The sequence below is a fragment of the Schistocerca nitens genome, chromosome 8 (genome assembly GCF_023898315.1).
Source record: "Schistocerca nitens isolate TAMUIC-IGC-003100 chromosome 8, iqSchNite1.1, whole genome shotgun sequence".
Classification (NCBI taxonomy): Eukaryota; Metazoa; Arthropoda; class Insecta; order Orthoptera; family Acrididae; genus Schistocerca; species Schistocerca nitens.
This window is the reverse complement of record NC_064621.1, coordinates 105,230,542-105,518,899: the sequence shown is the minus strand read 5'-3', so window position 1 is coordinate 105,518,899 and position 288,358 is coordinate 105,230,542. Positions and strand designations below refer to the sequence as shown.

Here is a 288,358-nt window from a genome sequence, read left to right as displayed (position 1 = left end):
TTGACAAGCAAGTGGATAAGTGAATAATAATGGTGATAAAAATTAGGAACCGATTTTCAAGGGAAAATAAATTGTTACAATTACAGAAGTAAATGGTATCAGTGATGAATCCGTTGTTCATAAAACTGCCCGACTCTGATTCAAATGATTACCGTTATTCTCAGAATAAGATGTTCGTGTAGTGTCTATTTCTGTCGCTTTGTGCAAAACTTTAAATGCTGAGTCTAAAGCTCTGCAGAAGAGACCCTCAAATCGACAAGAAACTTAGCTTTTCCATATTTTCTTCACAGTTACTGAAACTACACGTAATATTTTCACCAAACATTACAGTGATGTCTATCCTGGTCAGAGAAGAGAACAATAAAACAAATCTAACAGTTTCCTACGTGCCATCATTCGTTAGTATACTCGTATAGAAACCAGTTTTAGTTTACGACCGAACTTGGCTAGAAGTCGTAAAATCATTCTGTTACAGTTCAGCAAGTAACTGTGATCAAAGTTTCACGAATGGTGCAATTCAATACAGCTCGGCATTTAGTACCAATCAGCGAAAACTGACTTCTGAAAGTTTGTTAAGCATTCGTCTGCAGAAGGATTTCGATTTATGCGACATTTCCGAGCTAGTGTTACCATACTGCGTTGTTAAAATTCTAGTTAATTCCTTTCAGTGACCTACCCGTAAATACTCGCATCTTCGAACTTTTTAAATTGAACCTACTTCTGTGTTCACAAATTACTCCATGAAAAGCAAATTGTTAGACGAATTATTTTTCAAAGCACAACCTATGTTTCACGTAAAACGTTATTCAGTGGGTACTGAGGGGTAAATGCAGTATACTACAAGATCATTATAGTAGTCATACTCAATATATATATATATATATATATATATATATATATATATATATATGCACTCTACTTATGTTAACATTTGTCCTCTGTCAACCTCAGAACTTGAATGTGTTCCATTACCCCGAGCACCTGCGCTAAGCGCTGGGAGCGTCAACGTCAATGTTGTGTTACGTAATTAATAACGTTGTGTTTCAATGAACAGAACACTGTGATAGATTTTTGAAAAGGTCTTTAGGAGAGGAATTAAATAACCGAATAAAACATACAGGGAGGCATTTAAAAAAGTCATACCGCTGTTCATATCTTTGTAACAAACAAAGGTACAACGAAGGCAATCAGGCTGACTGATGCCACCCTGACGGATAAAGAACATATGTTTCAAACACTTTATAATTTGCATCTGGACAAACAGTTATTTAGGGTGGTCAAGATAAATTGACTGTTCGCTTTGACCCTGCGCCCATTACACATGTTGTACAAATGGAGATGATATCTTAATTACTGACGACGCCTTTGGCATAATTGTTTTAGTATTCTCCATTGCATGATGTAATTTTAGAAGTTTTACTTCTGATGAAGGTATATTTATATGTACCGAAACCTTGGTCAAGAATTTTAATAAAAAAAATTTTATCCTGCAACTGTTTTGGCTGTCATCCTTTTAAGTGATAAATGGGGTACCCCATATATAGCAATAACATTATTCTATTGCTTCAACTAATTTCACTATCGTACAGTTGGTAATAAATTTAGTAATTTGTTGAAACCGAATCTGCACAGTAAACAGCTAGAATTACACTGTAAATGCGTTTACCTTGGACGTTGGGTTCGTGAATCGTATGTTGCAACTTTATATTAGTCTTCACCACGTCTGTAAATCCCAATCGTGGTCTTGCTCTGGTTCAGTGGTTGCCAAGCTGCATACTTTCTCTGGGAATTCCGCCCACGTCCATTCTTATCATACGCCCATATTACGTAAGACTACGTGCAACACTTGTGTTCTGCGCAAATATGGGCAGGGTAATTCTCTATTTTATTCTTTGCTTTGTGGTTCATGGTCACATCGACTGGCGAAAATTTGGAAATATGGAGAAAGATAGTACCACGTAATCCATTGGTATTTTCTTGCCTATAAACAATATTGTGCAACTTTCTTGCTTAACGAATCTCTTAAATTAACTGTGGAGATACAGTTTCTGAAATGTAAACAATTACACTACCCCACATGTAATGGAATACGTGTGTTGAATCTTGCCAACAGTGTCATCCCCTTTTCCCCCATTCGGTGATATGAAAATTAATGGCCTTCCCCATCCCACATATATCGCGGAAGTGCGAATGTAGAGCGTAGATCTTGGGGCGCGCGTGACTGCAATACGTCTCGCACGGAATGCAGTGACAAAATCTTTGCTCATCGAAGATTCAGTACCACAGGCGAATAACAACACGACCTTACTTTCTTCCCACGGTCGCAGAAGGAAGAAATAACACGGGAAACTAGCATTCCAGTAGAGACTAGAAACGCTTCGCAGTATCAAAGCTGATAGCCATTCGCACTCTCTGTACTGGCAGACTCTGTTGTGTTGCCATTGAAGAAACGAAATGCGGCTTTTATTTATTTGTTTATTGATTTATTTAGCCTGACAAAATTAGCGGCACCTGGTCCATCTTTTACATCTAACCAGCCATTCTACAAATTATACATTCCATATACGCCATCAGACAAAAAAAGAAAAAAAAGAAGGACGCATCAGGAAAGAATTATCCGAATGGGACGAATATCGGTACATGTGATGTACATGTACAGACTAACAAACGGCTATAATTTCTGAAAAATTGGATGACTCTTTCAATAGAAAGAGCTTCACAATTTTAACAAATCAATAACACGACTGTCCATCTCTGGTTCTTACACAAACTATTATTCGGCTTGGCACTGAGTGATAGATTTGTTGTTTGTCCTCCTGAGGGATATTGTGCAAATTCTGTAGAACTGACGCATTAGTGATTAGATAGTCAGAATCCCGCGGTGGTTGGTTGGCCTTGCCCATAAAGTTCCAAACGTTCTCAATTGGAGAGAGATCCTGTTATCTTGCCGGGCAAGGTAGGGCTTGGCAATCACAAAGACGAACAGCACAAATTCTCGCCATGTGCGGACGGTCATTATCTTGCTGAAATGTAAGTACTCCCAGGACGGCTTGCACGAAGGACAATAAAACGGGGCATAGAATATCGTCGACTAACCGCTGTATGGGTGCCTCGGATGACAACCGAAGGGGTCCTGCAGTGAAATGTAACCGCACCCTCGACCATCTCTCCAGGCTGCCGCGCCGTATGGCGGGCGACAGTCGGATTGGTTCCACACTGCTTCTGGGGAGTCTCGAGGCGCTTCTTTTCTGGACATGGGGGCTCGATTCGAAGCGGGACTCACCAAAGAAAGTTCTACTTCGGTCGGTGAGATCCCATCAGAACGTTTGGAGCAATATCGGCAGGGTCCTCCAACCAATTCGGTATTTCGACAATCTAAAGTGCCGGTTGGACAGAATCTGGCACGACGTCCCTAAGGAGGACCTGAAACAACTCTTCCACTCAGTGCGAAGCCGATTAACTGCTTGTGTAAGAGCCAGAGGTGGGTCAACGCGTTATTGACTTTTTCTCTTGGATGAATCATCCAATTTTTCTGAAATTGTTATTAATTTGTCTGTATATGTGCATCACATCTACCGATTTCCTTCCCATTCAGATAATTCCTGCATGGTGCAGCATTCTTTTTTTTATGTATCGCAGTAATCACGTTTGGCTGTATTTAGAAAATGAAAGTTACAATAGTACTGACTGTTTATAACTGTACATCATAAGTACAACAATAATTACTACTTACGGAAATGTAGGATTTTATTTTTGAGTGATAACAGCCACAGGTATGAAGAAAATGATTTCTTTCAGTACTCAAGTGAATAACTTCACACTTTTCTTTATTCAGGGTTGATTGCCACTTTTCGAACTATACAGATATCTTATCTAAATCATTTTGCAATTCGTTTTGGTCATCTAATGACTTTCCAAGACGGTAAATGACAGTATCATCTGCAAACAATCTAAGACGGCTACTCGGATTGTTTCCTATGTCGTTAATATCGATCAGGAACAATAGAGGGCCTATAACACTTCCTTGGGTAACGCCGGATATTACTTCTGTTTTACTTGAGGACTTTCCGTCTATTACTACGAAATGTGATCTTACCCCCATCGGAGGTTCGCGTCCTCCCTTGTTCATGGGTGTGTGTCTTGTCCTTAGCGTAAGTTAGTTTAGCTTAGGTTAAGTAGTGTGCAAGTCTAGGGAGCGATGACCTCAACAGTTTGGTCCCACAGAAGCTTACCATAAATTTAAAAAAAATTGTGACCTTTCTGACAGGAAATCACAACTGAAGCGATATTCCATAGGCACAGAGTTTGGTTAGAAGACGCTTGTAAGGAACGGTATCGAAAGCCTTCTGGAAAGCTAATAATGTGGAGTCAATTTGGCATCCTCTGTCGATAGCACTCATTACTTCATGAATATAAAGAACTGGTTGTGTTTCGCAGGAACGATATTCTCTGAATCCGTGCTGACCATGTGTCAATAAATCGTTTTCTTCGAGGTACTTCATAATGTTAGTTCAAATGTGTGTGAAATCTTATGGGACTTAACTGCTGCGGTCATCAGTCCCTAAGCTTACACACTACTTCACCTAAATTATCCTAAGGACAAACACACACACCCATGCCCGAGGGGGGACTCGAGCCTCCGCCGGGACTAGCCGCACATTCCATGACTGCAGCGCCCCAGACCGCTCGGCTAATCCCCCGCGGCATAATGTTAGAATACAGTGTTATGTTCCAAAACCCTACTGCAAATCGACGTTAGTGATATGGACCTGTAATTCAGCGGATTACTCCTACTTCCCTTTTTGGGTATTGGTCTAACGTGAGCAATTTTCCAGTCTTTAGTTACGGATCCTTCCGTGAGCGAGCGGTTGTATACAATTGCTAAATTTGGAAATTTATGGTAAGATGTTATGGGAACAAACTGCTGAGGTCATCGGTCGCTAATCGTACACACTACCTCATCCAACTTAAACTAAGGTTAAGGACGAAACACACACCTATGCCCGAAGGAGGGCTGGAACCTCCGACTGGGGGAGTTGCACGGACCGTGACAAGGCGTCCCTGCCCGCGCGGCTACCCCGAGCTAATTGCTAAATGTGGAGCTGTTGTATAAGCATACTCTGAGAGGAAGCTGACCAGTATACAATTTGGACCGAAGGCCCTGCCTTTATTAAGTGATTTAAGATGCTTTGTTACACCGAGGATATCAACTTCTACATCTTGGCAGTTGTTCTTGATTGGAAGTCAGGATTATTTACTTCGTCTTCTTTGGTGAAAGAGTTTCGGAAAAGCGCGTTTAATAACCCTGCTTTATTGGCACTATCATCAGTGTTGTTATCGCGCTGTGAAGGTGTTGATTGCGTCTTGAAACTAGTGTGCTTCATGTATGGCCAGAATCTCCTTTGGTTTTCTACGAGATTTCGAGACAGAATTTCGTTGTGGAAATCATTAAAACCATCTGGAATTGAAGTACGCGTTATATTTCGAGCTTCGTCAAAACTTTGCCAGTCTTGGGGATTTCGCGTTCTTTTAAATTTGGCGTGCTTTTCTCGCTGCTTCTGCAACAATGATCTGACCCGTTTTGTGTACCACGGGGGATCAGTACCATCACTTATTAATTTATGTCGTATATATCTCTCAATTGCTGTCGATACTATCTCTCTGAAATCAATCCACTTCTTTTCTACCCTTACTTGATCAGAACGGATGGAGTGGAGACTTTCTCTTGAAAAGGTGTTAAGAGCATTTTTCTCAGCTTTTTTAAGTAGATGTACCTTGCGTTTCTTTTTGATGGCTGTAGGTGTTACGGTATTCAGCCTAGCAGCAACTGCCTTGTGTTCGCTAATCCCTGCATTCGTCACGATACTCACTACTTGTCCACGGTTATTTGTTGCTAAGGGGTCAAGTATGCTTTCGCAACCATTAACGCTTCGAGTGGGCTCATGAACTAATTGTTCAAAATAATTTTCTGAGAAAGCATTCAGTACCATTTCGGATGATGTTTTATGCCTTCCGCCGGCTTTAAACGTATAATTTTTCCAGTATATCGAGGATAGATTGAAGTCACCAACGACTATAATTGTATGAGTGGGCTACCTATTTGAAATGAGCCTCAAGTTTTCTTTGAACTGTTCAGCAACTGTATCTTCTGAGCCTGGAGGTCGGTAAAACGATCCAATACATAGTTTAGCCAGATTGTCAGGTATGATCTCTAACCATACTGTTTCTCAAGAACTATCTACTTCAATTTCACTACAAGGCAAACTACTTCTGACAGCAAGTAATATGCTGATTGGTGGCAATCAAAGGTGTTTGAGGGTTTTCGATATTGTAAATAGGGATGTATTCCATTCACGAGAGAAAAATTAAATATATCTGTTAATACAGGTATTAAGCTATCGGCTACATTCTTGACCATGTTCATGCTAATATCGTCGTTGTTCGCCACTTCATAAGATATTCTCACTATTGTTTCCTTATTGTGTTAATTGTTACGTCTTGTATCCTTACGAACAACAACAGCAGATCAAAACACTGCTGCAGTTCGTGGCATACACGCATCTGACGAAGGACGTGCCATTGGTTTAGACGTCAAATACCGCAAGTACTTTTCACTCGTACACAAAGTGAAGAAGCTAAGACAGGCTATCCCAAACATATAGAGAATGGATAAATATATCGAAGTGTGGCTTTCGCCAGTTATAGCGGAAAATATAGTGAAATTTCTGACACAGACAAGTAATTTTCCTCGTTTATAGTCGCCGGATTGCGACTTACTTTTCTTTTTTTTTTCTCTCTGATGGAACCACGTACTTTTTCCTGTGACATTTGAAAGTATATATGGGTCGTTCGCGAAATAACGGGTCCAGAGGAACGGCTCACCAAGATGAACGGAAGGAGCGAGGAACGAATTCTAACGAACGGTCTTTCATAGTTCACTTCGGTCACGGCTTTCTACTTATAGTTCCCGTGAACGGGAAACTGTCGGTCTCGTTCGCGAATGGTACGTCGGCCGGTCTCGTTCCAGCCTCGGTCCCGTTCCCGTCTGTCTCGGTCTCCGTCTCGCTCGGCGGGACAGTTCAGAACGAGGCGCTGCTTCCCCCACCACCTCCAGTAGCCGCCGCTACTTCAGGTCGCAAATCGTGCGTAATTGGCGAGCATTCTGTACTCGGGGCCGATTTTTCGTGCGCCACCTTATATTATTTCGCTGCGATCAGCCACATAACGCTACAGTTGTCTAAACGACATATTTTGCAGAATCATGAAAATTACGAGTGTGTGAGAATTCTGTTATGAATAAAAACTCTGTACTCCAGGGGGGAGGCAAGTCCCCCTCTTGGCACCTTCCATCTTCAGTCACCTATGCTACTAATTTTCAGTTTTTCATATACCAAGCACAACGAACGGTGAAGGAGTAAATATGAACGGTTCCCAAAAAAGAGCGATCACCAGTGAACTGGTTCCCAAGGATGAACGACTTTTCCCATCTCTATTTGAAAGAAACTGCTATGAAAACTTCAACGACATTACGTGTATGGGTCTTGATCAAGTATTAATAGTACCAAGATTCCAACGCCGCAGACCACTGTCTATCGGTAGGAGTAATGGTGTATTTGTGTAACCAAGGGTCCTGCGATAAAAATAAAATTATGGCCCTATTTTAAATAAACTAAATACTTTACAGATGCAAAACTACTTCATCATCGGCTCCTTACCGCTCACTGCATGTCATAACAATGCAAACGGACTATTAAGTAAATTATTATGTGTAACGAAGCTGAGCCGTGGTAAAAATTGCTGTTTTCAAGAGCGCGCCGCAGCGGGTAGTGTGAAGCAGTCGCCCTCCGTTTCTGGCGGTGGCGCCGTTGTGGCAGTCGCAGCTTTGGTGTCTCCCTCTGGTGGGAAAGGGGAAAGGTTGCCTGTACTCGTGCATTTAATGCGCGCTATGAGCTCGTCAGTGAGACCGTCCCATCAGCCTTACCTCGGTCTTCAGCAAGGTCCTGGAATCCATCCTCACCCGACGCATCCACCAGCATCTCCGCCAGCACCGCCTCCTTCCCGTTACCCAGTGTGGCTTTCGGCCGTCCTTCTCTTCCTCTCCGAACAGCTTAATTCCCGTCGTTCCGCTATCTTCCTCTCCCTTGACCTTGAACGAGCCTATGACCGCGTGTGGCATACCAGTCTCCTCTTCAAACTCCAAAACTTCGCCCTCCCTATCAACTACGTCCGTCTGATCGACTCCTTTCTTTCCCAACATCCTTCCTACGTCAGCATCCACAACGCGTACACCTTTTCCCCCTCCGCCGGTGTGCCCCAGGGTTCCGTCCTCTCCCCTCTTCTGTCCTCTTGTATACGGCGGACATGCCGCCGCCTTCACCCCCATCCACCTTCTCCAGTACGGTGATGACACCGCCTTCCTTGCCCTCGCCCCCACCCTGCAGCACTCCCAACACCTTCTCCAAGCCCATCTTGACCAGTTCACCGCTTGGTGCAACCAGTGGTTGCTTCAATCCTTCCAAACCCTGGCGATCATTGTAGGCAAAACCACCCCTTCCTTCCGTCTCCTCGATTTCTACATCACCATCTATGGCCATCCTATCGCCCTCACCCCCACCCTTAAGTACCTTGGTGTCACCCTCGACCATCACCTCTCCTGCACACCCCACCTCCGGACGATCCAAGCCAAGGCACACTCCAGCCTCCGTCTCCTCAAGCTCCATTCCGGCCGTACTTGGGGTCTAGACCCCTCCACCATCCTCCATGCCTATAAATCCCTCATTCGCCCTATCCTTTGCTACGCCCACCTTGCCTGGATCTCTGCTCCCCCTACCTTTTACAAATCCCTTCAGATCCTAGAACGGCATGCTCTTCGCCTCGCCTATCGCATCCATCTCCCCTCCCCCACGTGGATCCTGTACGACCTTATTCCCTTCCCTCACCTCCTCCTTATCCTCGAATGGATACGGTTCCTCTATACCTCCCGTAAACTCGATCCTCCTCATTCACTGGTCTCTCCCATCCTCTCCCGCCCACGTCCGCTGCCGCGCCTGTACTTCCACGTCCCACCTGCTCTCCATCTCTCCACCTTCCTTACCCTCTCCCAAGGTGGCTTCCGCCAGTTCCCTCTCCCTGATGATGCCATCCCTCCATCTACCCCTCCTACCAACTTTGAATCTACCTCCCTCTTCCCGTGTTTGTTCCTTTGGGCACCCTCTCTCCCTTCTCTCACCCTTCCCTCCCTGTTCCATTTCTCCCCACTCCTCCCCCAGGCCTCTCCCACCCCCACTCGTACACTCCTCCTACCATCTCCTCTGCCATTGGCAACTTTGCTTTCCCCTCTCCACCTCCCCCCCTTCCCCTCTTGGCAGGTCCCCAGACTCGTACACGCTCCGGGGACATTCGTGCGCCAGAGATCTTCGCCATCAGTTTCTCGTGTGTGTGCCGTCGCGTTTGTGTTCAGTGTCCGCCGTCACGCTTCAACGTTCACCTGTGCCGTCGAAATCATCAGTGTCTGTGCGTCGTGTCGACAGTTTTAGTGGTTTTTCATCTAGTGTGAACGGCTTTGTGTTTTTTATGTTCTGTCTCTACTGATTTTTACCAGCCAATTGTTCAAACTTTTATGTGTCTTCTCTCTGTTTTATCATTAACTCTGAGGCTGAAGAGCGGCGTAAGGTGCTGCTGCCAGCCTACCTGTTGTTGTACGGGTATCAAAATTACAATAAAGGAAAAGAAAACTCGTCAGTGAGTCATTCATTCGTCCCCAGCTTGATAGTCTGTCTCTAGTCCGCATTTGTTAGGCAATTAGTCTCTGTCTGCCGTTCGGAGTGCTAGTATGTCTGTCGTTCGGATCAACCTTTAAAGCTGGCAACACCTGAGAGTCTTTCCACTCCGCCAGTAAGAGAACTCAGCGAGTGGTCGCCCGGTCGGTGCTTAGTTCCTGCATTTGAGTCTGCGCGTTAGGCCGCCAGTCTACTCGAGTTTGCTCAGGCAATGATCATTGGCGGTTGGATCGATAGGTTTGTCGGTCGTGCACTGAGACACAAGATGACTGGTCCGTCTTGAGCGTCGGCGCATGTGAGGACGCCACGCGAGTCCAGTGGGCCGCGGCGTATAGCGAGGGGTAGTGACTACGCGGTCGACACGAGAGTAACAGGAGTCAACGCACGACATCAGTCTGGCCGGTGTGAGCTGCGACGCCATGAGACGGGAGATCGGCGCTCTTTCCTGCGTCCGTTGAAGCGGCTGGCAGTTGACGGTTCGGGAGAGCGATTTGGGGGGTGCTGCGCCTGGTCTTCTCAAGCAATCGCAGTTTATTAGAAGTTAAGTGATTGGTGACATGTTGTTTGATTTACTATTGTTAAATTCTACTTGTTTTCTTGGTGAGGTCACCAGCCGTTTTGCTTTGGGGTCGTTCCACCATTCTTCTCTGTTTGCCTACTCGCGGGAAGGTGGTTGTTTATAAATTGGGTGGTCCGTTTTTCCCTTGTGGAGTAGGGCCGGGTTAGAGCAACCGTTCGGTTAGGGTTGTTCGGTAATCTCCCTATCAATCTACCGTACGTTAGTAGCTGCCTCTGTCATGTTTGTCGGATTTGATGTGTTAACGAATTTATTGCCTGGAGTGTAACGGCCTAGTACCTGACATATGTTTTCATCTGTGGAAACTTTGATATTATTGCCTATGATCTTGAGAGGCGGTATGTGTGTACTGTAGAGAATCTTAACTATTGTTTCGCAACCCTGTAGAATTTTATATAAGATTGCATTTCATGGGCTTTTATTTAAACGATTATTTTAACATACAAAGTTGCCACCCTTTCACCGTAAGACCTTTCTTAGAAGTTAAAATCAAGTTGCACCTTCGGTTTCAAGATTAATATTTTAATTGTTAGTGTTTTGTACCATTTCCGTCCCTCCTACGGGAGGGGGGAGGACACAGTTTTTGTGCTTGTGTAAATTGTTAAAACTCTTAGTTTAAAGTTATCTGGTGTGTTGCAGATTTGCACCAGTGTAGTCTTTCAGAGGCTGTTGTGAGCGGTCGTGACTACGGCCGTGTCAAAAGGGAGCGGCAAGGTACTCTGCCCAAAAGCTCATCCAGTCAAAACTTGTTTCTTTCTGCCTCTGAATAAATTGTAGCTTTGTTACTTAGAGGGTGCTCAAAAAATGGTTCAAATGGCTCTGACCTAAGGACATCACACAACACCCAGTCATCACGAGGCAGAGAAAATCCCTGACCCCGCCGGGAATCGAACCCGGGAACGTGCGGGTTGTAGACCTATGCTTGACGACATATGGAAGTTTTGGGGTCTGTAATGCTCGGATAGCCTAGTGATAAGGATACAGCACACGACAAGAGGCAAATCCGGGTTCGAGTCCCAATGCTGATCAAAATTTCATTCCCGTCAATCCAATGTACAGCTGACGACTATAATCACAACTGTGAATACGTTTCTTGTACGAAATGCCTGTTCATTTCGACATACCCAGCCTTGGCACCAATTTTAATTCATTACTTCAGCTTCTATCCTTACAGTTGAGTTGGATCTCGAGGAAGGGGTTACGAATTCTGGGAATTCTGGAGAATAACTGGGGCACGAGGACAGGAAACACTGTCTTCGGAATACTACACGAGATGGACAGGTGGTGAGGGTGAGGCATACCACCAAAGAATGTATAGTAGTGGAGAGACGACAGAGCCTCAGGGCACCCCTGCGCTAATATACGAGGCACGGGGCTGCCGTTACACCACTGGCCATTAAAATTCCCACACCACGAAGATGACGTGCTACAGACGCGAAATTTAACCGACAGGAAGAAGATGCTGTGATATGCAAATGATTAGCTTTTCAGAGCATTCACACAAGGTTGGCGACTGTGGGGCACCTACAACGTGCTGACATGAGGAAGTTTTCCAACCGATTTCTCATACAGCAACAGCAGTTGACTGGCGTTGCCTGGTGAAAAGTTATTGTCATGCCTCGTGTAAGGAGGAGAACCATCACGTTTCCGACTTTGATAAAGGTCGGATTGTAGCCTATAGCGATTGCGGTTTATCGTATCGCGACATTGATGCTCGCGTTGGTCGAGATCCAATGACTGTTAGCAGAATATGGAATCGGTGGATCCAGGAGGGTAATACGGAACGCCGTGCTGGATCCCAACGGTCTCGTATCACTAGCAGTCGAGATGACAGACATCCGCATGGCTGTAACGGATCGTGCAGCCACGTCTCGATCCCTGAGTCAACAGATGGGGACGTTTGCAAGACAACAACCATCTGCACGAACAGGTCGACGACGTTTGCAGCAGCATGGACTTTCAGCTCGGAGAGCATGGCTGCGGTTACCCTTGACGCTGCATCACGGACAGGAACGCCTGCGATGGTGTACTCAACGGCGAACCTGGGTGCACGAATGGCAAAACGTCATTTTTTCGGATGAATCCAGGTTTTGTTTACAGCATCATGATGGTCGCATCCGTGTTTGGCGTCATCGCTGTGAACGCACTTTGGAAGCGTGTATTCGTCATCGCCATACTGGCGTATCCCCCTGCGTGATGGCATGGGTTGCCATTGGTTACACGTCTCTGTCACCTCTTGTTCGCATTGACGGCACTTTGAACAGTGGACGTTACATTCCAGATGTCTTACGACCCGTGGCTCTACCCTTCATTCGATCCCTGCGAAACCCTACATTTCAGCAGGACAATGCACGACCGCATGCTGCAGGTCCTGTACGGGCCTTTCTGGATACGGAAAACGTTCGACTGCTGCCCTGGCCAGCACATTCTCCAGATCTATCACCAATTGTAAACGTCTGGTCAATGGTGGCCGAGCAACTGGCTCGTCACAATACACCAGTCACTACTCTTGATGAACTGTGGTATCGTGTTGAAGCTGCATGGGCAGCTGTACCTGTACACGCCATCCAAGCGCTGTTTGACTCAGTGCCCAGGCGTATCAAGGCCGTTATTACGGCCAGAGGTGGTTGTTCTGGGTACTGATTTCTCAGGAACTATGCACCCAAATTGCGTGAAAATGTAATCACATGTCAGTTCTAGTACAATATATTTGTCCAATCAATACCCGTTTATCATCTGCATTACTTCTTGGTGTAGCAATTTTAATGGCCGGTAGTGTATGAACACTCACAAAAAACTGGTATTTACATAGAAGCAAACCAATTTGTCAAACATAATTATCTGCCAGTGAATAGGTGTGGACCTTGGTAAGGATACCAGAGTGTCAGTCAAGTTATACAAACATGGCGGATTTGCAGTTATTAAGGTGAATGCAAAGAAGATGGAGTAGGACGGGAGTTGGTTATCGGAAGCATTGTTGCCTGCAATTACGAGCACAATTTGCTCTGAGGTGACAAGAAGTGATTCGATAGCGATATGCACATATGCAGATGGCGATAGTATCGTGTAACAAGGTATAAAATGGCAGTGCAGTGGTGGAGTTGTCACTTTCACTCTCGTGATTCGTGTGAAAAGTCTCCAACGTGGTTATGGACGTACGCCGGAAATTAACGGACTCTGAACGCAAATGCTTGTTGGGACTACACGCATGTACATTCCATTACGAAAATCGTTAGGAAATTCGATATCCCGAGATCTACAGTGTCAAGATGTGCCGAGAATACCAGATTTCTGGCATTACCTCTCACAACGGACGGAGAGCAAGGGCGTTTGCGAAAAGTTGTCGGTACTAACACATAAGCAACACTACGTGACACAACCGAAAAACTGAATGTCGGACGTTCGACGAAAGTACCCGTTAGGACAGTGCGCTGAAATTTAACGTTAATGGACTGTGGAAGCAGAAGACAGACGCAAGTGCCTTTGCAACACGGACATCGCCTGCAGCGCCTCCCCTGGGCTCGTGATCATTTCGGTTCGACCCTAGATGGTCGGAAAACCGTGGCCTGGTCAGATGAGTCCGTATTTCAGTTGGTAAGAGCTGATGGGAAGGGTCGAGTGTGGTGAAAACCCCACGAAGCCACGGACTGTGGCGCCCTCTGTACTGCCTATATATTCAGCGCTTCATCGAGTTCTCTTCGCAGTTCGCTGCTTTACCTCCGAGGATGTCTCCCGCAGTCGGAGACGAAATGTCAGGAGAGAGTTTTATACTTCTACCACGGCCTATCAGCCCGGAAGTTTTAAGTGAAGACAATACCGGCCGTGAAAGCTTACATTGTATGATCAAACGCCTTTACGGGGAGGACATGTCAGCATCGGTTCGACGATTTGAAGGAATGCGCAAGAAGAAAGCACAACAACTGTGTACCCTCACCTTCCTGTTACGCTGCAGGGACACTTCAACGGTTCCGAAATTTCTGAAGGTGAAGAGGATGTTTCGCTCGGCCCAGGCACATCGTATTTACAACCGTATGGATTCTGCAATGCTACGTGAGAGGATTCATGAGACGCGGCGAGCACTGGCGGTAACCAGCAGTAAACTTTTTCATCTCCACTTGTTTCTTAGTAATACTATCAGTGTGGTGATTGGAGTAAGATTGACGGTCTAACATTCAAAACTATGGAAGTTAGTGCAGAAATGTCAGCAAATAGGCAGAAGAAGAAGTTCAATAACTTACAGAACAACATTTCTGGAGGTTCAGTTGAGGACAATTCTCGAACTGTTATTAACCTGTCTGATAAAGATTTGTCAAAAGTTGAAATTTCTGTACTAGCGAAAGGAGGCAGTTTTGCTGTGTCGCCCCAAAACGTACCCACAGAGGATATTGTAGCAAATATTGAGGCCGGTATCCGTCAGCTGCCACAGCAGTCCGCTGACGTAATTAGGATGGAAACGGCTAGGATTTTACGTACGTGTAAGCCACCTAAAAGTAATTTGTCGCAGGCTGGAAGGAAGGCGCTGAGGGATATAAATGGAGATAAAAACATTATTGTTCTTAATGCAGATAAGGGTAATGCCACCGTCATACTGAACAGTGAGGACTATCATGGAAAAATCAATGACATTTTGGTTCCCTCCAATTACAAAAAACTCCAGAAAGATCCGACTATGAAATTTTAAGAATGACAAATCGACTGGTGAAAGCGCCTTCATTTGGCTCCTACGATAAGAAGCTGCTTTGTAAAACAGAAGCATATCCACGTAGACTTTATGGCTTACCCAAAGTTCATAAACCTGGGATTCCGTTGAGGCCAATTGTCAGCGCTATAGGCGGACCAACACACGAGTTAGCTAGACACCTTGCCTCAATGCTGCAGCCTTATGTTGGTAGGACGGACAGCCATATTAAAAATTCAGCTCATTTCATTGACAAGTTAAAGGAAATGAGCGTGGGCCCGGATGATATCCTCGTTAGTTTTGACGTTGTGTCGTTATTTACCATGATTCCGGTAAACGAAGCTATCTTATGCATAGCGGATATTTTTCCTACCGATATTGTGGCATTATTCCGACACTGCCTCACCACAACCTACTCTCAATACAATAGTGACTTTTATCAACAGATTGACGGGGTGGCGATGGGCAGTCCTCTTAGTCCTGCTGTGGCTAACTTGTTTATGGAGACTTTTGAACAACGGGCGTTGCAGACTGCCAGTAAGAGGCCAGCCAGATAGTATCGCTATGTCGATGACACGTTCGTAGTATGGACACACGGAGCAGAGGAGTTGGATGCCTTCCTAACACATTTAAACAGCATTAATCCGAAAATCCAATTCACTATGGAGACGGAAAGGAATGGGCAATTGAACTTCCTGGATGTGTCTGTGATTAAACGACGGGACGGAACGTTGGGCCATAAGGCGCATAGAAAGCCCACACATACTGATCGTTATCCACACAAAGAATCAAACCACCACCCTAGACAAAAATGTGGTGTAATGAGAACTTTAGTAGACAGGGCGTACAAACCTTGTGAACCTGTTTATTTAAAAGATGAGATTGAACATCTACGATCAACGTTCGTGAAGAATGGCTATTCTAGCAAGGATATAGATCGAGCACTTCGCTCTAGGCAGAGAATCAGGAGTAACGACGAACAACAGTCGTCCAAGGGCAAAGTTTTTCTTCCGTTCATTAGTAAGGTCAAAGACCGCATTGGGAAAGTTTTAGGCAAGTATGGGGTGGAAACTATTTTCAGACCCACCAGAAAAATAAAAGAATTTTTAAGGTCGGCAAAAGATGCACGAGACCCTTTGGCTACACCGGGGGTATATAAAATTCCTTGTAGTTGTGGACAGGTTTACATCGGCACCACAAAGAGAAGTGTGAACACCCGCCTTGTTGAACATAAGAGGAACTGCCGCCTGGGTCACACGGATAAATCGGCCGTAGCGGAACATGTTTACCAGGATGGTGATCATGAAATAAAATTCAGCGAGACGAGCGTCATATCAAAAACCTCACATTATTATGCACGCTTGTATAGGGAGGCTACTGAGATTGATAAACATCGTAATAATTTTAACGGGAAAGACGAAGGTGTTAAACTGGATAAAATTTGGATGTCAGCGTTGCACCGCAAGCGTGACGATCGATTACTTTCAATCGAGAATGTTGGCATTCCCAGAGACAATCTCATAGCCGACGCCACGTGATCGACTGTGGCGCCCTCTGCACTGCCTATATAATCAGCGCTTCGTCGTGTTCTCTTCGCAGTTCGACGCTTTACCTCCGAGGATGTCTCCCGCAGTCGGAGACGAAACGTCAGGAGAGAGTTTTATACTTCGACCACGGAGTATCAGCCCGGAAGTTTTAAGTGAAGCCATGGAACCAAGCTGTCAACAAGGCGCTCTGCATAATGGTGTGGGCTGTGTTACATGGATCATTGACTGGTAAAGGTTCAGCATCACTGAGTCCATTTACAGCTATTCACGTTCCCATATAATTAAACTAACTTACGATAAGGACAACACACACACACACACACACACACATACGCCCGAGGCAGGACTCGAACCTCAGGCGGAACCTCAGACGGGAGGAGCCGCGCGATTCGTGACATGGCGCCTTTAACCGCTTGGACATTCCGCGCGGCTCATCTCACTGGTGCCTATGTATTGGAAGAAGGAAAATTTGAATAGGGTATTAGAAACATATTGGCCCAAATTACAGAAACAACTAAAACATAGGACTAATATCAGTCCCCGAGAGCGTGTGGTAAACGCTAGGAAATGCCTATATACAGGATGGTCCATTGATCGTGACCGGGCCAAATATCTCACGAAATAGGCGTCAAACATAAAAAAAATTCAAAGAACGAAACTTGTCTAGCTTGAAGGGGGAAACCAGATGGCGCTATGGTTCGCCCTCTAGATGGGGCTGCCATAGGTTAAACGGATATCAACTGCGTTTTTTTTTTTTTTTTAATAGGAACACCCATTTTTACTACATATTCGTGTGGTACGTAAGGAAATATGTATGTTTTAGTCAGAACACTTTTTTCGCTTTATGACAGATGGCGCTGTAATAGTCATAAACGTATAAGTACGTGGTATCACGTAACATTCCGCCAGTGCTTCGTGACACATTACCCGTGTTAAAATGGAACGTTTAGCAACTGCGCAAAAGGTCGGTATCGTGTTGACGTATGGCTATTGTGATCAAAATGCCCAACGGGCGTATGCTATGTATGGTGCTCGGTATCCTGGACGACATCATCCAAGTGTCCGGACCGTTCGCCGGATAGTTACGTCATTTAAGGAAAAAGGAAGTGTTCAGCCACATGTGAAACATCAGCCACGACCTGCAACAAATGATGATGCCCAAGTAGGTGTTTTAGCTGCTGTCGCGGCTAATCCGCACATCAGTAGCAGACAAACTGCGCGAGAATCGGGAATCTCAAAAACGTCGGTGTTGAAAATGCTACATCAACATCGATTGCACCCGTACCATATTTCTATGCACCACAGCAGTTGAGTCCCATAGTGCTCAGAGCCATTTGAACCAACCAAGCGTTTGCAGACCCCATCCTAATTGTCACGCACGTTAGGGTTATGGTTTTTTATCCCAGTTTGAATACAGTGTCACATGCAACCGTCGCCAAGAAATGCAAACGATGAAAAGGAAACTATGTTAACTTCCCGAATTAGTTAATGTTAACAACCCATAAAATCATGAAATTTTGTATGTCATTTTTATATAATAGTACTGAGCAACACAAGGTACTGGTTCACGATATCTGCACATCTTCCAGCGAGATGTACAAACAGTTTCTATGTAGTTATTTCCCCTTCAGCTCCCCTAGCGCAGCCCCCAAATCGTAAACGTTATACTGGAGCTCCACCTACATGTTGCTCTACTTTAAATGCGTAAACCATTCGCGACTTCAGCCGTTTCATTGATCACACGATGCGATGCGTTTCGGTTGTAGGGGTTTACCGCTGTGTGAAGTAATTTGCTCCTGTGCGTAAATGTTGGTTAGACACCGGGTTTTGCGAAGCGACGACAGCGGCTCACAGGATGAAATGTAATTGTACAAAGCTACTGACTGCATCGCATGGTGTGTTCCGAAATGCCTCCGAATACATACTTCGTTCTTGTCCCTTTATACAGGGAACACTTTCAATTATTTATTGCACAAGAACCAAACATTGTACAGATATTATACATATGTCATTTTGAGGAGACGCCCTGAAAGATGTTTTTCATGTACACCGTTACGGCGTAATTTGCCGGTAGCGCTAGTTGCAAACATGGCGAGTTCAGGTGCGGAGCGAGTTTTCTGTGTGTTGGAGTTCGACAAAAACAAGTGTGCTACAGTTGTTCAGTGGATGTTTAGAACCACATACGGTAAGAAGCGACCAACAAGGAAAGCCATTTACCACTATCACAACAAAATCATTACGACGAGTTGCTTGTGCCCAGCAAAGAGAAGCGGACATTCCAGTGTGAATGAAGTGAATGCGGAGCGAGTACATTCATAAGGAGTCCAAAGAAATCGGTCTGTCGTCCATCCCGTGAACTCGAAATGGCTCCAATGACAGTGTACAATAAATAACTGAAAGTGTTCCCGGACTTTATGTACACCCTGTGTAATTGGTAAACCGGCAGCTGAACGGAAGAAGTGCTTTCAGAGATAACTGCAGATATTTCTGGTGTATGTCACTTCAACCATTCTTGAACGTTGCTCATACAACTTATGTCTTCCACTTTATTTTTTTTAATTTGTTATATTGTATTTTGTTGCCATTTTCTGACGAAGTAATCAGTTCCTAAGAGGCTACAGAATTGCATCGTACACGAAAATTAGGTATGGAGTGTGAGCGATGATGGAGAGAAAGCATCCAGTTTTAGCATAAAGTCAAACGCGCCCACTGAAGGGATTATACGAAATTATGTCGGCCATGATGCAGGATAACCAAGCAATAAACAAAGAAGTTGAGGGAAAGTAGAACGGAGTCATTATTTAACTACAATACAAGCTGTTGGAAGCTCAGGAGGACGTGTGTCAAGATTTACCCGCAGAACAGGTATGTTGACATAACTCGGCCCCTTTCCACAGGATTCATTACAGCGATCTTAAACGTGTTAGCTTAAACATCTCACGGGCACGGGCTAAGCCTTAGGCACTGTCACCTAAAAGTCAGTACGAGGAGCGATCTTTGATCTTGGAACATGTGATCAGCTTGACGCAATATCGTTGAGCCGTTCTTCCCAGAGGAGGAATCCTTATGATGCCGCTCCTTCTTTATTTAAGCAGCTCCTCATTTGGCCTCATGTGGCTGTGGAACATGTTCCAGATCTCCATAGCTCAGAAAAAAATCTGAAGCGGTACCAGGAACCGATCCTGGATCTTCCCGCATCCGAGACAGCGACGCTAACCAACGTTTTTAACGGGAACCTAAAAAAGTGGCCTATTTGCTACAGCCAATTTGACCCTAAAACAACATATCTGCAACAGTTCAGTCGTTGGATCTTAACTACGTCTATCCCATCAGTTGTACCTAAATTTGTGTAGTGAAGTTCATGAAAGCTGCCCTTAGTTGTGGAGAAAGAAATTCGTCTTCTCGAAATAAAGGGGAATACCGTTGGTGGTCGTAGTATTGAAAATAGTGGATCAGATTAACTGCTCATTGCAGACACATTGCAGTTACGCGGCGGGTCATAAAAACCACTCCAAAGGATACTGAAAAGGTATTGCCTCCATTGCAGATTACGGACAATGGCGCAATATCGTTGGTCCAAAAATCGAGACTACTCTTCTCGTCAGTGGCAAAAAATATCGAACAGCAAGGCCGCGGATCCAATTCACAGGATGAGTCTTCGTCTGAGGGTTGTACACGTCACATGGGAACAACATCGTGTGTGTTGTTATTTGGTCAGAAGTGGGACGTTTGAGGAAGGTCAGAATTCGTAGGACCAAGCGCCTGACGTTTACTTCCGAAGCGCTGATGGTCCGTGTTCGGCAACCGGCACTCGATGCAAAGCGGAGTGAACTTGTTAGAGAGGAGAACGATCTGGTGGTTTCCCGTTGACCGTGACGTACCACGTGGAGCATGCAGTTGTGTCAAGAAAACGGGCGTTCACAGGCCGCCATATGTTGTGCCACCTGTGGTGCGGGTACTTCTGTCACATTAGGGGCACGGGCCTGTTGCATCTTAGTATAGGCCGCCTTCTTCTACAACAAGAGGACAGGCTGCAAAGAGGCAGAGTGGTAGCTGTGTGCTCCAGAAATATGAGACCGATATGATAGAAAGTGCTAGGATTCCGACAACGTCACCGAGCGGCCAACGAGGCCCAGGCATGTGCGTGAAGCAGTAAATCGGTGAGACACGTCGCTCAGTGCCACGCATCGTCGATGTGAGCTTACGAGAACGGCCCAAGCTCTATCTGGAACGTGGTAAACCATTTGGCTACAGGGGGCTGGACATAGTTCGTGGAATATTCCATCCAATCATGTCATTACGCTTCTACATTTTTAGTGTACATGCAAATCTCCTCCGTATTCTGTGTGTTGTGTATTAGAGCTCTGCATTTCAATGAAAACAACCGCTCGAGCATTTCCCATTTCGTGCCGCTGCTCGACGGCTGGGAAAGACCCACGCTGCGATACGGCTGTGGCCGTCTAATGCGCCGTGTGGCCGGTTGTGCTCCACCTCTCGGTTATCGGTTGGACGGTCGAGCACTGCCGGACGCTCGAGCGTACTCACAATCTCGGCCGGTAACAGTAGAACCGCCGCGCGCGCTACAGTGCCGAATCGCATTACAAACCGTGTGTAAACGCAGTTGACGACCTGGCCTTGAGCAGCGCAGACAGCGTTATGGATAAACCAAGTATAGGTCGTAAACGTTCCATTCATGAAACGAAGAGAAGTATTATGGAGAGAATTAGAAGCGGCTCATTAGTCCTGAAGAAGAAAGACATGTCGGAAGAGGAGGCGAAAAGTGAAGCTTGGAAATCGTTTGCACTTGTAGTGGATCCTGTCACGCAGGCTTCTGCTGGTTTCATGCAATGTACCACATGTGATACCATACTTCCGTACCAGTCAAGCACAACAGGTATGATTCGGCACTGCAAAAGTAAATGCGGGGCAGAAGTCCACCGGCCACTTGCAGTACCAAGTAGCATAAAGAAAGTTGTTGATAGGTTGGTCGATATGAGTAGAATAGATTTGCTACCGTTAAATGCTTGTAGTAAGATCAAGAATTATTCGCAGGAGCTCATCAATGTTGGCGCCACTTACGGCAAAGTCAGTATAGAAGATGTTCTTCCGCACCCTATCACTGTATCGCGGCATATTAAAGAAAAGGCAGACAAAATACGGGTGACAATGGTGCCCAAGCTAATATGTGCCTTAAAGAACAAAATTTGCGCTTTAGACGCTGATCTGTGGTCTGATAACTACAAGAAGAGAAATTTTTTGACTGTGACGTCGCATTATGTGAATGATGAGTGGCAGCTAGAACCGCTTGTTTTGATAACAGCCGAGTTTCCGGACGTACCTAAGACAGGGGAGAACATACGGCACGAAATCGAAGAGTGGATGCTTGAGTTAGGAATTATCAAGAATGGTCTTACGAAATGTTACTTTGTCACCGACCAAGGAGCTAATATGAAGAAGGCACTTGAATCTTACGACCGTTTGCCTTGCTTTGATCACTGCTTGATGACTGCGCTTCGTCACACATTTCAAAAGACGTTTTTAGAAGACGAAGCCCCTGAAATCCTGTCGTGTCTACTATCAGCAAGAGCTATACTAGGCTATTTGAAGAGATCGGGTCACTCGGGGCGTCTGCGGCACTCTGTGAAGCAAGAAGCTGTAACTTGGTGGAACAGTATACTGTTAATGCTCAATTCCGTCATAAGTCAAATCGACGATATTCGAGATCTACTAGAATCCCGGGGGCAATCGACACTCTTAGAAACCTTCCAAGAAGGGTGCGTACGAGACGTTGTCGCTTTTCTAACCCCCTTTAAAGAAGCGAGTTTGGATTTGGAAACTGCAGAGGTAACAACGCTGGAACGTGTGCTGCCGTGGTACAAGAGTCTGTTACATCATTGTGAACCAATAGACAGTGACAACGAGGTAAGAACACTTTCTATAGGCTACGATCCTTTATACAACTGCTGAATTATCAGAGTGCAGTTATGTATATTGGGTTTCCTTTTCAGCTCATGGCAGCATACTTCATCACAGAGAAGTGAAAAATTGAGGCTATCCATTACGTTGCCACGGTTCTATGGCCATCACGGCGTCATTTGAAGAAACTCACAGCAGACGAAAAGCAAGCCGTGTATGCGAGTACGATTGTACTCGGAACTGCCCGTAAATGGTAAGGTTAATTCACTGAAACCAATTAGTAAACGAATGTTTGTTTGTCTAATCTGCCATCTTTCGTTAGATCAACATTTATTACGTCTACAATGTGATATTTGGGAAAGGTTTCGCAGCTTAAACATTCCACAATGCGTTTTGATGTAATTTGTGCGATATATATATATATATATATATATATATATATATATATATATATATATATATATATAATGTCACCGTAAATATAGTCGTTTAGTAACCAGTAATTCTAACTACGGTGTATGCATATTGGAAGGTGACAGGAATATCTTACGGATGTTTTCATTCATGTTTAGAGTCCATTCAAGCAAACAGTGACCAAGTTCTTCCCATGAAAATGTCCAGGATGGACTGGAGTTCGGATGAGGACGACGAAGATGGACACACAGTTACTAGCAATGAACTCGACAGGTACCTTTCGCTCTCCAAATCCGACTGTAGCTGTGCCGATGGACAAATTTTGCAGTGGTGGAAAACGCACGCGGGGTTATTAACAAGGCTGTCGGTAGTAGCGAGAAGAGTTCTCTGTATTCCTGCCACCAGTGCTGCCAGCGAGAGAAATTGTAGCCAGGCCGGTCACCTGCTGTCCAGCAAAAGATCGTGCCTGGTATCAGACAAGGTGGATGATCTCTTATTGATCCATCACAATTACGTAAGTATTCACAACATACAACGTAATCACAAGGAAGGAAACATTCTTCAAACTCTCTAAATGTATGGTTCCACTTTCATTGACTTCACAGGAAGAAGTTCAAACCGCCAGCTGTAGTAATAGCTCCAGGAACAAAAATGACGCCTGTGTATCAGGACGCACCAATGACGAAAAACGAATGTATAGTCATGATTCACTTGTAACGTTATTTAGAGGTCATAATTTGTTCAGAAATTAACGTTTGTGCAACAAAATTTCGTGAGCATTACTTTTAACTCCGTCATTCCTTCCCGATCCTGCATTCAATGTTAGTACAACGTATACGTGGCCGAGTTTGGAGATAGGCTACACATAGTCCACTGTGTTCCCGTTTGTCTACCGAACGGAACAAAATACTAAATAAAGACATTACAGTTTTTAACGTTACAATTACTGGAATACATGATAACCTCAAAGGCGAAACTCCAGTAGTCTGCAACATATTAACAAACATCAAATGTAACATATACAAGTGTATTGTTTAGGTAATAGAACTGGTAGTAAACAACGAAAGACATTTGTAAAAGAAATAAGTGAGTGGTTAATGTGAAGCTGTGGCCTCTGATCTCAAGGAGTGTGACGAAGCGGCGCTCGCTGGCACTGAGTCCACCGGTTACTGGCGACCGGCCGAGCGTTTGGCGCACTCGGCCGAGCGCTGGCGATCGGCTGCCCACAGCCGGCGGAAGAGGACGCTCGGCCGCGTACTCCCGAGAGCCAGAGGGTCGAGCGGGACTCGCCGGTAAAAATCGGAGATAATGCAGACCTCTATTGTGTATCCAACTGGCGTGCCTACAAGCACTGATCCCATCGTTGCTCGAATGACATTGACTTTGTGTGTTTTGTTCTGTTAACGTAATGGCAATTTGTGGTAGAGACTATGGGACCAAACTGCTAAGGTCTTCGGTCCCAAGGCTTACGAACTACTTAATCTAACTTAAATTATCTGACACTAAGGACAAAACACACACACACACACACACACACACACACACACACACACACACATGCCCGAGGGAGGATACGAACCTCCGATGCGGGGACCCGAGCGAACCGTCTCAAGACGGCTGAGACCGCACGGCTACCCCGCGCGGCTGTGTTAACGTATGTGCTGTAGAGTTTCTACGCTCGATGCTCATGTCAAAACAATAACTGTTCTGCTGGTGCTTTCCTTTCGCTGAACTCTTCGTATAGTAACTACCTAACTTGTCTTTGTTTTGTTCCTTAAGTTCCCTTGAGTCATTTGTCCTGTCTTTTTCCATCCCTAGTTTTTGGCTTTCTTTGACCCTTTAGAAAACATCTTGTTTTAATAAAAGTTACTTCTCTTGTATTTGCTGCATTCGTTCTGACTGCATTTTCTAGGCAACATAAAAGTTGTCTGTCACTGCAATAAATGTAATGTAAATAAAGCAAAAGACTGTTTAAACCAGATTATTTGTATTAGAACAGTCTTATTTCGGGGCCGGTTTTTAGTATGACATACGTACAAGTGAAACACGACCAAAACTACACGAAGAAATCTGGTATCACAATAAACTCTTCATGAAATTACTAATAATATTGAACAAAGAGCTACGGTCGCAGGTTCGAATGCTAGCTACCAAGCAGTCTTGGCATTCAGGAGTGCTAGTTCTGCAAGGTTCGCAGAAGAGCTTCTGTAAAGTTTGGAAGGTAGGTACCGGCGGAAGTAAAGCTGTGAGGAGGGGGCGTGAGTCGTGCTTGGGTAGCTCAGTTGGTAGAGCACTTGCCCACGAAAGGCAAAGGTCCCGAGTTCGAGTCTCGGTCTGGCACGCAGTTTTAATCCGCCAGGAAGTTTCATATCAGCGCACACTCCGCTGCAGAGTGAAAATCTCATTTTAGAAACATCCCCCAGGGTGCGGCTAAGCCATGTCTCCGCAATATCCTTTCTTTCAGGAGTGCTAGTTCTGCAAGGTTCGCAGAAGAGCTTCTGTAAAGTTTGGAAGGTAGGAGAGAAGATACTGCCGGAAGTAAAGCTGTGAGGACGTGGCGTGAGTCGTTCTTGGGTAGCTCAGTTGGTAGAGCACTTGCCCGCGAAAGGCAAAGGTCCCGAGTTCGAGTCTCGGTCCGACACACAGTTTTAATGTGCCAGGAAGTTTCAGTCTTGGCATAGTAGAACACTCGTTTCCGCTTACTTGGTTACTTCATATTTGATGCACTCGGTTACGGTGGAAGATCCTGAGCCATCATGATTCTTACCACAGGTCACATGGAGCCCGGGTGAATGTCAGCCCGTACTGCTCCCAACGGCTTGCGCTCCTCGCATGGTAGAGGTTTCGATCAATTGCTGTTCTGGACTTCGTATACGGACACGACTATCGAGCTGGAATAACAAAAAAACCGTTATTCATCCCACGGGTGACACGTCCAGTCTCTGATACCAAGCCCAATGCGTTCGTAACACAGTGTTGTTGGGTCTACGCTGTAACACGATACGGCCGTCAGCCCTAAAGTCCCACGTTCAACAATGTGCTCCGAAACAGTGGAGCCTGCAGCAGTTTCGTAATCCGTCCCATATCGCCGCCTGTCCTGCTTTACAGGGCGTGCTAGTCTATAACCTTCTTGTCATGCTATGAGGCGTAGACGTCCAAAACATTGTCACCTACGCGTGGCTATACCGTCATTCTACAACTTTATATACTTGCTGCCGACATAACCATACGAACATTTCCGAGATGCTCTTTCCCATGCGTTGAACCATAATAAATTTCCCCCTTACAGAGCCGCAAATGATTGTCCCATTTGTTGCCCGTGTCGTAGTTAGAGTGATACTTCATTCGCATCTTCTCAGCTTACATGCTCTTTTTTTACCGCGCCAGGTGGCCACAACGTTATTAGGTGACATTCCGTCTGGTGGTGAGCAGTGGTCATAACCTTTTGGCTCATGATTATTTGTTCTTGTACGTAAAGAATTTTGGAAAGTGGAGGAGTATGGCCGGCAGCATTGTTGCACGGTTAAAGTCAGCCAGAGGTAAGAACGAGAGAAAGCAGTGGCCGTGAGCGTGTCGCTGCAGGGTAGATGTGATATGTTCCACACATGTATCCAGCCAAGCAGTAAACGCGATGAACTCGCTCCGTTAATTCTGGACGGCTAGAGGACGAAGCGAGAGCATTTTCCTCAGACAGCTCTGGAGTCTGGCCGTAGAGTTCTGCAGCTGGACACAACTATGAGAACTGTAAAGAGCAGCCACTTCTCACATTCAATTTGAAATCGCTTAGAAACAAGGGTTTCCGAACGACAAATACCGTAGCAGTGTAGTTAATATTACATTTCAAGAATCCTAATCAAATATCCGGCTACCACGCGAAATTTCATAACAGCAATTTTTACAATCGCATTCGAGACATCTTAATCATAGTAGCTGCTCGTAATATCTCAGGCTGAAACCTTTTAAGGGACAGTTAATCCGATGTCTGAGATGACTGATGCGTTAAGGGTGTTAAACACCCCAACAAAAATAACTGAGTTTAGTATTTCTGAACGAATACCGTTGAAACGGTAGCAGATATATATAAAATACGTCAAATAAAAGTTCTATGGTTTGTAATGAAAGTAGCAGTGGTGCAGCCAGATTTGTGGAAAAAGTCATTCTTTTTGTCCTTTCCCCCCACTATTTTGTTTTTCATTTCGACGTTTAAATGACAGCATCGATAATATTGAATTAAATCATACATGACGAAGTGGTATTCCAAAGACATATTTGTCAAAAAGAAGCTAGAAATATATCGTTTTCGCTCTGTGTGTTCCGAATACGTGTCCTTTCAATGATAATTGTTATATTGGGTTCTTTAAAAAATCTTTCATAGATAAATATATTCCAGATATATAGTCTACATATACTGCTCTGCCGGCCGGAGTGGCCGTGCGGTTCTAGGCGCTACAGTCTGGAGCCGAGCGACCGCTACGGTCGCAGATTCGAATCCTGTCTCGGGCATGGATGTGTGTGATGTCATTAGGTTAGTTAGGTCCAATTAGTTCTAAGTTCTAGGCGACTGATGACCTCAGTAGTTAAGTCGCATAGTGCTCAGAGCCATTTGAACCATTTTTTATACTGTTCTGTTTATGTATTTTCTATTGATGTTTGAAATATAAAATATCTTCTGTTGCATTTATGTTTAATTTTTGCATTACATGTAATTTCTTTTTTGTTTTGTTTTCAAGCTGTAATCCTTCCACATTTAACTGTGTTATTTTCGGAACTGTTTGTACATTATTGTTGCAATATTATTGTAAATCTACTGTACAAACGATATTAAACCTTTTGCTGTTAGTCAAATGTCAAAATAGTACTGGGAAGCGGATTTCGATAAAAGTGACTGTTTAGACAGAATTGGGCACACAGTAGTGACTTACATTAAAAACCCTAGAACATGTATTTGAAGTTTTGTTTTATATCTGTTAACGTTTCAAGTGTAGTCATTCAGAAACATTAAATTTTTAAAGACGTGTTTCACTCCGTTAACGGCTGTGATGTGTCTCTTATTTTGTCCTACGCTGCAACATATTCGAAACCGATCAAAATCGAAGTGTATCTGTTGCGTAGGTTTACTTGTATGATGACTGCAGCGTCAGAATTGCCTGGAATTGACTGTCTTAGGTCAAGTGCCTAAACAGAGTCTATACTCATCTCACTGCAGACTCACGTTCGTTAATTTTTTTGCAGAACTGTGTTTCCTTGTTAGTTTATCGGTATGTGAAAGTACTGGTGGAAATACAAATGAGAGCACTATTTATTTTTATACTGTTGTTGACCCATATTGTCGCTGTCGTAAGAAATATTTTCATGTTGATCAGTATTACATTTTATTATGTCAATGATGTGTCCGTAATTAAGGTGGCCAAGAAATACAGGTAGACATATACAAAAACGTAACACATTAATATGTTTCTTTACAATATGTACACTTTATAACTGAGATATACATAACTTTGAATTGCTGTGAGTTCTTCAGCGGTGCTAAGTAATATGTGGTGAGAATGATGTCATTAACAGAAACAAGTAGCTTTGAAGGCTGATACAGTTCGAGTGTCTCTGGCTAGTAGTAATGCTTAGTGATATCGTACTACGTCGATGTGATTTCTCACTGCAGTCTTCCGTTATAAGTTTAATACAAGCCTGTAAGTCCACTGAATCTGGGACGAAGTTCTGAGTACTGCTAATTAAAGAAAGGCGCTGGCCAACCAGAGTCGTTGCAAAGAGCTCACGTGAATTGAGTGTCCCCTGTTGACGTGTATGAGTGGCGTCACCAACCGGAGACTACTAATAGTGGAAGAGTGAGCTAGCGAAGGCGGCAGGGGGGAGAAGAGGGGGAGCGGGCCCTGGCGGAATGCACAATGGACATGAAAGGAAGCAGGTGAACAGACAGGCTGCTATGGAATACCTCAGACCTGAAATTTCAAGCAACTTCCATAATATGAATTTGACCCTCACTACCCCAACAGAAATAATGTCCATCATAAAATCGTTCAAATCAAAAACATCTAGTGGGTATGGTTAAATATCAACAACGTTAATTAAAAATATGATTCTGAGCTAAGTAACATATTAAGCTATCTGTGTAACCAGTCATTTATCAATGGAATATTTCCTGAATGGCTGAAATATGCTGAAGTTAAGCCACTGTTTAAGAAGGGAGATAAAGAAATAGCATCAAATTTCCGTCCAATTTCACTGTTGCCAGCATTCTCAAAAATTTTCGAAAAAGTAATGTACCGTCGGCTTTATAACCATCTTATCTCAAATAACATACCGTCAAAGTCACAGCTTGGATTTCAAAAAGGTTCTGATATTGAGAACGCTATCTACACTTACAGTGAACATGTGCTTAATTCATTAGACAAAAAATTGCATGCAACTGGTATACTTTTTGATCTGTCAAAGGCATTTGACTGTGTAAATCACAATATCCTTTTAAGTAAATTAGAGTATTATAGTGTAACAGGAAACGCTGCAAAATGGTTCAAATCTTATATCTCTGGCAGGAAACAAAGGGTGTTATTAGAAAAGAGACATGTATCGAGCTATCAGACATCATCGAACTGGGAACTAATTACATGTGGGGTTCCACAAGGTTCCATTTTGGGGCCCTTACTTTTTCTTGTGTATATCAATGACCTTTCATCAGTAACATTACCAGATGCCAAGTTCGTTTTGTTTGCCGATGATACAAACATTGCAATAAATAGCAAATCAAGCATAGTCTTAGAAAGATCAGCTAATAAAATATTTGTGGACATTAATCACTGGTTCCTAGTCAATTCTTTGTCACTGAACTTTGAAAAAAACACACTACATGCAGTTCAGAACTTGTAAGGGGTGTCCCACGAGTATACGTCTAACATACGATGACAAGAAGATAGAAGAAGTGGACAGTGTTAAATTCTTGGGATTACAGCTTGATAATAAATTCAACTGGGAGGAGCACACCACAGAACTGCTGAAGCGTCTTAACAAATCTGTTTGCAATGCGAATTTTGTCAGACATAGGGGATATAAAAATGAAAAAGCTGGCATACTATGCTTACTTTCATTCCATAATGTCATATGGGATTATTTTTTGGGGTAATTCATCAAGCCAAGCTAAAGTTTTCCGGGCACAAAAACGTGCAGTAAGAGTTATCTGTCGTGTAAACTCAAGAACATCCTGCAGAAGCCTGTTTAGGGAACTAGGGATACTATATACTGCTTCCCAATATATATTATTCCTTAATGAAATTTGTAATTAAAAATATATCACTTTTTCAAACCAACAGCTCAATTCATGGAATCAATACTAGAAATAAGAATAATCTTCACAAGGATTTAAAGTCACTTAGTCTTGTACAAAAAGGTGTGCATTATTCAGGAACACACATTTTCAATAACTTGCCAGCAGCCATAAAAAGCTTAACAACAAATGAAATTCAGTTTAAGAGGAGCCTAAAGGATTTATTGATGGCCAACTCCTTCTACTCCATTGATGAATTTCTCAGTACACGTCCATCCGTTCGATTCAATTTGAAACGAGACCCGTCCGACCAGACAAAATGTTTCCGGTCATCAACAGTCCAATGTCGGTGTTGACGGTCCCAGGCGAGGCGTAAAACTTTGTGTCGTGCAGTCATCAAGGGTACACGAGTGGACCTTCGGCTCGGATAGCCCGTATCGATGATGTTTAATTGAATGGTTCGAACGTTGACACTTGTTGATGACCCAGCACTAAAATCTGCGGCAATTTTCGGAAGCGCTGCATTTCTGTCACGCTGAACGATTCTCTTCAGTCGTCGTTGGTCCCGTTCTTGTAGGATCTTTTTCTGGCCTCAGCTATGTCGGAGATTTGATGTTTTCCTGGAACACGGAACATTTGTGAAATGGTCGTACGGGAAAATTCCTACTTTATCGCTACCTCGGAGATTCTGTGCCCATCGCTCGTGCGCCGGCTACAACACCACGTTCAAACTCACTTAAATCTTGAGAACCTAGCATTGTGGCAGCAGTAGCCTATCTAATAATAGCGCCAGACACTTGTTACCTTATATAGGCGTTGCAGATCGCAACACAGTACTCTGCCTGTTTACATATCTCTGTATTTGAATACGCATGCCTATACCAGTTTCTTTGGGGCCTCAGTGTATGTTATACTTGATTATGATCGACAAAAAAGGGGGCAAGTCATCAACTCTCCGTTTCCACCATGAGAGTATCATCAGAAATTAATTGCGTATTTTTTACTCATGGATACTTTTACCGAACACCTGTAGCAACTTTACTCTTGTATCTCTTGTTGTTATTCAAAACTGCTAACTTATAGTTCATATTTATGCGTTGCTCTGTTGCACTCACAATTTGTCGCAGTTACTATGCTAGAGTACGGCTCAGTAGCTGCGATGGAAAGTGTCTGGATAAAAGTTCAGTCGTCAGAAATGCAAATCACAGTCGGCCCTACGATAAGTTGCCTTCGGTTACTTATTATTTCCATCATATCTGTCGATGGCTGATCGCCTGTTTCTCTTCTGACTATCATCTTTGGCATCTTCGCGTCAAGTGCGTCTGGGCAGTTCCGGTTCAGGTAGCTACTACTGCGGATTGTAACGTATAAGTAAATGTGAGACGTGATTTTCATCAATTCTAGTAACATTTGAACATTTTGTTTTAATGTTAATTACCTTTGGCTCTTACAGAACAAATGTCTATTTAATCTCTGGTTTCCTCATTCCTTACGTTGCCTCTTTTGAAGTAGTCTATAGTAAGCGCAAACAGAAAAATTTATTTCCGCTGCTCAAATCTTAGATTTTAACGCTCGTGATACATTCTCAAACTAGAGAGAAACTGATTTGTGTAATATGTATGTTTGTTCCCCAGAAAGTTTAGACAAAATCAAAACCCTACATACAGTGTCTCGTTCATGTCATCACCATGAGCAGCAGTAGAAGCATCGACATCATGGTTTAGGCCTGTTGGTGTGCACAACCCATGTAAATTTATCGCAATTGCCTTCAACAGATACTGACACATACTAATTCAGTACGTGAATCACACCCAGATAATGTTCCCCCATTGCTGTTCAGGACAATTTTTCCTTCTGCACCTACTCATTTTACTCCGTCTGGCATTTAAATCGCCCACTACGAACCACTAACAGTTTTTATCAGTGCTGTCTATTACTGCTAGAAGCTGTCGATTAAATTCTGTGTCCGTTTTGTGTTCTACCTCCCTCTCGTACGTTCAAAGATAATGTTCAGACGTACCCTCTAATTACACAGCTCTACAAAATAAAATTTTTTTTTCGTTGCCAGGGAAGTTTGAACGAAAATGGGATATTGTTATGATACTCATTCCGAGTATATTTGTACTTTTTCCAAATTGGCTCTGGTTTTTGAGATATAGGTTATTTGTGGAAATGAGAGTTTCATGTGGATAATATCGACTGCTGGGTCCATATATGCTGTAATGTATTTGCTACCTGTTTTTTAATTAGTGATATTATACTATCTTTATTAAACAATTGTGCTCAGGGAGTACATCTGTGTGGTTGAGGATTACATCATGCAAACATCACACTGTCAGCATGTGTTCAGTCCTGTTGTGCGGTGCGTGTGTTGAAGATATTGAGGGTTGTGCAGATTTGAATTCGGCGGTACTCGACATTCATTTGTTGGCCGAGGTAGTCCCCGCAACAGCCGATAGGTAGCGTTCAGTGTAAACAAGAGAAATGGCGATGGTCGAAAGTCACACACATGTGCAGTGCAGCTTCAAGGAGATAGAACCTTTTCATCGTGACGTAGCAAATAAGAGGTGAGTATTCATTTCACACAAAACAATTAATGATGTTTGTTGGATGTGATTGACATGCAAATACAAGAAAGTTCTGCATAATACACTCCTGGAAATTGAAATAAGAACACCGTGAATTCATTGTCCCAGGAAGGGGAAACTTTATTGACACATTCCTGGGGTCAGATACATCACATGATCACACTGACAGAACCACAGGCACATAGACACAGGCAACAGAGCATGCACAATGTCGGCACTAGTACAGTGTATATCCACCTTTCGCAGCAATGCAGGCTGCTATTCTCCCATGGAGACGATCGTAGAGATGCTGGATGTAGTCCTGTGGAACGGCTTGCCATGCCATTTCCACCTGGCGCCTCAGTTGGACCAGCGTTCGTGCTGGACGTGCAGACCGCGTGAGACGACGCTTCATCCAGTCCCAAACATGCTCAATGGGGGACAGATCCGGAGATCTTGCTGGCCAGGGTAGTTGACTTACACCTTCTAGAGCACGTTGGGTGGCACGGGATACATGCGGACGTGTATTGTCCTGTTGGAACAGCAAGTTCCCTTGCCGGTCTAGGAATGGTAGAACGATGGGTTCGATGACGGTTTGGATGTACCGTGCACTATTCAGTGTCCCCTCGACGATCACCAGTGGTGTACGGCCAGTGTATGAGATCGCTCCCCACACCATGATGCCGGGTGTTGGCCCTGTGTGCCTCGGTCGTATGCAGTCCTGATTGTGGCGCTCACCTGCACGGCGCCAAACACGCATACGACCATCATTGGCACCAAGGCAGAAGCGACTCTCATCGCTGAAGACGACACGTCTCCATTTGTCCCTCCATTCACGCCTGTCGTGACACCACTGGCGGCGGGCTGCACGATGTTGGGGCGTGAGCGGAAGACGGCCTAACGGTGTGCGGGACCGTAGCCCAGCTTCATGGAGACGGTTGCGAATGGTCCTCGCCGATACCCCAGGAGCAACAGTGTCCCTAATTTGCTGGGAAGTGGCGGTGCGGTCCCCTACGGCACTGCGTAGGATCCTACGGTCTTGGCGTGCATCCGTGCGTCGCTGCGGTCCGGTCCCAGGTCGACGGGCACGTGCACCTTCCGCCGACCACTGGCGACAACATCGATGTACTGTGGAGACCTCACGCCCCACGTGTTGAGCAATTCGGCGGTACGTCCACCCGGCCTCCCGCATGCCCACTATACGCCCTCGCTCAATGTCCGTCAACTGCACATACGGTTCACGTCCACGCTGTCGCGGCATGCTACCAGTGTTAAAGACTGCGATGGAGCTCCGTATGCCACGGCAAACTGGCTGACACTGACGGCGGCGGTGCACAAATGCTGCGCAGCTAGCGCCATTCGACGGCCAACACCGCGGTTCCTGGTGTGTCCGCTGTGCCGTGCGTGTGATCATTGCTTGTACAGCCCTATCGCAGTGTCCGGAGCAAGTATGGTGGGTCTGACACACCGGTGTCAATGTGTTCTTTTTTCCATTTCCAGGAGTGTATATAGTATTTGTGCAATTTTGTTTTAGGAAAACATGAGTTCTTCACGCCGTCTTTGCGTGAACCATCCAGATGAGTTCTGCTACATTTGTGGTGAATACGTTCTTCAAAAGAACAGGAAGAATATCACTCCTTTTGTGAAGGAAGCGTATCTGGCATATTTCGGAATTAAACTTGGAGATCAAGACAAGGCGTGGGCACCCCATAAAGTTTGTAAATGCTGTGTGGAGTGCTTACGGCAGTGGAAAAAACGAAAAAGGAAAAGCTTAAACTTCGGAGTGCCTATGGTATGGCGAGAGCAGAAGAACCATACAGATGATTGCTATTTTTGCATTGTTAATGTGAAAGGTTTTAATAGGTTCAAAAAACGAAAGTGGGAATATCCCGATTTGGAGTCAGCAAGAAGACCGGTGGTGCACAGCAACGATGTTCCTGTACCAACCTTCACAACATTACCCACGCTAACATCATCAGATGACGATGTGCACGGCGAGGAATGTACAAGTAGTGGTTCGGAATACGAAGGACGTGAGACACAACCCCAGCAATTCGACCAGAAGGAGCTCAGTGACTTGATACGAGAACTCAATCTTTCAAAGCAAGCATCAGAACTCTTAGCATCCAGGCTTAAGGAAAAGAACTGTCTTCATCCAAGTGTTAAAATGACAGCTTACCGGACGAGAGAAGAAAACCTTCTTCCATACTTCAGCCAAGAAGAGGTTATAATGTATTGCAGCAATATACCTGGACTTTTACTTGAATTGGGGCTGCCGGAATATAGACCAGAGGACTGGCGTCTCTTCATAGACAGTTCCACTAGAAGTTTAAAATGTGTTCTCCTACACAATGGCAATCGTTACGCATCTATTCCAATTGCCCACTCAACAAAACTTTGTGAAGCATATGGTAACATCAAGATGGTTCTGCAGAAAATTCAGTATATGCAGCGCCAGTGGTTGACTTGTGTTGATTTGAAAATGGTGAACTTCTTGCTTGGACAACAAAGTGGATACACAAAGCACCCATGTTTTATCTGCATGTGGGATAGTAGGGCAAAGCACGAACATTGGAAGCAGAAAACATGGCCTCCAAGGGAACATATGGCTGTTGGTGAAGCAAACATCATTAATGAACCTCTGGTTAGTAGGGACAAGATTGTTCTTCCACCATTACATATTAAGTTAGGACTAATGAAGCAATTCACCAAAGCTTTAGACAGAAATGGTAATTGCTTCACATACATCTGCAATACGTTCCCTGGACTCAGTAGTGAAAAACTTAAGGCAGGAATATTTGATGGTCCTCAAATTCGCAGGCTCATCAACGATACCAATTTTACAAGTGTCATGACTGTCACTGAAGCATCGGCCTGGAACAGTTTTGTCGCTGTTGTAAAATGTTTTTTGGGCAATCATAAAGCTCCCAATTACGAGAAACTGGTCAAAAACATGCTCACTAACTTTCAAAACTTAGGAGCTAACATGAGCATAAAATTGCACTTCCTTCACAGCCACTTGGATCGATTTCCTCGTAATCTCGGTGATTTCAGTGAGGAACAAGGAGAGCGGTTCCATCAAGATATGAAAGGAATAGAGGAAAGATATAAAGGAAGATGGGACAGGCATATGATGGCAGATTATTGCTGGAATCTGCAACGTGACTGTTCTGAAGAGACCTATAAAAGGAAAGCGTGCAGGAAGCTGTTCGTCATGGACGGAAAATGATATACTTATAGAGAAACTTTTCAATTATGTTTTATACGCGGACAAATGCCTATCAGGTTTTCATAGAAGCTATTTATAAAGATTATTTTGTTTTTTCATTGTAGTTTGTAGCGCTCGAGTTCAGTATTAGCAATTTTTTTCTAATTTTTTGAATAAATCATGCATTATCTCAAAAACTAGAGCCAAACTGCATAAATGGTTGCTATATTCCTCCTCAGCACCACTAACCCATCCTAAAGCCACTCAAATATCCTTGGCAAGAAAATGAGTGTTGACCAGTGTTATTTATCCATTTATAAAAGTGTGTGAATGTTCTCTGCTCTTCAACTTTTCTGTATTCAAATGGAAAATATAGCAGGAGCGCTTTGTCGCTGGGGTGCTCCGCAGAAAATTATATAACTTTGTTGGACTGTGTGGCTGGTCCCGGCGCAGGTTCGAGTCCTCCCTCGGGCATGGGTGTGTGTGTTTGTCCTGAGGATAATTTAAGTTATGTAGTGTGTAAGGTTAGGAACTGATGACCTTAGCAGTTAAGTCCCATACCATTTCACACACACACACACACACACACACACATATAACTTCGAGATTTCTTTGAGTCTTGTAGTTTCAGTGAGTGCGGGAGTTTCAGCCTCAGTAGTAAATAATATAGTTTCTATATGAGTGTGTCCTCTGACAGTGCAGGTTGCAAAATTTAGTATTACTTATCCATCTGTGCATCCTATGTGATATTAATGTAAAAAAGGTAATTTGAAGTGTGTGGCCACGCTTGATCGCTTGGAATATGTCCCCTAAAATGCCACGATATCACTTTTTTGTAGAAATTTTGCAGTTGTAGCTTTCAGAAAATTTTTTCAGTAGGTAAATGGATTCCTGTAAGTCATGTCGCAGGGTCAGTAAAATTGACTGGTCATCTGACGGTAAGAACGTATATTTATCGCCTTCTGCTGCTTGGTTTAGCCCCATCAGGTGGTTCTGTTTTACATTCTTGAAACTTATCGCTAATGTATAAAGTGAACCCCACTGTTGCCTTGTAAGACCATCTTGTTTGTTATGGTATGTGGAGGGTGATCTAGTGGTGATGTTACAAACTTTCAGAGACGACGGGGAAACAGAAATATATCAATTTGAGGCAAGGGGCTCTGTTCGGGAAACGACAAAGTCGAAAATTACAGGCGAAAATCGTTCTGATAAGTTTGGCAGAGTACTTCTACTGCAAGCTCTTTGTTTTCCATATTTTATGAGTTCGTCGCATGAATCAAAACCAGAAAAAAATACTTGTAAACATTCGTCCTAAAAGGCATACATTAATAGCTATGAGCAGTGGTCTAATTTGTTTCTCTGAAACAGATCTCGTCTAGTGAACAATATGTTTGAGAGCCCATGCTTTTCTTGTTTTGTTCCATACTACTTCCTACACAAATATGGAAAGCAAAGAACTCGCAATAGAATAAGTCCACTGTTAGAGGTATCAGAAATTTTTGCGTTTAACTTTAGACGTGGTCGTAAATGGACGAGGGTTCTTCTAATAATTTCCGGGTATGCAGCCGGATCCCGTCGACATTCTGCCACGATATTTCGGCCCAGAGACGTCCGGCCATCATCAGGTGAATACACAACTACTGAAGAGCCCAGGTGCAGTCGCGGTATTTATGCCGAATCTCGCGCATGTGAAATGTACTGGCATCCTACAGCGCATGCTTCAGGTGTTGACATGCGCAGCATAGCCGAGTTGTACGTGCTGCCCTCGGTGGTGAAAATAAAGGTTCATCTAGTCTTTGAGTATCGAATGACACTGTCGATTCCGCTGTGATTGTATAATTTTAATAACAGGATTCCAATTTTTATCCAGCTAAAACCGTTGTCACGATTTATAAGATTATACAATCACAGCGGAATCGACAGTGTCATTCGATACTCAATGACTAGATGAACCTTTATTTTCACCACCGAGGGCAGCACGTACAGCTCGGCTATGCTGCGCATGTCAACACCTGACGCATGCGCTGTAGGATGCCAGTACATTTCACATGCGCGAGATTCGGCATAAATACCGCGACTGCACCTGGGCTCTTCAGTAGTTGTGTACTCACCTGATGTTGGCCGGACGTCTCTGGGCCGAAATATTGTGGCAGAATGTCGACGGGATCCGGCTGCATACCCGGAAATTATTAGAAGAAGAAATACGCCGGGAAAATTTCAGAAGGACGAGGGTTCCTTTACTCATATTTGTCCGTCTCCATCATCCCTGAGACTTGGTAACATTCTCACTGAATCGCCTTGTATATTAACATCGTCAATATGTCTATTAAAATAGCATGTCTATTAAAATAGCGTGGCGTCTGTTCACCATTTACCTAAATTCTGTGATGTGTACTGGAAAGCTCTTCTCAGAAAGCATTTCACACAGATTTTTGTTGTAAATCCACAGAACGCTTCATTTTAGTGGAAGTGATTCGTGAATGCGGCGTCAGAACCAATATCCTCCCTGCAGACGGCTTCACCCCTGCTATTGAAATCCACAGGATATGTGAGAGAAATCTACACGAACATAGTGTGCTGCTGGACGCTACGTGTGGCTTTTCCGCAGCTTCACATGCGCTTTTGTGTGTACACACTTGTGGCACACGTTACTCATTAGCTGTCTATTCATTCACCTGCTGTGTGAGCCTCAGATTTCAATTAAAAGTCGTGATCTAATTTCTCAGTTCAAACGACAAACTATACGGACGTGGATATTTCTGTACGTGCCGAAAACAGATATACGGATTAGGGTGCAATGAGCGACTCAAACTGATACAATCTGCTAAATAGTATACTTAATACTACAGACTGGAATAACCCTCGAAGTTAGCAACAGGTCTATTAATTTTAGTTCCCTGGTTGCGTGATTTGTTCGTCGTCTCGACTTCCCCCTTCGTATAGTGTAGCACTTATTACCTGAAGTTTTGCGTTTTGTGTTCATCGAGGAGTGGCCATAGAGGGAGGGAGGATTCACCTCAGTGGTAGATCGTTATTTCAAGACCTTAACTGGACAGACATTCCACAGGACCCGGTATGTATATGCGCTGGCTGTAATCTACCGGATAGCCTACAATTTGTGGCGGGCTCGGCTGTTATAAATAACATGGTTGAACAGCGATGCTGCAGTGATCACACAGCAATACGGTTGTAATTCTGCAGTCATTAACTTCCCACAGCTTGTCACGTGGCTAATCGTTCGTTTCATGCGGGTTAAGCCATAATGAATGTTTGCTGATTTAGTGCATTAAGTTTGCTTACCTCACGTTACAAAATAACAGCTTCAGCACTGACATTAAAGATGTTTCTGTTTTGCTTTTATAAGATGCTAGCGGATCTTAAATCGGATATCCACGTAGGAAATATTTCACCTTGAAATCACAACCTGTAGAGACTGTGTACAAGGGCAAGTAAAATTTACAAATGCCATCTCGGTTATCCGTAATTTACGAGTTAAGAGAAAGGTAAGGAATGCGAAGATAGGACAAAGTAAAGTTTAAAAATGCCATCTCGGCAATCTGTGCTTCATCAGTTAAGAGAAAGATAAGGTACCCGAAGATAAGGCGAACTAATAGTCCTGTTTCGAATTAAATCAACAGTTAACGTAAGGCAAAATGTGAATTATGTGTTGCATGTGTGTGAGTTTCTTCTTTTTGAAGAAGGCAGAACACCTTAAAACTACAAAAAGAAGACTTCAGACAGGGAGAAGAAGAATACATACGCAAATATTAGATCCAACAGTAATGTAAACTCCCACGTCACTTGAAAACTCCAATAAATTTCTGAAACGCGTCCGATTAGACTGAAATGGTGTAACACATTATTGCTTAAATGATTATAGACACTTAACAGTGCTTTTGAATAACTTCTTTAATGCTGGATGTAACTGAAATAACTGTCAACGTACTTATATGACGATATTAATTTCCTGGTGAGGGCAATGTAAGACGAAAACTGATCACAAAATAAATTAGTACTGCCAAACATTGGCCGTTTGTATTTTTCATGCAATGTTTGCATTTTAGTTTTAGCATTCTTTGACGCTACACTCACATCTTTGAATCAGTGTTGGTTGTTTATTTAGATTTACATACTGGGTGCCACGTAGCGTACCGACGAATTATAACTGGCAACCATGGCAAAATGCACGGCGATTGGTGCCCGTGCGTACATCGATGAAGAGGAAGCAATCAGGCAAGTAGTAAGCCTAAGAGCGGTGGTCTGTGCAGACGCAAATTGCAGCAATGTAAGTCTTTATCCGGGTTGGTTCTGCCAAAGAGGCCCAACGAATATTGCGACGGAACTGAAACGATCGCCATTTGTCTGTAGCCGAGAAGCGCAGTACGATCGTGTGGGCAACACAGTACACGGCCGCTGGTAGTGTTTTGAAACGGCAGACTCCAAGTCAGGGGACAAGTTTTCGAACGTTGAGAGCATGGAACGAGATCACGTTTCACTTGAATAGAATCTCAGCCATTCGGCACGTTACAACAGCCGCGACGTTCGTAGTGCGGCTTTCCGGATAATTCGATGTTTCGTGGGCATAAATTACAAGCGTTCCACATCCCTAGGGGGTTTCGAAAAGAATACATCCCAGGATGGGATGCAAAATGCCATCAGCTATATGAGGATTTTACTAGTAGTGGTGACCAAGAAATAGCTGATGACCTCCTCCACAATCTAGATTCCGCAAGAAGACAACGATGGACTGAAGCAACTGAAAGAATGAATTTCACTCAATCAAGTAGGAAGGCATGGAGTTTGTTACGTAAACTCGGAGGTACGACAAGACCAGCCCAGAAAAATCCAACCATAACACCAGAGAAAATTGCAAATAACATTGTCGAAATGTCAAGAGCTCCGAGAGACAAACCACATACCAGGATGATTAAGCGAGAACTCATAACACTAAAAAAGAATACTCCAAATATATCAGAGCTTTCCAGACCATTCACTGAGGCTGACGTCATTACTGCCCTCAAGGATATGAAACCGGGCAAAGCCCCAGGTTTTGACAACATACATCCAGAATTTCTAACCTACGCTGGAAAGAACGTAGTCAAATGGCTGGCAAATTTCTTACCGAACATTTTGACTACAAACCATCTCCCTAGAGAATTAAAAAAGGCAAGAATAATAGCTTTGCTGAAACCAGGGAAACCAGCAGACCAACCGCTAAGCTACAGACCAATAGCACTTCTTAGCTGTACATACAAACTTCTCGAACGACTTGTCCATAATCGAATTAGCGGCATTATTATGGAGAACTTACCTATAGAACAGGCAGGCTTCAGACCTGGCCGTAGTTGCTGTGACCAAGTTCTGGCATTAACATCCTACATAGAGGTTGGTTTTCAACAGAAATTGAAAACAAGTGCTGTATTTCTAGACTTAACATCTGCATACGATACTGTTTGGAGAGATGGAATAATTTACAAACTCTTAAGAGTGATTCCTTGCCAGATTCTAACATCTTTAATACATAATATGCTGAGTAACAGAACCTTCCAGGTCACCCTAAACGGAAAGACAAGCAAAACAAAACTTACTAACAACGGGCTTCCGCAAGGCTCCGTATTGGCCCCTCTTCTGTTTAACCTCTATATAGCAGATCTCCCAAACACAAAGTCAAGAAAATTTTGCTATGCGGATGACATAGCACTGGCTACCAGAGACAAGTATCTCTTCAATACAGAGGAAGTCCTTAATAACGACGTTGAAATACTATACAATTATTTCAAGAAATGGAGACTCAAGCCAAACCCTAACAAAACTGAAGTATCTACATTCCATCTTAATAACAAAATGGCAAATGAAATTATTAACATAAAACCCGGAAACACCAACCTCAAACATAATAAGCTTCCAAAGTACTTAGGTATAACATTGGATCGCACTCTTTCTTACCGAAAACATCTGGAGAACACCACTGCAAAAATTGGAACACGGAATAACATCATCCAAAAACTTAGCGGTACTACTTGAGGAGCTAACGCAAAAACATTACGCATCTCATCTATCGCCTTAGTGTTCTCTGTGGCTGAGTACTGCGCTCCAGTCTGGATTAATAGCTGTCACGCCAAACTTATTGACAGGCAATTAAATAACACAATGAGGTTGATTTCTGGAACTGTTAACGCCCACGTACTGGTTACCGGTGCTATGTAATATCCTGCCCCCGGACCTGCGTAGAAAAGCGGCCCTACTGCACGAATTCAGAAAGATTGAGACAAAACCAGAACTACCAATTAAAGAAGAATTCTCACAACTGCGACCCACTCGATTGAAATCAAGAAAGCCACCCATACGCACAGCTGAGCAGCTTCAAAATAATAACTATGACCACATGAAACAATGGAGACTAGATTGGAACCAAAAGACAAATGACCAACTACAGACCTGGTTTGAGAGCTATAACTGCAACATCTCTGGAATGGAACTAACACGGAAAACATGGTCCGCATTAAATCGATTACGTACTGGACATAGATTGTGCGGATTCACTACACAAATGGGGAAGAGCGATGTCACCAGAATTCGACTGCGGTGCCCCTAGACAGACGATCCAACACATCCATGATGAATGCTCCTTGCGAGCATATGCAGGGAACTGGTCCGACTTCCTGGAGGCATCCCCATCGGCGCTAGAATGGATCTCAAACCTCGATATAACCTTTTAACTGACCAATATAAACATAAATTATATTTATGATTGTTATAAGATTTTCATGTCTAACACTTGATGTATTAATGTTGCATGTATAGCCATACGCTAAATAAAATAAATAAAATAAACAAGCGTTCCAAAACGTGTAAGACACTGACAGGCAAATCTGAGACGCCTGCTGCACTGACAGTTTTGGGATCGATTGACAAACAACCACTGTTTCTCCAAGTGCTGATGTCTGGGATTATGGATCACGCCAGATATATAGCTACAGAGAATGCCATCCAACCCGATATATGCTGCAGAATTTCCTCAATTGGGGTTTGCAAGAAAGAGGCTGTCTGAAAGCATTTGGCTTCAGCTGGGCTGTGCAATGGTTCACACAGCACGTCCAAGTACGAGTGTGCCTATAGTCCAACACACGTATCCAAAGCGTGTGAAATGACGCTTTGGCGATGTGACAGGCCATCTCGTTTCCCATATTTAACATCTCCGAGTGACTTTCTCCGGGGTATCGTGAAGGAAAGGGTGTTTTAGTTGGCAGACAGTTGATGAACTTAACACTGTCATTCCACGTGCAATAATTGCCAAACTGCAGGATATATTGAGACGTGTTATGGATAGCTTTCTACGGCGCCCTCAACTATGAATGCATGTAAACGGGGGACATTTGAAGGAAGTTACTTTCAAGGTGTTGTGCCTGCCGATATGTTTTACCAACTGTAGTAAAATGTGTGTGTGTGTGTTGTTGTGACTGTAGAAAATTTTCATTTTTATTCTTGCTTTTGTGTCCATAATAAGAGTCCAGGCTCCATAGGCAAAGAGCCAGCCGACATTAAGAAATAGTCCACCAGGACGTAGGGACAAGATAACCAGTGGAGGCTGCCAAGTATGGCTTGTTGATCAAATAACTTAGTGTTTGACTTCCTGCCATTGGAAGCAGCACGAATCAAACTTGCGCAATGGAAGACGATAACACCAGGGCGAGAATACAGCAAGAGAGAGTGTCAGTAACGTGCGAAAAAGACTCGTGTGGAACCAACTTAAGTTGTGTGTAGCTAGAAACGAAAGTGTCGTGTGGAACGGAAGGCATTCTTGCGCAAGCCAACGAATTAGAAACGAGAGTGTCGTGTGGAACCATAGGCATTCTTGTGCAATCTGGTCACTTAGAAATGAAAGGGTCGTGTGAAACTAATTAACTCGTGTGCACCCAAGTACATGAAAATCGAAATAAAAGGCCAGGCAGTGGAATAGCTAGAGGCAGAGATTCAGATACAGATTCAGAGCCAGCGCCGGCAGATCGGAGATTCCGCAGCGAGATGCCAGCGGGTTCGAGTAGGCCCATAGCGGCCGATACAGCTGATAAAGACTTCAACTACGAGAAGACGGTGATAGTCTCTGGTGGACATTCAGGAACTGCAGGTCAAGTAGGATTTTTAGAGTTTCATTGGAATAGTGTTGAACAGAGGCTGTCAGTCTTTGTCTCAATTACTTAGAGAGATTTCAGTGCTAACCAAGAACGCCTGATTGCTTTGTACTTGTTTCTTATATGTACTGGCAATTAGCTTTGAAGTAGCAAGTCCGAATAAATAGACTGAATCTTACTAAGAGGTTTATGGTCCAACACGTCACATAAGTATATGTGAGAATAAACTTGATAGAAACTAACCAATCTTTTCTGCCTATTGCAATTCTGTAACCTATTTTCGGGAAACTTATTTGCTTCAAACCAAGGAGATTCTCTCCCTCTCATCTCCGATATAAGGGCTGACAGCAATTTATAACCAACCCATTGTCGTTAACGTCCCGATTGCGCTATACAGTTCGCACATACTTCATTCTGGTATAGTGAGGCTGTGCCGGGACGCGACAGTGTGTGTGTGTGTGTGTGTGTGTGTGTGTGTGTGTGTGTGTGTGTGTGTGTGTTTTGTGTGTGTGTGTGTGTGCGTGTGCGTGTGCGTGTGCGTGTGCGAGAGAGAGAGAGAGAGAGAGAGAGAGACTTAACGACAAGGAGTGCTGTAGTTTGCCGTAATAAGATGTCGGTCGACACTGGAAACTCTCGGCTCGCCTTTGAGATATACGGTGGACTGTTACTACAAGAAAGCTCAAAACTTTTTTGCAAAACCTTAACAGTCAACTTAAGAATATTCAGTTCACAATGGAAATTGGCAGCAAATCCATAAACTTCCTAGGTCTCGCGACCGATGTCAGTACACAGATACATTGTTCAAAATTTATAGAAAAGCTGCAACTACAGACACCGTAATACCTTTTTGCTCATAACACCCCATAGCTCACAAACATGCAGCTTTCCACTCAATGGTGCACCATCTCGTATCTGTCCCCACGTCCATACATAGACTTAGATACAATAAAACTTCTTGCCTCATCCAATGGCTACAATCCATTCCTTATTGACCCCATCTTGCATAGGAAACTAAGAACTGTACCCCTGCTCTATGCCACATCTGCTGCCCCTTCCAATGTCTGCAAGACAGCATCTACTGGAGATATCACGGATGTAGCAAATCACTGAAATAGGATATCCTAATAAGAACAACACAGCCCAGTGTGTTTTCTATAGTGAAGATAATACCCAGCTATTAGCCAACAGTGGGATATACAGAATTACCCGTTCTGAATTTGACAAGTTTTACAGTTGGCTGGCTAAACATGAGCGCAACTGGAGGTTGTAGAATTGTGGCTCCACATTTGCTGAGCATTTACTGAGTGAGGGCCACAACTAGAAGCCAGAGTCGCATATTCTTTACTTAGCAAAATAAGGCCAAAAATCTCAGTCTACAGGAAGCCCTGGAAAGTATCAAACATCTAGCGCACAGAGCAGATCTAATTTTAAATGACGAGATACAGTTTAATACTTACCCTCTTCTAAACTTCACATAAACTTCTAATTTTTATACATATGTTTTTCGATGGGGTCCACCTTTACCAAAACACAAATTTTGTTTTATACCCCAAACATGTTTCACTGCAGTTGCAGCATCATCAGTGGGCTTTTGTTTTATGGCTGTTAAATATAAAGAATGTTCTTTACTGTTTGTACACACGTCATCATAAATTTTTTAAATCGTAATTACAAATTATTTAAGAACGCAATAAAGTTATGTATCCATACCTTTTTACGATATGGTGTGGTTTTCCTGAGGTATTAAGTTTCTATAGTGCCTGTTTTCTTTCACAGTTTGTCGTCTGCACCGTATACAACTTAATGCAGACAAATTATTTAAGCAAAAATTACGATTTGGAAACTGCTATGGCTATGCCCGAAATTAATTAATTCAGTGTGGAAGGTTCTGTGTGTGTGTGTGTGTGTGTGTGTGTGTTTGTGTGTGTGTGTGTTTGTGTGCGTGTTTATAGTATTAAGCCGTGCTGCGGCTCACGTTGGTGCCGTTGCTAGGATGGCATCGTTTAGCTGGTACAGTTACGGTTGTTGTCTTCTTCTTGTGTTCATTGGCGCCACTCCGTTTGCAAGCGTTTTCTGTCCGCTATTGGCAGCAGCGGTGGTAATAGATGTCTAGTAACGGTGGTACTATCTATGGGGCGACGTTTTCGTGTTTACATGTGGTGTGAGCCGGCAGTTCGGTTGGAGACGGACGAGCAGCCAGGTCCGCGCAGCGCGAGAACACGCCAGGACGACTGGCGGCACGAATGCACTGCCAGATGGAACAGCTGTAGTCGCGAGGGGTACAACCTCGTTGTCAGCCGGAGCGAGGACGTTTATGTTGAGTGGACCTTAATTCAGGTAGTGAAACCTCCACCAATGTGAGATCTCGCCGTTTGCTTGCGTGTTACATCTCGCAGTGTTGCCGAAACGAAGAACATCGGGTTGGGCGTATGGGGAAGTCGAACCTTATAAGTCTTCCTCCACTTCTTATTATTAACTGCCGGCCAGGGTGGCCGAGCGGTTCTAGGCGCTACAATCTGGAACCGCGCGACCGCTACGGCCGCAGGTTCGAATCCTGCCTCGGGCATGTGTGTATGTGATGTCCTTAGGTTGGTTAGGTGTAAGTAGTTCTAAGTTCTAGGGGACTGATGACCTCAGAAGTTAAGTCCCATAGTGCTCAGAGCCATTTGAACCATTTATTATTAACTGTTGCGTTCTGTATGTTATTATTTGTAAAGTTCAACCAGTGGTACTTTTCCTGTCTAGTGGTCCCTAATGCCCCAGTTACCTGCCCTGGAGCTTAGTGTATGTTACGACAGTGTACCTTTCCCCTGCTGTCCAGTAAGGCGTGTAGTTCGACGGCTTTCTTGGTTTGTGGGCCGGGTGGTGTCTTTTTTTATTTTTATTTTTTTTTCTACTCTGGCAGTAGTAGTGGTTCCTTGCTGCTTCTGGATGCTCTAATCACCAGAGTCTGAAGACATAGTGCTGACCACCGGTTCCGGCTTGGGTGTGTTATTCCATCGTTGCATTGGTCATTGGACTTCAGGTAGATTCGGCAAATGATTATTGGTCATGCGTTTAAACTGACACTAGTCTGAATTACCATCTCATGAAGTGAATGCAACTCTTGGCTGCCAGTCTCATCACTTGCGAAGTATTAACTTTAATTTCAAGTTTGAAGATATTTAACTGGTTCATAAAGGATTGCTAGTCAGGTCTTGGGCAGTGAAACGGTTTTTAAATTATTACTATTTGAGCCTTCAGCCAAGAAGTAGTTTGAATTTGTTGTCATTAAGACCTTCAGCTGTGGGTGTTACTTGCCTTAAAATCTTAATTAGACAATTGTATTCTAGCAGTGAGATTTTGATGATTCTTCTTTTAAAGATATTTTAATAACTGTAATTGCAAGCTGAAGAAGTTAACTGGTTGTTAAAAGATTGCTATTCAAGCCTTCAGCCATGAAAATGTTTTAAATTATCACTATTGTGACCTTCAGCTGATAAATAGTTTTGAATTTGTTGTCATTAAGGACTTCAGCCTTGGAACACTTCTTAATTTACTGTCACCTTTTACTTATTGTTGTTTCCAAATAAACTGTACGTGATTGGAAAATAAAGTAACCAACAGCAACTGAGTATGGCCCTGTCCACAATAGTAACACGATCCTGCCTTCCTTGGTGCCAGGTCTCAATTATGTTTCACTTACGTTTTCTTTTCCCCTCATCTTGTTCACTGTGAAGTTCTGTGTATTAGGCTCTCTCTGTCACTGTTTACCAGCTGTAAAAACAAGATGGCGGACAGTGGAACAGTTGAAGGTGTTCCTGCTGGTTGTTTTGAATATTTCAGAGGAGTATGCTCCATATATATCATTTTGTGTGTGTGTGTGTGTGTGCGTGTGTGTGTTTACATTATGTTTCACTCACCTTTTCTTTTTTCCTCATCTTCTTCACTGTGAAGTACTGTATATTGAGCTGTCACTGTCAGTGTTTCCCAGCTGTAAAAACAAGATTGCGGACAGTGGAACAGTTGAAGGTGTTCCTGGTGGTTGTTTTGAATATTTCAGAGGAGTATGTTCCATATATATCATTTTGTGTGTGTGTGTGTGTGTGTGTGTGTGTGTGTGTGTGTTTACATTATGTTTCACTCACCTTTTCTTTTTTCCTCATCTTCTTCACTGTGAAGTACTGTATATTGAGCTGTCACTGTCAGTGTTTCCCAGCTGTAAAAACAAGATTGCGGACAGTGGAACAGTTGAAGATGTTCCTGGTAGTTGTTTTGAATATTTCAGAGGTTTATGTACCATATGTGCCATTTTGTGTGTGTGTGTGTGTGTGTGTGTGTGTGTGTGTGTGCCGGCCGGTGTGGTCGTGCGGGTCTAGGCGCTTCAGTCTGGAACAGCGTGACCGCTACAGTCGCACGTTCGAGTCCTGCCTCGGGCATGGATGTGTGTGATGACCTCAGGTTAGTTAGGTTTAATTAGTTCTAAGTTGTAGGCGACTGATGACCTCAGAAGTTAAGTCGCATAGTGCTCAGAGCCATTTGAACCATTTTGTGTGTGTGTGTGTGTGTGTGTGTGTGAGAGAGAGAGAGAGAGAGAGAGGAAGAGTGATAGGGAGACAGAAAGAGAGAGTTAGAGAGACAGAGAGAGAGCAAGATAGAGTAGGTTTGAGGATTTTTTCTATGTTATTTAAATTTGTGTGTGTGAATGTGTTTCCATTACTTTCCACATTACCTGTTCCCTTATATTCCCCCACTTTCCTATAATTACTGAAATTGCCTATGTAGTCCTTATAGTCTGTAGTTACAACTGTTAAGTCTCTTTTAATTGGTACTTGTATTACTTTCCATGTTTAATACCTCTTGAAGTTGTCTCGTCAAGTACTGTCTTTATTTTACTTGTTTCATCTATTTAATGCAAACTTGCATGTAGGCACAGTTTTTGAGTATAATGTAAATGCTTCTCCTGTTATATATACACTCCTGGAAATGGAAAAAAGAACACATTGACACCGGTGTGTCAGACCCACCATACTTGCTCCGGACACTGCGAGAGGGCTGTACAAGCAATGATCACACGCACGGCACAGCGGACACACCAGGAACCGCGGTGTTGGCCGTCGAATGGCGCTAGCTGCGCAGCATTTGTGCACCGCCGCCGTCAGTGTCAGCCAGTTTGCCGTGGCATACGGAGCTCCATCGCAGTCTTTAACACTGGTAGCATGCCGCGACAGCGTGGACGTGAACCGTATGTGCAGTTGACGGACTTTGAGCGAGGGCGTATAGTGGGCATGCGGGAGGCCGGGTGGACGTACCGCCGAATTGCTCAACACGTGGGGCGTGAGGTCTCCACAGTACATCGATATTGTCGCCAGTGGTCGGCGGAAGGTGCACGTGCCCGTCGACCTGGGACCGGACCGCAGCGACGCACGGATGCACGCCAAGACAGTAGGATCCTACGCAGTGCCGTAGGGGACCGCACCGCCACTTCCCAGCAAATTAGGGACACTGTTGCTCCTGGGGTATCGGCGAGGACCATTCGCAACCGTCTCCATGAAGCTGGGCTACGGTCCCGCACACCGTTACGCCGTCTTCCGCTCACGCCCCAACATCGTGCAGTCCGCCTCCAGTGGTGTCGCGACAGGCGTGAATGGAGGGACGAATGGAGACGAGTCGTCTTCAGCGATGAGAGTCGCTTCTGCGTTGGTGCCAATGATGGTCGTATGCGTGTATGGCGCCGTGCAGGTGAGCGCCACAATCAGGACTGCATACGACCGAGGCACACAGGGCCAACACCCGGCATCATGGTGTGGGGAGCGATCTCCTACACTGGCCGTACACCACTGGTGATCGTCGAGGGGACACTGAATAGTGCACGGTGCATCCAAACCGTCATCGAACCCATCGTTCTACCATTCCTAGACCGGAAAGGGAACTTGCTGTTCCAACAGGACAATGCACGTCCGCATGTATCCTGTGCCACCCAACGTGCTCTAGAAGGTGTAAGTCAACTACTCTGGCCAGCAATATCTCCGGATCTGTCCCCCATTGAGCATGTTTGGGACTGGATGAAGCGTCGTCTCACGCGGTCTGCACGTCCAGCACGAACGCTGGTCCAACTGAGGCGCCAGGTGGAAATGGCATGGCAAGCCGTTCCACAGGATACATCCAGCATCTCTAAGATCGTCTCCATGGGAGAATAGCAGCCTACATTGCTGCGAAAGGTGGATATACACTGTACTAGTGCCGACATTGTGCATGCTCTGTTGCCTGTGTCTATGTGCCTGTGGTTCTGTCAGTGTGATCATGTGATGTATCTAACCCCAGGAATGTGTCAATAAAGTTTCCCCTTCCTGGGACAATGAATTCACGGTGTTCTTATTTCAATAGTACCACCACACCACACTCAAAGATGGCATTTACTGTATGTTCTTTCAAATTCCTCCATTTTCATTTCCTTTCTCCTATAGATATCTCTTAAGTTCTTCATATATTCTGTAGTTACAGTTGACAATTCTTTCTTTTAATTGGTTTATGTGTCACTCGCCACGTTTCATAGTTTCTGAACCAGCCTTTTGTCACGTTCTAGTTTTATTTCATTTTATTTTTTTTTTATTATTAAGTAAAACTTTTATGTAGGCATGCTTTTCCCTCTTTGTGTTGACGTTTTTACTGTTTACCCCTTCTACATCTGTTTAATGTTGCAGCTTTTTGCTTTTTACATTTCATCACCACCACACTGTCAAAGTTGCCATTTACTGTGCATTTGTATTTCATTGTATGTGTGTAATGTCTTGCCCATTGTCGTTTACAAACATTGTTACTTCTTGAGTGAAGACAGTCAGTAAATGTATAATAATGGCTTTGTAAGCAGAAAACTGTTTAACACAATAAATTGATACTGTAGAACAAAATCAAACGAGTGCTTTTCATTTATCATACGGTGGGCATTAGAACTTCGCATGCTGCTCGTCTGTTACCTTAGCTACTTCCGAAGCAGGTTTGAAATCGGTATAGTCGACTGCATATCCACATTGGCTCCATTTCTCACCTGTTGAAGTCATACGCCGTTAGTGCACTCAGTTAACTTAAATGTTTCAAATTGCAAAGCTACAAGCTCTGCTGTGATCGTCAAGGAAATGGAGACGCTGTCTCCCGCGACCTGTGTTACTTTCATCAAATTCCTTCTTGCGTTCCGGCGCGCTGTAAATTAAGTACTCAAACACTAAAATACCCGACGTTTCTATTTTATGGTGAAGAACTACACTGATAACGTTTTTAATTAAGCTGATTCGCCAGTCATTTACGATTTTTCAGGCAAAAATTATGTTCCTTTACGTGAGGAAGCCTCACAAAATGAATTTGAGGGCGGGTGCACAAATTTATGAGTGAGAATACCGCCAAACTGTGAATACAGAGCACTGTAATAGAAAGAGACAGTGCTTTTTGCGTTTTGACTGAGACGCTTTGTGCAAAAATTCGAAGTATCCAAGTTTTCAGCTAAGTCTCTCCTCATCATGTATACATTACTCAAGTGATACCTGTTCCCAGTTAGCGTAATAGTCTTTCATAGCCTTTAAGAAAAAGTTGGTATACCAGATTATATTATCTATCAAAACAGCTGAAGAAGGTGCAGGAGTGAAAAAGCTAAAAAAGGAAAATTTGAAATGGAATGAACCTGCTATTAAAGAAATACGAATGTTTCACGAAAACTATCATAGTAATGTAACAGAAAACATCAAATTAATCAAAAGACATCACAAATGCGTTTGAGCTAGTGATAACCTGGTAAATGAGATGATCGAAAAAAGAAATAAAGTGAGAGCAAAACAAAAAGCTCATGTTGTGTGGACATCACATTTAAGAAATGCAGGTGACAGATGAAGTAGACAATAACAAAAGAGGGAAAATTGTAACAAACATTGCAAGGATTTTTGAAATATTTGAGCACATCAACAGAAGTATCAGAAACAGAGACGGGTAATGATGTACCAGCTCGATATGGCCTTGTGCTGCACCCTGTTGACCTATGGCCTCATCTGTGCAATGTGTGTTTTGCTGGATTCTATGATTCTGATGCAGTTAATTTTGAAGCAACTAAGGTATGACGGAAACAGAAAAAGTAACGAATTTCTCGGGTGTTTTTATAGATGTATTTATGCAGTGTGGTACTACACACCATTCCTAACTCGTATTCTGATACATAAAATTCAAAACAAGACGTCGATGTGAATGAGAGTAAAATGACGTAATATGACATTTATCACAGTTTCCAGAGCACAGTCAAATATCATGTCGTTATTATGCACGCATGGAAACACGTAGTCAGCGAAATTAGAACAGAACTACGTACTTTAAATACACTTTTTGGTAATTCCTGGGTCGGCTGCTAACCACTTCGGGTTCGTGCCGCTGTGGCGCTGCAGTGCACATGCGCACATCTGAGGCAGATTCCTTTTGATTGGTTGGCGCGAAGAGCGCTGGTAACAGCGTCTCGGTTTGCTAGAACAGTACGGCGTCGCTTCCGAAATGCTTACAGAATAATGTTGGGGCTCTTCTTCGAAAACAACGTCACTCGACAGAACAGGGCCCAGGTGGCACCTGTCCACACTGAGGACAGACGACTCTGTTTCGCCACTGTTATTTGCAGGTAATAATTGAGCAAGCTAATTCTGCCTCTTCTGGACGAACCTCAAAGGAAGCCACACAACATTGAGCAGCCAGTATGAGAAATTTGATTGTCCTTGCTGAAACAAAATTTGTTTATTCAATAAAATGCGTCGTCCCAGCACTGTGCGACACTGAAGGTATGCCCACCAATCGGGAGACATTGCTCCAGGCCGGTATCAAATTTTTGTATGTTAAAGGGCCGCTCCTATGCCAAGGATGCGAAGTATCTGCTGTGTTCTCCAGCTTCTCATCTGTCACAATCGGTACATCGCTGAGCTATGTAGAGTGATAGGGCAAAGAGCGGGCATTTGTGGTATTCGTCTCCTGGCCGTCTGTTACTGGGTCTCCCTCACACCATCTAGTTCTGTTGAGTTCACGCTTTGCTGTTTTTAGGGAAATCTAAGTGTTGCATTCCTCGGTAGTCCCATCTGTATTCTGAGCAGCTCATTACTTAATTGCTCAGGTATCCATCTTCAGGTGCCCATTTCATTATAATTTGTGGTTTTGTCTCATTAACTTTGAATCAGCGAACTTTTTAACTTATTATTGTCTTTTGTCTGTGCTTTCTTCCATATAATTTAGTACCTCCCAATAGTGTTAGCGACATTTTGCGTCAGATGAACAAACAGTTTTAGAGAACTTCATTCTCTGCCAATACCTTGTAAATTGTGTGTAAGATTTGGAGCAAATAAAAATCTGTTGAACCCAGACATGATTAAAATTCAAGATTCTTTAATTGTTCCACAACTTTTACATGGTTAAGGGAACCACTAATAACAAATATAAACTGTTTTACATCTACGTTTGTTGCTCAAATTATTATTGTGTTCAGTGGCCAATCTCAGCCATCAGTTATTATTTATAGAGGTTAAGGAACATTTCCTCCCTCGTCTTGTGTGATGGTTAAGGAAACCACTAATAATAAATACAAACTGTTGTACATCTACGTTTGTTGCTCCAATTAGTATATTATTGTGTTCAGTGGCCAATCTCAGCCATCAGTTATCATTCATAGAGGTTAAGGGACATTTGCTCTCTCGTCATGTGTGATAATAAATTTGTTTGTTGTTTAGGGAACGTTGCGTCGATTGCCTTTAGGATTATAAGGTTGCTGTTTGTTGTTACGTGATAATTTGCCTAAGGATCTTGCAGTATTCAGAAGCTATAACCAATATTTTTACAGCAATGTCACATCATAATGCATGTCCAGAGCGCACTGCACGCACAACTAATAAAGAAACAAGCTTCAGTAATATTAAAAAGCAGTTGTTGTGCACGAATTCCAGTTGTGAAGACAGGTCTTAATAATAGTCGCTGCATGAAGAAGTGCAATGGCTGATTCCATAAAGTGTACATGTTCATGCTCGAAAATTAAACTACATATTTTGTTGCATAAATGTGTTCAGAGCCACTTAATAGGTCACACATATTCAAATTTTTCTAACTACACATTATTCAGATGATATTGAGACATAGTGTCAGTAGTTGTTCAGTTTTTATAATGACGAACGGAAAGGGGCGAGGGTGGGAGGGGTTTCTCGATCCCTATTGCACAGTGGTTCATAAGTTGGTTACTATTACACGTTATTAATTTTGACGGGAATTGTTCAGTCATTCATTCACTGTCTGCCATTCATTAAGTTGCATGATTTATGCAAGTGTGAGCAACTCATTCAATTGTCTTCTTCATTACCAAAGTCAGAAAGCGTTACATAATTGATTAGTTGGGTCACGAATTTGATCATAATGTAACAGAGTTTCACTGGAACAGGGTTCCATGTGTACTAGTTACTAAATAGACTAGCCTCCTTACAAGGTATCCTGTGTGCACCTCTGGCATTTACATGCGAAACATCACTGCCTGCTATGATGGTGCAATTGCAGAGGCTACCGCAAGTGACAGTAGAGAAAAGCTGATAAGGTTTCTCATACTCATTTTGACAGTCGGCATGAAGCAACCATTCCAACGTGTTAATAGCACATTATCATAAGTGTACTCCACAGCATATTTCACTTTACACAAGCTCGACTAGCCGGGCACAGCAGAACACACTCAAAAAATACTTTGAAAAATTATCGCTCCAAATAAGTATGTTTAGCTTGAAATGGACGCATGGGTGATTGTGTCAGTTGTCTTTAAGTAAGTATAATTTATTTTCAATTAATGTCCTGTGAAGGGGCTGCTCATGCACCGATGCTTTGCTTCATCTGGAAAGATGAGAAATTATGATTAGTGGCACCACACTACACCCTTCATGTCAGCTACTGCCCAGTTTTGGCGTTGCGTGGCCCACTGAAGACGAGTTTCTCCTTATGCTAATGTGATCAATCCGCTGTTGTGAGGCACTCGATTCCACGTGTACGTTATGCTTTAGTGACCATGTGTGTTTCACAGTGCGACATAATACAGTGATTGCACATCAGCAAGGCAAGACTTGTAATAACGAGCACAACAGTCAGTCAGCGAGTTCGGTCTTGCTGACTAACGTCAGTGCCGGTGTCGCATGGTCAGCTGGCTCCAGTTCTACACCATTTAGCGCCCTGAGGAGACCATTATAGCATAGCCTCCGGTAAAAAAGAGTATAAATCAGAAGCGCTACCTGCGCTCTTAGAATCGCAATTACTATTATCTTTATCCCTTTGTACAAGAAGAATGAGCGTATTTTTCGTTTCATTATCTCTCGATTCTGATGTTCTAGCTGACGGACGCTAATTGTTCACAGTCAGTAACTGATACAATTATCTGTAGCAGTAATAGAATTTTGCTGAACATATATGAAATTAGTAATTGTAATATGTGTTTTTCTCAGTAGTGAGTACCTATCCTGCATATGATTAAGTAAGTAATAATTAAATATTGCCTTGGCCACTTTGAGTAGGCTCATTATTGTAGCGAAGTCACTGATGACAAAAATTACATAATTTCTTTTAACAGTAATTTAATACTAAAAGCATTGAATAATCTCAATAAACTGAAAACGGCGTCTTGTAATATTTTTCAATTCATATTAGGCCAGAGGTACAGCTTCTTTATTAATAGTAATATCTATAAACCCTTACGCTGTCGTTGCACATAGGCAGCTATCCTGGAGCATCCAGCCTCCCAGAAAAAAGTAATTAAGTATTGTTTGCATTGTTTAAATGGATTATCGCATAATATTAATGAAAGATATTTAATCCCTCGTGAGTAAGACGGATGTCTTCACATTGGGACGCGTATGATATTTCTGGTGATAGTGCCCTGAGAAAAATTAGCCGTGGCTTTTAACAAACATAAAAGAGTACTTTCCAAACCATTTCATACAATGGGAATAACGGCACAGTTATCGTTGTATGAATCAGTATTCAATTTAATTCATTAAAAAAAATACGCGATACCATTCTGCTAGTTTAAGCGACCGGTAACTAGTCTGTCAACTTACTGCACCAGTTCAAAAGTCTTGGGCGTAACGATACTCAGACTACACCTACAAAAGAGATGATTTCATGTAAAATGAGCTGATTCATAGATGCATAGTGTTACGTTTAATGAGTAAATATAATGAAGGCGTTTTTAAGGATTTTTTGGTTTGTTTAAATACCATCACCCGAATCCAACAGCGGAAGATATTTCGTACGGCTTTCACTTCATGAACCAAGCTCTTTTTAATAGTGTTGCTTTGGGCCAGGTGATGGTTGAAAGCTTGTAATTACCGGTCCATATGAGTTTGTTTCCAGTATGCACTTCGGTTGACACAAGCGCTGCGTTCTCGGCGGACGAGAACGTTAAAGAAAGGTGAGATATCGTGTTGTTCAGCCTTCTCATGAACATGATGGGGTAAAATGTACAAGAGATGTGTTTTTCAAGCCCATGTATCCAGGAAGCGAATGTGTCGTCAACACGGCACTAAATATAGGTCGCCACTGCGGAAGTTTCGTCCAAGTACGAGGGAGTGCTGATAGTAACGTCTCCGAATTTCTTACAAACGTTATTAATAGTCTACGTCTTTATTCTTCATGTCTACACAATATTTCCCAAAATAGTCAACCTGGAGACTAATACATTTCTTCTAACAAGAGACCAGATTGTTAATACCGTAACTTTAGAACGTCTCGCTTTGTTATTGCAGCCACAACATGACGTCTGCTTTCACCGCTTCATCGCAGTCAACGTGAGGTCAAGTCGGGACTGTATGGAGTATGATGGATGACAGTGAACGCAAGGCGTCGGACTATTGCACACGTAGAAGCACTCGTATGTGAGCCTGGCATTGTCGTACTGAAGGAGGGGTGCTCCGTGTGTGGACGAACTCTTAGAATTCGAAACTCGATTACAGCACACTGTTTCTCATGCACCGACACAGTACTATAACACACTGCACCTATTCGGAGCCTTCTAGATGGAGAGGACTGAAAATATATAGACATATAGAGTAAAGTTTTATAATGTTAATAACATTTGTTTTATTTAAAAATCTGTAAGAGATTTTACATAAAAAAATTCGGAAGCATTACTTTTCAGCACACCCTCATAGATACCCGCTAAGGTTTCCAAGAGCAGGTGAGCTTGTAAGGTTTTGAGGACAGAACAACTAATGTGTAAGCTGTAAATATTTTTGGTTTAATGTTCAAATCTTATCAGAGAAATACATGCATTTAGACAGTTTACAATGTGACAATGTTACGACAGTTGTCAAACGAACGCATATCATCCTCAGAAAGTGAAATAATCCTAAACACAACACTGGTAAATTTTAAGTAGAAGTTTCTTTACAAAATTATTCTTACGACTATGTCGTGATGTTGGCCAGTACTACAATAAGTCATCCAATTTCGGTTCAAAGTTCAGTACTATTTAGGATGACAATCAAGTCTATTGGGGATAGGTTAGTTATGTGACAAGTTGAGCAAAAGATTACCAAAGGTCGCTCGAGTTTACAGTGGATGCAAGCTGGTTAACCAACAAGTTTACACCGCTGCTCGCGATATTTGCCTTAGCTGCGATGAGCTGTCGTCTTCATGGCTGCTCTCATCCTCAAATTCCTATGAAAACTAAGTAAGTCTTTGTTGATTTTTCCAGCAGAAACTCTCCTTATGTTTCCAGTTAGGCGAGAAAACATGTACTCATCCCTAGTCTTGGAATATGGCAATATGCACACGCATGGCTGGAATAGCTTGCATATTAAAATGTCCTCTCAGTCCCCGCAAGAACACTTAACTATCTGGCTGGTTCGTTTCTCCACAGTTGGAGCTCAGTGACGCTACAGCTAATCTCTAGCTGAATGTCAGCTGCAGTGAACGCAGTGCTCACACAAATTTCTCCTCTGCATCATACAGAGCGTTATGTGCACCATTCTGCACTTGACGCAATTTCAGAGAAGAGTCCCTGAAAATTTAGCTCTTTTCTTTGTTGTAGCCCAACTGTCTCCCCACCTGTGTTCTTTTGTTCTCCAAATCACCGCTTTTTTCGACCAATATAAGCGTTCCTCTTATTTTTATGGAAACTTTCTCTGCCAATCACAAGGTCCCTACCATTAAACAGCATCAAAATCTTGGCACTTTACTCCCTTCTAGTTCGTTTCCGCAATCGGACGTTTTCTGCCTGCTCCAGAGGCCTAAAAGTTACATGTGTACATCACATGTATACCACTCGCTGTTCACTTGATCCATTGCGTCACTGGTAACCGTAACTGTAACCATTTGGAATTCGGAAACACAGCTTTCTAAAGCTTCTTTCTGTCCTACTTCTGGTGGCCCAACACCTGCTCTCCAGTAAGCGTCACCTGTCCGGTCGCTGACTCCCGCCGCGGGACGCCACAAAGGGTTTCCGTGGTGCCTCCCGTGGTGAGGCCTCTGCTTCCACACAAAATGTTTCCTCTCACTCTTTGTTTCACCTTCTGCTCATTGGCATACATTATATAGGAGCGGAGTGTTAATACCATCGATTTACTGTCATCCCTTTTGCATTACATACTTAAAAGCATATCTGCTCGTTACCACCAAAGTAAGTTTGGTGTCATATTCACCTTCCTGTTATGACGTATATAACTCTTATCTACGGTGCGAAATTGACCTTAATTTATTCTGCCATCTTATAAGCTGCCGCTGGATCTAATACGCCACCAATGGCAATTCCCTCTGTAAGTCCATCTTTTCAGAGATCGTTACAGGACCTCAGCTGTTCCGTACAGAATGTCAAATCGAACACCTTTCAGCCATCTAATTTACAAACTGTTATTTCATGAGGCTGCCAGTTTCGGCGATATACTATGCCATCTTCAGGCCCCCTAACCGAAGTGTAGGAAGATTCCAGCCTCAATTCCGGTCTTAATAGGGGCCAGCATTCAAAGGCTGGTATCTGTAGACTTTTCACAGAGCGATCACTTCAAACGTCATCTGCCGACTTGTGCCATAGTTGGCAGATGATGTTGTGGTGTCACCGCCAGACACAACACTTGCTAGGTGGTAGCCTTTAAATCGGCCGCGGTCCATTAGTATACGTCGGACCCGCGTGTCGCCACTGTCAGTGATCGCAGACCGAGCGCCGCCACACGGCAGGTCTAGAGAGACTTACTAGCACTCGCCCCAGTTGTACAGCCGACGTTCATAGGAATGGTTCACTGACAATCACGCTCTCATTTGCCGAGACGATAGCATAGCCTTCAGCTACGTCATTTGCTACGACCTAGCAAGGCGCCGTATTCAATAGATATATAACTTGTGATGCCTGTACCGTCAGACCGATGTACACCACTTCTGGATTAAAGTTAAGTATTCTACCAGTTACCTCCTGTTTTGCTAGTCTTATTTCTCTGACCTTGTTCCAGACCTCACGCCAATCTACGTGAGCTTAAAAGCGTGCATTTCGGCCTCCTCTAGCAACACGGTGTTGGCTCTTCTGCCAACACTTCAGATGTGTCAAGTGATCGCTCTATCAAGCATCTACAGGTACCAATCTTTCAATGCTGGCCCCTATTTTGACTGGCACTGAGGTTGTAATCTGCTTACTCATGGTCAATGGGCCTGAAGATGTAATATATCGCTGGAACTGGAAGCTTTAGCAAATAACAGTTTGGAAGTTATACAGCTGAAAGATGTTTGATTTTATGTTCCAAGGCAGCTTCGTTCATCTACTAGGAATACTCTCCACCTATATGAAGAGTAAGTCGAACTCAGGGTGTGCTTTAATAGACCCACCATCATGCTAGATTGAATGATGATAGACGTTTTAAACTTTCTTCAAATCACAGTTGTGTCTTTAGGTTACCAACATGATTGTCACGTATGTGCTACATGCGACTGGTGTCACAACTAACGATGCCACCAAAAGGACCAAGTTCCAATTAAACTACTTACAAAATTAAAACAGTTGCAGCCCACGGTCGCGAAAATGTTTTTGACCTAGGTTTCGGCCACTTCTAAGAGTTCCTTCATCAGAAGTAAATAATTTAAATCTGGTATGTCACGTATAAAATAAATATGGAGCCATCAGAGTCTGATGCTGCCGTAGCTCGACATGTGGTGCAGCCCTTAGTGACCTGCCTCTAAGATTTCTATTTTAATATTTTGTGACTAAAGACTTATCGCTTCATATTTATTTTACACGTCACACGGCAGTTTTAAATATTTTATTTCTGATGAAGGCACTCTTAGAAGTGGCCGAAACCTAGGTAAAGAAGACTTCATTTTCGTGACCGAGGGCTGCAACTGTTTTAATTCTATCTTGTAACGGTCGCTGCCAACGCAGCCATGTTTAAAGCTTTAACTACTTACATCATGGGAAACGGCTTAGGCCTGTCAACGAGTAAAATCTGGAGTAACATTGTGTTCTAATCAAATGTGTCCAACAAAATATTTTTCGCAAACCAGGTTAGATGCAAATGAGCCAGAACATTGCTTACATAAAGTATCTAAATCATCGAACAGAATAATGTTAGGTGTTCCGTTAACTAAGTCTTGTATTTGAAAACCCATGCTAGGGATCGAGTGTGGCACAGACACCCCACCTTAAAGCAATGGTCCCAGTGTTTCAATAAGACACTGTGCAAGTTGGCGGTGGCTCCACAATGGTGTGGGTTCTGTTTACGTGGAATGGACTGGGTCTTCTGTCCCAACTGAACCGACCATTGACTGGAAATTGTCATGTTCGGCTACTTCAAGACCATCTGCTGCCATTTATGGACTTCTTGTTCCCAATAAAAGAGGCAAATTTTGTGGATGCCTGTGCACCATGTCGGGGGCAATTCAAGCGAACGATTTGGCCACTCAGGTCGCCTGACATGATTCCATCGAAGGATGGATGACAGTGCACCATGTCACCTGGACACAATTGTTCGCGGTTGGCTTGAAGAACATTCTGGACAATTCTAGCGAGTGATTTGAGCACCGAGAATGTCCGAAATGAATCCCACGGAACATTTATGGGACATTATCGATAGGTCCGGCACGGTATTAGTAGCTATCCCATCACTTCTGTCACCCTAGTGTATCTTGTCGTGAAGAAGAGACTATAGTCTCTACAAATTTCAATAAAGCAACATTAATTATCTTTGTTACAAGGAATATTGCAGTAATTGACAATCAGAAATACGACCAGCTAGGAAAAGATGCCGTTATCTGAAGTATTCGCAGTAGGAATTTTACACTTGTTTGGTATCGAGAGTTGATTATTAATTATAAGAACCATCAAAGATGCCATAACTTGTGGGATAAAACACTATGCAGCAGCAAAATGTACAATTTCATGAGAGGCATGCTTTAATGTGTTTTGCAACCTCAAAAGTGACGTCTCTGCGATTTTAATAATGAATTTTTCTCCCGATTTTTTCCCATAACGTCTCTATAAACAACGAAATACCGTACACTGCTGAGAGAAAGTAACGATCATCATTAGGAACTAGCCGTCGCCGTGAAGGAACTAGCAAGTAAATCTTAATACTGTAACTCAAATGAATTTCGTTTTCTTCTCTCACAAAACGGTATCTGAATCACCAACCAGGAAAAATCTGTAGATTTCTGCTGTACTTACTGAGCTTATTTTCAGAAATAATTTAATTATACAGACTAGTTGGGTTGTTAAGTCATGTTTCATTTCCTTTTGCATATTCTCTAATGCTTTTCCTTTGTCAGTTACATCAACTGTAATTCCGCAGTAGGACCTTACGGCTTTTGTGGAGTTCTTTTGAAATATGTTACGATAGTGTAACACGCGAAAGCCACTATAATTCACAAATATTATAACTCCAGAATGAAATTTTCACTCTGCAGCGGAGTGTGCGCTGATATGAAACTTCCTGGCAGATTAAAACTGTGTGCCCGACCGAGACTCGAACTCGGGAGCTTTGCCTTTTGTTTTAATCTGCCAGGAAGTTTCGTATCAGCGCACACTCCGCTGCAGAGTGAAAATTTCATTCTGGAAACATCCCCCAGGCTGTGGCTAAGCCATGTCTCCGCAGTATCCTTTCTTTCAGGAGTGCTAGTTCTGCAAGGTTCGCAGGAGAGCTTCTGTAAAGTTTGGAAGGTAGGAGACGAGATACTGGCAGAAGTAAAGCTGTGAGTACGGGGCGTGAGTCGTGCTTCGGTAGCTCAGATGGTAGAGCACTTGCCCGCGAAAGGCGAAGGTTCCCGAGTTCGAGTCTCGGTCGGGCACACAGTTTTAATCTGCCAGGAAGTTTCAATATTATAACTGTAAATTTCTATTAGACCAAGTGTAAATAAAGATATCTTACCTGCGATATTCACTTCTACTTTTACGTCTTGGTCTCCACAGGTGGAAGGCACCGTAGATGATAGGATTCACCAGGCTGTTGGACATCCCAAAGAAGAAGATCCCCGACTGCAAATCCTCGCTCAGCTGAAATAATGAGTAATAAACGAATTACAAGTCACAATAGCTTCTCTGCACAATACCACATCTTTGAAATATTTTTAGTGACTCATAGGTGTAGAAATCTAATCGTTTGGAAACTTCATGTATTTGAGAATTCAGTGGGCTAAAGAAACTTTGCGCATTACTCACGGTAATATAAAAACGAAACTACTTGTACGATACGATACAAATCACTTGCTTAAAGATTTTATTAGTAATTGCACGGCTTGGAATTAATTTTATATTGTTTTACACATATATTGTAAAATGAGTATACCAGCTGGAGGGCGGTATTGGAAATTCTATTTTTGCTGGATTTGAAGAAAGCTGAATTCTGTGCGCATATTAGTTAGACACACGTATGGTGAACTAAGGACACGATATAATTAACTATGTAAGGTTTTCTTGTCAACTTCATCGCCGGAAAATGATTAGAACTTCCTCGCTTGAAATGTTTCTGAGTTTCGTTTCACGAGCTCCGAACATCTCTCAGCAAATTTCGTACACTTTTCTTCTAGAACCTGCTACTATTTACAAACAGACTGATACCAAGTGAAGTGTGAAGATAGATGCCATTTTTCCGTTATGAACATTTAGTGTCACGTTTCTAATTTTTTAAGTTATTCTTCAGTATCAACGTCAGTTAGGGCGAGTATTGTGAGCCTCAAGTGCGGGTGACTGTGACAAATGCATGTAAAGGGCAGGGCTGTGTTAGTGCAGTTTATGACGACGATGGCGGGATATAGGTGAAGTTAAACGTAGTTCCTGCACGTAGCCTACTCGTCTCGAGTAACTACATTCTCATTGAACTAATGAAGCGTATGACTGTAATTTGCAGGATAATAAATAACAATGAGAACTTCAGGTCAACAGTTAAAATAATACTTTAATCTGGGCAGTAGGATAACTCTTCAAAAATGATGCAATGTGTATGCAATCCCGACGAGAAAATTCTAGGGAAACGATTGAGAAATCTAGGGCATCATGCAATGAAGCATTAATTCATGTATAAAATCATTGGATCCGAGCGCAAACCACATGAAAATATCTTTGCAGTGCCTGAATGCGCTAGAAAAGAACTACACTCCTGGAAATTGAAATAAGAACACCGTGAATTCATTGTCCCAGGAAGGGGAAACTTTATTGACACATTCCTGGGGTCAGATACATCACATGATCACACTGACACAACCACAGGCACATAGACACAGGCAACAGAGCATGCACAATGTCGGCACTAGTACAGTGTATATCCACCTTTCGCAGCAATGCAGGCTGCTATTCTCCCATGGAGACGATCGTAGAGATGCTGGATGTAGTCCTGTGGAACGGCTTGCCTTGCCATTTCCACCTGGCGCCTCAGTTGGACCAGCGTTCGTGCTGGACGTGCAGACCGCGTGAGACGACGCTTCATCCAGTCCCAAACATGCTCAATGGGGGACAGATCCGGAGATCTTGCTGGCCAGGGTAGTTGACTTACACCTTCTAGAGCACGTTGGGTGGCACGGGATACATGCGGACGTGCATTGTCCTGTTGGAACAGCAAGTTCCCTTGCCGGTCTAGGAATGGTAGAACGATGGGTTCGATGACGGTTTCGATGTACCGTGCACTATTCAGTGTCCCCTCGACGATCACCAGTGGTGTACGGCCAGTGTAGGAGATCGCTCCCCACACCATGATGCCGGGTGTTGGCCCTGTGTGCCTCGGTCGTATGCAGTCCTGATTGTGGCGCTCACCTGCACGGCGCCAAACACGCATACGACCATCATTGGCACCAAGGCAGAAGCGACTCTCATCGCTGAAGACGACACGTCTCCATTCGTCCCTCCATTCACGCCTGTCGCGACACCACTGGAGGCGGGCTGCACGATGTTGGGGCGTGAGCGGAAGACGGCGTAACGGTGTGCGGGACCGTAGCCCAGCTTCATGGAGACGGTTGCGAATGGTCCTCGCCGATACCCCAGGAGCAACAGTGTCCCTAATTTGCTGGGAAGTGACGATGCGGTCCCCTACGGCACTGCGTAGGATCCTACGGTCTTGGCGTGCATCCATGCGTCGCTGCGGTCCGGTCCCAGGTCGACGGGCACGTGCACCTTCCGCCGACCACTGGCGACAATATCGATGTACTGTGGAGACCTCACGCCCCACGTGTTGAGCAATTCGGCGGTACGTCCACCCGGCCTCCCGCATGCCCACTATACGCCCTCGCTCAAAGTCCGTCAACTGCACATACGGTTCACGTCCACGCTGTCGCGGCATGCTACCAGTGTTAAAGACTGCGATGGAGCTCCGTATGCCACGGCAAACTGGCTGACACTGACGGCGGCGGTGCACAAATGCTGCGCAGCTAGCGCCATTCGACGGCCAACACCGCGGTTCCTGGTGTGTCCGCTGTGCCGTGCGTGTGATCATTGCTTGTACAGCCCTCTCGCAGTGTCCGGAGCAAGTATGGTGGGTCTGACACACCGGTGTCAATGTGTTCTTTTTTCCATTTCCAGGAGTGTATATCGAATACCTGCTCTCAAAGAGCAAAATTCCGCTGTGGAACTTTGCCTGGGTAATCACTCACGAGACATGTTGTATTGGTATACAAATTCCTTATAGCGGAACGAGGCTTAAGAGGTGCCGAAGATTCCGTCCACATCCGACTCGACTCCGCTTCTCGGAGGTAGTTGGTAAGAGTTCTTCGGCCGGTGGCTCAGCAGAAGCGTTTCGAATCGCAGGCCGCGGCGAAACTGCGACACTATCGCGATAGCAGTCACACCGCCAACATCAGCATGTCGAGCAGACGGCAGTGGCTGTCGTTGGCGAAGATATCCTTAGAAAACAGCAGTGGCTGGTTAACCAACCTGATTTCTCCAGGATTCCAACTGACCAACTCCTGTCCAGGTGTTTTTGTCCGAGGCTCCAACTATATAGAAATCTGACGTAAGATTTTCATCTCTCCTTGCTCTTAATTTCTCTATGACTTATTTTTACAGGTTCGTTGATTGTACGTTCAAAAGACAATGGCGTCTAGTTCTACAAACTCGTGACTTGTACTAACTCTTCTAGGTGCCACTTCGTTCATCTGTCCCAAATACTTCGTCAGAATCACGTAGAATTTGTCTAACTGACTATCAAGCGTTTCTGTCGATGGAAATTTTATTTTTCCAACCACCGGATTTCTATCAGCTCGTTATTATCTAGCACCATCCTTGGTGTAGTTGTTTCGCCCTTCGCAGCCATCCGAGTCCAATACCTTAACTTACGTCCTCAAGTCACTAGATAGGCCACTTCTAGTTCACTGCACTACGCAAATGTTCCACTAGACTAGAGAGGTAGGAAACCCACTTACGTTTTTCTAACGAATCGATAATGATAATGCTCTCTGATTTAAAAAGATAATCATATCCACTCTAACAAAATGGTTATGGTTCTTTTCAGTGGATTTTCGCTTTGGACAATTTAAAATGTTGACAAGTTTTCCTTGTGCTATTACGGTTCACATATGTTTTGACTTTAGTCACACAGTAGCTGCAGATATTCTTGAAATAAAGCTTCAGATATTTCATGACCAGTTTTGAATTAGCTTTCCTAAAGCGTTGGGGCTTGGGTCAAGAAATGCTACATCCACCAAGCATTCCGTTTCTCCAAACGCATTTTGGGGCACACCCAATTATATGACAAGCCTAGCGTCTTACAATGTCAGAAATGTTAGTTAAAAATGTACTCTTGTGATTATAGGAATTTCAGCGGGAGTACGACATTCTCTCTGTCTATTTCTCTAGTAATGCACTGTTCTGAGTAATCACATCAAGTTTGTCTCAAGTTACTTTGTACTTGGGCTTCAGTCAGATTAAAAAAAAATCGTTTTCCTTCACATGATACTTGTCATTATCCGTTTGAACCATTATTTGTGCATATTTCTGACAAAATGTCTTCCTTATTTCTCCAGATCCTAGCAGATATGTATGCTCAGAATAGGTAGTATTGGCCCTGAAAAGAACTATTTCTAGCGTTTTTGTTTGCTGTTCATGTTCGTTTAGTCATTGCGCAGTGATGAAATGATCTGTCACCGACAACAAGGAAGCGTAGGCGTGTGTATACACGACTCAAAAAGTAATCTTTAGTGAGGTTCCTCCCTTACAGCGATATGGTTCCCCTCACAAGAAATGGAGTCAACAAATATCCAAAGGAAGTGGGTAACTTGCAGAATCCTGTCGTGTGACTAGGGCGTTCCGTCGAGTAGACTGTTCGCTGGGTGCAAGTCTTTCGATTTGACGCCGCTTCGGCAACTTGCACATCGATGGGGATGAAATAATGATGATTAGGACAACACAACACCCAGTTCCTGAGTGGAGAAAATCTCCCACCCAGCCGGGAGTCGAACCTAAGCCCATAGAATTGACTTTCTGTCACGCTGACCACTCAGCTACCGGGGGCGGAGCTGAACACACTATGATTAGACGTTACACAGGTGTTGCAGCCGTGAAGGTGGAAGCTGTAATTTAACAGCAAAATTTTCTGTGATTGTGGTGAAGTGTCCTATCAGTTATTCTGTGTGCAGTCCCGAATATCTATGGCTGAGGACCAATGCTGCTATTTGTGTCGCCCAATACTGGGCCTAAAACTTGGGAAAAAGTGACAAAGATAAAGAGTGTGACATGAAAAGTCGCCCAGACGCGAAAATGAAGGGTATCCATTTCAGTTAAATGTGCCATACTGATCAAAAATGGTTCAAATGGCTCTGAGCACTATGCGGCTTAACTTCTAAGGCCATCAGTCCCCTAGAACTTAGAACTACTTAAACCTAACTAACCTAGGGACAGCACACACATTTATGCCCGAGGCAGGATTCGAACCTGCAAACGTAGCGGTCGCGCGGTTCCAGACTGTAGCGCCTAGAACCGCTCGGCCACACCAGCCGGCAATACTGATCATTCAAGACATTTACCAACAAAGAGCAACACGTTGCTTCATTTGACAATTTTGATCCTTACAACAGTATGTTTAGTAACAGTCTTGAATGTTAGAAAATATCTAACAAGTCTGTAGTGAGTAACAAGAGTCTCCATCCTAGTAATACTACGACTATGTGCATGACGGAAGTGGATAACACATGAGCGGGCGCGGGGCGCGACGTACGTGCTTGTCCGGGTTGAGGAAGAGGAAGATGATCATCATGGTGTAGTATGGCGTCCAGCAGACGACGAAGGCGGCCACGATGAGCAGCGAGATGCGCACCGAGGTGGCCTTGGCGCGCCGGATGAGGCGGCGCCGGTTGTCGCCCGCCGCGTCGCCGCCTCCGCCGCCGCCGCCGCCCTTGCTGCCGCGCTCCGCCTCCAGCCGGAACGCGCGCTCGCTGCCTACGCATGCGCGAGAAATGCGACTCCCAGAAGACGTCACTTGTCACAGCCCGAGTCCCATGACAGACAGGCCTGGCGCGTAACTCACGGAGGTAGGCCTCGCTCGCTCGCTCAGCTCAGCATACTTTTGTGTTCTGCCCTCAGCAGGGTTTTCATGGGGGAAGCCTCGTCAGATAGGTCCACCGCATGAGCGTCTAGGGGAGTGATTCCAGCGGTGGTTTCCCGTTGCCTTCCACTGGTGGTGATGAAATGATAATGAGGACAACACAACACTCAATCCCTGAGCGGAGAAAATCTCCGACCCAGCTGGGAATCGAACCCGGGCCCCTTCGCGTGACAGACCGCCACACTGACCACTTTTTTTGTCTATCTCTTTTTGTTCTATCTTGTTCGTTGAATTTGTTCGTTCAGGTTGTTTGTTGATCCGTTTACTCAGTTACCAACACTATGAACTAACACGCTGAGCTACCGTGCCGGCCGGGGCGGACTCAGCACACAAAACGAGTTTCTAAACCTGTCAGTGCGCAGCTCGTTGTGTATGTACTAACGACATGTTGTGTACATACTTCCGCGTAGTCAGGGCGTACACAACTTTCCCACTAGAGCGCGCCCCATGAAGCACAACAGCGCAGGCGCAGCGCTCGTCCGTCTCCGCACTACGAGATGGCGCTGCCATAAAGACGGACCAAATTCTGCTTCCGCCGATCCGCGTATTAATATGTAACGCAGCCAATGAGATTGCTGCTAACGTAGAACCTTTTCTCCTCGCGGATCACACTCGCGCAGTAATACATGAACGTGCGAGGTATTACGAGTATAACGAGTGTACAGACCACCGATTAGTCAGTCTGCATTTGTCTGCATTAGTGTGTAGTGAAGTTGCAGTCTGCGCCTAATAAGATTATCATATTCCTGTACATAGCCATGAAGAGAAATGTATAGATACTTTGTCAAGTATAAGAGATCTGAGCATAATATTAACGCTCAAATCGCTCTGAGCACTATGGGACTCAACTGCTGAGGTCATCAGTCCCCTAGAACTTAGAACTAGTTAAACCTAACTAACCTAAGGACATCACAAACATCCATGCCCGAGGCAGGATTCGAACCTGCGACCGTAGCGGTCTTGCGGTTCCAGACTGCAGCGCCTTTAACCGCACGGCCAAATATTAACGTACCAAGACCAAAGGAACTTCCGATTGTCCATTGTAAATAGCATCCAGAACCAAGTGAAGTTATTTTTATGCTTGTTATTTTTAATAAATGTGTGTGAAAATTAATCAAGTTCTGTTTAAATTTGGTCACCGTCAATCTGCTACTCTAAACGCTTTTCCATCGTTTGACCTAACGGCAGAAGATAAACACGCCACGATAAGACCACGAGACATATTGCTGTCACTCTCCTACTTCGTTAGAGGGACAAGTCAAATAATCTGGAATCTGTTATTATGAAGTCTTCCTGATTAACAGTACTACAAAGAAAATTTATTCAAGATCAATCTCGATATAAATGGTATAACCGCTTGTTTATAGCATTTACCCTCCTCTGCTTAACAGTCCACATTTCATACAAGAAGAGGTGCCTCCTGCAACTGATAATTATTTTGGCGTCCGATGATCGAAGCAGTCTGGTCTCTTTAATCCCCCCCAATTATTTTGGCCAGATTTTAATTTTCTTCTACCCCAGTACAGCTGCAAATAATAGTAAGTATGTCTATGGACTTCCGATCATTGTACGTCTAATAACAGAAAGATTCCATAATAGCGGATTCCAGCAAATGTTGCTATTCTCGTTTGCACGTACACACCTAGTTACGAGTTAACATGTGTGGAAACATAGTTTCCTAAGTTGAGCGAGTGAGCGAGCGCAAACCTACCTTCGTGACGTACCTGCCACGGCCTGCCTTTTTCTTAGGCCTCGTCACAGTCCTACAGCACTCTAAAACAAGGGACGAAAAGCAGCTCCTACTGCTGAAAGCGAATAACATGGTCTTCATAGTGATTTGTAGTGGCTTCAGTACCTAACAATGACATTTATGTGTAACTTGGAGAATACCGAACACACTATGAAGAGGAGTTGCACACGTTTTAATGGTTCTTTATTTACGTGACCATTACGGCACTCTAACCCCAGTTCTCGATACCAGCAATATCGTACTACTTTTCTGCGAAGTAACAGACATATTTTTGTAACAATATTCATATTTGCTTTTATTAATGTATAGGTACTCCGATGTATCGATGTATTACAGTGATATGGTTCTTGTGTGTATTCATTTCTGTGAGACTGTCATAATCTTTGACTTACTTGTAACCGTTTTGGCGCGAATGCTCACAGGGCAGTCTTTGTTTCACTTTGCAGACGTTAAGTTGTTACTTCGCTTTGTAAAAGAACAGTAAAGTCTTGTGTTCGGTTAAAGTGGAAATTAAATATATGAAAATTGATACAAAATTGTTTTCTTGATGATGTGACAATTAAGAAGAAGTATATGTGAATTTACAAGAAGTTTAATAAAAATGTGGATCGTGAACACCAAGTCAAAAATCATTTCTACCATACCATTGTTCTGATCTGGGATTGTTTGATCATTAAGAATTTCCTGAAAAACGCATTTGTTAGGTCTTCAAATATTGCTAAAATACAGATCTGGACCTTCTAGCAGTCAAAGTGGAATCACCTTAGAATCAACAAGATGAGACATAACAACTACGACGAAATCTACGTGGGAATCCATTCAAGATAAGTGCCAAAATTAATGACCTTTTTACAGTGACTTCATTCATTCCATTCTAACGATACCATCCACAGTCAATAACTTTGTTGTTGCCCGATAAAGCGAACATATGGTGCGTGAGCAACATTACTAATCTGATTTCTAACCTACTTTGCAAGTGGTGGTATTGTTAGAGGGTGTTGCAGCCGTGAAGCTGAAATAGATGTTTGAATCTTTTCCTAACAAAGAAATTATGTTACAGACACTGCTACAAAATGCTGCCAACCGCTGGCTCTAAAATGAGGTGACAAAAAGCGATATGCACGTATACAGATGGCGGTATTATCGCGTACGCTGGCTATAAAAGGACATTGCATTGGCGGAGCTGTCATTTGGACGCAGGTGATTCATGTGAAAGACTTTCCGTCGTGATTTCGGCCGCACGACAGTAATTAATAGACTTTCAACGCAAAATGGTAGTTGACACATGGGTCATTCCATTTCGGAATCCAATATTCCGATGTCCACAGTATCAAGAGCGTGCAGAGAATACCAGATTTCAGGCATTAAATCTCGCCAGTGCGAACAACACAGTGGCCGATGGGCTTCAATTAACGACCAAGAACAGCGGCGTTTGCATACAGTTGTCAGCCTTGACAGACAAACAACACTGCGTTAAGTAACCGCAGAAATCAATGCGAGGCGTGCGACGAACGTATCCGTTAGGACAGTGCGGCGAAATTTGGTGGCTGACGGCCCTCGCGCCTTTGCTAACAGCGCGACAGCACCGCACAGCGCCTCTTCTGAACCCGTGACTGTATCGATTGGGCCCTAGACGACTGGAAAGCCATGTCCTCATCAGATGAGTCCCGATTTCAGTTGGTAAGAACTGATGGTAGGGTTTGGGTGTGGCGCAGATCCCTGGAAGCCATGGACCCAGGTTGTCAACAAGACACTGTGCAGGCTGGTGGTGACTCCATCATAATCATGTGGGCTATGTTTGCATGGAATGGACTGGATCCTCTGATCCAACTGAACCGATCACTGATTGGAAATGGTTGTGTTCGACTACTTGGGAGCCATCTGGTGCCACCCATGGAATTCTTGTTCCAAAAGAAATATGAAATTTTTATGGGTAATAATGCATTACCTTAGGGACAATTCAAGCGAATGATTTGGCCACTCAGATCGCCCGACATTATTCCCATCGAACGTTTATGCGAAATAATCGGTAGGTCAGTTCATGCACAAAATCCTGGTCTGGTAGCACTTTCGCAATTATGGAAGGCTGCACAGGCAGCATCACTCAATATTTCTCCAAGGGACTTCCAACAACCTGTAGAGTCCATGCAACTTCGAGTTGTTGCACTACGCTGGGCATAAAGAGATCTGACCTGAGATGAGGAGGTATCCCTTTACTTTTTGCAACTCTGTGTATCTATGCTTTCACACCTATATCAAGATTCCGCAAACCACAGTGAACTCAATCGCGGATAGTAATTCCCAGTTTTCAGGGTTTTTCCCCATTCCATTCGCGTATGGAGCATATGCAGAATGATTGCATAAATGTCTCTGTGCACTCTCTAAAAGGCTAATATTGAGTCCGATATGAGTTTTATTCGCAGTCTTCTGCCTCGGTCATGTTCGTTAATAACATGTAATGAGTTCACGTTTCTGTTTCATTGAATAAGATGTGGATAGAACGGTGTGCAAATACTCTGTACACATAGTTTCTGTAACGTAATAAGACCTAAATGGGCAGGAAAATACTGGTTAGAAAACAGAGAAAACAGTTCAGGAAGCTATACCTGAATATAAGTGTATAAATGCACGTGTGCGACTGCATATAATAATAGAGTACTTTGAAGGCATGAAATGTGATTTAATAATAGTGAAACTAGAACTGATCCTATTATGAAGCACAACAGAAAATATTTCGAACATTCAAGGACTAAATACCGCAGATGAATCCAATAAAATCGTCATTAAAAAGCTGATGTGGAAAATACCCCATTTTCAGTAAGAAGGGAGGAATACTTATATTTGTTAAAACTAGTTTGGGGGGGGGGGGGGAATTCCAGTGCCCTAAAAATTTCGGTCATGGGAGCTCGTCAATATCCTCTACTGCCTATCTGCATTCGACAAACATAAAGGACTGTTAGAATATTGGTTCAGCTCGAAACACCATACTTCATAATAATTGAATTAGAAATTGATCACGAAGGAAATATAAAAACCTAGTTTAGCGAATTCAGTAACTCTAAATTAAAGAACACCAAAGTGTACCTTAATTCTGAAATGTATCCATATGACTGTTTACAAGAGGATTAAGATTATAGCATTTACATTGTGTTGCTTGACGCGTATTCAAGTTTTACGGTTCATATTATGAAAGTATTAAAGACAAAATCATGACAGAGTTTAAGAAAACAGCACCAACTTTCGTAATTGACTGTACAAAAGAAAATGAGACAGTCAACTAAGGACCAATGGCTGCAAGTGTTGAATTCAAAGCTGCAGCCAACTTTCCTACAAACGCGGTTGCATATATCTTAATTTTATATCGTTATATTTGATTATTAACTCACTACTCATAGCAATAGTACAAATAGTTGTTTAGAAAGAACTTCTAAAGAATTACGCAATAGTATCTCAAGGTGTTATCATCGTCCTTGCCCTCCAAGTATACTGTAAGGAAATGGGATGAGTTCATGGCGAAATTCACTAATTTTATTGCATTTGGGTATGAAAGGAGTATTATTACAACATTCAGCACAAAAGTGCAAAACAACAAAGTTGTTCCAAGACGTCAAGTGATTCAACACAGGAGAAATTGCAATGTGGTTAACATAATTCTCCCAATTTGCACTGGAACAAGCCCATCATTGACTATAGAAATATGACACCAACAATTAAGACATGCAGATAAACAAATGTGATCGTTTGTGTGAAAGGGATTGAAAAAGTATTTTCGACTGCAGAAATTTGTAAACACGAATCAACGTGAAACTTTGAAGAATGTAATGGTCCTGAGCTACATCAATTGAAAAATAAAAGTGATGCCTTTATGTATGCAAATGAAATTGTACATTTACTTTTAAAATGGGTGATGAATAACCGTTTTGAATTTAAAAACGTCGTTGTGGTACCCACCATGCAGTGTGTGCATGTACAGCACCTATCTCAACTCCTCAACAGTTGTGAATGATGATTGTAACATGTTATGATGCACTGTGCAAAACTCTTTCTACAGATACAGAAGTGTTAAAAAAGATGTACAAGTTGATGTGGCCCATGCTGGAAGCTTAGTATGGTTGTGTAAGTCAGCGCTAAAATTCATATACATAGAAAATCCATTCATAGCAATAACTCTCGATAACATTTCAGGTACAGACACTGTCTACAGACACACAAGTTCTTCCAGAATATTTGAAAAAGTTGAAAGTCTTTTACATCAGTAACTATGATTAATTGTGCTTTATAAACTGAAAACGTCATTAACATTATTAGAAGGTGCAGCACGTATACTGTCTATTCTGTCTATTATAGGGTGTGTTATGTGTAATACCTTGTGATAGAGAGAGTGCTAGTTTTCATACAGCATGTGACACTTTTGACGTAAAGATCCCATATCTCACTGAAATTGATTTCGTGACTAGATATTATAGTTCAGCAAACGTAGAAAAATTAGGAGAAAAGAGTCGCAAAGTTTCCAATTTTTGTATTGTGGTAGCGGGAGTGTAATGAACATCATACTAAAAATCCTGATTGGTGCGGTGTGAGCATCTTTTAAACGTCTCTTTACACGTTTTTTCTTAAATATCTTCATAAACGGGACGTGTAGAGTCAATGTGTTCCCAAAAACTATTAACCTACATTACATTTCTTAGAAAGAGCGTCCTGTTAACTTTTGCTCTAGTACTGGCAGTGACGTATTTATTTTATTTTATTTACACGTTAAGTACCGTAGGACGAAATTGAGGATCAGATCTCCAAGGTCATGGAACATGTCAGTACTTGGACATACAACACAAAAGTAATAACAGATAAAAATGAAGTGTTTATGAACCCGAAAAAAGCCAGTCCATAAGTTTAAGTAAACGCAATCGACACTACACCAAGAATCAGCTTCGTTTTTCAACGAACTCTGCGACAGAATAGGAGTGACCCACGAGGAAAATCTTCAGTTTCGTTTTGAAAGCGCGTGTATTACTGCTAAAATTTTTTAATTCGAGTGGTAGCTTATTGAAAATATTTGCAGCAGTATACTGCACACCTTTCTGTGCAATAGTTAAGGAAGTCCGATCCAAATACGGGTTTGATTTCTGCCGAGTATTACCCTGAGTGACAGCTGCTTATTCTTGGGAATAAGCTAATATTGTTAACAAGAAATGACAGTAACCAACCACGCCATTGCCCGTCCCACGCCCGGGGCCGCATCTCTCAAGTGATGAGGAAGGAGGAGCCTGAGGAAAAACACCTCGTAAAACAACCTGGGTCCATCTGGCTCCGGATTGTAGCACCCTGTGAGGGCCCCTGCCTAGGGTTACAGGTGAAGCTCCAATATCCAGGCACGTCTGTGTGGTAGCCACCGATACTCTGGTCAGCATCTGTTAGCTCTGTGAGCTCGGCTGTCACTGAATCTTCTGGTACTCAAAACTCCAGTCGAAATTATGTGAGATCCTTGCAGACTGGGTAATAGACTTGATCATCGGATTCCAGGGGATCAGGCATGTAGTGAAGAGAAGAATAGGAGCTTCTCAAAAACCCTCAAGACAAAGATAATATTTTACATGGGAACACTCAACACAAACACACTACTAAAGCCAGGTAAATTGAAACAATTAACCAACACCATGGATAAATTCTATATCAAAATTATGGCACTACAGGAAACGCAATTCGCAGATGAGAACCACTTTGATTCGGAAATTAAAGAATATATGAGGGGAAACCAGCGATAACCATTCCAGGAAGTAATCTCAAACTCTTCTGAACAGGATTTGTAGTAAATAAACCGATACTGGTCTCTGTAATAGATTTCACCTCAAAATCAGAAAAAATTTCAACACTAGGTATACGATCTGAAACAAAGCCTATACAGTAATTAGTGCACACGCCCCTACAAATAATTATAATACGAAGAACCCAGAGATGATAGAGGAACTCTGGAAGGATCTGGAAGAAACTACCAGCAAAATCCCCAAGAACCACGCAAAAGTTTTACTACGGGATTTCCATGCCCAGTTAGGTAAGGAAAGAAAATTTCGAGACACGACAGGGAAACACACGACCCATAACAGAACAAACAAAAATGGAGAGAACTTGATAAATTTCTGCAGGTATTTTGAGCTGAAAATCATGTCAACGCAGTTCCACAAACCACACAGAAAACTAGTAACTTGTAAATCCCCTAACAATACTCTAGGAGAATTTCTGATAGATCACATACCAATATGCATGAAAATTGCTAGAGAAATAATGAAAGTAAGAACTAGGAAAGGAGTTTTTGAGTCTGATCTACATCTTCTCCAAATCAAAGCAAAATTCCCACAGACAAATCAAGAGAACCAACAGACCTTTAAAATAGATCCAGAGTACCTGGAACTAAACAAGAAAGAAATAATAGGAGACATTACGAAAATCAACAGCAACAACTGGACAAAACTGTCAAAAAATTAGAGAACTTATAAAACTGGTGCAACCAACGAGAAAAAGGAAACTTCGATTCTGGGACATGACATGCGACAGAGCCATAGAAGACAGAATACAAGTATGGAAAAAATTTAACAGCCATAGAACACAAGAAAAATTGGAAGAATTCAACAGGATAGAGGAAAACACTTCAATAATAATCCGTAGAGGAAAAAAACGTTACGAAAACAGCACGTTGAAAGAGACAGATTACTTCACCAGAAACAGCACACGGAAAGTTTACAGAACATTCCGAGAAAATATGACAGGATATCAACCGCCAAGCTTATACTTCAAAAGACAAGATGGAACACTGGAGGCACATCAGAAGAAAAACTGTGAAATATTGGCTCGATACTTTGACTCATTACTCAACTGCGATGATCAAAAACAGAGTTTACAGCTTACAAAACCAGAACCTAACCAGGACTCCGAACCCCCAACACACGAAGAAATAGTGAAAATAATAAAATCATTGAAAAATAACAGAGCACCAGGAGAAGGTGGACTGATTGCAAAAATACGGATATTAGACCATGAAAATATTACACACAAAATACACAGAATAATCAAAAACATGTGGGAAACAGAAAAGGTGGCACAATAATGGAAGTTAGCCCTAAGACACCCGCTCCGCAAGAAAGGAGACAGACCCTAATAACTATAGAGGAATATCTTTACTGCCTGTGCCATACAAAATTCTATCCCAAACTCTGTTAAATCGCCTAGAACATCAGATAGATCGACATATCGGAGAGTACTAAGTAGGGTTCAGGAAGGGAAGATCGTGCAGTGAACAGATCTGGTGTCTAAGAGCAATATTAATACCGAGAAAGCGCAGAAACACCGAAATAACATTTGCTGATTTCAAGAAGGTCTACGATTCCATAGACAGGGAAACAGTTTTAAATACACTGGAAGAAATGAAGGTAGACAACAAGACCAGAAAAATAATCCAGGAAACATTAGCAAATCCAAAATCCGAAGTGAAGTTCACGGGAAAGATCTCGGAAATGTTCGAAATCAAGACAGGAGTGAGACACGGAGATGGCCTGCCATCCATTTCATTTAACGCACTTTTTGAGAAAATAATCAGAAATGGGACAAACGTGTCAATGGGGTAATGATGGGGAGACACAAAAATAGAACCATCAACATAAAATGTCTGGCCTTTGCCGATGATATAGCAATCATAACAAACAATAGTAAAGAAGCCAAAGAAGCCCTAGAGACACTACATGAAATCACAGCCAGAACAGGACTACAAATTTCGTATGAAAAAAAAAAACAGTACATGGACGCAAAATCCACAGAAAGAAACCCATTGGTAACGAAGTATGAAAATATAGCACAAGTAGAAAGTGGGAGAGATTATATAGGATACAGGACTAAACTCGACAGCCAATGAAGAAAGAGTTGTAAAACTACAAAAAACTTGCAGACTTACATGGAACCATTACAACAAAAAAGTATTTCCGTTAATCCCAAATTAAGACATCACAAAACAGTAGTCTTACCAGACGCCTTGTATGCCTCAGAAACGACAGTAATCAGGGGAAGAACGAAAATTAAGAAACGGAAAAGGAAGAGACGAAAATTCTGAGAAAGATCTATGGGCCAGATCAGAGATAGGGGTTATGCGTAAAAAGAGCGACAAAAGAACTGTACAAACAGACAGAGACAATTACAGACAACATCAGAAAATAGAAGGGTTAAGTTCTATGGCTACATTTACAGGGTGAAGGATAATAGGCTGACAAAAAGATTTTTAACGTAGTGATGAGTAATACCATGAAAATTAAATGGGCAAAGGAAATCATGGAAGACCTCAAGAAACTAAATATCTCCACAGAAGAAATAACAAACAGAGAAAAACACAGAAAAAAAATCCGAAAACAGAAATTCAAGGAAACACCAAAAGGGAAGAAGCCAGGAAAGAAGTGGACAGAAGAGAGAAAGAAGAAATACAGTGAATATATGAGAGGTTTTTGGGAAGAGAAAAGAAAAGGACAAAAAAGTTCCATGAAAATTGATTGTGTTTTAACGCTCTCCTAAATGGGAATTTATGTTAGTAATAATAATAAAACTGAGTTCCCAGTGTCAAAATACTCAGACTTGTGAACAGGGGTCGACAAGATGTACGTAAGCTTACTCCAGTTATTGCCCAAACCGCCCGCTTCTGAGCCAAAAATATCCTTTTAGAATGGGAAGAGTTACCCCAAAATATAATACCATACGACATAAGCTACTGAAAACAAGTAAAGTAGACTAATTATCCCGTCGAACGATCACTCACTTCACATACTTTTCGAATAGCAAAAATGGCAACATTAAGTCTTTGAACAAGATCCTGAACGTGGTGGACTTTCCGTGACAGTTTACTATCTACCTGAATTCCTAGAAGTTTGAACTGTTCAGTTTCATTAATCATATGCCCATTTACCCCACTCAGACTCCACATCACAGCCATTTTCAGCATTGTGAATAATGACCTTTTGCTGTATGTTGTTAAAGTAAAAGGTGAAGAGTTTAACCAATCGTGAGCTACTCCCTCTATACCGTAATGGTCCAAATTCTGATACAATATTTTGTGATCAACACAATCAAACGCCTTAGTTAAATCAAAAAGTATACATAGCGTTCGAAACTTATTGTTACCTCATCCAGTATGTCACAGAGAAAAGAAAATATAGCATTTTCAGTTGTGAAACGAATTCTAAAGCCGAACTATACATTTGATAGCAAAACGTCTGACATAAAATGATCAATTATCCTTACATACACAGCCTTTCCTATAACTTTAGCAAACACTGATGGCATAGAAATAGGTCTCGAATTGTCTAAATTATCCTTTTCTCCCTTTCTATAAAACGGCTTTACTACTGAGTACTTTAATCGTTCAGGAGACTGACCATTCCTAAAGGAAAAACTTGCAAGTATGACTAAATACAGGGCTAACAAGCGCAGCAAAGTACTTTAATATTCTGCTACGCACTCCGTCATATCCATGAGAGTATTTAGTCTTCAGCGATTTAATTACTGACTCAGTCTCCCCCTTGTCTGTATTACAGAGGAGTATTTCAGACATCAATCTCGGAAAGGCATTTGCCAAGAAAGTTATGTGATTCGCTGTGGAAACTAAATTTTTATTTCATTCACCAGCAATGCTAAGAAAATGATTGATTTATCAGAAACAGAAATATTTTTACTACGAACTGACCTTATATCGTTGACCCTGTACTGCCACCAGACACTTCCTTCACAACTGACTGCATAGTTTTAATTTTATCATGTGTATTAGCTATTCTATTTGCATACCACATACTCTTTGCCTTCCTAATAACATTTTCAAGCACCTTGCAATACCGTTTGTAATGCGCTACAGTAGCTTGATTGTGACCGCTTCTAACATTTTGAAATAATTCCTGCTTTGTTCTACATGATATCCTTATCCCACTAGTCAGCCATCCAGGCTGCCACTTACTGCTAGAACCCTGTTTAAAATATTTTAATGGAAAGCAAGAGCAAGAGCAACAGCATGAGAAATGTGTTAAGGCAAGCAATTTATTTATCATCTACACTCCTGGAAATTGAAATAAGAACACCGTGAATTCATTGTCCCAGGAAGGGGAAACTTTATTGACATATTCCTGGGGTCAGATACATCACATGATCACACTGACAGAACCACAGGCACATAGACACAGGCAACAGAGCATGCACAATGTCGGCACTAGTACAGTGTATATCCACCTTTCGCAGCAATGCAGGCTGCTATTCTCCCATGGAGACGATCGTAGAGATGCTGGATGTAGTCCTGTGGAACGGCTTGCATTGCCATTTCCACCTGGCGCCTCAGTTGGACCAGCGTTCGTGCTGGACGTGCAGACCGCGTGAGACGACGCTTCATCCAGTCCCAAACATGCTCAATGGGGGACAGATCCGGAGATCTTGCTGGCCAGGGTAGTTGACTTACACCTTCTGGAGCACGTTGGGTGGCACGGGATACATGCGGACGTGCATTGTCCTGTTGGAACAGCAAGTTCCCTTGCCGGTCTAGGAATGGTAGAACGATGGGTTCGATGACGGTTTGGATGTACCGTGCACTATTCAGTGTCCCCTCGACGATCACCAGTGGTGTACGGCCAGTGTAGGAGATCGCTCCCCACACCATGATGCCGGGTGTTGGCCCTGTGTGCCTCGGTCGTATGCAGTCCTGATTGTGGCGCTCACCTGCACGGCGCCAAACACGCATACGACCATCATTGGCACCAAGGCAGAAGTGACTGTCATCGCTGAAGACGACACGTCTCCATTCGTCCCTCCATTCACGCCTGTCGCGACACCACTGGAGGCGGGCTGCACGATGTTGGGGCGTGAGCGGAAGACGGCCTAACGGTGTGCGGGACCGTAGCCCAGCTTCATGGAGACGGTTGCGAATGGTCCTCGCCGATACCCCAGGAGCAACAGTGTCCCTAATTTGCTGGGAAGTGGCGGTGCGGTCCCCTACGGCACTGCGTAGGATCCTACGGTCTTGGCGTGCATCCGTGCGTCGCTGCGGTCCGGTCCCAGGTCGACGGGCACGTGCACCTTCCGCCGACCACTGGCGACAACATCGATGTACTGTGGAGACCTCACGCCCCACGTGTTGAGCAATTCGGCGGTACGTCCACCCGGCCTCCCGCATGCCCACTATACGCCCTCGCTCAAAGTCCGTCAACTGCACATACGGTTCACGTCCACGCTGTAGCGGCATGCTACCAGTGTTAAAGACTGCGAGGGAGCTCCGTATGCCACGGCAAACTGGCTGACACTGACGGCGGCGGTGTACAAATGCTGCGCAGCTAGCGCCATTCGACGGCCAACACCGCGGTTCCTGGTGTGTCCGCTGTGCCGTGCGTGTGATCATTGCTTGTACAGCCCTCTCGCAGTGTCCGGAGCAAGTATGGTGGGTCTGACACACCGGTGTCAATGTGTTCTTTTTTCCATTTCCGGGAGTGTATGTTATAAGCCACATAAATATCTTGCCACTCTTGTTCCTTGACAGGGTTTAAAGAATTCTCTATTGCTGTTGGTTTAACTTTCCTACATAGTTTGTAATTATATGCGACATTTTCTTGAGTCCAAAACCCTTTTTGTGTTAAAATTTGTGCATCATGGTCAGAAAGGACATTCACCCTTTTAATAACTGAATGCCCATCTAGTAATGAAGAATGAATAAAAATATTGTCTGTGGCTGTGCTACTGTTCCCCTGCTCCCTACTTGGAAGAAACACATTTTGCATCAGATCACATGAATTTAGGAGTTCTACCAACATCCTTTTTCTTGCACCATCATATACAAAATTTATACTGAAGTCAGCACATATAACCCTCTCTAGCTTGAGCAAAAATTCTCTGAAGTAAGAGTTAGGGCACCTATAAACAACAACAATCAGAAGTTTATTTTCGTTAAATTCAACTGCCCCTGCACAACATTCAAATATCTGTTCAGTGCAGTGCCGTGATACGCCTATGGACTCAAATGGAATACTGTTTCTTACGTACATAGCCACTACCCCACTACACAAGGAACTCCTTGAAAAACAGTCAGCTAATATGTATCCTGGTGAGGGAAGCCTCTGAATTGTCAAATTATTTAAGTGGTGCTCCGAGATACCAATAATTTCAGAGTCAATATCTATAAGCAGTTCACTATTCCTAATACCTCTTATATTTTGATGAAATATGCTAATTCCTTCTCTGCTTGGAAATATGACGTCCTCTGAAGGTGAGCCCTTGTTTAGGGGGACTTACGTTAAGCAGGTATACCTCTCAGCTGACTTGAATCTAAAACTGTGTAGAGGAATTTTTCCATGAGTGATCCCACCAACACCCACTACACTGCCACCTATAACATTTGCCAGCCTACCCCTCCCATACCTATTGAGGTGCAGGCCATACCTAGTGAAACCCGATATACTAACAGACCCCACTGGCACAACTGAAATGTGAACCATGCCCTCTGCCGTCAACGTCTTTTCCGTCCTCATGTTAACGCGCCTAACCGCCGCATTAAGATTAGTGCCACCAGTTTGAGTAGCTATCTTTACTAGGTCACCACCTACATCAATTCCCCGTCCCTATCAAGACTGTTCCCTCCTCCACCCACTATCACAACCTGATCCTCCTTTGTAAAATTCCTACATAACTCCCCTATGCTGTCAGTCACCTGAGCCAACCCTGCACTAGGTTTCACAATGCTGGTGACCTGGTACTCACTCCCCAAAACTTCCTGCAACTGCTGGCCCACACCTCTACCGTGCGAACTACCTAGCAGCAGAACCTTCTTCTTTCTGTTAGACTTTACAACTGACCTAGGCCTCCTAACTGTTGAGAACTGCTGCATGTTCCCTACATCTGCAGCTACACGAGGCTCCTCTCCACTCAACTCTGACAGTTGGTCAGATCTATTGCATATATGCAAAGTATAACTGAATATCTCCTCCTCCTAGCTGCCTTCTTGCTAACTGCCAGTTCCCATTCCCACCACCCTTCACCCTCCTCATTCTATCTAGTTCCTCCTTCGCGCATTGTTACAGCACGCTAAGGCCACAGAATGTACGCTCCTGCTCCTCTATCAACTTGTTTCTACTACAGATTCTGTAAAAAGAGGATATCGCTAGAATGCCCACTGGCTTCCCCATTGCATTCCCCCCAATGAAAATACTTTGAACAAATCCCACACCGTAACCCACTACTCACAAACCGATGACAGAGCCCACACTTCTCACTCATGGTAAAATTGTACAGTTACTGAAAAAAACTATACGTCTATGTCACCTAAGTTCAGTTACACCAGTAGAACTATTATAGAATTAACAATAGCGGTCTCCAAATTATCTGTATACTGAGAAAGCAACTGCTTGTATTAATAATACTACACCACAGCTAATACCAATACCAAAGAAACTTCACAAAATTATTAGCTAGAACCAAAAATTCAAGCGGCCATTGGAACACTCAACGAAGTTAAAACACTGAATGAAAATTTTACTGAAATATTTCACTAGAAACAATAAGAAACGTCATCTGGAATCTAAAGGCCACAGAATGTACGCTCCTGCTCCTCTATCAACTTGTTTCTACTACAGATTCTGTAAAAAGAGGATATCGCTAGAATGCCCACTGGCTTCCCCATTGCATTCCCCCCAATGAAAATACTTTGAACAAATCCCACACCGTAACCCACTACTCACAACTTTTGTGGTCCTGTCCTCCTCAGTTGCGCGTAATACTACGGTATATTGATAATTTTCACTTATGTACCGTCTGACAGCAACTGAATAAAACACAATTTTAGTGCCATACGCGTTTCGCCTTTATTTTCTGCAAGGCATCATCAGTGGCAGGTTGCGTAGACAGTTTCTTACATATTACGCTCCTGTTGCATTTTTGGTGTTGTTCTTCTTCCTATGAGCGCCAATTTGCTATTTTTTCCACATTCCACAGCACTATGCACTGAACGTTTGTTTTAATGCCATTAAATGCATTAAAACAAGCGTTCAGTGCATAGTGCTGTGGAATGTGGAAAAAATAGCAAATTGGCGCTCATAGGAAGAAGAACAACACCAAAAATGCAACAGGAGCGTAATATGTAAGAAACTGTCTACGCAACCTGCCACTGATGATGCCTTGCAGAAAATAAAGGCGAAACGCGTATGGCACTAAAATTGTGTTTTATTCAGTTGCTGTCAGACGGTACATAAGTGAAAATTATCAATATACCGTAGCACTACTCACAAACCTATGACAGAGCCCACACTTCTCACTCATGGTAAAATTTTACAGTTACTGAAAAAAACTATACGTCTATGTCACCTAAGTTCAGTTACACCAGTAGAACTATTATAGAATTAACAATAGCGGTCTCCAAATTATCTGTATACTGAGAAAGCAACTGCTTGTATTAATAATACTACACCACAGCTAATACCAATACCAAAGAAACTTCACAAAATTATTAGCTAGAACCAAAAATTCAAGCGGCCATTGGAACACTCAACGAAGTTAAAACACTGAATGAAAATTTTACTGAAATATTTCACTAGAAACAATAAGAAACGTCATCTGGAATCTGAAGGACGAAATTTACTAAGTTACTTCAACGCACAGAAAATTCTACAAAACACAAATAGGAAACGGGAAAGCCATAGATTATTAAAATAATGTTAATCATATAAAATTAATGTTTATTGTTAAATGAAGTGGATTAATAACAAATATTAAATGTGTGTATCACATCTCAGTCCAGTAGAAAAGTATTGGAGATGTAGCGGGGTGGAAACGTGCTAGTGGAAATTAGAACCATGAGGAACGGTAGGTTGCAGGATTATGGTCGTCTACTTACCTCCTCAACAGGTCTCCAAAAATGAGGAGTGAGGAGGCAGTTTCCCATTGTCTCCACTACACTATGTCACAAAAAGCAACTACAGGCTCTTTTGACAAAGTTATACCACCCTTTCTGCAGCTCATCTTACAAATCACTGGTGATTCAATGTGCAGACATGCCCAAAGGTGTTTATTTCCCACGGAATGCGTTAACTCTACATGGAATACAAATATGAATTGCTATACTGACGCAAGAAATGGAAGTGGACAGAATGTTTGTAAATCTCTGAGTACTCTACTACAGTGCTAGAGGGAAATTGATACTTGGTCACACTGTACAGTAACTGTAACGTTCTTTTAGCAACAGTAATTTTCCCCTTCCGTGGGTGTTGCTCACTTTATTTTACATACAGTCTATACCTCGCCAGCATTTCGTGTACAGTTCTTTCGTGTTAGTAAGCAAAATAACTTGACTGAAGTGTTGTGTATATGGCTGAGCTACTTTCAGCTTATAGAGTATTTATTGGCAGTTGTTAAATGAGCTGTCATATTGAAAAGGTCAACAGCTGGAGCTGTCAGCTGTCTACCACAGTGAATACCCTGACCAGACTCTAGCATGGTGTCACTATGTGTTTGACGATGTCGATTTCCCATCTCCACTATCAGTGGCCGGTATACTTTTTGCAGCCTCACTTTCACCACTCACAACTTCTGAAGAGGCCAAGAGGCTTAGATTGAATCCTTCTCTAACAGAAGTACGTGAGCTAGGTGTAACTGAACTTGGAATATTTCAGCACAGGTCAAGCAATGGGTTACAGCAGATTACCGTTCTAGATTTAAACATGACCAGTCCTATTCCATCAGAAATATTGACAGCCGTCTTGCATGATACACTGCGGATGTGTGGTACGTTGCTCCACTCATTGCAGGCCACTCTTCAGGTGCCAGAAGTTTCTGAATAAAAGGGATTTGTTCAGTCTACCAATAATAAATTAATGCTTATACAAGTGTAGTAACTTTATAGTTATTCATTAATTCACCACCAAGCGACTACAACACATTTGCATGGCTTTACAATATGCTGTCGACGACAGACAGCATCAAGATGCCACATTTAACAATCAATTCCCTTTCCCACCGATGCTACACTCGACACTTGCCAAATCACACTTCTCAACCGTTTCTTATTGGAAAGTATTTTACATTATATCTCACATAGCAAATGAAAATAATTACCCACTTAATAAATATTATAATAGTAGTATACTACTATATTATACTATACTATTATATTATTATAGTATTATATAATAGTATAATACTATTATAATAGTATAAACACAAGCTTAGTGACTTTTTCTTTTCTACTTTCGTAAGACAAATGAACAAGAAACGGTGGGGGATACAGTCTGTGTGTAAAATGAAAAAGCAATCAGCAGTGTGATGGAAAAAGTCACCTTTCCGGATAGAGCGCTACAAGTGCCTAAATGATGAGTAAGGATCAGTTTCCGCTGTATCAGTGTAGAAGAACGTGCTGGGATATATGTAGAATGTGTCCATATGCCTTTCTTGCATTTGTATTATTAGCAGCTGATACCTGTAGTCAATGTAGTGTCAAGACAGTTTATGGAAAGTAAACAGATCCTCAGCCCAGGAGTGTCTGCATACTCTGTAGGTAGCGATTCATAAGGCGACCTGCGAAAAGGTCGGTACAACATTGTAGTATACCTCGCAATTTGATTTTGTGATGTAGTGCGGTAGAGAGAATGGGGAATTGCCTGCTCGCTCTCATTTTACAGACGTATATACATGACCACAATCCGGCGAATTACCTTCCCTGATGCTTGTAGCCTCCTCTCCTGCCTTCCTACACTGTTACACCCCCAGAACACAATTTGTCCATTATACGATTCTGCTGCTTTAGATGTGATACGTTTAATACGTGTTCTTAACACGCTTCATTTAATAATAAACATTAGTTTATACAATTAAAATACTATCTTTAATAATCTGTTATTCTCCTATCCCCTGCAATGTGGAAACTCTTAGTACTAGAGAAAAAAATGAAGAGGTCTTCTTTGTAGGAAACGCAATGCAGTTTCATTTTGTATGCATAAGCATTTTTGCGAAATCCAAAAATGTGACCTTGACGTGCCTTCCCCACCCCCCAACCCTAAGCTCACGCTTTATTGGTCAGGAGTTTTTGTATGTTGTTCATGACACTCCCCACTAACACTGTGTAAAATTTTGCCACTGCATGAATTTTTGCGTCCGGTGAACGTATTTTGGGTTTCGTCGACTGCGATATCAGGGTGAGAGGTCTAAATGTCCTATTTCAACTTTTAAATTGTTTCACACTGACTATTATCCAAACAATTGACTGGGCAAGATATTATGGAAAACTGTATCAGTGAGCACAATGGCTACGTATCATGTACCTTCTGTAAACCCAATGCACCGATTTGTAGGACAACGTATTCTATGTTTAGCATGTATTACATAAAATTATATGATCAATCAGGGCAATACGCATGTGAAAACTGTGCTGATATTTGGTCATTCAGATTATTGTAACCAATATAGTTATGTACAGAAACTTACATGGTTCACAATGTCTCGTGAGTACTTATAAATACAGAGACCATTTCGTTGGCAGCCTGCTTGCCATACCTTCTAATGATCATGACAGTCATGATGATGATGATGAAGCAGAGGAGGAGTAAGGATATGGTAATGATGTTCTGCCTGATATTGGTTTATGACTGAAAAGTGTAATGTATGCAATTTGTACATGTGTATTTGCGCGGTCCTTCTACCTGATAAAGAGCTTATGTTACAGGCTCCCAGCGCTACAAATTGACAACGAATCCCGCTTGTAGAACCAGTTCTTAAATTTTAACGATGGAACTTATGTTTAAGCAATCAAATACGGTCTGTAATATACATGCAATAGCTAAACCAGTTATATATACGAAACCATTTGCATACAGATTTGTCATTGTGCCTTTCTCCTCTTGTTGTGGCAGAATGATGATGCTACGTACACACATAACCTGCTAAATATAGTGTGTAAAGAACGCAGCTTATGAATAACTATCAGGTATTGCTCATGTATCAAGGTGTGTCTACTGCTATAATGGTTAATTATATACATAAATTAACTGTATACACTGTTCTTTTGTAGCAACATAATGTCTATTGATGTCAAGATTTTCAAATGGATAGTATGTTCTGCTTCGTGCAAAAAGATGCTTCCTTCAGGATGAAACTATATCTTTGTTGTTAATTGAGTTTCAGTATAAATCTTGCGCCATCTTGTGAAAGTTTTCTGCAGAGATACTGTGTGAACGATGTCCTTTGCAGTGTAAGTACATTCTGATATTGTTTTTGCATGTAGTAGCCATGTCGACCCTCGATGCCAATGGGGGACTTATTTGTGCAATTGGGCTGTTTACGAGTGTGTGACTTTGTGGTGCTATAGGTTAAATATAGGGTGCGAACTCCATCAGCTTTCTAATTTCTGCACTACTGTCACATCTTGTACAATTTACATAATGTACATTAAAACATACTCAGTTTCATTATTAGTTCCATGTAGCTCTTGCCACATCTATTTTTTTTCTCTGTTTTAATCCTTACAGCTTGTGTTAAAGACAATATGCTGCTCCTCTCGTCATATTGTACCAATATGTGACCTCTGTCAGATTTATAGTCATTTGCATGCATTGCAGAGCTGTCATTTGTATTCGGGTAATTCATGTGAAAAGCTTTCAGATACGATTATGGCCTCACGACGATAATGAATGAACTTTGAATGCGATACGGTAGTTGGAGCTAGATGCACGGGGATTCAAAGTTCCGAGATCCATAGTATCAAGAGTGTGCTGAGAATACCAAATTCCGGGCATTGTCTCTCATCACAGACAACGCAGTGGCTGACGCCCTGAACTTAACGACAGAGAGCAGCGGCGTTTGCATTGTGTTGTCGGTGCTGAGAGACAAGCAACACTGCGTGCAATAACCGCAGATATCAATGTGGGACGTACGACGATCGTATCCGTTAACACAGTGCGGCGAAATCTGATGTTAGTGGGCTATGGCAGCAGATGATCGACGCGAGTGCCTTTGTTAACAGTATGAGATAGCCTACAGCGACTCTCCTGTTCTCGTGACCATAGCGGGTGGACCCTAGACGACTGAACAGTCTTGGACGTGTCGGATCAGTCCCCATTTCAATTGGTAACTGCTGACCCCACGAAGCCAGGGAACCATGCTGTCAACAAGGCACTGTGCAAACTGGTGTTGGCTACACAATGATCTGAGCTTTGTTTACAAGGGAAGGACTTGGGACCTCTCGTCCAGCTGAAGCGGTCATTGGAAATTGTCATGTCCCACCAACACATAATCTCCGCCAAATCTGCAGTCATACTCAAAGTTATTCACGGAAGAATAGTTCCCAATTACTATACTACTTTTGCATGAAAGGGTTTATTAATAGTCACTATTCTTATTTGCTGTGACTTACCACTTTCATTTATTTTCCGAGTAGGCCTACTGAAAAATATTTCGTTCATGAAATTACATTTATAATCATATTATGTTCATAATACGTCCCCCACCGTTTCTGTAACATTGTATCCTTCAAGAGTCAATTTTACTCATATAGAAATGTATAGTGACAAATTTTACTCTCTCTAAACAATTTTGTTGCTGTTTCTGTACCGTATTCTTAACCATATAGTTCCAGGTTACTTTTTTCGTTTTCTCCGTAATTCTTCTGGTTAGGAAATGCTCTCGTTCACTTTACAGAAGATTTTATGAGAAATTCTTTTCATTAATACGCAAAAAAAGTATTTTGTTTTCAGCTGTCCACAGCTTTGTGTTTAACATCAGCTGTGTTACTGAGCTACATTACGTGTATGTTCCTGTAATAGATTTATCTACATATTAAATGGCTAGCTACATATTTTTGTTAGATGGTAATGACTTGGAAAGAAAGGTGCAATGGAATAACAACTATAAAACGGTACGCAACTCCCCACTTGAAATCTTCCAGTACTTCACAGAGCATAGGTATAATTCGCTGATCTGCATCCTGGAGAATTCTATTGCAAATGGTTATAGCTCTCTTATGTGCAAACCAGTCACTAAATCTGAATTGGGAACCAGGGAGTACTAACTTGGCTCCTGACGTCATCGATGAACTGAACTGTCAGTGGCAACTGAAGTACAATGTTTGTATTCACAGCGACTGAGTGCAGACTTGATACACAATTTGCTCAACCTGTTTATCTACTTAATTATTGTAACTGCTCTCCTTACTGGTGAACAGAAAACTTTTCGGCAAGTTTGTAACACGTTGCGCTTAGAGTTTCCTTAGCAGCTGGGTTGCGGATTCGCCTGATGTATTTACTTTCCGTCCCATCAATCTTACGGTGTGGAAGGAACGTGTAAGCCGTAAATCCTCCGAAACCGCAGCCATTATTTGCCAGATTGCACTGGCTATCGATCAAAGACTTGACTGGGGAACAGAGTCCATTGCCACAGGGGCAGCTCTCAATACCGTGATGCCTGAAAATTGCAAAGTGCTTCCAGTAATCCGAATGCCTGCGTCTAAGCAGTTTTCTAGCCATTATTGCACCGGTTTGATATTTTTTATGGGACACTCCTTGACTTTCTCCTACAGATATATAACTACTAGGCGGGTCGAGCGGCTGACTTGTAAATATAGCAAAAGGTATTGATCAATATTAAACAGTATTTAATAATTTAGCCGAGATAATTTTTGTAGTTTATCAGTTTCGGTTCGTGGTGTTTTGTTGTCTTCAGGAAATGTTCTCCATTACTACAAATACGTAAGCTTCGCTCAACGATAAACAAAAAGTGGTACATTAAGATTATTTATCCAGAGAAACAAATGATATAAAATTCTGAATGGATGATTTTTTTTCTTTTGGCGTTGAGCGTTGGAGACGTTTTTGTAGCAACGCAGATATTTCCCAAAACACGCCACTGACAAAAACAAGTTGTGTTAAAAAATGACGCGTCGGCTAAATTACGAGAGCTTGTTACTTATTTTTTTGTTTGTTTCATAAGAGGTCCGATCACTTGTGAAATATAGACCACTGTGACAGTCAAAAATCAGAGGAACACAAGTCCGGGTTGTACGGTGAGTGATCAAACGCTGAAGAACCGTTTTTGCCGCAGCTGCTGTTTGCTGCCGAGCAGTGTCATAGCGCAGCGTGCGTCATGAACGGCCGTCCGCCCTGCTTCATAGCTCGTGCATCACTGCTACGCTTCACTGTCATTCATGACAGTTACGGCCATACTGGAGGCACTGCACAACACATCTCCGCAAAGCTTCATCAGAATTTTGGTGTGGTTTTTAATTCCGCGAACAACAGGATCTTGAAAAAACTAGCCCTCACAATTATCATTAATCCGCACCTTTTTTCTATATTTGGAAGTAAGCGGTCGACTCGCCTACTATCGACGAAAGAACATGTTTAGGAGGAAATCAAGCAGTACTAGAGAATCTTATAAAGCCTCTTCTATAAGAGATGACATACCCGGTATTGAAAAACTATTAACAGTACTTGAAGCGAACAAGACGCCAGACCCTAATGGAACAGCAGTTAGATTTCACACTGGAGTAAGTCTCGGAACTAGTTCCTTTCCTAGCTCAAATTTATCATCTCTGGTACAGCGAATAATCGTCCCTCGCGGCTAGTAAGGAGGGAAGAGCTCTACTGTTTAAAAAATGCATAAAAGATAGAATCTACAGAATTACAGAGAAAAATATCACTGATTTCCGTTCGTTTCTGGACACTAAAGCATATTCTAAGCTCATATATTGTTATTTATATGTAGGAAACAAGCTTCTCTCAAACAATCAATGCGGGATCAGGGACAACCTATCCTGTGAAACACACATTCCTTTTGTGGTTGAAGCTCTTTTCTTCTCAGCATTTGCTTCGTATTTATGTAGTAATGACATGTATTTCTGCCTTGAGCAAACATAATGATCCTTGTTTAGGTGGCCAAACATTCCCAGAGAGGATTTTCCATTTCCAGTGGGCTCATTTTCTCTGTCTTAAATGATACAGAAGAAATTTATGAATTATAATACGTGACAGTTTTGAGGTTACAGAATTTACACTAGTGAACGCAGCAAAGCATCGCAGTTGCTACATCTGTATGGGAAGGGGATATACACCCTCAACTTCTTCCGCAATTTCCCTGTCCACCTGCCGGTGCCCCCTCCCTTTGTTCATCTCCTCCTTCCCTCCCCCCCCCCTCCCCCTCAATCATCTCTCTATTTCCTTCTTCCGCTCTCCATGTTCCTTTCCTCCTTCCTTTTCTCTCTCCCACTGTCCCTCTCTCTGACCTTAAGCCCATTTGTTGTTATTGGAAACGAAACCTTGAGTTGGAACTCATGTCGCTTAAAATGAATATGTAAACCGGTTGGTATCGTCGGCATACCATGAGAGAAAGGTCTCTAGCTGCTGAATTTGTGACGATAGTAGCTTCAGCGGCAGTATCTCGCATAATTGTAGTCTTTGGATGGGTAGACTTACAAAGATCTAACGATACCTTTCATACATATTTGTGTATTATATGCATTAAAATATGTGTCATATGTACGTCGATATTTACATTAGAGTATGGTGTAATTACTGAAAGTAAATCGGTCACGAACTTTTAGGGCCTGTTAGTAACAACTCTCTCCTGTACATGCAACTTATGTATTGGCATATTACATGTATTTAAAAAATATATAGCTTATATTCGTCCCAATGTTAATTAGAGTATCGTGTGAAAGTTTGAAGTGAATCGGTCAAACAGTTCGTAACAACACATCCCCTTCATATCTACATCTACATCTATACTCCGCGAGCCACCTTACGGTGTGTGGCGGAGGGCACTTATTGTACCACTATCTGATCCCCCCTTCCCTGTTCCATTCACGAATTGTGCGCGGGAAGAACGACTGCTTGTAAGTCTCCGTATTTGCTCTAATTTCTCGGATCTTTTCGTTGTGATCATTACGCGAGATATATGTGGGCGGTAGTAATTTGTTGCCCATCTCTTCCCGGAATGTGCTCTCTCGTAATTTCGATAATAAACCTCTCCGTATTGCGTAACGCCTTTCTTGAAGTGTCCGCCACTGGAGCTTGTTCAGCATCTCCGTAACGCTCTCGCGCTGACTAAATGTCCCCATGACGAATCGCGCTGCTTTTCGCTGGATCATGTCTATCTCTTCTATTAATCCAACCTGGTAAGGGTCCCATACTGATGAGCAATACTCAAGAATCGGACGAACAAGCGTTTTGTAAGCTACTTCTTTCGTCGATGAGTCACATTTTCTTAGAATTCTTCCTATGAATCTCAACCTGGCGCCTGCTTTTCCCACTATTTGTTTTATATGATCATTCCACTTCAGATCGCTCCGGATAGTAACTCCTAAGTATTTTACGGTCGTTACCGCTTCCAATGATTTACCACCTATGGCATAATCTTACTGGAATGGATTTCTGCCCATATGTATGCGCATTATATTACATTTATCTACGTTTAGGGAAAGCTGCCAGCTGTCGCACCATTCATTAATCCTCTGCAGGTCTTCCTGGAGTACGTACGAGTCTTCTGATGTTGCTACTTTCTTGTAGACAACCGTGTCATCTACAAATAGCCTCACGGAGCTACCGATGTTGTCAACTAAGTCATTTATGTATATTGTAAACAATAAAGGTCCTATCACGCTTCCTTGCGGTACTCCCGAAATTACCTCTACATCTGCAGATTTTGAACCGTTAAGAATGACATGTTGTGTTCTTTCTTCTAGGAAATCCTGAATCCAATCACAAACCTGGTCCGATATTCCGTAAGCTCGTATTTTTTTCACTAAACGTAAGTGCGGAACCGTATCAAATGCCTTCCTGAAGTCCAGGAATACGGCATCAATCTGCTCGCCAGTGTCTACGGCACTGTGAATTTCTTGGGCAAATAGGGCGAGCTGAGTTTCACATGATCTCTGTTTGCGGAATCCATGTTGGTTATGATGAAGGAGATTTGTATTATCTAAGAACGTCATAATACGAGAACATAAAACATGTTCCATTATTCTACAACAGATTGACGTAAGCGAAATAGGCCTATAATTATTCGCATCTGATTTATGACCCTTCTTGAAAATGAGAACCACCTGCGCTTTCTTCCAGTCGCTAGGTACTTTACGTTCTTCCAGAGATCTACGATAAATTGCTGATAGAAAGGGGGCAAGTTCTTTAGCATAATCACTGTAGAATCTTAAGGGTATCTCGTCTGGTCCGGGTGCTTTTCCGCTACTAAGTGATAGCAGTTGTTTTTCAATTCCGATATCGTTTATTTCAATATTTTCCATTTTGGCGTCCGTGCGACGGCTGAAGTCAGGGACCGTGTTACGATTTTCCGCAATGAAACAGTTTCGGAACACTGAAAAATGGCTCTGAGCACTATGGGACTCAACTGCTGCGGTCATTAGTCCCCTAGAACTTAGAACTACTTAAACCTAACTAACCTAAGGACATCACACACATCCATGCCCGAGGCAGGATTCGAACCTGCGACCGTAGCAGTCGCACGGTTCCGGACTGCGGAACACTGAATTCAGTATTTCTGCCTTTCTTCGGTCGTCCTCTGTTTCGGTGCCATCGTGGTCAACGAGTGACTGAATAGGGGATTTAGATCCGCTTACCGATTTTACATATGACCAAAACTTTTTCGGGTTCTTGTTTAGATTGTTTGCCAGTGTTTTATGTTCGAATTCGTTGAATGCTTTTCTCATTGCTCTCTTTACGCTCTTTTTCGCTTCGTTCAGCTTTTCCTTATCAGCTATGATTCGACTACTCTTAAACCTATGATGAAGCTTTCTTTGTTTCCGTAGTACCTTTCGTACATGATTGTTATACCACGGTGGATCTTTCCCCTCGCTTTGGACCTTAGTCGGTACGAACTTATCTAAGGCGTACTGGACGATGTTTCTGAATTTTTTCCATTTTTGTTCCACATCCTCTTCCTCAGAAATGAACGTTTGATGGTGGTCACTCAGATATTCTGCGATTTCTGCCCTATCACTCTTGTTAAGCAAATATATTTTCCTTCCTTTCTTGGCATTTCTTATTACACTTGTAGTCATTGATGCAACCACTGACTTATGATCACTGATACCCTCTTCTACATTCACGCAGTCGAAAAGTTCCGGTCTATTTGTTGCTATGAGGTCTAAAACGTTAGCTTCACGAGTTGGTTCTCTAACTATCTGCTCGAAGTAATTCTCGGACAAGGCAGTCAGGATAATGTCACAAGAGTCTCTGTCCCTGGCTCCAGTTCTGATTGTGTGACTATCCCATTCTATACCTGGTAGATTGAAGTCTCCCCCTATTACAATAGTATGATCACGAAACTTCTTCACGACGTTCTGCAGGTTCTCTCTGAGGCGCTCAACTACTACGGTTGCTGATGCAGGTGGTCTATAGAAGCATCCGACTATCATATCTGACCCACCTTTGATACTTAACTTAACCCAGATTATTTCACATTCGCATTCGCTAATAATTTCACTGGATATTATTGAATTCTTTACTGCTATAAATACTCCTCCACCATTGGCGTTTATCCTATCCTTGCGGTATATATTCCATTCTGTGTCTAGGATTTCGTTACTGTTCACTTCCGGTTTTAACCAACTTTCCGTTCCTAATACTATATGCGCACTATTTCCTTCAATAAGAGATACTAATTCAGGAACCTTGCCCTGGATACTCCTGCAGTTTACCAATATTACGTTAACTTTCCTGTTTTTGGTCTCTGAGGACGGACGTTCTTTATCAACGATGATAATGTTCTCTCTGGTAAGCCGTCAGGTATTTTATCGTTTCGCCCAAGGGGGGGTCCCTCTAACCTAAAAAACCCCCGTGTGCACGCCACACGTACTCTGCTACCCTAGTAGCTGCTTCCGGTGTGTAGTGCACGCCTGACCTGTCTAGGGGGGCCCTACAGTTCTCCACCCAATAACGGAGGTCGATGAATTTGCAACCATTATAGTCGCAGAGTCGTCTGAGCCTCTGGTTTAGACCCTCCACACGGCTCCAAACCAGAGGACCGCGATCGACTCTGGGCTATTAAGCTCAGCTTGCACTCCGCGTGCGATGCTGGTTGTCTTCACCAAATCAGCCAGCCGCCGGAAGGAACCAAGGATGGCCTCAGAACCCAAGCGGCAGGCGTCATTCGTTCCGACATGTGCTACTATCTGCAGCCGGTCACACCCAGTGCGTTCAATAGCTGCCGGAAGGGCCTCCTCCACATTACGGACGAGACCCCCCGGCAAGCACACCGAGTGCACACTGGCATTCTTCCCCGACCTACCCGCTATTTTCCTGAGGGGCTCCATAACCCGCCTAACGTTGGAGCTCCCTATAACTAATAGGCCCGCCCTCTGTGACTGTCGGGACCTTGCCGGAGAATCGGCCACTGGCCCAACAGGCGAGGCATCCTGTGGTGGCTCGGAAACGATGTCATCACCACTAGGAAGCACCCCGTACCTGTTGGAAAGGGGTAAGGCAGCTGCCACGCGGCCAGATCCCACCTTCGCCTTTCGGCCAGGCTCGCGCGAGCCCACCACTGTCCGCCATTCACCCTGGAGTGATGGCTGACCGGTAAGATGCTCACTGCCGGAAGACGCAGCGACATCAGGGGTTCCATGTGATTCCAAGGCCACCGAAGTAGGCATAGGTCTCACCACAGTTGCCCCAACGCCACTACGAGCCGACGCCTGCGCCTCGAGCTCGATGAGCCTAACAGACAGAGCCTCCACCTGCCCCCGAAGAGTGGCCAATTCTCCTTGCGTCCGCTCACAACAACCACAGTCCCTACACATGACTATGTTTACCCTACTCTATACGGTGACAAATTCCCAAGATAATCTTCTGATGAGCTACTCTGATAATCAAGAAACACTCACTGAAATACGAGACGCGAAAACTACGCTAGGTTTTCCCAGAAAAACTATTTAAAAGCTAAGCGCAGCAAATAAGTACAAAATAAATTTCTCTCCTAACGATCAAGAACTGTTAGTTTCTATGCAGAGCAGATAAACACAAATAGAATCCCTTCCTTAGTGGAAGGTCGTAAACAAAATGCAAAATAAACGCTTTATACAAACAGTACTCGCTGCTGCTGGTGCTCTCGCTCTGGCTGTCACAAGACAACTGCTGATTCAAGTGACTAGTGGCTAACGGCCGCGAAACAAACAAAAGACGGTTTTAGGGCGCTTTCTGTTCTAAACGATCAAGAAAACACTAAGAAATCTAACACGAAAACTACGTAAAGTTTTATCAAGAACTGTTAGTTACTATGCAGAGCAGATAAACACTGATAGAATCCCTTCCTTAGTGGAAGGTCGTAAACAAAATGCAAAATAAACGCTTTATACAAACAGTACTCGCTGCTGCTGGTGCTCTCGCTCTGGCTGTCACAAGACAACTGCTGATTCAAGTGACTAGTGGCTAACGGCTGCGAAACAAACAAAAGACGGTTTTAGGGCGCTTTCTGTTCTAAACGATCAAGAAAACACTAAGAAATCTAACACGAAAACTACGTAAAGTTTTATCAAGAACTGTTAGTTACTATGCAGAGCAGATAAACACTAATAGAATCCCTTCCTTAGTGGAAGGTCGTAAACAAAATGCAAAATAAACGCTTTATACAAACAGTACTCGCTGCTGCTGGTGCTATAGTACACAAATAGAATCCCTCCCTTAGTGGAAGGTCGTAAACAAAATGCAAAATAAACGCTTTATACAAACAGTACTCGCTGCTGCTGGTGCTCTCGCTCTGGCTGTCACAAGACATATTCTGTATTTATGTATTATGCCCATAAAAGAAGTATATAGCCAGTGTCCCTTCGAATGTTCATTGCAATATCGTCGTGTAAAAATGTGGAGTAAATCGGTCAAGAATTTTTAGAGGTTTTTTTTTTTTTTTTACGCAAGTTCAGTGCATTGCCGGAGCTATTATTTGTAATCAGGTAATTCATGTGAAAATGTTTCCGATGTGGTTATGGCCGCACAGCGTTAATTAACGGGGTTTAAATGCGATGTGGTAGTCTGAGCTAGACGCATGGGAATTCAATATTCTGAGACCCCTAGTGTTAAGAGCGTGCCGAGAATAACAAATTCCAGGCATTGCCACGAAGGCAACGCAGTAGCCGGCGAGTAAAGAGAGCAGCGGCGTCTGCATTGAGTTATCAGTGCTGGAGGACAAGCGACACTGCATGCAATAACTGCAGAAATTAATGTGGGACGTACACACTGATCATGTGAGACGCCGTCGATAGGACTGAGGAGCATACTGGTATCGCACGTCCAGTATGATCTCACCAAGAGAAGAACGTAGAGTTCCATGACTGACACCTTGACAAATAAGGGGACCGTAACCACTCGTAACTGTAATGAAGAAAGCGACGGTGTGGGTCACTTCGTACATTTTCTTATTACGATGATCGGTTTTGATAAATTCAGCTGTTGACGAGCAGTGCGTCGCGGTACTTAGATGTGGGTATGTGAGCATGAGTTGTAACAAAGGTTAAACCCTGTTATCTAAGTAAAACACAAGGGGTTCTTTATCAACGAGTGAAGGGACGTTTTCTGTACTAAATCTTAATGTTTATTAAGATGTTCTCTGAGTAACACAAGTACCAGGTGATCAAAAAGTCAGTATAAATTTGAAAACTTAAATAAACCACGGAATAATGTAGATAGAGAGGTAAAAATTGACACACATGCTTGGAATGACATGGTGTTTTATTAGAACCACCCCATATTGCTAGACACGTGATAGATCTCTTGCGTGCGTCGTTTGGACATGATCGTGTGCTCAGCCGCCACTTTCGTCATGCTTGGCCTCCCAGGTCCCAAGACGTCAGTCGGTGCGATTATTGGCTTTGGGGTTACCTGAAATCGCAAGTGTATCGTGATCGACCGACATCCCTAGGGATACTGAAAGACAACATCCGACGCCATTGCCTGACCGTAAGTTCGGACATGCTTTACAGTGCTGTTAACAAGATTATTCCTCGACTACAGCTATTGTTGAGGAACGATGGTGACATATTGAGCATTTCCTATAAAGAACATCATCTTTGCTTTGTCTTACTTTGTTATGCTAATTATTGCTATTCTGATCAGATCAAGCGCCATCTGTCGGACATTTTTTAAATATTTGTATTCTTTCGGTTCTAAAAAGCCCCATGTCATTCTAAGCATTTGTGTCAATTTGTACCTCTCTATCTACATTATTCCGTGATTTTTTCAGTTTTTAAATTTATACTGACTTTTTTATCACCCGGTACATCCACTTTGAGTGCTCACTAGAATGTGCTGTCACATACATGAAATGACAGAGTATTCACACGGTATTCTACCATTCGCGATGGTTTACAAACTGTACGAGGACTGTCAAGTTTCCAAACAGTGTGTATCACATTGCCATAAAAATGTGTATGTAAGGAGAGAGTAATTCTGCATTAAGGAGAGGTCTTAATAAAAATTACTCTAAGTAATTATTGTTTAGTGTCAGAGTGCTGAACAACGCGAATTGTAACAAATAGAAGCTTCTAAGCGTAAACTTAATCTCTTGTTCCCCGAATATTTCACAAAATCGTTAATTATAAACTGGAAACCTCAAATTCTTTTTCATCGATTTTAATTAAAATTTTAAATTTTCATTGTATCTCTCACTAATTTACATATTCGTTACTTTGTAGTTCCCTTCATAAACAATAACCCGACTTCTCATTGAGGTAGCTTCACATCAGGAAGTAGTAGCACCTCTTAAGACATTCATTAGCTTCCAGATTGTTTGACAGAAATAGTGTCCACGTGATTCAGATTCAAAAGACACCCTCAACTCTACAAGAAATATGGTGTCGGTCGTCGTAGATTTCGACGTAGGTTTATGTTGGGTATTGCAAACGTACAGGAAATGTTTCCTTGTATTCAAACTTGTAGGTGAGGCTCCAGCTTACATTGAAAAGGTGTGTGGACCTAAGCGATCTGTCACAGAATAACCCACACTTTCTTTAGGTTCAGCAGGCAATGTAAAGAATCAGTTTCTTGAGAGAGAGGTGATCTCCTGTACGACACCGACGTGGTACAGATCAGATGAATTCTAACCCAAAGCAAGTCACTTACAATTACACTGAGTTGGCAAGTCATGGGGTAGCGACATGCACAGCGGTAATATCGCGTACACAAGGTGTAAAAGGACAGTGTACAGGCGGAACTGTCATTTCTACTCAGATGATTCACGTGAAAAGATTTTTAACATGTCTGTGTCCGCACGACGGGAATTAAGAGACTTCGAACGCGGGATGGTAGTTGGAGCTAGGTTCATGGAACATTCCTTTTCGGAAATCGTTTAGTAATTCAATATTCCTCTATCCGCAGTGTCAAGAGTGTGCCAACAACACCAAATTTCAGGCGTTACCTCTCACCACGGACAACGCAGTGGCCGACGGCCTTCACTTAACGACCAAGAGCAGCGGCGTCTGCGTAAAGTTGTCAGTGCTGATAGACAAGCAACATGGCATTAAATAACTACAGGAAACAATGTGGGACGTACGACGAATGTATTTTCGGATCGTGATCATATCGGATGGACCTAGACGACTGGAAAATCGTGTCCTGGTCAGAGAAGTCCCGATTTCAGTTGATAAGAGCTGACAGTAGTGTTCGAGTGTGGCGCAGACCCTACGCAGCCATGGAGCCAAGTTGTCAACAGGGCACCATTAAAGCTTTTGGTGGCTCCATAACTGCGCAGACTGTGTTTATATGCCTTGGACTGGGTACTCTGACCCAACTGAACCGATCATTGACTAAAAATGGCTATGTTCGGCAACCTGGAGACCATTTGCAGAAATTCAACGATGGATTTTTTTATGGATGGCAATGTACCATGCCACCAGGTTAATATTGTTCGCGATTATTTTGAAGAACATTCTGAACGACTCTAGCGAATGTTTTGAGCACCCAGATCACCCGACATGAATCCCATCGAATATTTATCGGGCATTATCGGGGTGTCAGGTCCTGCTGCGCGCCATACTTCCGTAGTTATGTACGGCTATAGAGAAAGTATAGCTAAGTTTTCTGCAGCAGTCTTTCAACTATTAGTTGGGCGCATGCCACATCGAGTTGTTACGCTACGCCGGCCAAATGGAGTTCCGACACCACATTAGGAGGTATCTCATGAAGGTTTAAAATTGGCGTCATTATCATACCTTCGCCATAAGCTTCTTAATGAAAACATTAACAATAAAATAAATACACCCAAAACGATGCTTGTTCCAAGCAATGTGTCTGCCTGCAGTCTACGCGTCTAATATATACTTATTAGCAACTGAACTAAAGGTAATTCCAACCCAATTATTTTATCCACAGCCTTTGATCAAATTCTTTAAAGGACCAAGTATTTGCTTTTTACAGTGATTACGCTATTACAATGTGGCAAAATATAAGGGTAACCAACTAGAGACACGTACAATACCAGTGTTCACTAAATCTAAATTAAAATACCATTTATGTACAAACGTAAATTTCCTTAATTGAGAGCTCGTACCTGTGTAGAAGCAATCAAAAGTTCACAATCAGACACTTGCACAACAAAAATGCAACGAAAGTACTGACATAAGCCAAATTCAAAATTGAACAGTTTTGGTAAACATTTTTGGAAAGCAGTGATAAATTGTTATATTTTGACTAAAGTTCAGTCTTGATCACTCATGTATGTTTTAATGATATAGGTAACCGGTTTCGGTTCTTTCTACAAAACCATCATCAGACCCATGGCTCCCTTAGGATGGTAGGCGGAGCTCTCCTCGCTGCTACACAGTCAGTTGACTGCGTAGCAGCGAGGAGTGCTCCGCCTACCATCCTAAGGGAGCCATGGGTCTGATGATGGTTTTGTAGAAAGAACTGAAACTGGTTACCTATATCATTAAAACATACATGAGTGATCAAGACTGAACTTTAGTCAAAATATAAAAATTGAACAGATCGGAAGGTGTACACTGCTAAAGCAAATTAATCGGTGAAACTTTCAGATACTTGTGACTGGAGACTATGAATGAAATAATTTGAATATTCTTAGGATTGATGTTTACTGTTGGTGACGATGTTGTAGTTAGTGATGATTTCAGTGTTCGAGACAGGATATCGCAGTTATTACGTCGGTGTGGCAGTGATCTCATCATCCCTTGTATTGGCAATGTGAACCACAGTAATACTTAGTATGGGGAATAGACGGTATGACACATGTAGCTGCAAATATGCAATAGCATATTAAGCAGCGATAACTCACGTGAGATGGTGATGAAAGTGGATACGTATGTTCCGATGAGGATGGCGAGCGGCAGCACGAACATGCACATGAGGCTGAATGCGGCGTACAGCTGCTCCTGCCACGGCTCCGTGTAGAAGCCGTACGTCACGCACTGCAGGAACAGCTCGCAGAACGGGCCCCTCTCCACGTGGAAGATGGCTATCTGCAACAGCAAGTGACATGAACTGTTACGGCGCAAAGTCAAGCGTCGGCAGGCCAATCGGGAACGATAGAGAAGAGATGGCTGTGAAAAGAAGTCAGCCAATGGCACGCTTCCCGGACCTCCGTCCAGGACCACAACGCGACAGCAGCGCCCCCTATGTGGGGAGGAAATAAGCGACGCGACCGACTGGTGACAGCCCAGTTCAATAGCAGCTTCAAGATTAGCGCCGGCCGGGCCGATCGGTTCTAGGCGCTACAGTCTGGAACCGCGCGACCGCTACAGTCGCAGGTTTGAATCCTGCCTCGGGCATGGATGTGTGTGATGTCCTTAGGTTAGTTAGGTTTAAGTAGTTCTAAGTTCTAGGGGACTGATGACTTCAGAAGGTAAGTCCCATTGTGCTCAGAGCCATTTGAACCATTCAAGATTAACAGCATCAACTCTAGTCATTTCGCTTGTACTCTCTATGCAGCACAAACTTGGGATTGTCTACACCAGTGGTTCCCAACAGGGTGGGGGTCCGCGAGCTATGCCAGAGGTGTCCGCAAGATGCTATTAGAATAAAAAATATATTAAACATATTTTGTATGATAACAGATTTTTTGTTTTGGCTGCTCAATATTTTTTCAATAATGAATATGTGAATGTTTTTTATAAATACCAAGAATAGACAACGTATTAAAAGACCAGATTTTCCATTTTTAGGTACTTGATACTGTGATATGACAAGGTACCAATCACGCTCGATGAGGGGATCCTCAAGAAAATCCTGTTGGGAACCCCTCGTCTATACTGACAAAGACGTTATTTTGTATGTCGCCCGTTGCTTGCGTCACATCTGTGCAATTGCAAAAGTTAAGTATTGTAATTTTCTTTTTGTAATAAAACTCATTAATAAGATTTATTTGAATGTTTGTCTAGCGAATCGCGTATGCAGGCTTCCTAGACACCACCAAACCACGTCATCGTAAGCACAATCTGGACGTTGCCGTACTTCACGGTAGTGTGTCGTATAAAGATGATGTTCTGCATCTTGCACTAATCTCAGGAAGATCACGACAACTAAAAGCAGAATTTTGGTAAACATTTCTGGAATACAGTGATCAATTAATTGTTATATTTAGATTAAAGTTCAGTCTTGATCACGTTATGTCTGTTTTAATGAGTAACCGGTTTCGGTTTTTTTTTATAAAACCATCTTCAGACCTGTGAATAAATTTTAAGAAATTCTAGATACCAATCTTTAAATGAATGAAAAAGTCTAATGATGTCAAAATTTTTAACAAAATAAAATAAAATTAGTTATACCCATTGGCTCTTTTGGGCTGGTAGGTGGAGCTCTCCTTGATGCTGTGCAGTCAACTGATGGTTATGAGTGCTGAGCATGAGCTTAAATATGCAGAGGCTCCGCCTACTTCCTGTCACACTACTTCATAACTGCCAATCAGCGTTCATAATATGACGCCATCGTCAAAGTATAAAAGTAGGAAATACACTAATAACATAAAATTGATTCATTTAAATATCTGATTAACAGATAGTAGTTGTGTCTACAACTTATTTATATTTTAAATAAAAACAGTGAATTACGATGTGTGATAACTGTGCCCTCTATGGACAACCTTAATACTATTACAGTGCCAGTTACATCAAAGATGTAAAATCCTTGGCGTTGTGGTATATATCGATTATACCAATTCGCCTACATCACAATTGCATCTTTGTTGGATGTTGCAGAATCGTCTTGTTTTAACTGTAGTTTTTATGGCAATGTTCTTTATAGCATTAAGTTAGCAGCCAATAGTATGTTCCACATTATGTATATCTGATTAACTGATGAGACTGCTGATACAGCATATTTTACATACATTGCTTTTGCCATGGGTATAACTAATCTTATATTTTAAAAAAACAAGAAAACGAAAGAGTAGATGCTTTTATTATAAAATTTCATCAAAAAGGTCATAATAATATTTTTCGCGAAAATCTAATTGTTCATTGAGCAGCATTGATGATTTGGTTTTCAAGTGAGCATATATCTCGATTTCTTCTAGGATATTCATAAGTAAGCCTTTATTTGCATAATGAAGAACTTGTAAATTCTGTTGTACTGTCCCCTCAGCATGATTATTGAATGTTATATGATGACCAAAAACAGACTTTGTTCGTGAGGTACCTGACGTATGTACTTTGTACCTTACTGCAAAATTTCAACCTGTTTGGCCGATATATATTTTCTGACAGTCTCTACATTGGATCTTGTACACTCCTGATCTGGTAGATTTTCCATTATCTTTATTTACGGTATGTCTTAATTTTTGTTGTAAAGTATTGTCAGTTGTAAATGCTATTGTTATTCCAGAATTTTTGAATAAGTTAGTGATTCTATCTGATATGTTTCCCATATATGTCATCTTCATATATTTTGGATTACTTATTAGTGGAGTACTTTGTGATTGTTGTACTTTATTAGAAATGATATCTACCTGTCGTGTGTCGAAAGAGTTGGTTTTTGCAATTTGTTTTAAGATGGTCATTTCCTTTTTGATCTCATTAGCTTCTAACGGTAATTTTAGTATTCTGTGTATCATAGACTTAAAAAATGCTTTTTTATACTTGTCAGGATGACATGATGTAGCATTAATAATAACATCAGTGGTTGTAGGTTTCCTGTATATGGTGAATAAATGTTTCCCGTTGTTATTAGTTATAGTGAGATCTAGGTAGTTAATAGATTTTCGATTTTCATGCTCAACTGTAAATTGTAACTTTGGATGCATAGAGTTTAATTTTATAGCAAGTTTCTCAATTTCGTCTTTTGAACCATTATAAAGTAATAATGTATCGTCTACATATCGCTTGTAATATATGATTTTATTTGCGATATCAGGGTTATTTTTCAGGAATTGCGTCTCAATGTGGTTTACGAAAATGTCTGCTACTGTCCCAGCCAAAGAATTTCCCATTGCTAAGCCATCTTTCTGACAATAGATTTTAGTATTAAACGAGAAATAATTGTAATCTAAAGTGCATTCAAGTAGTTCTATAAGTTCGATTATTTCGTCTTTAGTCATATTTTTGTATTGTATTAAGTTATCCCTAATTATATTAATCGTCTCAGTAATTGGTATATTTGTATATAAATTTTTAATATCTAATGAGGCGAAATTTGCACTAGTTGGAATGTCTATATTGTGGATTTGTTGTGTTAGTTCATAACTGTTTTTGATACTAAAGTTGCTGTCATATGTATAGAATGCTTTCAAAATTTTATTAAGTTTCATATTTAGTTTATATGAAGGACTACTTCTGTAGTTGACAATAGGTCGTATAGATTTCTCTTTTTTATGCAGTTTAATCTGTGATCTTAATTTAGGTATTTATTCAAAAATTCTGGAATAACAATAGCATTTACAACTGACAATACTTTACAACAAAAATTAAGACATACCGTAAATAAAGATAATGGAAAATCTACCAGATCAGGAGTGTACAAGATCCAATGTAGAGACTGTGAGAAAATATATATCGGCCAAACAGGTCGAAATTTTGCAGTAAGGTACAAAGAACATACGTCAGGTACCTCACGAACAAAGTCTGTTTTTGGTCATCATATAACATTCAATAATCATGCTGAGGGGACAGTACAACAGAATTTACAAGTTCTTCATTATGCAAATAAAGGCTTACTTATGAATATCCTAGAAGAAATCGAGATATATGCTCACTTGAAAACCAAATCATCAATGCTGCTCAATGAACAATTAGATTTTCGCGAAAAATATTATTACGACCTTTTTGATGAAATTTTATAATAAAAGCATCTACTCTTTTGTTTTTTTGTTTTTTTTTTTAAATATAAGATTAGTTATACCCATGGCAAAAGCAATGTATGTAAAATATGCTGTATCAGCAGTCTCATCAGTTAATCAGATATACATAATGTGGAACATACTATTGGCTGCTAACTTAATGCTATAAAGAACATTGCCATAAAAACTACAGTTAAAACAAGACGATTCTGCAACATCCAACAAAGATGCAATTGTGATGTAGGCGAATTGGTATAATCGATATATACCACAACGCCAAGGATTTTACATCTTTGATGTAACTGGCACTGTAATAGTATTAAGGTTGTCCATAGAGGGCACAGCTATCACACATCGTAATTCACTGTTTTTATTTAAAATATAAATAAGTTGTAGACACAACTACTATCTGTTAATCAGATATTTAAATGAATCAATTTTATGTTATTAGTGTATTTCCTACTTTTATACTTTGACGATGGCGTCATATTATGAACGCTGATTGGCAGTTATGAAGTAGTGTGACAGGAAGTAGGCGGAGCCTCTGCATATTTAAGCTCATGCTCAGCACTCATAACCATCAGTTGACTGCACAGCATCAAGGAGAGCTCCACCTACCAGCCCAAAGGAGCCAATGGGTATAACTAATTTTATTTTATTTTGTTAAAAATTTTGACATCATTAGACTTTTTCATTCATTTAAAGATTGGTATCTAGAATTTCTTAAAATTTATTCACAGGTCTGAAGATGGTTTTATAAAAAAAAGAAACCGAAACCGGTTACTCATTAAAACAGACATAACGTGATCAAGACTGAACTTTAATCTAAATATAACAATTAATTGATCACTGTATTCCAGAAATGTTTACCAAAATTGTGCAAAGTTTGTCTAGTCAGGCAATTGGAAATTACAAAAGGTTTAGAAATATTAGAACCAAAATTATGAAACTTGGTATGAAAATTAAATTTAATAAAACTTGCCTCATGGAACATATCATACCAAAATATGCTAAAATCAATATTCAATCCAAATCTAGTAATGTAACATATGTACAACAAAAGAGTAGTATTTTATGGATTAAATCTGAAATTAGAGAAGCTTTTAAGATAAAAGATTTTTTTAAATGTCGAAATGTATAGTCTGCATTTATTGCTAAGTAATGAACTCTCACCTTTGATTTTTTCTATTTTACTAAGCAGCATTGATGAGAAAACAGACTTTTTACGGAAAGCGATTACCCAAAGACATCAGAGAAAAATTGATTTACTCATAGCTAAACAACAAAATAAGCTTTCAGAAAAGGTTAACCATATACATCAATTTTATCCAAGGACAATGAATCTTACAGATATACAGTTCACAAAGTCCGAAATGTCACTACTTGATAAAGGCTTAAAATATAACTTAACTCCCCCACTAAATAATACCAACGTTAAACACATAATTGCTGATGTTATAGCAACAAGCAAAATATCAAAAATAAATAAACCTGGAGCGTGTAAGATAGCCCTAAAAACGAAGGACTTAATTTTAAAAGAGAAAAATAAACTACATAGAAAAGCTGAAGATAAAACACTTAAAAATATCAATAATAAACTGCTAGCAGAGAAAGCAATTGTGGTAAAGGCCGATAAAGGAAATACCCTTGTAATTATTAAAGAAGACGATTATATATTTAAAACACTCTCATTTTTTAATGAAAATGGGATCGTTGAAGTAACTAAAGACCCCACTCCAAAGTTCCAATTAAAGATTAAGAAACTAGTCGATGAAAATAATCACCTCTTGACCCCTGAGGAAAAAAATATGACGAAAAATATGAATCCCCAAATACCTAAATTAAGATCACAGATTAAACTGCATAAAAAAGAGAAATCTATACGACCTATTGTCAACTACAGAAGTAGTCCTTCATATAAACTAAATATGAAACTTAATAAAATTTTGAAAGCATTCTATACATATGACAGCAACTTTAGTATCAAAAACAGTTATGAACTAACACAACAAATCCACAATATAGACATTCCAACTAGTGCAAATTTCGCCTCATTAGATATTAAAAATTTATATACAAATATACCAATTACTGAGACGATTAATATAATTAGGGATAACTTAATACAATACAAAAATATGACTAAAGACGAAATAATCGAACTTATAGAACTACTTGGATGCACTTTAGATTACAATTATTTCTCGTTTAATACTAAAATCTATTGTCAGAAAGATGGCTTAGCAATGGGAAATTCTTTGGCTGGGACAGTAGCAGACATTTTCGTAAACCACATTGAGACGCAATTCCTGAAAAATAACCCTGATATCGCAAATAAAATCATATATTACAAGCGATATGTAGACGATACATTATTACTTTATAATGGTTCAAAAGACGAAATTGAGAAACTTGCTATAAAATTAAACTCTATGCATCCAAAGTTACAATTTACAGTTGAGCATGAAAATCGAAAATCTATTAACTACCTAGATCTCACTATAACTAATAACAACGGGAAACATTTATTCACCATATACAGGAAACCTACAACCACTGATGTTATTATTAATGCTACATCATGTCATCCTGACAAGTATAAAAAAGCATTTTTTAAGTCTATGATACACAGAATACTAAAATTACCGTTAGAAGCTAATGAGATCAAAAAGGAAATGACCATCTTAAAACAAATTGCAAAAACCAACTCTTTCGACACACGACAGGTAGATATCATTTTTAATAAAGTACAACAATCACAAAGTACTCCACTAATAAGTAATCCAAAATATATGAAGATGACATATATGGGAAACATATCAGATAGAATCACTAACTTATTCAAAAATTCTGGAATAACAATAGCATTTACAACTGACAATACTTTACAACAAAAATTAAGACATACCGTAAATAAAGATAATGGAAAATCTACCAGATCAGGAGTGTACAAGATCCAATGTAGAGACTGTCAGAAAATATATATCGGCCAAACAGGTCGAAATTTTGCAGTAAGGTACAAAGAACATACGTCAGGTACCTCACGAACAAAGTCTGTTTTTGGTCATCATATAACATTCAATAATCATGCTGAGGGGACAGTACAACAGAATTTACAAGTTCTTCATTATGCAAATAAAGGCTTACTTATGAATATCCTAGAAGAAATCGAGATATATGCTCACTTGAAAACCAAATCATCAATGCTGCTCAATGAACAATTAGATTTTCGCGAAAAATATTATTACGACCTTTTTGATGAAATTTTATAATAAAAGCATCTAGTCTTTTGTTTTTTTTGTTTTTTTTTTTAAAATATAAGATTAGTTATACCCATGGCAAAAGCAATGTATGTAAAATATGCTGTATCAGCAGTCTCATCAGTTAATCAGATATACATAATGTGGAACATACTATTGGCTGCTAACTTAATGCTATAAAGAACATTGCCATAAAAACTACAGTTAAAACAAGACGATTCTGCAACATCCAACAAAGATGCAATTGTGATGTAGGCGAATTGGTATAATCGATATATACCACAACGCCAAGGATTTTACATCTTTGATGTAACTGGCACTGTAATAGTATTAAGGTTGTCCATAGAGGGCACAGCTATCACACATCGTAATTCACTGTTTTTATTTAAAATATAAATAAGTTGTAGACACAACTACTATCTGTTAATCAGATATTTAAATGAATCAATTTTATGTTATTAGTGTATTTCCTACTTTTATACTTTGACGATGGCGTCATATTATGAACGCTGATTGGCAGTTATGAAGTAGTGTGAGAGGAAGTAGGCGGAGCCTCTGCATATTTAAGCTCATGCTCAGCACTCATAACCATCAGTTGACTGCACAGCATCAAGGAGAGCTCCACCTACCAGCCCAAAGGAGCCAATGGGTATAACTAATTTTATTTTGTTAAAAATTTTGACATCATTAGACTTTTTCATTCATTTAAAGATTGGTATCTAGAATTTCTTAAAATTTATTCACAGGTCTGAAGATGGTTTTATAAAAAAAAACCGAAACCGGTTACTCATTAAAACAGACATAACGTGATCAAGACTGAACTTTAATCTAAATATAACTAAAAGCAGACTTGCGGAAGTAGAAATAATTTAAATAATTTATAGCAGCATAATATACACTATCTTACCAAAAGTGTCAGGACCCCTAGTAGTGGAAAATAATATTAGATGTGTCCACGCTCTGCCATGAGGATTTGAACTTTCCTGGGGCACTTTGAGCTATGTGTGTGTGTAGGAGGAGGGGTAGGTGTGACTGTATGCGTATGTATATACAAGATGTAACAGATATAAGTCCACAGAGTTTTCACGGGATTGAGGACAGTATACTGAACGACAATGCATCAATGTTCACTTCATTTGCAGACTAATAATTATAGCTAATAGGAGTAGTACTTTTTAAGATTGGTTAGCACCTCCAGTTACGTCTAGCAAGACCAAGCCACTAATGTTTATTTTGCCCTGAGGGGTAGGTCACTTGTTCAAGTGTATACGTGTGGGCACAAAACGGTGAGTTTATTCTCACAGCCGTAATTTCACCTGGCGCTGCAGCTTCGACTGTGCTGAAAACATTGGGTTAAAAAGGCTGTGACGTGTTTGTGCGAAGACTCTTCCGTGCAGGGGAAAGGCAACCAACATACTGACGAGCGTACCTATTACGGTAACACATACAAAAATACATACAATTATACCAATTACACACTGTATGTACACGAGTGCCGGCCGGAGTGGCCGTGCGCCTCTAGCCGCTACAGTCTGGATCCGAGCGACCGCTACGGTCGCAGGTTCGAATCCTGCCTCGGGCATGGATGTGTGTGATGTCCTTATGTTAGTTAGGTTTAAGTAGTTCTAAGTTCTAGGGGACTGATGACCTCAGGTGTTAAGTCTCATAGGCCTCAGAGCAATTTGAAGATATATTGCCAAAGAATTTGGAGTCAGCCAGGCGAGTCTCATTCGGACCCTGCAACGATAGAACTTCTATCACCCTCATCTGTCACTACATCAGGCACTACATCAGGCACTCGACGACCGTGATTTCGAACGTCATACAGAATTTTGTCGGTTAGCCCTTCAGCAACTCAAAGACGACCCTACGGTTTTCCATCGTGTTCGCTTTACCGATGATACAACGTTTACTAACCACGCTAATGAGAAAAAAGTGGTTTAAATAACTCTGAGCACTATGAGACTTAACATCTGAGGTCATCAGTCCCCTAGAACGTAGAACTACTTAAACCTAACCAACCTAAGGACATCACACACAACCATGCCCGAAGCAGGATTCGAACCTGCGACCGTAGCAGTCGCGCGGTTCCGGACTGTAGCGCCTAGAACCACTTGGCCACCTCGACCGGCTCCACGCTAATGAAAATTTTCGTAACATGCACCAGTGGGCAGCCGAAAATCCACACTGGCTTCGCCCAGGCAACATCAAGGGCCGTGGAGCGTAAACGTATGGTGTGGCATCATAAGAAATGACATTTGGGACCTTACTTCATCCTAGGCGTTCTAAGTGGACATTCGTACACACACTTTATGACGAATATTCTGCCGGTTCTTCTAGAAGAGATACCCCTGGATATTCGACTGTGTATATACACTCCTGTAAATGGAAAAAAGAACACATTGACACCGGTGTGTCAGACCCACCATACTTGCTCCGGACACTGCGAGAGGGCTGTACAAGCAATGATCACACGCACGGCACAGCGGACACACCAGGAACCGCGGTGTTGGCCGTCGAATGGCGCTAGCTGCGCAGCATTTGTGCACCGCCGCCGTCAGTGTCAGCCAGTTTGCCGTGGCATACGGAGCTCCATCGCAGTCTTTAACACTGGTAGCATGCCGCGACAGCGTGGACGTGAACCGTATGTGCAGTTGACGGACTTTGAGCGAGGGCGTATAGTGGGCATGCGGGAGGCCGGGTGGACGTACCGCCGAATTGCTCAACACGTGGGGCGTGAGGTCTCCACAGTACATCGATGTTGTCGCCAGTGGTTGGCGGAAGGTGCACGTGCCCGTCGACCTGGGACCGGACCGCAGCGACGCACGGATGCACGCCAAGACCGTAGGATCCTACGCAGTGCCGTGGGGGACCGCACCGCCACTTCCCAGCAAATTAGGGACACTGTTGCTCCTGGGGTATCGGCGAGGACCATTCGCAACCGTCTCCATGAAGCTGGGCTACGGTCCCGCACACCGTTAGGCCGTCTTCCGCTCACGCCCCAACATCGTGCAGCCCGCCTCCAGTGGTGTCGCGACAGGCGTGAATGGAGGGACGAATGGAGACGTGTCGTCTTCAGCGATGAGAGTCGCTTCTGCCTTGGTGCCAATGATGGTCGTATGCGTGTTTGGCGCCGTGCAGGTGAGCGCCACAATCAGGACTGCATACGACCGAGGCACACAGGGCCAACACCCGGCATCGTGGTGTGGGGAGCGATCTCCTACACTGGCCGTACACCACTGGTGATCGTCGAGGGGACACTGAATAGTGCACGGTACATCCAAACCGTCATCGAACCCATCGTTCTACCATTCCTAGACCGGCAAGGGAACTTGCTGTTCCAACAGGACAATGCACGTCCGCATGTATCCCGTGCCACCCAACGTGCTCTAGAAGGTGTAAGTCAACTACCCTGGCCAGCAAGATCTCCGGATCTGTCCTCCATTGAGCATGTTTGGGACCGGATGAAGCGTCGTCTCACGCGGTCTGCACGTCTAGCACGAACGCTGGTCCAACTGAGGTGTCAGGTGGAAATGGCATGGCAAGCCGTTCCACAGGACTACATCCAGCATCTCTACGATCGTCTCCATGGGAGAATAGCAGCCTGCATTGCTGCGAAAGGTGGATATACACTGTACTAGTGCCGACATTGTTCATGCTCTGTTGCCTGTGTCTATGTGCCTGTGGTTCTGTCAGTGTGATCATGTGATGTATCTGACCCCAGGAATGTGTCAATAAAGTTTCCCCTTCCTGGGACAATGAATTCACGGTGTTCTTATTTCAATTTCCAGGAGTGTAGCTGCAACGCGACGGTTGTCCAAGTCTTGCACCCCGTGCTGAAACGCAAATACTGAATGAGAACTTTCCCGGAGGTTGGATAGGACGAAGTTCTGTTGACAAATGGCCTTCATTGTTCGCCGATTTGACTCCTCCTGATTGATTTCTTTGGGGATATCTCAAAGATGCATCTATGACGAAACCCCAACTACGTCAGACGAAATTTGTCGTCGAGTCACCAGTGCATGCTCTATCATACACTGTAATTACATCCGTTCGTCTTTCTTTCAAACAGCGATTGGAAATGTAGCTTTCAGTCCATCTTCAACAATTTGAACAGTTCAAATAAAGGATAACGTTATGTTTTTGGAAGACAATTTATGTTTTGTGATTTGGGTAGTACCAAATCATTATTATTAAATTCTTTATTTGATTTACGTGTGTACGAAATTGCATTACAGTGTCAAATAAATCGACGACGTTTAGTTAAGAAGAATATTTATTTTGCGGTGTACAGGTGGTCACCAAAATATTTTTAATACAATGTTTAGTTCAGCGAATGTATCCCATATGATATAAGTTAGAGCAGTGTAGGTGGAGACAGTTGTCAGAGAGCTTCTATTTTACCTCTAAGAAGCGCAGAGCCACGTATAGGAATTTTTTTAATTTAAGAATGAACTGTTATTTCTCTCTTTCTCCATTTCACGCAAATCTGGGAGGATATACTCTATATTCTAGCCTATGCTGTATTTCCACATACAACATTCGTAGATGCATGCTGATCGTGAGTTGGTTCGAGGGGAAATGAAGCTTTATTCTCGTTGCGCAGGCCTCCCTTACGGTGTACAACCACGCAGCCTGGTACGAGACACCTACTTGGATGTGTTTGCAGCGCGAATGCTGTTTCGGGCTACGTGTTCCCACATTCTAGGATATTTCTCGAATTTCATACGACAGGTTTCAACGTCAACATTAACAAACGGTATGTCACTGTAACTGTCTTCTGAAGAGCCATCGAATGCAGGTATGAATTCTATTCCGTTAAAAAAACTACTTACTTCAATATCTCTGTTGACACCAACGCTAAAAACATTAACCAAACAGAAACATAAGCGCCCCTCGACGCTCTAACATTTGCCCAAAACCGCGTTTCGATATGTGCAACCGTACATGAACCAAGAGGGCGTTACGTCGTACGTGACTCACCCTGTGTATGTAAGTGTTGAAATGGGTCGTAAGATGTTTTACGTTTCCTCACATTTGATGTATTTTGCATATCTGTACATTGATTTTCGTGTTGTGTAGTTAAATATTCAGCACGCCGGCAGCATCTGGAGAAATAATGTGTTGACTCATTCCTTTATTTATTGGTACGCCCGCTTTCCAGTACCTGTGGTCCCTTTCTGTGATTATGAGTGAATGGAATGAGTGTGTCGTGAAGTTGAATGACTACACAGACAGCCAGAGGATCATGAGTCGCGTAGATCCATTTAAACCTAAATTTGAGCCTAGATTGGGCTAAGACAGGAGTCAAAGATATACATCCAGATGGAACTACGTAATGCTGTAGATGTCAGCCCCAACAGTTCCTTTTCCCCCAACGACTGTTTTGAAAGTGAAGCCGTTTCTCGGCGTCCACCATGATGAGCATTCTGCCTTAGTCTTGGTAAGCTGGAAAACATGGTCTCTTGAACTGTCCTATCTAACTTGAGGATACAGGCACCGGGATTTATTTACTTGTACAGTCACTTAGTGTTTTCTCTTTGAAAGTCATCTATGTTAGAGAAATCAGTCGTAGTCCCTTATTTTGTCCATTTCATTAAATTTTAATGCAAGCATGCTGTTTGATGGTCATTGCTTAGTACGAGATTGAGCCATCGATCCATGTCGAATTACACAATGCTTTAAGCACTGGCAGTTCGTAGACAGTTACTATTTGGCCAAAATTAACCTGTATTGAAATTCGTGCGAAATTTATCCTCTTGCTAACGATTTTCTTTTTTGTAACTATTATGGAAGTGTTTTGACCACAATCCGTCATGGTTTCACAAATAATGAGTCAGAGCCTCCTCCACTGTGCAGTACGTTAAAATCTATGTCAAATGACTACCTACATGCTGAGTGTATTATTATCTGGTGACTACTTTTTGATTATTCAAAAAATTTGTCTACGTGCATGTTTCTTTGATATGGCGTTCACCCACCATTCATTGTGTACATCCTTTGATCTGCTTGCTGACAGTACATCTACATCTACATCTACATCCATACTTCACAAGCCACCTGATGGTGTGTGGCGGAGGGTACTTTGTGTACCACTATCGGTTCTCCCTTCTATTCCAGTCTCGTACTGTTCGTGGAAAGAAAGATTTTCGGTATGCCTCTGTGTGCACTCTAATCTCTCTGATTTTATCCTCATGGTCTCTTCGCGAGATATACGTAGGAGGGAGCAATATACTGCTTGACTCATAGGTGAAGGTACGAGGGTTGTTTTTTAAGTAAGGGCCTATTTTATTTTTAAAAAAAAATACAAATACTTTTGTAAAAAACTTTTATTTTCTGATTCTACACACTTTTACCTATTTTTCTACATAGTTTCCTTGTTTATTTAAGCACTTGTCATACCGTACAACTAAGTTTCTAATTCCCTCTTCAAAGAATTCGGCCGCCTGCTCCGACAGCCAAGAGTTCACGGCCGCTTTCACTTCATCGTCGTCATTGAAACGCTGCCCGCCAAGATGGTGTTTCAGGTACCGGAAAAGGTGATAATCGCTAGGAGCAAGGTCCGGGCTGTATGGTGCATGGTCCAAAACTTCCCAGCCAAAAGAATCAATCAAATCCCGAGTCTTTTGAGAGGTGTGAGGCCTAGCGTTATCGTACAGGAGCTAAACTCCTTTTGTCAGCATGCCGCGGCTTTTGTTTTGAATTGCTCTGCGGAGCTTCTTTAGAGTTGCACAGTAGGCATTTGAGTTGATTGTCGTTCCTCGTGGCATAAAGTCCACTAGCAAAACACCGCGCCGGTTCAAGAACACAGTTGCCATAATCTGGCGCTTTGACAGCGTCTGTTTGGCTTTCACCTTCACGGGTGAGGTTGTGTGTCGCCATTTCATCGATTGTCGCTTGCTTTCGGGAGATATGGGATACCCATGTTTCATCTCCAGTGACAATTTGACTCAACATGTCATCCCCTTCTTCCTCGTAATGAATCAAAAAGTCCATTGAAGTGGCAAATCTCTTCCCTTTGTGGTCCTCTGTGAGGAGTCTGGGTACCCACTGAGAACACAGTTTCTTAAAGTTTAGGTTTTCAGACACAATTTTGTACAAAACCGCTCTTGAAACTTGTGGAAATTCCAAAGAAAGAGTGGAAATTGTGAATCTTCTGTCCTCACGAATCTTTGTTTCGACTGCAGCCACCAAATCATCAGTGATCACAGAGGGCCGGCCTGAGCGTTCTTCGTCATGGACGTTTTGACGGCCATTTTTAAACTCTCTAACCCATTGACGCACTTTACCTTCACTCACTGCATTCAAGCCATAAACTTCTGTTACCTGGCGATGAATTTCTGCAGCTGATAGGCTTCTCGCGGTCAAAGAACGTATCACTGACCGTATCTCACACGCGGCGGGCGATCCAATAATCGTAAACATTCTAAAGTAGCACAGCGATGCGTACACGTCAGCTACAGAGCTGCAACTTGCATCAGTGTGAACGGGAAGGATGCCGGCAAGTGGCGCGGTGGCTTGTTGCGGCGTCCGTGCGAACTACGGGACTACACGCGCGAACGGCCTTTACTTAAAAAACAACCCTCGTATGTTCTCGAAACTTCAACAAAAGCCCGTACCGAGCTACTGAGCGTCTCTCCTGCAAAGTCTTCCAATGGAGTTTATCTATCATCTCCGTAACGCTTTCGCGATTACTAAATGATCCTGTAACGAAGCGCGCTGCTCTCCATTGGATCTTCTCTATCTCTTCTATCAACCCTATCTGGTACGGATCCCACAGTAGTCAGTACAGTTAATCGTTACCTTTTATTTACCTTTTCGTATGAGTGTGTGAGTGATTTTTGTTGTTGTACCCTCTAATGCTGAGGAACTGATGTTGCCAAGCCGATGCTATTGCCACCACCGTACCTCACGAACATAAATAATCCTGTTCCAGTTGTAGGACCACGTATTCAAGTACGATTTGATGCACCTCTTGTGTAATGAATGCAAGATGCTAAATATATTTTAAAATTTATTGCTGTCAACTCATTGGTCCTATGTAATAAATATTCTCTACTGATGATAAAAAAGAACTCCGTTGACAATAATAAGGTATTACTAATGTCCATATCATTACTTGTTCCATGTAGATTACTAAACACCATGAGATAAACGTACCTGCAACTGAAAAAACACAGTAGTGTGGGACAGTGAATAGCACAATGCCGAACGAGGGTTCAAGTGCACATCTTGCCATCCAGGCTTAGGTTTACTGTGATTTCCCTAAATCATTGCAAGCAAATAAGCAGATGTTTCCTTTGAAAGGGAACAGGCGATTTCATTCCCCATCCTTGGAACATTCCGAGCTTGTGCTCACACATCCATGCCCGAGGCAGGATTCGAACCTGCGACCGTAGTGGTCGCGCGGTTCCAGACACACACACACAGCCGGCCGGTGTGGCCGGGTGGTTCTAGGCGCTTCAGTCTGGAACCGCGCGACCACTACGGGTGCAGGTTCGAATCCTGCCTCGGGCATGGATGTGTCTGTTGCCCTTAGTTTAGTTATGTTTAAGTAGTTCTTAGTTCTAGAGGACTGATGACCTCAGTTGTCCCATAGTGCTCAGAGCCATTTTTGAACACACACACACACACACACACACACACACACACACACACACAATAGACACCTTCTGCATATTTCCAAATCCGTTACAGCAGTGCATGGAAACGGGACTAGAGGATGGATATCACCAAATGGAGAAGTAGTGAATCAGATTGACCATGTCGCCATCCAAAAAAGATTCCAGAACAGTATTAAGAATATTAGAACCTTTAGGGCACCGATTTGACACGGACCATATGTTAATCATATCAAAAATGAAAAGAAAATTAAAAAGAAAATAAATATAAATAGAGCGGAAATTACTAGATATAACTTAGGAAACCTGGCTGAAGAATCTACAAAAGGAAACTTTACCAAGGAAATGGAAAGCAACCTAACAAAAACTAGACTATACAACAGGAAACAACAAGACGTCAGAACAAAAGGAACACCAGAAGAACAATACTCAGGAAGTATCTTCAAAAGTTTTAGGAAAAACAAAACAACCTAACAAAATTTGGTTTAACAAAAAGTTCCAACAAGAAGTTCTGGAGAGAAGAAATGCGAGAAAAGTGTGGCTTAGAGAAAGGAACAATATGACAATGAAGGAAAGATGTTACAAAATCCGCCTTGAAACACAACGAACCCGAAGACAAGAGAATGGGAATACTACAACAATATGATAAAAGAAGCGAAGGATGATTTCAAGTACGACAGAGCAAGGAAGATGTACCAAAACATTAAAATATCTTTGGGTAAATTTACTAAAAGTGAACAGTTGATAGAAGATAAGCATGGGAAAACTCTGACCAACAAGAGTGACATACAAAGGAGATGGAAGACATAGTTTTCACAATTACTCAAGTGCAATGATCCACAGTCTTACTTCAAATTTGAAGAACCTAATACAGTCGTTGTACAAGTTAGCACCCAATCAGTAAATGAAAAAAACAAGCCATATAGAAATTAAAGAATAACAAGACTTGTGGTGAAGAGCAGATATACGCTCAGTTATTAAAGGATGAAGGACCACAACTGGAAGTAGAACTACAATATTTAATAGAAACAATCTGGAAGACACAAACCATACCTGCAGACTGGAAAACCGCAATTATATACCAGATATTTAAGAAGAATAGTCCCCTTGTGCGCGACAACTATAGAGGAATTGTTTTGCTGGATGTTAATTATAAAATCCTATCGACGTGCCTGTTAAACAGACTGATCCCATTACTGAAAAGTTAATTGGTGACTACCAGTGCGGTTTCCGCAGAAATAGATCTACATTAGATCATCTTTTCACTGTAAGACAGGTAACTGAACAAGCGAAGGAATTCAATGCAGACGTAGACATATTATTTGTAGATTTCGAAAAGTCCTTCAATAGCATACACCGATAAATACTTCTAAATATAATGAAGGAATTTGAAATACCTTCTAAGCTAATCATAGTAATTAAAATGAAACTTTACGTCATTTCAATATACCTGTAGGAGAAACAGAAAATTTTAAGGTGTTTACTGGACTGAGACAAAGAGACGTCATTTCACTTATTGTAGTTAACCTCGTATTAGAGAAGATCGATAGAGAATTTAGTAAAACTAATCCACATGGGATCCAAATGCAGGAGATGAATGCTGCTAGACTTGGCTATACAGATGATGCAGCATTAATAAGTAGTTCCAAAACAGAATTAGTCAAGATGATGGAAAATTATTACAAAATTGCTGAGAACGTAGGATTCCAAGTTAGTGAAGAAAAGACATAATACGAGGGTGAGTCAAATGAAAACCTTAAATTTGCAATAACAAATCGAAATTTCGTGCCGTTATCCTGTAAGTTGGTAAGCGTGCTACAAACAGCGAGCACAATGGCCTGTAGGTGGCAGCATAGAGCAGATGCACACATACCGTCACAGCATCAGTATAAAGATGGCCGCCACACTTGCGACTTGCACTAGGGAAGAACAGCGTTCTGGTATTCGGTTTTTGCGTAGTGAAGGTGTGAAACCTATTGAAATTCATCGACGAATAAAAGTTCAGTACGCTGATGCATGTTTGTCACAGCAGCAAATCTACGAATCGAGTGCGAAGTTCGCAAATGGTGTGACTTCAGTGGAAGATGCTCCTCGTCAGCCGGCCGGAGTGGCCATGCGGTTCTAGGCGCTGCAGTCTGGAGCCCGGCGACCGCTGCGGTCGCACGTTCGAATCCTGCCTCGGGCATGGATGTGTGTGATGTTCTTACGTTAGTTAAGTTTAATTAGTTCTAAGTTCTAGGCGACTGATGACCTCAGAAGTTAAGTCGCATAGTACTCAGAGCCATTTTTTTGCTCCTCGTCCAGGTCAGGTACAACGAGTTGTGACTCCACAGAACATTTCAGCAGTTGAAGCCATAGTGAAGGAAAACCGCCGAGTGACATTGCAGCATGTTTACAGATTAGTCATGGGTCAGCACACCACATTGTGCATGATGTGCTCCAGTTTCAGAAAGTGTCTGCAAGATGGGTGCCACGGCAGCTGACACCTGTAATGAAAGAACGACGTGTTGATGCTTGTGAAGAACTTCTTCGGCGCTTTGAACGAGAAGGTGCCGGCTTCCTTGCAAGAATCGTTACTTGGGACGAAACCTGGGTTCACTTCCACAAACCGAAAATGAAAAGAGTGTGCAATGAATGGCGCCATTCCTCATCACCAAAACCAAAGAAGTTTCGAACGGAACCTTCAGCAGGGAAGGTTATGATGACTCTCTTTTGGGACGTAAAAGGCGTAATTTTGGAGCATTACATGCCTAGAGGGACCACTGTCACCAGTGCATCGTACACTGATATCCTAAAAAATCATCTGCGAACTGCAATCAAATCAAAGCGACGTGGATTGCTGTCAGCAGGTGTTCTTTTGCAACATGGCAATGCAAGGCCCCACACTGCCCGTACAACAGTTGCAACAATCGCAGACCTGCATTTTCAGTGTCTTTCTCATCCACCATACTCGCCAGACCTTGCTCTAAGTGATTTCCATATGTTTGGACCACTCATAGACGCAATGGGAGGAAAGAAGTTCCGTTCTGATTAAGAGGTACGCCACCCGGTGCAAGAATGACTACCAAAGAATTTTTTTCTAAAGGAATTTTTGCACTTTTTAAACACCGGAGGACTTGCATTGAGCTTGGGGGGGTTGTGTTGAAAAGTAATACAGCTTTGTACCACTTCTGCACAGTAAATAATATTTATAAATATATTTAAGGTTTTCATTTGACTCTTCCTCGTATCTGTTCATAAGTAAGAAAAACCAAAGTGATGCGTCTTTGCCTGTAGATGGATTCACTTTCAAAACAGTTGACCGCTTCAAGTACTTAAGGAGCCTGTTTAGTAACAATAATGGAATGGATATAGAAGTAGATACCCGGCTGGCAACAACGAACAAAACACTCTTTAGGTTTATTAAAATCTTACAGAAATGATCACTTAGTCCTAACTTCAAAATCCGCTTGTATCAGTCGACCATTATACCAGTAACATTATACGGATGTGAAGTATTAAAGAAAGATGAAGAAAGACTGTTACTATTTGAAAGAAAAATACTAAAATTTTTGGTCCAGTATATGATGAAGATATTGTGGAATGGAGGAAAAGAAAAAATGAAGAATTAAGAGAGCTGTTTAACACGGTAACGACGTAGACGTGCTCAAAATGAGAAAGTTGATCAGGGAAGGCCATGCAAGATAGCAAGAATGACAGAAAACAGACTACCCAGAAGAGTATTCGGAAAGACAATAGATGGAACGAGAGGAAGAGGAAGACCCAGAAGTAGATGGAGAGATAACATCTGGGAGGACAGAACTAGGATGAACATGAACACTGAATGGACAAACAGTGCACTCAACAGAAGGAAATGGAAAAGGCTTGTAGAACAGGCTTATGATCGATAAGGCCCTTGCAACAGAAACAGATACTTTTCAGTAACCTGTTTTTGTTTGATGGTCACATACATTTCTTGATGGTGGATCATTTTATTTGTATTGGATTAAGGTATGTTATTCAATTGAATTGTAGATTATAGCATCAGTTTTCGATAGAAGTTATCTAATTATGACAATCAATAATTTTCATTTCATCCACGTGAAGATTTAATCCAGTGACGTGAAATTTTCGTGCCGCGCGATTCATAGCCGTTAGCCCTCACCCAATCTCCGTGCTGTTGGTACCAAAAATAAAAAATAAAAACGCTTTGTAGTTTCTAATATTAAACATTTACTAGTGTAAAAATTAACATTTGTATGTATAAGATGTAAAAGTGCATATTTTACCATCTATTGTGGAGCGAGAAAAATCTACAGTGGTGCAATCAGGTCAAACTCTTTCTAACTATGGTTTGCTTGTCATGCTTGACTGTAATTGTTGTGTACAAGGCTTCAAAAACTGAAATCAGTCTACGTTTTCTCTGAGAAAAGAGCCATTCATATTAGATTGTAGGGTATCAGTACATTCAGCCACCAAAGGGAAAACAGTTTTCTTCCAGCAGACAAAGTAGCATTTTTCCTCGTGAGGTATGTGAGTTTTGTATCTTAAATGTATCTGTTGCTTGTGGCTGACTGATGGATGTGTCTATAGCATGATGTCAAGACCGTTCCTCTGTGCGGATGAGAGAAGTGAGAGGATGAATTTCGGTGCTGGCACGTCTTGTACTCGCGTTGAATAGTGTGAAGAGTGTTGTCGAACTTGACGACCCACTCCAATGCAAGGTTAATCACAGTGGTGCATATCCTAACTTTATGTGCGATTGTGCAAAAGTTTTGAATTTATTCTACGAGGCTGGCATATAATCAGGTGCTGGTGAAATTTATGGTACCAACTTTCTTCCCCTTGGCGGTCACTGATAGAGGTTGAAACTTTTTAGCACCATCCGGATTCCAGGCAAATACTGCACCAAGTGCAGGCGTCCATTAGCTACCTCAGTTATGGAGGACAGTTACAGTCTCTCTGATGATGCAGTACATCGCATTCTCTGTTTCTTATTGCAGCGTTATTAATGCCTAATGTAGAACACGAACTGCGCTGTTTAAATAAAGATTCTTCTATCATATTTTGATATTACAGTACTCATATTATAATTCCCAGCTGACAACGGTCAGGACGTGTGTGCGTAAAAGACTGGATCAGGCGAGTCGATTCCACGTTCGAAAGAAACTGCTGAATTCTTAAAGTATAGGCCAGCAGGCGGGAAAGTCGAAGCAGGAGTTGGATGGCTCCGCCATGGGCGGGCAGCGGGAACCTCCGTTATGATTCATGCGGACGTGTCGCGAGTTCTCTGGCGGTGACGAACAGTAGCGAAAGCCGGTCAGATGGGCTGTGTGTGTGTGTGTGTGTGTGTGTGTGTGTGTGTGTGTGCGCGCGTGTGTGAGCGCGTGCCCGCATTCGTGGGTGAGTGGGTGTGTGCGGCGCATTCGTGGGTGCGTGGGTGCGTGAATGGGCGGATGGCTGGCTGTGTGTCAGCCGCTGTGAGTTCCGCTCGCTGTTCGTCGCACTCCTGACGTCTCCCGAACGAGAAATTTAGTGCTGCGGCAGGCGCACAGCGGCCTATATTGCGGCTGACGCCTCTGCTGTTTGTCACAGAACTCGTCCGTTCACCGCTTTTGCCCTGTACCAGTTCGTTAGTACTGGTTATATAATTTCAGTTTTGTGGGGAAAACTGTTACTAGTTTATTTGCGAACTACAGTTTGAGGTTGGCTGTGTTAACGAGTCGAGGCAGAAATCCATAGAAAAATATACATCGTGGGGAAGTTCCGCTATTGTTCACGGTTGGCCCTTATATATGCGAGACACTCAAATGCATTGCCTGTACTTTACTTTAGTGGGCATATCAGGTCACGACACTCCTCGCGCACAGTCTTGTCTTATACAATTATTTTAAAAGAAGCGAAGGATCTACAGTATTTCATTGTATCTCCTTCACTCTGCTCGCTGACAGTAGAATTGATTGTGTCCTTTTATTTCAAAAATCAAATGGCTCTGAGCACTATGGGACTTAACTTCTGAGGTCATCAAGCCCCTAGAACTTTTTAAACCTACGGACAGCACACACATCCATTCCCGATGCAGGATTCGAACCTGCGACTGTAGTGCTCGCCCGGTTCCAGCTGTAGCGCCTAGAACCGCTCGGCCACTCCTGCCGGCTGTCCTTTTATTTACCTTTTCGTATGAGTGCATGAGTGATTTGTGTTCTTTTACCATCTAATGACGGCAGTGTGATGTTTATTTTACTTTCCGATTTATTATAAGGTGTAACGCCTGTTCTGTTTGGCTGCTGCCATATACATTATCGGAACAAAGGTAATTATTATTTTCTTCTTCTCATTTACAGATGGCTGTATCGAGCTTTATTGTTCAACTAAAGCTGTAAGAAATGTCAATTTCATGAGGGGTAATTAAATGAAAACTATACAGGTGGGAAAAAGGGAGAGTCAACTATTGATTGTTTCAAAAGAAATCGCCCTAGCTGTTGATAAATTTATCCAGTTGTGACCCAAGATGGCCACAGCCTTCACAGAACGCAAACATTTTTCCATGAAGGTATGGACCGTCCTGTCTCACAATCGGATAAATGTATTAATAGTTATGGTGATTACTTCCAAAATAATAAAGTTCACTTACATGTCACCATCTTGGACCCAGAATCGACCAATCTGTGTGATCGACTGAAGCGTACACTGCTCTGTCTGGCGATACGGCGCTAGATACCAAAGCCGTTGAGGCCCTGCATGGCTCTGAGAACAGTCGTCATAGACTCATCGACTGCCTTTTCGCATGAGAGGCTTGTTATCGCTAACATGGCGAACAGCAGTATAGTGGAGAGACAAACTGCAGACGCGGTAGCTCGCGATACTGTATTCTTGCCGTATCATAACATAGTTGTGAGAGAGCAAGCCCATGTGTACAGGGTGTAACAAAAAGACACAGAAAATCTCCTAGGCTTTTAGAGAGCGCCATGAGCAAAAATCTGAGGTCAGCAACCCGTGTCGGGAAATGTCATGCAAGGACGCTGCAGGGCGCCGAAATTATGGACGCTGGCGCCTGCAGCTGTGTGTTATCCGGCGATTTCGACTGATTTCCAAGATCAGCGGTAGAGAAGATGGAGCCAACTACTGTGTAGAACGACCTTGTCTCACGAATGCGATGGTCTGTTGCCTTGGTGGATGACAGTTTCGCACACGGGTTTCCATCCACATTTTATTTTTCTCCTAAACCGCTCTAAAATCTCCCGTGTTCTTCCGTATACAGGAGAAAAATGAACCGCGGATGGAACCCCGCATCCACCGAGGCAACACAGCATTGCATTCATAGGAGCCAAGACCTCCCTACGCAACTGTGTCCCCCACAGTCTATCGTGGCAATCTGTCGTAATCACTGAATAACAAACAACGTTGCCAGACGTTCCCCCTATGGTCCGTCTGCGTACAACGTCACGTTTCCTGCGCAGGGGTGACCTAGCGGTAGTCTTTGTCGCCTGTAACTTCGACACTCTGCAGCGTCGTTGGACGTCGTTCCCGGACACGCGTTCCTACCCTCAATTTCTTCTTAACGACACCCTCTGTTGCGTCTTGAAATTTGTTTGGTATCGTTCTGTAGCTATGTACACTGTCTGACCGAAAAAAGGATGCACACAAACGACGTGGTCAACAGGAATTTATGTGCTCTTCCAGATCGAGACAGTCTGTGCTTTACGGACGGGGGAAGCGACCAAACAAAAGACTTCTTACACTCCTTTCGATATGCAACCTTGGAAAGGAACAAATTCCCACGTGGTATGGTGCTCTTATGCCGCGCCGAATGGACGGATCTAGACTTTCCATAACAGTCAAGTGGGTAACGAGGCAACCATCCAATGTTGTGACCGCTTTGTCTACTACACTATCTGCTGTTTGCTCAGTATGACACTCCTACACACTGGTATCACATGTGAATCATGATTTTTGCAGCATTTGCTGCACAAACAGAAACTTCGTGCTATCGTAAATACACGTCCAAGAGTCATACAACCCAGCATCGTTTAAAGTCGTCTGTATCGTGATCCGGCTGACTTATACGTTCTGGGGACGTATTCATTATATTTATTTGTTTTTGATGAATGTATGCGACAAGTCAAGATCAAAGCCTTCTTCCTCTCACTTGCATAAACCTTCATTGATCTCTGTAGTACATGAACATTTTACAGTAATAATAATAATAATAATAATAATACCGATATCATTTCATTACAATATCAAAGCTCGCACTGAAAGATTTAAGTGTCCGTTTGTCCCGCGCACTTTTCGAGAGTGGAACGGCAGAGAAGTAGCTTAAAGGTGGTTCGACGAACCCTCTGCCAGGCATTTAATTGTGAATTGCAGAGTAATCATGTAGATGCAAATGGAGAGTATGTTTAGCAATTGAACATTGTATAGGGTGAGTCACTAGCTATTGCCACTTACAATAACTTCGAAAGTAGCTGAAAAGTTTGTGAGACAAATGTTGCATGGTACAACGGGGGCCATAATGGGACATTGGTTTTTTGTTGTTAGGTGAGGCGTCTTCATAACCGTGCTCAAGTACATAGGGAATGGAGCGGTCTACTGCCTGTCGAATCTTTGGAACAGTTCTGAAGCGAACACCTCCGTCAGTGCACAGTATTACTGTGCGTTTTTGGGGCGTCTTTTGCAACCAGCTTTGCGAAAGAAGCGGCGACACTTTCCCTGCAACCCACCCATCACTTTGCACGACAATGCGCTGGCGCATACACCGCAAGCTGTGGCTGCTCTGTTCGGTCGATGGGACTGGGAAGTACTGTACCATCCACCATACTCCCCGGACTTACGTCCTTGTGACTTTGATTTGATTCCGAAGATGAAGGAATCACTTAGTGGCATTCGCTTCAGAATTATTGCAGAGATTCGACAGGCAGTAGACCGTTCCATTCGCACCATCAACAGAACAGGCTCTGCTAACGGTATACTACGCCTTCCACATCGCTGGCAACGGGTTCTACACAACACTGGTGACTACTTTGAAGGACAGTAACAGGTGCAAACATGTAACTCTTTTTTATCGGTTGTGAATAAATAGTTGCCATTATTTAAGTTCCGACCCTCGTATTAGTCACGGCAATCACCATTACGATATTAGTTCATAATTTGTAGAAAGTCTGAGTGCTCACCACGTGCCCACATCACGCAATATAGAGCAAGTGCAAGCACAGCATATTTGCTCGGAAAATATCATACAAGGACGAACAATGTGGTACAGTATAACACATCGCAATTGCGTAACGTGAATTATTTCATATTTTAATATAGTGAAGAAGCAGTCATTGCCAAAATCATTTTAGAATACAAATGAAAAGAAGGAATTAGTGAACCCATGGGGTCGACAATAAAGTTTCTGCTGATCAGAACGTAACTCACTAATTTAAAAAGGAACAATAAAGAAAATAGTTTTCAATTACTTGTAGGAACATTCAGCGGGTCGTGGTAGCTTTTGTGTAGTGAATAAATGTACGCCCAGATTACCTTAGGGCTGCGTCTTTATTTTACAGCGTCTGTATAGTTAGATGGAGTCTTCCTTCGGACACGCATACATATCGGAAGGAACAGACACTACTGGCAATTGACAGCCAATAAGTAGCAGGGCAAAGGAAGTTTTGGGTGGTCCTGGAGGCGCGCCCGGATTGCCGACGGACGTTGTGCCACGGACATCTGATTTTCGTCCCTGTTGCGGAGCTTCGTGCTTACCCTTTCGATTTACAGGGTGACATTTACTGAACTGTACAAATAAAACGTAAATTAGTTACAAACTACTGCGTGCACCCACTTTATTCGACATGGAAACGTCACTACAGATATTCATATCTAGGTTATGATGTTCAATTTGCCTGGCATCATCGGCGATGAATTGGCGCAGACAAATAGTGAAATTTTGCATGACCCCCCTGAAGATGTCGATGAAATCCTGAATAGCCTGAATGGCTGTTTTCAGCACAGAAATTGTTTTCGGGGTTATTGCAGTACGCCATGCCTTTAATATAGTCCCGCAAAAAGGAGTGGTATGTGTTCAGATCAAGATAATGCTGCGGCCAATCGAGGCCGATGCCAGTGGCCTCTGGGTACACCAGAGCCAGAATGCGGTCCCTTAAGTGCTCCTCCAGGTCATCAAACACTCTCTTGCGTCGATGATTTCGAGCTCTGTCTTGCATGAACCACATCTTGTCGAAGTCAGGGTAACTCTGGATAATGGGGATGAAATCATCTTCCAAAACCTTCACGTATCGTTTGATAGCCACCGTGCCATAAAGGAATGTCGCACCGGTTATTCCGTGACTGGACATTGCACACAACACAGCCACCCGTAGAGGATGAAGAGATTTGTCTATCGTGAAATGCGGATTCCCAGCCCCCTAAATGCCACAGGTTTGCTTATTGATGAACCCATCAAAAATAAAAGTGGGCTTCGTCGCTAAACCAAACTATGTTCATATCAAAGTCCTGGTCGTCCAAACTATTGGCGAAACACAACCGCTGTTCCATGGCTTTGTGGCTTAATGGCTGATATGTTGTATGCGAATGACTGCAGATCTTCAACAAACAAAGGTGGCAGTGTCTCCTGGCTGATTCCCACATATTGTGCAGCTCGTCTCGTCGATATCTTGGATCTGGTTTGAAACACAGCGCATCTCTTGTCCACCTCTTCAGGCGTTTTCACCTTTTTTGGACGACCGACGTTGGTAATGCCCATCACGAACACTAACAGCTCTCTCAAACTTATGAATCAAATTCTTGATTGTTAGGACACTTGGACCGGTTTTCTTCCCTTGAACTCGCTCGCAAACTTCCTTTCAGTTGGAGAAGGGCTGTTATTGGTCGCACAGTATGCCTTCACTAGCGCTGTACGCGCAGGCATTTTCACCGAGACATTTTCACCGAGACATTTTCACCGAGACATTTTCACCGAGACATTTTCACCGAGACATTTTCACGTGCAAATGGCCGACAGCAAAAAGGCGCGTGTTCGTGCGCATACTAATTCCCATCACGCTGCGCCGTCAGCCGTGCAGTTTGAACGTCCTGGCGCTAACCGTTCAGAAGTTCTGACGATTTTAGTTCATGTAGTTCAACTGTTGTCGTCCTGTGGAAGTGCTTATTTGTAGCCACAGTCTACCAGCTTTAATAATGAATTTGTACGATCCAAGGAATATGAGGTGGAACGAAATATAAGAGAATTAAAATTGGACCACAAGATATGACTGTAATCCACTTCTCTATAACAACCACTGTGATCAACGTGAAACCTATCAGTGACACTGTGTGTGACAAGTTCGTCCACCATACCAGAGATGGGTTTAAATTTAAACATTCTGACGGCCATGTCGGAGTGGCAGCCACCGATCAGGGTGGTTTCGATTAATAACTGTCAGAATATTCAGGCTACCAATTGAGCTTCTGGCTGACGTCTTGGTCAGTCACATAGCATAAAAATGGACGTTCTTTATGATGTACCCGGTATTTCGTAGGGTGCTATAAATACGGATCGAGGTATCAAAACATGTGGCATCTTACAGGTGGAGGCTGCAGAGCGATATTTTTTATGGTCAGCCGAAAATTTGCTCAGCTTGTGGTCACGGAGGTCACGTCCACTCAACATGTCTCCAACGGAGAATCGTACAAGCACCGACAGATGAAGCTAGAGCAACACTTATGGCAACGTCTCTCCCTCTCACACAAGCAAATGTGTTCCGGAAGGACGCTCTACGGAAAATTGTCCTCAGCCAACAGCTGGACAGTCGACGACGGCGGTAGGCGACACGGGCATGGTGACGGCGGCGGCACTCCCCCGCGGAGCAGAAGTGACCGACACCTACAGTACAGAAACCAGAAGAGTGTCATCGACAGCATGGTACAAGCCGCTGTCGTCGTCTAAAATTGCAGCGGCGCCAGAGACACACGAGCACGGTCGGATGCAGAAACCCACACGCGTAAGCAACTATCCGCGAAAAGGCACAACAAACGACGCCTCACTGCGTCGGACGACTGTTAAATACGTACGCAGGAAGAGGACTTACAGAGGGTACGGAGATTTCACGTCCAGAACACTAGCGTCTCGACAGCAGCATACGTCAAGCGTGAGCTGAAAGACTCTACAACGCAAAGCTACCAGAAGTGCGTTGGCAACCCGAGGCAGTAGAAGAGATGACACAAAGAAAAGGGGCTGGAAGGACTCGGCCGACGGAAAACATGTCACACTGGGACTGGGCTTTGTGAACGGGATCCCATGATGGTAACAACAGACGGCACGACGGGGAAGGAACCCTTCTGAAGTCACACAACCAACGACGGCGCACAGGACGCAGACACGTAACGTGCCAGCACATCAGTTGGCGTAAGCTCCCATGGCCGGTACACATGTGACGGAACCATGACAAGCATATCGGCTTGCCTCTATCAGTATCAACATCAATACCATACGGTCGCAAATTAAGATGTCTTCACTCAAAGTTATGCTGCGAACGGAGGACACCGACATCGTTCTGCTACAAGAAACATACGTCGAGGAATTTTCCGCCATCCACGGCTACGAATTCTATGTATCACCTGTCTCCGAAACTGGCAGCAGCAATGTAATATTTCTCAGACAAGGCATCACGGCAGAGGATGTACCGTAGGTATCGTCGGCGCGGGGATTAGCAATGAGATTAGCAATGACAGTGCCTGGTGTACGATTCATCATCTACGCTGCGTTCGGTACAGGTAGGAGACGAGTGCGTTCCCGCTTCTTCACAGAGGAAATTGGCCCGCTCTGCTCTTCCAACGTCGACACGACCGTTGTAGCTCAGGCGGCGATTTCAGATGTGTACTTGCAACGGAAGATCAATTTTCTCTTCATACCCCGAGCCCAGTATATGCATTTGGTGGATAGCTAGGAGCATGTAGATGGCCTCTGTGGTGTCACCGCCAGACACCACACTTGCTAGGTGGTAGCTTTAAATCGGCCGCGGTCCATTAGTACATGTCGGACCCGCGTGTCGCCACTGTCAGTGATCGCAGACCGAGCGCTACCACACGGCAGGTCTCGAGAGACTTACTAGCACTCGCCCCAGTTGTACGGACGACGTAGCTAGCGATGCACACTGTCGAAGCCTCGCTCATTTGCAGAGCAGATAGAATAGCCTTCAGCTAAGTCCATGGCTACGACCTAGCAAGGCGCAATTAGCATGTATCTACAGAGTCTCACTTGTATTGTCAAGAGCGATGTACAACAAGGATGGATTAAAGTTAAGTATTCTAGAAGCTACGTACTTTTCTTTATAGCATTCATTACGTATCCTGTTTCAGACCTCTCTAGCCTGCGTGAGTTTAAGCGCGTGCCTTTCGGTTACCCGTCACTGTGGACTGGCTGTCTTGTCAGTTCACAACAGCCTCCGTTCTGGATACACGCCTGTTAGTCGTCTCGACCGAATGTATGTTACACGCATTCTTTGTCGTCCTCGAAGGAAAACTGTGGCCTACACCGACCATACGGGACTAAAATTTACGGTCTCCCTCCGGCGGCAGCAGGTGTGACATAGCTGTGGTCCTTGGAAAATGAATGCTGCCCACCGGAGCTTGTCGAAAAGGCACTGAAGATGTTTCCAGATATTTCTAACGACTCCTTCGGCCGCATCTCACATCCCTATGTTGGTGGATGTATTGTACCAAACCGGCGCCACGGCGTACAATGATAACGTATGATCGTGAGCAGGCTCTGTGGCGGCGTCAGACTATGAAATTATATTTCGCGGTGCTACAGTAATGCATCGACCACGTGCCTTCTCCGGACCGCAAGCGACGGTACGTTCAGCTAAGGCCAAAATTATATCCATCATGCGACGCCGCCTCGAAGTTACAGTAGTCAGGATACACGCACTACACCGGGTTGCAGCACCGCCCATCCATCGACGCAGCACATCATCAACGAAAGCAAAAGACGACCAATAGCTCTGGTACATTCCATAAACACGGGTAATGGCAGACACCTAACAGTGCCGCAGTGGTTAGCACACTGTACTCGCATTCGGGAGGACGACGGTTCAATCACGCGTCCGGCCATCTTGATTTAGGTTTTCCGTGATTTCCCTAAATCGCTCCAGGCAAATGCCGGGATGGTTCCTTTATAAGGGCACGGCCGACTTCCTTTCCCGTCCTTCCCTAATCCGATGAGACCGATGACATCGCTGTTTGGTCTCTTCCCCCAGACAACCAAACCTAACAGCGCAACAGAAATAGGCAATGCCTTTGTAGAACATTACGCTGAACCTTACGCCGCAATGGATACCGATATGGCGGCCATTATCGAGGTTACACACACGAATTTCAACGCCATCGAACCAGAGGCGGATGCACAACTGATGGAGGTCACAGGGTAGGAAGTGACTGAGGCCATTGCTAGGGGAGAGGTGAATAAATCTCTGGGACCAGATGAGCTCCATTTGGAATGTTGTAGTAGCTTTAGCTGTATAATGATACCCCGATCGACTGCTATCTGCTGCGAATTAATGTCTCCTGGAGGCTCTTACCGCCGGTTTTTATGGATGGCTGATTATCGCAATATACAAACCCTCTGGTGGCACACAGATACGGGACTACCGGCCACTGACGCTTCTTAACTGCGAGTTTAAAATATTCACCACATTATTAGCAGCACCTTCGAAAGTCATTGCGCCAAGTGATCTCGCTATGTCACATGTCACTCGGCGAGATAACAAAATTCAGACGGCGCTTAGTAAAAGACCGTGATCTGATGGGTCTAGAAAACACGTGCCGCACTAGCGTCGATAGCTTTTGATCAAGACTCTGATAGAGCGAGCCATACCTATCTTGCACAAGTCCTAGAGCAACGCCTTCTCCAAATTGCTCGTCAACGGACGGACGGCGGAATCTGTTACCGCAGCGAAGTAGGTCAGACAACGATGTCCCTTATCTACAATATTAAATGCACTGACCCTCGATCCGTTACTCTGCGGCCTTCGTCACCACTTCACAGGACTGACTTCGCGAGGATGGACAGTTAAGTGCAAATCATGTGCAGATGACATGGTACGGATAGTGCGAAATGAGAACGATATGCTTGTGCCTTCAGATTAGGTGCACCTGGCAGCTATGAATATTGGTTTTGATCTATCGAAAGAATGTGTAGCACCTTTAAAGATCATGGATACCTTGAAATGCCTAGGGGTTGTTTTAACCGACGACATGTCACACAGCAGCGTATAACTGTAAGAGACTATTGCAATCAGCCCAGATAGACGTCAAAGGGCATGTCACAAGCGCATTAGACATGATTCAGTGAGACACATACTTAAACACCTACCTAACGTCACGAATTCTTCACTCTGCCCAAGTACTCCAAATGACGGTGGTAATAACAACACCCATACAGGCGGCTTTCGGTTCCTTCGCGAATCAAGTCTACTGTTTAAAGATACGACACCCTTATCCTACTTCTCGGTGAGGGTGGATTGGGTCTTGCCGGTGTACCCGATCGAGCGGCGGCGCTGTGTATCAGCACTTTGTTAAAACTGTGGAGACAACGTCATGCGTATCTGACAGGAATCTTAATGCAAGGACTAGCACCAGTTTATTATGGCGTACAACCACGTTCGGATGGCTCCGCCGGAAATCAGACCTGAAACGGTACGTGACATCTATCGGATACTAACGACTGGACCATACTAACGACTGGACGACTTAGCAATCCGACTGAATGGTGGCATGTAGTATAGCTGTCGATACCACATATACAGAGGTACGTGCAATGTGGCAGCTAACAGTTAACGGTAAATTTGCCACCCTATCCAGACTCCTTGTGGTTCATACGACAGATTCACCATTATGCCCCCAGTGTCAAACTCTTGAATAACGATGGACGTCGTCTTATATGCGGCCCCTCGCCAGAAGCGTGGCGTTTGGTGACAAAGTAATCACATACTTTCTTCGAATGGGACAAGGCAGTATTGGACCGGGGTGTATTCTTCCCGAACGGGACTCGGACGTGCTATTCATGAGCTAAAACGAATGTGGTAACTTGACTTCGAGGCCAGACTGTGCACTGTTTCTTCAAGGATGGCCCGCAGAATGTGACAGACTTTGGGCGTTATTACAGAGACGGCATCTGAAGATAGTGAGCAATCCGAAATACCAGCAGCATTTCTCTAACTTCCTATGGAGCGCGTTTCATGACCCCCGCACAGCTGTGACGTACGGGATAGAACGGTACGATGGAAGAATGAATGGAAGATAAAAATACCACATACATACGAGAAGACGTACCTGGATGAAACAGCAGCGGGGATTTTGGAAATCAAATTCTCCAGTACACTGCGTGTTTCCTTCTTTATGCTATGCGAGAATTGTGTTACGTTTATGTAGCTTTCAAGGACACGGAGATGTTGTTGTATGACAATGGAGTAATTGTTACTGAAATTCAACTTTACTTAACTGTTATATGTGTACCAGTATTTGATTTAAAATGTAAGAAATTTTCATTAAAGTTCCAAGCATAAATGGAGAAGTATTTTCTTAATATAATTTTATTGTGCTTAACTTTGCAAAGTATAATAATCTATTACAATGTTATTTTTATGTTAGTCTGGTTTATTATTATCACTGTTAAGCTTCACATGAAATATTTTTAATCTCATTCTGTAAACTGCAACACGAAGACAGTTTTGTTGTTCTCTTTAGCTCCTGTTTAAATGTTGCTGAAATTCTCTGTAGAAGGAAAATGAAATTTGCTGCAAATGAATAGAAGCTCTGTGTCTTGCTGAAGTAAAAGCATTTGAAATATGTTTTCCCTTGAAATGACATGTGAACACGTAAAGAGAATGAGATTTTACGTCAATTAGAAGAATAAAGTGGATACCCCGATTCACCTCCTACCCTCCCCGAGAAAAAAAGCAGGGAAAAATCGGTGGGTCATTGGCCTGTCTCCTGGTCATCTTTCCTTTCTTTTTAAGTTTATATTTTTTCTGCATTAAAAATATATAAAACAGGCGGTTAAGTCTACTACTGAAAATCCGGTTTTGACTCCTAGTCCAGCATAAATTTTCAAATGTTAGTAGTAAATCGTGTAGCCGTTGTACAACCGTATTCACAGGTTGCAAATGAATTTCACATTACCTCCAGATTAGTTACGTTCTCATGGCCAAACGCAAATGTAGTGACGACACAGCCTGCACGGCCCTTGTCGTATACGCAGCTTTGCGCAGTGTCACCGTTCTTGCTCAGCTTGCCTCAATACTTTACGCAGTTAGATTTGGCTGCAAGGGATCATCATTTTTCTGTCGTGAGAAACAGTAACCTAATCTACTCCTTACTCCGTCGCCACTAACACTGTTGCGAATAGCCGGCCGGGGTGGCCAAGCGGTTCTAGGTGCTACACTGTGGAGCCGCGCGACCGCTACGGTCGCAAGTTCGAATCCTGCCTCGGGGATGTGTGTGATGTTCTTAGGTTAGTTAGGTTTAAGTAGTTCTAAGTTCTAGGGGCCTGATGACCTCAGAAGTTAAATCCCATAGTGCTCAGAGCCATTTGAACCATTTTTTGTTGCGAATACCTTCCAAGCTATCCACCTCTTTGAACTGATTTGTACACTGTAGCCGATCAGTGTGACTGCACACCACATAACTGACCGTAACTGCCAGAACCTCACCTATATCACACTCTCGAACCTATATCATCTTGCATAATATCACCGTAGCTTGCACAGCATATCCAGTCCTGCTGCGCCCAGTACCTATCGTAACAAGAGCGAGATCATGTTCCATTAAACCAAAAATGGCAGTGCTAATCTAGTAGTTCCATCATCTGCTAGTCACTTATACCCCAACTCCGCACCCCACCGCACTTTATCGCTGCATCCATTTACTGAAATATGAACACCGAGCGCCAGACAATCACCTCAAGTAGAACCACAGAAGCTTCAACATCGCAACCCTGAATAGTATAACATCCCATCCACAAGACCGCTCTGCCCAACTGCTTACACGAAACTGAACATCTGGCCCCTGACAGACCACTTAACAGCGAACCTCGCCTGCTAGAAACTCGACTTCTTCAGGTGCTGATATCAGAAATGTCAGCTTTAATGAATGATTTGTATACATTAATACTCTTGAATTTTTTTCATGTTATTGCAATTTCAAATCTGTGTAGCACACGAGTGTCCGCTTCGGAGGAAGAAAGTGATGTTAGCAGCAAAATCTTTCTCGAGTATTTAAATATTCTCTGAATTTAGAAGTCATCAACGAAGTTAAACTATTCTGTTACGAGAGAGAAACACTTCGCTGTATGCTGTGAAATTGAAAGAGAACGTGTACTTTGAGAATTGCAATTGTTAACTCATAACACTCAATACGGTTAACCAGAAGTGGAAGAGCCAAATATCTTCGCGGAATCGCGGATTTAGTCTGCATTAATTATGGTAAAACTAATGTGTTGCTAAACTTACTTGGTGAAAAATTTTTATAGCAAATTTTGGTAATAGTTGCTGGTAGAATACTAGCCTATTGGTAATTCTTCAGTTTTAAAATAACACATAATTTTCGAGATGCGGCAAGAAATCAGGTTCCTCGTAACGTTGACATTTGTAGATAGCAATATTTCAGTCAGAGAATTTGTATTTTTTCACTTCCTGATAACACTATTACTCCATGTCCGTTATAATTATCCGGGCTGTTATGCCGTGGTCGGTTGATGAATTCTGAGGTGATTCCCAACGTTTCGTCTCCGACTGCGGGAGACATCTTCAAGGGGGTCCGTAGCTTGATGGAAGGTCCAACACACACACTGGCTCGCTACTATTACTCGCTACTATTAATCCAGACACAATTTCAGTAAGTGAATATCATCCATCTGCGAAACTGAGAAACCTGTTGGGTTCGGTTAAGGATGACCTTGGAGTGAGGAAATGTGTGTACCAAATTGCTTGTCAGCGTGGGGCAGCGCAGCGTATGTAGGTCAGACATGCCGGACAGTACAAGAACGCTGCGATGAGCACCAGAGTCATACACGCTTTCGTCAACCGGAAAAGTCGGCAACTGCGGAACACTGCCTGAGTAGAAGACATCGTATGATTTATGAAAAGATGCAAGTTTTATCCCCGGCATCATCTTTCTGGGACTGCGTCATTTACGAAGCAAAACATATCCGTACAGCCGATAATCTCATCAACAAGGATACGGGATTTCAACGGAGCACAGCCTGGAACCCTGCATTGGCTGCTATTAAGTCACGACGCGAAAATCCAGATTCTTCGATAACAGGCCCGTCATAACACTGGCCTAGTACGACCGTTGGTGAGTAACGCAGCGTACAGCGCTCACGAGCGGGAGAGCCGCTCTGTGATTTTCGGCAGAGGGAGTTTGAATATGGCAAATCACTGCGCATGCGCGATTTCCGCGGCTGCGCATTCTTCGCGCGCGTGTTCTAAAAACGGGGCGTCGGTGTGCGGATACCGTCAGTCGTGCCTAGCCACGAGCAAGGCTGAAGCACATGAAGATGTCGGACGGCTTGTTCCGCGGAAATATTGTGGAATTGGCACAACGTGATCCGGTGGCAAAACCGTGAAGACTATTTACAAGCGAATATCCATTTAGGTGCCTTTGAAGTTAGTAATTTAAGGAATATATGCAAAAAAAACTAAAGCTCTCACTTCAGAGTTCATAATATTTGATAATTACAAAGGGCTTCTTGCACAAAAGGTAAACAGCCAATACCTATCGCAGATAGTTTCTTTTAATGAAATTACTATAATTTTCGTTGTTCGTACTACAGCAAATTACAGTTGTTGCGATGTTGCTAACAACGACAAGAAAAACGACCTAAATTACATAACAGACCACTGCACAACGCCTACCACCGGCCAGCCACGTTGCGTTTCACGTTGCCTCTCAGTGACGGTAGATATTACACGCAGTATGTGCGAGGAGTGGCAGACTGAAACATCTCTTCAAGTAATGAATGATGTCGAATGGGCGAACACTGCTAAACTTCCAGCTTCTACACATAGGTAAAACATACACTGATGAGCCAGAAAATTATGTTCTCCTGCTTATTACCTTGTTTGTCCGTCTTTGGAACAAAATACATCACTCATTCTACATATCAGAGATCCGACAGTTTGTTGATAGGTTGTGGAAGTATGTGGCATCAGATGCCTAGGCAGAGGTCACGTATTTCGCGTAAATAGCGGGCCTCCGATTTGTGTACGCGGTGATGGCGCCCGATGGTGACCCAGATGGGTTTCATAGTGCTGTGGCCTTCTCCACAAGACATCACGGCGCCTAGAGTATCAGCAACCAAACTGACAGCCTGCAACCGCGGGTTACCCGCTTCGCGGGCACACCGAAGCACTACACAACCGACAGACAATATTGATGAACGGCCACAACAACAACAACACAGCAAGGACACCAGCGGCCCACATAAACATAAGGAAGAGGTCGCTGCAGATCCCGGAACTATTTTCACACGTCAAACCACGTGATGGAAAATAGTTCCGAGGTACTCATCCGCCGGTGCGCTATAAAGGCCGGCGCTCGGCCGCATATCGGCAGTTAATCCACCGCCAAAAGATGTGGATAGCCGCCACCCCGGCAACTGGGCTTGGATCTTCTCGCTGATCTCTGGATTTGGTTTGGTATATTGGGGAAGTCTCTGGCGGAGACTAGTAGGAAATCATTTCAGTTGTTTTCTGTATTATTCTTGTATGTAGTTGTGATTCGAAGACGGATCACTGTTTTGTGTTGGTGTTATACTTGGAGAATTTGTTTTGGTTAATGGAACATTCCAATAAATTGTTTTCGGACATTGATTGTTAGTTTCTTCTCCTTACGCAGACATATCACATAAGATTTTAATCTGGTGAATTTAGTGTCTGAGACATCAACGTGAGTTCACTATAACGCTCCTCCAACCACTGTTGCGCGGTTCTGGCTCAGAGACGTGGATAACTATAGTACTGAAAAATGACATCAGGTGTCAGGATGTCTTCGATTACTACCACAGCTCACCTGCAAGCGAAAGGGGGGATATCTCCCATGGAATAATACTGCTCCCACGATCCTGAATCAGTGGCGCTCCACGTTTTGAGCGGCCGTTCATCTCGATGGCGGCATTTGAGGAAACGACCAGCAACCTGGTGTAGCAAAAATGCCATTTAGCCGACGAGCCGACGCATTTCCGTTGATCGACGGTCGAATCCCGATGGCCCCATGCCCACTGCAATCGTAATTGACGATGTCGTTGGACCAATATATGAACACGTAGGGGTAGCCTGCTGCGGAGCTCCATGTTCAACACTGTACGATGGACGCAGTGTTGTGAAACACTTGTGCGTACACTATTATTGTCCTCTTTTAGCGTAGAGCTGCCACAGATCGCCATCTGTCCTACTTTACAGAGCGGACGAGCTTCAGAACCGCACATTCTCTGAAGAGTCGTGCACGTCCAACCATTTAGCGCCTAGCGGGAGTTTCAATCCTTCTACCTCTTCTACAATAGCTCGTGAACATTCGACCAGCTTCGTCGTTTTAGAGATACTCGTTCGCAGGCTCTGCCTATTAATAATCTGCCCTAAGCTGCTTATCTCAATGGATTTATCCATTTCCAGACCATATCTTCCCTGGGGTGATCGCCCATAAGTGTCTGTTCCGCTTACATGCTTTTGTTACCGCCTCAACCAACGTCGCGGTGGGCAGTGATCATAATGTTTTGGCTGTTCAGCGTATATCGGAGAATGAAGTTGAGTATCTCCAAAACCCGGGAGAGGCTCGTAGATCGAGACATTAGTCATTTCTATAAATATCGAAGGAGTATTAAACTCTAAGGAAGAGCTGTTACAAAGCTCTGCCACACCAATAAATGTGACCTACTGCACGCACAAGAAACTCATAGGCACTGTAACCAGCACAGTCGAAAGATCCAAGGAATGAAACTAATCGCAGAAAGACCTCATGCCCACTATAGTAGCGCCACTTTTGCCAAACGGTACCTGTGAATCTCTCACTTTCAATTACAAAGCACAATAACATTGAAATCATCACGGTCGAAACTGGTGACCAGGTAGTTTCATCCATCATCAAACCTCCAGTCGAGGACTGCTTTAAATCATCCTCCTCCTTGAAAATCTTCTGGGTTATTAGGCCGCGTCATGTTTCTTCTAAAATGATCGACGTTTCGACCCCTCTGCTGGGACCTTCCTCAGGATCTTGTGGTGTCTACTGCTATTAGTGACAACTGCCAAGAAAGCCTGCAGACTTACATCCTCCTCCATACCGCGTTTACAACAGCCGCAGCACTGCCAAGCGATACCCTGAAGACGACGTACGCGGACAGGCCGTTCTATAATGGGCAGAACATCATCAGCCGCCACAGCAAACTATCCCCATCTTTCTACTGTGATAGATGGCAAAGTGATTACAATCCTGACCTTATTTTTGTTAGTGAGAACCTATCCCAACAAACCGTCAGTTCAATAAGCTTACCAAATCCACATTCACAACACGAGCCAATAAGGGTCAGTTAATATCAGCTGTCCGACCACAGGTTCTGTTCCCGTGAGGCTATTCCTACAGGCTGCAGAATGTGTCCTTACAGGGACTTTCTCCAGCAACATCCATTCTCTTGAACTAACAGAAGGACTGTTTCGAAAATCATTTAGTGCAGAAACCAGCACTAGTGGTCAACGTGTCATTTCCTCTGTTTCCGAGTCAAAACGTACCCAGTATATTAGGTTAAGGGAGGAGGTAAATTTGGGAAGAAACATCTACAAGCCATGGGGGTTACTAAAACCCCTAATTATGCAATCCCCAGCAACATATCTGCAAACCAAAGAGCAAATAAGTTTATGGCAAGCGGCAAACAAAGCGAAACTTTAGACAAATCAAAGGGAAAAACAGAAACATTTTATGAACATATCAAAAACACTCTGCAAGATCTTTCATGATGATTGATCTTAATAGAGCACGAACAACAGCAAAAATTGCAAAGCATCTGTATTGAACAACTCAAAGGTTTTGGCCCCAAAGGCAAACAATGGCTCTTAGATTTACTAAACAACTGCATAAAGGACTATGAAATTCCAAACTATGGAGAAATGCCAGAGTATTTGCCTGGTAAAACTTCAAAAGATATAAAAAGCTATAGACCAATCTCCTTGTTATGTTATCTATACAAAGTTCTCGAATGAACGACACTGAACAGACTGTCAAAAATTATAGAACCAGTACTCATACCGGAACAAGCAGATTTCCGACCATGGGAAGGTTGCACCTTGAAGCGTTACATTTAACGCAGTGGCCATAACAATAAAATTAATTACCGGTGTAGTTTGCGTCGGTCTGACAAACATAGGAACAGCTTACCATTCCATATTGCTAATGAAGCTCTATGAAATAACAATGATCATAAACTAGCTTGGATATTAGAATGCCTACTACAGAAGCAAATTTTTTTTTGTTGAGATAGAAGGCCACAGAGGTAGATGAAAGAACCAGGAAAATGGCCTCCCATAAGGAAGCATCCTAGCTCCCGTCCTCTTTAACATTTACAACAACGACCAACCGTGCCTAGCAGGAACAAACAGTGTCATCTATGCGGACGACCGTAAAACAACAGCACAGGGGGCAAGTTTCCAACATGTTGAAAGGAAGACCTCAATAACTACTACCATTATACCAGTTGAAACGGAGTTGATAAACACTTTAGCATGTGGCTTCAACTTAAAAGAACAGCTAAGTATGAAGAAATTCCACGTCACCTGAGAAAATACTCAACACAGCATAGCAGTAAAATATTTAGAAGTCACCCTTAATGGAACACTAATTTACAGAACCCACTGCCTGAAAGACGGAAGAAAGGCACCAGCAAGAAATATCATCCTCTGTAAACTAACTGGTACAACTTGTGGGACAGATCCTTGTGTTCGGAGAACATCAGCCGTTGCCCTCTATTGTTCTGCAGCAGAATTTGCCTGTTCTTTCTGATGCAGCCCCATTCATGCCAGACAAGCTGAGATTGCCCGAAACGAGACTTCCAGTATCACCAGAGGCTTCCTGAGACAAACTCGATTCCGAAAGGTCTTCTGTCTAGCGGGTATCCCAGCCCCAGACATCCGCCGTGAATATATCACCTGACTAAAAATTTAAAAAAAAGCAATAAATGTGGAGACCCCTTCTCTATATGCGTACTCCACTGCAACTGCCTGACTCAAATCAAGACGATGTTTCCTCCCTGCCACAGAAACCTTCACTGAACAACCTCCATCTTCAGACTAAATTCCTGGCACGATCGAGATCATAACGTCACAGAATGGTGTGACAACATACTTTCAGAAAGCTTGCCGACATGGAAAATGTCATACGGGCTACAATATGAAGTCGGCATTTGTAAGAGCAACCTGAAGAAGTGGGGATTTCCTTGTGACTCCAGCCTGCGCAAATGCAGAGAAGAGCAAACCACCGGTCATCTCCTGAGCTGCAAGCTGTGTCCAGCTACATGCTTCCTAAAAGAACTGATGGAAGCTGCCGTGAATGGCTAAATATAGGCCACATAGCAATCAAAATGGGTGTCATTATGTAACATGTGTTTGTAGAAAGCTGGTAATGCTTATGGTAGCAGACTTGTTTTGATTATATGATGTTTGTTCTCTGACACGATTAAATTAAATAAAATCCAAAGAGGCATCGACGATGCACTGCCAAGAGGAGTTCTTTGGGTTGGGTAAAAGCGTGACATTCCCTGGATTGCAACAGCTGATAGGACGACTTGCGCAAGGATTCGTTCTGTTGCGCTGTGGTGAGGCTCCAGTTAGTCGTCGCGCGGGGATGAGATCGCTAAATGCTACTTGCGAATGTAATTGCTTTAGTTTAGAATGAATGTGTGGTGTCACCGCCAGACACCACACGTGCTAGGTGGTAGCCTTTAAATCGGCTGCGGTCCGTTAGTATACGTCGGACCCGCGTGTCGCCACTATCAGTGATTGCAGACCGAGCGCCGCCACACGGCTGGTCTACAGAGACTTGCTAGCATTCGCCCCAGTTGTACAGCCGACTTTGCTAGCGATGGTTCACTGACAAGTTACGCTCTCATTTGCCGAGACGATAGTTAGCATAGCCTTCAGTTACGTCATTTGCTACGACCTAGCAAGGCGCCATTACCAGTTACTATTGATGCTGTAAAACATGTACCATCAAGAGCGATGTTCACCAATTATGGATTAAAGTTAAGTATTCCAGCAGCTACGTACGTTTTTTGCTAGTCTAATTTCCTTGACCTTTTCCAGACCTCACGCCAGCCTGCGTGAGCTAAAACGCGTGCCTTTCGGCTTCCTCTCATAGTGGGTTGGCGCTCTTGCCAATCCACAACAGAATGTTCTCCAAAGTCGCGGTTAGGTACGGCAAATACGTCGTCATTAGTTGGCTTTCCGATATGAAACAGAGAGTAGTTACTTTTTGATACCGGATGACTTGTGTGTCTATTGGAACAGAATATCCGTATATACTGTAACACCACGAGGTAAAACTTCCACCAAGACCGCCAAATGGCGCGACCTTTCATGTGCAGCGACACAGGTGTGAAAACAAAGTATGAGTCGAGTGTAAATCAATATGCAATAAATCAGGTGACAGATTTGGGATCCTTAGATGACGAACAACCCCCTGGTGTGTTAGTACTTTATGTATCTGTTATATTACATATATGTTAAATATATCGAAGTAGTTAAGAATTCATTCGCGAATTAAGCCATAAAAGAAATTTGAGAGGAATGAAGCTTTAGTATAGTAATTTCTGATGTATGGAGAAATAGAAATCTGGAATCAAATTTCAGCTGCCGTCATTTTGAGGGAACTTGATTTTTTACTGGGAGGTGGTGACAGTTAAAAACTATTTAAGTCTAGAAGAAGAGTCTTCTTGACTGTGAGATGCGTAGCAATTCAGAAAAGCGCGACATTCTGATGTCTGAGCCCGCTTCGGGCTAGGGAGGCTATGGAGCAGAAAGGAAGTGCCCAACTTCTGTTTCCCAACAGGCGAGTACTAGCCGCTTATCTGCCCATCAGGTTGACATCAGCGCTAGTCTGTGAAGTCACGGCTCTGGTCAACTTTTAACAGCCGTTGCCCGCGCCCCATTCTCTGAGATCTCACTGGAAAGACCAGCAGTGCATTCTCACCTGCCACCGTATATTGCTACAAGCATTCCCTGTCGCGCTTTAGTTCAGCTGAGAGTTCATTACTTTGTACAGAGCTTAGTAACATCACCCGACCTCGATCGCCATTTCGTTCGCTTGGTGATCGCGAACATTTCGTGATACTACTGCAGAGCAGCGACGCCAACCGACCGGAGAGATCCATCCTAGTCCACCTCCCTTTTTGTGGCCTACATTTGAGTCTCATCGTTCAGCTTTCTCTCTCCGAAGTGTCGGTCTGAGTGAGTATCTGTGTGGTGTGTGTGTGTGTGTGTGTGTGTAGCTGTAGCTGTAGACCAATACTTGCTTTGTATACTGTTTTATGCTTGTTCAAAATCACCGAAGGCTGTCCGTCCTCAGCTAAACAGCAATCTGTCCTATTCCAGTTTCAGAATAAATATGTATTTTTAGTGCTTCTTCATCGTTTTCTTCTTAGTATTGTGAAACACTGACACATTTCCCCGGTATCCAAACAAATCACTGGCTCCCTGCAAGTAGGGATTTAGTCGAAGTCGTCCACGATCTGATACTGGATTGGAAATAAACCTGAAATTCCGGTGTCCTGTTAATGCTTACCTGGACAAGGTCTTTCCACTTACATCGCCTGGGTTTACCAGGACTGTAGCAGACAGGTTATGCATTGCAGTGCAACATTATCGCCATCGATGATTGTGTTAGATTGCAAAATACTTTCTCTTTCAGTAGCACGTCAGTTCGATTCGTTCATATCATAACATTTTACATACTATAATCTAATTTACCACATTTGTAGTCAGCGTAAATTTCGATTTTGGTTGAAGAGGTAATCAGTACGTCGTCACGTGCTAATATACTATAAAAAGAGTTATGTTCTACGACAGTACGTTATTACGAAATATGGCGCCCATGATCCCGTTTCTGTTGAGATCATTGTCATTCCTTTTGCAACTATACTCAATGTCTGCAACACATCACACGATTGTTGCATTCCCTATTCGGTTGCACTGACACTCCTAAATACCCGCTAGAGCTGAAAAAATCACGAGTATGATTTTATATTACGTGACTTTTTAGCATTTCTCGGTAAGTAATTGAGTACAATTACTACATTAGCCAAGGAAAGCTCTCTGGTGTTCAGAGGTCAGGATTTTTGCATTTAAGTGAGATTCAGTGTAGTTTCAGAGTATGAAAGTGCCATAAACAAGTGCGTTGCAGGTAAGATTGTATACAAAGCGAGTTCCGTTACGCTGAATTTCACAATCTTTGCACTCACTTAGTTCCACTTATTTGTTTTGAAAAACTAAACAGTTATTTCTTTCTGAGACAAATCTCTGTGTGTTCCAACAAATAACTTATGGTCATACAGGTTTTTAGCCAGCGTTCACTGGATAAACGTATGTATTAATAGCAAGTGGTTAACTGAATAGTTGATAAAAGGAAGAACACAGTTAGCTTTCAGAATAAGCGACTCTCGTGTTTGTAATAATAAATATATGTGTTTAGTGTCTCTCAAGATCATGTGTTCATATTATGCACTTTTACACAACAGGAGACAAGCGTCTCTTGGATATGAGCCATGAAGAACCCACTTACAACTTGCAGGTATTTTCTGCCTCCCTCATTAAGAAACCCAGTGTCTTCTGAGAAATCAAAATTGTGACACTAGGAATGTCTAATATTGCAGATGAATGTCGTGTTATAATATTCCTTCTTCGAAAATAAGTCAACAGTTACGCAGTGAAATTGAATGCAGGATAGAACGCCCCTTCGCATCATATATTCTGTAGATAAAGTGTCACCAGTGAAGATTTGGTGATCAGTGTCTAAGGTCACTCTTCTACCGCGTATGGCAACAATGAATCTTACACATTAGTAATCCTCGTCTCGCCCCCCCGCCCCCCTTACGATTCTTTAATGAATCGAAGTTCCGTATACGAAAAACCTTCAAATATCTGATAACTTTACAGATGATTTAATTTAAAGTTAAAGATGTAAAACCTTTGAAACGTCCCCTTAGAAAAATTATAAATGACTGTGCTTAAACTGACACACAATATTTTTAGCGCAACGCAATCTGACTTTCAATAATCCCTACAAAAGAATGGCCCTGACTAACAATAACCTATACGTTTCATGAATCACTTATCTCACAAAAATCTTCATTACTCGAACTACTGCAATACAGCGAGCGCCACTACTGCCAGCTAAATAAAAGATTCAAACTACTGAAGGCACTAACTACTGATAGGCATACTAAGCAAATGAAAGATTTTGATAGAGAACAAACAATGTATTTACCTTAATAGTGTTCAAAAGTCATAATATATATATGTATCAGTTCATGACATCCAGTCTTACAAATTTACTCTCTCTGATGGACACTCGTCCAGATCATCCGGTCTCAAAACTCCGCCATTTCTCTCCCCACATCCACCACTGCTGGCGGCTCACCTCCAACTGCGCAACGCTACGCGCTGTTAACAGCCAACTGGCCAACACTACAATAGCAAATTCCAACAATGCAAACCAGCCACAGACTGCACACAGCACAGTCAGTGATTTTCATACAGAGCGCTACGTGACATTACCAACATAAAAACCTAAACAGCCTACTTACACCTTCAAAAATGACGTACAGAGTTCGTTGGGGGACTTTAAATGCGCTCATTATCAAACTTACTAAAGGTAATTTGCGAACGATTTTAAGAAAAGCTAGTTTATCACTCATCTTGACATATACGGTGTCATATAGCCTGAACTGTGTCCCGTTGAATAATACGATCTCGTAGTTACATTCAGTGGTGTACGTGAATATTGGTTCCAAAATGTGTTGCGAGTAGAGTTAGTAGGAAAGAAGTAATAAATTCGAACACCATGCCTGAATCTAATATTTTACTGCAAGAAAAGCAAACATATAATAACTGATAAGCTTTTCTCATGTCCTTAGTATCAGGGAAATGACAGCGAGAATGAGTTTCAAAAAGGTTGGAAAGTACGTGTTAAGTTTGTTGGAAGTCTCTAAGTACTCCCATTCTCAAATAATGGATGATTATAGGTTTGAAACTGTAACACTTGTCATTTTAGATCTTTAACGTAAGTTTATAATCCTTAATGATTAGATTATGATAGCATTTTAAATTTTTAAATTAGGTCAGTAATTAAATGAAGCACTGAAAATCACATTTTTGTTGACCGTTAGAGAGGCTGTCAGAGATTGATAATGAGTGACCCTTTTCTGTGTTTAGTGATATATGGGAGGCGTTGAAAAGAAAAGGTACGAAACAAAAATGTGGGTATAATTGAAGCCTTTACTCAAAAGTAATTTGTCAGACGTGTGAGCACAACTATCGCACTGTTTCACGAAACTAAGGATTCCCGGTTCCCAAAATTCCTGTGGCTGTGAAACGAGCCAGTTCTCCACAGTGCCATCCAGTTCGTCGTCCGAGTTGAAGCACTTCCCTTTGTTGTTTTATCGGACCAACACGTGGAACTTCCAGCATGACATGTTCGGTCAGTGTAGCGGATGCTCCAGCGTCTCCCACTTGGACTTGGTCACTACCCTTTGTGTGACCCACGAGACGTTATCGTGGAGCAGAATCACCCCTTCCTTCGGCATCCCATGCCGTTTGCTCTTGATGGACTTGTGTAGGCTACAGAGAAGCACAGAGTACCCATCATTGTTAGTGGTCTTTCCGTGCTCGAGGAATTAGATGAATATAGGACTTCGGACGTTGAGAACGAGGGTGAGCATCCCTTGCCTGCTGAGGGCACAGTTTCAAATGTAGAGGGATGTGACGAGACATGCTTGCGTTGCACAATGTCCACTTTGTATCTAACTCGAAGTGATGGTACCGGCTCTCGTCACCGTGGCGATCCGCTACAGGAGATAGGGGTCTTGATGATACCAGAACAGAAGTTGGAATCTTAGCTCCAGTCTTAGTTCCTTTTGCGGTCGCTCAGTTTCTTTGAAACCCAACCTGCTGTGGACAACTATCCATCCTGCTCCTAGCCCCCACTATCACCACCAAGTGGTTCAAATGGCTCTGAGCTCTATGGGACTTAATATCTGAGGTCATCAGTCCCCTAGACTTAGAACTACTTAAACCTAACTAACCTAAGGGCATCACACACATCCATGCCCGAGGCAGGATTCGAACCTGCGACCGTAGCAGAAGCGCGGTTCCGGACTGAAGCGGCTGGAACAGCTCGGCCACTGTGGCCGGGTATCACCGCCAACATTTACCTTCGTGACACAACGATTACTTCTCACCAAGCTGTTCATCTTGTCGGTAAGTTGGACACTGATTACAGTGTTTCCCTGGCCTGTTTCGGATCCCACTCAAACACTCCCTTCAGGAAAGTGGGCACTCCACTTTCGCACTGATTCGCTGGACACATGACATGGTTCGCCCATTTACGCTGCTTCTCACTTGCGTCAAGTGCCCACGCATCTACACTACCATGCGTCCTAGACGTCTCTTTACATCCTCAAGCCGTATATGCGAATTTCATCCAGCATGGTTGTTACGTCTTTTCGTACCTTTCGATTTCAACATTCCTTATAAATAGCGACTTGAAGTTACAGAACTACTTTGATAAGCTGATGTCATAGGCACTGTTGAAAACAACAGTAAAAAGTGCAGTGTACAGAGCTGTAGCTAGTCCGACAGATATTATTTCAATTTTTCACGTTTTTGGCGAAGTAGTCTACATCTACATCTACATCTACATCCATACTTCGCAAGCCATCTGACGGTGTGTGGTGGAGGGAACTTTGAGTACCTCTGTCGGTTCTCCCTTCTATTCCAGTCTCGTATTGTTCGTGCAAAGAAAGATTGTCGGTATGCCTCTGTGTAGGCTCTAATCTCTCTGATTTTATTCTCATGGTCTCTTTGCGAGATATACGTAGGAGGGAGCAATATACTGCTTAACACCTCGGTGAAGGTACATTCTCGAAACTTCAACAAAAACCCGTACCGAGCTACTGAGCGTCTCTCTTGCAGAGTCTTCCAATGGAGTTTATCTATCATCTCCGTAACGCTTTCGCGATTACTAAATGATCCTGTAACGAAGCGAGCTGCTCTCCGTTGGACCTTCTCTATCTCTTCTGTCAACCATATCTGGTACGGATGCCACACCGCTGAGCAGTATTCAAGCAGTGGGCGAACAAGTGTGCTGTAACCTACTTCCTTTGTTTTCGGATTGCATTTCGTTAGGATTCTTCCAACGAGTCTCAGTCTAGTATCTGCTTTACTGACGATTAATTTTATATGGTCATTCCATTTTAAATCATTCCTGATGCATACGCCCAGATAATTTATGGATGATGCCTACGCCCAGATAATTTATGGAATTAACTGCTTCCAGTTGCTGAGCTGCTGTATTGTAGTTAAATGATAAAGGATCTTTCTTTCTATGTATTCTCAGCACAAATCACTTGCCTACATTGAGATTCAATTGCCATTCCATGCACCATGCCTCAATTCGTTGCAGATCCTCGTGCATTTCAGTACAATTTTCCATTGTTACAACCTCTCGATATACTACAGCATCATCCACAAAAAGGCTCAGTGAACTTCCGATGTTATCCACAAGGTCATTTATGTATATTTTGAATAGCAACGGTCCTACGACACTGCTCTGCGGCACACCTGAAAGCATTCTTACTTCGGAAGACTTCCGTCCATTGAGAATGACATGCTGCATTCAGTTATCTAGGAACTCTTCAGTCCAATCACACAGTTGGTCTGATAGTCCATATGATCTTACTTTGTTCAATAAACGAGTGTGGGGAACTGTATCGAACGCCTTGCGGAAGTCAAGAAACACGGCATCTACCTGGGAACCTGTGTCTATGGCCCTCTGATTCTCGTGGACGAGTAGCGCGAGATGGGTTTCACACGATCGTCTTTTTCGAAACCCATGCTGATTCCTACAGAGTAGATTTCTAGTCTCCAGAAAAGTCATTACACTGGAACGTATAAGTGTTCCAAAATTCTACAACTGATCGACGTTAGAGATATACGTCTATAGTTCTGCACATCCCATGTTTCCTGTGATTTTCTCCGGGCACGAATGAGGCTAGTATTTTGCTATTACATATTTTTTTCTGTAGTTTTAGATCGTGTGGTAGGTTTATAGGAAAACGCAATACGAATTCTCCGATTAGGAGTTACACGAGATTACACCAGGTATGGCATTTGGCCCTAAATTTTTGATGAGCATCGCTTTGTCACCGATGTTGGTGTGTGGAGAGGGCATGTGGGGTCGACTGGAGAGAGAACGGAACAATACTGGCTTGTGAAGGTGCAGTAGGCGAGGGGGCTGTGAAGCAGAAGTTGTGCGTTAGGTTGGGAGGGGTGGGGGTGACCACAGCGGCCGGTTGCTCGTATTGTCGCCGAAACTCTTGCGCGCGCCGCCGGACGCGGCATGAATGACGAGTAGCTGGTGGCCGGAGGCGCAGAGGCCATCCCGAGCGACTCGGCGTGGTGTGGTCTGCGTGCAGCCTGCTTTGTGTTGGGGATTTAATGTGTAGCGCGGGGGCCGCCACCGGGCGCTGGCGAAAGCTTTCTGCCACCCTTCCGCTGTACGTGCTTTTTGTGACCTGCTTAGCATGAATCACTCAGATGTTTCGGGAATATGAAATCTCCAAAAGAAGCTTATTTCAATAGCGAAACGCTGCGCAGTCAGAGAACTAACACTATGCGAGAGAAAAAAAAGAATTCGACGGCTGGTGATATTATTTGTACTTGAGTTGGATAAAAATGTGTGGCAATGTAGTTATTATTCATGCAAGACTTTATCCGCAGAAGCTCACCGTATTATATATCCTTAATATAATACCCTCCGTCTCGATCACCTTCCCCCACAACCGCAACGGATCCATCTTTACCTACATCTCTCAATGACCGCCCTATGGCACGGATGGTGTCTTTTGTTGGTTGTGTAGCGCATGCCACGAAGAGATTCCTTCATTTTGACCCACAGGTATCGGGTTATACGGTGGATGTTCCAATATAGCCCACCCCCACGTATGCAGGAGCTCCTGCATGGGGTTCGCCGTGTGGCATCGCGCATTGTTATGAAGGGTGATGGGATGCAATGCCAGAAAAAAAAAAATGTTGTGAGCTCCGACCACGTGGCACTTTAGTCTTACCAATGAACGTTGTTCGTGTTTCCTAAACATGTTTCTGAGGTGCTTCAGCTGACCTCCTGCACTTTCAGACATTTCGCACTGAAACGGACTTCAATACAGCCTTTGCCACTGTCTCCACTACTTCGGCTGACCTTTTGCTAGCACCCACAGAAAGCAGACATGGCATGTGACACACATCATTCATTTTACGTCAGTATTGCCACTATTTTTTTATCCAGCCCTCACACTGATCAGCAAGAACATTATAACCATCGACCTGCTATCGATATAAACCCGTCCAGGCGATAGTAGCAGCGTCACCTGGCGAGGAATGACTGTTAGACTCACGCACAGTGCGTGTAGTACCAGTGAGCATGCTGTCCGTATAGAATGGGGAAAGCGCCCAATCTATCTGAGTTCGATCGAGTGCAGGTTGTGGTGGCCCGGAGGCTCGGCACGAGCATTTCGGGAACTGCACGACTCGTCGGGTGTTCGAGGAGTGTTGTGGCGAGTTTCTTCAACACGTGGCGAAACCACGTCCAGACGTCATAGGATTCGGCGGTCACCCCTCATTAAGGATGTCGGACGTCGTAGTCTGAGCAGAGTGATCAAACAGGACAGGCGGCGAACTGTGACATAGCTGACAAGACTTTAATGCTGGGCAGAGTAGAAGTGTGTCTGAACACACAGTGCATCAAACACTCCTAACAATAGTCCTCCGCAGCCGACGACCCATGCACGTGCCAATGTTAACACCACGTCAACGGCAACTGAGACTCAAATGGGCAAGTGATCATCGGCACTGGACGTTTGTGCAGTGGCAGAGCGTTGCATGGTGTGATGAATCCCGATAACTTCTTCATCACACCAATGGGAGGGCGCGAATTCTTCTTCTTCTTCTTCCAGGGGAACATCTCCTTGTGCTCTGGGAAGGATTCATGTGGGTATCAGTGGGTGCAGTGGAGCTCGTGCGAGGCACCACGACGGCCAACGAGTGTCGTACACTGGTTGCACACCACGTACATTCCCTCATGACGGTCATGTTTCCCGACGGCAGTGCCATTTTTCAACCACATAACGCACCATATCGCAAAGCCAGGACTGTAACTGAGTGGCTCGAGGAACACAGTAACGAGTTCTAATTGTTGTGCTGGCCTCCAAACTCGCCAGACCTGAACCCGACCAAACAGATATGGGATGTGGCTGAACTTTGCGTCAGAGCTCATCGCCACCCTCCCTGGAATCTACGGGAATTAGGCTAATTGTGTGTGCGGATGTGGCGTCAGCTCCCTCCACCGACCTACCGAGGCCTCGTTGCTTCCATTCCACGACGCGTCGCCACTGTTGTCCGCCCCAAAGGTGGACGTACCGGCTGTTAGGTAGGTATTCATAATGTACTGCCTGATCAGTAAGCTTTGCAGAATGAGTAACAAAAAGTCAGTGAATCAATCAGGCTCTCGCGGCCACTTTTTGAAGTTTGGAAATTGCTACGTTTTCTTCACTTGGCAGTAATATTTGTTTAGTATATCCGCTATTGCAGTTTCGGTTTTAGGGCCATTACCAAGTACACGTGAAACATATTAATCAGAATTACATGTACAGGATGTTTCACGGTTCCTAGAGAGACTTAGCAGAGAGAATTTTGCTAAGGAACCCCTGTATGGAAATGTACAGTTTGATGATCTGGTCACTTTGAGATCTCACGCTTCACTTTACGTATACAAACTGAGAAGAGTGCGCCGTAGTAAGTCCCTGTGTGATTGTAATTCCGTGATTGCGACAAGACACGCTATTTTCGTCCCACTACCACTGTTGCTAGGTACTGGTACGGTGCGTCCGCAGCTAGGGGGACTCGACGGACCTAGCGACGTCCGACGTCACGTGGAAGGCGATCCGACGACGAGTGCTCTAAACACTGCTGTACCAGAACTCCTATAGAGCTCTTTGTCCCGCTGTCTATGTACTGTATAACGGGATATTTCAAAGTGAGCCGAACGGTCTAAGGCGCTGCAGTCATGGACTGTGCGGCTGGTCCCGGCGGAAGTTCGAGTCCTCCCTCTGGCATGGGTGTGTGTGTTTGGCCTTAGGATAATTTAGGTTAAGTAGTGTGTAAGCTTAGCGACTGATGACCTTAGCAGTTAAGTCCCACAAGATTTCACACACATACACTCCTGGAAATGGAAAAAAGAACACATTAACACCGGTGTGTCAGACCCACCATACTTGCTCCGGACACTGCGAGAGGGCTGTACAAGCAATGATCACACGCACGGCACAGCGGACACATCAGGAACCGCGGTGTTGGCCGTCGAATGGCGCTAGCTGCGCAGCATTTGTGCACCGCCGCCGTCAGTGTCAGCCAGTTTGCCGTCGCATACGGAGCTCCATCGCAGTCTTTAACACTGGTAGCATGCCGCGACAGCGTGGACGTGAACTGTATGTGCAGTTGACGGACTTTGAGCGAGGGCGTATAGTGGGCATGCGGGAGGCCGGGTGGACGTACCGCCGAATTGCTCAACACGTGGGGCGTGAGGTCTCCACAGTACATCGATGTTGTCGCCAGTGGTCGGCGGAAGGTGCACGTGCCCGTCGACCTGGGACCGGACCGCAGCGACGCACGGATGCACGCCAAGACCGTAGGATCCTACGCAGTGCCGTAGGGGACCGCACCGCCACTTCCCAGCAAATTAGGGACACTGTTGCTCCTGGGGTATCGGCGAGGACCATTCGCAACCGTCTCCATGAAGCTGGGCTACGGTCCCGCACACCGTTACGCCGTCTTCCGCTCACGCCCCAACATCGTGCAGCCCGCCTCCAGTGGTGTCGCGACAGGCGTGAATGGAGGGACGAATGGAGACGTGTCGTCTTCAGCGATGAGAGTCGCTTCTGCCTTGGTGCCAATGATGGTCGTATGCGTGTTTGGCGCCGTGCAGGTGAGCGCCACAATCAGGACTGCATACGACCGAGGCACACAGGGCCAACACCCGGCATCATGGTGTGGGAGCGATCTCCTACACTGGCCGTACACCACTGGTGATCGTCTCGAGGGGACACTGAATAGTGCACGGTACATCCAAACCGCCATCGAACCCATCGTTCTACCATTCCTAGACCGGCAAGGGAACTTGCTGTTCCAACAGGACAATGCACGTCCGCATGTATACCGTGCCACCCAACGTGCTCTAGAAGGTGTAAGTCAACTACCCTGGCCAGCAAGATCTCCGGATCTGTCCCCCATTGAGCATGTTTGGGACTGGATGAAGCGTCGTCTCACGAGGTCTGCACGTCCAGCACGAACGCTGGTCCAATGGAGGCGCCAGGTGGAAATGGCATGGCAAGCCGTTCCACAGGACTACATCCAGCATCTCTACGATCGTCTCCATGGGAGAATAGCAGCCTGCATTGCTGCGAAAGGTGGATATACACTGTACTAGTGCCGACATTGTGCATGCTCTGTTGCCTGTGTCTGTGTGCCTGTGGTTCTGTCAGTGTGATCATGTGATGTATCTGACCCCAGGAATGTGTCAATAAAGTTTCCCCTTCCTGGGACAATGAATTCACGGTGTTCTTATTTCAATTTCCAGGAGTGTATGAACATTTTTTTGAAAGTGATCAAATGTATAAATTAATTTTACATCCAAACGGCTCATTTCCGGACATGGGTTCCTTATCAAAACATTATCTGCTAAGACACCTCTACAAACCCAAACAGCCTTTAACAGGGATTGTGAAACATGCTGTGTACTTGTCATCGAAATTTAAGTATGTACATCATAAGCATTATTATAATCAAGTACCGAAAATATTGTGTTTAGAAACTTTCGGATGACTGGGCTAAACAAAAATTTAAGAAAACTATTCGTCTGTTAGCTTTCGTCCTAAGACCTACAAATACAGCATTATACTGTGCTAATGTAGAAGGACATTCTCTGTTATGTTGTTTTTAAGATTAACACGGCAACGGTGGCATGGGATTGACAAAAGCGGGTAAAATATGGGACAAACCTTTATCCATGTGTGTGATAGTAATTTGACTTATGTCTGTGACTCAGGTCTGATTTATCCACACAATGAAGTTCTTAACCCCCGACGAGAGGGGTGTTATTAAGATTAACATGTGTATCTGTGTGTGACATCGTAGCCCTCAAACGACAGGTCTGATTTTAGTGCAGTTTTTTGTTTAGAAGCTGGTTCAATCGGGATGGTTCTTAGCTATGTGTCATGAAAGACAACTGTTTAAGTTTCATCAGTTAAATTAAGTAAAAATTTTCTTCCGACAGCCGTGTTTCTTGAGAAACTCTAAGCAATACATAAGAGCTACATCAAGTTACGTAGTTCGATACCACCAAAAATTTAACAGATTGTGTGTATTACCCGACCCACAATGTGTAATGGACAAAAACAACAAAGTATGATTTTTCTTAATTTCTATCACCAATATCAACTGTACGGTTGACATATACACAGAATCGACATCGTTAACATTATTTCAGAACGATTAACTGTAGTTACCAGAAATTTATAGTTAGTTAGAAAACCTGATGTCGTGAAATAAAATAGTGCCGTAAATTTCAATCAAATTTATAACTTAATTCTCGTGAATGTCTTATTACACTGCTATAGAGGTGTTAGGAGCAATAGCTATGTTGCAATTAAAACAGTAATTAACTAGGAAAATTCCTAAATTTCAGCTTACCTAAAAACAGACTTTTCGAACATTTATCAGTCATCTGATGTATTAAACGTGACTTGTGCAATTAATTAGATCAGTTGTAATTAACTTTTTCATTACGGTTCTCGACCATTCTGTATTAAACATCATTGATTTTCAGTCATTTTGATACTACGAACTTATCATGCAGAACTTTAACCTCAAATCCCGTTTTGGCAATTTTTGCTGTCCCACAGTTAATATCAGGAATAAAACCCAGTGTGAAATAATGATGTAGTTTATGATTTTAAGATAGGTATCGTTATTATAACTTCATAAACAAATTTCCACACAAAAATCAAAAGAACAATATTTATAAATCTGTTCGGACTGAATCATCATTTAGTGTTTTCAAAACCTTATTAACAGTTTGTTGTAAATCATTAACTCTTCATTATCAATCAGCGAATTTAATTGTACTTGACAATATGCCAAAGAACATACGTGGTTAAGATAGGGTTTATATTGAGCTGTGCAAAGCACTTAAAGTCAGTTGCAGTTTGGGCAATGTAATTACCCAAAGAGTGTAACAGTTGCCGTTTTCTCAGTCATGTTGGTAGAAAATAGTTTATGTGCGAACATCTTTGTAAACACTTACGGAAAATACGTCTGCTGTGAAAAGGATTCGTCAGTGTTCTGGAAAACTTATTTTAACATCCATGTTTTCATCATGCCCGAAATCCAGACAGATCTACAATATACATCCCGTAATGGTCTTCATCGGTGGAGGAGATTCGACGGTTGAAAGCTATGTATTCCACTGCAAAAACTACATGACTCTCATACTACGATGAATCTGTCATTATGAGACGTATTTTAGTCAGAACAGCAGTTGGAGTAATATTAGAAGGCCAAAAAGATATAAATAAAAGTCCGAGAGAGCATAGGTACATCTAAGTAAATAACACCAATAGATTTAAAAGTGATAAGAGTATGAAATTAGAATACAAACAATCTTCCTAGGCAACGTACGTAAATATCAGAATAAGCATATCAAATTGTTGAGTCTAAGTCTCAATTAATTTACTGCGAAATCTTCGTAATACAGGGTGGTCCCGAATTCATGGTACAAACTTTAATGGTAGGTACAGGACATTGTAACAAGGATTTATTGTATAGGAATGTATAGTCGCTGGTGACGCGGTGAGGCGTAAACAGGGGAAAGAGAAATGGAGTGATCGGTTGGTGTCACTGCCGGTAGAGGGCAGTAGATGAACATGATGTATCGCAGTAGGGACAAGCGCCATTCACAATTGTGCTGCCGTAGACGATGGGTGACTTTACGTATGCAGAAAAAGCAGACATGCATTACATGTACGGCCGTGCAAATGGTAACGCCAGAGCTGCGTTACGAATGTATCGCGCGGAGTATCCTAATCGACGAATGCCGGATCATAGAATTTTTCAACGGTTACATCGTCAACTTTGTGAAACAGGTACGTTCGACGTCAACAGACATGACGCTGGTCGATTAAGAGCTGTACGCACTCCAAGACTGGAAGAACGCATCTTGAACATAGTGGCTGATAGACCCGAGTCAAGCACAAGAACTGTTGCGCGTGACGTACATGTGAGTCATCAGACTGTATGCAGAGTGTTAAATGAAAATCGCTTACACCCCTTCCATTTTCAAAAAGTACAAGCATTGAATCCGGCAGATTATCCTCTTCGCGTGAACTTCTGCCAGTGGTTGTTGCAGCAATGTGCGTTGCAGCCGGATTTCGTAGGTCATGTGCTATTTACAGATGAAGCGACATTTTCACGCGAGGGTGTCTTTAATGCGCACAATTCCCATGTGTGGGCAACAGATAATCCACATGCAACGCGTCCACATGCGTATCAACAACGTTTCGGTATTAATGTGTGGGCTGGTATTGTGAACGACTTTTTGATTGGGCCATACTTACTACCCACGCGACTCTGTGGCGAAAGCTATCTTATTTTTCTGCAAGAAGTGTTACCAGAACTGCTGCAAGATGTTCCGCTCGCCATTCGTAACCGCATGTGGTTTCAGCACGATTGAGCGCCAGCACACTTCAGCACTGCTGTACGGAATTACCTGAATGCCACGTTTGGTGCTAGATGGATTGGGCGTGGTGGACCAGTCCCTTGGCCACCCCGATCTCCTGATTTCTCTTGCCTCGATTACTTTTTATGGGGACATCTTAAGAGCCTTGTTTATGAGACTCCAGTTGACTCAGATGAGGATCTCGTTGCTCGCATATCTGTAGCTGCTGCAGGTGTGCGTGAAATACCAGGCATCTTTGAACGTGTACGCCAATCGCTGCACCGACGCTGTCAAGCATGTATCGCTCATGGTGGACGCAATTTTGAACACTTACTGTAAACATGACACTTGTCAACAACGATTTCAATAAAATCTTTCGTTTTCCTTTCGGCCGTTATTTCCCCTGTTTACGCCTCACCGCGTCACCTGGGACTATACATTCCTATACAATATATCCTTGTTACAATGTCCTGCACCTACCATTAAAGTTTGTACCATGAATTCGGGACCACCCTGTATAGACGCAACCATCAAAGACGCCTGCCCCCACGCGACTGCTTGTTCGGGTCGCAGCACTCGGTTCACCTCACACCCTGCTCCACATTCCGCCCACCTCGCGACTCGCGTTCGCGGTTTAATGAAGCGTTAAGTCAGTACTCTATCACTTGACCACATCACGACATGGGCCACCAAATTATGTAAAAATATGATAAAAAAATGATGATGATTAGGTCCCATATTCCGAGGAGCGTATGGAACGATGCGGGAGACCCGCAATGCCGACTAGGCAAGGTCGTAGCGGAGGTGGTTTGCCATTGCCTTCCTCCGACCGTAATGGGGATGAATGATGAAGACAACACGACAACGCCCAGTTATCTAGAGGCAGGGAAAATCCCTGACCCCGTCGGCAATCGAAACCGGGACCCCGTGCGTGGGAAGTGAGAACGCTACCGCCAGACCACGAGCTGCGGACACTTAAATAAATAGAGAACTCTAGTCTTTAACAATGTTAAGCTAATTTGGGAGTGAGTACCAGGTCACCAGCATTGTGAAGCCTAATGCAGGATTGGCTCAGGTAACTTTTAACATAGGGGGGTTATGTAGGGATTTTACTAAAGAGGATCAGGTAGTGATTGTGGGTGGGGCTGGTAATAGTATTGATAGGGATGGGGAGTATGACATAGATGGTGACCTGGAAAAGATAGCCACTCAGACTGGCAACACGAATGTGCATTTCGTGGAACTGTTTCAGCGTCACGATCGTCCTCATCTTAATACAGCCGTCAGGCGTAATAACATGGGACTTGGGGGTGCGCTGATGACAGAAGGCATGAGTCACATTTCAGTAGTGTCGGTGGAGTCTATCAGCAGGACGGGTTTCACTAGACATGGCCTGCACCTCAACAGGTATGGGAAGGGGAGGTTGGCAAAACTTATAGGTGACAGCATAGGTGGGGGTGGTGGGATCACTCATGGGAAAATTCCGGTAGTTGTGGGTGTTAGAGCTGTACCTTTTTTAGATTGAAGTCAGCTGATAGGTATTCCTGCTTAAGGGAAGTCTCTCTAACAAAGAAACCACTTTCTACAAAGCTTGGGTATCCGATTAATGAGGGAATTAGTATATTTCATCAAAATATACAAGGTATTAGAGATAAAGTTAGTGAACTGCTTATAGATGTTGACTCTGAAATTATTGGTATATCTGAACACTTCTTAAATAAGGAGATAATTCAGAGGCTTCCTTTACCAGGATACAGGTTGGCTGGCAGCTTTTCTAGGAGCTCTTTGCGGTGTGGGGGAGTAGCCATGTATGTGAAAAACGGTATCCCATTTGAGTCAATTGATGTTTCAAAGTACTGCACTGAAAAGGTGTTCGAATGTTGTGCAGGTGTGGTTAAATTTAGTGGAGCTAAACTTCTTACTGTTGTTATTTATAGATCCCCAGACTCCGATTTCACAACATTTTTGCTAAAGCTAGAGGAGGTTCTTGGTTCACTTTATAGGAAATACAAAAAGTTAGTTATATGTGGTGACTTCAATATTAATTGTATAAGTGATTGTGCAAGGAAAAGGATGCTGGTAGACCTCCTTAATTCATTTAATCTTATGCAAACCGTATTCTTTCCAACGAGAGTGCAAGGGAACAGTAGAACAACCATAGACAATATTTTTGTTCATTTGTCATTATTAGAAGGGCATTCTGTTAGCAAAAAGGTGAATGGCCTTTCAGATCATGATGCACAAATTTTAAGTCTAAAAGATTTTTGTGCTGCAACACATGTTAAATATAGTTACCAACTTTTTAGGAAAGCTGATCCAGTTGCTGTACAGACTTTTGTAAAGCTTATCAAGGAACAAGAGTGGCAAGATGTTTATAGTGCTGATACAGTAGACGATAAATATAATGCTTTCCTCAAGACTTTTCTCGTGCTCTTTGAAAGTTGCTTTCCATTAGAACGTTCAAAACAGGGTACTAGCACAAACAGGCAGCCTGGGTGGCTGACTAATGGGATAAGAATATCTTGTAGAACAAAGTGGCAATTATATCAAAACGTTAGAAACAGTCAAAATCTGAATGCAGCAGCCCATTACAAACAGTATTGTAAGGTGCTTAAAAAAGTTATTAGGAAGGCAAAAAGTATGTGGTATGCAGATAGAATAGCTAAGTCTCAGGATAAAATTAAAACCATATGGTCAGTCGTAAAGGAAGTGGCTGGTCTGCAGAGACAGGTCGAGAATATAGAATCAGTACGTAGTGGGGATGTCCGTGTTACTGATAAGTCGCATATATGTACAGTACTTAATAATCACTTTCTGAATATAGCAGGTGAACTAAATAGAAACCTAGTCCCAACAGGGAATCATATAGCGCTCTTAGAAAAAAGTGTTCCGAGACTGTTACCTGAAATGCTCCTCCATGATACTGACAAGAGGGAGATTGAGTTAATAATTAAATCACTAAAGACCAAGAACTCTCATGGATATGACGGGGTATCTAGCAGAATACTGAAGTATTGTTCCACGTAAGCTCAGTACTTAGCCATATCTGTAACTTTTCCTTTAGGAGTGGTCGGTTTCCTGACCGATTAAAGTACTCGGTAGTGAAGCCACTTTATAAAAAGGGAGACAGGGATAATGTTGACAATTATAGACCTATTTCTATGCCATCGGTGTTTGCTAAAGTTATCGAGAGGGTTGTATATACAAGGTTACTGCAGCATTTAAATTCACATAATTTGCTGTCAAATGTACAGTTTGGTTTTAGAAATGGCTTAACAACTGAAAATGCTATAGTCTCTTTTCTCTGTGAGGTTTTGGACGGATTAAATAAAAGGTTGCGAACGTTAGGTGTTTTCTTTGATTTAACGAAGGCTTTTGACTGTGTTGACCACAAAATATTAGTGCAGAAGTTGGAACATTATGGAGTAAGGGGAGTAGCTTACAATTGGTTCGCCTCCTACTTTAAGAACAGAAAGCAGAAGGTAATCCTCCGCAATATTGAGAGTGGTAATGATGTTCAGTCCCAATGGGGCACTGTTAAATGGGGCGTTCCCCAGGGGTCGGTGTTGGGGCCACTACTGTTTCTTGTTTATATAAATGATATGCCTTCTAGTATTACAGGTGATTCAAAAATATTTCTGTTTGCTGATGACACCACCTTGGTAGTGAAGGATCTTGTGTGTAATATTGAAACATTATCAAATAATGTAGTTCATGATATAAGTTCGTGGCTTGTGGAAAATAATTTGATGCTAAATAACAGTAAGACTCAGTTTTTACAGTTTCTAACTCACAATTCAACAAGAACTGACATTTTAATCAGACAGAATGGGCATGTCATAAGCGAGACGGAACAGTTCAAGTTCCTAGGCGTACGGATAGATAGTAAGCTGTTGTGGAAAGCCCATGTTCAGGATCTTGTTCAGAAACTAAATGCCGCTTTATTTACCATTAGAACAGTATCTGAAATAAGTGACATTTCAACACGAAAAGAAGTATACTTCGCATATTTTCATACGCTTATGTCATATGGTATTATTTTTTGGGGTAATTCTTCTGATTCAAAAAGGGTATTTTTGGCTCAAAAACGGGCTGTTCGAGCTATGTATGGTGTAAGTTCGAAAACCTCTTGTCGACCCCTATTCAATAGTCTGGGAATTTTGACATTGCCCTCACAGTATGTATTTTCTTTAATGTCGTTTGTTGTTAGCAATATTAGCTTATTCCCAAGAGTTAGCAGCTTTCACTCAGTTAATACTAGGCAGAAATCAAATCTGCATGTGGAATGCACTTCCTTGACTCTTGTGCAGAAAGGAGTGCAGTATTCTGCTGCATCCATTTTCAATAAGCTACCACAAGAACTCAAAAATCTTAGCAGTAGCCCAAACACTTTTAAGTCTAAACTGAAGAGTTTCCTCATGGCTCACTCCTTCTATTCTGTCGAGGAGCTCCTGGAAGAGCTAAAAAATTAAGCAAATTCCAGTGTTACATTCTTGATTTTCTTTATTTAAACTAACGACTTGTCGCCTGAATATGTTTCTTATATTTCATTTTATCTGTTTCTACAATCGTGTTATAATGTCATGTATTGACTCGTTCCATGACCATGGAGACTTCTCCTAAATGTGGTCCCACGGAACAATAAATAAATAAATAAATAAATAAAAAAGACGTATTAGTTTTCACAACATATACACTGAAGAGCCAAAGAAACTGATACACCAGCCTAATATCGTGTAGAGCCCTCGCGAACACGCAGAAGTGCCTGAACACGACGTGGCATGGACTCGACTAATGTGTGAAGTACTGCTGGAGGGAACTCACACCATGAATGCTGCAGGGCTGTGCATAAATCCGTACCAGCACGAGGAGGTGGAGATCTCTTCTGAACAGAACGTTGCAAGGCATGCCAGATATGCTCAATAATGTTCATGTCTGAGGAGTCTGGTGGCCGGCGCAAGAGTTTACACTCAGAAGGATGACCCTGAAGCCACTCTGCAGCAATTCTGCACTTGTGGGGTGTCGCATTGTCCTGCTGGAATTCACATTGGACATGAATGGATGCAGGTGATCAGACAGGATGTTTATGTATGTGTCACCTGTCAGAGTCGTATCTAGACAGATCAGGGGTTCGATATTACTCCCACACGATTACAGAGCCTCCACCAGCTTGAGCAGTCCCCTGCTGACATGCAGGGTCCATGGATTCATGAGGTTGTCTCCATACCCGTACACGTCCATCCGCTCGATACAATTTGAAACGAGACTCGTCTGCCAGGCAACATGTTTCCTGTCAACAACAGTCCAATGACGGTATTGACGGGCCCGAGAGAGGTGTAAAGCTTTGTGTCGTGGAATCATCAACGGTCACGAGTGGGACTCCGGCTTCGAAAGCCCGTATCGATGATGTTTCGTTGAATGGTTCGCACGCTGACACTTGTTAACGGCCCAGCATTCAAATCTGCAGCAATTTGCGGAAGGGTTGCACGTCTTTCACGTTAAAACATGGTTCAAATGGCTCTGAGCACTATGGGACAACAGCTCAGGTCATCAGTCCCCTAGAACTTAGAACTACCTAAACCTAACTAACCTAAGGACATCACACATATGCATGCCCGAGGCAGGATTCGAACCTGCGAGCGTAGCGGTCACGCGGTTCCAGACTAGAACCGCTGGACCACTCAGGCGGGCTTTCATGTTGAACGATTCTCTTCAGTCGTCGTTGGCCCCGTTCTTGCAGGATCTTTTCCCGGCAGCAGCGATGTTGGAAATGTGATGTTTTACCGGATTCCTGATATTCACAGTACACTCGTGAAATGATCGCAGGGGAAAATCCCCAGTCCATCGCTACATCTGGGATGCTGCGTCCCATCGCTCGTGCGCTGATTATAACATCACGTTCAAGCTCTCTTAAATCTTGATAACCTGCTATTGAAGCAGCAGTAACCGATCTAACAACTACGCCAGACACTCGTATATAAGCGTCGCCGACCGCAGCGCCGTATTCTGCCTGGTTACAAATCTCTGAATTTGAATACTCATGCCCACACCAGTTTCTTTGGTGCTACAGTGTATAATAACTAACGATAAATTCACTAGCTACTGAGAGATGTGGATGCGGGACGCGAGTGACTGCAAGAGATGATGCCGAACAGAAGAGCTTGATAGTCAGCAATAAAGAAAGTATGCTGTTCTAAAAAGGAAACGTGCTGTTAGCTCATTTTTTTAAATTTCGTAGCGGTCCTGCGATGCATTGACGCTTAGTTCAGAATATTAGCACTTACATTAAACCTAAAGGGCAATACATACAAATTTTTTGTTTTGTTTTCTGGAGTTTTTTGTGTAGGTGTTTCTTTACACTTTAAATTTAAGTTTTACGTGCTGTAGATCCGTCCATTTCCTGACGTTCTAGACTCGTTAAAATCTTAGGAGTATATATGCTTCATCGTTCCAACCTTCGTTAAGCTTGGTAGAGGAACTTCTGTGTAGGGCGCCCACGGCATACGGCATTAGAGAAGTGCGGTACAAGACAGGCAGCCCCTCCTCGCTGGGATGTGCAGTCTTAGGAAGGTATTTCCGGGGACTGAGCCATTCAGCACGGTCTTCGTTCCCCTCCTGTCGCTTCCCATTCGCCCCGAGACAGACCAACTTGACTGAGGCAAGAAGGCTCACAGATCTTCCTTCCCTCATCTCCCTCGGGGCTGTGCTAGTGACGTCAGCTGGCGCAGATGTGGTATCTGCGCGATAAGAGATGCGCAATAGGTTAATTGAGAGTCGTATACGCTCTGCTGTCAGTGAAACCGAGACCAGAAATTCAACCGATCCCTCTAGCAGCAAGCTTTACGCAAAGGCACCTGCATGTTAGACGGAGGAAGAGATTCAGTGTTTAACGTCCAGTCAACATCGAGGCCATTAGAGAGCGAGCACTAGCTCGGTTTAGGGAAAGGGAGAAGAAAAGGGGCCGAGCCCTTTCGAAGGAACCACCCGGGCATTTGCCTTAGATGATTTAGGGACATCTCGGAAAATCTAAATCAGGTTGGCCGGACGCGGGCTTGAACCGTCGTCCTCAAAAATGCGAGTCCAGTGTGCTAACAGCTGCGCCATCTTCCTCGGTTATGTTAGGTATGGGGATCCTTCTCATACTTACCGTTTCGTTTTCGCGATATTTCCGCGAAATGACGCTTTCCCACGCGCTGTAGATATGTGGTAATTTTCTTAGTGAGCGAACGCAATTTCACTTCAGTTAACGATTTCACCGCCTCCCGCCTTGCTCTTGCGTTTCATTTTTGTCTCTACAACGTAAACATGTTACGAAATTTCTTCTTAATTAACTAAACGATTTTTTTTCTTTCTTTTTAATTAGGCAGTGCTTGATTTGTGACAGTACGCAACGGTAACACTGAAGCAAAAAAATGATAGCTGCAGATTTTGAGATGTGTTACGATAGAACTTTTTCTGCAGTTGAAGTGATGTTAAACTAATGTGTATTCACACTTCTGAAATGCTCACAAAATCGTTAACGTTTTACGAAGTATAAATTTCTAAAACTTCCTTCGGAAGGTCACAGCACCGGAATCTTTTTTTTTTTTTTTTATATAAATCAAGCACTGGTTTTAAGTATGTGATTATATAATTTATTAAACCAGCGTTTATACCATTACAATATGTGAAAGTGAGATTAATATTTCAATACGCACTGTATTTGCTACACCATATAATACGTTTACCAAAATTGTATATCAGCAGGGCGTTTTAGAAGTACAAATCAATTATTTCACACTGAGTAGCTGCAGGAGGACAATTTGTATTCGGCTTCTGTTCCTGTTTAGACAGGGCCATATGTACACCAGAGTCAAAAGACCAGCGAACAATAATGTTGATGTCCAGAACAGAGCTCATTAGAATCTGCCCACTAGCTGAATTCTCGTTTGAAGAAGCTTGTAGATATGTGACTGAAACGTTTTTTTGGAAATCCTAACGCAGTAGCGACAGACAGGGATTTTCACCTTATTCTTTTCAAAATATGCTCACCAGGAGATTTCAGCGTATACTGCAATGGGGAAGAGGAAGGCAGTCAGAGAAAAGTGTCCTCATGCTACTTACATGGGGCTACGTCAGCCTTGAAGAGTCCCGACCATAGTGGGCTTTAGTGGCCACTAAAGACGATGGTGCTGCAGTTTGGTTGACCGACAACGCGGTGTGTAGGATGTCACACCGTAATGGACAGCCGCATTAAAGGAAGTAAACTTATTTGTCCTTTGCGCTTACAATGCTTACAGATAAGATCATAGAAACTGTAAAAGTTAAGAATGTTGTACAGTTGACTAGGAGAAACGACCTTTATTTACTAAAAACGCTGCATTTGATCTTTTACGCAGGTCTCGAAACAGGATTTATAGGTTTGGAAATAATATACACGACGGCCGCTTTCTGTAAATGCTACGAGAATATTTATCTGTGAGTCTTACACTTTCATCGTAATCTTATAATGTGGTGTTAATTTCAAGAAAATAGGCGACGCGAAGTCTTTTAGTAACATGGTCAGGTTTAAGTCTCATAAACATTTAAAATTTATTTTTTATGAATGTTGTTCGAGAAATTAGTGTGAAACCATTACTGAATATTTTTTACCTATGGTAAGCTTTAAATCTCGCAATAGTTCTAACTTTGTACTCGATGACTTGTCTTTGTTTCCTTACGAGGTAATTAATCAGAAAAGATGTTCATTTTGTAAATGTGAAAGACTTCTACAGACATATTACAATGATTATCCACATCGGCAGAGAAGACTGAGAAAAATTTTACTTGACAAATATTTTTTGAGTACTGAAGAGTTCATTGCTTTCAGTGAAAATTAAAAGATGATCAGGTTGAGCAAAACTTTTCTAGACACGTATGTCCATTGAAATACTTCATTATGTATATTGTAGAGGACGCTCTTAATTCACGTCCAGTGCGTTCTTCTCTGTCATTAATAATCAGCCATAGTTCCCCATCAATGCTCATATGCACCGATGACAAGATCGCTGATGTTATTACATCACCTAATAACACAGTTCGGTGCAGTACGCAAATCCACTGCAGGAGGACCTCTAGGATCACAGGAACTGTATGTGAGTGCTGTGTCGTCGCCGCCGTGGATGGGTGTTCGGCGATTTTCACGAAAAACCACTCCAGTGAGCACATTCACTGCTCGCTGTCTTCGCCCAGAAGCTACTTGCCACGATGTTCCCGAAGACACAGGCGGCGCTCGCCGACTTCAACGGCGGTAGTACCAGCGTGCGCGAGCAAATGGACTGATCGAACGTCTGGCGCGGCTTACCTGGGTGGCCGACTGAAACTATCGATGACCTTAGAGGCACCAGCCAGATAACCTACGAGGAGTGAAATGAAGCTAGCGAGTTGAAAAACGTTTGTCAGCAGCGGAAAATATTCTGAGGAAGGAGAAATTGCAACAGTTTGGTAACAAAATGCCTGATTAGTATAGCGGCATGATATATTCTATTGTGCTCTTTACCCCTGTTTCAGGCCATCGTTGCCTAATGCTTCCTCTGCTAACTTTTAAAAAGTCTAGTACTTTCAGTTTATTCGAATCCGTCCCCTCTTTGCAGTTTCTTCAGTGACGTATCGTAACTAATAGCGAAAGATGAAGGGTTAAAGGATACGAAAGGAGAAAGGCTCCTTACACATGGCTCCCTAAATAGACAATTTAGACAGAATTATGAAACTTGTTTAGGAGCCGCCATTGGCTTCAACATGAAATATTGACCTAGTTACTGCAAATATGTTTGAAATGCAAACTTTTTTGGTTCAATCCCCATGTACCTGGACTCAAGTTTGATTGACGGTCTACCTTAACAAGAAGTACAGTTGCAATTCAGAATGTTACGTGTTGCAATTTAATGCACACTGATACCTGTGGTTTTTCATGATGCGTCGTCGCATCCACATGCAATACGGTTCTTGTCTCTGCGGTGAGCTTCGAATTCTTCCAAGTAACATCGGATGATCTCGTAAGTGTTCACTAGTCATTACTGCCTGTTGCTTCAATTTTTCATCTACATGAGGACAAGTGGTGTACATTTGTCCTATAATGGCGCAAACACTGACGTCTTACATTAGCAAAAGAAAAAGGGCATCTAAGACGTTCCCTAACCAAATTCCATTCGTGTAACATAAGCCGAATTAGAATGTAGCTTGATCGAAATGTTTATATGTATTTTAAATTCATTTGTAGTAACTTGGTCAACATTCCATACTGAAGTCTGTGGCGGATCGTTGCGACACATTCGCAGTTGTCTCGCAGACGTGAAGTTGGCGGACCAATGTTCACCGGAAGTATTTTGCTCCTATACTGCGTGACAAAAAAGAGAAGGAACTAGAAAGGAAGGAGTAAACAAAATAAAATGTCGTGGGCTAAAAGCGTATGTGAAGTTGCTTCAGCAGTCACAAGGTCTAACTGTATTTACAAATAACTTTGGAGTATGAGCCCAGTGATATACTCAGTCTGGTCGGGATGCGAGCACTGAAGTCTGGGAAGGGTATCACACAGCTGTTGTAGCCTCTCCTGTCTCAAACTGGCCCACAGCTGTTCTAACTCCTCCTTGAAGTCCTGGATTCTGGCTCTGGGACGATGTAGGAGGTGGATCCACGGATGTTCTATTGGTGACAGATCTGCGGGTTTTGCTGGCAGCGGAAGCAGCCTACCTCATCATCGCACAAACAGTTCATGGAAAATCGTTCCACGAGTGAACGAGATCTGTCCTCCGGAAAAATGGCACCACAGCAGTGTCGCACGAGAGGTAACGCATGAGGACTGAGATGTCCGTGACGTACCACCAGGCACCGCCAGGCACTGCCAGCCTCCACCTGGAGTCATACACGATGACGCCCCACACTGCGAGAACAAGAGTGACGCCGCTGTGCCTCTCCAAAACACTGCAAGAACACGACGTCTCAAGTCGCCGTCGCGCTCGCAGACCATGGTCATTCGGGGTAGCTCAGAAACGTGATTCTTTGCTGAACACAATGCGAACAGCCCTGCACAAGGCCGCACGTACGGAGACAGAGCTCTCGTGAAAGATAAGTTATATAGGTTGTAATTAATTGTCGTTGAACACTTTTAACTAATTAAATAAGTTATTTAGTGTACTCTTCAAGCTCACCATTAAAAGTTTTTCTCTTATTTGCGTAGTGTTCTAGTAATCGCGAAAAGTTCGTTTGTTTACTTACTGCTGCTTAGGCCTAATTTTTCGAGTGTGCATACTTAGCATTATAACGCAATTGGAAGTGCATTTGCTGTACTTTACGTTCAGCCGGCCGTTGTGACCGAGCGGTTCTAGACGCTTCAGTCTGGAACCGCGCGACAGCTACGGTCGCAGCTTCGAATCCTGCCTGGGGCATGAATGTGTGTGATGTCCCTACGTTAGGTTTCAGTAGTTCTAAGTTCTAGGGGACTGATGACCTAAGATGTTAAGTCCCATAGTGCTCAGAGCCATTTGAGCCAAATACGTTCATTAGGGTGCCTTTCAAGCTCACCATTAAAGGTTTTTCCTTTATTTGCGTATTGTTCCAGTAATCGCGAAAAGATCGCGGCTTTGCCTTACTTTCCGAGTGTGCAGACTTACCGCAATCTTAAGTGCATTTGGTATAGATTAACTAACTAAATACATTCATTAGTGTGTTCTTCAAGCTTGCCATTAAAGGTTTTTCTTTTATTGACGTATTCTTCCACTTATCGCAAAAAGTTCGTTTTGGTTACATTCGGCTGTTTAGGCCTAATTTTTGATCGTGCATATTTAGTGTTATATCACAAAATTGAGTGCATTTGGTAATAGCTTACTTACATATTAGTTTCCAAAACATATTTAGTGTCCTTTTGCATATGTATTTAATATATTATCGTTATCACGTAGTAAATCTCTTAACTAATTTCCAAACTACCATGGATACTAAGTGTGTGAGCTGCAGTAGGAAAGTTAGTTCAGGGGTTTTGTGCAGCTGTTGTGACAGGTGGTTTCACTGGGGAAATTGTAGCGGCGTGGGAATTGGAGAAGCAAACGAGACTCTTCCATTCTCTTGCAAGGTTTGTTCAAGAGATAGGATTATAGCTGAACAGGAGGAGAAAATTAGAGCCCTTCAGGCAGATTTGGACAGAGCGAGGGAGGAACTGAAGAGGTTAAGGGGGGAGGAGGGCAAACAGCGGTGGGAAGTGGTAGCTGGGAACAGGGGCCACAGAAATATATTTGCCTTGATACCACAGTTAAGTAAGGAAGAGGCTCCAGTAGAAGTAGATGTAGTTAACATGCAACAGAATTTCACTAGGAAACCTACCGTTTAAAAAAAAGTAAAAAGTAAGAGGAAAGTTCTGTTGCCAGGTAGCAGCCATGGAAGAGGTGTGGGCCAGATTTTGCAGGAAAAATTAGGTGACAGGTACCAGGTCACAATCTTTTTCAAGCCAAGTGCAAGTCTTAGCCAGGTGGTAGAGGATATAGGTTCCTTGTGCAAGGGATTCACAAAGCAGGATCATGTGATGGTAGTGGGTAGAGTGGGAAACAGTATTGATTGGGATCAGGGCTACAGTATTGAGTGTGACCTGGTGAAAATAGCCTCAGCAACGACCCATACCAGTGTTGGGCTGGTTCCTGCTTTCGTGCGGCATGTTCAGTGTTGTGTCGATTCCCTAAGGTCTCGACACAATGAGTGGCTAGGTGCACGCGAAACTAACGCAGACGGGCGTAAATTCTGAAACAGGAGACTGGATGAAAACTATAAAGAAAAGAAGAGAGATTTTAATATACTTAACTTTAATGTAGTCTTGTTCTTGTTGAAATACATCTCTTGCATAGTAGTAAGCAATTAGCAATGATACACATGGCGCCTTGCTAGGTAGTAGCGATGGACTAGCTGAAGGCTATTTAATCTGTCTCTCGGCAAATGAGAGGAATACTTGATAGGTCTAGTCGCAAGCTATGTCGTCCGTACAACTGGGGCGAGGTCAAGTCCGTGTCTTGTGACCTGCCATGTGGTGGCGCTAGGTTTGCGATTACATAGTGGCGACACGCGGGTCCGACATGTACTACAGGACCGCGGCCGATTTAAGTTACCACCTAGCAAGTGTGGTGTCTAGCGGTGACACCACATTCCTCCCCCGCAAATCGGCGAACGGTCGTGAGATAAGGCTTCCGCCCGCCGTGGGGAGGACCCCATGTTGACGTATGCGATGAGGTGGGGAGCCTAACAACAGGCGAGGCTGTGCCACCCGCACCCGGCCATTCGGTCCGAGGGGAGCTAGGAAACGCCTGCAAACCTAGTCCAGGGTGCACGTCAACATGAGGTGTATGCGCACGTAATGATATAAGAGGAGCCGCGGGGTCGACCTCCATGTGGTCGGAGCACCCGACGGGCGAAGACGACATCTGGTCCGGAGCGGGCAAGAGGTCCATGGCGGAGGACGGCTGGTCACGGGAAGCAAGCGGCGGCGCGTGACCCAGGGAGGCGCGAGGCGGCTGCAGCGAAGCGTCCGCTGCTGGCGGCGCCGGCGGCGGCTGCGGCGGCGCGACGCCATGAGGCAAAATGGAAGGCATCGTCGGTAACACCTGGGGATGAGGCGAGCCAGTAGATGGGTCCCCAGGGCGCTGACCTGACGGCTCCGTCGCTGAAAGCAGACGGGGAGCGGCAGAACCCAGGCGACGACAGAGGCGCAGCTGATTGAGATGCCGACGCACCTCACCAGAGGCCCCCAAAACCAAATACATCGCGCGGCCGAGGCAGCGAAGAATGCGCCCTGCGAGCCAACGCTGTGAACCGCGATAGTTGCGATAATAGACAACGTCGCCAGGAGCAAAAGCAGGAGTCTGCCGCTGCACAGGAACCTGATGTGGCGGATGCAGCAAAGACATCAGAGTTCGATGAGGACGACCATGGAGCAACTCAGCCGGCGAGCGACCATCGCGGGGCTGAGAGCGATATGAGGACAAAAAGAGCAACAAAGCGTCCTCCCGAGAATGCGACTCTTTCAACTTCAACATCTGTGACTTGAAAGTCCGGACCAATCGTTCCGCGGCACCGTTTGACTGAGGCGAAAACGGCGCGGATGTCAGATGTTGAATACCATTGGCCTTGCAGAACGACTGAAATTCTGCGGACATGAATTGTGGGCCATTGTCGGAAACAATAGTCTGCGGAAGACCTTCAAGGCAAAAGATAGCAGACAAGGCTTGGATGGTGGCAGAAGACGTCGTGGAAGACATCCGGACAACAAAAGGAAAATTACTGAAAGCATCGACCACAACCAACCATCGAGCATTCCAGAACGGACCAGCAAAATCGATGTGCAAGCGTTGCCAAGGGGAAGTGGCTTTCGGCCATGCAAAGAATTTCCGCGGCGGTGCGGATTGTTGTTCGGCACACGCCACGCAAGAGGAGCACATATTCGCAATCGCAGCATCGATTCCGAACCAAGTACAGTGCTGTCGAGCAAGTTGTTTCGTTCGCACTATACCCCAATGTCCTTGGTGAAGAAGCCGTAAGACAGAGGACTGTAACGAACGTGGGACTACGACTCGGGATTGATCATTATCGGAACGCAACAACAAAACACCACGTCGGACAAAAAGTCTCTCCTTGTGAGCAAAAAATCTGCGAACCAAAGGATCCTCGATCCGTGACTTTGACAAGGGCCATTGCGTAGCAACAAAACGCAAAACAGAAGCAAGGACAGGGTCAGCAGCTGTGGCTGTAGCTACACGACGAAAATCAATCGGAAACGATGTGACCACGTCATCGGCTTCCGAATCAATGAACATGCAAGCAAGTTCGGAAGAATCGAATGCTTTATCCTCAGCAACAGGCAAACGGGACAACGCATCAGCGTTTCCGTGCTTAGCAGTGGACCGATACAAGATATCGTAGCGGTACTGCGAGAGAAAAAGAGACCAGCGAATGAATTTCTGCGCTGTACGTGGAGGTACAGGCTTGTTTGGATGAAAAAGTGATGTCAAAGGTTTGTGGTCCGTGATGATTGTAAAGTGACGACCATACAAGAAATCGTGAAACTTTGTTACACCAAACACAAGAGCCAAAGCTTCCTTCTCTATTTGGGAATAATTTCTTTGCGCAGATGAGAGCAATTTGGACGCAAAGGCAATAGGGCGATCATGCGAGCCATCCTTGTGCGCAAGCACAGCACCGATCCCGAAATCCGAGGCATCTACCATCAACAAAAGGGGTTTTCGGGGATCGAAGGGCGTAAGGCAAGTATTTGAAAGTAACGCCGATTTCAACTGGCGAAAGGCGCGTTCGCATTCCGTTGTCCAGACGAACGGAACACCTTTACGGCGTAAGCGATGAAGCGGAGCTGAAATAGAAGAAGCATTGCGCACAAACCGATGATAATAATTTACCTTACCCAGCACACTCTGTAGCTGTTTTAAGTTCTGCGGTGACGGCAAGTCCTGAATGGCACGAAGGTGCTCTGGACTCGGATGTATACCTTGGGCGTTAAGGACATGGCCCAGGTACGGTAAGTCCCGAGCAAAGAACACACATTTGTCCTTCCTCAAGCGAAGACCATTTTGTCGCAATACCTGAAATAATGTTCGGAGATTTTGCAAATGTTCTGCTTCTGTCTTTCCTGAGATTACAATATCGTCCAGATAGTTCGCAGCCGTAGGGACCGACGCACAAATAGTTTGTAAATATTGCTGAAATAAAGCAGGGGCGGATGCACACCCGAATGGCAGTCTTTTGAAGCGATACAAGCCAAGATGCGTGTTAACCACTAAGACGCGCTGGGATTCTTCGTCCACAGGTATTTGCAAGTACGCATCTGCTAGGTCCAATTTTGAAAAATATTTTCCCGGGCACAGTTTGTCAAAAAGATCTTCCGGGCGGGGCAAAGGAAAAGTAGCAGTCACAAGTTGTGGATTCACAGTTGCCTTGAAGTCCACGCAAAGTCTCAATTTTCCGGAAGGTTTTGGCAAAATGACTAAGGGTGAGGCCCAGAGAGAAGCCTGCACACGTTCAATTACACCTTGAGATTCTAATTCGTGCAATGTTCGTGCGACCTCATCACGCAATGCGTGGGGAACATTGCGCGCTCTGAAAAATTTCGGGTGCGCGTTGTCTTTCAGTTCCAAATGCGCTTCATAGTTCTTAGCGCAACCAAGGCCCGGTGCAAAAATGTCTGCAAATTCTTCACAAAGACTAGAAACACTGGCGGAAGGCACAGTCTGATTCACTGATAGGACCTGATTCACTATAGACAAATTAAACAATTGAAACAAATCTAAACCAAACAAGTTCACTGCACTAGAGGAACGAAGAACATAAAATGACACAAGTTTTGTCTGTCCCTTGTATGTTGCAAGAAGGCTGCACTGTCCTAACACAGGGATCGGCTGTCCTGAATAACTATGTAACTTAACATTTGCGGCACGCAATGGCGGTTGGCCCAGTTGTTTGTACGTGTCGTGATTGAGCAATGAAACAGCAGCTCCGGTATCGAGCTGGAATGGGATCACTGTTCCTGCAAAGTCTAAGTCCACAAAAAGTTTATTGTCTTGTTGACGACAAGAGCGACTGTCTCGTGCACTTTGAACTGATACAGGTCCAGAAGCACTTGCAACTTTACGGGATTTCCGGCGACGTCGACGCACACTTTGGGTGGGACGAACACAGTCACTGTTAGCTAAAGTGTCACTGGACGGGTGGGAATGAACCACATGAATGTCCAAGGGTGAAGGTCCACGAGCCTGATTGTCCTGGGTTCGATGCCGGCGCGAAGCAAAAGGCCTGGAAGTATTGCGAGTGTCTGATCTTAACTTTTTCTGGCAAACACTTTGTACATGTCCTTTCTTGTGACAGTAAAAGCAAAAAGCTTGGCGTGACGGGCAATTTTCACGCGAATGTCTAGTTGCACACCGCGGGCAAGATTTCACTGCATGTGCTTGCTGACGCGGCGCACGTGGTTGCAAGCTAGGCGGCCGCAGCGAAGTCGGGCGCGAGGGCCGCTTAGCGTCCCGTGCAGCGGGCCGGGCGGGCCGATTAATGTGACACACTGCTGGCGAAGTTTCAAATGATTCCTGAGCAAAGTCAAGTGTGTCTTGCCTGTCCAATATGTCTATCACTTGTTGCAGGGAGGGATTAACTAGCTTCAAAATCTGTTCCCTTATGCGAACATCAGAAACGTTCTGTGCAATTGCATCACGCACCATAGTATCTGAATATGGGAGGCCACATTCACAGGCAAACGCGCAGTCTCTAGTAAGGCCTTGCAAAGTTGCAACCCACTCCCTATTAGTCTGACCGGCCGTACGTTTTGTACGAAAAAACGTATACCGTTTGGCAACTACATTTACTGTTTCTTTGAAATAGGCATCTAAAGCCGACAAAATTTCCTCGTAGGACAGAGTTGCGACGTCGCGTCGGGGAAACAATTTCACTATCACCCGGTAGGTAGACACACCGACACAAGAAAGCAAAAACGGCTGCCGCTCTTTACCTTGAATTCCATAAGCAGTGAGGTGGAAGTTGAACTGATCGGCCCACTCAGTCCAGCTTTCGGTTGTGGCCTCAAAGGGCCTAAATGGCGGTGCGACAGCGTTGTGTGGCTGCGGTAGCGAAGAAGCGGCTGCCGCCGCATCGGTTTGCAGCGCACGTTGACCCTGGACGAGCTGTCCAAGGGCTTCCAATAACGCCTGCGTCTGCTGATTCTGCAAGCGAAAAAATTCGGACAGTACATCTGGAGAATGCGGCGAAGCCATGACACAAGCAAATTAGAGCAAGTATAACACAAAGACTGCAACGTGGGCGCGGCATCCCATCCTCGTCGCCAAAATATTGTTGTGTCGATTCCCTAAGGTCTCGACACAATGAGTGGCTAGGTGCACGCGAAACTAACGCAGACGGGCGTAAATTCTGAAACAGGAGACTGGATGAAAACTATAAAGAAAAGAAGAGAGATTTTAATATACTTAACTTTAATGTAGTCTTGTTCTTGTTGAAATACATCTCTTGCATAGTAGTAAGCAATTAGCAATGATACACATGGCGCCTTGCTAGGTAGTAGCGATGGACTAGCTGAAGGCTATTTAATCTGTCTCTCGGCAAATGAGAGGAATACTTGATAGGTCTAGTCGCAAGCTATGTCGTCCGTACAACTGGGGCGAGGTCAAGTCCGTGTCTTGTGACCTGCCATGTGGTGGCGCTAGGTTTGCGATTACATAGTGGCGACACGCGGGTCCGACATGTACTACAGGACCGCGGCCGATTTAAGTTACCACCTAGCAAGTGTGGTGTCTAGCGGTGACACCACATTCAGCCCCAGTTGAACCGCTCTGTCAGGAGGGTAAATATGGGGTTGGATCAGTTGCGTAGGGCGGCCACTCCGTCAGACGTTGGATTGGTTCCTGTCGAGGCTATTGATTGGAGGGAGTCCAAAAGGCATGGCCTACATCTCAATAGGAAAGGGAAGGATAAACTGGCAGGGTTGTTAGCGAAATCCATAAGGGGGGACACTAGTACTCATGGATGTACCACTTTTTTAGGCTAATATCAGTGTCTAATGAGAAGTTCAGGCAGGCAGGTGCTAAAGAGGTCCAAAACTCACACAATTCTCACAACAGGAAAGTAAATAATAATGTTGCCATATTTAACCAAAATATTGGTGGATTAAAGAAAAAAGTCGATTCGCAGAAAAGTAAAGCAGAAAATAATGTTACCATTTTTCACCAAAATATTCTGGGATTAAGGAATAAAGTAGATGAGCTCCTGGTCTGTTTAGATGACATTGAATCTGATAATGTAATAGATATACTACGCCTGTCTGAGCATCACATTGTGTCTAATATGCAAAAGGTAAAAATATCAGTGGTTATAAACTAGCTGCACATATGAGTAGAGGTGGGAGGAGGAGTTGCCACATATGTCAAAAGTTATCACTGTGTAGAAAGCTTAGATACAAAAACGTTTTGTCTAGAGCAACATATAGAAGCATGTGCCTGTCAACTTCAACTGAAGGAGGGCTCTTTTATAATTGTAACAGTATATAGGTCCCCTTCAGGAAACTTTCATTTATTCCTGGAAAACTTGGATGCCTTGTTGTGCTATCTGTCAGATAGGAGAAAGCAAATTATCATTTGTGGGGAGTTCAATGTTGATTCACTGAAAGACATTTCAATTTGACATCTGTCATTAATTTTCCTACTTGGGTAGTAAAGGACAGCAGCACATTGATAGATAACACTTTTATAGACCAAGATAGGTTTAAAAACATAAATTCTTGTCCTGTTGAGAATGGGCTTTCTGATCATGATGATCAGCTAGTTACAGTGTATGACATAGCTCCATTCAGTAATTCAAAACTACCCTCCTAAGTTGTGCATTCAATTAATGACTCAACAATTAGAAATTTCAGAGAAAATCTTCAGCAGTTAGACTGGGATGAGGTGTACAAGGAACCCAATGCTAATTTAAAATATAACTTATTTCATGATACACTTGTAAGAGAATTTGAAAACTGTTTCCCCAAGAAAGTAGTTAAATCTAATTATAAGAAACTATGCAAAAAACCTTGGCTTACTAAAGGAATAAAAGTATCTTGTAACCACAAAAGGGAACTATATCTAACAACAAGAAAGAGTAATGACCCAGAAACAGCCAAATATTATAAAAACTACTGTGCTACATTAAGAAAGGTTATTAAAAATTCCAGAAGCATGTGCATCATGTCTGAGATTAATACCTCTGATAACAAAATCAAAACAATTTGGAATATTATTACAAGGGAGACAGGGCAACCAAGAGTACAGGATGATGGCATCACCATCAAAGTGAATGGAAACTTGATAAACAACAAGCTGGAAGTTGAAAAAATTTGAATAATCATTTTTTAAATGTTGTAGATAAAATAGGATCTAAATGTTCATTAGAAGAAGCAAGGCAGTTAATGGAAGAGGCCTTACCCACACCATTTGATACAACTGAACTTCCACCCCCCTCTCCATCTGAAATTAGGAAGATAATAAACTCTCTCAAGAATAAAAGCTCACATGGGATTGATGGCATTTCCAGCAGGATAATGAAAGCTTGTTCCCAAGAAATAAGTGGGATTCTTAGCCACATATGTAATAGCTCTCTGAAGCAGCGTATTTTCCCAGATAGACTGAAGTATGACATTGTTATACCACTGCATAAAAAAGGGGATACGTTTGATGTCAACAACTACCGCCCAATCTCTCTGCTGACTGCCTTATCCAAAATTCTTGAAAAAGTAATGTATTGTAGAGTAGCTTCACACCTTTGTAAAGATAAAGTTTTAACAAAATGTCAGTTTGGTTTCCAGAAGCGTTTTTCAACGGAAAATGCTATGTATACTTTCACTAATGAAATATTAAATTCTCTGAGTAACTGAAAGTCACCCATTGGGATTTTTTGTGATCTATCTACGGCTTTTGATTGTGTAAATCATGGAATACTTCTAGATAAGCTGAAGTACTGTGGTATGAATGGGACAGTGCTCAAATGGTTTAAATCATACCTAACAGGAAGAGTGCAGAAAGTTGAAATAAACAGTTCACATAATATGCAAAAAGATGGTGATTTCTCAAACTGGGGTACAATCAAGAATGGGGTGCCGCAAGGCTCGGTCTTGGGTCCTCCACTGTTCTTAATATATATTAATGACTTTCCATTCTATATTCATGAAGATGCAAAGCTGGTACTTTTTGCTGATGATACAACTATCACACCCGACAGACAAGAATTAACTGGTGAAATTGTAAATGATGTTTTTCAGAAAATCATTAAGTGGTTCTCTGCAAATGGGCTCTCATTAAACTTTGACAAAACACAGTATATACAGTTCCACACAGTAAATGGAATGACCCCATTAATAAATATAGACTTCAATCAGAAATCGGTAGCTAAGGTAGAATATTCAAAATTTGTAGGTGTAAGCATTGATGAGGGGTTGAACTGGAAAAACACACTGAGGATCTGCTGAAATGTTTGAGTTCAGCTACTTATGCTATTAGGGTCATTGCAAATTTTGGTGATATAGATCTGAGTAAATTAGCTTTCCACGCCTATTTTCATTCTCTGCTTTCGTATGGAATCATATTCTGGGGTAACTCATCATTGAGTAAAAGAGTGTTCATTGCACAAAAGCGCGTAATCAGAATAATTGCTGGAGCTCATCCAAGATCATCCTGCAGACACTTATTTAAAGAGCTAGAAATCTTCACTGTAACCTCACAATTCACTTATGAAATTTGTTATTAACAATCCGAACGAATTCAAAAGTAATAGTAGTGTACATGGCTACAACACTAGGAGAAAGGATGATCTTCACTACTCAAGGTTAAATCTAACTTTGGCCCAGAAGGGAGTAAATTATGCTGCCACAAAAGTCTTTGGTCACTTACCTAATAGCATCAAAAGTCTGACAGATTGCCATATAGCATTTAAAAGGAAATTAAAAGAATTTCTTAATGGCAACTCCTTCTACTCATTAGATGAATTTTTGGATATAGTAAGTGGGTAATTCCCCAACCTCCAAATAATAATAATAATAATAATATTAATATTGAGTGTCATGTAATGTTTTATCTAATGTAATATCTTGTATAGACACCTTTTATTAACCTGACACGTTCCACATCATTACGAAGTGTCGTATTCATGATCTATGGAACAAGTACTAATCTAATCTAATGTAATCTGAAAGTCACCAGTAATTTACAACTCAGGCGCTTGTGTTGCGGTGTTAACGGCAGCATTCCGATGAGAACGTAACTTCCTAGTGCGGCTGCTGCTAGTCCCCGAAGTGTGGAATGAGAAAGAACGTTGTAGTGAGCACGTGGCATTGTAACGGATGGCAGGTGTACACGTAAGGAGTTACGATATGCTTGCTTGGTGCGCACTACACCGATCCTAGCTTGTGGTGGCAAGACGTGGTCGACCCGAACTTTGAGAACGATTGTACGTGGCCTCATGTTCCCATGGAATCCAACACTAGAAGAGTTCCACATCCGAATTCTTCCACAAGTCTGGGTGATGCACTATTCGACCACCTAACAAAATGGAGGCGGAGGTGCTGATAACTCTATCTCATACGAGTACGCGGCATCTCCGTATCCGTCACAGCAATCACTCAAAATCTGACGCTCTTCAGCCCCTTATTACACCCCACCAGTACTCGCAACAACACTAATTAACTCTAGTGGTGGTTCGCCGGCCGAAGTGGCCGTGCGGTTAAAGGCGCTGCAGTCTGGAACCGCGAGACCGCTACGGTCGCAGGTTCGAATCCTGCCTCGGGCATGGCTGTTTATGATGTCCTTAGGTTAGTTAGGTTTAACTAGTTCTAAGTTCTAGGGGACTAATGACCTCAGTAGTTGAGTCCCATAGTACTCAGAGCCATTTGAACCATCTAGTGGCGGTTCAAAATGTCACAGAGAATTTCAGCTATAATTATGTACATACCCATCGGTGGAGTGTAAGTGCGCAAAACTACATCGACGTCCGACCATGTTATCTGGGTGCTTCACTTTTTTGTTTTTTCTCAGGCGGTGTGTTATCGTATATCCCTTCATCCGTATCAGTTTTCGATATTGATTATGGTGCAGCCTCTAAAGGCACTTGTACTTCCCACCTATACCAAACCTGTAGCACTCTGTCATCAAACAGTCATATCTGCAATCAGCATTTTTATAGGTAGTCTTTCCATACAGATTATAAAAATATAACTCCTCTTCTAAAGTTTAGTTAAGGGTCAAGATGGAGATCCATCATAAGTGTATTAAATTGCTCAACTTTCTTTATCGGGTATGGGACGGTAGAATGAGTGAAAAAAGAATCAGAACTTCGTTTTAATGCCAAATTAAGCTTTTAAGGAGCCCCTGAAAAACGGTATACGAGCTGGAGAGAAAGATATTGGAGACTTCTTCTACTAGGCTACCTCCCCTACAAGCGGCACACACAATGTCATATTCTTTTAGGAAGGTAACTTCAAAATCCTAGGTCTAGGTTACTGTGTATCAGAGGCTCGTGGCTGCTTTTCACTAGAAAACATACATTAAGGATAATTGCCATGGTGATTAGCAGTGAAGTTCAATTATTCTGTTAGAAACAAATAATGAGTTAAAACTCCAAAATCTACTAGAACCAAAAGAACTGCTTAATAATGAGGTCATTGGCAGTTCAGATTTGGCTAATCGTAAATGACTTAGCCCTATGGTACCATCCGTTGTATGAAACAGCATACTTCCATTAAAACATTTCCAGGAGAAAGTAGTTTACAAATCTCCTATCTCTTAGTGTTGTCTACCGTAAACTCCAACGTTGAGTACAACGGAACGTAAAAAAGCAACATGAACCTGGATTTCACCGTCGCCTGATCGTCTACTCAACTTTGAACTTTATAAGGGATCCAGGTGGAACTGTTCTAAATACGGTTTTGAGCTTAGAATAACAAGAAAACTATTCGGAGTTAATTTCGAGGCCAATATCTAGCCTGTTTAATCGTGATAATGTTTACATGTGTTTTCCCGTAGCGTTTGAATATTACTGCCACTCACACAGATTCTAATGGTCAGCTCCTATAATCGCAGTTCATGAACATTGATTTTTACTGTCCGATTAGCTGAAAACAAGTTTTACTCACGATATACATTGTATAGGTTCCTCTGTTATCGTAAGCGGCAGGAAAAGGCAGTTTACTCGGCCTATGGAATCGTCAGATAACGTCAAATGGCAGGCAACCACGCAAAGAGTGTAACATGGGCGGCCAAGTATGACAGAGTTTCAGATTTACGCTTCTAGCCAGCCCTGTAGTAAAAGTTTAACGTATTTTCTTACTACATTTTGTAACGGGAGTATTTACTTAATGTGCGCTGCAGTCTTTTTGACAGTTAGATAAATTACTCTGAAAAACTAAGGTTTTTCAAAACGTGAAAACTGTTCCAAGATACAGCATGGTCATGTACTTAGGAACAAATAATCTATTCAGATTTAAAAGTTTTGTTGTTGATACGATTTTCTGAATTCTTCATTTAAACGTCTACGTGCTACATTATTACTGAACTGCAATGAATCAGTAAGTGAAATAAAATTCACATAAAATAGTATTGACATTTACAACAAATACAAACGTACTTATGTATATTTTGAAATAGAAATTGTTTGCAAATAACACAGCTCTTCAGTTTCAAGACAAAGAAATAGTGTTAACACATTAAAGAGACGTTACTAAAGAACGTTTATTTGCCTATATCACGTGTTCCCTGGCAGCAGACCTTCAATTTGAGGCCACAAGATGATGGACGACCGACAAAGTGTGGCTTAACAATCCACATATTGTGTAACTAGTTTTAAAAATATACAGAATTTCACTCACTACAAAACTCTGTAACTGAAGAATCGACAATATAATACACATACCATATTGAGCACATAAATATGTACAACACATAATATTATGGTTCAAATGGCTCTGAGCGGTATGGGACTTAACAGCTGATGTCATCAGTTCCCTAGAACGAACTACTTAAACCTAACTAACCGAAGGACATCACACACATCCATGTCCGAGGCAGGATTCGAACCTGCGACCGTAGCGGTCGCGCGGTTCCAGACTGAAGCGCCTAGAACCGCTCGGCCACCACGGCCGGCCACATAATGTTATCAAACGCCTCACGGAATGCAACCTCAAGTCTCACAACAACAAAAACAGTTGAAAACCCAGGAAGCTGCTCATTGCAGCCTCTGTGAGTTTTCCTCCATGTGAGTCTAAAATTGATCGTTAGAGCAAAACACTGTTCAGAATGCATCGTGTGTTCCTGAGTACTCTATGTACTCCAAGTACAACGCTCTCCACTTCTCAGTTAACAAAAGTCTCTCAGACATGATTTACGTGAAAATACTGATCGGTTGAACGCCAACGGTCAGTATTTTTACATGGACGTAAAGGGCAGATACATGTGCATCGATTGATGTGGTTGACATACTTTTGTTGTTATGTGAATTGAGAATCACAGCCACATTCTATGAATAAACATGGAGAAGGGCCGACGCCACGTTAGCTGCGGAGTCACCACGAGAGGGCACCTGCGCCTTCCTTTCTGTATATACCTACCGTTTCTCTAAATAAAATCAAGTGTGTCGTATTGTCCACACTGGCGATTTACATCACTGAGTATGTGTTTGCATCTAAAGAGTCCCTGCGGTTACATTCCGTGCTACGTAGGCGAATTGTTTTCCTGTGCTTTGTTCAAGTTGATATACACATGATCGTCTGCTCAATTATCGAGCACTGCATATAGAGCAAATATTCTCAGAGAAATCTAATTTTTCAGTATATAAATCATGAGAGATGCAGAACAGTTTATCTAAAGTGTAATATGAGAGGAAATAAGAGCTCTAGACATTCAGTTCTCTATGTTTGTGTGCTGAGATCAGGCATTCGTTACATTCTACACAGTACATGTTTCTCATCGTATCTACTGAATGTTGAATTTCCACAGAAATGTATTGACATGTATTACCACTCCATTGCAATGTCATCGGCGTCAGTAGTTGCATGCCGCATTTGCGACATGAGACGTTAGGCGAAAGATTCCACAAGGAAAATGTGTTTCAGAAACTTTACTTCCGGATGTTCGGCACACCTCTGAATGGAAAAACCTGATGTAACTGTGTCCTAGAGAGAAGAGTTATCCACCACTTTTGTTATCAAACTGATATGCAGATTAATTAAATTTATCACGTAATTTCATAATCTATTGTTAAGACATTACAGAACGTATACACAGCCACTACGGTTGCACAAAATTTTCTCACCTGACCGCGGTTTCGATTGCACAAGGCCAAACTTCATCAGAATAAAAAATGACATGGAATACCTAAAAAGATGACATAAAAAACACTCCGTCTACAGGCCACAAGTAGCCCGTCGGGATCACCCGACCGCCGTGTCATCCTCAGTGGAGGATGCGGATAGGAGGGACGTGTGGTTAGCACACCGTTCTCCCGGTCGTTAAGATGGTATTCTTGACCGGAGCCGCTACTATTCGGTCGAGTAGCTCCTCAATTGACATCACGAGGCTGAGTGCACCCCCAAAAATGGCAACAGTTAATGGAGGCCTGGACGGTCACCCATCCAAGTGTAGACCACGCCCGACGCCACTTAACTTCGGTGATCTCACGGGAACCGGTGTATCCACTGCGGCAAGGCCGTTGCCCAAAAATATAATGACATGCATTGAAATAATATATACTTAATAGCATTACTTCCATAAATTACGTACAAACAGAAGGTACTTAACATGTAATCACACCATAGTTTAAAACGTCTGAACAAAAGTGCTCTCGTCAAACAGAAATGTCACAGGAATAAAAACTAAAATGTGAAAGTATAACATAACTGTCAACCAGATAAAATACTCTGTGGAATATAATGACAACCGCAAGGTCGCTTACGGCCAAGAAGAGCATAATACAGCAGCTACTGTTGGACTAAACAGCTAACATGCCGAGGAAACCACGAGATCGACACGAAAACAAATTCGCTCCATCTTGCAGGAGGTAATGGACATACAGATAACTTAAGAGCAAACGAGACATTTCAAGCGCAATTTTAAACATTACCGGTACCAAATAGGAACCAGTGTAACAGTCTGTTTACAAAAGAAAATACAGTTCAGATAATGTACAAAGAAAACATAAGATTGGAAGGATAAAAGATGTTTAGGAGACTACACTGAAGAAAGTATCGCCATTCAGACAATTTTAATTAGCGGCTGTGTACTTTGAAAAACAATTTTAATGCGTAATTGCAACTGTTCGTTAAGAATGAGACCATCCGTCAGAGATAGGTGTTTAAAAACTTCTAGCTCTTCTAAGATGATAAGCCTAAAGGCTTTTTTCTCTGAATGCAAGACCTGAACGTCTTTTAGATCTTTAGGATTATGCCCTGTGATTAATAAATGATAGGTGAAAGTTAAATAATGAACATTGGTGCCTTTTCTCCCTAGAAGGCGTTCCATGAATCTTATCGAAATAGCTCGGCCTGTTTGACCTACGTAATAGGCGGGACAGTTGTCTCAAATAATTTTATAAACGCCCGAATTTTGCAAATGGGAAAGCATAGGTTTCAAATTATGTATGATAATATTTTTAAAAGAATTATTAGTCAAAAAGGCTACTCTATAGTTATACTTATTTTGAAGCAGAGGCTGTAAATTGTAAGAAACTGGACCATGAAATGGTATAGAGAATTTTTTTTTTTTCTTTTCGTTAGGTTCATTATCTGATATGCCCAGGGGTGGTGATTGTCTTATTAATGTATGAAATTCATATTATCTACTATGGAAGCGTCATAGCCATTATTGACAGCCGGCCGGGGTGGCCGAGCGGTTCTAGGCGCTACAGTCTGGAACCGCGCGACCGCTACGGTCGCAGGTTCGAATCCTGCCACGGGCATGGACGTGTGTGATGTCCTTAGGTTACTTAGGTTTAAGTAGTTCTAAGTCTATGGGACTGATAACCTCAGAAGTTAAGTCCCATAGTGCTCAGAGCCATTTGAACCATTGTTGACAGCAATAGTTTTAATCAGACCGATTTCAGATTCGAGATTTTCACTAGAAAGGGGGGTGGACGTGGCTTTATGGATAGCTGAATGAAAAAAACATTTCTTATGAGAATGAGGTGTACTGAGGTGAAAGGTATAATTTGATCACAACTGGTTTCTTTACGGAAGATATTGAAGTTAATTTTGTCGTCTACTATGGTATGAATGATCTAGATAGTTTAACTGCCGTAACTCATTTTCAAGTACACAAGTGAAAGAAATATTTTCATCAAAGTCGTTAAAAATTTGAAAGGACGATCAATACTGTCGTTAGGTCCTTTGTAAATGATCAAGATATCGTCGTCGTATCTAGCGTATGAACGAATGCCTACAGCTGATGCTGAGAAATTACTGAATAATTTTACTTCTAAGGAATTAATTAATACATCTGCAAGGATTTCTGCTAAGGGGATCCACATTGCTAGGCCATCTGGTTGTTGATGTAGCTTTCCATTGAACTCAAAATAATTGTATTTCACTATGATAGGAAATAAATTCATAAAATCGATGATTTTCCCACCGGAGAAGTTTTTCTCAATGAACATAAATTTTTTTCTACAATCTCTAAGGCAAATACTGACACGTTTGTGTAGAGATTTTGAACGTGAAATGAAAGTAATTTCGTATCTCTGTCACAGTGAACGAGTTGTATTTTGTTAACTAAATCCTGACTACTGGAACCAGTTTAATTATTGTGGAAAACGAACGTATTTTCAATATGTCTTGCAGAAATTTGACTAAGTCGTGATAGGCACTGTTCATACTGTTGAAAATTGGGCGGATGGGATGTTTTTTTTTTTTTTATAGGCTTTAAACTGAGCTCGTAATTTAGGCGGTTGAGGAGTCATGTTAATTAGCTGCTTTTTTTGGGAAAGGCTTAAGCCTTTCGGTTCTCATATAAGGACATACTAAATAAATGCTTAGTAAATTAAAATTCATTAAATTTTACCATTTGTGATTATTGTACTCATATTGACACAAGCAGAGAGTTTATTTGAGAACAGTGTCGACATCTCTTGTGAATCTGTGGTACCACAAAACAAAACTGAATGTGCACAGTCACATGGGCGCTTCCCAGTACTCTTTGTACCTCCAATCACCCGGTTAATATCCTTTGAGTTTAGTTAAAAAAAATTATTTGTGCGTAGAAAAGTGCATTCTTGAAGGTGAAAACTAAAGGTGTCTTTCAGAACGAAAGATAACAGGCATATTTATAACTTTACACATCTCTCCAAATGAGGACATTGTGATTGAAAGGTTGTAATAGCATAGAAAGTTAGGACATTATTTCGCTGCCTTTTTAGTCATCGTCCGGTGATTTCGCAATGCCCCGAGTTCAAGATAGACGAAGTCCACTTAAAGGAGACGAAGTTATAGAGCTCCTTAATTCATCTGAAACTGACGACCTATCCGATGATCCTGGCGATAATTTTGAAAACGAGGACAATGATGGAGGTAATGTTAGACGTTTTATATCATACTGTATACTGTAAGCTGAGAAGCACAGACAAAAAGCCCGCTAACTGCATGATAAGTGACACTGAGATAATCACGAAACACTCGTCCCATGAAAACGACAATGCATTGGCAGGGAGAATGTTACTGTTGCATGCGAATTTGTTACAGCGCAGCCAACATAAAGCTGAATAAGAAAAATATCCATTCTAATCGTAACAGACTGAAAGGTAGCTTTGTATGTCCTGACTGGTAAGTCTGATTGTTCACATGCTTTGCATCCGGACGTATCAGGGCGACAGCCTCGCCTATAGGGCACTTAGTGGGCTTTGCACCCGAAGACAATATGCCGTTAGCTACTTTTGAAACCGAACACGATTTCCGACAGCCATTTCGACGGTTTTTAGCCGGTTTTGCAGCCTGAAATGTATCAGTTAGGCGCTGAAAAAATGTATACTGCTGTGGCCCCCCTCAAAATCGAAATAAAATGAATTTAGCGCCTTTTTTCATCTGGGTTACTCGGATGCACGTTTTTTACAGTTTTTCTTTTCGTAATAGCATTTTTTGCTATAGTGCCTGGGGAAATATGTTGTAATCGACCGGCCAGAAGTTACTCAAGTTTACAATCAATACATGGGATGGGTCGACAAGATGGATTTCCTGATCACAATTTATCATAAACTTTCATCAGATCGCGAAAGTGGACGCTTGCTCATGCAATTGATACTGTATGTGTAAATGCATGGATTGAGTACAAAAAAATGCATCAGAATTAGGTGTTCCAAATTCTTTCACTTTAGGGCATGTGTGGTCAAAGTACTGACAAAATTAGGTAAGCCAACTTACAGGAAAAGGGAACGTTCCACTTGCGAGAGTCCAATACAATTTCCAAGAACTTCAAAACGAGCCCATACAGAACTTTGTCCAGAAGCTGATGTTCGTTTGGACAACGTTAGGCATCTTCCAGTGGTCAGAGACAAAAAAATCATTTGACATGTGCAAGAAACCGGATTGCAAAGGTAAAACCACATTTTACTGTGTAAAATGTAACATTCACTTACGCCTGAATAGAAAAAAAATTGTTTCTTTGATTATCATTCTTCACAAGTGTAAAATCAAAGTTTATGTATCTAATCATTAAGTAAGCTTTGTCATTTATGTATTTTGGTGAAATAGTCACAATAATTTGACTTTTCGACTTATACTGCACCCACCTGAACACAATGTCCTCATTTGGCGACGCGTTGTATCCCCCCTTGCGGGGCACCAAAATGGTTCAAATAGTTCTAAGCACTATGGGACTTAATATCTGAGGTCACCAGTCTCCTAGACTTAGAACTACTTAAACCTAACTAACCTAAGGACATCACACACATCCATGCCCAAGGCAGGATTCGAACCTGCGACCGTAGCAGCAGAGCGGTTCCGGACTGAAGCGCCTAGAACCGTTCGGCCATAGCGGCCGGCTGCGGGGCTCCTCGGAATATTTTATACATCTGAAAAATCATAATTTAATTCGAAGAACTAGATAGCAAAGCCATGATTTTTTTAGAAAAAAAATAAATCGTGACCGAAAGGGTTAAGAAGAGGTTTGGCATCGTTAATTGCGGCTCTGACTTCTTTCTGCAAAGTTGGCGTGTGGTCCTCATGTAGCGCGGAAATATCGTTTTCCTCGAAGAACTGCAGAGTTTTTGTAACATATTCTTGATTAGTAGCAATGACAGTGGTATTACCCTTACCAGATCACATTACCAAAGCATCTTTTTCTACAAGCTTGGTATTCATCGTATTAATTAGTTTTCTGTCGGAGTTAACAATATTATGACAATTAGTTAGATTTTTCCTGACGATATTACGAACGCCATGTGTTAAGCTAGTCTGACGGAAACTGTCCATTGTCACACTCTCTAGGCCTTCCTCCCTTCTCTCTGTGTCCATCTCTTTCTCTCCCCGTATCTATGTGCAGGAGATGTGGAGCTTTTACATATTCCAATCTGTAACTGGTACACAAATAGTGTGACCTATGTTTGCAGCGTCGTACCGAGAAAATGTCAAGTACATTGTAGTCGAGACTGCAGGTAGAAATTGCGGACTAATCACGGAGATAAACATGCAATTGGCAGAGCGCCTCTGTAGGTATAAAATGGTTCAAATGGCTCTGAGCACTATGGGACTTAACAGCTGTGGTCGTCAGTCCCCTAGAACTTAGAACTACTTAAACCTAACAAAACTAAGGAAATCACACACATCCATGCCCGAGGCAGGATTCGAACCTGCGACCGTAGCAGTCGCGCGGTTCCGGACTGCGCGCCTAGAACCGCGAGACCACCGCGGCCGGCCTCTGTAGGTATATCATCTATAGTAAGGAAATAAGTAATCCGTTTTAATGTGTGTGTGTGTATGTGTGTGTGTTTGTGGACTGCAGTGAAATGTTTGTGTTGTATGATGATGATGATGAGAGAATGGGGCGGATGATACCCGATGCCGACACACAGCCTGCTCCGAGCAAATAGTATCAAGGTAGCCCGCCAGGCGTAAAGTCCCGACCCGACAGAAGGATCACCATCGACAGTGTCACATACGTTTTTATGTAACATACGCATAATTCTATTTTTGCGGCGCCGCGAGATGAATAGGGCCAACGCAGTCCGCAGCGCGCCGAAACCTTGCGAGCGTGACTAACGACATCAGTTGTGTCAAAGTTGTGTACGTCTCTGTGGAAGCTCCCAAGTGTTGCTCGTGATTTGTTTACGAACGGATGCAGTCTTCAGGGCGTTAAAACCTCGCGAATGTGACTCACGACATCAGGTGTTCCGGCCAGTGTGGCCGACCGGTTCTAGGCGCTCCAGTCTGGCACCGCGCGACCGCTACGGTCGCAGGTTCGAATCCTGCCTCGGGCATGGATGTGTGTGATGCCCTTAGGTTAGTTAGGTTTAAGTAGTTCTAAGTTCTAGTGGACTGATGACCTCAGATGTTAAGTCCCATAGTCCTCAGAGCCATTTTTGACATCAGGTGTGGCGAAGTTGTAAACTGTACGTCTCTGTGGAAACTGCTAAGTGTTGCTCGTGGTTTGTTTACATTTGCATGGAAACGCCTCAGTGTTGGAGGTTCTATGTTGACGAGTATCGGTGTGATTGTGTGGTCGATATTGATTCGCAGTTCGAAGCTGTCTGAAGCGTTCCCTACTATGAGGACGTTCCTTACGCTGTTTCTGCTATTGGGATATGTGGTCGCCATGATACATGCGTCAATAGCCGTTGTAATACGTGTAGAGTCTATCTACCCATCTCTCCCAACCTATTTCGCTGTCCATGTTTCTTATAATTGTCTATGTCCTCCTCTTCTCCTCCGTATGTCCACCTCCCGTTCCTCGGCCTATGTCATCCTTCACCGCAAAATGGCCATCTTATCCTAGCTCTTCTCTCGTGGATTCGCCCAAGTTTGTGTATGTCACATATAATGCAAATGTGTGTTCGCCTTTCTGCCTATCGCCTCCTCGCCCCCCTACCTCGGCAAACCCCTCCTCGCCACACATTCTGCCCATCACTCTCCCCCTTCTGCCAATTTTCTCTTCGCCCCCCTCCTCCGCCTTCCCCATCAGCTCGTAGGTAACCCGAGGAAAATACAACAAAACGTTGCCCTTGAGGAATCTGCTGAGAAGCGTGTGTCGAATGAGACAGGATGCAATCGATATCGTAAGTATCCATTAAGAACACCTGTGTATGCCACTCACACTCTAGCAGCCACCTGCCCTTTCCCTCCCTCCCCCCCCCCCCCACCTTCTCCTTTCAGCATCCCTTACCATGGTGTGCGAAGGAGGGTGTTGCAGAGATATGTGTTGCAGAGGAGTTTACAATTTGTATGACTCCTAATGGTCGTCGTAGAAGGAAGATTGTGGAGGTGGTGAAGTATCAATGCACGCGACGTGCATGTAGTGCCCTGGGTGTAGCGGGGATGTCGGTCAGTCGTGTAACTGATTGGTAATAGGTACCGGTGTCAGAAGCTTCTCATCGCTATCGAGGATAGTTTCAAATCTGTGTAGGCCTGGAACAGTATCCTCCAACCTATTCTCCCTACAGTCAGCATTCCCGCAATGACGTCGTGTTAAAAAAAAAAAAAAAAAAAAAAAAAACACCTGTCTCCAAGCTTAAGGAATGGCCCAGGAAATGTACAGGTAAGCACCCGACTGAGCGTCCTGGAACCAGACGTGACTTGCACTGCGTCATTGCAGGAACCCTCGTAACACAATGGGTTTTCTAATGGCGGCCGCTGACGGGAGAGGGCAGACCTGTGCAGCAAAGTCTCGGCTACCTTTTGAAAGTAGACCAAGGTGAATCCAATGCGCGGGGATGGACCAGTACCGTATAGATTTCTATCCAGGAAAAAATTGTAATTTCCAAATAGATGCAAAGGTGAGTACCTCGGGACAGAAAGCTTCTACTTGATTATTGTTCCGATTTTATTTGAAAGTTATACCACGAAGAGCGCGTCACAGCCTTCGTCTCCAGAGATCCGGTGAAGTGGCGGTATGGTCCTGTAGGTTCCGACATCTAGCATCCCATGTGGACGTTGTGACACGCACAGCCTGGATGGGACAGGAGTCGTATACGAACGGCGGACCTGTGTGCATCGAAGCGACAACCCACGAAGCCATACTGTTACCGTAGTATTGTTACGTCTGTGGTGCGAGCCATAACACAGTGCTCTACTACGTCTGCATAGGGGAATCAGAAGTACAGCTGGTATTCGATTAGCTGAGGCTGCTTGTTGTGGGAAGCCGGCCCTGGAACCGCGCGACCGCTACGGTTGCAGGTTCGAATCCTGCCTCGGGCATGGATGTGTGTGATGTCCTTAGGTTAGTTAGGTTTAAGTAGTTCTAAGTTCTAGGGGACTGATGACCTCAGAAGTTAAGTCCCATAGTGCTCAGAGCCATTTCGTTGTGGGAATGTACCGCGTTCTTTAATCGGTCTCAAAACGAATGCGCAGGCATGTGTTGGTCGATCAGTATATACGTCATCTCCTGATCGAGCTGATTGTTAGTTACGCGTCTTCTAGGACTGGTGACAAGTGAGGACACCAATCGAACTCATTATTGGTACATTACTGTGTTCAATGTAGAGGCTTTCGTAGCAAAGATTTATATTGTGTCTTATTAAGGTTGGTTGGTTGGTTTGGGGAAGGAGACCAGACAGCGTGGTCATCGGTCTCATCGGATTAGGGAAGAAAGTCGGCCGTGCCCTTTCAGAGGATCCATCCCGGCATTTGCCTGGACTGATTTAGGGAAATCACGGAAAACCTAAATCAGGATGGCCGGACGCGGGATTGAACCGTCGTCGTCCCGAATGCGAGTCCAGTGTCTAACCACTGCGCCACCTCGCTCGGTGTGTCTTATTAAATTTTGTAGTATTTGTTTGATATATTTCTTACGCTGCAAGCAAATGGGCAGCTGTTGGCTTTTGGGAAGAGTAAAAGGAACTGGATTTCGTTAAGTTGTACTGACAGATTTCTTCAATTCAAAGGCAATTTAGTTTGTCTTAGAGTGAAAGCTGTAGTTCCTGGTTTGGCTTCTCATAATGTTTGCACTATTAGTTAATGTACCTGCAGTACTGGGTCCTGCATATTTAATCTCGCAAAGACTCTACATAGCACTCGATCTCTGTCTTATGGCAGACTCTCAGTGCTTCGTCCTGCAACCAAGTGTGATAAGCTTCCCCCTTCCAGTAGCACCGGACTATTTGTGAGCAATATATACGATATGACCAGGGACAGACATGTGCAGACTTCGCCCCTATGTAAGGTACTCGTAAGTGTGTGTGAGGAGCGCCACAGAATATGACAAATTCGAAAATGTTAGAGCTGCATGAACGCACACATCGACAAACCAGAAAACTGCCGAGTGTCGTCCTGAGACGATAAATAAAAGCCAAAGGAAGCGCTCCGTGGAATACAGAGACGAGGGATTACTCAGGTCTTCACCAGAAATGTTACTCCCAATTCAGCAGAACGTTGCCGCAACTACATTTGAGAGATTTGGCACAATTTACTCTGCAAACGAAGTATGTACACAGTAAATTAGAAAACAAAATACAAATGGAATGTAAAACGTATTATAATAATTTAATACGTAAAACAAACTTAACTGAAGCAAATAATTAGAATAGTGTTGAATGTCTTTAATTAGTCATGCTGAAAATACTTCGACACCACACTGTGTACATCTTATTTTCTAAAAATGGTATTTCAGGAACTAGCTCTATCAGACAGGGATGTATGTGGCTTCGAAGTTTCTTTAATTTACATTGTAACGAAAGTTTTAATTTTCCGCAATAATTGATGGTGGTGGGGTATTTTGCAACATTACAAATTATTACTAAAGTGTATTTTACATTTTTCCTCAACATTAATTATATATGCACTTTTATATTCAAAACATTTTTATACATCACCGTTTCGAAGATATTCCCTCTAAATTATTATTCGGTGTGTTTTTCCCCCTTAAAAGTGTAATTGGCGGGAAACAAAAAACAAATTTTCCATTATTTTGTCCTCTCTGTCCAACATTTACATCGAGATCGTTCACTGACACAGAAATGTTTCTAGCAGAAATGTATGTAAGTTCAAATTTTTCGCGTAGGTGCCCATATACTCATAATTAGGCTTAAATTTCACGAAGATTCTGCAGGAAATACAATATTGCTTGACAAGTAACATGGTACAGGTTCGTGCATGTTATTCTGCACCTCTCTTTGGAATGAGTACGATTTCTTTGAAACAATCACACATCACCTCTTAAATGCTGACAAGGTTGTCCAATTGACTGGTGCAGCTCTTCAATCGTATCAGTGGGACTACTGCACGCTTAACTTTTGAGATGACCCCAAGTCAAAACGCTGAGAGGATTGAGATGACCCCAGATAAAAAATTCGGAGGATTGAAGTCAGGTGACCTCGGAGGCAAAGGTAGGGGCGCTTGCCGATTTATCCATCTTGGACGTTATAGGTGTGTTACATGTTGTCTTATATCAGCAAGAAAATATAACATTGCCTGACCATACATCTACGACATTTCCCAACCACTGGCCACGAGCACAATTTGAGTCTTATTAAATGTGTGCTTAATCGAAAAGGTTACGGGTGAAATACATTTGTAATGTGTATGAGAAGTCAATGGCAGCTCGAAAACACCATTCGTAATTATCCTGTAAACAGCTCATTTACTGAAACGTTTTTGATTCTCTTATCGTCTCCTTTCAACAGTATCAGGTTTCCCTACTAATTTTTGACATCCTGGAATTTGTCGAATCCTTATAAACAAGAAAGGGCGTACTTTAATAAGAGAGACCCATCAAACTTTTACAACGGTACCATTAAGTGCCTACAGCCGAAAGACTTGTTCGTAATGCTTAGTAATACAAACAAAACGTTTCTTGTGAGTCTGTCTACACATTAATGAAAACCGTATATAAATCCCTGAAGTAATTTCTGGGATTAGCGACAGCATACAGACTGAAGAGAGGACTTTAAATTTTAATGTATGCCGTTGTACAGGGTGACAATTATTGAACTAAATGAAAAAAAAAAACGTGAATTAGTTGCAAACTACGGCGCGCACAGACTTTATTCAACATGTAAACGTCACTACATATATTCGGATTTTGTTATGACATGACCGATATGCCTGCCACCAGTGGCGACGATGTGGCGCAGACGAATACCGAAATTCTGCATGACCCACTGAATGTCGGAATATCGATGCTGTCGATGACCGCCTGAATGGCTGTTTTCAGCTCAGCTGAAGGCAGGCAGAAATTGCGGACTAATCACCGAGATAAGCGGGCCGCTGTGGCCAAGAGGTTCTAGGTGCTTCAGTCCGGAACCGCGCGACTGCTACGGTCGCAGGTTCGAATCCTGCCTCGGGCATGGATGTGTGTGATGTCCTTAGGTTAGTTAGGGACTGATGATGACCTCAGATGTTAAGTCCCATTGCTTAGAGCCATTTTCGAGACCTATAAACATAAAAAGACAATTGCTTTTCAGATAATGCGAGCACTACTTTTCGGAAACATAGATTATTTTAAAAAGTATAAAAATATAAATAGTTTATAGTAAAAAGCGTACCATGCATACTAAAGAACCAGTACCTAAGTAAAATGCTGGCCGTAACACCACCGTTACTGTGTGTAACACTGATCTGTTGAAATAAACGGAAAATTGCCTTTCGGTTAATATGAAAACTGAACACTCTTCATAAATATAAATGACGTGTGAAAGTAGAGAAACATAAGAAATACATTCATATTCAGAAAAACATACTGCAATGGTCGATTAGAGATAGGATGTTCATATTCACAGACATGTACTTTAGTATGTTCTGCAGAAATGAATAGCATGTCAGCCACCTCGGTCAGCGTGTTTCCTGTTGCTTAGCAGGCATAGGGACCATCATCGGCCCTGACAACTTGTTTCACGCGTGATGGCATCGAGGCGCCCTGTAGTATAGCTATCCATGGTGCATTGACCTGGTTCCAGAGTTCATCTGTGGTGGTTGGCAGTGCTGCAGCCGTCGTTTCACCACATTCCACACATTTTCGATTGGCCACAAGACTAATGATCCGTTGGACAAGGGCAAGGGGTTGATATCCTGTCACACCAAGAAGGCTCGCGTTCGTGCAGCAACATGTGGCCGTGTATTGGCTTGATGAAAAATGGCGTATGGGTCGTTGTGCAGAGACGATGTGGCTACAGGTGGCAGCACGTAGGACACTGGTCACAGTGACCTGGAGATGCGCCAGCTGTGATTTGTGGATCTACCCAGTAGCACCCCACAGCATAAAGCTTTGAGTCGACGCCGTGTGTCTTGTGCGAATACTGTCACCGTGAAGCCGCTCCCTCTGTCGGTGGCGAACCGAAATGCGGTCGTCATCTTCAAACAAAAAGAACCTGGATTCGTCCGAAAACACTAATTGATGCCATTCCCGTCCCCAGTGGCGTAGTTCCATACACCATTGCCTCCTAGTATGCTTCTGCATGTTTCTGTTACACTGTTTCGCCAGAGTCGAGAAGGACACAGATCTGTCCTCCGAAACCATTCGGATGAGGTATCGTTCTTCTCAGGGAGTAAGTGGTCTGTGTGGTGCGACCTGACCAATCTCATCATGTTCCACTGCCTTCCGTGAACCAGTCTGCTCACACGCGTTGCACAGCCGAAACACTTCGTCCCACGCTAGCAGCGGTTTCTTGGATGGATGCATCACATTCCCTTATGCCAATAATGAGCCCTCTTACAAACCCACTGATTTGACACTACGGTTCGCGCGTATGTCTGTGAGGCATCCTGCATGTCTGCTCAAGTCACAATGATCCATTGGTTTATAGCGATAATGAGAGCAAAGGCAGATTTTACCGGCAGGTGGTGCTGCGCCGCGATATCGTTGATGACCTCGAACCCACAGGCCGATGTTGTTCAAAAGCTAATCATTTCTGAGCCAGGTTGCTGCTCGCGTTGGTGCCGTTGGTAGGTTGGGATCGTGTAATAGGGGTAGTCGCGTCTCGTTTTCTTCTCGTGTTTACCGGTGCCACTACGTTTGTTCGCGTTGTCTGTTTGTGAGTGGCAGCAGCAGCAGTTATCAATATCTAGTACCCTAGTACTATCTTTGGAAGGGCGTCAAGTGTTTTCCGGGTCGGAGTGTGTCGGGTAGTTCAGTTGGGACAACCTCGTTCTCCACCGGACCCAGGACGTTTTAATTGAGTGAGCATTAACCAGTAGTCAAACCTCCACTATTCTGAGATCAAGCTGTTTATCAGGTGTTGCTGCTCGCAGGGTCGCTGAGACGAAGAGCAACGAGTGGAGTGTTTGGAGTTGGCGAAATTAATTAGCCATCCTCCACCTTTTAATATTAATCATTGATTTCCTTGTGTTTGTTGATGAAGTTCAACCAGCGGTATTTTTCTGCCTAGTGGCCGCTAACGCGCCAGTTACCTGCCCTGGAGGTTAGCGTATTTTCGCGGCAGTGTACCTTTCCTCACCTTGCCGCTGCTGGCTAGTATGGCGTGTAGTTCGACACCATCCTTGATTGTGGTTCGGATATTTTGTTCTTTTTGACTAACTTGGTCGTAGTGGTTCCTTCTGATTCTGGATGTTCTAAACAATGGATTATGAAGACGCAGTGCTGTCCGCCAGTTCCGCCTGGCCTGTGTTATTGCACTGTTGTGTTGGTTACCAGACGCTAGGGGGATTTTGCAAGGGTGTTGGTCTGCGTTTAAGCTGTCGCTAGTTTGAGTAGCCATCCGGTTAAGTGAATACAACTCTTGGCTGCATGTCTCATTGTTTACGAGGTTGATTGTCTTTCCCAGGACGATCCTTGGAGCATTGTCTGAGGTCCACTTCTCTCTTGGTTTGATCAGATTGTGATGATTGTTTTTTTTTAACAAAAAAAATTAATTTTGAGTTATTACTATTGGGACCTTCAGCCAACAAATAATTGGACAGTAAGGCCTTAAGCCGTGAATGCAATTTGTCTTAAGAATATTTAATTGGATATTCTCTCTTAATAGTGAAATTTTGATGATTGCGTTTTTTTAAATATTATAGTATCTGTTGGAGAAGTTTAACGGTTCTTAAGAATCGGCTATCCGGGCCTTCTGCCGTTAAATTATTTTTTGTTTTATTACAATTGGGACCTTCAGCCGACAAATAAGGCCTTCAGCCATAAATGCGATCTGTCTTAAGAATTTGTAGTTAGACATTGTCTCTTAATAGTGAAAATTTTTTTTCTTTAAATTTTGGTATTCCTTGGAGAAGTTTAACTGTTTTTAATAATTTGTTATGCAGGCCTTCAGCTGTCAAATTGTTTTTCAGTTATCACTATTGGGTCCTTCAGCCGACAAATAATTTGAGTTTCTGGTCAATAAGGCCTTCAGCCGTGAGTGCAATTTGCTGAAGAACTTTTATTAGATATTGTGTCTTAGCAGTCAAATTTGATATTGTTCCTTATTGTCAATCTCACTTGCAATTGGTTCCAAACAAAGTGTACGTGATTTTAAAAAATACTGAGCAACCAACGGTAACTGAGTAAGGCCCCGTCCAAACCAAATCCTGCCTTTCCTTAAATCCCATGTGCATACTGATGTATATGTCCTGTGAATACGAACGTCCTGTCTCTACTCGTTCAAGGTGTCCTGCTTTCTCTGAAGATGAGTGTAGTAAGAGACGTACCATGCTTACTAAGGAATCGGTACCTAAGGAGACTTTTAGGGCACATCGTCGTTACAAAGTGAATCTCGTCAAAAGAAAAAAGCACACCAGAACAAGGCTGTTAACGTATAAAGCCATCAGAAGACTACTCTTTGTGCGTTCCTGCCTGCAGCCACCGTGGTTTTCCAGTACTGATGTCGTAGTTTGACTTTTTACAGACTACGTCTACCGCACAACCGTCATCTTTTGCGCCATGCAGCGCCCCGATCACCTGTAGGCTGCTTGCTGATGTTGCATTTTATATCAGTTTGTTGAGTTTTCGTAACTTGCTTGCTGCTATTCCGCCTCCGCTGATATTGCGGGTGGTTATTGCTCGCTGAAGGGCTGCCTTCACCGCTGATATCGGACCAGCTCTGCAAACGGTCGGTCGCTTTTATGTTGACAGACCCGGGTTCCGGTCGTAACTCGCAGCATTACGGTCGGCGGCCGCGACAGTTACGTCGCGTAGGAGGGCGCTGTGACTTATCAGCGCCATTCACTTCCACTGGGAGGGCGACGCCCACCACGTGGAGGGAAACACGCCTGCTATCGAATCGATCCACTATGTTCTTTTCCTTTCACGAGGTTAAGAGAGAAACAGACGCTATTCAAGACAGCGATGAGGGCTCTTTCCTCAAGTATGCAAACATAATCATCTGACAAGCTTCCCTGATACACGATTATCGTCCAAATGTGGCCATTTCTGGTTGAAGTCCCAACTTGCGCATATGCGCGGATTTTAACCGTTTGTGCGACACATTTCGAAAAAAATTGGGGAAATTTTTTTTGTGGTGAATATTTAATGTATATATTGCACATATGCCATATCCATTGCAAAAGTTCTTTTGAAGCTATTGCTTAATAAATAAAATAATGATTCCAAATGGCATCATTAGAAATTACGTAATAATTACTCAAAAAATGCATTCATAACTGTATTGTAAACTTACCGCATTTCTTTCCCTTGCCCTAGAGAAACTACGTAAAGTTGGTTCCATAACTAAGAAATTCAGTATACACAGAATAAAACTAAACACAGCAGTTATTGCAAATACGCTTCTCGGGTTTGCCGCCGCGCGATTATCATCAGTCGCGCCTTGCAGCAGTGACAGCAGCAGCTACCACCACCTGATGATGTCGAGGAGTTGCATCGAAGAAATACTGTGCGATTTACACAATACGATCCGGCGGCAAACCCGAGAAGCGTATTTGCAACAGATCCGTCGGGAAAGCATGAAAAGTCACAACAGTTATTGTTCACTCACAAATGCAGTAGCACAACTCAGGACATTTCTCTGTTCTGCACTTCAAACAAACGGTGTGTCATGAAAGCAAACGCCACTGTGATCTGTTGACCAAACCTGGAAGTACGTGAAGTGATGCCAAACGGTATCAGTGAAGCATTGGGAAGCTCAAAAAAGCCAGGAATACTTAATGATGCCATCTGGTATCGCAGACGCAGAAAGGGCTAAGCGCGTCCTACTACTGACATCCCCTGTGCATCTCTAGATACACCGAAACTTTTAACTGGTTTCTGTACAGTTTATCCCCCGAGTGCATTGCATCCTTGCAAAATATAGTTTTCACTTTCATCAGCTAAACTAATGGCCAACTAAGAAATTCCTATTTAAAAATTTATTTAAGAAAAGCAGTTGCTGCGGCTGTACGGGATGAGATTAGAGCAAATACATTCATCAAGGTAACTACGCCGATGGAAAAAGAAATCGGAATCCCAAGAAGGATTGTGTGACATTAACGAATATTGGGAGGCGTATTTCTACATCTGAAAGATTACGTCAACGCATATTTTGTTCCAGTCACACAAGAGTGGCGTTGGTAGCGCTACAATGAGGATGCGCTGCAGGTTTCCTTTGAATATATCTCTGAGATTGCACGTGATGAGTTGATGAGTCAAGAACGCCTTTAAGGCGACGAAGACGCCATTCTCAACACCTCACAGTTTCAACGAGGTCGTGTGATAGAAACTAGATGTTCGGTCTGCGAATCAGCAGAAAGACTTGTGTGCCGTACAGCTCAGCTTCCTTCGAACTCCCGTGCTCTGTCTGTCCTTTGGTTCTTCGCTTCTGGGATGTTCTTGGTCTGGTGGAGGCGCTCGCTCCGCAGCAACAGCCCGATGTTAGCGACGGTGGCCGCGGAGGACGCGATAGGCAGTACAGCGGACAGAGCGATCGACGCAGTGTCCCCCGGTGGATCACCTCTGGCCTGATGGAGGTGGCAAGAGGAGTTATGACTCGAACATCAGCACAGACAGGAGACGGCCGAATCCTTTTCCAGAACGAGGGCTGCAGGTATTGGCGTCCGGTAGAAGGGGATCAGCGCCCGCCCTGGTCCTGTTTCCATTACTTAGAGACCTCCTATAATTTCTGTTATTCGGTGGAGTGGCCATATGCTGTGATCCAGGTCACGATTTTTGATCATAGTTACCAACTTGACTTGTGGCTTACACTCCTGGAAATGGAAAAAAGAACACATTAACACCGGTGTGTCAGACCCACCATACTTGCTCCGGACACTGCGAGAGGGCTGTACAAGCAATGATCACACGCACGGCACAGCGGACACACCAGGAACCGCGGTGTTGGCCGTCGAATGGCGCTAGCTGCGCAGCATTTGTGCACCGCCGCCGTCAGTGTCAGCCAGTTTGCCGTGGCATACGGAGCTCCATCGCAGTCTTTAACACTGGTAGCATGCCGCGACAGCGTGGACGTGAACCGTATGTGCAGTTGACGGACTTTGAGCGAGGGCGTATAGTGGGCATGCGGGAGGCCGGGTGGACGTACCGCCGAATTGCTCAACACGTGGGGCGTGAGGTCTCCACAGTACATCGATGTTGTCGCCAGTGGTCGGCGGAAGGTGCACGTGCCCGTCGACCTGGGACCGGACCGCAGCGACGCACGGATGCACGCCAAGACCGTAGGATCCTACGCAGCGCCGTAGGGGACCGCACCGCCACTTCCCAGCAAATTAGGGACACTGTTGCTCCTGGGGTATCGGCGAGGACCATTCGCAACCGTCTCCATGAAGCTGGGCTACGGTCCCACACACCGTTAGGCCGTCTTCCGCTCACGCCCCAACATCGTGCAGCCCGCCTCCAGTGGTGTCGCGACAGGCGTGAATGGAGGGACGAATGGAGACGTGTCGTCTTCAGCGCTGACAGTCGCTTCTGCCTTGGTGCCAATGATGGTCGTATGCGTGTTTGGCGCCGTGCAGGTGAGCGCCACAATCAGGACTGCATACGACCGAGGCACACAGGGCCAACACCCGGCATCATGGTGTGGGGAGCGATCTCCTACACTGGCCGCACACCACTGGTGATCGTCGAGGGGACACTGAATAGTGCACGGTACATCCAAACCGTCATCGAACCCATCGTTCTACCATTCCTAGACCGGCAAGGGAACTTGCTGTTCCAACAGGACAATGCACGTCCGCATGTATCCCGTGCCACCCAACGTGCTCTAGAAGGTGTAAGTCAACTACCCTGGCCAGCAAGATCTCCGGATCTGTCCCCCATTGAGCATGTTTGGGACTGGATGAAGCGTCGTCTCACGCGGTCTGCACGTCCAGCACGAACGCTGGTCCAACTGAGGCGCCAGGTGGAAATGGCATGGCAAGCCGTTCCACAGGACTACATCCAGCATCTCTACGATCGTCTCCATGGGAGAATAGCAGCCTGCATTGCTGCGAAAGGTGGATATACACTGTACTAGTGCCGACATTGTGCATGCTCTGTTGCCTGTGTCTATGTGCCTGTGGTTCTGTCAGTGTGATCATGTGATGTATCTGACCCCAGGAATGTGTCAATAAAGTTTCCCCTTCTTGGGACAATGAATTCATGGTGTTCTTATTTCAATTTCCAGGAGTGTAGCTTTTGTGTATTCCTGGAACAATACGCCTGGATAGTGTCGCCTTGCCTATGCTTGTTATACACTGAAGCGCCAAAGAAAGCGGTACAGGCATGCGTATTCAAATACAGGGACACCTGTAGAGGTAGAATACAGCGCTGCCATCGGCTACGCCTTTATAACATAACGAAAGTCTGACGCAGTTGTTAGATCGGTTACTGTGCTACGATGGCATGTTATCAAGATTTAAGAGATAACGTGGTGTTATAATCGGCGCACGAGCGATGGGACGCAGCACCCCTGAGGTAGCGTTGAAGTGGGGATTTCCCGTGACGACTCTTTCACTAATCTACCGTGAATATCAGGAATCCGGTAAAACATCAAACCTCCGACATCGCTGAGGTCTGAAAAAGATCCTGCAAGTACGGGACCAACGACAACGGAAGATAATCGTTTAACGTGACAGAAGTGCAGCCCTTCCGCAAATGGCTGCAGATTTCGATGATGGGCCATTAAGAAGTCTCATTGTGCGGACCATTCAACGGAACATAATCGAAATAGGCTTTCGCGGCCGAGAGCCCACTCGTGTACCTTTGATGACTGCACGACAAAAAGCTTTGCACCTCGCCTGGCCCTGTCAAAACCGACATTGGACTGTTGATGCCTGATAGGACTAGTCTCGTTTCAAATTCTATCTAGCGGATGTACGGGTATGGAGACAATGTCATGAATGCATGGATCGTGCATTGTAAGGTGTCAGGAAAATTCAACACCTTCCATGAAAACCCTGACTTGATAAGCAAATCCAGTAGTATGTCACATAGCTCCGAATAAATCGTGACATTAAATTAACCAAAGTAATACGAGTAACGAGTGAGCAAATGGAATACCACAGACTAACACAAGAATGCCTAAATGCATGTCATACCTTCCCACCGTGAGACAGACGCAGTTCCGAGGGGAGAAACGAGAACAGAAGCTGAGAGCAGAACCGTGTTAAGCTGGAAGGCCCTACGATAAGGGACGGACGGACACCCACGTCGCCAGCTAACCGCTAGGACACCACCCGCAAGTTTTAGTGTGAGACTTTTTCGCGTCTTTGTCACGTTAGGACCACCCCCCCAGCCGATGTTAAAAGCTAGAGCCGTCCAGAAGAACAGTACAGATCTTACGATAACACAAAAAGGGCTACACCACCCGCAAGTTTTACCGTGAGACATTTTGCGTCTCTGTTACGTCAAGACCACCCCCCAGCCAATATTAAAAGCTAGAGCCCTCCAGAAGAACAGTATAGATCTTACGATAACACAAAAAGAGCCAAACCACCCGCAAGTTTTAGCGTGAGACTTTTTCGCGTCTCTGTTACGTTAGGACCATCCCCAGCCCATGTTAAAAGATAGAGCCCTCCAGAAGAACAGTATAGATCTTACGATAACGCTAAGAGGACCACACCAGCTGCAAATTTTAGCGTGAGACTTTTTCGCGTCTCTGTTACGTTGCAAACTTGAAAAACATTGCCCCACCACGAAAAGTATAACGTTTCTCATTGGATAGACAGATTTTTGTAGGCGGAGCTTAAGGTTAACATAGAGACCCTGATTGGTCAGATGAAAACACAGCCAGATAGTTTTTTTTAAACCAACTTCGGTAAATTGTAGTAAGGAGAAGTTAGGGGGGGTTACTTCCGAGACGGCGGGGTGAGCGGAGCTGTGCTGCTCGCCGCCCCCTGACGAACACCAACGAGGTAATGAACGCACGCGATGCCGCATAACAGGGCATAAAGCTTCTCTCAGAACAGCAGAAGTCTCATCTGTTACATCCAATTTTTGCGTAATGCTAGTGTCGATCGTCAATTAAAGCTCATGGTGTTCACATTTGCCACTTGAAGTAAATATCTGAAAAGCGATGATTTTTCTGTTATATGCTTATTGAGAAGCCACATCAGCCACTATAATCTACAACAAGTTAGATAAGTAATTAGAGATAATAGAGGGTCACTGTAGACCATTTTGATAGTTTTCTCTCTTGTGAAACTTAATTTAAACCTAGATTATAGATGTGATATGGTATAGGTCATCCTTCGATACATTGTAGAACTTGGAAACCCCCTCAGGGAATATTCGTTCACATTTTTGTTGAACGCAGTTGGTTTTTACCATCCTGTATTAAAACATTTCCTTTTATCAATAGTGCAATTTATAAACGATGTTTTGTGAGTAGAATAAAATTTCCAATGGTAAACTTAACTGCTTTTTCGACGTTATTTTACCAGCTAACTAAAAATAGGAAAACCTTGAACCCCTTCCACTAAATTTAGTTAGTATTAAGATTCCTTTACAGGGAGTGCAGTGGAGCTGATGCTGAAATTATTAAGTATTTGGTTATATCATCGCTAGTCTCACTGAACTCTTCTGAATTCTACATGTCATGTGTGGTCTGACGTCTTCTTACCAGCAACAGGTCCCAGGTTCAAACTAGTCAATTCCCCAAAAAACACGCTCAGAGCGTCGTTGCGCGAAAGTGGTAGGGAGACACGATATGGAACAAGCAGACACCATGCAGAATGTTTAGAAAATGGCGACCCTGCCAGGATTGTAAAATACCATGAGTGAAGGTCGACCACATCCCTAACTAGGTCAGAAAAATAACCTGTTGAAAAATTTTCGTAGTAAGAAAATTTTTTTCCTAAAGTTTTAAATAGTCGAAAACAGTAGCTGCAGCGATAGATACTAAGAAAGTGTCAGAGACAATAATATAATTAAGTTATGAATTTTAAAAAAATGTTAGAATTAAGTTTTCTCTCCAAGGCAAGCTCACAGGTGGTGGATACATCGTTAACAAGTTGGTTCTGACCCAACAAGTAAGTGAATTGATTGTTAAGTCGTGTGAATAAAAAGTTTATGAAACGCGTGAGATCGTATGAGCGCATGTTGACTCGAAGTAGGGCGCGTGAATTGTTTTTAAAATAGAAAATAAGGGATTGGGAAAGATTAGCAATGGCAAATCGAGACCTTGACCGAATTGAGGTACAGAACCAGCATGAAAATGGACAGAGAATAGAGGACAGTACAACAGACGATGCAGTATCGCGAGAAATAGGACATATAACGCACCATAACGAGGATAATGTACGTCAAGGCATAGAAAACGTAAGTCAGCATACGACAGAGGAGCAGGAAAGTAGAGAGACAGTCGATGAGGATTCTAACTTGCGTCTTGAATACGTAGAACCCATAGTACAAGTAATCAGAGCTCCCTCACCACAGTGTACAAGGAATGCGAGCAGAGACGTGTCACCGCACAGTTCAATGCAATCGGTTGCAAACCAACAATTGGGCGAAAACACAGAGCGTAGGACGTCGGAAGAAAACGCAATAGGACCCACCAATCTTCAGAATTATTACAACAAATCACGGAAACCACGACAAGGCAAAATAAAGACATAGCGAACCAAATTCAAATTCAGAATGCAAAAACCACGAAACAAATGCGTGAGATTAAAGAACAAAACAAAAAAATTCAGTTACACCTAAGTCATATTGAAGACGAGGCAAAAGAATCTCGAGAAGTGATAGGAAACTTAATAACAGGTCACAATCAATTGAGAACAGACATTGACAAAGTACAAGCGGACGTACAAACATTGCGTAATGATACTCAGGACGAGATCAAAACATTACGTAAGAACACCCAGGGAGAAGTCAAGAGACTAGAGAAACAGATAAACGTAATTACAACACAAGGAGCAGGTACAGCGCGTGAAATTGTTGAAAACAGTGCGTTACACAAACGTATCACAAAAGCAGCGCTGAAAAGATATGATAACCGCATAGTCAAAATAGAAGCGCAAACGAAGCGAAAATTTCAGAAATTGCGAACAGAGTTGTTGCAAACCATTGAAGAGCGTAGTGAACAGGATTGAACAAGCACAGAGTCTGCAACCACATCCGTATCTGTAACAGCACCGGAAAAACAAGCAATTAACGAAGATATTACGCATTTGCGATTCCAATCACAGGCGGAAAGTAACATACGTGGCAATGGAAAGCCAGGTCGCGAAGAGTACAGTGCAATGCATTCAGCTACACGTTCACAACCGATGGAAGAAAATTATTGCGTACCACTCCAACGATACTACGCAAGGGTAGGCGAAAGTTACAGTGGACAATATCCAATGGATCTACCACAACCGGAAAGAACGACGGGAGAAATGATCAGAAACAAAAGTGGCGAAGAATCGCGAATTTCATATGGAACTATGACGAAGTACGATAACGATTATTTCCTCACAGTCAGAAAATTTCAACACTTTCGAGAAGGAAACTCATTACATCCACGAACTTTTATTGATCAATTCCGAGTAGGATTACCAGAACAATGGACGCTAGCACACAAATTAGACTTTATATGTGCACAAATGTCAGGAACAGTCGCAGAAATCATGCAGAATGTTGCAGCGACATGCCGATCGTACGAAGATTTCAGAGAGAAGTTTCTCTCACGATATTGGTCCAGCGAAGCACAGAACAGAGTGAAGTACGAATTATTACAGAACCCATATTTTGAAAATTCAGGAGAGAAGAGTCCCGTGAAATTTTTCGAATTAATGGCAAAGAAAAATCAATGCTTAGATGTACCTTACAGTGACGGAGAGTTGATTAAATTATGCGCGATGAAGCTACCATTGAAATACCAGCAATCATTAGTAGGTCGCGGAGGCAATGACGTCGAAGCATTTAAAGGTATTCTAAGGGAACTAGAGTTCATATTTTCGGAAGATGACGCAAGAAAATGACGAAGCGCACGTGAAAACGAAAGCAAAAAGCAGTGGAATCAACAAGACACAGTACGAAGAAACAATAATTACGAACCACGTGATAACTTCGCACCAAGAAACGACAATAGATTTCAACAAAGAACCGGTTATGGATTTTGAAGAGAATATGGCAATAACTACGAGGGCGGTTCAGAAAGTAACCTCCGATTGGTCACAGTGCGGGTTGTGGGGGGAGTAGCGACGCCATCTGTGCGTTCACGCACTCAACAGGTCAGTCGGCATCAAGCTGTGGTCGAGTGAACGTCGTACCTGCGCTAGTTTAGTTTTTGTGGCAGTTTGAAATGTGTGCTGCAATAGAAAACCCCGCCAAATGTGAAGTGCATGCTGTCATAAGGTTTTTTACAGCCAAAGGATATTCTGCAGCAGCTATTCATCGTGAGCTTTGTGCCGTGTACGGACCAAGAGTTATGAGTGAAGGAGTTGTCCGTGAATGGGTACGTTTATTTAAAAGTGGACGAGAAAACGTTCATGATGAAGAGAGGAGTGGTAGACCATCATTGCTGACTGACGAACTCGTTCAGACAGTTGATGCAAAAGTTCGTGAAAATCGACGTTTCTCAATGTCGGAGTTGTCTACTGGTTTTCCACAGATTTCTAAGACTCTCTTGTACGAGATAGTGACAGCAAGATTGGGTTACCGTAAGTTCTGTGCACGATGGGTGCCCAAAATTCTTACCGACCACCACAAAACTCAAAGAATGGCCTCTGCATTAGACTTTCTGTCACGTTATGAGGACGAAGGAGAACCATTGTTAAACAGAATCGTGACCAGTGACAAAACCTGGATTAAGTATGTGAACCCTGAGACAAAAGAACAATCAAAGATGTGGGCACATTCAAATTCGCCTACCAAACCAAGAAAAGCCTCGCAAGATTTTTCTGCCAGAAAACTGATGGCAACGGTGTTTTGGGATGCCAAAGGGGTGTTGTTGGTTGAATTCATGGAACGTGGTACGACCATTAAACAAGACGTGTACTGTGAAACAATAAAAAAGTTACGACGGGCTATACAGAACAAACGCCATGGTATGCTGACTTCCGGTATCGTTTTTTTGCACGATAACGCCCGTCCTCACTCTGCTCGCAGAACAACGGCCCTTCTTGAGTCCTTCAAGTGGGACGTTATCAACCATCCACCTTACAGCCCAGACCTGGCGCCAAGTGATTATCACCTCTTCATGCATTTGAAGAAATGGCTCGGGTCACAGCGGTTTGATGACGACGAAGAGCTCAAAGATGTGGTCACAGGCTGGCTCCAGGCACAAGCGGGTGATTTTTATGCAGAACAACGGCCCTTCTTGAGTCCTTCAAGTGGGACGTTATCAACCATCCACCTTACAGCCCAGACCTGGCGCCAAGTGATTATCACCTCTTCATGCATTTGAAGAAATGGCTCGGGTCACAGCGGTTTGATGACGACGAAGAGCTCAAAGATGCGGTCACAGGCTGGCTCCAGGCACAAGCGGGTGATTTTTATGCAGAAGGAATTTCAAAGCTTGTGAAGAGATACGATAAGTGCCTCAATCGCTATGGAGACTATGTAGAAAAATAGTGCAAAGATGTAGTTGTAAGATGTATATATTAAAATATTTTTATTTAACTTGGTGTATTTTTTTAAATCAACCGGAGGTTACTTTCTGAACGGCCCTCATATAATTCACCCAGGAACGGCAACAACTATTACAGAGGGAATAACGACAACCGAAACGGGTACTGGAGAACCAATAGACCGACAAATTATCAACAAAGAAACCACTATCAAGAAGCTGAACAAGAAAAGAGAATACACATAGAAGAGGTGGAGGTAAGACCACCAAACCCCGATAAACGTTCGAATTGACAGCTAAGCGCCCATGCCAAAGAGAATGACGCAACGACACAGGACAATTGCAGCACCTTGAACAGAGAAGTAAAAATCTTATCATGAGAAGATAGGAAGAAACAAATCCGCAGGGACAGGATGAAAACGAAGACAAGAAAATAACAATATCTTGTTGGGACGAAATTAATTGGGAGAATACTGACGAGGAAGATGAATTACCAGAGGCATGCACAACGAATGTAGGAGGAAAGGACGAAGTAATGAGTATTGCAGAGCTATTTGAGATGGAAATCAGGGAAAGCGAATTCAATGAGGATAATGCGCAATTGACAGAAGTTGAAAATAAGTTACGAGTGGGCACACAACCCAATGTATATAATGAAGGAAGTTATGAAGCGATAATTAGAGCATTTAGATGCGATTATGTGGAAGTAGCGACGAAGAAGGAGAAGTTAGACGAGGATGAGGAAAAAGTAGAGGATGTTGAAGAAAGCGTAAATGAAGGAAGAAATAGAGAAGAGGAAATAAAAGGGAGAGAAGTAGCAGTCGAAGCTTATCCTATAGAAAGTTCTAATTCACAAGGGAAATTCCTAAAAAGACTCATGTATGATTCAGTGGTGGATTCGTTGATGCAAGAAGAAGAAGAACAGAACCAACCCTTTCAAATTCAACCAATTGTGAAGGCCATGGTAAAGAATATCCCAGTCAATATTGTAATTTATAGCGGAAGTGAACTGACTGCGATCTCAGAAAATTTATTCATGCAGTGTAATGCCAATGAGGAATTGCCAGTTCTGAAAACACGTAAGATTAAAGTAAGAGGTCCTATTAGAAACAATACTGCGGAAGTTATGAGCCAAACAAGGTTAACTCTTTCGTGCCAAGGTCAAACGATCGAAGCCAACTTCATGATTATACCTAAACTAACTGTAGGTTTGATTCTAGGTGCAGATTTTTTAAATGAGAGATGAGCGATGAAGGATATGGGGAAAGGTAGCGTAACATTCGGGAATGTCACACTTCTCTTTGATCAAAAGCTAAAATTAGAAGAAATACCAGTTATAAACAAACAATTAAGAAGGAAGCGAGATAAAGAGGATGAAGAATTAGAATGGTATGCACAAAAGGGGGAATCGTCTCAACTCATATTAGAAGTCCATAAAGAAATCGACGAAAAATTGCAAGAAGTTCAAGGTATTTCGGAACACGGTAAAGAGAATTAGAGGGTATTTTACGAGATAAAGCAGAGATATTTTTACTTTCAGTACAAGTTTGAAGATTAATTTTATTACTGGTAAATAATCAGCACAATATTTCAAGATTATGTTGCAGAAAAGATCGTCAGGAGAAAGAAGAATAAAGAGAGAGGAAGGTGGGAAAAAGAAAGTAGTTTCAATAAAAACAAAAACAAAAATAACACCAATAGTACCATAGATTAAGGTGAAGGGATAAAGCATAGATAGTCTAACAGTATGAAATACTAAAATGCTATACACCACGACACTACACAAAAAATAAAAATAAAATGAATTTGAGGATTTTTGTAGAAGTCAACATTCAAAATATCTTAAAATTGTAACATGAAAAGGGCGCCGAAATTTGTAAAGCTTTTAAGAAGGCGTAAAACAATATAGGTACTAGACATATGTTACATGATTATAAGTAAAACTTTTTGTAAGAACAATTGTAAAAACTCCAGCAGAGACCAGATGCAACGACCCACAAGTTGCAATGCGAGAAGTATCAAGAAAGAAAAGGACGTAATTAGCAAGACACGATTCCTACAAGGCAGAAGCGTCGAGAGGAGGGAAAGGACAGCAAGACCAACAGAAGGCCCTTGTTACTGAAGTGGGCTGTATATCTGCTGGGATAGAACACGGAACCCTGCAGAGATGCGACGGGACGGCGAAGGGTCTCAGAGTGCTCCCATTCAGCGGAGCGAGCAAAAAACGGCCCGACGAGAAGACCGCTTGGGCAAGCCACCACTGGCAAAAATATGTGTAAAAGTCACACTACTGCTATTAAACAGCACGCTGATGCACGAAACTGAAGAAAACGTACACAAAGTAAAAATGACATGTCCAAACCATTTATCAAACTGTTACTAGGAGGAGAACTTCGAAGTGACTAGTTATCAATAAATAATTCCGTATCCTGCCCAGAGAAGAACCAAGAATCAAGTAAGAAGCAGAGAAAAAGCAGGAAGAACAGAAGTGGAAGATTCGCAAGATTGAGACCAAGAAAGAAGATGGGTGAAGAATAGATGACATACTTTCCCAAATCCCTATCCTATTGTAAACTAGTCGTCTGCGAAGTATTACAACGAAAAACGACCGCTTTCAGCGACACATAACGATGACTTTTATGCATAAAAAGCCAGTAAACCACGAGATTCTGCACTCACAGCTCCATTCCATTATGGGACCTCCACAACAGCAACACGCACTTGCAAAGCCAACAAGGAACAACGAACGAAGCTGTACATCAAATACTAGCCCACATCCATCTCGCTCAAGTCCATCCCCTTCGTGCAAAAACATTCGCCAACCTGATGCTTTAACATTCATAGGATTGTGTGAATGTGTGAAATCAAATTATGTGATGTAGGAATTGTGCAAAAGAAACGTGTGAAAAACTAAATAAGCACACCAGACACCTAATAAACTACAAAATAACAGTCATTGATTATGGACTTAAGTAAAAAAATATACTATCGATAAAAAGAAGTCATTAGTTCTGAAATGGACAGTATATAAAGAACAAAAGTAAGGCATAATTAACACTCAAACTATATGTCACATATTTTCTCATCATAAAAATAAAAGATTAACTATATTTTACTTATTTTCTCCTTATAAAAACAAAGAATAAAAAATTATCTTGTTGGGTGTTTTCCATTTTTTTAACAATTGTACCATTTGTTAGGATGATATCTCAAAACTTGTGTATGTATATTTCTTTGTCAAAGCAATTCTTGGAAATTATTCTTATTTGTTAGTCCAACAATGTTGAAATGAGTGTCTAGAAACAAAAACATTTTACTTGTACACGATATTTAGAAAATGTGTTAGGAATAGATTTTACTTAATTACTACATTTATAAATACAATATTTCTAAGAAAATCGATGTGAAAGACTCCTCACTTTCGACAACAAACTTTTTAAAAAACAAACTTCACACTTAAATAAACAAAGAAAATAATTAAAAATAAATAATAGCAAAAAATATTCTTCTCTTGTCATTTTTAAGAATAATGTGGAAGAATATAAAAATATAAATTAGTAATACAAACTAGCATAGGACCAGAATAACGAGGCTGAACAGTAGGCAAAAAAATTTAGATAAAGCAATAATATTTTACCGACTTAGACAACGATTCAATCATAGCCTAACTTCAATGCAAAAATTAAGTTCGAAGGGTGGTGATATGTAAGGTGTCAGGCAAATCCAACACCTTCCATGAAAACCCTGACTTGATAAGCAAATCCAGTAGTATGTCACATAGCTCCGAATAAATCGTGACATTAAATTAACAAAGTAATACCAGTAACGAGTGAGCAAATGGAATACCACAGACTAACACAAGAATGCCTAAATGCATGTCATACCTTCCCACCGTGAGGCAGACGCAGTTCCGAGGGGAGAAACGAGAACAGAAGCTGAGAGCAGAACCGTGTTAAGCTGGAAGGCCCTACGATAAGGGACGGATGGACACCCACGTCGCCAGCTAACCGCTAGGACACCACCCGCAAGTTTTAGTGTGAGACTTTTTCGCGTCTTTGTCACGTTAGGACCACCCTCCAGCCCATGTTAAAAGCTAGAGCCCTCCAGAAGAACAGTACAGATCTTACGATAACACAAAAAGGGCTACACCACCCGCAAGTTTTACTGTGAGACATTTTGCGTCTCTGTTACGTCAAGACCATCCCCCAGCCAATATTAAAAGCTACAGCCCTCCAGAAGAACAATATAGATCTTACGATAACACAAAAAGGGCCACACCACCCGCAAGTTTTAGCGTGAGACTTTTTCGCGTCTCTGTTACGTTAGGACCATCCCCAGCCCATGTTAAAAGATAGAGCCCTCCAGAAGAACAGTATAGATCTAACGATAACGCTAAAAGGACCTCACCAGCTTCAAGTTTTAGCGTGAGACTTTTTCGCGTCTCTGTTACGTTGCAAACTTTAAAAACATTGCCCCACCACGAAAAGTATAACGTTTCTCATTGGATAGACAGATTTTTGTAGGCGGAGCTTAAGGTTAACATTGAGACCCTGATTGGTCAGATGAAAACACAGCCCGATAGTTTTTTTTAAACCAACTTCGGTAAATTGTAGTAAGGAGAAGTTAGGGGAGAGTTACCTCCGAGACGGCGAGGTGAGTGGAGCTGTGCTGACCGCTTCCCCCTGACGAACACCGACAAGGTAAAGAACGCATGCGATGCCGCACAACAGGGCATAAAGCTTCTCTCAGAACTGCAGAAGTCCCATCTGTTACATTCCCTTTTTGCGTAATACTAGTGTCGATCGTCAATTAAAGCTCATGGTGTTCACATTTGCCACTTGAAGTAAAAATCTGAAAAGCGATGATTTTTCTGTTATATACGTATTGAGAAGCCACATCAGCCACTATAATCTACAACAAGTTAGATAAGTAATTAAAGATAATTGAGGGTTACTGTAGACCATTTTGATAGTTTTCTCTCTTGTGAAACTTAATTTAAACCTAGATTATAGATGTGATATGGCATAGGTCATCCTTCGATACATTGTAGAACTTGGAAACCCACTCAGGTAATATTCGTTCACATTTTTGTTGAACACAGTTGGTTTTTACCATCCTGTATTAAAACATTTCCTTTTATCAATAGTGCAATTTATAAACGATGTTTTGTGAGTAGAATAAAATTTCCAATGGTAAACTTAACTGCTTTTTCGACGTTATTTTACCAGCTAACTAAAAATAGGAAAGCCTTGAACCCCTTCCACTAAATTTAGTTAGTATTAAGATCCCTTTACAGGGAGTGCAGTGGAGCTGATGCTGAAATCATTAAGTATTTGGTTATATCATCGCTAGTCTCACTGAACTCTTCTGAATTCTACATGTCATGTGTGGTCTGACGTCTCCTTACCAGCAACATGTCCCAGGTTCAAACTAGTCAATTCCCTAAAAAACACGCTCAGAGCGTCGTTGCGCGAAAGTGGTAGGGAGACACGATATAGAACAGACACCATGCAGAATGTTTAGAGCATATCAGTAGGGAACTATTCAAGCTGGTGCAGGCTCTGTAATGGTATCGGGTGTGTGCAGTTGGAGTGATATGGGACCCCTGTTACGTCTAGATACGACTCTGACAGGTCACACGTAGGTAAGCATCCTGTCTGATCACCTGCATCCATTCGGGTCCATAGTGTATTCTGATGGACTTATGCAGTCCCAGCAGGATAATGCGACACTCCACACGTCCAGAACTGCTACAGAATGGCTCTAGCAACGCTCTTCTGATTTTAAACACTTCTGCTGGCCACCAGTCACCCGAGGCATTAATACTGTTGAGCGTATTTTGGATGCCTCGCAACGTGCAGTTCACAAGAGATCTCCACCGCCTAGCACTCTTACGGATTTATGAACAGCTCTGCAGGATTCATGGTGTCAGTTGCCTCCAACACTTCAGACATTTGTCGAATCCATGCCACGTCGTGTTGTGGCACTTCTGCATGCTCGCGGGGGCCAGACACAATGGTAGGCGAGGATAGTACTTTCTGTGGCTCTTCCGTGTATTGATCCGAATAATCTGGAAGCCCACCTGTTGTTCTGCTGTGGATACTTCCCGACATCTTCAGGGTAATGGGTGTGTATCTTTAACTCCACCCATGGACTGTATAACTTGCTGCCGCCTCCGATTTGACATAAGTTGGAGGACTGTTTGGCTTACGTTTTGCATATATCGGTCACCTCTTCAGTCGTTCTGGGTTTCGGTAATATTGTGTGGTGTTTTCGTTCGATTTGGCCACATCAGGTTGAGGGGCCTTAGTTTCTGACCGTTGCCTTTGAGCTGCTGGTACCTGGCATTTCCATATTGACTGTGGAGTTGCAGACGTACAGTACTGTTTCGCACCGTGTGTGTTTATTGGTATGGAACTGGCTTAGTGTGTTCTAGTTTTGCCGGCGTGAGGCCCACACTTGTCTCACAGGCTGGAAAAACGCCCACCCTGCGACAACCGAAGGATGGCGGCTCGGCAGGCAGCTCACCGAATCAAGAGTTACGGAAAGCATTATACATGGTTAAAGGCTTACTTGGTGTACCTTAGCTGGGATCCTCAAACATTTTTTTCATGTTTTTCTCAAATAATTAAGATTTTAACCGTTTCCTTGTTGTTTAACTGAAAGAGGTTGTAAGATTTTAAAATGTGTGATGGCAGTAATACACAATTCAAGCATCTCTTGTATGTATATGTGGCTGGTCCCTAAAATGATTGTTTTCTCTTAAATGCTTGGAACCTTATTTTAAATTTTAACTTTAAATTGGAGAGAAGGTTAATTTGATCGTTAACATTTCTTTTAAGAACTGTGTAACTGAGAACCTTCCTCAGAATATTGACTTAAGTTGTGGGTTAGGTTACTTGCTTTTATACACATCGGATAAAGTTTTCCATCATCTCAGTTCCTAGAGTTCCGGAGACTGTTCAGTTAACTGGATTATTTCCAGCCAATTACTAGAGTTCCGCAGACTGTACAGTTAACTGGAATAAAGATGAACATAAACATTATTTCCGCCCATTTTATTGCTCACGAAAACCACACATTGCATGTTGTACCACCATGGCAATTCTTGCCCTAACAGAATTTGTTCACGTAAATAGCTCAGAATAACCTTAAATGCATTCTTCCTCACAGTTCTAACATGGCAACCCGACCATCACATGTTACCCTTCCTGCTCTCAACATACGCAAACGTTCTCACCACTATGTAGAGACTCCTATATCCAAGCTCAACGAATGTCGTGTGAATAAATCGAGCACTATGATTGGCTCTTATCGAATTTGCCCTCTGAATTACTGATGTAGCTGGTGTGGAAGCACCGTCCACCTTTTCTTTCTTTCTGCAGATGAGGCTTTCAGTGGCAAGAAAGGTATTTTACACAGATCGCCACATTGCGCCGACAATTAAACCCTGCAAATTGCCCATAATACCGTCAAATATGGAAAGACTCTCACTCAATTACACTGGTCTCCCACTAAGGACAGGAGATTGTATATTAGAGAATGAAACCGATCTCCAACCCAGCAATACATCACCGTGTACCATGTTGATGTAGTAAACATACATTTCTTATCCTCTTCCATACAAAATCATCCCTTTTACATAATTCGTACATATACTGTGAAGACAGACAGCACTGTATATACTCCTTGCAGCACTAGATATTTCCATGCAAGGTCGGCATTCATCCACCCCCAACAGGTGAGCAGAGAGCCCTTAGCAGACCGGAGTCACTCGCAGAACTGTTTTAAAAATTGGAGCTCGTTTACCCTCAGCACAAATGCGTTACAGTTTCTGGTCCAGATCTCCATGCTTGCTCGCTTTTCTACACTCATCTCTAGACTCAGGGATTACAAGAACACGTATTTTTCATGGTTTGCCGTAATATTATACCGTTTTTGCGATACTTCTCGATATCAAGTATATGGCAGCATCCTACCGATCGCTCGTGCAACACAATTCTCAAGATACCGACTGGAAATTGTTTCTCTACAAACCCCAAACTTCAGCGAGGTGGAGCGTGCTCTGGGCCACTTAGTAACTAGAAACTTGTCCCGTCTGTGAAGACACATAGAGGGAAATGATATTTCCACTCATGAATACCGATGTCGGTGATGTAACAGATTCCAAATCATCCATATAACATACATAGTCAAGTAAAGTGTTTCTCATGTCTAGAGAACCGACAAACGTGTGTTTCACCTGCTAGATGCACATGCCACAATCGATGTTCCCTCAACTGAATAAAGCCGCGAAATTTTCACCAGCTAGATGCACACACCACAATCTATGTTCCCTCAACTAAATAAAGGTTCGAAATGTTCAGAAGCAAAAAAATGGTTCAAATGGCTCTGAGCACTATGGGACTTCACTTCTAAGGTCATCAGTCTCCTAGTACTTAGAACTACTTAAACCTAACTAACCGAATGACATCACACACATCCATGCCCGAGGCAGGATTCGAACCTGCGACCTTAGCGGGTCCGCGGTTCCAGACTGTAGCGCCTAGAACCGGACGGCCACTCCGGCCGGCGTGCAGAAGCAGTCAACCAAACAACCTACATGGGTGGGAATACTGGTCCCTATTCAATCTTCTCAAAGTTTGGCGCGTCCACGAAACCTGCCCAACACATACTAACTATTACTTCGGTATTCTGCCGTCTAGAGGACGACACAGTTAACTCAGCTACATTCCTGCATTCCAGCAGACCTTTGCATATGGACGGCTCCTTCCGTTAATGTGAAACGTGAATCAGGCCCACCACAGACCACGCATAGACAGAATCATCCTACGAAATCGCTATACTTAGAATTAAATGTTAGGATATCCGTTTCAGTTGAATGACATTTGACAATGACTGAAGTATCGGAAATACACCCTGCTGACGCTGTGTCTCTAGAAATCAAAAGATGAGTACCATTCTTATGACTTGACATACTCTTCCCTTTCCTATCACAGTTCTCGATGTCAAATCCTTACCTTATTTACGATTGGTCATAGTCATTTCCTTCGCACATGCCAGACATACTTTATAAGCCTGATGCTAAAGGTGAACCTATCACACATCCCCTTCTACTACTAAGTATAATACTTGGCCAATAAACGATTGCAGGCCATACAAAATAATACTCAGAGAAAATCAAAGATGGGTGGACATGACTCATAAGTTTTTCTTGTGAGTGTTACCACTGTGTTTCAGAAAGAGAGGCGTAATCGTCTTACAAACCATCAGATGTTAAAGACCCGATCGCAACAACTACTGTATGTTACTGTCACAAGCTGTCTTGGTTCTACAAATGCACACAAGAATCCATGTTAAAAACTATCGTGGCTTTATAAATCGAGGTATGGCATTACCTGTGAATGAACTTTTTTTTCAGACAAATACCGAGACGCTGGTCGAAGAAGTGTATATTATCAGAGCAACAGTCTGGTTACACGTAGCCCACGATGCAACCTCGTGATAAAATCGCTGAATTTTGAAAGTTATTCAGCTAACGAACGTGTTATGAAACCACTATCTGCAATTCCCACACGCCGCCCCAGCTAGATATTACTGTAGTATTTTTTAAGTATCCTGTCTCAATACCATGTCATAGGTTCTGTGATGTATCCACTGAGTTATAGGCAATGACTGACTGAGAAGGATCACAAACCGTAGTAGATGGTGTGCTGATTGAGGTCGTAAGAAATTGTACACCAGCTTCTCAGATCTCTAGTGTTTCGCTATCTGCTGGAAATGATGTCTATGATTTGGAATCGAGTCCTTCCAATCAACCACATACCTGTGTTGGATCACAGCCACAAGTGAATCATATTTCTGGCACTCTCATATCTCGAAACCAGTCACCATTCTCGAACCAATCTGCTAGAATAAAACTGCAATGTGACTTTAGTCAGCCCTTACACATCTTGCAACTGCTCCCATTTCTACAGCTTTGTGCATGTGATCGTTCCAATTTAAGTCGGAACTGAGGAGGTCGGAGAAAGCCATATCCAGCACCTTCTGCAACTCGTGTAGAAAACAGAACGACCTGAGTTAGTGCAACAGGACTGTGTTTTTAGCATTTGATGGAAATGTGCGCATTATGGTGCGTCTCCGAACCAGATACAGATACTACAGTCCGAAGCAGATCCTCATCCATTCACATGTGATCATCGTTATTGTGTACCATCCAACAGAGAAAAATTACAAACTATGAAAGTTCTACTAACTTTATCCAATATAGAACTCATGTAGGCACTGATGCTAGTGCGATGATGCATAGCTGCGGCGGGGGTCCAGCGTGGAGAGAGAGATGTCGCAATGCTTCCAGAATAGCACAGGGTGCATTGCTCCTAGCAATTCTAATGGGACAGGCTGTCCATCACTGAATTCACCCATCAAACTGCTGCTGTTGCTGTCGGCGTGGGACGATGCTATTAAATATACAGGTATTGATCCACTGCAGAGGCCAGTGTAAAGTGTCATCACCCGTACTGTAGGGAGATGATCGTATCCCACGGACTATGCTGTAAATCACAAGAGACGCTCCTTGTGCCTCTGTCTCGTTGTTTGAAACTGACAATGAGACATTCTGATCCATGGCCTCTCACAGAAAACTAGACGTCCTACAGTATAAATCATATTGCTACTGTGGCTACCATAACACACCACACACCCTGGATGATTTTAAATAAAATACAGTTACAACATAAGGAAACTGGAAGAGTTTGGTCACGTTGTGGAGAGTGTTCAATCTACAGTCCGAATGTGATACATGAGTTCTATACTTAAACTCATCTGTCATAGTGACGGAATAGCTGATCACTCTACATTCCATTTCGACTGACTCATCATATTGCAGTCGTGTATGCGATCACTGTTTTGGTGCTATCCACCCAAAAAGGTGTTATCCCTCCACAAAAACTCTTTCTCCAACTCAAATAAGCGATGTCAGTCCATTATTATCTGCTAACCAATAGTGTGCCAGCGGATGCATGGGAAGGAAAACTCACCATCGGTGTACTCTAATAACAAGTGTCACAGTTGATAGTGCGAACAATTTCACCAATTTTACAGTAATTTCAACACTAACCAATGATGTGACAGCGTTCCTCCCAATTTCAGTATCATAGCTAAACCAGTCCTTCTCCACTTTGCGAGTATCATTGCGAATGTGGACAGAAGAAAGTATGTCCGTTCATTGTTAATTCTCGAACACATACACCATCAAAATATATCAGGCAGTGCTCTACAAATTTCTAACGCCTGTATCATAGTGCTTAATTTATGACATATCTCTCTGTGTATGGGAGTCACAGAGCATTCTCACTGTCCTAGGCTAAACTTAGAGAGTGAAAGACCCTCCTCACACTCTCATAGACCAACTCGCCCTGCAGCACAGTTACCGATGTAATCTGCAACCGAACAGAAGTAGATTGCTACTTTCCACGTCTCATGAATGAATGGAGCTTGCCTAGTCTTCACCCATCCAAATGCATACGATTCCTCTAGATGTGCCCATGTCGAGGAGGTTAGCACTCCTTATCGATGTATAGTAACAGGTTTCAAAGAGTCGTGATGTAATAGCAGATGGTTAAGAAGAACAAGAAACAAATGACTTTCATGTGCGATGGATCTCCAGATGGATGGAGTTCGAAGCATTTTTACACAAATCAAACAAGCTATCAATTTTAAAGTATTATTCCAGAGTCTAGGATCAGTACCTGCAAGGTATTGGTAAGAGAGAACAAATACACGTGCACTCCTAAGGCTACTACGTTCTGCACTTAAAACGGGATATAATGTTAGATCCCTTGCATTTCCGACCTATCAGTCATGTGGAATGTATCGCTGTTAATATTTCAGTGTAAGAAATATATTTCAAGAACAGGACATACATTCTTCTACCCGCTTTCTCCGTGATAAAATATGATACCGAAATGTAAAACGAAGAAGTACTGCCTTAAAACATCAGCTCTGTGTGATATGAGCACAATATAGGTTTCTGTAGGTGTATAGCATCCACTGTTCACATCCGATCATGTTTCAGAAATTATACTTGTAGTGGACTGACAAGGTAGCCAGTCCACAGTGAAGTAGCCGAAAGGGCACGCGTCACACACACGCCGACTGGCGCGAAGTCTGGAACAGGATACGTGATGAATGTGATAAAGAAAAGAACGTAGCTACTAGAACACTTAACTTTTATATCGTCCTTTGGTATACAGCATTCTTGATGATACAAGTGAGACTATCTTGAGATACATGCAATGGTACAAATGGCGCCTTGCTAGGTCGTAGCCATTAACTTAGCTGAAGGCTATTCTAACTGTCTCTCGGCAATTGAGAGAAAGGCTTCGTCAGTGTAGTCGCTAGCAACGTCGTCGTACAACTGGGGCGAGTGCTAGTCCGTCTCTCTAGACCTGCCTTTTGGTGGCGCTCGGTCTGCGATCCTGACAGTGGCGACACGCGGGTCCGACATGTACTAATGGACCGCGGCCGATTTAAGCTACCACCTAGCAAGTGTGGTGTCTGGCGGTGACACCACTATACTATGCCTGCCTCAACCCTATATAAAATGCTCATCAGTAACGGGGAATACCACTTACAAGGAAACAGATAAAAGCATAGCAGCAGCGTCAGACATGTGAAAATTACAAGTAATTCCGCCACTAACTCTGTGAACAGCACATCTGTCAAGTAAATGTATACACGGGGATTGCAATGCCTCACAAGCACCTATCGCTAGCTTAGTTATGAAGCTGAAGTCTTGATTTGGCACCCAAGATGCGACAGGGGGATGGAGTACATCGCACAGATCATAGTTCGTTTAGAGGAATGTGTCACGTAGGGTGACCAGATGCAATTGTTTAAAAAAGACGACAAACAGCTTCAAAAAGGAGGACAAAGGAAGAAAGAAGAGGACACATCAAACGGGTCAACTGCAGATGAGGATACCGCCCGTCAGCTTTGGACAAGCCACGTGACTGCCTGGAATAACCGGTAAAACTAATAGTTAATTGTTACTGGTAGTCAGGTGGTGATTCCCAGAGCAATATTTTTTTTTAATTTTAAATTAAAAACATTGATTGTGGTGACAGTGTGGCATCAATTCTTTTTTTTATTTACGCGTAGTTTTAAGATTTAACAAAGACAGCTGCCTAAATGCCACTCCTGATTGGCTACTTACATGTGACTTGTCCAAAGCTGACGGGTAGTATTCTCGTCTGCAGTATTCCCTGTCAAACACATGTTCAACTTTAATAAATGAGTTTATTATCTATAGACATAGCATACATACATTGCTTAACAATTATTGATACTTCTCGGAGGAACCAATTTTTTGCAGAAGTTTAGGCTTACTTAAGAGATAATTTTAAAATGACACACATTAAAATTCTTTTAAATTATGTTGGACCATCAACACACCTTTCACTGATTCAAGGTTTAATCTATTCCTCTCATCAGTCTACTCTGTGGTAATGAGAGAGAATATTCTATCGGCATTAGCATTATGCCCTGAAATACTGAAGAAGTATTCAGCAAGTTTCAGCAACTCTGAGTGACAGTCAACTGACTTACTGTCATAAAAAGACTTGGCCCATTTTTTACTACAAGATAAAGTCCTAAATTCTGGATCATCATTATTCCTTTTTTGAAATTCCCTGAAATTGCAGAACTGATCAAAACATTTTGCATCTTCAATTTCAATTTCCAGAATACTTATACTGAACAAATACATCAATGAATGCAAACACCATAAGTAAACTTCACTCAGCCTGTTCTCAGAAGTTGAAACAAAACCTTTGGTGGTTTGCTATCAGAGAGAATGTAAGCTTTAAGAGCAGCATACATTTCCAGTACCCTTTCAATGGCTGGAAAAATAGGCAGCCAACAAGTCTTCACATGAGACAGGACTTGTTTGTAATTAACTTCAACAAATTCACAGAAAGATCGCAACTGTCCTGTTCTAACTGTGTAAATAATTATGTATTTTTACAATAATACACTCTAAATCAATATAAAGACAATTAGCTCCATGCTGAATTGTATTGTGTAACATGTGAGCTGGACATCCCACTCGAATTAAATGTTCATTTTTTAGTGATGTCTTTAATCTGCTGTATGTATTATTGCCTTCCTTGCGGTTAATACCACCAAAGTTCGAGTTTGCATTATCACCAGTAAATGCCACACACTTATTAACAATACCCAAATGATGTAAAGTTTCTGTAATGTACTCTTCAACTGTCTCAGATGTTTCATTTGGCGTAGATTTTAGCTCGATTACTTTTGTTTTTAAACCACCCTGTTTGTAGTCAAAATATTGTATAACAATCGGAAACATTTTTATATTGCCTTGGTTACTTTCATCAGTAGAGACACCAAAACAAGATATGACACTCAAATCTTCCATTGTTGCAGTCAAGGCATGCGGAGCAATCACATTATTTACAATACTTTGAGTTTTTGTTCTGACTGAGAAAATCTTTTTAGCAACATCCGAGTCAAAACAAATTGCTTCATTTAATTTTGGTCTACAATCCGTTGATCTGTAGCCATTATGGAATGCTAATGCTCCTTCGCCAGCAAGAACTCTGTGGATTATAGCAGAAGTAGATCGTTGTTTCTGAAACAATGTCTCTATCCTAGATAGTGAACTGGAAGCCTGAAGGTTTTTTTATGCTTCTGAGTGGCAATGTGATTTTCAAGATCTTGGCCACCTGTGCAAGAAGTTTAACATTTCAGTGACAAAGCAACATCCATTTCGTTTTATAGCGTTCAGGCAGCCAATAAAATTGCGTGTTTCTGCCGGGAATTAAAACTAGTTGTCAGTTGTTACTAATGGTCAGGTGGTGGTTAACTAAGCAATATAAAAAACTGAAAACATTGAATGTGGTTACTGTGTGGCGTCAATTGTTTTGTTATGTCAACAACACGGAATTGTTTACAAAGCGAAAAACGTAAGACCATTCACCTCCCTTCATTCGACGCACCACTACCAACATCTACAGTTCAAGCAGCAGCTGACGACACATAAACAGCACTTTAACCTTCCTAATACAAATAAATTGAATGATTATGAAACAATGAAATAAAACCATGACAGTTAATCTATCGAGTTATTTCTTATATTTATTGGCCACTGAGACATACGTTCCAGCTCCACATATTTTACATTCCGCTTCAAATTCATTTATCCCATTCTTGAAAGCCGGATATTTGCAGGAAAGGACATCAGAAAATGTACACTTACGTATAGGCATAGCCAAATATTTTACGTAACTCACTCGGTTAAAAATTACACTCACAAATCACACGTGCACTACAGGAAGCCAAGCCAGTACAAAGCGAAGATACGAGACGAAAATTTTAAATAATCCATATTTGCATAGGCTTATAGGTTGATCAACGATAACATCCACGATCCTGGTACCACCTACTAACACCGACTTCGTGCGCGTTTATCACGAAGGGTGTGCCAATAAAGTATTTAAGAAAAGAGCAACAGAACGGGGCGAATTGTAAATTTAACTGTATTACGCTCAACTTTACGAAAAAGCCGGACAGTGTAAAAATCGGCCCGGACCGCGGGCGCGGACAAAGAGCTAAAATGGAGGACATGTCCGGATTAATCCGGACGTCTGGTCACCCTAGTGTCACGTGTCATCCATCACACATGAGATGGAAGTCCTCTGATGACCGACAGGTTTACCATTAACGATCGCAAGTAGACAGTGCTTTACACCACATACAGAACACGTGGCTATATACGAGTAGAACGCAGGCTATGTCATGCGAGTGAAGCATCCTGACATAACAACAACTCCTCCATCTCTAGAATGCATCATCAGTCCACCATTAAATCGTACTTCATTACAGCTCCTACTCAATCGATCACCCCATCCACTCTTCGTTATCCTTTAACGCAAATGGATGTAAGTTTAGAGGCAGATGGTTATCTGTCTTCCTGAAAAGCGTCAAATACTAGTCAACTTGGGTGTATCACTGGTACCTCAATACACATACAGTATAACGCTGCCTCAACAGAGAAAAATTGACTGGTTGTCTGATTCCCTTCGCTTCCATGTCGCCGTTCTCTCGGATTTGTCTTGCTGCCGCATACTTGTACAAATTTTCCTGCGTGAACCAGAAGATATGCAAGTAATTCCTCAATTTCACCACATTTCACTGTATATTCGGTCAATTTATACCTATTCCCCTTCATTTTTCGGTATTCTATCGATTTTATGCGAGATCTATCCATGCGATCATGACATAACCTCGTGTTCTGTGTTCTAAAATTGCCTGTAAATAATGTAGCACACCTGCCAAGACCTGTCACAAATGCACTGATCGAAAGGTGTAGTATAGCACTGTACTCGATTGTGTCCAGTCACCTCCATATTGGAGAGGGTTTTCTATGTTTTCCGTATCTCTATGTGTATATGCATGAGTTGAAGAAGGCTCCCAGTCTGGTGAACCACGTTTTCGTATGTAGCAAGTGCTTTGTCCACCTGCGAGCCCTATCCCAGTTGCGACTTGTGGTGGATCCACCTCCGAACATCGACACATACATATAGTGCACGGCTGATACACACTCGAACGCTAACTCGGATGTGGTATATCCCAACACTGCTTCATACACTGTGTGTGTCAGATTCACCTCCAAACCCTAACGTGTGACGCATATTGTGGATCCACATCCCAACATCACTCCAGATATAATGTGTGCTGGATCCACACTCTAACACTAACTCGGGTCTAGTATGGGGTACCATGTTAGAACCGTGAGGAAGGAAGCATTCGAGGTTAATTTGAGCTATTTTTGTAACCAGGTTCAGTTAGGGCAAGAATTTCCATGCATACAAGTTGAAACATCAAGAAAGCGAGTGTTAACTATTTCTGGGACACTGTACTATTTCCGATAGTTCGACTCGGTTCTTATTTTACGTAACCATGTGACATCAGTATAAGACTGAAAACCCTGTTAGACGTGTATTGTGATGGTTTGTAGCTAGAGGCAACGACGCATCAGTATGCACATGACACACACGTCTCGAGCAGTGGAAATGTTTTTCTATTATATGATCTGTGACGTCAGTATGCCCATCACACACATGTCACGAACTGTGGAACAGTTTTCTATAGCATTGGCGAGAGAGAGTCGCTCTGCAATAGGTCTTCACTGGACCGCAGGTAGAGAGTGGGATGACGTCGGCAGTGGTGAACACACATGTGCGAGGTCCATAGGAGGACTTGGCATTTATTTAGATAGACATGTGACGTCAGTATAACAGTTGAACTTTCACATGCCATCAGCAGCAGCATGAGGATGATCGCTCGCACTGGCTTGCGTCTCGGGGTAGCTCGTGCTCTTGGAGCATCTGTGCTCTGCAAATAGATCTTCACTGCTGTCCGGTCACGTCAGCAATGGTGCCTAGGTGATCCTGCATTTCGAGAGGAATTTCTCAGGTGTCAAGAATTAGAGGGATGTTGCCGCCTCATGCTTGCGGGCACTTGTGCGTGGTTTGTCAGCTGCTGGTGCATCTCGACTTCTGAGAGCATGTGCGGTAGTGTCCTGTGCAGTCAGGGGTCATTGGGGTTGTGGGTGGTGTCTGTGCATCTTGTTTGCATGTCTGTTGCATTATTTTGCAAGTGGGTTTGTAGGCTGTCCTGTGCGTTATTTGGACAGTTTACAAATTGATTTCATGTCTGCACATCAGGATACTGCATTATTTAGGAGGAGTTTGAATGTCTGTACTGAAATTATTTAGGTAATTTAGGAGTTGTTTGCATGTCTGCAGAGCGTTATTTAGATTAAGTTTACAGTTCTTTGCGCTGTGTGGCGTGACCCTAAGCATGTCAGAGTGTGTGTTTTGTATCAGTGTCATAATTATACTATCTGAAATCCATCCCTAAATAAATTGTTCCAAAATAAATAAAGTAAACTCCTTCCTCTCTCCAGTAGCCTAGTGCGGCTGAGTCATTTTCCCCTCCAGACAGCCATCTTTGGTTATGTCACGGAGTGAACGACAGTGCCCTCTGGTGACAGTATTGTGTACTAGGTCCATACCTCGTGGCGAGCACACTGTTTCCCGCCGTTTCCACCCCACCACCATCTTCGGTTACGTCACGGAATGGACATCACTCTCTGGTGGTGATACTGTGTTGTAGGCCCTTACCTCACGGCAAACACACTGTTTTCCTTCATCCTGGATATTGGTACTTCCATCATCTGCTAATGTGTTGAACGCCATCTTGAATGAGGGCGCCCTCTGCAGGCAGTACTGTGTACTAGGCCAGTTGGACTCCAGACCCATGGTGACTACACTGGATGGTGGTAGTGCCTCTAATTATTTAACTAAATAGTGAATGCAAAACAAAGACTTATGTCCAGCACAGGTTGAATCCTCTTCTGACCATTTCTAGGCCGAGGTGGCAGTCGGATGACTTTGGGTAGTGGAGGTAGCCCAATTGACCTATGTTCCCATATTTTCTTAGGTTAGTAGAGGTGTGTTGCATTGTCCTGATGGAATTTGAACTTTCTGTCATTTTCTGGGGAGGGGGTTAGGTTAGTGGAGGTAGCCCAGTTGACTTCCCATCAAAATTCAAACTTGGCGCCATTTCCTAGGATGAGGTGGTGGTCGGATTACTTAGGTTAGTGGAGGTAGCCCAATTGACCTATCTTCCCGCCAAAATTCAAACTTCCTGCCAAAATCAACCATCTTGACTGACGTCATGGCCGTCATGTTGAGGGACATCATGCACTATGGCCAAGTTTACACGCCACCATCTTGGATGACGCCATCTTGGATACATCTGGCAAACAGTGCATAGTGGGGTGGTGTCCCCCTTGCCCCAATAGTGCAGTTGCTAGCACAGTGACGCAGTACTATTTATGAGGAAACCTCTGTGCCAGATGGCCTATAGTGTGCTTTCTACTGACCCGAAACCACCACATTTGTGACTTCAGTGGTGTCAAGCGAGAGCTCATTGGAGAGCAGGGTGGTTGTTCATAATGATACTGGGCTGCCAGATGGAGACTCGATCTTGTCATTTGAAGAAGTGATTGGGCAGCTGACATGAACTTGTAATGTAAATCTATCATTGTACCCTATTCTATGTTAACGTTATGTTAAGTGTATGTTCATGAATTACTTACTCTATTTAATTAAAAAACGCATCTCAATGTTACTGTAAGTTTTCCTTCCACACCAACACAGTCACGTAAGTTGGTATCATTCTTTTGAAAGTTAATTTCTATATTGCAGAGCAGTAAGACGGAAGATGCTATGGACATGCTGTAGTGTGGCATTAGCCTTACGTGTCACTGGGGCCCGTCAACACTGACATTGGGCTGTTGATGGAAACATCTTGACTGGTCTGACAAGTCTCTTTTCAAATTGTGTCGAACGGATGGACGTGTATCGGTATGGAGACAATGTCATGAATGCAAGGACCCCGCACGTCAGCAGGGGACTTTTCACGCTGGTGGAGGCTCTGTAATGGTGCGGGTCGTGTGCACTTGGAGTGATATGGGACCCCTGATACGTCTAGATACGCCTTTGAGAGGTGACACGTATTTAAGCATCTCATCTGACCGGCCTGCATCCATTCATGTCCACTGTGCATTCCGATGGACTTGGGCAATTCCAGCAGAACAATGTGACACCCCACACGTCCAGAGTTTCTCCAGGAACACTCTTCTGAGTTTAAACACTTCCGTATTCCACCATACTTCCTAGACATGTACATTATTGAGCATATCTGGGATGGATTGCAACGTTCTATTCAGAAGAGATCTCCACCCCCTCGTACTTACGGACAGCCCTGCAGAATTCATGGTGTCAGTTCCCTCCAGAACTACTTCAGACATAAGTCGAGTCCATGCCGCGTTGTGTTGCGGCACTTCTGCGTGTTCGCGGGGCCCCACACAATATTGGGCAGTTGAACCAATTTCTTTGGAACTTCACTGTATGAGGCGGAACTATCATCGTTGCGAAGGCTGGTCTGAACACCACAGGGCTTTACTGTACACGCTATCAAGACAGGTCATACGCCCTTGTCAGCCTCTGACCTTCGAAGAACCTGGCCCAACCGTATGGACCTACAGATCATTGCGGTCTTCAGACTACGGAGCAGCTATATATTTCTCACTGATATAAAACACCACCAGAGCTTAAAAAATCTATAAGTGAGAATAAAATGGCTAGGCGTTGTCGAGATTCGAACTCTTAACATTTGAATTTTTAGTTTGCTCCCAATCTACTTAGACGTGCATTATGTCTGTCTGCCATGGAGACTAACTTAGAATTTCTACACTCAAGGAAAAGAAACTAAGAACATAAACTAAGTTTGATGGAGAAATTTAGAAGGAAGCGAGATTTTAAGCGATAGGGACTGGTAATACTTACAGATTGGAAAAAGGAGGAGCGCAGCAAGACATAATTACATGTGTCGTTAGTCACATTCGTTAGAGGTGCAACTGGACGTTAATACTCGAAAAAGTTACGTTGTGTTTGTAAGCTACTTCGCAAGGTGGGGCCTGGAACTAACCATACATTGAAAGTTTTATTGTGTCTTGTCAAGAAACCCTGTTGGACCTGCAAGGTATCTCAAATTCTAAATCAGACTGGTTGCTCTAGCTCACCTAACTAGCCGGAATGGAGAATCGCCCACACTTTTGCTACGGCTTCATTATAAAGGTGTGGCCAGTGTTAAATTAGCAACGAAGCATGAAGAGTCTATACAGTGTTCAAACGAAGTGCAATTGCAAATAATGAGGATGACAGTATTTAAATGAGTTCACTCGACGGTGATTGCTTAGAAGAAAAAGAATTGTAGCTGTTTATTCGCTCAGTTTGTTCCATTTCGAGTAATGATTGACAATATAAAACAAAATAGGTCGTTTGCATATTATACGGACGGTGTACATTCAATTCCTTAAAATGTTTCTGTCAGTACTGACAATCACACTGGTGCATCACCCAGGTTACTCGAGAAATTGAAACATTCTATAAGCGAGGCAATCCCTACGTTGTCCAAGACGCGACGCACACTAGCGACTGCGACGGGTCGCTACGTGACGTCAGAAGTTGCCCTCTGGCGCATGCGCAGTTCGAGTTTGGGATGCGACGCGCGACTGTTGCGGCAGCTGCCGCAGCACTGCACCAGTGAGCAGTGTTGCGACGGAAGTCGGACGACACAAAGACGTACGGCAGCCAGAAAGATGTCGAGCCAGTCAAGGAAAACTGAAATGAGCCACTCACAGGACGTGATGCTCTGTGAGCTGGTCTCGCAACATTCTTGACTTTACGATTTGAAGAACCCTAAATATAGAGACACTATGTTCAGAGACAGAATTTGGGAAGAAATTGGTGCACAGTTGAAACTGGCAGGTGAGTGAAATATATAATATTTTCCCATTAATGCAAATTTTTCAGGCCTGTTATGAAAATCAGTATAATCCACGCAGATGTAGAATTAGAATGATGAAAATGAACTTGCAGGTCAATTTTCGCATTACTCTTTTTTGTGACGATAAAAATTGAAAACGGCAAGTACATTATAAAATAACAATCTAAAGTACAACGAGAAAGTTACATTTTACAATACCTTCACTTTGAATGTAAACGGTCGATTGGTGTCTTGATGATACCTTCTAGTTGTGAAAAACCACCACCAGATTGTTGTACAGCTTTCTGTAATCAATAGATGTTCGTTTTTGAGAAAGGCGTTTCTCAACAGATTGCGTAAACAGTGTGCTGCAATACGTAATTTGTCACATTCACTTCAATTCATTGGTATAAGATGGTGCTCAAAAAACTTGTGCCAAAAGTGCACAACTGTTTTACAAGGCCCTTCTGGTCTGACACAGTTCACAATTGAAATTCGTCTTTTGTAAATCCTGGAGTCATCTTTTGAGTGCAGCTTGGCAAGATTAAATGTTCATGTCATCCATAACGATGTATGCTGTCAGAATATAAGAATATGGAAGTTCATTTGGATGGGAATAAAGAGTCTGTCGGCTATGAAAGTTGCCTTAGCTTGTTCCAAAAGTTTATGCATGGGAGAAACTGACAAGTATAATTTGGGGAAATTTTGTGAACAAGCACGGACATTATTTCTTTCACATTTCTGCCAGTGTATACTGTAGACGTTCAGAATGAAAATTCTAGAGATGTTTAAGGTGTAACCCTATCTTGTTGTCAAAGAACTTGAAACAATGCAATGACGCTAGCGTGCGCTTATTGTTAATAAATTTATCTTTCAGTGGAATTGTAGGTGAAATGTGCAAAAACAGATGGAGGAATGTTTCGGACTCGTATCAGAGAAATAAACGAGAAAGAAAGCTTGGAACAGGTTCAGATGCCTCAGCAAAACCAAGAAAATGGGTTCTGCTTGATCACTTGGCTTTAAGGAAAATACATTTCGTGGCATTTTAAATGAAATTGTCAAGAGCATATGGAGTAATATTAGTAACTCATACCGGAGAAATATATGACATAGAAAGGTTTCATTAGGTCCAAATGTGTCAGCGAAACAAAACAAATGCATTCTCTATCGTATGATGACCACACGATTCTCGTTGCGCGTCCACAGAACTGGCGGCTAGTCACGACGCTCCCGCAGATATATGAGCTCAAATCTCGGATACGGAGATCTATATCATTCTGATCTCAACTTTAAAAATAATTTTCATATGTTAGCTTCTTTTCATTGCCAACGATGTAGTATAACCTAACGTGAAGCATACGCAAAGTAGCCAGCGACCACATTTTTCACTGCACACAATTTAAATTTTTTGCAGTAGGTTACTTGTAAATTAAGTATCGGAATAACTGTGACGAATATCGGAAAAATAAACACCTCATTATCAAGCTGTGATGTGAAACTGTAAGATACGCAAACATCAATATTTGTGCCTTTTACTTTCCTCACAATCGATGGAGAAGTAATATACAGCGAAAAAAACACGCAAAACTGGAAGAGACACTTTTAAATTTTTTAAAGTAAAAGGAGAATCTGTATCGAAAAACTAACACTGGGAGACGATGTAACTTTGTTGCTTTAACATACAGTATTTTTTACAGCAAGAAAATGGGAATTCTTATTTTTCTTATGTATTTGAATCCGCCGCCGCCGACCGGAGCTTGGCAAACAGCGACGACTCCAGTCGTGTTGCGGCCTTGTCGCCGTCTGCGAGGGGGTGGGGGGGGGGGGGGGGAAAGGAGGGGGCAGCGTCGCAGTCGCAGTCGCAGCCAACTGTCGCGTCTTGCACAACGTAACTTTAGCAAAAGAACGCGAGCGTGAAATTACTGAACCGTCAATACCGTATCTTTTCAAGTCTGAAATGTTTCTACTATTCATTAAAAAACACATCAATCAAATTATTGAAGAACAAACTGAGTACCCGGCGTCACCAGAGTATGTATTCATTCAATCTTCTATCAGTCCATCTCCTCCTTCCCCCTCTCTCTGTCAATTTTCTCCACCACCTCCTTTCTCTCCCTCTCCTGCGCCTCTCCACATCCATCTTGTACTCCCCCTCTCGCCATTCATCCCCTCCTACTTTCTCCATCTCCTTCTCTTTCTTTTCACTGTCAATTTGATCCCCCTCCTCCCTCTTATGTGCTAATCTACCCTCTCTCTGTCCATCTCCTCCGCTTTCTGTTATTTCCTCCTCTCTCTTTCTCTCTTCATTTTATACCCCACCCCCAACGAATGTCTTTCCATCTCCTGCTTCCCTTCTCTGTGTGTCCATCTCCTCCTCCTCTCTTCTCTCTCCACATTTCACCCCTAATTCAATAGGAGGTTGCTGGTTCCTACCATCACAGTATTTCTTTCCAGGTAGTAAGTGATGTGTGTACCCAATTTAGCTGAAATAGATCCAGGGGCGTAGAAGGAGCGTTTTAATGGCTACTTTGCCTACCACCTACATTTGGTGTGTTTCACACATATTTGTACTCTTAGTTCACAAGTAACTCTAGAGAATTTTGTCCTGTAGTATCACACTGCACAAGGTTTATGACGACACAACTCCTGAACTAATAATGTTGTAGGTACACTCAGCAGCATAATTTTGTGAATGCTATCCGCAAGTTGGATTGCGAACAGCCATGGTAACAAAGAAGAAATAAATTTAAACTTCTTACATCACGCAGCAGTTAATCATGGATCTCAGTCTTTATGACGTCTTTTCTTGTGAACTATGTGTCATACAAAGGTGTAATTTTGCAGGTTCATAGAATGGTGTGTGCGAATACTGTCTGCCAAACGTGTCGCGAATTCAGTTAATACTAAAGAAGTAATAAATTAAAATTTCATGCTTTACGTGACAGTTCCACAGCACAAACAGCCAAAATGAACAACAATATAAAGTCGCAAAAAGTTGAGACAGGACAAGTTACTCTCTCACCTATATTTCCCACACAGAAAATTATTAAAGATTTCATTACAACCTGACGCACCTTTAGCCAGACTCGAGGAAGTTAATGGCCTCAGCAGACGTTAATGGAGCCTGGTAGGGTGCTAAGACATGAGGTATTTTTATAATTCTTAGCTCATGGGAACGGCTTGTTGGGAGTTGCAGCAATTGACATGAGCCCATCCCTTAGGAAATCTTGCTGGACAGGCCCACAGCCATACAGGGCACACAGGGCAGCCCCTCGTCGAGACAGGTCTCCCACAAAACACTGCCACTCTACCTGACACAGCGCCAGCAGAGGCCTGGGCTGGGGCGACGGTCTAAAGGAACGCGTCTACACAGTGCAGTCACAAATTGGGCATTGTGTGCAGAGACATGCGTAATAAAAATTCACGTGTTTTTGTGTTCACCGATAGTGCAAGTAGGCCAGTGAACTACTTCCCTCAGCCACCTCAGTTGTACATGAAAACTCCGGCTTCTGAGAAACATTTAGAGATAGAATCTTTACTACACCCCATAGCTAGGACTAACAAGCTCCAAGGCACAGGCGATTTAGATAAAGATCTTTGAGATTGTATCTGTTCGCTTGTTGCCGTGGGAAGACACACGACTTCAGGATAAAATCTACATCTACATCTACATTTATACTCCGCAAGCCACCCAACGGTGTGTGGCGGAGGGCACTTTACGTGCCACTGTCATTACCTCCCTTTTATGTTCCAGTCGCGTATTGTTCGCGAGAAGAATGACTGTCGGAAAGCCCCCGTGCGCGCTCGAATCTCTCTAATTTTACATTCGTCATCTCCTCGGGAGGTATAAGTAGGGGGAAGCAATATATTCGATACCTCAACCAGAAACGCACCCTCTCCAAACCTGGCGAGCAAGCTACACCGCGATGCAGGGCGCCTCTCTTGCAGAGTCTGCCACTTGAGTTTGCTAAACATCTCCGTAACGCTATCACGGTTACCAAATAACCCTGTGACGAAACGCGCCGCTCTTCTTTGGATCTTCTCTATCTCCTCCGTCAACCCGATCTGGTACGGATCCCACACTGATGAGCAATACGCAAGTATAGGACGAACGAGTGTTTCGTAAGCCACCTCCTTTGTTGATGGACTACATTTTCTAAGGACTCTCCCAATGAATCTCAACCTGGTACCCGCCTTACCAACAATTAATTTTATATGATCATTCCACTTCAAATCGTTCCGTACGCATACTCCCAGATATTTTACAGAAGTAACTGCTACCAGTGTTTGTTCCGCTATCATATAATCATACAATAAAGGGTCCTTCTTTCTATGTATTCGCAATACATTACATTTGTCTATGAGAAAACTTAAAAAAGCCACTAATTGGCGGTTTCTTTTTTTTTTCAGAGACGCAGGTTTCTTAACTCTTGCCCTGGTTCGACATGATTTTGTGCTGTTGTGTGAGAGGGGAGATTCAGCATCTCTAGAGCCTTTGTGATTGGTCAAGATGGGGTGAATGCCCTTTACGAGAAAACTTTATCTGGAGAGGTGCGAAGCACTCGGGTGCGGGTCTTTGGTCTGGTAAGGACTTCTAATCGAAGCTCTGGCATGTATGGTAAGTACTTGGGACCTGTCCTTAGACTGACTTCAATTGCGAGTAGTTCAGACTGGGGAGCCTCTGGTGAAGTTCTTGCTGTAACGACAGTGTGACTTCAAACGTCTCGGACTACTGGTTTGCCAAGGGCACACTTATTCGTTTTTGGTTTAGCAGTCTTGACGACCAGCGAACGGGTGTGTCACACACGGAAATCTACCGTGATGTCAGGGCTCTGGGAGAGGGTAAATTGCGATCGATTTACAGGTTCCGTATGCACGTCTCACCTCCTCCGTCGCACACATATCGCCAGCTGCAAGTCACGTCGCCGCACGAAGTAAACAGGGTAACGTACTGCCGCCCCGGCATTATCAGGGTGTACAGATCTCAATCGCCACTTGCTCTCAGCTGCACCTCTGTAGAGAAGCTTCAGTAGATTTGGTCAGTCAAAGTCTGCTCGGCATCAGATCAGTTCGTATTATCCACATTTTTACGGCGAGAGTACTTGACTCGCTGATCATCTAGTTAAACTCTCTTTGCCAACCAGGATCCACCCAGTGGAGTAGTAAATAACCTGTTAGTTGTCTAGGGTATTCAATCTATAACTTGTTTAGTATAATTTATGTCTTAGTGTGAAAAATAAATGTTGTCAGTACATTAAATTTTGCCAACATTCTCAATCACTCAAATAGTCCCACCAGAGTTACCATTCACTGTGGCGTCCCATGCCAGGATCTCAGATTGATGTCACCTTCTGTGACCTCAGATCGCATTGCCTAGTGTAGTCACTCAATTTGACGTCCTTTGCTCAGAATTTTGAATTGATGGCACCTTCTCTGACCGTCAGATATTAGATAGTATTGCCCAGTGAAGTTTCTGTTTCCCATGTTTAATGTGGTGCACTGGGTACAGTAGAGTCGCGTTGCTGGCGCGTAGACATAGTACTAAAACGTAATTACTGTATGTATATATTTTCATGTTGTGGTTGTGATTTCTGTGTCACTTGATTGTTTCTGACAGCGAACGGCGTTGTGCTGATTTGTTAGGATAGATTGAGATTTTCGTGTGTGAGCACAGGGAAGTGTGCTGTTATTTGTTGCCAGGAACTATGAGTCAGTAGCTCACGGGAGCGTAATTTACAGCAGAATCTGTGTGGTATAGGAATGTGTAGTGTTTAAATTCGTTTGGGTCAGAATTAGAGTGCATGCTTACAAGAAGCAAGACACGTCTGCTACAGAGCAGCGTAAGTAATTGTGTTTTGGTAACCATGAATCCACGTCAGATTATTAGCGGTGACCCGGCAGATATTACACGGGATTCTCAGTGAGATGCGGTTGCTGACCGTGCACGAATGTCGAACGAAGAACCTGCAGAGTATGACGACACGTCTCAGTCAGGTGACGAAAGTGAACGGGAGACCGCAGCAGAACGAAATGTAGGCGCTGCTGGTACATGAAACACCATCAGGGAGACTGGCAGACCAGAATCACGAACGAAACGTCACAGAATGATGGAATATCGTTCATCGAGTCCTGGAGGTGTTAGCGGTGGATCTCAGTTTGAGGCTTTCATGAAATTCATGCAAGGGGCAGAAAGGAAGAAACAAGAGGCAGAGAAAAAGAGACTGGAGGAAGAGGAGGAAAGACACAAATTAGTCATAAGAACGGACACAGACGGTATGGATGGAGTCAAGAAAGAGATCGTAGGAATCCAAGAAGAGCTAGAGAATGTCCAGAAACGACAGCAGCAACGTATGAGGTCGCGGAGCAGGCGAAGCGCGAAGCCAAAACAGCGCGAGTGGTAGCGCAAGTAGCACGAAAGGTCGCATAAGTGGCCAAAGAACAAGTTAAACTGGCAATAACTGAGGTGTGTAACACAGAAAAAGGCACTTGCAACTTTCCAAAATGGTTCAAATAGCTCTGAGCACTGTGGGACTTAAGTTCTGAGATCATCAGTCCCCTAGAACTTAGAACAACGTAAACCTAACTAACCTAAGAACATCACACACATCCATGCCCAAGGCAGGATTCGAACCTGCGACCGTAGCGGTCACGCGGTTCCAGTCTGTAGCGCCTAGAACCGCTCGGCCACATCGGTTGGCATACTCTCCAAAAGCAAGGCAAAAAATATAGTTCAAGAAACGCAGGAAAAAATTAGAGAAGCAACATGATATTCAAGATGCTTAAAGATGCATCCTGAAAATGAAGTGGAATGATAAGATTACGAATGCCTATGTCCGTAAAAGAAAAGAAGTAAAGAGGACGTTATGAAATGCTGTTGTAAAAAGAAGAGGTCATAATATAGGTCATGTATTCAGAGACGGGAGGCTCCTAAAAATTGAACGGTATATCAGTGGAGAAAGAACTTAAAGTATACCACGACTGAAGTGCGTTCTATGTAAGCGGCAGAAAAATGAAGACGAGATAGATAGAATACAGGTAAGCGAACTGTTTATTATTTCAAAAGTATTCGCCGCAAGCTTTAATGTATTTATCCCAACATGAGAAAGATGGTCAGTGCCCTAATAAAAAACGTCTACGGAAACATGATGGAACCCAGCCGCGTACCTCTTCGTCCGAAGAAAATGAACGGTCACGAATCTCTTTCTCCAGGGCTCCAAAAATATGGAAACCGCATGAGGAGAGATCGACACTGTATGGAGGACTGTATAAGAGCTTCCCAGTGAAACTCCTGAATCAAAGTCGAACTACCTTGGAAACATGTTGGTTGGCCCTGTTCTGCAGTGAAGTGATGCCGTCCGTCGACATTTCTGGGCGTCTGAATATCAGGCGCGCTCCAGTACTTGCCAAGTGTCCACTGCAGTGCTGTGCGCTAATTATGGCGCCGCGTTCCAGGTAGTCCATGAGGAGCGGGCTCTTGCATTCAGAGAAACAGACCATCGTTACTTTCCCGGAGCTAGAGTGGCTGTTGTTTCCACGGATCCAGTGTTTCACAGAAAACGCACTCCGCGAGCAGACACTAAGGCCTGGCCTGCGGGCAGTGAGTACTGGTGTTTTGTATTCCCTATCGCACTGCAGATCAGTTACTTCTAGCTCCAGACGTGAGCGAGTTTCGTACTGGAACTTTTTTCTCTTTCCAATTTAGTTACAGTACGGTTCCTGATTTATTTTAACATGACTGGTTCCAGCTGTGGACCCACAAACTAATACATTCCATGGCAAACCTACATTTCCCGCACCTTCTTCAACACTAATAAGAATATCACATCCACCTTTGTGGCTGTCACGTCTACACGTCCATAGAGCGCTAAAAAATATTCAGCTAACTTATTATAAATGAAAAGCGCTACTTTTCTTTTTGTTCTCCGGTATTACCTTTACTGTATTAACCGGTTTTCGGCTTACAAGACGATCATCAGCCTTTTACTACTGTCACCAAAGAATTTACAATATTTTTGAACGACATTGGGAAAGAAGATACACTTGTAGAATGAACCAGAAACGTAAAGTAAACAACCCTCTTTGAGTGTATGGTGATAATGCAATATGAAAAGTAAAAAGTTGAACAGTAAATAAATATAAACGGAGTAAACAGGAGAAAGATGGAACGGAAAGCCTACATATCAGTTTATATTTATAAACAAAGCCAATACAATAAAATAAAATTAGTACTTATAAGGCTACTTCAGTAGGTATAAAACACAAGTTAAAAGTAGAAAGAATTATCAGTATCACTACAGGATATCTAAAGAAATTAAGAAATATCAGTAAGATAAACAAAATGAATCAATGCAGGAAAATGGAGGAGTGTGAGTGAACTTACGGTAAATGCCATGTTTGGGGGTGTGGTGGTACTGCATTTTAAAAATTAAAAGGTTGAACTGTATAAAAAGAGAAAACAGGAAAAACATTAACGCTGTACCCAAAACTGTGCCTATGTAACAGTTTGCATTAAGTAAATGAACCAAGTAAAATGAAAACAGCACTTGAAGAGGCAGCTGCAAGAAACATTAAACATGGAAAAATAATACCAATAAAAGTACCAATTAAAAAAAGACTTAACAACTCTAACTAAAGTCTATATGGATTACGTAAACAAGTTCAATGAAATAAAGTAACTCAATGAATACAGGAAAATGGAGGAATATGTAGGTTGGTTCAAAAGGCTCTGAGCACTATGAGACTTAACATCTGTGCTCATCAGTCCCCTAGAACTTAGAACTACTTAAACCTAACTAATCTAAGGACATCACACACATCCATGCCCGAGGCAGGATTCGAACCTGCGATCGTAGCGGTCACGCGGTTCCAGACTGAAGCGCCTAGAACCGCACGGCCACACCGGCCGGCGAATATGTAGGAGCAGAGAGTGTGGAATTAATGAAAAACAGAAGGGATCATGTGAAGTTTAGGAGAGGGGCAATGTTAAGCTTTTATGTGGTCATTTAAGATGCGATCTGGACTGCGAGCCAGATGTTATTTCCAGATCCTCCAGCAGGTTGAGTTTTTGGCCTTAGTTTGCTAAGTTGGAGTCTGGCTGATAGTTGTGACCCTCACTAAGTACATGCTCAGCAAATGTGGTGTCAGAAATCTGCAAGCCCCATGTTCACGCAGGTCAGTTGGTACGTCTCCGCCAGACTTTTGCCTTTGCTATTAAAAATACGCTGAGCTGTGGTGTTCTTAACATAGTAGGATATCTTATACTTGCAAGATTTCAGTGTTTTTCTACAATCTGTAACACCTCTTCTAGATATGGTAAATATGGTAATGTACACCGTTTGAAGGGGTAGCAGATGGGACGTAGAGGAGTATACTTTTAACTTTTCGATCCTATATAAGATATGGTTAATTATGACTGGACTGTAGCCAGTGCCTGTAGTTGTAGCTTCTCTATTCATTTTGAAATAATGTGTTTCGGTACTGATGTCAATGGTGAGATATAAGATGTTTGTGGATTTGTTGCCATTCTCCATTGTGAACTGAATATTTTTATGTTGATTGTTTAGGGTTTGCAAAAATGTGTTGAGCTGTCTCGCAGTGCCACTCCACATACACAGCGTATCACCTACCTGTCTAAACTAGTATTTAATATCTGCACTCAAGGGTTCCTTTGTCAGAAAATGTTGTCCAAAATGGTCCACGAATATTTCAGCCAACAATGGAGTAATAGAGGAACCCATAGCTAAGCCATCTAGATCTCACCAATGACGTAAGTACCCAAACACATTGTTTCAAAATTTGTAGAAGAGCTACGACTACAGAGACAATAATACCTTCTTGCTCAAAACACCCCTTACCTCACAAACATGCAGCTTTCCACTCACTGGTACACCGTCTCATATCCGTCCCCTTGTCCTCAGATGATTTTTAAAGCACAGTTAGATACAATAAAATTTATGTCTTCATCCAGTAGCAACTATCCAGCCCTGACTGGCTACGTCTTACATAGGAAACAAAAACTGAAAATTATACTTCTCCTCTATGCCCCATCTACTGTCCCTTCCACTGTGCAAAATGTGATGCACATTACCATTTCTAGACGAGGTATCACAAATTAAAGGCAAAACACTGTAATCTTGCAAGTATACGCTTTTCTCTTATATTAGGAACAACACAGCCCAGCGTATGTTCAATAGCAAAGATAAGATTCAGTTATTAGCCAACAGTATGATATACAAAATTACCTGCTCTGATAGTGACAAGTTTCACATCCATTACAGGAAGAGACATAGTAACTAGCCTGGCTGAACATGGAGTTGCAGACTTCTGACTCCAAATTTGCTGAGCATATGCTGAGTGAGGGTCACAACTACCAGCCAGAGTTCCATGTCCTTCACTTAGCAATCAAAGGCCAAAAACTCTACCTGCTGGAAGACCTGGAAATTAACAAACATTTGGCTCACAGTCCAGATATCATTTTAAATGACCACATAAAATCTTAAAACTGCCCCTCTGTTTTTCATTACTCCCACACTCTGTTCCTACATATTCTCCCATTTTCCTCTATTCATCGAGTTACATTATTTTATTGAAACTGTCTATGTGATCCATATACAGTTTAGTTACAGTTGTTAAGTCTTTCTTTCAGTTAGTACTTTTATTACTTACCGTGTTTAATACTTCTTGTAGCTGCCTCATCAAGTACAGTTTTTATTTCACTTGGTTCATTTATTTAATGCAAACTGTTACATAGGCACAGTTTTGAGTGTAATGTTAATGTTTTTTTTTCTGTTTGCTCCATTTATACCGTTCAACGTTTTACTTTTTGAAATGCAGTACCACCACAATCACTGATGGCATTTATCATAAGTTCACTCACACTCCCCCATTTTCCTGCGTTTATTCACTTCTGTTTATCCTGTTTATATCGATTATGTTCCTTATATATTCTATAGTTATACTGATAATTCTTTCTACTTTTAACTGGTGTTTTATATCTGCTGAAGTAGCCTTATCATGTTCTAATTATATTTAATTTTATTCGTTTCGTTTATTAATGTAAACTGTTATGTAGGCTTTCCGTTCCAGTTTTCTCCTGTTTACTCCGTTTATATGTATTTACTGTTTGTGGTGTGCGTACTGTAAGACTTTCGGTACACACGCCATCAGATTATTTGACTTGTCGCTCTAACGAAGTAGGCGAGTGTCAGCGATATGTCTCGTGGTCTTATCGTGGCGTGTTTACCTTCTGCCGTTAGGTCAGACGACAGAACTGCCACTTGCACACTTAGAGTAGCAGATTGACAGTGACCAACTTTAAACAGAACTTGATTAATTTTCACACACATTTATTAAAATAATAACGAGCATAAAAATTACTTGCATTGGTTCTGGATGCTATTTACAATTGACAGTCTGAAGTTCCTTTGGTATTCGTACGTTAATCTTACTCTCACATATATCTCTGATACATGAGAAAAGTGTCTATACATTTATTTTCATGGCTATGTACAGGAATATGGTAATCTTATTGGCCGCAGACTGAAACTTGACTATAGACTGGTACAGACAAATGTAGAACTTGTACAGACTGGTGCAGACTAATGCAGACTGGTACAGACTGATGCAGACTGACTAATTGGATGCTGTGCACTCGTTATAATACCTCGCGCGTTCAGGTATCACTGCGCGAGTGTGATCCGCGAGGAGAAAAGGTTCTACATTAGCAACAAGCTCATTGGCTGCGTTACATATTAATACGCAGATCGGCGGAAGCAGAATTTGGTCTGTCTCTATGGCAGCGCCATCTCGTAGTGCAGAGACGGACGAGTGCTGCACCTGCGCTGTTGTGCTTAGTGGGGCGCGCTCTAGTGGGAAAGTTGTGTACGCGCTGACTAAGCGGAACTATATACACAACACTGTTCATCTTTTTCTTTTTACATTGCATTATCACCACACTGTCATAGAGATGGTTATTTACTGTATGTTTTTGATTCAATCTAGCCTGGTAACTTCTCTTTGAATGTCGTTTACAAACATTGTAACTTCTTTGGCGACAACTGTCAGTAAATGTCTGGAGATGGCGCTGTAAACCGAAAATCGGTCAGCACAATAAAAGTAATACTGCAGAACAGAAGCAAAGTAGCACTTTTCATTGGTAAGAGTATTCTCTTATTAAAACACAAATGGTAAAACGGCGCGCCTACTTTGCTGAAAGTCGTTCAGTTTTATAGCTTATTTGAACGGCACATTCACTTTATTTTTGTTCCTCTTTCTCAGAGAGCTGCCTATTTCATTTTACAATATCTTGTAGACGCTAGGTCTTTCCCATTTTCCGTCTCTGAATACAATGACTTGACAAGCCATGCAGTGTCTTTGTCAATTGAACTACTCTAAAGTATCCAATGTCTTCTGTTGTACTAAACATTTTGCGATGCCACCGTTTTGTATAAAATGATAACATTTATTGCATTGCCGATTGAAGTGCAAAGACTCATTTACACAATGCGGTCCCATCTTTGCTGCTGTCAGATGGTACCGCCTCTCGTACATCACAGCTGGAGCTTCACCAGTGTTGTCGCGGCAACGTGTAGCGTGCGTATTTAGCCTCGCTCCCTAGCACGCCTCAACTGCTTCACTCGCGAGCAACAGCAGGAGGAAGCGACAGTGCTCACGCTCAAAATGAGCGAGGTGTCCAGCCGGGCACTACGCTAATATTGGCAAATTCTGTCTCCGGTAAATGTGGTGCGAAGGTAACACGAGAAGTACCGTTACTAAAAGGCACCTGGTAACAAAATATGAACTATTATACAGAACTGAAGAGGGCAGAAATATGTCGATCGACTGGTAAATGCTGCTGTCAACCAGGCTGGTGTCAGCTAATTCCCGGTCTGAGCGTTATAGAAGGGAAGGTAGGTAGAATAGGCGGCCGAATAACAGAAGTAAGTCGCTGGGTTTAAAATAAAACCTACCGCAAATGCAATAAAATACGCGAATCTCGTTTGACGACCCACACTATGTTGTCGCTTTCACATCCGCCGGAGAGGAGCAGGGAGACGGAAATTCCTCTCCGTACCAGCAGGGAATGTGGGAGTGTGGGAGTTTGTGTGTGTGTGTGTGTGTGTGAGAGAGAGAGAGAGAGAGAGAGAGAGAGAGAGAGCAGAGGAGCTAGGCGGCTTCCCGACCGTGTAGAGCCACTGCAAGAGGAACGGCCCAGAGCAGCTGAGCCTGACAGACGGGGCGCAGTTCGTTGAGCACGCGTGAGGGGGAGACCCACACCAGAGACGAACGGCTAAACGTCACCAGCGAGCGAGCTACGTGAACAACACATGTGAGACGCCCGCTAAACCCGCTGGGCAGAACAGGTAATAGGATTGTGGAAAGGGCCAAGGGTTGAGATCAGTTTCTACTTCTAATTGTCATTCATTGTAATTTAACAACTCTTACACGGCTAATGACCTCCAACAAGCAATCTTCACAAGATAAAAATCCAATTAAGACAACAATAAAATAATTTAAAGAAACGACATATGCAAGGTGCGATACCAATGGCTGAGGGCCACAATCAAACTTCAAAATTTCTAAATATATTACCATAATCTTTAAAGGCAGAAGGCCGCAGGGTTTAAGCTTGAAAGTTAGATTCAAAAAATTAATTTTTGCAAAATTTTAAGAAACAAACAATAACCAAAAGCCTAAAATTTAAAATAGCTGACACCAGAAAATTAAACACCGGTGGCACTCAGAAATCCTCCAGGAAGGTCGGTCTGCCCACGTTCACTTAGGTGAGACAGGTGGTGAGCCCAACTATACATGATCCGTCGGAACCCAACCGGGGGGCAGCCACGGACCGACCGACACAACAACTTGCTTCCCGTCAATCAGTACACGAGAACACCAACCGGAAATGTTGCAAACGTGTTAGTCCACAATGGAGTACGTATTAGCTGCCAAAAGTTCACACCATGTTGGACAGCGACAACAGGTGAGGAAAGGACGCTGCCTGAAATTGCGTTAGTGGCCAGGGCAGCTAACCGGAACACTAACGGCCACAAGAAAGAAAATTCCACTGGTGCACTCAAATCGTAGTCGACCAAATTAGCTAATTGCACCGCATGGCGGCTAAATCTCAGCAGTAGAACCATTCGGTGTTGCTCACCGGAAAACCTCCCCAACAACAAACCACCAAAGCGAACCACCACAATATGAATAAACGTGGCTTGGGTAGTTGCAACCACTACTCAACTTTGACGTCCTGAGTCGGCGAACCACGCAGCTCGTAGCTATCGGACAGCTCCACACACGCTCCGACACTGCGCAGGGGCTGCCAGCGGACCCAGCCGACTGCACCGCGTGTAGAACTTCCCTCGTCCGCAATAACCGACCGACTCCTCTCAGAATGCCGACAACATCTCAAATAGACATCAGTGAAAACACCAACTACACACACAACCTGGCAAACTCTTGCACGAAGAGATGAACGATACGCAACAGTAACTAATCACACACGAAGACAAATCGGGAGTCGATGCACACACACACACACACAGCCGACTCATGAACGATCGACGAGCCAAAACGCGTCGTCCGATAGGACGACCGACCGACGATCCACCAAGACCGTGGTCCGGCTCACGTGATGCGTGGCGGCAATGGTCGGGCGAGCCATTTCGACGCAGACCTCACTGCTGCTCCAACAGGACTGCACCAGTGCCGCATTGCCACTGCCGACTGGCAGGTCCGGACTACGCTCCAGACACGTTCCAACTGGCTGGCAACCCGCGCTCTCCATCCGATCTCATTACGACAGACAACGAGCGGGAAGTAATAGCAGTCGAGCAAAGATACTACCGCTGATGGTCAGGCAAAGCAGCAACTCAGTGACAGCAGTAACTTAACGTAGTGAGGTGTAAGTACGTTATAAACATGGTGTAAAATACATGATGGCGGGAACACGAGCCACGCACGGCTCAACATGTAACTTCTTGGAACAATCATGATCCTTTCGGCTAGTAATTGTGGGGCCCCTTCATAGCTTGTATTGTGGATGCACACAGTTTAATCTCTTTCATGGATTTCACAAACGTACACTTCAGTGTATTTCTAGCCCTTCTGGCAACCAGATCTGAAATCAAGATATTCCGCTTATCTTTATCCACAAACTGTGTTTCGTACTGAACGAAAGGGTAAGGCTAATGACAGAGTTACTTTAAGCAGAACAAGCAAAGAGTTTTTCGACAAGGTTCTGTTCTGTCTCCTTTACTGTACATGCCGCTTTGCACCCGTATTTTACGCTATAATTTAGTAATGTTGTTAACGAATTGGTTACTCTAAACCAGCTTTGACAGTTTACTCCACATATCGTGTATGTTCCCCGTCGGCACTTGGGGTGAACGAAAACATTGACAATGTAAGTGATATCGGACAGTCTTTGTCCCCAGGTTTTCCAGCACATGATATGATATTTGTGTCTAGTGGTCAGTCTCCAAAGCTGGTGTGACGTCAAATCACGTGCTGAAACATCAAACATTCAAAGAATATCTTTCTGCCAGGTGACTGTTCAGATATCCGATGCGATCAGTGGAGCAGGGCGTCCACAGTTCTACATCCACATGGCTACTCTGCAGTTCACACTTACGTGCCTGGCAGAGGATTCATAGAACCTTTTTTATACTACTTCTCTACCATTCCACTCTCGAATTGCGCGTGGGAAAAAGGAACACCTAAATCTTTCCCTTCGCGCTCTGATTTCTCTTATTTTATTATGATGATCATTTCTCCCTACGTAGGTGGGTGTCAACAAAATATTTTCGCATTCGGACGAGAAAGTTTGTAATTGAAATTTCGTAAATAGATCTCGCCGCAAAGAAAACCGCCTTTGTTTCAGTGACTGCCACCCCAACTTGCGTATCATATCAGTGACACTCTCACCGCTATTGCACCATAACAGGTGACAGGCTGCCCTTCTTTGCTCTTTTTCGATGTCCTCTGTCAATCATATCTGGTGAGGATCCCACACCGCGCAGCAATATTCCAGCAGAGGACGGACAAGTGTAATGTAGGCTGTCTCTTTAGTGGGTTTGTCTCATCTTCTAAGTGTTCTGCCAACAAAGCGTAGTCTTTGTTTCGCCTTCCCTATAATATTATCTATGTGGTCTCTCCAATTTAAGTTGCTCGTAATTGTAATTCCTAGGTATTTACTCGAATTGACAGCCCTTAGATTTGTGCGATTTATCGTATACCCAAAATTTATAGGATTTCTTTTGAATTTGAGTTGTTTCGCAATACCTAAGATATCTACTTTTATGTCACTCATGCTAACAGCTGTTCTGGTTTCGAATTCTAGAATATTTACTTCATCTTCTTTCGTGAAGTAATTACAGACAACTGTATTTAGTAACTCCGCTTTAGTGGCACCATCATTCATCCCTATCGCGCAGTGACGGTATTGACTGTTTTTTGCCACTGGTGTACTTTACATACGACCAGAATCTCTTTGGGTTTTCTACCATATTTTGAGACAATGTTTCATTGTGGAAACTATTAAAAGCATCTCGCTTTGACGTCCACACTAAATTTCGAGCTTCCGTGAAACTTGGCCAGTCGGGGATTTTGCTATCTTCTGAATTTGGCATGCTATTTTTTGAACTGGACGCTCACGGCTCTCTACGACGAAGAGACTGCTATGCAAGCAAACTAGGTAAGGAAACTTCCTATTCCAGGCATCATTTGCAGCAAATGTTCTACAACCGTGATGCTGTACACGGGAGTTTAGAATCAAATGCTGCGGTAAATACGGAAAACTGAGAAACAGGGTAAAAAGCGTTCGTAATGCTGAAAAATTGGGAGCGCGTGTTCCTCTGCGCACAGCGATTGAAGCCCCAAGATTATGTGTAAGAATCTCCGGTGCTTGGGTATCGGAAAGAAAATCAGAAAGTGGTTTTCAGGCCTCACTTGGCGAACTGATTGGATCTTTGTTGGGTGGCAGTCGCCCCCTTGCTGCAAAGAACGCCTCAAGAATCACCAGAACAAAAAACAAATTATCACAGCCCTTGAGACAGTGGATAGTGCCGCTCCCTGTAGATGCAGGTCCCGAGTTCGATTCGCGGTCAAGTCAGAAATTTTCTTGGCTCGGGCAATGTGTGGTCGGCTTGTTCTCATCATTTAATCTCATCATCATCCACAGGCAAGTCACCGAAGTGTGTCAAATAGAAAGAGTTGCACCAAGCAACCGAACTACTACAGATGGGGCCTGCCGGCCAATAGTAATTCCACACGATTATTTCACGGCGCTTTTCGTCTAATTTATGTTATTAAGGAGCTAAAAAGGTCATACATTTCTAATTTCGGGTTCCAATAGAACAGCTTCTATGGACATTACAAAATTTCATTTTCGGTATTTATGTAACTGTTGCCCAAATTCAGAAATTTAAAATGCTCTCATAATGTACCCATTAAAAAATATAAAGTTAAAGGCTTAACATGCTAAGTCAAGTACTGAAGTTAGAATCTGTGTACATCTCTTGAGTTAGTATAACTTACAGTGCGTAAATTTCAGGACTATATTCAACCAGTATTTATGAATGAGAGCACTTAGTGAATTTCATCAAACTTTGTTTATAATTTCAGACCATGTGGAAGCATTTTCTTTCTGTGAGGCCCCACAAAAAAATGAAAGAAAAAAGGTTTATGGTTTGCTACATTTCCTTTATTCATTCACTAAACTTCAGAATCAGACATGACATGTTAATTTATTACTTCTTTACTACTAACTCTATTCGTAACATTTAGTGCATTTTGCAGGCGGTATCCATTAATACCGCTGACTGTACTTGCAAAATTATATCACAGTGGACACATAGTTCAAGAAACACAACGTTACAGACATTGCGTGAAAAACTGTTCTTCAAAAGCAGAGCAAATTACCTAGACTGTATTCATCTTGTGTTTGGCAATGACATCATTTAGCGATTTCAGACAAACATTAAAAGTTCTGTTTCATGTATTAGACGTCGATTCTGCATAATACCGGTGTTGGGGGGTGAGGGGGTACTGATGTAGTAACTAGAATGTCTTCCCAAATGACCGGCAATGATGGTATCCGTATAATCATCATCATGAGTGCTGCTTAAAGCTTACTACCTGTCTTAAAATTGGTTCAAATGGCTCTTAGCACTATGGGACTTAGCTTCTAAGGTCATCAGTCCCCTAGAACTTAGAACTACTTAAACCTAACTAAGGACATCACACACATCCATGCCCGAGGCAGGATTCGAACCTGAGACCGTAGCTGTCACGCGGTTCCAGACTGTAGCACCTAGAACCGCTCGGCCACCCCGGCCCGCACCTGTCTTAAAGTAACATAACTTTTTTTCTTTCGTTAATGGCATATATCCGACTGAATGGGAAAGAATCATAATCCAACATGTCCTACAGAAGGCAGCCCACGGTTTAACATCCCATGGACAGTGAGGTCATTAGAGACGGAGCAGAAGCTTGGATTCATGGGAAGGAAATCGGCCGTGTCCTTTCAAAGGAACCATCCTGCCATTTGCTTGCACCGATTTAGAATAGTCATGTAATGCCTAAATCTGGACGGCCGGACGCGGATTCGAACCGTCGCCCTCCCGAATGCAGGTCCCCTGTGCTAACAACTGCATCACCCCACTCGGTGTGCCCTGAGGAGGAAATTTCACAACCACTTTATACCAGCCAGTCAACGTGTTATTCGCTGTATCGAAAGCCGTGGAATGAATTGTTCATCTTCAACTTAGTAAAGACTTGGGCAAATTCAACTTGATCATATTGATCAGAAAAATGTGACAACTTAAACTGATATTGTTTGATACCTACTTGAAAAGCAAAAACTTCGTGTTATCTGTTGGAATCAAAAGTCGTTCTAGCAGGACGTTCTCTCAACAATGTCACAGGCGTCAGACCCTGGTCAACTATTGTTCTCTTTAATAAATTGGTATGTCACCAGTTCTTCCTTCCTCTAAATATACCTTCAATGTCGTCGACAATCCAGACGTTCAGAATTGCTAGAGCGGCTCCAGGAACACTCTTCTGAGCTTAAATGCTTCCGCTGGCCACCGAACTCCCCAGACATGAACATTATTCGGCATACCTGGGATGCCTTGCAACATTCTGTTCAGAATAGATGTCCACTCCCTCGTACTCTTACGGATTCATGGTGTCCGTTCGCTCCAGCACTACTTCAGACATTAGTCGAGTCCATACCATGTCGCATACCGTGTTGCGCTGGAGGGGGGCTACACGAAATTAGACAGGTGTACCAATTTGTTTGCCCTTTCAGTGTATGTAAGATGATGTACAGATGTACAGCAATCACATTATTATTTACTTACAAAAATCTTTTTCCTTTGATTGTCTAATGTGACTTATGTTTCAACATGGTTTCAACTATAAAATTCTGGCTTTTTTAGGAAAAGTATTAGCTATTGCAATTGATAAATAAGCCGTGACTAGTAACCTCAATTTGCTCGTTTAACGCATTTTCATTTCAGCAAAATCAGTAAAAAGGTTATATACCGGTCATACTATGTCCTGATCCTGACATATGCATCAGAAACCTGGGTTATGAAAGGAAGAGAGAAAAGCAAAGTACAAACTAGTGAGATGAAATTCTTGAGAAACAGTATTGGAGTGACAAATGTAGGCAGGTTAAAAAGTGAGAGGATGAGAGAGTTAATGAAGGTGAACCATTATAGGAGGAGATAGAGAAATCAAGGCTCAGATAGTGTGGACACGTTAAGAGAATGGAGGAGAAGAGGGTATCCAGGAGGATACATGAGATGAAACTGTAAGGAAGGAGACTCAGAGGAAGACCGACAGACAGATTGCTGAAAGGAGTAGAGGAATGCGTCCAGTAGAAAGAAGAAGACTGGACCAAGGTGAAGACGGAGAGATGGTGGCAACCCAGAAGACGATAGAGAGGCCTGTGTTCCGTACAGACCCGGCCAGAGGCTGGAACTGTCCAAGATGATGTTGATGAACGCAGTTTCTAAACTTTTCACTCTGTGTAGCAATATGTGCAATCGTTCTAGCAGATCAAGTTTTGTACCCTTTTTATCTGCGTGGATGGAGCCCAGCTAAGATGTTGTGGATATCATTTACTGCGTTTTGTTCAGGTATACGTGGTAAGCTATTGAGGATTTGTCAAACTGTTTGGGGCTGAAAGCGTATAGCATTTTAAGTTGTTCCGCGTTACAGTGCTGGAATGGGCACACTTATTGTTTGCCAGTGGAGGTATTTTGCAAAGGTGAATAAATTAAAATTAAATTGTTTCCACTCCCTATTACGGATTCATGGTATCAGTGCGTGTGAATTTCTAAGGGACCAAAAGTGCTGAGGTCATCGGTCCTTACACTTACAAACTAACTCGTACTAAGAACAACACAAACAACCGTGCCCGAGGGACGACTCGAACTGCCGGCGGGAGGGGCCGCGCAGTTCGTCACACGGCGCCTCTAAACGCGCGACCACTCCGCCCGGCTAAATTGTCTTACTAATTAACATGTGAGCTATGTACCGGTGAAGTAAAAAGTAACAGCAGAACGATAGCAAATTACCTGGCTGAGAGCATTACGCAAAGTCAAGAAGCAACAACGTTAATATTGACTGACAATCAAACTAGCTCGCGAAAATTCGGCGGCTGGATTCCACCAGCAGTCTGAACGCGTATCCTGACGGTTAGGTTGTGTCGGCTGCTCTAAATGTGCTCCATAGTTCTCTTTGTGGCACTCTCCTCATTCCCGTCGTGAATTTTTCATTCTGAAAACAACTCGAGTTTCTTGAGAACTAAAACGATCATATACTTTCACGAAAAACCAATGTAAAAGTCGTTGTTTTCTTGGTACAGTGAGATGTACCAACACCACTGATTTTGATGTATGTGTGATAAAAGAATAATTCAGGAAATCTCCAGTTTAGGATCTCCATAAATATATAATTTACTGTGTTTTACCCTCTACATCAAATTCATAACTTTAAACGTCCCAAACAGTATTTTTGTGCTTTTTTTATTGTGATCTGGTGCGCCCTTAAAGCAAAACGGTGTTTCTCCTCTATCTGGAATCAACTGGAAATATATTGTGTACTCTAAAGGACGTATCGCATTTAAAAAATGGTTCAAATGGCTCTAGGCACTATGGGAGGTCATCAGTCATCAGTCCCATAGATTTAGAACTACTTAAACACACGCATCCATGCCCGAGGCAGGATTCGAACCTGCAACCGTAGCAGCAGTGCGGTTCCGGACTGAAGCGCCTAGAACCGCTCGGCCACAGCGGCCGGCGTATCGCATCTCTTGGGCAGAAGTTTCGTATTTTGGTACCAAAATATTATCAGATTACTACGCTGCTGCAGATTACACGATAATAATGCGTATTGAGTTACTAGATTCTTGAGCAGCTAAATGGCACCAGATTCGGCCCACGAAATCTGACAACGGCCACATGCCCCTCCATATCCACATCCAGTGACGCCTGTATACTGAGGCTGAAACATCCGTCGATAGGTACCGCAGAGGATTCCGGGGCCTCTTCGGACGGAGATTAAGATCGAGTTTTTGTTAAATGAGAGCAAATAATTACAAAAAATCGCACCACAATAAATCAGTCGTCACGTCATTTTTGTATTGGTGTTCATTCATCCATGCATGCGGAAGTCACAACAAAAGTGCATAAAATACCACTGATTAGGTAGTAAATTTTTCCGGTGTTTGACGAGAAGAACAGTTGATGCTACCAGTGGAGCAGACGGGAGGCAGTTAATGGAAACCACGTTTTCTCAGATTTCTTCTGAGCTTACATCTCATTTACTCTCCCTTACTTCAGAGATGCGAAAATTACCAGGGCGAGGTGAAAAGGATGTATACTCATCGTAGCATGGGGACTGAGTCCGTATGCACTGGCTATTGTCTGGGTACTCTTTCCACGCACATGTTCTTGTCGAGATGGATCGCACACATCAGGTGCGTGTGTAATGGTATTGCGTCACGCTGGTAAAGAGATAACATCGCTAACTTTGTAAACCAAGAGAAAACTGTTTCTGTTGCGTCGTTGTTAATACCCGAACAAAATTCAGCATCCTCCAAATTTCGGTGTCATTCATGAACGCCTGTTTCAGTTACACCACGAACGTTTCGATATATACATTGTTCCTGGCGGCGGAAAATGGGAGAAAGCGGAATATCGTCTGGCAGTTGCAAGTAAGCCGCAACAGCAGATATCCTTATATGCGCATATCAAACGACGGTGCAATAGAAGACGCCGGTTTGAGTATTCTCAGGATGTAGCATCCAGCAAGATCAGAAAAAGAGCATATCATGTGCAAACTACTGTCATGTTTAGTCACACGTTCGACACTACTGTTCTGTTGGGTCACACGTCCAACAACCTTACTCGGAATAAAATATCAGAATGAAAAGAGGGTAAAACCATGGGTAGAGGATCAGGAGAATACGATAGTGGATTTTAGGGACCTCACCGAAGATTGCAGACAGTGACTTTTCTTTCGTCTCATGCGCGAATATTTGTCTCCGAGTAACATGTTGGGGAATTTCTTGCCATGCCGGAAACACATGCTCTGCTGCATGAAGGCTTTTATGAAGGTATAGGTCTTTGTGCTGCATCCTAGACACGTTCTGTGGTTGACAAGTCACTCAAGGATCCTCAGGCCATCTGCAGTATGAAGTGCAGTGAGGGGCCTTATCTTGCTGGACTATGCCATCTGTATCCAAATCCTTCTTATATCTAATATCTCTCCACACGATGATTCCATAAGTTGTAGATGTAATTAGTTTCGAGCTTAGCTGCTTCCTGTGAGCTTCCACAGAGTCGACTACCCTGGTAGTCCATTTAAAACACGTACCAAACATATCTTAACCCTGAAAACGAGTAAAACACCATGGGCAACCAGTGCAAGTAGTTAACTCAAAATTTGCTTCAGTGGACATGGTCCACTTAAGTTCTGAGGCTTCACAAACCATATGGCTCAATTTATGCTTACCAATGCAACATCGATAAGTCTACGTTTTACCTTGCTTTGTTGTCGAGATCAGCAACCAATGTCCGTGCACCGGCGCTCGACCCCGTGGTATTCTGTTCGGAGCCAAGCGGTGGAAGTAAGTTTCAGTGGCCAGTGGTAGCGCAAAGATCGTCGTCTGTAAACGGGCCAGCGTCATGGAGTCAATTTACTCATATGCACGACGTGAACTAAAATAACATAGTAATACACGTAAGCTCTCAGTTTATACACTCCCAGTCTGGGATGAAAATGGAGAAGTCGACAGCAGAAGGGAGGAAGACTTAATCTTTTTCGTTTTCATGATGGAAGAAAATCTCTTTCAAAGTTCGGAAAAGCCGTAGGCAGGGTTGGCCATCGGCCATCGGCGCGAAGCGCCGTCCATTGGCAGCAGTGTCAAAGTTGCGCTGAAAGTGGAGGGAGGCGAGGTCTGGCTACAGCAGCTCCAGGAAACGGTAGTACGTACAGACTTGAAAGGAGCCCGCTTCGTCGTTTTAAACTTCTAGTGGGACTGAAAGAGCTCTTAAATTCCGAGTCATCGGCAAAGACAATCTGAAGGGCATCCAAAGACGCGAAATATAATCCGTGGTTTCTCGTAAAACACACACTAATAAGACCATCAAACTGACAGACTCTTGCTTACAAAGGAGTAAACAAACAAGAATACTGTCTTCCAGAACAATATTTGGTTTACTGACAAGAAGTTACAGTGATGTGCCCGTTTTTCCCGCGCACAGTTCGAGAGGGAAACGGTTGAATCATAGCTTGAAGATGGCGCATTGAATCCTCTGCCCGGCACTTTATTGTGAAAAACAGAGTAATCACGTAGATGTAGATGAAGTACAGACGTAGATGCATGTCTCAGGGTGTGCCGTAGAGCCTTATGTGGGGCAACTAGAGAAAACAAATATATTCTCTCTGTGAAGCAGCTGCAAAGTACCTTGCAAAAAGTATCGATCACTTATGAATTATGAAAGCTCTTTCCAGCAGCTACTTTTAGCTCAGGACGGATAACAGGTCTGTACCCTATGCAGAATACAAATACGTCAACCATTTCCAGAAGAGAAATGTGCCTAAAATAAGCAAGAAGAAAATACCACATGCTCACGGAAGTATTTCTTCAGGACTGGAGGTATGCCAACGTAGAATCAAACTGATATGTTTAAAGCATAGTATGGCACAAGCTTAAGACTTTTCAGATATAAAGAGTGATCGAATTACCGTACCGATGTATGGAAAGTAGTACCAGAATGTTGTCGCAAGTTGATCAATCCGCGTAGTAGAATTCATGTTTCTGAATACGTGTCTCTGAAGTTAGAGAATGTTGTTGTGGTCTTCAGTCCTCAGACTGGTTTGATGCAGCTCTCCATGCTACTCTATCCTGTGCAATCTTCTTCATCTCCCAGTACCTACTGCAACCTACATCCTTCTGAATCTGCTTAGTGTATTCATCTCTTGGTCTCCCTCTACGATTTTTACCCTCCACGCTGCCCTCCAATACTAAATTGGTGATCCCTTGATGCCTCAACACATGTCCTACCAACCGATCCCTTCTTCTAGTCAAGTTGTGCCACAAACTCCTCTTCTCCCCAATCCTGTTCAATATTTCCTCATTAGTTATGTGATCTACCCATCTAATCTTCAGCATTCTTCTGTAGCACCACATTTCAAAAGATTCTATTCTCTTCTTGTCCAAACTATTTATCGTCCATGTTTCACTTCCATACATGGCTTCACTCCATACAAATACTTTCAGAAATGACTTCCTGACACTTAAATCTGTACCCGATGTTAACAAATTTCTCTTCTTCAGAAACGCTTTCCTTGCCATTGCCAGTCTACATTTTATATCCTCTCTACTTCGACCATCATCAGTTATTTTGCTCCCCAAATAGCAAAACTCCTTTACTACTTTAAGTGTCTCATTTCCTAATCTAATTCGCTCAGCATCACCCGACTTAATTCGACTACATTCCATTATCCTCTTTTTGCTTTTGTTGATGTTCATCTTATACCCTCCTTTCAAGGCACTATCCATTCCATTCAACTGCTCTTCCAAGTCCTTTGCTGTCTCTGACAGAATTACTATGGCATCGGCGAACCTCAAAGTTTTTATTTCTTCTCCATGGATTTTAATACCTACTCCGAATTTTTCGTTTGTTTCCTTCACTGGTTGCTCAATATACAGATTAGAGAATACAGATTAGAGAATATACAGATTAGAGAATACAGATTAGAGAATAAGCACCGTTAACTAAGAGAAAAGATACTGAAAACTGTGAATCATCACCGGAGCTAGATCAGATTTCAAACAACTTATAGATATTAAATCTGATTGTCATTTATGCTTCGAAAACGTCATTTTATGCGGTAGTTGTCATCTGTGAAAGTACTTGGCACCCTTTCCCACAACTTTTACACACCTGATGGCGTAGCATTGCAAGCACATACACATGAGTATTGTCGAAACACACTTTAGGTGATTATGGATACTAGAGGTGAAGTGTGTATTCATGATAGAAGTTCTTGTAGACAGGAAATCTTCCAGCAGATTATAACTGTGTGCCGGGCCAGGACTCGAACGGGGGAACTTTGCCTTTCATGGGCAAATGCTCTACCGACTGAGCTACCCAAGCACACCTCGTGATCCTTCTCAGTACCTGGTCACCTACCTTCTAAGCTTCACAGATACTCTTCTGTGAAACTTGCAGTACTAGTAATGCTGGAGGAAAGGATATTGCGGCGACATGGGTTAGTAGCAGTCTGGGGGACATTTCCAGAAAAGAAATTCCAGAGTGAAAATTTCAATCTGGAAACATCACTCTGGCTGCTAGACTTAGAGATTCGTAGGAGAGCTTCTATGAAGTGTGGAAGATGGGAAATGAGATAGAGAAGGAAGTAAAGCTGTGAGGACGGGTAGTGAGTCTTGTTTCCGTAGCACAGTCGGCAGAGCACTTGGCCGCGAAAGCCAGACGTCTCGCGCCGGTCCGGAACACAGTTTTAATGCACCAAGAAGTTTCATACAAGCAAACACTTCCCTACAGAATGAAAATTTCATTCTCGCCCACACAAGCTACGCAGGTACAGTATTAAGGCGATCAAGTTCGTTTCAAGAGTGTGACACAGAGCACCATCAGGCTGCTGGGAGAGGGGGAGGAGGGTCACTATCTTCCTGAGATTAATGTGAAAGTAATGTCAGTGATGTTTACTACTAATAATTCACTCTGCCAAAGACTCACAGGTAGACAGTGTCGCTGAATGTGTTACATTCAACCCATTGATTTGGATGTGTGCTGGAGCTTTAATTTGTACCTTTGCCTGGTACAAAGTCTGAAACGAACGTTTACACCTAAAGTAAACCTTTTCAGTCACTATTCTTTCCTGCCATGGAGAAACACTGCATTTGCATTTTCCTTAATGAAACAATAACATGTGTACAGAACCCATAAGCCGGCCGCTGTGACCGAGCGGTTCTAGGCACTTCAGTCCGGAACCGCGCTGCTGCTACAGTCGCAGGTTCGAATCCTGCCTCGGGCATGGATGTGTGTGATGTCCTTAGGTTAGTTAGGTTTAAGTAGTTCTAACTCTTAGGGTTCAAAATGGTTCAAATGGCTCTGAGCACTATGCGACTTAACGTCTGAGGTCATCAGTCGCCTAGAACTTAGAACTAATTAAATCTAACTAACCTAAGGACAGAACACACATCCATGCCCGAGGCAGGATTCGAACCAACGACCGTAGCGGTCGCACGGCTCCAGACTGTAGCGCCTAGAACCGCACGTAACTCTAAGGGACTGATGACCTCAGATGTGAAGTCCCATACTGCTCAGAGCCATTCGAACCAATTGAACAGAATCCGTAACAACATAATTTCTTTATCTTGCCTAATCCTTGACCTGACTCAAAAAGTAAATACTTTACTGAGCATTAAAATTACAGAAATATGAATATGGATGCAGCAAACGTCAAAATTGCATGAGGTTGCAATCTTGAGTGTGCAAATGATTGTCAGATCAGTACAACAGCACACACTAGGTATAAGTAACTCAGTCCTCAGTCTGCATTGTTACGCCTCAACAAAGTAAGGGGACGGGAATGAAAAATTTTCAAAGTCCGAACAGGACGGCATTGCTCAAGGACACAGACGTATCAACACGAGCAAGCTTCTAGGTGTAAACATTGGAACACGGTTAGTTGGTCACCAAGACATGGCGTGTGTGAGTGCGAGCGAGCTAAGCAGAAAACGGTTCGACGAGTGCAGACCAATCTGGCTCTGTACTCTCGTAGCTTCATGTAATAAACCGTAAGGAGGACGCAACAGCACCCATCACGGATTTGACAAAGTAGGTAAGACACCGAAACAATTTGGTTAAGGAATTGTAGTAGAACGAGAGATTGCTGGCATTTTGTAAAGAGCAGAACCGATTTCGGTTTGACGAATAACGTCAGAAAGTAGTACCTCTCCTCGACTCCGCCTCGCTAGAGTCAGTCAGTCAGTCAGATCGATACTCTGTTGAGTCTATTGTAGGATCTTATGCATGAGATTGCTTCAGTACCGTCCATACTCTTGCTGCCACAAGAGAAGACCACAGATAAATAACCACGGACGACAAAAATGGAAATGAGGGTATGGCATCGTTGGCCGGGAGGCCCCATTCGGGGAAGTTCGGCCGCCAAGTGCAAGTCTTACTTCAGTCGATGCCACAGTGGGCGACTTGCGCGTCCGTGATGAGGATGAAATGATGATGAGGACAACACTACACCCAGTCCACGAGCGGAGAAAATCTCCAGCCCGGCCAGGAATCGAACACGGGCCCGCTTGCATAGGAGGCGTGCACGTTACCACCCAGCTAAGCAGGTGGACCACGGATGACAGATATACCAGCGGCCACTCATGAGTTTTCCAGAGGCCTACCAATACTGATCCAGCCTGGGGCAGAAATTGGTCTAAACTTCATCATTGCTTGGGTCAGACGGTTAAACGAACTGGCAGGCTAGGATCACCATACTACACGACTCATGGTTTCCAACATCATGATCCATATGGAAAACAGGGAATGTGACGTGGGACAGAATACTCCCAGAACGGCGCGTGAGAGATAAGCGCACCGTAGCCACCTCTGTGGCAAGCCTTCCACACCAGTCACCAGCGTGAGAACAGTGCTGATGTAGCGAGATACGCCAGCCCAAACTAGCCACTGAGGTCAGAAGATTCCTCGCCATTTTGTTAAGCCACCAGAGAAAGAAATAAAGTAATATTTAATCCTGTTGTTTTTTTCAGTCTGTAAATGCACGACCGCTAGAGTGCACAAACTAAGATTATGCAACAGGTTTTGTCATTCAGAAATCGCATTTCAAATTTTGTTGCTCGTGAAGAGATCCTTATGTGACGTGTAAGAAGAAGAAACGTCAACCATCGCGTATCGTAAATCGACAGTGACACCATTATGACTTACCGAGGTGCCCTTTATTGTTCCCCGATATTGCTGCTAGTATGGGCTAGGCTTCGACGACTGAAGTACGAATATGTAATTGATGATGCCAGGAGAGTCTCAAAGGACCTGCGTGACCTGCACTCGAGTGGACAGACATGCTGTTTGGTCGGTGGTACAAGATAGTGCTAGGGATGAGAAAAAGCAACCGGTAAAACCGATACCAGTATTTTAGATCTTAATAACCGGTATTTCTTGATATCTGTTAGGGTTGCACTGTCTGCTCTGGCGGAAAACACTGATTCAGCATCTGTCAACACCTTTGTCACAGGTGTCATATGACAGGTGAGGCAATTGTGGATGTCATATTTCTCTGTCGGCCGGAGTGGCCGAGCGGTTAAAGGCGCTACAGTCTGGAACCGCACGATCGCTACGGTCGCAGGTTCGAATCCTGCCTCGGGCATGGATGTGTGTGCTGTCCTTAGGTTAGTTAGGTTTAAGTAGTTCTAAGTTCTAGGGGACTGATGACCACAGCAGTTGAGTCCCATAGTGCTCAGAGCCATAACCATATTTCTCCGACAGCATCGTCAGCGCTTCCTTATCTCCATGACATATTGCCATATGCCAGGGCCGGGGGAACAGCCCTCCCCTCTCCCCACGTGTGCGCGTGTGTATCTCTGTGTGTGTGTGTGTGTGTGTGTGTGTGTGTAGGAGGTACAGCTGCACGCGATGGATATACATCCAAATACCTTTCCAGAGTACGTCCAGAATCCTTTCCACAATACATCCAAATTCCTTTCCCAAATCAACACGTCAATGCAGTGTAGCTGAAATTGTGCCAGGACCATTGTGGCCCAAATACACCACACAGGAGGGTAGATTAGCATCTGTTGTGGATTGGCAAGACAGCCAATCCACTAGGAGGAAGCCGAAAGGCACGCGTTTAACCTCACGCAGGCTGGCGTGAGGTCTGGAACAGTTAAAGTAATTGAGACTAGCAAACAAAGTACGTAGCTGCTGGAATACTTAACTTTAATCCATAATTGGTGAACATCGCTCTTGACAGTACTTGTTTTACAACATCAATAGTAACTGGTAATGGTGCCTTGCTAGGTCGTAGCAAATGACGTAGCTGAAGGCTATGCTAACTATCGTCTCGGCAAATGAGAGCGTATTTTGTCAGCGAACCATCGCTAGCAAAGTCGGCTGTACAACTGGGGCGAGTGCTAGGAAGTATCTTTAGACCTGCCGTGTGGCGGCGCTCGGTCTGCAATCACTGATAGTGGCGACACGCGGGTCCGACGTATACTAACGGACCGCGGCCGATTTAAAGGCTACCACTTAGCAAGTGTGGTGTCTGGCGGCGACACCACAGCATCTTTCGATGAGCGCCCTCTTGTAACTGAGCACTGACCAGATGAGCTAAATGAAGCGGTGTATTTTTACAGCGGTACTGATGATGAAACATTAGCATGGTGAGGGTGATCCATGGACATCACACACTCTGTGGTACTGCATATACATGTGTCTCATTTATGTAAATGGTGTTCACTGTGTGGGTACTATCTGTTTACAGCAAACGTTGTCTCAAATGTTAAACTGGAGGCAGATATTCCGAACAAAGCAGTTTCATCCGAACAGCAGGTAATTGAGGGTACCCCTCTGCGTAAAATTTTCTTCAATGTTTCATCCATGTGGACACATCGTCGCTGTCTGTGTTCAGTTTACTCTCTCCATTTTCTCACGTGTTGCATGTCGGAGACCTACAGCATCTACAGTCAGAGTATTCACTTAACATAATTAAGACAGTATCACCAAGCAGCAGATAGTGCACTTGCTTGGTTAGGCAACATGCAAAACTCCATAGCTCACAGATTACTATATATATATATATATATATATATATATATTATAATGCAAAATTTTCCCCACGTAGCAAAAGCTTTCTAAAATAACCAAAGCATGCTGGTTTAGTTAAAGTAGATTTAAAGTGTAGTCTCGTATGTGAATCCTAAGCGTGCACTGTGCAAATTAATGGGGTCATAGCATATTCTACAAACAAACAAACAAAATAGCGGTGAATGGGAACTCAGTGAGGTAACTGAATGGTAAGTAGCGCGATTTGTGTGTGAGAGAGAGTAGCAAATAGCCGCTGACAGTCTACCACTAAACCACTGATGCTATTTTCGATAGCAACGCTTCTATTTCAGTACAGTGCATCTGTCGGAGTCGGAGCAGTTTATGTTCAGACTACGAGATAAGCGGCTCTGACTCCGACAAAAGCACTGTATTTAAAGAGGAGAAGCGTTGCTCCCCAAAATACCGCCAGTGTCTGTCGCTATTTGATACTCTCACAAACACAAATCGCTGTACTTACCATTCAATTATCCCACTGCGTGATTATTCTCTGCTATTTTTTGTGGCGTATACTACGACGTCATTAATCTTTGCACAGCACACGTAGGATTCACATATGATTCTATTTCACGAAACTACACTTTGAATCTACATTAACGCAACCAGCATGCTTTCGTAGTTCTATATAAAGTTTTTGCTAGGTGCCGTGTAAGATTCGCTTGGAGGCGACATCTCGCATATACAGCGACAACGGTGTTGGTAACCATCTTATAGACTACAGGAAAACGTCTATGGCCCCCTTGGCTAAAGAACGTGGCATTACATGGCTGGAGCACAAAACAAATGGCTCGGGTGTTTGTTCTCCTAGCAAAACTGTTAAGAAATGTACATGGTGACTTGTACCTTTCTTTTCAATATTCTCTTATAGAACATAATTACGTCACTTCGGCACTTATTCGCAATGCCTCACCGCTACTGCTTCTATAATCACATTATTTCATCTCTGTTTTACGTTTGTTACGACGTGGATATCTTCGTCTATGCAAACCGGCACTGTCATATGCCACGCTGCAATATTGTACCATATCTCATAATATTTAGAGCCATTTTGTTTAAGCTTTTTTTACTGAGGACCGAACATGAACGATTTGGTTGAGGGCATGATATTAAGCGTATATTTCACCTACGTCTGCGTAATGTGTTGCTGAAATCTCTAACGTAATTTCCGGTTGTGACCCACTAAATCTTAGAACACAACTAGTTCCGCGTCTACAGCTACATTTCTATATTCCATTTCTCTTTTTCCGTGTAATACGCCGTCGATATATTCGTCTCTGCAAACCGGCAGTGTCGTACATTCCGTTGATTGCAGCGAGTTAGAGCTAATGTGTTAGTCATACGAAATATCCCCAGGCACAATAGAAATTTTGTATCTGAAGGAGCCATCATTCATGTACGCTGAGTAAGCCGTCTGGCAGTGTTTCCACAAACAACAGTAATTCACCAAAATGATGGAGTCTGCTTTTGTGCATGCATACTTAGAACGCAAATAGTGGACGTAAAACAGTCCGAAGACAAGTTATAGACCGTCTACGTCAGTGTCACGCGCTAATTACATCAATGTCCCTTCTCCCCATCCTCCTCCCATTCCCCATCCTCCCTTTATACAAGACGATGATAAAGCCGCCTTACAGTAGGAAATGGACACGGAAAATTATGAGTTCGAGTCCTACCATAGCTAATTTTCTTAAATTTGATGAGTGTTCCACCAGCTTCGACATACTTAGTGTGCATAAGACTCTTTGCACAATTCTAGTAGCTCAATTGCTCTATATAGTCCGGTAACTATCGGAGGTGCCCACGAATCACCATAACCACAACGACGACCTCCATTTAAACAAACCACCTTAACGACTGTCACTTAAACAATTGTGCGTCCATCATTTTGTTTAAACAACTGGCGAAATAGCGCACGGTAGGTACACGTATTACAGTCATCCACTTGGGCTAAGACTCTGACGCACATTAAATGTTTAGAAATTTGTGCCAAAAAGATTAAATTAAAGGAAACTGAACATGAGGGGATTTGAACCCACGACCTTCTGGCTCCATTGCCTAGGAAAAGTTAGCTATATCCGCCATTTTGCGGTGGAGGGAGGCGTTGTGGAGGGGCCATCGTGTTCAAATGGTTCAAATGGCTCTGAGCACTATGGGACTCAACTACTGAGGTCATTAGTCCCCTAGAACTTAGAACTAGTTAAACCTAACTAACCTAAGGACATCAAAAACATCCATGCCCGAGGCAGGATTCGAACCTGCGACCGTAGCGGTCTTGCGGTTCCAGACTGCAGCGCCTTTAACCGCACGGCCACTTCGGCCGGCGGCCATCGTGTAGTTAGGGTGTGACAGTGAAAGCCTCGTGACACTGACGTAGACGATCTCTTTGGACAGATTCATTCCTGCTAATAACGTATACTGCAGAGCGCTGAGTCTGTATCTGTTGGTAATATGAAGACCACCGTTACAATTTCACTTCATTAAACAGCTATAACTGTCCCGTCTTTAATCATACTTAGCCCAGAAATGTCGTCAACTCTCATAGTGGTGCGAATTTGCTGCTACTCAGGCACTTGTCTTTCTGCGGCTGAAGCTCTTATAAACTAAGCTCTCCAGGTGCAACCTCCGAGTCCTATTCATATCCTCAGTTAGCGACGACCTCTCTGCAACGGTCCGAACGCAGCGAAAGCGGATCGTGTGTCCGTGACTAATTTCATCAATTCCTGCATTGCACAAGAAAGTCAAGTGTCCATGTTCGACACACGATTATCCTGTCAGTAAGATCCATAACTGTATATACCAACCTGCTGGATGAAAGAGAGAAAAAGTTATTAGTTTTAGGGTGTAGTACGTACCACAACGGAAATAGGAAGAAGGTAATCAGCGATATCTGCAACCGTTACTCTAGAATGGCAGATTTGAAAAGAACAGACACAGCCAGAGCGGTAACTTAGGAAATGTAGAGCGGGACTCGTGTTCATGGTTTCGAAGTGGCGTGCAAGGGTTAAATTTGGATCACTGTCGTCAGTTACATACAACAGTTTTCACGAACGAAGGTTTCGCTAAGGAGTGAAGAGTACACTATTATGAAACTTCACGTCAGATCGAAACTGTGTGTTGCACTGTGACTCGAACCCGGGTCCTTGGGACGTAGCTGTAAACGCAGGAGACATGACTCACCGTCACAGCTTCTCTTCTGTCTGTAATTCTCTCTTGCTTTTCTAGTGAAAGGTAAGTCCTGGGTTCAGTTCCTTGTCCAGCACAGAATAACAGTCTACCAGGAGCATTCGAGGCAGACACATTTTGCAGCTTATTGAAAGATTAATTCTGAGAACAAAGCTCTATGCTTCGGTTAAGCAATTTCTGGGCGACACTATTTGTTCCCGGAGTGCTAGTCAAGCGCCGGCCGCGGTGGTCTAGCGGTTCTGGCGCTGCAGTCCGGAACCGCGGGACTGCTACGGTCGCAGGTTCGAATCCTGCCTCGGGCATGGGTATGTGTGATGTCCTTAGGTTAGTTAGGTTTAAGTAGTTCTAACTTCTAGGGGACTTATGACCTAAGATGTTGAGTCCCATAGTGGTCAGAGCCATTTGAACCATTTTTTTTGCTAGTCAAGCATGATTTGTATGACAGGGTCTAAGAAGTTTCGAAATTACTGGGGAAAGCACAGGAAATTTGGATGACTGCAGAGGAGGAGGGAGATTTGGTGGGGGGGGGGGGAGCAGGCCCATTCAGCTATGGTATTTTGAGAGCGTGCATCCTTCCCTACCCCTTCCGCTAATGCTTTTCCCCGAATTGCCCTGTCCGCTGGTACCTTATCCAGCCACCTTTTTCAGGTGAATTATAGTGTCCTACGTGCAGGGATTGGGCGCGACTGCGGAAATCCTATCTTCTTCTATTGTAATGGAATATGCGAAAGGTACTGTTTGCTCACTAGAGGTAGTGTTACTGGTTCTGAATTTTTATCAGTTTCATGTTCCTTAGTTTACTCTCTGATTTAATTTTTAATAACGTTTCTTCTTGTTTTATTAACGTTAAGCGGTACAAGGTGTCCCATATATCTTGTGCACCCTAAATAACTCTTTGTCCAGATGCAAATTACAAAATGTTTCATGCAAATGTTCTTTAGCCGTTAGAGGGACATCAATCACCATGACTGACTTTGCTGTAGCTTTGTTTTTTACAAAGATATGAACAGCGATATGACTTTATTAAATCGCCCCTATATTTTTTATTCAGTACTTCATTTCCTTTTCTAAGGACCTATTCAAAAATGTATCACAGTGTACCATTCACTGAAAGACAACGTTATTAATTACATAATACAACATTGACGTTGACGCTCCCAGCGCTTAGTGCAGGTGCTCGGGGTACATGCTGACGTCGACGGAGGACAAATGTAAACATAAGTAGAATGCACACCCGTCATTTCGTCACCCATTGTCAGTAGAATGTACACCAACGAAGAGAAGGCAGAAAGGCTACTCGTCTATGGAGAATGTAAGTTAGTAGAACAGTAATTGCAATACTGTTTTCTTATACACGGGTACATTTAGTACAGTAGTTAAGTCCTTTTAAATACTGTTATGTAGAGTATGCATACACTAAAGGCTGTCCTTCCTACAAACTGCATCGACATAACGTTTCTTTTATTGTTATTGTTGTTGAATTTAGGCGAAATGCTACGCAGGTAGCCGAGCTGTACAGAGAGCGATATCCTGACCACAACCCACCTTCCCTACGGATGTTTTCTCGTCTTGTTGCGACGCTTCAGCAAACGGGAAGTTTCAACCCACGCCAACGCAATCGTCGTAGCACTCGCACAGACGAAGCTGCCGAAGTTACTGTTGTCGTTGCTATGAATCCACATGTGAGCACACGACAGCTTGAACACGAGATTGGCATTCCTAAAATCAGTGTGCATCGTTTTCTTACACGTCACCGGTTCCATCCTTACCATGTACACGTACATCAAGAATTGCATTGGAATGATTTACAGAATCGTGTTCAGTTCTGTCATTGGGCACAGCAGCAAATCCTCTTGAACCCGAACTTCTCCTCTGATGTTCTATTTCGCAATGAATGTTCCTTCTGAAACAAAGGACAGGTAAATACAAGAAACATGCATTATTGGTCCAGCGACAAGCCACGATGGCTTAGACAGATGGAATATGAGAGTGAATGGAGAGTTAACGTCTGGTGTGGGATGCTTGGTATTACAATCATTGACCCGTTTTTCATCAATGGTAGTCACAGCGTATTCCAACTTTCTCAGACGAATTCTTCCTTCTCTTCTGGATGAAGTGCTGCTAAGAACCAGAATACTTGTGTCGTGTCAACACGGTGGATGCCCAGCACATAATGCTTTCCGTGCACGTCGTGTGCTGACCCGAAGATATCCTGCCAGATGGACTGGGTCTAGGAGCAACAGTTACTTGGCCTACTAGGTCTCCTGATTTAAACCGTCTGAACTTTTTTCTTTGGGTGTGCGTTAAGGACGTTGTCTATCGCGATATTCCAACAACTGCAGAGGACATGCAGGAACGTATCGTGCTTGTAATTCTCTTCACCAGGTAACACTGGAAGCAGTAAATAATTCTTTCATTCAACGCGTGCAACAGTGTATCGGTGTACAGGGTCAATGGACTGTGCGGCTGGTCTCGGCGGAGGTTTGAGTCCTCCCTCGGACATGGGTGTGTGTGTTTGTCCTTAGGATAATTTAGGTTAAGTAGTGTGTAAGCTTAGGCACTGATGACCTTAGCAGTTAAGTCGCATAAGATTTCACACACATTTGAACATTTGTACAGTGTCACCGCTTTGAACACCTTTGAATGTTCTACTCCTGGGCAGTGGTACAGGGGAGTCAAAGTCAATTTTATGTTATGTTTTTACTTGGTTTTCATTTGTTTTCTGAAAACTCCAGCAAGTGGACGAGTTTGTGATCCCAGGCTCAAAGTCAATGTTGGGTTACGTAATCAATAAAGTTGTGTTTCAGTGAATGGTACACTGTGATACATTTTTGAATAGGTATTTAGGAGACGAAATGAATTACTGAATAAAAAATACAGGGTTCCATTTAAAAAAGTCATACCGCTGTTCATATCTTTGTAAAAAGCAGAGCTACAACGAAGGCAATCATGGTAATTGATGTCCCTCTGACGGTTAAAGAACATTTGGTTGAAACATTTTGTAATTTGCAGCTGGACAAACAGTTACTAAGGGTGGTGAAGGTAAATGGGACACCCTGTATATAAAATACCAGCGATGTCAGACATATTGAAACCAGACTGACATTCTCTGGACACAGGACCGTTCATTCCTGAGAACCAGAAGGTAAGAGGTCTGCATAATATAAAGATTGCTTGTATTAAGTTGAGGTGACTTACTAGCTCTAAAACATACATTGAACAAAAAAAAGTTCTAGGTGAAAAGTTAATATTAGTGAAGCAGAAATCTGGCCACCTGCTAACCACCTCTCTTCCGTTCAGTGAACGTCAGTGTCTAGCCGTATTATTTGTATTGTGCAATTACATTTGCAGCAAACTAATAACGTTTGAACGTGAGTGTCAACCGTTAGAACAAAGGTTAACACTTGAAATTCGATTGCAGCAACATGTACCACGAACCGTTTGAGTAAACTGTACGTACTTGTTGGCGTAGAATTCGACTATGCAATAAAAATGCGGCTTCTCATTGGGAAATACAAAGTATACCCCGCCCACACATGACGGCTGGTTAGGAAGTGGCCAGTAGTGGCAGAGACGGATGTCTACTTTACTAATATTGACTTTATACCAGGACTTTCTTTTTCAGCCGATGCGTCGTTTTTTGAGTTGAAACAAACGCATTACTTATCAGGGAACGTGCAGAAATTTTACATAAAATGCCAGTAACATTTGGACTCGAGCTGACGTTTGGTTCAAAATACTACAGTTGCGGAAACTGCATCACCATCCTAGATATGATAGAAAAGAAATTAACGTATGGGAAGTAACTTTTTTTGCAACATTCAAGTACGCAATTAAAAAAACAAGGTCCATAATAGAATCTGGGTTGCAGACTAATTTTGTATTGGACACCAAAAGATGTTCATTTGATTTCATTTACTGTTAATCTGTAACTTAAACGTACATAACAGCACCTTTTGGTTGTTCCGTAAAGCCATTATTGAAGGTGCTTTCAAAATTAAGGCCACTATCTCTGCCACAAAATTGGCAACATTTGTCTACGAACAAAATTATAGCTGGTCTTCCTGGCTGATTTAACTATGTACAAGACCGAGACTCGAAAAAGGAATTATGAAACATGCAGGAGATCTCCATGAGATCATGTGCAGTTTTGAGGGGGCGTACTAGTATTAGTACTGAGCAATTCATCGCCTGCTGTTGATACCCTCAACGCCGTCGAATCTATATAATGAAAGCATCGAGCAGGCAAATATGACCGGAACATCCAGAAAGTCCTTCTCCCTCTACGAAAGGCTGGATAAGCTCTCACGGAACATAGAATCCAGGTGAAGCAATTAGTACATACACCCGAATGTGCCCTCCCCCAGAACGGCACGGAGGTGATTGCTGCGCCCCGCGCATCACTGACCTTAAAAGTGATGATGATGACGTCCCAAATACGAGGAGCGTAGGTGATGATGCGGGAGAAACACACCGCCGACTAAGCAAGGTCCTAGAGGAGGTGGTTTGCCATTGCCTTCCTACAACCGTAGTGAATGATGATGACGAAGACGACACAACAATATCCAGTAATCTCGAGGCAGGGAAAATCCCCGGCCGGGAATCGAAGCTGGGACCCCGTACGCGGGAAGCTAGAACGCTACCGCAAGACCACGAGCTGCGGACCGACCTTAAAAGTATGTCTCTACAATTCTGCGTACAGTATATTTTTAAAAAATAAAAATTAAGTACAAGAGAACTGTCTCTCCAGTGATTCCCATACTTTACAGGTTATTCGTTTATCACAGTGATTAGCGAAGAAACATAAGACTTGTCTTGTTTTAACCCATTTCAGAGTTTCATTCACGCTAGAATAACAACAAATACAGGGAGTGAAAGACTATTTACAGCTTGTACAGAAACCAGTAGGCAATGATGAGAATTAGAGGGCATGAAAGGGAGGCAGTGGTTGAAAAGAGAGTGGGACAAGTTTTTAGCCTATCCCTGATGTTACTCCGTCTGTACGTTGGCCAAGTAATAAAGGAAAGCAAAGAAAAGTTTGGAGTAGGAATTAAAGTAGGGTCAGGAGAAATAAAAATTCTGAAGTTTGGCGATGACATCGTAATTCTGTCAGAGGCAGCAAGAGACTTGGAAGAGCAGCTGAACGGAATGTACAGTATCTTGAAAGGAGGATATAAAATAAACATCAACAAAATTAAGACGAGGGTGGTGGAATGTAGTCGAATTCAATTAGGTGATGCTGAGGGAATTGTAGTGGACTGTTAAGGCAGCCAGTCCACAGTGAAGTAGCCGAAAGGGCACGCGTCAACTCACGCCGTCTGGCGTTAAGTCTGGAACAGGATTCGTAATGAATGTGATAAAGAAAAGAACGTAGCTACTAGAACACTTAACTTTTATATTGTCCTTTGGTATACAGCATTCTGGATGATACAAGTGAGACTCTATCTTGAGGTACATGCAACGTTACAAATTGGTTAATGGCACCGTGCTAGGTCGTAGCCATTAACTTAGCTGAAGGCTATTCTAACTGTCTCTCGGCAAATGAGAGAAAGGCTTCGTCAGTGTAGTCGCTAGCAACGTCGTAGTACAACTGGGGCGAGTGCTCGTACGTCTCTCGAGACCTGCCGTGTGATGGCGCTCGGTCTGCGATCACTGCCAGTGGCGACACGCGGGTCCGACATGTACTAATGGACCGCGGCCGATTTAAGCTACCACCTAGCAAGTGTGGTGTCTGGCGGTGACACCACAGGAATTACCTTAGGAAACGAGACGTTTAAAGCTGTAGATGAGTTTGCTTATTTGGGCAGCAGTCTAACTGAGGATGGTTGGAGTAGAGAAAATATAAAATTTAGAATAGCAATGGCAAGAAAAGCGTTTCTAAAGAAGAGAAATTTGTTAATATCGTATATACAGGGTGAGTGACTAACTACTGCCACCTAGATAATAACTCTGAAAGTATGATAGTAGATGAAAAGTTTGAGGCACAAATATTACATGGGACAACGGGGACCATAATATAACGGGTGTTTTTTGTTTCTATATGGGGTCGCGTCAGAGATATGAAGGTCAACTTTGTTTTTTTAAATGGGATGCTACAGTTTGGTACTTATTTTCTGATAGTGGCTCTCGAGACGAATCCAATGATGTGTAACAGTAAGGTCGTTGAAGGTCAACGAAGGTCACAAAGGTGGCATGAACGTCCATTTACAGAAGGTCTTCGAAGTTATGACCAATGGTATCAATGCAATGCTGCTATCTTTTCATCATGGATTGAGTGCTATTCCTTTCCACTTTGACGCTTATCGAAGCACGTGCTCTGTCAGTTCACTCTCGTATATCGCGCAAATAGTAAATATTCGTCGAATACGGCGTATCCACCTAACGTTCCATTGACATCTAGACACCATTCAAGGGTTTCGCAATACAACAGTAATAGGAAAGGTACGACTAGTGCCGTCGAATCAAGCGAATGTGAATGATTTATTCCTTCGAAGAACAAGTCGATATGCTTCTCATTTACCGAGAATGGCAACGAAATTCAGTAAGATCTAGAGACTTATACGCTGAAAGATATCCACAACGTACTCACCCTACACGTCGTTCATTTAAATATGTGTATGATAAATTGAGAACAACTGGCTCTTTAACGCATCGCAAACACTAACGAGGGAACGGAAATTGGTACTGTGGTTCGAGAACCTTATGTTAGTTCGAGTCAAATCGCAAGGGAATCATCCTTACTATACCAGTCTCCAGCAAGAACTAACTGGTACGGATTGTATAAGTCGCATTGAATTCTGCCGCTGGGCTCAACTTCAGATTCAGAGGCATGAAACATTTATTAATTTGATTTAATTTACTTACGAGGCTACATTCACGAACCATAGAAATGTTAATTTGCATAATATGCATTATTGGGCAACTGAAAATTCGTGTTGGCTGCAGCAAGTTGCACACCAAAAACCGCGGTCGTGAATGTATGGTGTAGGATTATGGAGGACAGAATTATAAGCCCCCATTTCATCGAAGGAAATCTTAATGGTAGGAAGTACACCACATACCTGCAAGAAACATTAGGGCTGTCATTGGAAGGAACACCTTTAGGAACAACGAACAGAATATGGTATCAACACCATGGGTGTCCGGCACATTTTTCGCTGATGGCTAGAAATGAGTTGCAGAGACAGTTCCCAAATCGTTGGACTGGATGCGGAGGAGATGTGTCGTGGCTGGCTCGTTCGCCAGACTTAACGCCTCTGGATTTATTCTTGTAGGGATTAGTAAACGACATTGTTTATTAAGACGTTCCAACACACCAGAAGATATGTGAGAGAAAATTTTCAGAGCATGTGCTTCGATAAGTGCCGATGTGGTAAGGAGTAGTACTCAACACATAATAAGAAGATTGCAGCGCTGCATTGATACCAATGGTCATCACCTCGTACACCTTCTGTAAATGGACGTTCATGTCACCTTTTTGACCGTCGTTGACCTTCAAAGACCTTACTGCTACACATCTTTGGATTCGTCTCGCTAGCCGCTGTCTGAAAATAAGTACCGAACTAAAGCACACTACTTAAAAAAAACTAAGTTGACCTTCATATCTCTGATGCGATCCCACCTAGCAACAAAAAACCAACGTCATATAATGGCCCCCGTTGCCCCATGCACACTGTAGATTCAAGTGTTAGAAATTGTTTGTTGAATATGTTTGTCCATAGTGTCTCCATGTATGAAAGGGAAATATGGACAATAAACAAAGAACAGAATAGATCAATTAGAAATTTTGTGCTACAGAAAAATGTTGAAGGTTAGATGGGTAGATCACGCAGCTAATTAAGAGATACTGAATAGAACCGGGGAGACAAGAAATTTGTCGCACAACTTGACTAAACGAAGGGGTCGATTCATAGGACACATTCTGATACGTCGAAGTATCACCAATCTAGTATTGGGGCAAAGTGTGCGCATGCGTGTGCGTGTGTGCGTGTGCGTGTGTGTGTGTGTGTGTGTGTGAGAGAGAGAGAGAGAGGGTTGGGGGGGTGGGGGGGACGGGTAAAATTTGTAGAGGGAGACCAAGATACGAAAACGTAAAGCAGATTGAGATGGATGAAGGTTGCAATTGTTGTTCAGAGATGAAGAGGCTTGTTCAGGATAGAGTACCGTAGGAATCTGCATTAAACCAGTCTTCAGACTCAAGAGGACAACAACGACAGACCTACTTTCAGTGTTCTTAACACACGAAATGCTTGAGAATTGAAACCGATGACACAGCTTACGTCTGTTTAAACGAGTATTCAGCTTCGATGTATAGATTGCAGTTGTCTATAGGCATCTACGCTAGCTACTCTAGTAAAATTATTAATCAACCACCGAAGGCTTAGTATTTTTTTTTTTTTAAGATCGTACCAACTAAAATCTGGTAGAATTGTAAGAAGTACTGGCTGGTGAGGCAAGTACACTATACATGCTGTCCCCCTGTTTTCAGCTTATGTGCTTCACCGGCGCGTCTCTTTCCGATCAAGAGTCGGCAGTAAGCGGTAGGCTTGGGTCAAGTAGCATATTTGCTTCAGCAACCGCTCGCCGGCCTACGGGCCAATACCGTAGCGGAGTATCAGCAGAAACTCCGTTGTTTGAAGAGCTCTATAAGCGACAGCGGGTTGAACCGAGTGCAGTGTAGCTACATAAACCACATTACCATAGACGTCTCTTCAGAAGTAGCCGTTCCTTTACGACGTTACGTGAACGAAATGACTCTGTGGAAACAACATGCATTTACGGTCGCAGTGCGAGGGAATAGCCTTTTTCATAAGCAAATAGTTGAAACAAAGGTTAAAGAACTGACATACATATCCTGGTTAACTCTAAAACTATCTTTCTTGGTTTGTCTTTCTTTTTAGGTCATTTACTGCAGTCCTCTGCGCCTGAGCTCTTTGAGATGTGGTCTTTCTCGCCTTCCTTCGATATGACGATGTCCTTCCCTACTCCGACCATCACTTCCCTGTATAGTGTGTTCAGAAACTATATGTTTAAATTAATACAGGAGTTTGAAAACATCAAAACAAATATATTTCATTGAGGAACATATGATGTCTGAAGTAAGCTTGTAATGTTAGGGAATATTTTGTTAGTGGTGCTGAAGTAAGCTATTGTGTTGGTGTCACTGACAGGGAATGTGTGCTGACATTCAAGTATCAACAATTCACATGTTACACGTGACTCAATGAGGTATTCGATCTTGTGCTAATAAACAGCGGTTCGATATTAATGTATGGGACGGCATTCGATATGGGGCTCTAGATAAATTCAGTATTGCTGTGAGGAATCATCTGAGAACCACCTTAGGTTATCAGTGGATGCGCCGAGGTGGCCCTGTGGCATGGCCACCCAGGTCACCTGACCTCACATGTCTGGATTTCTTTCTTAGGAGTCGTATGAAACAGCTGGGGTATGAAACTGTTGTAGAAACACAAGAGCATCTCGTCCCTAGAACTGCCGCCGCTTCTGGTACTACTGTGCTCATGCTTGAAATATTCGCACGAATATGGTCCGACGTTGTACTGGGTGAATAGAGGCCATTCGAAGCGCAATCTAGCAGTTCCTGTGGATGCCGCGGCTGTAATTAGCTTGCTAAAGTACCGTCAGCTTGGTTTTAGAAAAGGTAAAGGCACCAGAGAGGCAATTCTGACGTTGTAGTTGATAAAGGAAGCAAGACTAAAGAAAAACCAAGATAAGTTCATAGGATTTGTCCACCTAGAAAAATAGACAGTCAGTTTAAAATAGTGCAAGATGTTCGAAATTCTGAGCAAAATATGGGTAAGCTATAGGGAAGGGTGATATACGTCAGTATATGAACCAAGAGAGAATATTAAGAGTGGACAAGCAAGAACGAAGTGCTCGTATTAAAAAGAGCGTAAGACAGGGATGTATTCTTTCGCCCCTACTGTTCAATCTGTACATCGAAGAAGCAATGATGGAAATAAAAGAAAAGTTCAGGACTAGAATTAAAATTCAAGATGAAAGGGTATCAATGATACGATTCGCTGATGGCGTTCCTATCCTGAATGAAAGTGAAGAAGAATCACATGATCTGCTGAACGGAATGAAGAGTCTAATGAAAACAGAGTGCAGATTAAGAGTAAATAGAAGAAGGACAAAATTAATGAGAAGTAGCAGAAATAAGAACAGCGAAAAACTTAACATCAGGATTAATGGTCAAGAAATAGATGAAATTAAGGAATTCTGTTACCTAGGCAGCAAAATAAACAATGACGGACGGAGCAAGGGGACATCAAAAGCAGGCTAGCACTGGCAACAAGAGCATTACTGGCCAAGAGAAGTCTACTAATATCAAACGTAGGCCTTAATTTGAGGAAGAAATTTGTCAGAATATACGTTTGGAGCACGGAATTGTGCGGTAGTGAAACATGGACTGTGGGAGAACCAGAACTGAAGTCAATCGAAGCATTTGAGATGTGGTGCTACGGACGAATGTTGAAAATTAAGTGGACTGATAAGGTAAAATGACGAGGTTCTGCGCAGAATCGGAGAGGAAATGAATACGTGCAAAACACTGACAAGGAGAAGGGACAGGATGATAGGACATTTGTTGAGACGTGGACTGATTTCCATGGTACTAGAGGGAATAGCAAAAAGTATAGGGGAAGACAGAGAGCCGCGCGGGATTAGCCGAGCGGTCTTGGGCGCTGCAGTCATGGACTGTGCGGCTGGTCCCGGCGGAGGTTCGAGTCCTCCTCGGGCGTGGGTGTGTGTGTTTGTCCTTAGGATAATTTAGGTTAAGTAGTGTGTAAGCTTAGGGACTGATGACCTTAGCAGTTAAGTCCCATAAGTTTTCACACACATTTGAACATTTTTGAAGACAGAGATTGGAATACATCCAACAGATGATTGAGGACGTCTGAGATGAAGAGGTTGGTGTAGAAGAAGAAGAAGAAGAAGAAGAAGAAGAAGAAGAAGAAGAAGATGATGATGATGATGATGATGATGATGATGGTTTTGGTTGGTTTGTGGGGCGCTCAGCTGCGTGGTCATCAGCACCGGCACAAACTCCAAATTTTTACACAGTCCAATCCAGCCCTGTCACGAATGTTGATGATGATGCTGAAATGACGAGGAGAACACACTCAGTCCCCGGGCAGAGAAAATCCCAAACTTGGCCGGAAATCGAACCTGGGACCCCATGATCCAGAGGCAGCAACTCTAGCCTCTAGACCATGAGCTGCGGTCTGCACAGGACAGAAATTCGTGGCGGGCCGCATCAAACGAGTCTGAAAACTCAAAAAATAAAAGGAAAATCTACCGTATGTGTTAATCGTCCCTAGCATCAGAAATTACCGTCGAGGACCATATGTGCCATAACTAAATATATTTATTCTGATGTTCTCTACCTGCTGTAGTAACCCAAGCGAATAGTTCCGGAATAGCCTGGATGCCATATCCTATCTGCGATTCTACAGTGGTAGAAACTGGACTAGTGCAACACAGTCTGCAGATAACGTGGTGGGACTTACCTGCGGGAGGCTGAGCAGCGCGCTGAGGCCCCAGGCGGCCGCCACGAGCCGTCCCAGCCGGTTGGCGGTGCCGAGCGCGCGCATGGGGTAGCGCACGGCGACGAAGCGGTCGATGCCGATGAGCACCAGGATGAAGGTGGACAGGTAGAGGCTGAACACCTGCGCGAACTTGAAGAGCTTGCAGGCGGCGTTGCCGGCCAGCCACTGCACGGCGTAGCTCCAGGCGGCCTCGCCCGCGATGCAGAAGACCGTCACCAGCAGGTCGGCGGCCGACAGGTGCAGGATGAGCGCGTACACCGCCGAGGGCTGGTGGCGGCTGCTGCCGGGCGCGGCCGCCCAGTGCCGCCGGTGGATGCTGGCGATGGTCGCCGCGTTGCCCAGCAGCGACAGCGCCGCCATCGCCGACAGCACCCACGCGCGCACCCACGACGCCTGCGTCAGCGTCGGCGCCGGCTCGCAGCTCCAGTTCCCGCCTCCGCCGCCCACTGACGACACGTTCCACACCTCGGGCCGAAACGTCGTCACTTCCATGTCTGGTGAGATGCGTTTTCTATCTCCTGATGACGGAGCGAAATTGTTCGAAACACTGCGCACCCGCTAGAGCAGCAGGCTATCGTGTCCTGTTCCTATTACCGCAGTTTGATGACAGGTTCCATGTATGAGGCCGAAACGTGGTCGTATCCATGTCTGATAAGGCGTGTTTTCTTCCTCTCGCCTGTAGACCAGAATTATTTCCAACACTGCACTCGCCTGACCCGCTCCTATAGTGTAACGCACTGCGCCCAAGCTTGCGAGACCAGGAGGTAAGCCAGATCCGTGTCCGATATGCGAGGCGGTTTAACGACCATGTCTCGTAAACCAACTAGGCTGAGTATGGTTTTTAGGCCATCTCCGACGCTCGTCTAGGAAAAGGCTGGACTGCGCTGGAAATTCCACCTCAGAGAATACGACGCACAAATACTTAAATGCTATAATACAGGGGACAAAGTTCACACGATTTAAATAGATGCTCTACGCGATTTCCCTCTCTTAGGCTACATTGACGAGCATGCCATCAGGTATGCCAGCCGGCTAGAAAGTTAAGTAATAAAACTAAATCTCTGCCACATAGTGGAAAGGCGAACCACGCACTAGAAGGGATGAATGCTAGGAAAAGAAAGAAGTGTGTTCACTAGGTTGGCAACTCGCTTTCCGCAGCCTACCGTGCCACATTCCAGCCACCGCTTTCTGAGGAGAGGTACCTCATCGGGACCCGAAATTTGGGCACATCCAGTCCAGCGAAATATGTTTCCTTTGTCCTGATGACCAACTGAAACGGTTTCGAACACTCTTGACGAGTCCGTTGCCACAGGATATCGTGCTGAGGTTTTCTCATGCACCAAATATATCACTCGGGCTTGTACTCTCTCACTAACCACAATGACATCACAGATGACTCTACAGGATACAAATGAAAGGTAACCCACAATGGTATCTATAAAATACTCCTAGAGCATGAAATTCCACAGTTACTCTGGGTCAGAAATATGTGCATCATGTTTGTGTACACAGTACAGATAGTATCCCTCTCCACAAACTATCTTGCCGCCTTGATCTTACGCACCATAAGTATGACTCGTACTTGTGCACCTAACAGAAACCAAACGTGAATCAGAGCATGTTACTCACATGACAAGAAGGTAACCCACATTACCTCCTACAGTATGATGACAGAGTACAAAAATCACGCGTGCGACGTATGTTTCACATCTGCGAAACGTATCCAATTAGAACAAAACTGATTCATTGTTTGATCTCAGTGAAAGAACAGAGGTATTTGTGTTTTATCAACATAACGTAAATGCACTGCTTGCCATTCTGCAGGAAAGCATTACCATGAACAAGTGCAACAGTCGAAAAAATCTTCGATTCCTATCGCTCTATCTTCCCTAAATTGTTAAACAGGAAGTTGCTGCTAAACATGGGACAAATTTTACAAGACCTCCACTAACGCCAGAGTCCTTAAGCAGGAAAATAGCATATGATTTCTTGAAACTGATGCGGGAGTGAAAATTTGCTAATCTTCTTCTCTGTAGAGGCATGCGTCTATGTATTTTGCAGTGTAATGACTATAAGAAATGAGATAATAGTAGCGATACCCTCTTCCTGTTACACACCTTGGTCTGTAGTGCCATAATGAGTATAAAAGCGAGCGTGAGAAGTTTTTAGATGTCAGGGACGTGATTACACAGTGCTATACGTTTCTATTTTACTTTGATGATATTATTACACTACTATCATTACAAAAACGGATATACAAGTGGCGGCGCAATCTGATGTGTCGAACGTACCAGATATGAATAGCTGTCTACCACACAATCATAACTTAGACGAGTTTTTATAAAACTCCGGATTCACCTGAACGTTTATGGATGACGTAAACTGTGATATTGGCTGTTCGTATTACGATGGCTCTTAAGCTTTCAGTCCGATAGCTTGAAATCAGGTGTGTGTGTGTGTGTGTGTGTGTGTGTGTGTGTGTGTGTGTGTGTGTGAGAGAGAGAGAGAGAGAGAGAGAGAGAGAGAGAGATGGGATGGGAGAGTTAATTGGGAGGTTGGATTAGTCGGTAAAGTGAGGAGGAAATGTAGCACAAGCAACTGGAATTTACTACGCACCTACATTAATTAGTACGAAGTGAAAGCTAACACAGTACAATGTTGAGTCATTTCCCCAAAGACTACACTCTGTGGCAGACATTACAATCGATTTCAAGCTATTTGAGAAATTTTAAAACAGCTCTGCATTTTCTAATTCGTACATAGAACTTGCGGAAATGAGTTGGTCTCCATTTTCAATGCCACAAGGATGTAACAACGTAGTCTGTAGCCGTAGCAATGAACGAGAGAACTACTAAAGTGGTCTAGTTCATCATTTTGGTCATTAGGAATACAAGGACCACTTCCGTTGCATCTATGTTCTCGTCATCGATGAGCAACATTTATGGTTCATCAGTGGTTCACAAATTAATTAAGCTGAAGTCGTAAAGGTGTACCAAAAGTGAATGTGAAATATTAATAGCAAAATCGGTAACGAAAGCTACGTGGAAGTGGTGTAGTATTTATTAACTGACCCGGGGTATTTATTTTACAGGCTAACAGTCGGGAAAAATATTCACTTGCTAACAGAGTTGTCACGGTGACAAGAGTTTTATAACTGGAAACAGTTGCCGCTATCTTTTAGCTTACGCAAGGAGAGCTGCGGAACTCAAATGCAGTTCACACTAAGTGTGTTTGCTGGTCTCGCAACATCGTTCTTACACTTTCACCCACGCGTAGTGCTGCTTGAACTGTGCACCCAGCACTCCAGACAGATGGTGGCAGCTAAGTGTGGACGAGACGCCGTCGACAGTGTCCGCGGCGCGGCAAGTAGTCACACGCGGGCTGCTGAAGGCGGACGGAGAGACGCTTCGCGTCGCGTGGCGGCCGTGCGTCGGTGCGCGGGTGCGTCGCGGTGTGCGGGCGTCGCGACGGGCGGCCGGCGCGCACTGCCCGCTGACGCCGCCGCCGACGCTGCCACCGGCGCCCCCGACGCTTCGCCCGACGGTGCTGCCCTCGCACCAGGCGGAGGCTCGGAGCATTCTGCTGACGTTACGAACACCTCCGGCTCGAACAAATTAGGAGCCGCGAAGTAACTTATCACTCAAAATACGACCAGTGAAATTACAATGCTATAAATACAGCAACTGACGAACGCTAAACGAAGTCTACCACATGCTTGCGCATCCAAATCATCAGTATTTCACCGCATCTCCACGATATGTAAGGGTTAAGCAATATATACAGGGTGACCGGGCCAAATATCTCACGAAATAAGCGTCAAACGAAAAAAACTACGAAGAACGGAACTTGTGTAGCTTGAAGGGGGAAACCAGATGGCGCTATGGTTGGGCCGCTAGATGGCGCTGCCATAGGTTAAACGATAAATCAACTGCGTTTTTTTAAAATAGGAACCCCCACTTTTTATTACATATTCGTGTAGTATGTAAAGAAATATGAATGCTTTAGTTAGACCACTTTTTCGCTTTTTGATAGATGGCGCTGTAATAGTCATAAACATATGGCTCACAATTTTAGACGAACAGTTGCTCACAGGTAGGTTTTTTTAAATTAAAATACAGAATGTACGTACGTTTGAACATTTTATTTCTGTTGTTCCAATATGATACATGTACCTTTGTGAACATATCTTTCCCGTGAATGCATGCTGTTACAGCTTGATTATCTGTAAATACCAAATTAATGCAATAAATGCTCAAAATGATGTCCGTCAGCATTTGGCAATACGTGTAACGACATTCCGCTCAACAGCGAGTAGTTCCCCTTCCGTAACGTTCGCACATGCATTGACAATGCGCTGACGCATGTTGTCAGGCGCTGTCGGTGGATCACGGTAGCAAATACCCTTCAACTTTCCCCACAGAAAGAAATCCGGGGACGTCAGATCTGGTGAACGTGTGGGCCATGGTATGGTGCTTCGACGACCAATCCACCTGTCATGAAATATGCTATTCAATTACCGCTTCAATCGCACGCAAGCTATGTGCCGGACATCCATCACGTTGGAAGTAAATCGCCATTCTGTCATGCAGTGAAACATCTTGTACTAACATAGGTAGAACATTAAGTAGGAAATTAGCATGCATTGCACTATTTAGATTGCCATCGATAAAATGGGGGCCAATTATCCTTCCTCCTATAACGCCGCACCATACATAAACCCGCCAAGGTCGCTGTTGTTCCACTTGTCGCAGCCATCGTGGATTTTCGTTGCCCAGTAGTGGATATTATGCCAATTTACGTTACCGCTGTTGGTGAATGGCGCTTCGTCGCTAAATAGAACGCGTGCAAAAAAATCTGTCATCGTCCCGTAATTTCTCTTGTGCCCAGTGGCAGAACTGTACACGACGTTCAAAGTCGTCCCTGTGCAATTGCTGGTGCATAGGAATGTGGTACTGGTGCAGTCGATGTTTATGTAGCATCCTCAGCACCGACGTTTTTGAGATTCCCGATTCTCGCGCAATTGGTCTGCTACTGATGTGCGGATTAGCCGCGACAGCAGCTAAAATACCTACTTGGGCATCATCATTCGTTGCAGGTCGTGGTTGACGTTTCACACGTCGCTGAACACTTACTGTTTCCTTAAATAACGTAACTACCCGGCGAACGGTCCGGACACTTGGATGATGTTGTCCAGGATACCGAGCAGCATACATAGCACACGCCCGTTGGGCACTTTGATCACAATAGCCATATATCAACACGTTATCGACCTTTTCCGCAATTGATAAACGGTCCATTTTAACACGGGTAATGTATCACGAGACAAATACTGTCCGCACTGGCGGAATGTTACCTGATACCACGTACTTATACGTTTGTGACTATTACAGCGCCATAGATCACAATGCGAAAAAAGTGGTCCACCTAAAACATTCATATTTCTTTACGTACTACACGAATATGTAATAAAATTTGGGGGTTCCTATTCACGCGTGCGTGTTCTACACCTCCTAAACCACTGGACCGATGTCAACTAAACTTGGTGCACACATCACTTTCTGTCTGGAGAGAATTATTAAGGGGTGGCAACCACCTTTCTCACCATAAAATGATCAAACGAAACAAATTTGTTGCTTACTACACTTTCGCTGTTTATGCAGTACAGCAGTGGCATCAGGCAAGACGTTTCAATTTGTAACTGATTTACTACTAACTGTATTCACAACACATTTCGCATACAGTATTCATACACATGGTGTTGGGAAATTCGCAGTACAAACTTCTAAGACTTGTGGAGGGGTGTGAGTACAGCATATATTGAAGAGCAACCCCTTGTTCGGAAAAGTACAGTGTCCGTTCTGTGACGGTTCCTGTTCAGATGTTTAACTCATTCCACTTCTGCTAGAGGAATTCAATTATCCGTGACGCAGTACAATTATTAGGGCACAATTCGAAAGGAAACACAACGAAACATCCATTTATCACTTAAGTACATTTTTTTGCCTCGACATTTAAACATTACGTGTTGACATTACTGGACAACTAAAAAGGAACCCACCTACAGAAGAGTACTGACCTTTTACAACAGCGTCTCGCATGTGGCAACCACCAACGTTGTTACAGACATTGTACCTATGAGACATGTTCTCGTACATACTCTCCATTCCACCTGTTGTCCCTTCAGTTGCTAGTGCAGCTGACATAACTCGGGCCAGTTCGACTTTTTCTGTCTCTACAGGAATCTCGTAAATTTAACTTTGTAAGGCGGACGTAAAGTGACATAAAGTGACCGTCTGACATAGTACGTGTTATCCTGTCTACCGTATATCATGTAAGTACAAGCAACTCTGACATATTTACCTTTGCCTCAGCAAATCAAATGGTCCAAATGGCTCTGAGCACTATGGGACTTAACATCTGTGGTCATCAGTCCCCTAGAACTTAGAACTACTTAAACCTAACTAACCTAAGGACATCACACACATCCATGCCCGAGGCAGGGTTCGAACCTGCGACCGTAGCAGTCGCGCGGTTCCGGACTGAGCGCCTAGAACTGCTAGACCACCGCGGCCGGCTTGCCTCAGCAGACATGGAGGCGTTACACACGTGAATTTCAACCGGCTTATGACGGAAACACTACGTTTCTGTACATGGTTTTCTATTCAAAATATTGTGTTCTCCCTCCCCTGTATACCTCTGATGGTGTCGGCAAAATTATATCGTTGTACGACACATAGTTCAAGAGATATGACGTCATAAAGATTGAGATGCGTGGAAAAGAAACTGCAGTGAGAAATTCGGTAGAGAAACGGGTGAGTTACGTGTATAAGTATGTGTGAAATATGTTAAATGTGTGTGAAATATACAGGGGTGATTATAATTAAATTTAATCTTTTAAACCGCTGTAGAAATAACACCACTGGTCAAAATGACGTCAAATTGGAACGGAATGTTATCGGAGAAGGGAGAAAACGTATGGCAGAAGAAAAATAAATAGTTACAAAATGATGCAACAGATGTCGCTGTAAGCATCATAATTTAATAGAGGTCGACCACAATTGGCAAATGAATCATACAACAATGCATAAGTTGTACGTTTGACGTTAAACAAACTGCTCAGTATGCATGGGTGTAGAGGTGTGATACTGTTAGTTACGTAAGCCCATCCAACACGGCAAGGTCATATCACATCGGATGGGATTAATCGGTTTTTAACTGTCCTGAATCCAAAAACCGCAGAAAAAGGATCACCCACATCGGTTTTTAATTGTCCTGAGGCCAAAAACCGCATAAAAAGGAAAATCAAATCGGATTCAATATGCTGTCCACCGTTTCTGCAGAAATTTGAAATCGAGAAACAGTATGTTCCACGACTGATCGAAGTGTCTCCGGGGTCACGTTCAGAACGTGTTGCGCCATGCGTGCCTTCAATGCAGCTAAGTTTTCAGTCAGAAAACTGAACACAACATCTTTCAGATAGCCACGCAACCATAAGTGTCACAGATTAAGATCAGGTGATCGGGACGGCAAGGCTGTAAGGAAATGGCGGCTGATAATTATAGCATTTCCGAAATGACGCTTCAGCAGCTGCTTAACTGGATTTGCAATGTGCGGAGGTGCGCCAGCTTGCATAAAAATGATCGCGTTCACACATCCACGCTGTTGGAGAGTTGGAATGACGTGGTTGCGCATAAGACGCTCATGGCGCTTACCAGCGAGGGTAAAGGTAACAGGACCTGAATCACATGTCTCTTCGAAGAAGTATGGCCTTACGATAAATGATGCCACAAACCCGCAGCTTTTCAGAATGAAGTGGTTAGTAACTGATTTGCGTGTGGATTTTCCGTTGCCCATATTCGACAATTCTGTGTATTGACAAGTGCTGTCAGATGGAAGTGGGTTTCGTTTGTCCACACAATCTTGCACGGCCAATCATTGTCCACTTCCATGCGAGCAAGAAATTCTAAAGCAAAGGTCTCTCTTGCTGGCAGGTCAACAGAAAGCAACTCGTGCACATGGGTAATTTTCAATGGATAGCAAAGAAGAATATTTCGTAGGATTTTACGCACCGTGCTCGCGGGTATGTCCAATGTTCGGACAATTCTCTGTGCACTACACGTTTGCACACCACCGCTCGTCTCCTCCTGCATTGCCGGGGCACTGCTTCCAGTGACGGCGAATCAATTCGTTTCCTCCCTCTACCAGGTTGCACACCAAAAGAACCCGTCTTTTCGATTTTCCGAATCAATTTCTCCAGACCCACGGCAGTCATTGGACCAACGCCTTTTTTCAGACCCTTCAGTGTCCGGAACTTCTGCAGAGCGACGCGTTCACAGTCATCATTCTTGTAATACAGCTTGGGGTCGTTCTCATGACAGGTGTTTTCACTTACGTATTCTCACACAAACAGCGCCATCTATTGATCAATTTTCGCAATATCTTTTTCTTCTGCCATATGTTTTCCCTCTTTTCCGATGATATTCTGTTGCAATTTGACGTCATTCTGACCAATGGTGTTATTTCTACAGCGGTTTGAAATTTTAACCTTAATTATAATCACCCTGAATGTAAACATGTGCGTACACAGGCAAAGGCGCGGGTAAAAGGTTCTTCCTAAATATCTGGATCTATTTCAGTCAGACTTCGTACACATACTACTTACTATCTGGTCAGAAATTATGTGGAGTTAACAATGTTAGCCTTCTATTAGGGTAGAGTTGATATCGTGGGGAGATAATAAGCTGGAAGATTTGGCAGGCACAGACCGAGAAGGAGGTGATACATATAAATAGGAGTGGAGAAGGAAATGAGCACAGAGTGGGGAAAGGGGGAAAATTGACAGAGCGAAGGGGGAGATGTGCAGAGAGGAAAGAGGAGGATAGGAGGAGGAGGAGGTTTGCGAGAGGCGGGAAAGAGTAGACAGGGAGGGTGAGGGTGAGGGGACTGAGGAAGGAGAAGTAGATGGATGAGGACGAGATGGGGTTAGAGAGGGAGGAGGAAGTGGACGGAGGGGAAAGGAACAGATGTGCAGAAAAAGAAAGTTGGATGTCTATATGTAAATTGAAGGTCGAGGGGGAAGAAATGAAAGGAAAGAGGATAACTAATGTCGGCTGTTTCAGGACATCACGCGGTATCAGCAGTGACGAGTGAAAAAAATCCAGGCTATCCTGCTTGCTAGGCAGGTTGGGTAATCACTACGCCACCCTGGAAACTGCTATCGCTACTGAGCCGATTCTCGCTGCACGCCTCACGGCCGACCCACACTCCCACCGAGCGCCACCTATCTGCAGTCCCTGTCCAATTCCTCCATCCTCACTACTCTGAGATTCCGACATGAGGTCGGACGTATTTTTGCCTCCTCACTGAAGAAGGTGAATTCATTGCCCATCTAAGCGAATCAATTATATTAATGTGTGGTGACTGCTCTTTCGGACATGTCTGAATGCACAGCGGAGTTAGGGGGGAGGGGGCAGGGGAGGGGGGATACAGATGAAATAAAAGGGAAGGGGTTATTGATGTCAGCTACGTGGGGTCATTCTGTGGAATCAGCGGCGAAAGAACAGACACCACGTATTAATATAACTGATTGGCCAAGATGGGCAATGGATCCACCTTCTTCAGTGTGGTTGCACTAGTACGTCCCACCTCCTGTGGGAATCTCAGAGTAGCGAGCATGGAGGAAATGGACAGGGACTGCAGATAGGTGGCGCTTGGTGGGAGTGTGGGTCTGCAGTGAGGAGTGTCGAGATAGTCCGCGCAGTTGCGATCAAAACTGTGTTTCGAATGGCGCAGTGGTTAAGGCACCTGCCTAGTGAGCAGGAGATCCTAGGTTAGGATCCCAGTCGGGTACACATTCTCACTCGTCACAGCTGATACCGCCGACATTAATAATCCCTTCCCTTTCCTTCCATTTAACCCCCTCCCCCTTCCACCTTAAATTCACATACAATGTATCACAGCTTCTGCTTTCAAGTGTGGGCTGTACTTCCGGACATGTTAGCACGCATTAATATGTATGAAGGTGGAAGAGGTGGACAGGATAGAAGAAAATGGACGGAAATAGGAGGATGTGTACACAGAGAGGAGAAGTTGGAGGTGCACAGAGAGAGGAGAAGGAGGAGATAGACCAGTAGAGATTGCAATACATACGTACTCTGGTGACGTTGGGTGCTCAGTTAGTTATGTATATGAGGAAAAATAACGGAGATAAGGTTTCTCAACTAGAAATTGCGTACAAATGTTGATCGTATGCCAGAATATTGTGTTATTCCTCATGAGAGAAATAGATTCATGTATCAGCACCTTCAACTATCGTCGTCGTGTCGTCCTAATTTCCATGTAGTACACCGCCTGAGAAAATTAGTGAAGCACCCACAACACAAAGAGGAAACGAAATGAAACTTCGCGGATTGAGAGAGTAAGTGACGTCACTTCAGTGACTCCAGTATCGAGTCAGATTTTGAAAGAACTTGAAAGTATGAGCCCATTTATAAGTTCCAAGTTGCGTCGCCTCCAGTGTGAATGTATGCACCGTTTCGCTTGGGGAACTTCTCACAAAGCCTATGGATGACACAAGCTGGGCTGTTTTAACTCGTGCTTGATGTCTTGGATTCTGCCAATGGGACGAAGCTGATATCCGAGCTGGCCCTACGAATTTTCCATCGGAGGCGGAACTGGGGATCTTGTTGGCCACGGGAGAACTTCAGTGTCACGCAGCCACTTCGTGTAGGCACGTGTCGTATTTGAACGAACATTGTCCTGTTGAAACATGCCACCTCGATACTATCAGATGAGAGGTAACACATGGGGACATAGGAAGTCCGTGACGTTCCTCTGTGTCGCCAAATTTCCCTGAATTACCCTTAGTCGTGACCTCAGTTCGTAACAGACGGCTTCCAACGCCAAAACGCTAGGAGTGACACGGCCGTGGCTCTGGAAAACCTTGGAAGAATGGGATCTCTCCCCAGGCCGTGCTGTTGTCACGACCAGTGATCATCCTGGGTGCAGCTGAACCGCGATTCGTCGCTGAACACAGTGCGACTTCATTCATCAGCAGTCCACGATTCCCAGTCTCAGCACCACGCCAGACGCAGCCGTTCACGTTATCGTGTTAACAGTAGGATATGCATTCCCTACTCCGGCTGTTGCTAAATGCTGCCGAGTGACACACAACGTTCCATAGTGACCATTGCCTGTCTCCGGATGGCAGGCACAGATCAGAAGAGACTACCACGTGCTTACTGCGCGATACGGCCATTCTGTCCTGTGGTCATCAGACTTTGACGACTGGTGTCTTGACAGTGGGTATGCCTGCCCTCATACATTTGTGCCGTCCAGTAACGGGTGACTGTCACATCCGAATGCCTCATATACTGAGTGATCTAGGCATACATCCAATTGGTCGCTCACAGTGAGAGCCCTTACAAACTGGTAAGGCTGCCCCCATATAAGCAATAGGCACCTCAGTGTCGTTCACCGTGATCACGCTACATATCCTATCACACCAGGTAACAACATTAAATATGAACAACACTCACGCACTGACAGATGTGCTACCTGTCACAAAGAATAGCAACTCTAAACAATTACTTATCTACGATACCGCAGTTCCTCTGTAATTCTGATTACGATAACATGCATGCATGCACGTCCATATGAACTTTGCTTCGTAATCAGAATAACACAGGCACTGCTGTATCGTCTTTATCTGCCGAAACTGGTCATGCGACTTTCAATTACAACGTCTGATTGGTACGGGTGTATACATAATGGATGTACGAGTGCAGGATGACGACATATGGAGGTTTGGCGCTGGCTGTGGGCCCTCACGGATAGCCAAGTAGTAAGGCGATCGCTCGCGATAAGTAGGAAATCCGGGTTCGAGTGCCGGTCAGGCACAAATTTTCGTTCTCGTCATTCCATTCACAGCTAGCTGATGGTTGTCCTTATTCGCAGTTCCGATGACATTCAAGGAATTTCGTATCAGTTGACACGACGCTATAGTGACTTCTAGATGGTTCAGTAGTGTATGGCATAACAGTGCTCATTGAAGTTGTCGAATTCTAAAGTCGGAACAAGAACAATAACACACGTAGAGACACAGCTACAAACCTTGTCGCTGATGATGCCTCTCAAAACATAATTTCTAAACCCGTGTGGCGTGATAAATATAGTGTTTTTCAGTTTGTATGCAGACGGGTCTAACGGGATAATTACTATGTAATCTACCAGCAAGAATCAAAATTCAACACCTGTAGAATCTTGTCCTATGGTTTATTTGTGATTTATACTGTGTCCTGTCACTTCAATATGACCACCTGTCGGATTCCTCACTAACCACCTTTGATAGGTCCGATACCCGCGAGACGTGCAGGTTCAAATGGCTCTAAGAACTATGGGACTTAAGAGCTGAGGTCATAATCCCCTAGAATTAGAACTACTTAAACCTAACTAACCTAAGGACGTCACACACATCCATGCCAGAGGCAGGATTCGAACCTGCGACCGTAGCAGCAGCGCGGTTACGGACTGAAACGCCTAGACGTGGAGGAAAAGAGTCAGTGAGGTTCTGGAAGACACCGACAGGTACGTGTACTATACAGATTGCGGTACCGTGGCAGGTTGTGCTTGGTTTTTCGGTTGAGGCTTCCGCGGCGCGAATAGCCTAATCGAGGTGGTTCCACCAGTCCTCGATACACTTTAAATTCGGAGAGTTTGGTGGCCAGGGGCTAGTGCTCTTTGGACCACGCACGTACACTGCGAGCGGTATGACATGGTTCATTGCCCTGCTGGTAGATACTGTCGTGCCAAGGAAAAACAAACTGCATGTAGGAGTGGACATGGTCCACATGGATAGATACATACGTTAGCCGATGCATTCTGATGCCTTCGAGAATGACGATATCTCCCAGTGAATGCTACGAAATTATTCCCAGACCATAACGCTCCCTCACCAAGCCTGGACCGTTCTGACGATTTTTGTAGGGCGTTTGCTTTCAAGCGTTTCACCGCTTTACGCCATAAACACCAACGATCATCTGTCCTACTGAGCACAAAGCGTGAGTCATCTGAAAGTGCCACTCAGTGGACGTCCGGTTGCGGTATTGTCATGCACGTGCAAATCTCAGCTGTCGTCACATGAGCAGCTGTCAGCTGGTAGCCCCTTGGTTCATCTGGGCGGTCAGTTGCTCGACACGTGCAAA

At 43.2% G+C, this 288,358-nt stretch overlaps 2 protein-coding genes across 2 annotated transcripts; both read right to left on the bottom strand.

The window, feature by feature from the left end:
* Positions 1-62,443: 62,443 nt before the first annotated feature.
* Positions 62,444-191,653, bottom strand: LOC126199428 (gonadotropin-releasing hormone receptor-like). Its single transcript, XM_049936346.1, has 4 exons — positions 191,580-191,653; positions 102,112-102,317; positions 67,716-67,873; positions 62,444-62,572 (listed from the first exon to the last, which is right to left on the bottom strand). Exons 1-4 carry the CDS (start codon positions 191,651-191,653, stop codon positions 62,444-62,446), a joined length of 567 nt encoding a protein of 188 aa, XP_049792303.1.
* An 8,716-nt stretch (positions 191,654-200,369) lies between these two features.
* LOC126199427 (gonadotropin-releasing hormone II receptor-like) lies at positions 200,370-275,648 on the bottom strand. Its single transcript, XM_049936345.1, has 2 exons — positions 275,118-275,648; positions 200,370-200,558 (listed from the first exon to the last, which is right to left on the bottom strand). Exons 1-2 carry the CDS (start codon positions 275,646-275,648, stop codon positions 200,370-200,372), a joined length of 720 nt encoding a protein of 239 aa, XP_049792302.1.
* Positions 275,649-288,358: the final 12,710 nt, after the last annotated feature.

Bases quoted from the DNA above. Each gene is read 5' to 3' on its own strand.
- LOC126199428 (XM_049936346.1), bottom strand. From the start codon at position 191,653: ATGTCGGAACCTACAGGACCATACCGCCACTTCACCGGATCTCTGGAG. The intron at 67,874-102,111 runs GTGAGTTATCGC...GCGGCGGCGGAG, and splicing joins CACTTTCATCACCATCTCAC to GCGGCGACGCGGCGGGCGAC. The intron at 62,573-67,715 runs GTACGTCGCGCC...TCATTATTTCAG, and splicing joins TCCTCAACCCGGACAAGCAC to CTGAGCGAGGATTTGCAGTC.
- LOC126199427 (XM_049936345.1), bottom strand. From the start codon at position 275,648: ATGGAAGTGACGACGTTTCGGCCCGAGGTGTGGAACGTGTCGTCAGTG. The intron at 200,559-275,117 runs GTAAGTCCCACC...CACCTCCATCAG, and splicing joins CGCTGCTCAGCCTCCCGCAG to GCCAGAGGTGATCCACCGGG.